We start from the raw sequence: 276,221 nt of genomic DNA, 5'->3' as shown, positions 1-276,221 counted from the left end.
TGTATGTGAGGCGCCGAAACACACAGCCAACATGCCACGCCTCCATCAGCAGCACAGCCGCTGTTGTTCAGTCAACATAATTTTACTACTTTTATGGGCAAAGTAATGCCCGACAGTGCCCTGGCAAGACTTCATCGTGTAGATCCTGCCGTGTTGGCCCACCGCCCTTCCATCCTACCCTCCTACCCGCCCTCAATTCTTGGGCCGCTCAGTTCCAGCCACGTGCACGTTTAAATTTCAACATTTCGTTTCATCTCACGCGTCTCGCGTGTACAATATACTGAATGTGTTTCTTTACAAAAGCCACGCCCATGCCCAAGTACGCGCCCCAGCCCCTACCGCTGCCCCTGCCTCTGCACATGCTCTACATGCTCCCCATGCTGCCTGTCGGAGTTTATTGGCCTCGCAGCATACTTTGAAATTTACTGAGCTTCACTTGTAATGCTTCGCTATATTGAAATTAATTACAAACAAAGGATGCTGCTGGAAGCATGTGTATCTCCCTCTCCCCTCTCCCTCTCTATCTCTCACTCTCTCACTCTCTCTCCATCTATCTTTCGCCGACTTTCGGTTTCACTTGTCTGCGTGAATAACTGCGCTGTTGAGCTTCTCAAATTAATGTTCCGCCTTTGGCAATATTTTGGAGTCTAATTTCAGATATTTAGCAAAAAACATCAAGTGCCATGCGAGCAAAAATCTATAATTGGTAAATATATACATAGATAAATATGTATACCTATGTATGTACATATGTATATATGGCATATTTGTTTTCAGTAGCTGTAATGCAGAAAAAACAATATTAATTCAAATTAATTATTTTACGCTTAACTTAATCAAGTAATTTTAAATTTAACAATATTCTAGGATTAATATGCATAATTATCAGGTAAGTTTTGCATGCTTAAAAGACTATAATAATAGTCGACTAGCGATAAGAAAAAAAGTATTTAACAAAAAAAAATAATAATAATAATAATAATAAATAAATAAATAATAAATGAAATTGCTTTACAAATTTATTAGGTAAATTGTACTGAAAAAGATTCGTCAAAAGTTACCGAACTGCAGATGCTCTGCCACGAAGCTCTGGATATAGTCGGAACTGCTCGATTACGAGATCCACTGAACTCTCCGTAGAACCAATATGATTAGTAGTAGAACGGATATGAATACTCTATATATCTCTAAAGTTGTCGGAGATCTAATTTTGTATTTGATAATGATTGTAATCGATAAGATTAAAATAGGCATATTTATCGATTTTTGATTTATATTTCTATATATTTGAAATCAATCTTTCCGTAATGCAAAGTTAAGTATTATTGTGCTCTTCTTTATCAGTATAAATTATTTATCTGGCTTTGACATAAGTAGCTCTTAAATTGCCACACCTAAATCAATATAAATGCATTGATTTAGAGGCCAATAATTAAAAAAAAATGTATTGTTATAAATTTCTAATTAAAAACAAATAAACATTAAATTATGCCATCGATATATATATATATATATATATATATATATATATATATATATATATATATATATATATATATATATGAATATGTGGTTATACATAATATAAAAAAAGAATGGTTCTTTTTCTACAAATTTGTAAAGCTTTAGCTCAAATCAAGAAGTAAAAAAAAAAATGGCATAGAAAGAGCTTTATTTTTAATGCGAAACTAATTAAAATTATTTTGCAAAATGAGAGAGAAAAACAAGTAAGAAAGCTCTAGTCGAGACTACTCGACTACGAGATCCCCTGAACCCTTGGAGTAATAGCTATTTCAATAATTTTTCGCGACTTTCAGCTTACACAGGAAACACGCACACACACACACACACACACACACACACACACACACACACACACACACGCACGCACGCACACACGGGCATACATACACACACATACATACACACACACACACATACACAAACAATTACATACATATACACACACAGTGAGCGCATACTATGAGAACTTAATTGCTTAATAACTTTTTTTGTGGACATACGATCTTCATGAAACTTTTAGATTATGATTATAACATGGATATGCATGTAATTGCTAAAGCACAAGTCTCTAGTATTTGAAATACGCTTTTTACAAAAGTGAGGGTGAGGGGGTGAATTTAAGGGTGGGGGGTTAATTTTAACAAAAACCGAAATTGTATAAATTGCATATAAGCAAACTTTAAAAATTTGGAGACTCTAGCAATAAAGGTGTAGAAGATATAATTTTATAACTGGGTTTCGATAAGGTTTTTTATCGATAAAAAAAGATCGGGATGAGTTATCGATTTTTAATGATAAACTTGATATGCGCGCTGTAATTACGGACATTTTAAAAAAAAATTGAAGTCTCTAGCTCTTATATCTTCTGAAATCGACGCGTTCATACATACGGACAGACGGACAGACGGACAGACGGACAGACGGACGGACGGACAGACGGACAGACGGACAGACGGACAGACAGACGGACAGGCCCAAATCAACTCAGCTCGTCGCCCTGATCAAGAATATATATACTTTGTGGGGTCTGCCACGCCTCCTTCTGCCTGTTACATACATTTCAACAAAACCATTATACCCTGATTTCCCATTGAAAATGGGTTCAGGGTATAAAAAATTAGCACAGACAAGAGGCAATTTTACCAATTGTGTAAACAGTATTACAAGATAAACAAAAACGTTTTAGACTGAAGAGTCGAAATTACATTTTCAGTCATAATTGCATAAGCACAAAGAGAATGCAACTTTTGTGAAGATAAACACGACGATAAAACGCCGAAAGCCGCTGACAAAAGTCAACAAAGACTCGAGCGAAAAAACAATGAAAAGTTGCCGAAAAATTCTTAAGAAAATTGCTACTAGAAAACATTTTCTCTCTCTGCATGTGTGTCTGTGTGAATATTCGCAAAAGCTGCTGCATGTTTGCGCATCAAATATGAAAATCTTGTATGAGGATGGGTGCCCCATTTAAGGCAATTAACAGCAGCAACTTTTCTAGATGGCAATTTCATAAACAATTTAGAGCATAATATTCTACTCCAGATTGTTGTTCACATGACAAATTAACGAACAGATACCTAATAAGTGGGGCTGACTCGGAAACACATCCACTTCTAGCAGAGCAACAGCAGCTCAAGAATTTATACAAATCTGATTTGCGCCAGGCAAAAGAGAGTAAAGAATGTAAAAAATAAAGCCAACAAATAAAAGGCCCAAAAGGCGTCTCTGATGTTCTTTGTGCTTATATCTGGCCTAGACTCTGTCTGGCTGTCTGTCTGAACACGCGTGTGTCTATGTGTGCGTGTAATTGAAAGGCTAATGAAATTTTCGTCTTTATGCCATTGAAAATTGTTTTTCGACGCTTACGTTAGAGAACAAAAAAAGTAACAAATATTCAGGCCCAGAGCCGACGATAACTAAAACTAACATTCAATTTTGCGTCGCTCCATGACAGCAAATTAGAGATGAGCACGTGACAGAAGGCTAGGACCCATATATGTATATGAGTATATTTTGAACGACTTCCCGGTATTCCTCCTGTCACTTTCTAGAAAGCTCTACCTTGCCCAATCGACTTTTCTCACTGCTTCCGTCTTGTTTATCGAATTTAGAGCAATCCTATGCAAAAGGTGTAAGTAGCTGTCTCGCTCTCGCTCAGCAGCACCTGGGACCACATTCAGCATATAGTTATCTCTCTCCTAGTGTTAAAACGTCCTATGAGTGTTACTAAACTGTTAACTCTATCGGATGGTAGGAGCTGTCAATTTGAATCACAACATTTGCTGCCCTAAAGATTAACTTGAAATCCTGATCAAATAAACTAACTTAATTTTAACATTTTTATTGTTTATTTGTCAACTTAAATAAACAAAGATATAAAAATGTTCTTACATAATAGATTTTCTAAATTAGAGCGGCATTTAAGTATTAAGAAACTACATTTTCGGTATTATTTAATAATATTAAAGTACTTTAATGATAATAAAATTAATTTAATTCTAAGATTTTTATTGCTTACATTTAATAATTTTCTACATTAGAGATACTTTTTTTTTATAAAAAATTAATAAATTTAAAACACTATATTTTTAAATAGTATTTTATGATAAAAATGTACTTTAATGAAAATTTGATTTTACTTAAATATAATTATATATTGATTTCTTTTTCATGGAAAGTCACGTGGTCTAGGCTAATGGGCCAATGAGAGCGACGAGGCTGGACTGGACTGTATATGTATTTATAATTAAATATAAAATATCTATGCTGACGACTATGAGACTATGACTATGAGACGACTTGAACTAATTTATTTTATTTAATTGAAGTCGAAGAATTCTATGCCTAGCATAGTTTATCATAACTGAATATTCCTTATTAAAAAAATAAAATGAATAAATAAAACTAAAAATACTAAAAGTAAACTAAAACTTAATAAACTTATAAAATAGAAATATAACTTCTTTTCAATTTTTGAAAAGTCTACAAATATTTATTTATTTATTATTATTTTATTTGTTATTACTATAACTGTTTTATTGTATTATTTTATTTTATTTTCATAAAAGTACTTCTTTGAGTGCTCGAGTTTTTGAGAATTTATCGTTTTCTCTTTTTATTGAGTCCCGTTTTGTGTTTGCTGGGGAGTCACGCGGAAATCTCTAGGCCGGCGGCTAATAGCGGCCATGAGAGCGACGAGGCTGGGCGGCTGCGGCTGAAATTAAAAAGGAATTTACCCAAATTGCTATTGAAGCCCGCGAAGCGAAACGTTTGCGAGGCTTTTGCTTTTGCTTCTGCGGTTTGGGCAAAGTGCCAGGCAAAATGCTGGCAACAGTTGAAACTCGTTGAGCCGAGCGGGGCAGGGGCAGGGGCAGGGGCAGCTGGCGGGCGACAGTTTAATTGGGTTAGCAACGTCAACGGGCGTCCCAGAGTCGGATCATTGGCGCTGACATGCCACGAGTCTGGAGACTACCGGCTGCTGGCTGCTGGCTGCTGGCCGTTTGGCGGGAGATCAGTGCATTGAAGTGGATTGAAACGCAGATGAGAGCTGCCTGCGCCAATGCCAATCGCAATCCCAATCGATTTTCGTGCACACCGTCCGTCCACTGGATTATTTCGTAATTAAACGCAAATGCAGCGGCCATTGCCCAGTGCCTTCACTCTTTCGTTTTTGCTCAATTGAAGCGTAAAAGCGTGCGTGGGCGTGGGGCGTGGGCGTGGGCGTGGCCAATGAATGCTGTTGTTTTTGACTGACCACCAAAGCGGCCGTCAATTGTTTGGCCATGTTTGTTGACTAATTAATGACACTTGAATGCTTGATTTCACCGAATGCCCCACAGTTCCATTTGCTTCCATCCATTTCCCAGTGCCGCCCAGAGCCTCATCTGTGGGATCAGTCAAAGCGATGCCGTTGACCTTGCCTGGACCAACCGGGAGCCACTGCAGCTGTCCAGTTTGCCATCGAGTTCATTTGCAATTTAACAGGCTGCTGCGGTCATTCCCATTTTGATGGCCAAGCGGATTTTGAGCAGACTTCCTGCTGCTCGTCGATCTGTTTGTTAGTACAAATACTTGACGAAATCGCAGTTAAATGCTCTAAATGCCCATTTAGATTAGCTCGCTGGCAAATTATATCTCTGGGCATTACATATCCAAGTCTCGCTTAACATGTTCACACCTCCTGTTGAGCGGCGCTAAGTGGCCGTATTTGTTGTTTGGCGAATTTCAGCACTCGTGCAGACCCGCAGCGACTAATTGCAGCCAGCTGTAGGTGCCGGCAGTGTCCACTGGTGGCCACCAGCACAAATAGAGCTAGGGCGGAATCTGGCAGAGTCCGGCATCATAATTAATTCAAATTTAAATTTCCTTTTGGCGCATTGCACGCGCCTGCTTTGCAGGGGGCGAGTGCGGTCGGTCAGGTGGCCATAATCATGCGCGGCTTTTAGCGTCTGCCACGCCCCTGACACACGTGTGTGGGCTTGTGTGTGTGTGTTGGCATGTAGAGGCTGTCAGCCAGTATAATAAACTGTTTAAATATTTAGTTGAAACGAGTTTTTAATGCTCATTTGCGCTTTTAGCAGCCGGCTACAGCTAACGGGGCTGAGAGTCGAAGCTGGCTAACATTTTCGGCTGGCCGGGTCAGCAGCCAGCAAAAGGGCAAATGCCGTCATAGCCGTGCACTTGTTGTTGCCGTTCTGGTTGTTCTTGTTCTTGTTGTTGTTGTAGTCGCATCATGAAATCGCCCTTACATAATTACAGATTGCGATGCCAACACGCTTCGGTGAGCCAAGCAGCTGTTGTTGCTCCAGCAGCCGCTTATTAATTTTTAATTATGCCCAAAGACGGGCTTGACCTTTTTCATGCAGCCCTGAGCATCTGGGCTTGTCTTGCCAGCGCCCCGGCCCGAGTTCGCAACCTTTTCTGCCTCCTTAGGCATCCTGATGTGGGTAATCAGCGAGGCTGTTTAATCTGCAGTCGTTGAAGGCACTTTCCACATGAAATTTAATAGAGTCGTATGCTAGCAGTGCGACTCATTACTTAGATCGCATATATTCAGATTGATATCAGACTCCTTGCACTGCACACAAGGGGAAGAGCCAAGGAAATGCTGCCTGAGTCTAGTCGGTGTTTACTTTCCGATTGCCGAAGCAGAAAACGTAGAAAGTGCAAGTCGCGAAATGAGAGGCAAATCTGAAGGCATTCTCGGAAAAGTCTGCTTTTTTTCTTGGTGCCATTTCGCAATTATTCAAATTGCCAGCACCGGCTGTGTAGTGCGTGCGTCTGAGGCTTAGCTGTCATTTCGCTGAGTGCAGCACCGCGCTTTGGATGAGGTGCGAAAACTGGCACGTAATTCGGCCTGCAGCTGCCAGCCGAGCTGCAGTGAAACCTGTCAGCTGGCCGGCGAGTTGGCCAACTGCGGCAACTAAGAGCTGACCCCAGGGCTGCAAATATTCGCCAATAAATTTAAAAGTGTTTGCCCAGCAGCTATGAAAAACTAATTACTCTATTACAAGCAATGGATGCTGTTTTGAGTGGCGGACAAGGGGAGGTGGATTAGTGAATCTGAGCTCTTAAAGTTGTAGAGCTTCAGAATAGATAGCAAATTCTCTTTAAAGATTTGTATTTTCGCCATGTTGCGTATGAGCGATGAAGTGCAAATGCATTTGACTGACGACGCTCGCAAAGAGACATGAGAAATGCTGGGGAAAACATTTCCAAATGGTGCCTGGGCTCAACAAATGCACCACTAAAAGTTGCACAAACAACCACCAATCAGTCAAGCAGTCAGTCAGACAGTCAGTCAGTCAGCCAACAAGCCATCCAGCCATTCAGCCACACTGGCAGCCAGCGAGCCAGTGTTGGGTTGCGGATACGGATACGGAAAACATATACTGTCAGCTACATCCTTCTTTGGCTCTCTGCTTCTTCTACTATGTGTCAGTGGGCGTGGCGAGGCGGGTCGGTCTGCGGGATGCTGACTAAAAATGCTTTCGGTTTGCGCAAAATGCAATTCGCCGGAAAATGACGCGTGCCACTGGCTGACAACTAATGTAGCGCACTGTTGCTGCTGCTGCTGCTGCTGCTGTTGCTTTTGGTAGTACAGTTAGCCAACATTTCTTTTTTTGTAAATTTATTTCAGCCCTGTTGTTTAGGCCACACTGACAGACAGCTACCTAATTGAAATTCAGCTAAAAATGATCTCATCTATCTAGCAGCAGTTCCAAAACATTTGCATATAATAACGCAAATTATAAATGAGATTGATAACTGCAGAAAATCAACTAAATAAACAACTGTACTTTTGATGAGGCAAAAAAAAATAAAAATAAAAATAAAAATAAAAAAAAATAGTATACTATAAAATTTAGATTATAAAGAATTAACATGTATAAATATTTTATATTTCAATATTAAATATTATTTAAACTATTTACAAATTATATAGATATATTTTTTTATTAATTCTCTATAATATTCAATATACAATTTTTGTCGGCATGATGATATGATCTATATTTCTGATGAGATAGGGTATATGTCACATTACAAAAATATAATCAGGATATGATATGCTATGTGTTAGAGTGAATTGTTGATATTGCATTGATATTTTGTAGATTAAAATTGAATACATTGAAGTATTTAGTATTTTATTTTATTATGATAATAATAGTAATAAATTATGTTTAGATGAATATAGGTATTATGTATGCGAGTGTGAATACAATTACAATATGAATAAATAATTTTTGTCCAATAGATCAATTAATATGATTATGTGTGTGATTGTATGAGAGTATGAATACAATTAGAATATGAATAAATCATTATTGTCCAATTGATCAACGTAATCAATTAATTTATGTATATATGTGTTATGTAGTAAGTAAATAAATATATAAATAATATTTATATTTGAAACATGCATCTATTCCAAATTGATGGCCTCCTTGATCACCTGAATGCCGCTGGGGGCCTTCTTAGTCACATCCTCGCCCAGCTGCCAAGAGATGGCGCCAGTTTTGTCGTCGCGCTTCTGCACACATTTGATTACCTGGCGATTCTCCGGCAGCAGCGTCATGGCGCCCGGATACTCAATGAATACCACCAGACCCAGGGTCTCAGCGAGCTCAATAATGCGATGCAAGTAGCGCAAGCAAAACCATTTCTGTCATAAGTATTTGCCAAAGAACGAGGTTTATCAGATCGTGCCTATTGCATTGGGTTTGGGCGAGACTTACAGTGGAGTTGCCTTGGCCATCAGCCTTGGATTGGATGCCGTTCATAAAGGTGGCCGTGGCGTACTGCAGGCAAACAAACTCGCTCAGCTGTGGTGGCAAGTGGCGTTATATATCGTAGTCTACAGAGCATACAGTGCGGGTCATACACACCTTTTCGAGTTGGCCCAGGAACAGCACCGACTGCTTGGCAAGGTGGGCGAGTGCCAGTTGAAAGGCCACCAGCAGAATATCCATGATGTTATGGTCAGTGCGATTCCAAAAGGAGTCGCTCTCATCACGGATCAGCTTGATGCTGCTGCGCACATTGCAGAAGTCAAAGTCGTCCACAGTCTGGGAAAATGAAATTGATTCAGATTAAATACAATTGAAATGCATATGAAGAGCCTGTAGCTATAGGTGCTGCTCTCTTACCACCTCATCCAGAGCAGTATAGCGGTTGAGGCGTGGCACAAAGAACCACACGGTGTACTGATTAATCGTGATGTACTCGAAGATGATGCGAACTTTGTCGAATATTTGCAATAGGAAGCGACGTTCGCTCTGGCGAGTTGCCTCGCAGGCAGCCAGGCAATTGGTGGCCAGCTTTTTCAGAAGCACGTGATCATGGTCGTTGTTCTGGCGATCCAAGAGCTTGGCAAAAGTGTCAAACGGATTGCCATCCTCCCTGCAATGGTAATACGGACTCGTCAGTTTTTCAAAGTTGGCCAGAAGATGTGAGGCGGTGTGGCAGGCACCTGAGATTGCGATAGGTGCTGGCATCGGCCTGAATTATCCTCAGCCAGTTACTGGCGTACTCCTGCTGGATGGTGCTCATCAGCTCCGTCAGTCGCGGCGGCTGTACGAAGAATATGCTGTGGAACTCCACAACGGACACCTCGCGCCACTCGCCCATATTGAGCTGGAAGCTAATGTAGTCCAGGCCATCCTCGTCATCGAAGCGACGATGCACGTTCACCTCGTACACCATTTGGCGGCGCGAGCGCATAATTTGCTTTATCAGAGCGCGGCGCTCCTGACGCTCCTGGGCCTGCTTCGAAGTGCTCGGCTCCATGTCCAGGTCGCTCTCGGGATCCGGGTCGTATTCAACACTAATGCCCCCCAGGCGCGCCAGCTTGAAACTCATCTTCACGCTGCCCTTGCCGATTTCCAGCTGCGGCAAGCGGCGCAAGCTCTCGCCGTTGCTGTACTCCACGCCGCACATCAACTGCAGGGCGAGGCCCACGGGCGTCACCATCAGGGACGACGATGGCACGGTGCCATTCGGCTTGTACAGATTGTACAGCAAGAGATGCACATTGTCAACCTGGGAGAACTTCAAAAACTCCTTCTCACAACCCAAACAGTTTTCAATAGTCAGCTGGACATTGGAGATGCGATAAATGGTAATTTTATCAAATATAATTTATTCTCTTAAATCGATTTTGAATACAATTCAACTTCGTTTGACTTACCGAAATAATTTGCAACAAATTAGTTTCCTGTTGCTCAGCCATTTTACAAAGTTTTTCTCCGGGCAGATTTCTTTTCTTTTTAACGAAATTTTCTCAAGCTTTGACACTTGCACAGACTTTTCAGAAAGAGTGTTGGTGAACGTTGGCAGGGTCAACCTTTTGTCAATATCGATAGCTGATCATCGAAATGGTTAAGCAATTTAATACAATTCGCCAGAGTTGCCATTTTTCCGAAGCACCAAAAATTAGATTTTGATGGAAAGGCGATTAAAAAGCTAAATAGGAATTCGAAAACATTCTTGTTGGATTTATGATTATATAATTGATTAACTATATTAAATTGCATTACATTTTGTAATGTCTTTCAATTTTTATTGACTTTTCATTGTATACAAAATTAAGAAATACTTATAAATTTAAATTTAACATATGAAAAGAGCTTTTTCAAAGCTATCATTTTTCCGCTGTTTTCGAATTCGTGCCACAATCAGGTTTTAGTGATGTCAGATCTAATGGGGGGAAAGCTGAAATGTCACCAGTGGACCCATTTAGTGTTGGTAAACGTCAGTTCGAATTGACATCCAAATCGACGTTATTTTTTAAACTGACTGAGCCGTTGGGACAATCTGCAATCTGATCAACCCCTCGACGATTGCTTCAGTCCAATATAAATTTTGTGAAATCAACAAGGAATTAACATTATGAGCCAAAGCCGGCCGCATGCGAAGTGAGCCGTTAAATTGAAAGAGCCAACATAGTATGTACATAAAATCAGAATTAACGGCTTTCTAAGTGCCATAAAAGCTGCCACGGTGTTTAGCCCGGCCAACAATTAGTCCAACGTGGCATATTAAAATCGCTATAAAGTGCCATTTTTCGTTATACCAAAAGAGAAAAATAAATAAAATGAAAAACCAAAGATGTTGATGTGCTTGGAGTACTCTTTAATTCAGTACGGCTTTGGCCAATGTCATCGGACTAATGCCGCCTCGTAAAACACGCAACAAAGTCATAATTTGTCGGTTAAGCAAATAAAAGCAAAATTGTGAATTTTCTTTGCGGATTTTTACGATGCCGCCTTCTAGACAGCATCTGAAGAGATTTTCGGGAAAATACTGCAACGTCAAACGGGAACGGGAACTTAATTTTAAAATGAATAAATATGTGTATATGCTTTTATATTTATACGTACATATATGTATTTTAATACGTGCATTTATGTATTTTATTTTGCTTTTGATATTTTAATGATGATTGCCTTTTGGCGCAGTGCGTGCCTCTTGATTTATAGCCTCGCTTTCGGCCAGATTTGCTGCAAGATTTCCGCATCTATGCTTGGCCGATCATTAGGCCTTAAATGCTGGCCATGAATATCTGGCTGCATATATATACATACATATATCATATCTGAGGACCACACGCACACACACAGCTTTTAATTATCAGTGGACCATGCAGCAGGCCTAACCATTGCCATTACCAATACACAAGTAATTCAATAAGCTGGCCAATAAATATTTGCCTTCATTTGCTCTCGTAAAATCAAAACACTTTGGCCAGCTCCGTGCAGCTGTGGCTCTAGTCGCAATAGAGCTGTGACCACCTAATAGGCCAAACTCGCCGACGGCTCGATTCGCCAGCTCGTAATGCAAACGGAATGATCGCAATTTAACGGAGGATCGCGATCCTCTGGAGTCGTCGTCTCTCGTGCATTGCAATTAGTTGGCAACTCGTTGGCGCTGCCTCGGGGTCGGCCGCCTGCATTGGGCCGGTCTCAGAGCAGTAGTCGTTGAGATTTTATCGCTTACATAAATTTCCTTGGATAAAAGCGCGAAAATGTTGCTCATGACTGGCAACATGTTTAGACCTACAAGCACACACACAGGCACACACAAACGAGTACAGTCTCATTCGTTTGCCCCGCCCCCAAAGCCTTCGATCATTGAGGAAAAGAAATTATAGCAATTTGCTTGTCAAATTGTTGCAAGCCGGCACAATAAATCGAGCTCTTAATGGATCCATCGCGATAGAGTTGTTTTAGAAATAAATTATCCTCGAGGCAGCACAGGCTGCAGCCACAGATCCTCGCAGCTTTTCATCGTCGTTTAGTGATTGTAAAATGTGCAATTTCATTGGCATGCCTTTTACTTCAATCCCAATCATTTGCAGCACTAATTTAATGGTGCTACGTCATAGAATGGCCAAATTGAATTTAGCGACGATCAAATTGATTGAAATATTGTTTACCATTGATTGATGGCATGCGGGCGAGCAACGTGCTTGCAAATGGCCAAACTCTGCGGAGGACTGGATAGTAAGAGAAGAGCCAAAGGTGATAGACTAGAAATTATGATGAAACTCCATTTGTAATATCTAATGTATCTATAAGAACTTGAAGCTATTTTACATAATTGGGTTGACCTGATAAGCGATCAAGAACCCTAAGACTTTAACGTACATTGGTCATTGCAATACCCATACCAATGCCAGTGCCAGTGCCAGCTCCAATTCCAGTTCCATTCCATTCATAGGCTTAGTCACTGATATCTAAAAGCCACCAATGGATGCAGCTTTATTTCGCATTTATTCCTGCCCGAGCTACAAAAATTGTGCTGAGTCTTCGTCTAGCCACTGGCCAGGTGCATGGGTCAATGGCTCCTGCTAGCAATTCTCTCTGCTTTTAGCCAATTGTTGCCAGCCGACTCACATTTGCAATTATGGCCATTTTTATTGTCTTCGCTTGCACCTGATATGGTCTGCCTTGAGGCTGGATGCTGAATGCTGAATGCTGGATGCTGGATGTGGGCAGAGGAGCCGCATGTGGCGGCTGAATCGAACGAGGTTCTGTGTGCTCCCATTGCTTCCGTAATTCGAAATGTTTACGGTACATTTAATTTCATTTGGATTATTACAATATGCTTTAGGAGACTAGCTCGCAAATGTTTGGCTGTAGTCCGTCTCTCTCTCTCCCTCTCTCTCTCTCTCTCTCTCTCTCTCTGTCTCTCCTTTACTCGTTCTCTCGCTCTCAATCCATCGTACCACTCTCTTGTTTTCTGTGTTTTTTCTCATGCTCCATTTGCGGCGTCTTTCGCCGGAACAATGAGCCATGAAGTGGGTGGGCGTGGCCTGTGCTTGGGCCTGGGCCTTTAGTCGACACTCAGGTGCTCGTATTTCATTGTTGTTGCCAAAATGTAATTGCGAATTTCAGACAAATGTGAAATTTGAATTTACAAGTTTAACTTTTCTTGTAACGAGTAAAATCATTTGTTTGCCTTGCTTACAGGCACAATCGTTCCTTCTGTATATATGCATATCTATGTGTGTGTGTATGTGTGGGTGTTGAATGTGCAGTTGGCAAACCTTGACTAAGTTCATTTGTTCCATTTCAACGCTCCCAGCAGCTGCCAGAAGTAGCAGAAGCAGTCTACTTCCGCCGCATTTCTTGCCAGGCCGCATAAACAAATATACTTGCCTGTTCTTGGATGCTGCCGCTCCAGACTGTTCCTAACCGTATTTTCACTTTCTCCCACCATTTTCCCATAATAAATGTTGTCGTATGGCGTGAGAAATGAAGACTTACATAGGTAGACCTTCGAAAGGCTTACTTACACTAGCAGTGCTGCCATCTCTTCACGGCCCAGATCAACTGATTAAGAAATCTAGAAGAAGCTTAACAAAAATATTGCTGTTATATATTTTTTACCCAATGCAGAATCAGATTTCCAATAAGAGTGAGTCTAAGTTTTAATCTACATTAGGTATCGTAACTTACTGCCGTAAGTTAAATGAAATGAGTATACATAACTGAGGCCTAAAACCGAGTGAGACCTCTATAATATTTGCATGCATAGACTTCGTATTACCGTTTCGTGTTTGTTCAGCAAATATTTGAGTTTTTTGACTACTATTATTACTATCTATTTGCGTGTTTACTATGAATTAATTTATTAATTATTATGAACTTAAAAAATTGGAATTTATTCAAATATTTTAGATCTAACCTGAAATAGGCTAAACTGGCGATACTGAAGATATGTGGTACCACTAACCAGGGAACACATAGATCGGACACGTAGTCTAAAGCTTTTTGCACACTTTTTGTTTTTTGCATAAGTTCCCTGACAACTTCGTATTTGTTTCGGCCTCTTATTTTTAGGTTCGGGCTACGAATATATGGGAGCGCAAATTTATTTATGGTTGATTTTTAAGCGAAGTTTTATTACGCTCAATGTTTCCCTTGCCCGCTCTCTCTATCACTTGATGCTCTCTGCTCTCTCAAATATGTATGTATGCATATGTATGCATGTGAGCACAAACAGCAGCTCACACAAATTGAAATTTCTTCGCGTTAGACTCCCGTTTCTGCCCTTCTGTGTTAAGAGAAATACCTAACTCATCAAATCATTTGCCATGCTCATGCAAAGCTTTTGCTTTTTCATGATTATTTGCGGGAAGGGTATGAAAGCGCTGCTGCACATTAAGAAAATGTTTTCGCCACGAGCATTCACACACACACACTTACAGTCCCGTGAACATTTACATACATACATACATTTGCATATGAAGTGTTTGAGATACGATGATCAAAATTGTCGATTCAGCAGGTTGTCAATTTTGTGTGGCTTTAATTGTAGAGTGATTGTCAAATCAGCTTTTATGACCGCAGCAGTCGATTCGGCATTATAGAGAACAGCTTGACAGATCTTGACATTTGTTTTCATACTCCACTACCCAATGTAATCCAAAGGTTTTAATAGACTCTTTGGTGTACTAATATGATTTTTGCAGTTTGAAAGTGTGTATAATGTAATTTTAATTACTAATACATTTTTATCGATTATCGTATATACACATGTAAGCGTGTGTAGGTATAATTGTGTATGCATATGGGTATATACATATATGTGAAGAGGATATGAAAGTCCACAAGATCGATGATTTGACAGTGTGCTCCATGGTTGGGGGTTCTATTTACTCATATAGCGATCAGCTTGTGTCTGTGTTAACTTACAAATGCCGATCAGCTTGGGTCGTGTCGAATGCATTTTAAATTGGTATTTATTGATCGCTCGAAATACATATGTTCTCTTTCTGTATGGCCATATATATATATTTATTTATTTACAGCTACTGGCGATGTCTCAAAGTGTCAAATCATAATTGTGAGTAATCAACGCATAGAGGTGTAGGATGGAAACCCAAGAAGCAAGCATCTGTGACTGCAATTGTATATCGATCGATAAACTGTGAGCCATTTCGCGTGATCAGCATCGAATTATTGGCAGAATTGTGGGATTCCCATTACGCTGTGTGTGCGAGTTGAGTCAGCTGCTTCTAATTATAATTTTTGTACAAATTAGAAAGACTGTGTAATACATTATTTTTTTAATATTTTAAATTTGCTGTTGCTTTTATATATATCATAAAAGTAAATTGGAATAAATTATGGAACTCCCATATTATAAACCTAGCAGGGATATGCTGCTAGCGTTCAAAGCAAAGTTTAGTGAAGAAAGTCTCAGAGCGAATGATGCTAGCTTTGGCGAATATCTGGATGAAAGAAAATTGAACTACGATAACATTGCTTCTGTTCTCAGAAAGCTGAACACTATTGAGGATATCGCCCACATGAATCAATATGCTCAGCTACTCCAAAGGAATGTAATAGTTAGACATCTTCAACATCCTCAAGAGCAGGCTGATAAAAGCGCAAAATTTTACAAACTGAGATTTGGCCAGTTACCCATTAATCCCAAAGATGTCATTGAGGCTCATGTGGACGAGCTAATACTTATTTCTGAAGAAAGTCTGCGAGCAAGCCCATTGCCGACTCCGCTGTTCTTGGCACAGCTGCCACATGTACATGAGCACCACGGCGCAGGGAATCAAATGTGTCGGTATTTTGGCAGTATTGTTCGGGTGAATAACACTTTTGTGATTTTCAAAAGCCGCGATATACCCGCTAAGGTATTGAAAAAGAAATGGACTGTAGTCTTTAGGTCGAACCGCGTGATGTTTCGTTTTATTTATAACGTACTCGATGTACTTAAGAATTGTCGAATCTATCGACAATATCTACTTCCCATTACTGATGTCAGCCAGCCAATGGTGACTGCCACCTTGGCAGAAATTTCCCCGATCAACACTGAAATTGCGACTAATGCTGAGCAGCTGCAGGCTGTTCGGCATATTATCTCTGGAGCCAGCACACTTTCGCCATACATTGTATTCGGACCACCAGGTGAGTGAGAGAGAGAGGGAGAGAGAGAGAGGGGTATAGACAACAGCTGATTGCATCCATTTACAGGCACTGGAAAAACCACAACCGTAGTGGAGGCTATTCTTCAACTGTATGTTCTCAATAAGGGCCGCATCCTGGTGACAGCGGGATCCAACTCTGCCTGCGATACAATCGCTCTGAAGATGTGTGAATATATTGAGAATCACGAAAAGTTTGCCGCTTTGCCCATCGACGAGAAAAGAGATGCGGTGTTGCGCCTGTTCTCAAAATTAACATACTTAGATGGACGATTGCGTTCTGTACATCCCTTGGTATTGAAATACTCGAATTACTCCGATTGTCACATCCATCGAGATTTAAAAGACTATCGAATAATTGTGACTACCTTATGCATGGCTGGCAGTCTCGCATTCAGAAAAAAAGGTTTGCCTTTTGCATATGTTTTCGTTGATGAGGCAGCCGCTTCCACTGAGCCCGAGACGCTGCTTGGCATTGTGGGCATTAAGGATACCGCTTGCCACGTAATACTTTCCGGTGACCACAAGCAGTTGAGCCCCGTTGTCATTGACAAGTGTGCAGACACGCTGGGTCTGCGCCAGTCCCTAATGGAGCGTCTGATGCTGAGCAAGCCGTACGAGGTGGATGCCGAGGGCAACTATGATTGCACGATACAAACGCGATTGCGTTACAACTATAGATCCCATCCAAAGATTGTGGGTCTGTTCAATAAGCTATACTATAACGACGAGCTTATTGCGATGGCCCCACCGTCGAGCGTGAATTTGGCCGCATCATGGAGCCACTTGTCAAACGCGCAGTCTCCTATTTTATTCCATGCAGTATTTGGGAAAACAAGCCGCAGTCCGCACTCAATGAGCAGCTACAACGATCAAGAGGCCAAGGTGGTGGCGTGGTATATTAGAACCATGCTCAGGAGGGGCATTGGTAATGGCGTCAAGCCGCAGGCGCAGGACATTGGCGTCATCACGCCATATGTGGCACAGTGTGAGCGGCTTAGGCACTTTCTGCGCCAACAGGGCCATCAGGCTGTGGAGGTCTGTACGGTGCACAAATGCCAGGGCCAAGAGAAGCCAATAGTTGTTGGCTCCCTGGTTTGCTCCAATGCTGACACGACCTTCGTGGCCAATCCACAACTGCTGAATGTGCTAATCTCGCGAGCCAAGTCGCTATTGATATTGATTGGCAATCCGTCTACTCTGGCTAAGAAACAAGATTTTCGCTATATAATTGAGCAATGCAAACTGAGTGGAAACTTTTTGGGTGTGCACAACTCTTGAATATGTGTGAATTTTCATATAATCACATCAAGTTGACCAGCAAGAACTGTTCCTATTTATATACATATAAATATGTGTAATTGTTTTTATTAAATTTTATTTGTTTTCATTATATCGACAAAGTATATCTTGTATGCATAGAATAAGCATAATGTATGAATGTAGCTAAGCTTCTTATTAATTTGCCTGCTGAATAAATTGTGCGCCGTATTTGCGCGTCTTTACTGTAGCTAGAATTGTGCGCCGGCTTTTGTCCATTTGTTTGGGCTTTGTGCGCCGTGGGGAGCTTTTGTGCTCGAGCGTCATACCGAAAATGTTGCATTTCACGTATTGTTGGCGCTGGCTGTGGCATTCGCTTTCGCCTTTACTTTGCCTGCTGTTACACATTTTCTTGCTCTTCGCCTATTGTTGTAGCAGAGCCACAGCCACAGCCACAGCCAGAGCCAACAGTGATGCGTTCTGGTCTGCCACATAAAACAGTGGGCCACACACAGTCCAGGTCCCGTACGGAGTCCACAGCAGCCTTTGCATGCACACATGCACAAACACAATTAGAGACTTGGTTTGTTGGTTCAACTTGTTTGCTTACATTCAACTTACTTCACTTCTGCTGGGTTGGTTTCCCCTTCTTCTTCTTCTTCTTCTTCTTTTTTTCCTTGCCTCGCTCTCTTGAAAGTTTTTGGCCAACTTTGTTCACGTCATTGTGTGAACGCCTTAACTTAATTTTGTGGATTTCTATGCATTTCTTCACTCCTTCTCACTCTCTCACTCGCCATCCCTCTCACTCTCTCTCGCTGTGAGAGTGTGTGTGCAGAGTTTTGTGATTGTTTAAATGTTGTATAATTCACTGATTTCTTGTGGCTTTTGTTGTATTTTTGTGTGCGACTCTGTGATTACGTTTGGTTTGAAATCTGGGCGCACGATGCGTATGAGCAATGTTCGTTGTGTGTGTGTGCAAAGCGGAATACAAGAGAGCATTGTATGTTATCCTTAAGTGGAAATATGAGGAAATGGAATAATTAAATTGCTTTGCCTTCCTCTAGATATTCGCATTTAACTCAGCTCAATTAAATTGTTTCAAAAAATATATAATGAAATTATATCATATATAAATAAAATAAAAATAATCAAACTCTATTAAAATATGCAAATTATATGTAAGTACAAATAAAAGAGAGAGCTTTATGCTAGATAAGCTGTGCATCATTATTGCAATCCACCAACGAAATCTTTGTATATTCAAAACCTATAAAATAACCCCAAATACATAGGCAACCCAAAAAAAAGAAGAGAAAGAATAAAACTCTTCAATGTCCTTATATTCCAGTGAGACGAGCATCATGCACTGCAAATTGTTGTATCCGAAATTTATTGACAGCACTTATCAGATTCGCTCATAAATCTGAGAAAAAAGCCGGTCAAAGCCAATGCAATGCGTGGGTGGTGCCTGGAGAGCCAGCGGTTGAGCGGCTGAGCGGGTTAGCGGGTGAGCCAGACATTTATTTGCATGCTCCACTGTCCAGTATTCAGTGCTCTGTGCTCAGTGTCCAGTGCCCAGTGCTGGTCGCACAATCCACAAATTAACATGACATTTTTACAAGCCCAAACATGTGTACACATGGGCCTCTGGTCGGAGCGAGCTCCCACTCGAAATTAATAGCCGGCCGGGCGGGCGGCCAGGCGGCCAGTCAGGCATGATAATAAAAACAACAACTAGGAAATATCATGAACGGCCTAGCCGGACCGTTATGGACACGGGCCAAAAAGTCAAACATTTGAATAGCATCTGCGTCTGTTGAATATTGAGATCGAAGCGAACAGGTTGCCAGTTCATGCATGTGCCGCCTGGCCATAAATTTAATTACTCAAAGCAGCCGGAATGAGCAAAACAAAAAGCCATCTGCAAACCCCTTTCGGGTCCCCAGCCCGCATTATAATTTGGGCCAAGTGATGTGTACACATACTCAACGTTTTCATTGACAGTGGTTCATGAAAGGCAAAAGCTGAGCACAAAGCAGAGAGTGAGAGTGAGAGAGAGAGAGACACTCACAAATCATGACAAAACATTTGGCCAACAAGTTTGTCTTCTTTTTTTCAGGTTTTTTTTTTGTATTTCGGTGCAAATATTCAAGCATGGCAAGGACGATGACGCTGATGACGATGATGAAGTTATCAGTAAAAACAAGCAAAATGTTGGCACAGTTTTAAAAAGCCATAAAGTTAGTAGCAACAACAACGAAAAATTCGAACATCGGAGGACAGAAAAAAAAAAAAAAATGCAAAAACCAAAAAAAAAGGAGAGAATGACAACAATCAAAAAAGCAGACTGCAAATGCTAAACAAGGCAACAAAGTTTAGACAGCATCTGAAGCTCAGTGCAGGGAGAATATCCTGTGAGGCTTGTGGGTGCAGCCGGTGCATGATGCTCTTTGTGATTAAAAGCGATTGTCCTGACTGTAAATGTTTTGTGCGGCATCAAACGACAAGTCCAATTCGTGTTGACATTCGTGTTGCCAACACACACAGAGAGATAGAGAGAGAGAGGGAGAGGGAGCAAGAGAGAGCGATTCATTATTGCTGCTTAAGCAGTTATTCGAATGCAGCTGGCGGCCTACCGCAAGCCGAGCAAAGCCATTCTAAAATGTGGCTAGAGCAAAGAAGCTGCCAACTGGATTTTGAAGCGGCAATTATGGCTCATTTCCGTGCCCGGACAAGGCCAACTGACAGCTCTCTGTGGCTAACCGAAATGTTCAAGAATGCTTTTAGTCAAATTGTTTTATCAAATTTCAAATTTTCAGCTGATTTTCAAATGAAATTTTTCGGGAGTGGCGCAATTGTCAGCGGTTTGATTAACGTTTTCTACAATATTCCGTGAGAAATATGTAATATTCCCAATGTTTATAAATATATATTATATATTTTTAATAAACAGTAAAAGAATTTAAGACAATAATATTTATAATTATAAATATTTTTATTTGCATACCTATAATATATGTATATGAAATAATTACATGTTAATTTTAGGTATTTTTTTATATCAAGTAAAAAATATATAATATAAATATTTATTTATACATAATTCCAATTTCTACAATATAAATATATAAAATTAAAAGTATTTATTTTTATATAATAATAAACTATTATAATATATCAAGTAAATAATATATATATAAAAAAATAAAAATATTTAAAATATATTATTAAACAAATATATAAAATAATAATATTTCTTTATGTTTATATTACATTTCTGTATGTACTACATATATGTATAAAAAAAATAATCTCATATATATTTATATAATAAAATAAACACTAAAAAAATTAATTAATTATATAAATACACATAAGGTATATTTATAAGATTTAAAATGTAATTATTATTTTGTACATCTGCATTTCTTTATGTGCTAAAAACTTAAATGTAATTTAAAATTTATTGTAGGGCATTTCGCTGTCGTATAGTCCTCAACAAAATAATCCATTGTGGCTAAATAATTTTGCAATTTAAATCTGCTTTTACATTGTGTGTTGTTTTCACCTGCTAAACGATAAATATAAAACATTTTGTAAGCCGCTTATTTGTGTGCAGCTATTATATAGCTTAATATTGGGTATATTTACGAAATACTTAGTATTCTATATATATGTATGTATGAAGTTTGATTGTTGGCTTACACACTTCACACACACATAAACGCACGCACAGCATTTGCAAAATTACATTCTCCAAGTGTTTAGGTCCAGGCACCTGCTGCAGGCCCCCCGCACCCTCACTCTGATGCCGCCCATACAAAAATATGACGTATGTTGATGCTAACATGCAGAGTTGCCCGCAAAATAATAAAATGATTCTAATAAATTTTGTGCTACGAAATATTCCAAAACTCGGTCCACTGCCATCAAGAGGAAGCTGCACATTTTGCAGAAAGTGCTTGTGGGTGTATTTCTCTCTCTCCCTCTCTCCCTCTCTCTCTCTCTCTCTCTCTCTCTCTCTCTCTCTTTCTGTGTAGAGTATAAAAGGAATTAGGAATGCAATTTGAGGTTATGTTGGCAATGTGCGCTCAGGCAAATCGGCCGTACGGTAGTCCCGTTAGCCGCCTTCGTAGCCAAGCAACCGCATCCCTAGCTGTATGTGCCTGTGTGTCAGTTAGACAAACAGACAGTTGGTCTGGCAGTTGGACATATGCAGACGCAGCAAGCCATCCGTACGGCCCGAGTCCAAGCCATCACCCACCCGACCCCGCCCACTTTTGAGTATTGCACTCAAACCCAAGAATTGCCCAGATATTAATAGACAAAATTTGGAGTATTGCTTCCGTCATGAATAAAATTTTCGTGCAGTAAATGCAACGCATTGCCAACTTGAGAGGTTTCTCAACTTTGGGCCAGCCACTCCCACTCCCACTGTCATTCCATTGTCACCCCACTGCCGACCCTCGGCCGGGAGGGGCGCCTCTGTTCAGCTGGAGCACTCTCATTGTCGTCGTGTGCGTCAGTTTCCTTGAAAGTTTTCAAAATGTCCATTCGTGGAGCATTCAACGTCCATTCAGCTGTCTGTTTTTGTGGGTTTTTTTAATTTTAATGATGCTCGTCCACCAGCTGCCACTCCCACAAAAAAAACAAAATGTAAAATACTTGGGGGAGCTGCTTCTGCGAAAATTCTCAACCAAAACAATTTTGGGCATGTGCATTTTATGTGCGCATCGGGACTCGGAGACCCCGTCCGTATGGAACTCTATGGACAAGTATTTTTGTTTGTGTTTATTCGTATGTATTTATGGCAATAGCTGCTGCTGCTGCTCCTGCTCCTGCTCCTGCTGCAGCTGGATGGCAGTTTAAATGAGATTATTTTAGTTTGGGCATAGTTGAAATTTTCGCAAACTTGTTTCGTAATTTAGCAACAGAAAAAGGGATTTTGCTGTGCGCTCAGAGGTAAAAGCAGATTCACAGCGCCCAAGCTCAAGCTGAGCGCTATTCATCATCTATACCAAATATCGATAAGAGATACTCAGGACATGCTAGGAATATCTTACTCGAGTTGAATGTTAAGCATCAATCAATCAATTAGTTAGTCAATCACAGCCTCTACTAGGATAGAACTGCTTGGCTGAACAGCTGTCAGCCCCAAGTTGGCGCCGCGTTCTTCAAACGGCAAATTTGTGGCAAACCCAGTGCGGCCAATGTAAAATTCAGATAGAGCTTGCGCGCTTGAGTAAACAACTAAAAGATTTATGATATCAAAATAGTGTCACATAAAATATTCACACCTTCGCTCTGCCAGAATCTCGAACGGTTCAACAAAATGACTTAGTTTTCGTTTTCCTGGTCATGGTCTCTACCATGTGAGTGTGCGTTAGTGTGTGTGTGTGTGTGTGTGTGTGTGTGTGTGTCCGCATCCCAGTATCCCCAGAGTGGCCTCGTAACGCCAGCTGATGCCGTCGACTCGATAAAGCCATTGTTTATATGCGCTGTAACGAGTTGGATTGCATTTTGGCCATAAGTTGGCAGCATTTTTTATGCGTTCATCATGCGGTCAGCATAAATTTTTCATCGTCGACGTTTCGCTTGGCTGGCTCATTTTTAGCCAAATGTCTTGATATCGGACCACTCCGGTCGCCAGTCGCAACATGTTGCCAATTTTGATGTCTGCATGCCATAAATCAAAGCGCTTAAAGCCAAATCCGCAGTCAAAGTGAAAACTCCGACGCCAAATGCATTTGTGCCCGCCAGCGAAAATTGTGGAAAACTTTTACTCGAGTTTTTGTTGGAGTCGCTGCGGCATCTGCGGCTGCGGTCGACTCCAGAATTCATGCATATACAAAGTATTCGCAGAGCAGAGCTACCAGCTACCAGCAGTCCAACTGGACCAATGCAAATGCCACCCAGAAAAGCCAACTTTGAATTTACGTTAAAATTATATTAGGACATAAAAGAAACGATTCGACCTATGGTTGTTTCACAATCAAGCAGATGCCTATCGCTTTTCGTTTTGATTTATGTTATTATTATATATTTGTTCACGAAAGATACCTGCAAATATTTCATTGAAGAACTGACGCAACTCAGTTAGTTTTCGAGGCCAACTCGTCGATTATTTGGCCACTATGGCAAAGCGCGATTGAAATATTTGTTGATGTGAACGGAATCTGTGTGATATGGACGACAATTGGCAACGGAAGCAGCTATAGAGTGATGTGAATATGTATGTGATCATATAACCAGACAAACCCAAGGATTAGCGCCACTGCGGAACCTTTTTCCCTGCAACGAGTGAATGAAAATGAATGTCTGATGAATAGAGTGATCTTAATGAGAGTTAGTCTTACCTATGCATCCATTGCTGCTTCTTAATCTTAACGAATCATACATTGTGGGTGAACTGAAAATTGTGAGAAATTCAAATATTAGTAAAAACAAATAATTTGTATCGAGCACTCGAGATCTTTACTTTAGTCCATTGCGCGTCTCCCTGTAGCTATTGTTGCTGGAATAATCGTAATGGGCCTTCATGCGATTATGCTGCTGCTGTTGCTGCTGCTGTTGCTCCTGCTGTTGTTGTTGCTGCTGCTGTTGCTGCTGCAGCTGCTGTTGGGCGGCTTGCTGCTGCTGAGCGGCTTGCTGCTGCTGCTGCTGCTGCTGCTGCTGTTGCTGCATATTTGTATAGGCCTGAGCAAAGTTCCACATCATTTGGTTGGTGTTGGGATTCTGCATCCAATTGGAGTTGCCGGTCGCCGAGCCGCCAGTCATGCGGCCGTGTTGCATCTGCGGCATTTGAGTGTTCGAGCCCATTTGGGGCATGGCCGACATGGGCTGCAGATCGGGCACGACGACATTCATGCCACCGCCATCGATGCCGCCCCCACCGCCCATCACCGGCATCACAGAGACGCTGTTCAAGGGCGTCACAGCTCCAGGGGGCAGCTGCGACATCGACATGCCCAGCTGGCTGCCTTGAGTCTGCGGCATCGACGACATCATGCCCATTGCCTGCGACGGCATTGCCGACCGCTGCATCGGATAGGTCATTTGATTGGCCGGGGACATTGGCATCGACATGCCCGCCATGCTGGACAGCGGCAGTTGCATCTGATTCATGCCCGATCCGCCCATGCCCATCGGCATGCTCATTGGCATGCTCATCGGCAAGGAGCCGCCGGCCGCACCCTGCATGCCCGTCATGCCCTGCATGCCCAGGGGCTGCATGCCCACCATCTGCAAAGAATGCAAACCGTGAGAGATTAGAATGCTCGCGAGTGCGTACCCAATCCATAGCCCACATCGTCGGTGTAGTTAGCTTCGTAGGGAATGTTGTAATTCATGTTCATTTCTTTCGATCAATGCCAAGTCCTTCAGGAAAATACGGTTGTCAACTAGAAAATCACTCACTTCGAATTTTGGCAAAATTTGAGAAAATTAAAATTTATTTTTGATTTTTGGTTTTTTTTTTTTTGTTTTTGTTTTTTGCGATCTGAATGTTGAGTGCCAACGAACTAAAAGGTTTGTATGAATTTTCCAATTTCTAAAGGTTCCTCGAAATGGGATTGAATAGTCATTGCCTGCCTGGATTCAATAAAATCGCCACATTTCTACATCTCAGTTTATGTTGGAGTATTTATTTATTTTAATTCGTAAAGCTGAGGTGTTCCTTCAGTCAGTCAAGTCAGTTTTTGGGCCTGCATTTCCCATTAGATTTCTGTATCTATTAGGAAATATTATGTCCATATTCTGTTATCTTAATTTTCTGCTTTCTTTATCTTTCTGAGATACGAAACAAGGGATTTAAAAATATTGTAGAGGTTATTTGTTATGACAGTAAGGAGTGCTTTAGAGCAGTGCAGGAGCGGAGAAAGGCACAAGATTTGTGGGCAACCTGTTGTCAAATTGATGGCTGTAATATGGCGCTATTTTTGAATGAATAAATAGTTTGAATTGAAATTATACATGTATATTAAATTCTTGTTTTTCCAAAAATAATATTTATTTTTGAAAATCAAAACACAATAACTGAATTATTATTATAACATTTGTTTTCACTTCTTATTACTATTGCAATTTATTGTTAATAATATATAATAATATTAGTTAATAATTATATTTAACTTTTCATTTTATGTACTACAGAATCATTTCTTAGTTAAAATAATGCTTAAATAGCTTACAATTTTATTTCCTTCACTAATTTGTTCATATTACAATTAATATTGAATATCATATATGATTGTATATACATATATATTATATATACATATATATTATATATATATATTATTTATGTTATATATAGCGCATGTCTGAGCTAGTTTCTGTGCCCAGTTTTCGCGCTGGTCCGCACAATTAATTTTACCTTGGCTTGTCAGTTTATTGGTTATCAGCCGTGGCCTGGCGTGTCATGGATCGGATGGAGCTGCTGGTTGCGCTGTTGTCGGATATCCTTGCTTGACTCCATATACATACAGAAGTGTCTATGTGTGCGTGTGTGTGTGTTGCTGCCACTGCCGCACCATTTATGCCATTAAGTCATTAGCTTTGTTTAACAAATAACAAACTGTCAATGAGTTGATTAACGATGTTTTTCGCATGAACTGCAATTAGCTGACGCTGTTGCTGCTGCTGCTGCCGCTGCTGCCGTTGCCGTTGCCGTTGCTGCCTGATAAATGGGTGTGATTTTCGCCCAGCTTTGCCTGTTGACTTGCTGCCAACTTGGTGGCCACTTGGCCACGTTAGCAAGGCGACGCGGCTCGTTATTGATGCGCGCACACCAAGCATCCAAACACCATCATGGCTAACGCCATTGCCATCGCCATCGCCATCGCCGTCGCCGTCGCCGTCGCCGTCGTCGTCGTTGTCGTCGTCGTAGCCGTCGCCATTCTCATCCCCATTTAGCCTTCACTTGGCAATTATTGTGTTTTCTGATGAGCTGTGAGCTGTGTGCCTGGAAAGCCGCAGTCAAAGTCAGCAGCCGTTCATCGCCTGGCATCGTCAAAGCAATTACTACCCGTTGACAAGTGTAATGTCAGCCAACGACTGTTGCTGTTGTTGCTGTTGCTGCTGCTGCTCCTGTCATTCACCCATTCATTCGCTCACTCACTCAATTTTCTTTCTGAGAGCGACTGTTTGCAATTTATTTGCCACGGACGTAAGACAGGAGCGTATCTGTGCTGTAAAATGGGCCTACAAAATTATTTTCTTTTTATTCAACTCTAAATTAGCAATAAGGCATAGATAGACAAGGGCTAAAAGTCAATAAGGTAATAAATTAAATCAATATTAAATGGAATATACATTATTAAATTGTTGTGTGTGTTTTTTTTTTTTTTTTTTTTTTTTTTTTTTTTTTTTTTTTTTTTTTGAATATTAGATCATAAAGCTAACTTAATATATTGTGCAACACAGAATACGCTTTAAATACATTATATTAAAATGTATACAATAAACTACAAGTATTGTAAAATTTGTTTCTACCCTGAATGCGCTCATATTTTAAAATTGTTTCACGGAATAATTACTAAACAAAATCGTATAATAAACAAATAATATTTTAGTACAACTTTTTTCACGCCCTCAGAATAATTATTATGCAAAATATTAATACACAGTAAATAAAAACAAATAATATGATAATTAAATATATTATTAAGAACAATTTGCTAAGCTGTAATAAATTGTATGAAAAATATGAAAATTTGAAAATAAATAATATAGGAATTCAATAATATTTTAAAATAGTTAACAGTCTAAATGAATGCGCTCCTGCTTTAAATATATGCCCAGAATAATTATTATGCAGAATATGCACTTGTTGTACAACTTTTATTAACAATGTTGACATAATGCTCTACGTGGGTTAGCATGTCCTGGACAGTGGGTGTACACACGCACAAATACACAGCGAGAGAGAGAGAGGGAGAGTGAGAGAGAGACAGAGGGCAAGCTGGCAGCTTACATACAAATACGCACATAAAATAAATTAGTTTCTGTGCAGCGCTAATTGCCTTAGCCCAAAGTTAATTACAGCAAAATTTTCAAATTTTCCAAATTTGGACTTGTCAAAAACATTTTGACATTTCCCACTAGGAAATTAGTTTTACAAACTTTGGCGTTTCTGTGTATCGGTCACCTCTTTGTTACTCTAACTTAATGCGGTATTTGATTTTCAATATCATAATTATATATGTGTGTATGATTACAATGCGCCAGCACGAACAGCGAGCGAAATTTGTGAAACATTTCTGTTGACTTGCATTGGCTGGCAAATGGACACGAAGTCTCATTCCCGCTGATTAAAACACACATAGCCACAGAGCTAATTAAGTACAATGTTAATTAATGTGCTAGCGTCTGATAACTGCATTAAAATTGTATACATGTCAAATAATGAAACTAATGCGTGCAGCTGAGCTAGACTAGTTCGACAAAATGTCACGAACTGAATATGCCAAATTCTATTCCATTTTAAGTGAAAGAAGTCCTACACAGTGTATTATTTAATGGGCCAAAAGGGACAACAGGCCGAACGAACTACTCAAAATTTAATTAACTGAATTCGTTTTTAATGAGCACGAATTATTTAGCAATAAAATGTTTTCATAATATATGCAAGCTGTCAGGAGGAACTCGAATTCATTCTGTAAAGTTCAAGCTCTGATCTCTAATTATACGAGCAGCACAACTAATGAGCTTTGTTTAGCTGCAGTTCGTATTATTATTCTCTGTCATTAAAATGACAGTTTTCGCGCAGTGCTCACAGTTGCAGGGCTTTAAGCAGCTCATTTCAACTAGTCATATTTGGGAGGCAAGCAGGCTCAAATCATGCAAGTAATTGAATACTACCTAAATATTCATTGCCTTAAGTTAATATACATTTGCTTAGGTTGTTTTATATCAATAGTTCCTAATCAAGAGTAAGCTATATGTTCTTTTCTTTTTTTAAAGGGAGATCCATCACCTCAAATAAGCCAGTCGAGCTTAGACATTTTACGGACAACTTTTTTTTATAAATATTTTTGAGCATGAAATTAAACCTTTGCCCTAAATATTTTACATAAATAATAAAGTATTGTATATAATAATAAAATATTTAACATAGTAAATATTTTATATAAATATTAAAATATTTCTGATAATAAATATTTTACTGAAATAATATAATATTTTACAGAATACAAATAGCCATGTTCAAATTGCACTAAAAAAAGATAGAAATTACTATATGAGCAACCCAACAAAAAGCTGCAACACCTGTTCTCTAAATGCTCTATATATGCACATATATGTATGCTTATATGCAAGCTTCTATGAGCCGAATAATGAATTGTGTAAATTTCCAACTCTGCTCTGTAATTATAAAAGCAGCCATACACTGAGCACAACTAATGGGCTTTGTTTAGACTCAGTTCGCATTGTTATTTTCTGCTCAGCTGTCAACAAAATGGCAACTCACTGATGCAGGCCCTTCAGCACCTTATCTCAAGTCGGCCCATCTTATCAGCAGGCATCGCAGCTCGAGCTCTCATATCTCTCGCAACTCATTAGTCATTAGGCATGCATGCTCGGCGAGTCTTTGATTTAACACCTAAGCGGAGCTGAACAAAGGCGTCATTAATTAGGAATGTTAAGATGATGAAAACTAATCTGCTAAAAGCTTGAGCTCTCGCTGCCAGGAATGAGGCCCATTTGGCTGAAAGGATCAACACGCTGCCGTCGAGCTGCGAGCTCAAGTGAGCAGGACTGAGTGAAGGAGGGCTTGACATTGTTTGGCAGCGGCTCACATGCGCTTAATGAACTCCAAAGCTGCTGCTGCTACTGCTGCCGGCAGCTACAACAATGTTGCACAAAATAAAATGCGCCGGAATCGACAGTAGAACTGAACGGAAACCAGGCAAAAGGGCAACAACAACAACAACAACAATATAAGGCGAACTTGAGAAGGACAAGCAAAAATCTGTGCAAATCACAAATTTTGTTGGGGCGAAAAATGAAGGCAGTGGAAATTGGGACATGAGTGTGTTTGTGTGTGTGTGTGGATGAGAGGATGTGGAAGCTGAAATCGAATCCGCACACAAAACTGAGAGAGGGAGAGAGAGATCGAGAGAGAGAGAGAGAGCGACGCATTGGACTGCTGCTAGTTTTGCCATAAACTAAGTAAGTTGTATCGGAATATCTACCTCTTTAGCCAGCACCTCCAATGGCGGCAGGGGGAGAGAGGGGTGGCGCTGCCTCCTTCTGTCTATCTTTAGCCAGCATATTCGCTACGTCTGCATTCAGCTGGCGATGCCGATGCATGACGCTTGGCTGAGTGCAAATTCAATTAACTTGTTACAACACAATCTCAGGATCAGCTTTAGCATCTCTGCAGGCGGCAAGTTTGACTGCAGGCGACTTTGGCATTGGAATTGTTACTGGGATTGGGAATGGGAATGGGATTGGGACTGGGTTTGGGATTGGGATTGGGATTGGGTATGGGTTTGGCATTGGGATTTGCTGTAAAACTAAAACTACTCGAATCTTGCGCCATTTACTTGGCCATAAGCAGCAGCCAGCGACGGCCCCTCGACGCCCCCGTCTGACGTGGACACGTTCATGTCCCGTATTTCTTTCGCTCGCCAACTTTGTTTATTTTATTTAGAATTTTAATTCCAATGAAATTGGTTTACGGCGCACAGCGCTATCAGAGCAAACCACACACACACGCAGAGAGATCCACTCAGCCACCATATTTGACTATTTGATTTAAGTTCTTGTAAATGCATTTTTCTTATTCAATTAATAAAAGATTTGCATCATCTGGCTGCCCGTCTGCTCGACTGACAGATTGAGCAAATATTTTCATTTGCAAGGTAATCCACAGAAGTTACATCAGTCGAGCTTGCAGAGTGGCACTGGATTAGGAGTGAAGCTGAATGGGAGAGACTGCAAGTGAATGAATATAGAATTTTGAATCAACTGTCAATTAGTTTATGGCATGAGCAAATAATGAATGACAAGTAAGGCAGCACGAGATGAAAGGCTATTTATAAACTCTGTTTCGGATCAAAAATACTCTCTTCTCTGTAAAACATTAAATATGGAATCTGTGCAAGGTAAACCCATAATGAGAACATCATTTCGGCTCATAAATTACAGCTCAACCCGTTTTGGCCCAAAGCGAATTATGCGTTGATTTTGAGAAAAACCTGTTGGAATATCTGCTGCCTCCTGCCAACGCATACCCATAATAATAATAATAAGTGCTGCAACTTATTCATAATTCATGCCTTCAGCACCTGCGGGCTCAATAAAAAAAGCCAAAAAAGAGGAACTGCAGCTGCTGAAAAAAGGCTAAACGTTAGACAAAGGCAGAGGCCAATGTCAATAGGTTTCAAATTAAAGTTCAAATGAAGAGACGCCCCGAAAGACGCCTACATCTCGTTTGGCTTTCGCCTCTTGGCTTTTTTTTTTTTTTTGCTGTGCAGCTTTGGCTGGGCCAAGCCCAGAGGCTGGCATTTAAATTAGTCTAGGGAAGTGCGAATGAAGCGGGCTGCGGTGCAGACGCAAAAGCCAGGATAGCGAAGGACACTGAACTTGGCGCGAAGCTCTTTAATAACCGAAGTCGGCATTGAGCTTTGACCTTTCTTTCTCTTTATTTGCAGGCTGCTCCCGGCCATGAATAACCTTTACACCTATATATATGTAGAGCAGAGTATGTATCTAAACATAGAGATACGAATTCCTGGTACGTGCGGCAAATTGGCTGCTTAAATCATTACCCCGATGCGCGGCACGTTCGGCTGCAGTGTCGATTCGACTGCATTTGCAATTAGATCTGCCACTGGGACGGGCAACTGCAGTGGCTTCCGCTCTCAAGCAGTTGCACTGATTTTGTGCCACCGCACAGCTAAACGGCACTGGCAGGACAACTACAACTGCTCACAGCAGGACGCCTGGATGCCTGGATGTCTGCCTCGGCGCAACAAATGCCGGCTTCAATTCAGCTGGCCAGACATTTGTAGCCAAATGCGCACTGGCACATCCTGCGACATTTTTATGATGTCTGCCCAGCTGCTGGCTGCTGGCTGCTGGCTGCTAGCTGTTGCCAATGTCACCTTTAAGTCGCCTTCCAAATCAACGTCACGTAGCACATACAACAAACATAAACGCTTCGCACGACTTGACGAATAGTTTTGCTGACTGTAGCACAACTTGCTATAGTTCTCTCTCCTTCTCCCCACACTCCCACTCCCTCTCTACCACTCACCCTCTCCCTGTGCGAGCTTAGATTCAGCTACGTGCCAGCTCTAGTTACAAGTTCAAAGCAATCGACGTGTGTGTATGCGTGTGTGTGTGAGCAAGGTCATGGGGGTCAGCTTGTGCGGGCTGGTCAATTGCCTGGCCCGGCATCAATAACGGCTTGTTTGCATCTCACATGTGCACCATAAAAAGCTCCAAGTGTCCGCAGCAAGTGCTAATCAAGGGAGTATACTGATCACAATCGCCGGCATTAGTCGGCTGTGCTTTAATTGTTTTATAGCTCTGCTAATGAAATATTTAATCGGATCAAATGCAAAACAAGTTTCGCTCAAATCCTTTTTAGCTCTATTTGTGGCACAGAAATATTTATATATAAAGGCAAAAAAAAAAACAACAAAAAATCATTAGTTGGAAATTGATTTGTAGTATAAGCTTTAAATGATTGTTAAAAACATGTTCAAGGAAAGCATCAAAATATATAAATAAAAAAAAAAAAAAATCTCTAATTGAATAAATATTAAGCAAATACATACATAAATATGTAAACAAGAAGATTAATAAATAAACAAATAAAATAAAACTCAAATAACAAAATTAATGTATAAGTAAATAATAAAAAATTAATATTATATTTAAATGAATAAATAAATAACAGGGTGAATAAACATATATTTATTTCCAAATCCTTTCCTCCAGCTTTTAAGCTTCATTTTGCCAGAGAAATTTTTATACATTTTGAAAATCTCTTTAAAGCCAAATCTCGTTGATTAGAAATCTATATGTAGTATGTGGAATACTCTGTGTGACATTTTCCAGTTTCGTCTACTCCATTTGCTTCACGTCTCTGTTGCCCAACTCTTTAAATGCCGATGCGTTGGGCATTTCCTCTTTGCGCAGACGAGTCGAAGGATTTGTGAATTCACTCGCAATTTGAACTTTAAGGCAAAATGCTGCACTCGATTGAGCAATGCGTTTTGTGTCTTGTTCGTTTGTGTCTCTCGTTCCTTTTTTGAGGTCACATGGCAAAAGTCAGAGTTCGTAATTTGTTTTTTGATTGCTGTTAATGTCATGCCAGCATTAAGACTACGTGTCCAAGTGTATTTGACAACGACTCCAACTCCAACTTCAACTCCAACTCCGACTGCGACTCCGACTACAACTATGACACCGACTTGCACTGAAGCCTGAATGTCTGAATCTGTCCTCCTCCCGTTGCACTTGCATTGGAGTTTGGGAGCCGCACACAGATCTGTGTGCGTGTGTGTGCTGCCCGTCTCCTGCTTTGATCTAAACACCGTGCAATGGTATGAGTGTCTGTCTGTCCATTGGTTTGTTTCACTTCAATCAGTTGTCGGTCGACTGCCTTCGTTAAGTGCCATCTTTGCATGTTGCGTCTCTCCGTCTCTCTGTCTGTCTAACTGTCACTTGGCCAGAGCACGCAATGGACAACTCTTGCCACTTGCCACAGCCAACAGCCAACAGCCAGCAACACACAGCCCACAGGCCAAGTTCGTATAATGTTTCGGGTCTGTCAGTGCCATGATTTAGACTTTTGATTACTTGATTACATTTGCAATGCGTTTCCTCCGAGCCCAGCTGTCCTAGATGTCTGTATGTACGTGTGTGTATCTACTCTCTCTCCGTTCCGTTGGCACTTGTCGGCGGCTTCGTCAATGATTTAAATGGAGGTCAAGCCAACTGCCCTGATTGACGCAGTACATTAAAGGGCTCTCTTGGTCTGCCGTTTACCCAGCTCCACTGGCTGGCCATCCACATCTGTGGATGCGCCAAGCTGTTGGCCAAAATGTAATTTGCACATCGATTACATGTAGAAGATGAGTTGCGCTGCAATTTGATGCGTAAATGAACTGAAACCGATCGCCAATTCGTTTACGACTTCTACAGCTGCGCTCCAGCTGAATCGAATTCTCTTAAATTGTGGCAGTAGACGATGGCCAAGATATTTGAAATTCAGCCCGTACATAATTAAAGCTAAAGTGCATTAATTTACCCTCAGCCCATTGAGAAAGAGAAATCATGGTAAATGGCGCTTGTAGCCTGTTTGTCACAAGAGACTTTAAATTTTGTATGTGCATTAGTAGTCAGAGTAAACTTTTGAATTTTGCCCCTTCTCCATTGTCGTACTATGGTCCATGTGCACTTCTTTTTGCCAATATATTCAGTTGTGGTCTGAAATCTTAGCTTGTTTCTCTGTTATATACAGTCGAGTCCCGGTAATTTCTGAACTCATATTTTCGAGGAAGAATTTCTCTCAAAGGGAATGAGAAACTAGACTATATTAGTAAGTGTATCAAATGCAAATAGTAGATCAGACTACGGCCAACAGATCTGTCTATTTGTGGAAAGCTAGCGGATACGTAATATTCGTATTTTGTAAATGTGACGATTGTTAATTTATAATAATTTCAATATTAAGAGCAGCAAAAATATTTATGAATATAATCAGAAATATATTGAACAAATTGTGGGAAATTCTCACACTTTTTACGAGAAAAAAAAAATAAGTAAATAAATAAAATAAAATAAAAGTAAAGTTAAGTACTTATTTTCTTTTAACTTATTTATTATATATATTTAAAATAATTTATTTAACTTATTTAATATATACAGCTGCGAAAAATAAAATAGCACCACTTGCAAACGCAAAGTTTAAGAAGTTCTCCTAGGTGCATTTATCAATGTATTGATCTAATTTTTTCTTGTATATAAGCAGAAAACAATTAATAATCGCAACAAGCAAGAATTATCCCAAAAATATTAATCGTTTTTATATAATTCAAAAAATTCTCAAAAAAGTCGTAAAAATGCCGAAAAAAATAATAGCACCACTAACCCTTTTCGAGTGAAAATCTATATTTTTCGCAGATTTGAATATCTTCAAAAGCACTAATTGATGAGATTTGTTGGTTATATATCTATTTTGATTAAAAAATTGATCCTCCATGTTTAAGGGTTTTTTTTGTATATCTAGGACCGAATTCTAAGTTCTGTGGATGTCTCACGTAGGACCGCGATCCTTTTCCACTAAAAATTAGCATCTTACTTTCATTATTCAAAAGTATGTTTCTCCATTCCTGCGTAGACCAATTTTTGTGTTTCCCTTGCAAACGGCATCCGTTTGGAAATGTGTTTTATATTCAAATATGGTACTTTTCTTGAACGGAAAGTGTTCAAATCGTGATGTCTTAAATATTTCCATACTGTTTGGTCCATTGCTGATATGTTTAGGTCCTTTTTCAGTTGAGTAGCCGGCTTAAAAGGATCCTTTTACTCTCGTAAATGAGACGAGTGACATGATTTTGGGTCAGAACTCAGCGCAATCTGCGCTTTTCATCAATTTTTTTTATGGAATAATGCATTGTGGATCATTTTATTTGAACAACCCATCAAATGACCAACTTTCCTGTGAAAATTTTGAGCCGAAATCAACTTTTTGATGAGATTGGGTTGTTCGGTGGTGTAATGCTCTTCACGACCCATTTTTTTTGAAAATTTTCACAAATTCTGAAAATTTTTTAATCAAAATAGATATATAACCAACAAATCTCATCAATTAGTGCTTTTGAAGATATTCAAATCTGCGAAAAATATAGATTTTCACTCGAAAAGGGTTAGTGGTGCTATTATTTTTTTCGGCATTTTTACGACTTTTTTGAGAATTTTTTGAATTATATAAAAACGATTAATATTTTTGGGATAATTCTTGCTTGTTGCGATTATTAATTGTTTTCTGCTTATATACAAGAAAAAATTAGATCAATACATTGATAAATGCACCTAGGAGAACTTCTTAAACTTTGCGTTTGCAAGTGGTGCTATTTTATTTTTCGCAACTGTATATTTTTATGTTCTGTTTTTTTTTATACCCTGAACCCATTGAAAATGGGAAATCAGGGTATAATGGTTTTGTTGAAATGTATGTAACAGGCAGAAGGAGGCGTGGCAGACCCCACAAAGTATATATATTCTTGATCAGGGCGACGAGCTGAGTTGATTTGGCCCTGTCCGTCTGTCTGTCTGTCCGTCTGTCCGTCTGTCCGTCTGTCCGTATGTTTGAACGCGTCGATTTCCGAAGATATAAGAGCTAGAGACTTGAATTTTTTTTTAAATGACCGTTTATACAGCGCGGACGTCGAGTTTGCTTTTAAAATTCGATAAATCATCCCGTTATGTTTTTATCGAGTAAAAACATTCAAGTTCAAATCAGATGTCTCTATAGCTAATTGTGAATGATTTTTCTTTTTTTAAATTTCTCAAATATTCAATATAATATGTAGATCATATGCTGAAAATTTCATTAAATTCCGTTCAGTCAAAAATTAATAAAAAATAATCAAATATTTGGCCAATTAACAAACGCACGTGCAGCAGCTACAACAAAAACATCACATCAGCTGTTAGTTTCGTTTAGTTTTGGTAGATGGCGCAGCAGTAGTGAATCTATTTTAGTTTTGCCAGCGCCACCAGCAGGAGTGGGGTGGCCTAGTGTGTTAGTTGCATGACGCTCGATCGAGAAGTCCGCGGTTCGAATCCCGGTTGATGCAACTGATGTTAGTTTTTTTTTAATTGTTTCAAAATATTTTTATATTTTCATAAATGAGTTTTCTATTTTTTTTTTATATTTTTAAATACACCGAAATTGAAATTTTAACTATACTTTATGTGCGCTTTTAATAGTTTGGTTATTCTAGCAGATTCTTAGAATCACATCAGCAGTTAGTTTCGTTTAGTTTTGGTAGATGGCGCTGCAGCAGTGAATCTATTTGAGTTTTGCCAGCACCACTAGCAGGAGTGAGGTGGCCTAGTGTGTTAGCTGCATGACGCTCGATCGAGAAGTCGCGGTTTGAATCCCGATCGATGCAACTGATGGAAACTTTTTTTTAATTGTTTCAAAATATTTTTATATTTTATTAAATGAGTTTGGTATTTTATTTATATTTTTAAATACATCGAAATTGAAATTTCAGCCATACTAAATGAGCATTTTTATTTGTTGGGTTCAGGGTAGTATCTAGTCGAGCACTCTCGACTAGAATTTTCTTACTTGTTTTTTTTTTTTTTTTTTTTTTTTTTTTTTGGTTCTAAGAAATTGGCAATGATAAATAAAATAAATTTATCGATTTTATATACTTAGAGTACTTATTCAAATAATGAAGAGCTAAAGCTGCTGCAGCTTGGGATGAAAGTTTTGAATTAAAGCCAAAGAAATTCATATTTTAAACTTGATTTAATCTGAAAGGACTTCACTACACATCACGTAAATGCCTTAAGCTCTCCCCAACTATCGCCTCTTAAGCTGTCCTCAACTATCGCCTCTTAAACTGTCGCATGTGGCCACAGGCGACGTAGCTCTCCTGATAAAATATATGTTTATAAATCAGTCTATGTCCAGGCACAGGCACCGGCACGGAGTCAAACTCAGAGTGAGATTCAGGCCCAGGCCGGCAATTTTCAACACTTGACTATTAAAAACTTGAATGATGTTGACTTTAGCTTGAGGCGGCACCTTTCACCTCCCCACGTTGGCAGCCTGTTAATTGCCGGACTCGTGTTGTTTATTCTTGGTATTTTAAACAAAATAATTCATAAATTAATTTCAACATGTTGGCACATATAAAAAGTACGTTTAAATGAGGGAGAGAAAAAAACATAAATGTAGCGAGAAATATGTAAAGCTGTAGCGAGTCGAACGTTCAAGCGTTTATGAAAAATCACCTCATAAATTTACAACAACGCGAACACAACAATTATTTCCATGAGCTGGGAGAAAAGTAATTGCAATACGTTTAAACAGGAAAGGGGAAAGCGGAACAGGGTTTTTTTCGGGGAGGCAAAACCAGGAACATGTCCATGTCCATGTCGTCGTTATGCTTACGTGACTGAAAACGAAATCCCAATTTATTTACTCAACAATTTGGCAGCCTTTTTGTTAACAACTTATCAAAATTATGACAAAATTGCTTGCCAATACCACACATCCAGAGCGGCGCGATGACGGGTTAAGGTTAACCTCTGTGGGCGAGGCTCAACTGTAAAGTTGGGCGAAAAAGACTTTTCGGCTGTGGGAAAACTTTCAGGGCTAACCTCGCTAGGCCAAGCGCCTTGCCGCCGCTCCTCCTGCTGCTGCTGCTACTCCTGCTGCTGCTGCTGCTGCTGGTGATTGGCATTCAAGCACTTCATTATTGCAATTGCCCCATCGGAACTCGGTGCCTGCTCCTTGTGCCAGCAGACTGAAAGCCGCGAATTGAAATTTCACGCAAGTTTAACGCAATGGGAGCAGCCCAAGCACCACCAGCAGCAGCAGCAGCAACAACAAAATCAACAATGGGCAAGGGGTAAAGCTGTGGTGCAATTTAAATGTCGGCCAGCGCTTGGGTCCGGTTCGGGTCTGCGCTCCCGTTTGCATTGTTGACCACTGAGTGATGCAGCAAGTATTCCCTGGCCAGCCAACAGCCAACAGCCAATAGCCCAATAGCCCGACGACCCTCTCAACGGCGAGTCCTGCCCCGCCCCCTTGTTTGAGGCTGCCTTGCGTTTTCGCGCCGCGCAAGCCGATAATTTATTAAAGGCGATTATTATGGCCTGGTTCGAAGCAGCCCAGTCTGGCTGCGTTGCGTGTTATAGTAATTTACTGGCCTTTTGTGGTGCAAAACAAGTTTGCAACCAGGCCTGGGACTGTAGAGGGGAGCGCGGAGACTGAGGACTTGGCACCCTGGCAGCCGGGCTGTGTCCCCCTTGGGGTCTCATTGGGTGCCATGCGTGATGTTGTACTCGCGGTATTTACATATGAAATGTGTTAAATTGAGCTCTTTTTTAGCGCAAGTTTGTTTTAGCGAACAAATTGCTGACCTTACCCCGAGCGGCCTCGACTGCCTCTACCGCCTCTACCGCCACAGCCGGCACACAAACGCTCTTTGAGCACATTATGCGCGAATTATAGTTTCAGCATTCCAGAAACTCAACCATGCCCCATAATCGTGCAGCGATTTGATTAAAAAATCGCACACTCATCGCCCCGAACGTTGGTAAATAAGCAGAAGACGAACGAGAGGGAGAAGGAGTCCAGCATAAGGAGGAGGCGTGGCTGAAGCCAAGTCAAGTCTGGCTGGCTGGCTGGCTGGCTAAATCAACTAACTAATGAAAAATTTGCATATCCACATGCTCAAGTGTTGAGGGCAAAGTTGAAACTCGATTTTGATTTTTGTTGTTTTTGCTGTTGTTCTGGCTTTATTTATGTGGGCGTGGCAACGGCCATTCAAAGTGCATTCAACTGTGCAATTTCGCAGCACATTTGTTGCTTTGTGTTGTGTGCGCAGTGTGTGTGAGTACTCATGTGTATGTGTGTGTGTGCGTTGGTGGTTCAGCGAAATGCGGCATGTGGAAATTTAATCGCCATTTATTTCGCTTGTTAAAATGCTTTTATTCAAGATCTGGAGCACAGACGGCAAACTGCATAATAGAGAAAATGTATATAAAATATATGTTTAAGTGTGTCTGTGTATGTGTGTGCTCTGTGTATGGCAAGACAAAGACTGACTATGGAAAAAGTCAATATGGTTTTGTTAGTTAATGCCAGAAATACAGTTAAATTTCCAAATGCATTTAAGCAAAACAATAGAAAAGAAGCAAATCGATTTCAATTAACAATCAAGTTCCACAATGAACTTTATAATCCGCTTAAGAGGCGCAGCAGAAAATAGAAATAGAAATTGCATACCCTAATTACGTAATCATTTTTAACCAGTTTCGTAACGGGTTTCCTTTGTTGTCTTTTGGTGGGTGAATTGTATAGGGGGTGGGGGAGCGGGAGCTGGGTATAGTCCTTGAGGGACTGACAGTGGCTCAGCTAGCTTGTCAATTTGTGTTGACTTAGCCAATCCAAACATTCTGGCGGATGCCTTCATTTCCAGCATTGGGTTTTACGGCCCACAAATTTCACGCAGCTCGGTGGCTCGATGGGTTGGTGGCTCGACAGCTCCCAGCGGAACTGCCCAATTTGACAGGCGGCTGTGGGACGCACAAATTGAAGACATGTGCTGAATTTTATGGCTTTTAAATAACAAGCCATAAAAGCCGGTCCTGGCGGTACGGGTGGTCCGGGGCGTTCCGGGGCGTCCGGGCGGGCGGTCGCGGTCGGGCCACTGGCGCAAAGGAAAGGAGTCAACAAACCGGAAACTGTCAAAGGAATCAAACTACTTAAAACGAAAGCGAAAAGCGAAAAGCAAGCAATGAAAACGAAAGCATTTCGCTGTGCGTGGTTTTATTTAAAAATAGCACAGATACAATTTTATGCGTATTTATTTTCTTTGACTTTCCTTCTTTATGTTGCGCTATTTATTTTTTGCTCCATGTCCACTTCAGGCGCGACGATGAGCTCGCAGTTTTTTACGCATGTTTTATGAAACGGTTGCTCGCCCGATATCTGGGCCAGAGTCAGAGTAGGAGCAGGAGCAGGAGCTGGAGCCGGAGCCGGTGTCGGTGCCGGCATAATGAATGTGAAACGTTCATGGCGTTGCGTCCTTGCGCCTTGTTGGTGAAAATTACAAGTGTCCAGGGAATTTGTTTCGGGGCCTTCGTTAACTTGGCCACAGGGTCAGCGTGGCACTGGACCAGCGCTGCACAAGGAATGAGGAATAGGGAACGAGGAACGAGGAATGGAGAATATGTAATGAAAACAAACGAAACGAAACGAAATGAAACGCAGAGCAAATCGTTTTTATCTCTTAGAGCCAAAAGACAGCAGACAGTGGACTGTGGACTGTGGACAGAAGGACAAGGGAATGGAATGAAAGAGGCGAGACAGAGGGTAACCGAGCAGCAAATGCTGTTTACACTCTGCAACAAAAAATTGGCCAGCTCTTTGCGTCCAGTGGCCTGGCAGTCGAATGAATGAAAGGCAGCAAATAAAAGGGCGACAGCAAAACGAATTCCGATAGCCAAGTTAAATGCTTGCAGTGATAATGACCAGAGCCAGGGCCAGAGAGAGGGTCGCGGTTGGCTGGGGAGAGCACAAACAGCTGAAAAGCCAGTGGCAGTAAAAGCATTTAGATTTCACTTAAAAGAAACTAAAAATGCAAACGAACCCGCTTCAATGCTCGTAATGGCAACGAGTCATGAAATACCAAGGTGCAAAACCCAACAGCAGCAACAACTACAAGAACAGGAATAACAAAGGCAGAAGCAGACGCAAAAGCAGGTTGGCAAATTCTACTCCTGCTGTGAAACGCTTGGGGTCTCCCCCATCTCCCATCGAGTGGGGCTGCAAGAGTTGGCTGCGGCTCTCGGCAAAAAGCGTGCCCCACAATTAGTGCAGCTGAAAAGTGAACTCGGCAAAAAGCCTCAGAATCTCGTTTAATTGTTGATGTGCGGCTATGAGAATGCAGTGTGCATCATCAGTGGAGGGAAGTCCCGAGCTTTTGGTCAAAAACTTGCACCTCAATTAGCACGGAAGTCTTGGAGCGAACAATTAGCAAAGGGAATCTAATATAAGAGCATTAGATGTGGCCAAGTGAATTGAATGATGGGGAGTTCATTATTTCTTAAAGGGAGTCCAAAGCAGCAATCAGCACATTACATCATTAAAATGACATAAATCTATGCCTGACGACTGTTTCTTTTCTTATAAAGATTCAAAAATGAAGGAGGTTAGTTCTGTGCAATGTCCATCTTATTGTACGCCTCTCCGTCCGTCCGTCTGTTCTTCTATCTATACATCCGTATGTCACTTGGTCTATCGATCGATCAGTTTGACTGACCCTTTTACCGTCCCACTGTCCTTCCATCGTCAGTCTGCCTGTTTCTCTCTCCGCCTGTCTGGTAGTCCGTCTGTCTTTTCGTATCGTTCTTCTGTCCATCCGCGTGTACATCCGTCTATCTGTTTGCCATCTGATTGTCTGTCTGTCAGTAGGTCTGTCGATCGGTCTGTTTGTCTCCTCCGCTCGCCTGTCGCTGCGTCAACTTGACCATCAGCATGTCCGTCCGTCAATCCATTCGTCTGCCTTCTTTCTCTGTCTGTCTGTCTGCCTCTCCGCTCGTCTGCTTTCATTCCGCCCGTCTGACAGTGCGTCCGACTGTTCGTCACTTCATCCGTCCGTCCGCTAGTCCGTCTCCTCGTCTGTTCATCCACCCGTCTGTTTGTCCGCCTGTCTGTCCGCTGTACGCAAGCCATATCACTGCTATTGAAGCTAATGCCATTAAATTTTCATTGTATACTACGCTTAGTAAGCTATCTGATTTTCTGATATGGCAAATCGTGAAATATTATAGCTGGTATTGCACAAATGCTACTATTTAAGGAGCTGTACCTGAAATTTAAAATGTAAGCTTACATAGTTAGCACCTGATAGAAAATTTATAGTGGATATATCCTATGGCCATTCGATGCCAATCGAGTAATATATATACTATATATATCTTCCAATGACACAGTTAACTTACTACCAACTTTTCTCTGACCCTATGAATAGACCATTGACCTTTTGGTCAATGAATAATTTAGACGCTGTCGGTCTTTTGTCTTTTAAATGAAAAAGTAAAGAATATGCAAAATTCCAACTGTGACACACGAAATAATGAAGAGCTGCTCAAAAAATGTATTCAATTTTGGCAAAGTTCTAAAAGTTTGAAGTGAAAGCCTAGGCCTTTGCTAGCAAACTTTGTATGCTTTACAAGTCAAAAGTTTTCTATGCTTTTTGACAGAAGATTTAACAACAATTTGAGACCCTTAGGATGATTTTGAATGTTGTTGCTCTTGTCTTCGGCAACGCTCGCTTGTTTTACCAGCTGCAAATTCAACTTTGCTCTTTATAAATTTCCATGTTTTGCGACTCTTTGACGTTTCAATGACTGTCGATTCCCTTTTCAATGTCCAAGTGCATTTTGTTTTAGCTTTTGCCTTTTGGCTTCAGCCTTTGTCTATCTGGCGATATAACCGATAATCGTTAGTTCTAAATCCTACATAAATCACTAGCTTTTCCATCCATCCACTGAAGCTATTTATTTAGTTTTCCGCTTTTGCTGTCTGTTTAATTTTTTTTTTTTTTTTTTTTATATCAGAAGACGGGAAAAGTGCAGGGCATAGTGTGACAAAATCACTTGAGCCGGCTTAACGAGGCTTGTAATTGAATTATGCGATTTTATTGTGATTATTTTAGAGCTCAGAGTCGCACAAACAGACAACAGTATCGACTGAGGGAGAAGGGGGGAAGGGAGCGAGGGAACGAGGGAGCTCTGAGTGGAGTTCGTGATGTTGTCGCACTGAGTAATGAGATACGTAAAAGTTATTTAAACTTTTAAATCCGCGTCAATGCCTTTTACTTTAGAATTCGCTCATTTTGCGCTCGCCGCGTTTGCGGCGCTGGCTCGGTCGCCTCTTGGTATGCTACACTTTTAGCAGCCACATCCTAAACGTCCCGGAATGTCGGCTAGTTAAACGTTTGAAAAGTTTGCCAACTGAATCGCTGAAATGATTTGGAAAATTACAACAACCAGTCGACAAGGACGACACAGACACTACCAAATACAAATGAGTCAACGCTCCCACGCCACCCAGCAGTTGGCCAAATTCCTCAGTCTGCCCACGCCCTCGCCCTCGCCATCGCCCTCGCCCAGACATTCGTTCGTGCATATTTCACATACCAAGGCAAAGAAAGGGTTGATTGGCATTTCTCGCAGAGTAAGCAAAAGCCTTTTTTGCTTTGCTGTGTTTTTAGGGCCCCAACACCTAAAGGGGGACCGGCCTGGCTGGCTGCTTGGCTGGCAGTCTGCTTGGCAAGTGTTTTCAGTTTTGTTATTTTTTCACTTTTTTTGGGCTGATTGCAAGTACGAGTACACGTTGCCAGGTCCGACCAGCACAGCATAGGCAGAATGCTTTGTCTACGGCCTTGTGGGTGTTTATTTGAGCAGCTCTTCGGCTCTTTAGCTCTCGTATCTCTCAGAGGGACATCTGCCTGTCAGCCGAAATTCATTTGTATTCGAAAATCCCCTTTTGATGAACTCGACGCTTTTCGTGTTTGTCTGCAATTTTTTGATAGGCTCCCCTCCTTGCCATGCCTCATAACACTCTTTCCTCTGGCCTAGCTGAATGCTTTAATGCAATTCCTAAATATGTTCTACAGTGTACTCTGACGGCGCCGGCAAAGCCGCCTTTGATTAGTTCGCTATACGACGGAACACAAGTTCAGACAGGTATTACTTCAATCTTGTTAATATTTGCACGGGATGTTCCGTCTTTAGTCTAGGTTGCCGCAGTTGATACAGCCCCTAAGTGACAGAAATGCTGCGACCTTTCTTCCAGATTGATTGAAAGATAACAATGTGTTTTAAATTAAAAACATGATGTATTTCGATGCTTTTTATACCCTAAACCCATTGAAAATGGGAAATCAAGGTATAACGGGTTTGTTAAGTGTATAGTATGTAAGCAAAAGAACGAGATGTGCTAGACCCATAGATATATTCTTGATCAGGGAGACGAGTTGATTTCATTTAGCCCTGTCTGCCTGTCTGTCTGTCTGTCCGTATGGGTGAATGCGTCGACCTCAGAAGCAATAAAAGCTATAGACTTGTTTTTACAAAAATCGATAAATACTGCCGTAATTTTGTTTATCGATTGAAAATTTTATTGAAAACTGTTTAAAAATTACATCTTCTACAAATTTAATGCTAGAATCTGCAAACTTTAAATGTATTTTTTAGGTTTATGATTATTCTTATAGCATTTCGGTTTTTGGGTTCAGGGGATCTCCTAGTCGAGCAGTCTCGACTGGAGTTAACTTTCTTGTGCTTTATTGTATCACTTGAATATTTCACTTAAAGAATTTCTCAATCGATAGCTTAAAAATACTTGTCTGGCTGTTTATTGCTTGAACAACCTGCTCGTCTTTGGGGTAATAAATTATCATTTTAATGTAGATTTGTGCCAGCAGCGAGCAGCACCTGCCAGACTCTCTCTTTATATAGTAACATTTATATGTATGTGTATGTGTGTCCACCAACACCCACCCATACCAATTAGCATCTTACTTTGTGCTTCGGTCTGCTCTCGTAATGCTCATAATTGCAGCAGAGGCCCTTGAAAAACTTTAATTGCTCTCTCGATGGCTGAGGCTGTGGGCAGGGGGAGGCGGCTGGCAGCTCGAAAACCGATTTGTTTGATTTATGGGGCTAGCATTTATAAGCGCTCTGTTCCAGCGGAGATTCCGCACCACCCAAACGGTATATATGTATATACATATATAATGCCCACTTATAGTGGCCAAATTGAATCAATAAAGCATGCATAAAAAGTTGGCGAAAATAAATTATTATATTTCGCCCCTTTCAGTCCCAATTAATGTCAGACACACAGACGACAGCAAGGACGAAGACGCGGAGGACAGCGACGGAGCGGAATAAAAAACAATAAAAGCGAATTACATTAAAATTACACAATCAGCAAAAAGCAGAAGCTGAGCAGCAGTAGCAGGAGTAGCAGCAGCAGCAGCATCAGTTGAAGCAGAAATGGAAACCTTGTTACGCTGCATGAGAAAACAAAAAGCGAAATGATTGCATAGAGTGGGCGAGAGGGGTGGCGGGGTGGCGCACTGGGCAACAGGTTCTTGAACCAATTGAAAACGTTGTTAAACTAGTTTTAATTAGACAGCGAAGCCTGTCTGCCATACCCTGCCCGAGTCGGAGCGGGCCAAATGAAACAATGATTCATAGAGAGAATAATAGCGGACATCCGATTCAAGGTAATTTCGAATCATGAGCAAAGCAGAAGTGGCATACTAATTAGATGTGGCTGCCGACAGCCGAAACGCGCATGATGTGCGAAAAAGTGTGAATGATGTATTAGGGCCGAGTCCGGCTAACCGCCATCCAGTCAAAAGCGCATCAAAATCAAATCGGAATTGCAGCAAAAGAAGTTCGCTTAATTACTTTCTTTGCGAATTAGCCGAGCGGAAATAACGAGGAAATGAAGATGAGCGTGGCACAGGGAGATGGAGAGCGACAGCGAGAGCGAATTAGACTAAAAGAGCAGCGTTTGCTGCAGTCCTCGGTCTGGCGATTAAAGAACTATAAAGAAATTGGCACGTAATCAGCCAAAGCTGCAGAACTTAGAGCAGCATTTCATTAACTAAATTGCTTTGATCAGATTCTCTCTCACTCCTTATGAGCACACTGAAGACGCTTTGAGTGTGGCTAAAATGTAATAATTCCCATGATGATGATTATTATTATTATTATGAGTTTAAGCTAGGATATTATCAAGGCACGAAGCATGGTGAGCTGTTAGCAAACATCGGATGAGCAAATAAAAAATAGTTTACTTTGATTTAGTTTGATTTACTACCTTTTATTTTATATTTTATTCAACATAATTAACATTAATTTAATATTTTAAAAAAATAAAATTTCGTTTTTTAAATATATATTTAAAAAAGAAAATCCTAAATAAATATCAGAAGTAAAACTGAACTGAAAATTCGTAATTAATAGAGGTAAATAAAAAGTGAAGATCAATTTAAATCCATAAACATATTAAATATAATATTAATGTATTTATTGAAAAAGAGACATTAATTAATTTTAAATAAATACATATTAGAAGTTAAACTGTAATTAAATATAAAATACAAAATAAATATGAAATATAAATAAACATATTTTTAAATAAATATTAGAATTAAAACTGAAATTTGAGTTCTTACTAATAGAGTTACTAAAAACTTAAGGACCTTGATGCCTGGAAACTAATTAAAATAAATGTTTTGCTTCGCTCAAAACAATTGTTTTCAGACCCTAGCATAAGCGATTGGTATTTATTAATAACAATTAATAATTTAATTTACCTTGCTAAGCATTTGCTCTGGTTCAACAAAGCTCGCATTTAATATTTGTCAGCACAATTAGCAAGACAATTAAACTGGTTTTAAGTATATCAATCAACGTGTAGATATAAGTCCTTGAGCTTGCTACAAATCTGAAGATTTGTTGAGTTGCATAAGCAAACTGTTTTGCAATAAGCAATGACTTAGTTCACAGATATATATATGATATGGTATAAAGTACTATCTGATGTGAGCACATATTATATTGAAAACGAGACAATTAATTATTGATCTACCTGAAAAAGTTATCTAATATTATCTTCCTCAACCCTCAATCCATCGATCTAACGCAAAGCTTAATTTTAACCATAGCTATCGATGGTGTCGTAGATAGCTTTAACAGCTCTACTATCTGATATTCCAGTGCCAATTATGTCATCTAACTCGCATGGGCTTCTCACTGCGTCCAGTAATCAATTCAAATTAAATCAAGTGATTATTCTCTCGCCCAGTGGGTCCAGTTGGAGCTAAATGAAGTCATCAGCCAGGCGACATCCTTGCCGATCATATGCAATGTTTGGAGCCAACCGCAATTTGGGGCGGACAAAACTGTTTGCTCTGCTGCGGTGGTCATCGTCTCGCCCACGGACAGTTGTCCTACGGCTGAGATTGATTGAGCGTAACCTCGACGCATTTCTCAATGTCGAAGCGAATTGCTGAAATTTCTTGGCGTTTTCGCTGTGTTAAATTGCTGGCATTGCTACGCCATGCACCAGCAACGGGCTTATCCCTTTGCTCTGCCCTCTCCCCTCTCCGGCCCATCTCATGGCTGCCACGTTTTTGCTCTCTTGGCCAAACTTCATTGCCATGTCGAAGCCAACAGGCAGCGATGCATGCTACTCGTTTGGTTAGGCCATCCATCTGTTGGCCCCTACGTGCCTCAGCCAGCTGCTGTCGCTGCTTTGGCTGCTTTGGCTGCTGCTGTTGGCGGTAACTTTTGAGCACTTCAGTGGCTGGTGGACAACGGACAACGGACAACGGACAACGGACAACGGACAGTGGCTCGGTGGTTCGGTGGGTTCGCTTCACGCTGCTTGTCAGTGCGCTGACAGTGGAATTGATTTAAAGCTTTTTTGTGCCCCAGCCACAGGTGGAGTTGCACAGACTCTCCTCTTAATTGGCCCCGCTTTGGCGGTGTTTATTCATGCGTTGCAGTTGTCCGCTTTTTGCCTCAACAAAACATTTTAATTATTGCCACAGCGAGTGATACCAGCAGTCGAATGGGCGGCAGCGCCAGCTGGGCAAAAAATGATAAGCGCATAATTGCCATCAATTAAGTGGCAACTGAGGGTGCCTCCTGCAAAAAGCGGACACTGGCAACTAGACACCTTGCGTGCTCAATGGAAGCTCCGTCTGATTGTCTGTCGCTCACTCTCGGCCTAATTGAGCTGGCTCCCGCTTGAGCAAGTAGATCAACTAGTTTACTAAAGCTTTTATTTAATGCCAAAGAAATCTACACATAATTGAATGACTTAGTTACGATAGACAGATGTTTAATTATGAGATATATTTTCTGTATATCTCCTGGCTTCCTTTCTCTGTCTCGCTAGCTTTATCATTCTTTCCTTACCTCCCTCTCTCCCTCTTATGCTCTTACGCCTCTCTTTCTCTCTCTCCCTCTCTTTCTCTGCTTCTCTCCCTTTCTCACCCACCCATTTATCTCTATCTGTGTATCTCTCTCTCTCTCTTCATTAATTTTCTTTCTCTATCTGGCTTTTTCTCTATCGCTCTGCCTTTTTGTCAATCTTACTCCCTTTCTCTCTTTCTCTTATCCTTTCTATCTTGCTCACTTTCTCTAGCTTTCGCTCGCTCTTCTTCTGTCACAGAAGTTCTGTGTGAATCTCTCCCTCTCTCAAATCAATCTATTCCTCTTTTATACATTCTCTCCTCCTCTCTCTCCCTCTCTTCCCCCTTCTCTCTCTTTCTCCCTCTCTCTCTTTTTCTCTCTCTCTCTCTCACTCTTTCTCTCTCACTCTCTCTCTCTCTCCATCTACCTAAGCCTAATTGCGCTATGTGCCTCTGTTTATTATTATTTCCCACCTGCAACATTTTTATTAAGCCTTCCTATTCGATTCTCATGAACTCAAGAAATACTTTCGTTATTCTCTTTAAGCTATATATTAACCCTCTTTTCAAAACTGTGTCAGCCTCTTCAAATACCTTCCAATCGTTCCACTTTTTCAAATCCTTTCATTTTTCTACAACTAACCCGATATTTCAATGACTACAAAATCGTCATCAATTATTTCTATCGAAATATTTTCATTTCATGAAATCAAATAGGATAAGTTAAAAACCCAGTGACCAGATTGACGGGATGCTTTGGGTTTGGGGCTGTTCACTTATCGATTGATTTTTCTGCGGGGATCCGGGGCCCATTTGAATTTGATTGGGAATGCGACGTTTTTGCTCGCCTGCCATTTTTCAGTTTCATTTAATGGAATTTGCAACAATAGGGCGCCAATTTTAGTGTTCATTTTTTTGTGTTAAATTGAAACATTTATTTATAAACAAGACAAGGGCCACGCAGCGCTGCGCAGAGGCCGCAGCCAGAGTAGGGGCATATCAGAAATGCGAAAGCATTTCAATCAACGCATCAAAAACGGCCAACACAAAAGTATTTCATGCAAATTGCGAGTGCTTGGGCTTCGGCCCGGCCTGCTGCCCACTCCAACTCAAACAGCGACTTTTTTCCGCAGCATTTGCGCCCTTTGTGATTTATTTCGCTTCTCAGAAAAACTATTACAACAACAGCATCAGCGTCAGCATCCGCGACGGCCCTTGAATTGGGGTTTTGTAGCAAGTTTTTGTTTTAATTAAAAGTGAACTTTAATCGGAAATTGACAAACGCAGCTGGACTTTAATGGCCCAGCCGGAGCTGAGGGTGTCCAGGAGTTTGAATGATTTCGTGATTTCTCGTCTAGTTTTTTTATTTCTTCTCTTATTTAGACAGTGGGACAAATTTAAGCCGGGGGCCACAATTGGTTTTCCATCAAACAAATTGAAACACTCAGCGCTGGTTGTGCAGTGCTTGGTTTTACCAGCTCAGCTACGACTGCACTTAACTTAAAAACGTTTCATTTTATGTGGCACTGCTCGCCGCTGACCCCCCCAGGGAGCAAGTCTGCCCGTTCGGTCGACGTTGCGCCATAAAGTATGCAACTTCATTGATAACATTTATTTCAAATGCACTCAAAAACCACTCAATAGTATGAAATTTGTTGCAGTTTACCTGCACACAACTCACCCACGGAAGCACACATGCATATATACACACACACACAGTGGCATACACACACACACACACACTTGATGCCTCGTCTCTTGGGCCCAACGACGCGTGCTCATATAGCAGAGCCCAGCAAATGAGCATTCATGCTAAGTGTGTGTGTGTGTTTATGTGTTTGTGTGTGTCTAAGTTGAGTTTATATTAAAAATAGTTCTTTATTATATTTCCCACATGCTTTGCATGTCTGCCCTCCTGTGTGCCTGTCTGTATGTCTGTGTGTGTTTGTCCCAGTGTATATATATCCTGGTTTTGTGTTGCATAAATTTTATTGAAATGCGCAACATTCATTTCCCGTTCAATTTGTGAGCATAAAAGTTGCCACATAAATATGCTTCACTTGGAAGGGCCAGCACAATGGGCATAGAGACACGATTCCATCGATTTCATAGCCTAATGATTGGATATTGTGGATAGTTGGGAACACAGACCACTAACCAAAGACATTGACACTCAACGGAGCGCCTTCAATTTCCTCTCTTGCTCACATACATACATACATACATACACATATAAAATACGAGGGTGCAAGTAGTGCTGGGAAAAGATCGATCTTTACGTAGATCGATATTTCGATATTATGTATGGGTCTCAGATCGATGTATCGATATTTTCATAAACATAACTCCCAAAATTAAAAAAAAAGTTTTCATATAAAAAACAAAAGATGAATTTCTTATTAAAATTAAAAAACGTTTCATATAAACTAAACTAAACTATGTAACAAAGATTATATTATTTAATAAGATCATTTACTTCGTCCAATCATTTTTGTTTATAAAGAGCAGCATATCTACTTGCTGCGGCTTGAGACAACTCCTTTTCTCATTTACTATGTGTCCAGCTTACGTGGTATCTCCTCCTCTCCATTTTCCTTATCCGCGTCGCAATCTACAAACAAATGCGTGTTTGTTACATTATTTTAAAACGCAAAAGCTGCAGACCACGTGTGTGGCTGACATAAGCAGTAAAATAATATTTACCTTCGCCATTGTCCTTGCTCTTTAAAAACTTATCCATTTCTCTACAACACTACCAACACCAAAATCCTAAATGAAAAGTGGGTTACGTTAGTATTTGAATTATATTGTTAAAATAATTTGCAAATTACCTGACAGTCTTATCCCACGCTTTTAATTCAAGTGATGGGGAATTAATGGTATAGTGATGGCGATATATCAAGTATCGAAGTTTTCTACATCGATATTTTCGATGGATATGAAACATCGATATATCGTTTGCTAGATCGATCTTTTTCCCAGCACTAGGTGCAAGTATTGCTGAGTAAACATTTTCACTGTCTTCCATTTCAATATTTGCAGTTTATATACATCAAATATAATTACATTATATTTGGCTTTTCATTCAACTCGAATCATTTTAGGCACATAATTAAATTTGTCTTTAAGGCAAGCCTCATATTAAATCCGAGCTGAAATTTAATTTGCATTCAGTTTTATTAAATTCACACCTTAAATGGTGCAATGCTTTAGTGAATGCATTGAAAATATTTTTCAAAAGATAAAATCATTTATTGAATATTTAATTTAGCACAAGGCTTATTATTCACGAGAATCAATGCAAGTCCTTTGTGTAGATTTTATATTGTGCAATTTCTCTAAATTACTAACATTAAATTAAACTCTTTGTGTGGTGGCCCTGGCGCTGCATTGCCATACTGCACTCATAGGCACATAGATATGCATGCGTGTGTGTATGTATGTGCATATTGCAAATACATACTCTTACATTCATTATAGCATTAGCATACAATATGTCAGTTATGTTAGTTATGTTTGGGCTGCCTGCTGATGTGAATTTGGTCGTGTTCGACATATAAACCTGTGTTCTAATACGAAAAATTTGCATAGTATGTGTGCGTGTGCATGTGTGTGTGTATGTGTGTTGAATAGCTAAAATATGGCCAGTTGGCTTGTTGGGGTCGATTTTTGCATAAATTAGTAACAGACAGAAATGTACTTTGGGACAGAGCAGGAGCAGGAGCAGGAGCAGGAGCAGGAGCTGGAACGATAGCAGGAGTTGGAACGGGTGCGGGAGGTGAGGGCATCGACAAATTAGGTTACGTCGTCAATGTTGTGGAAAATAAAATAAATAAACCAAAATGGGCAAGATACTAAGTACATACATATATATACATACGAATATACATACATAGATATATCCTTCTCTCTGCGTATGTCTACTAAACACATTTGCTTATTATAAAGGGATCTGACCCAAATTTCTAGAATAAACGACGACACATGCAAAAGTGCAATTTCATTTTGCAACAAACAAATTACTATTAATGCTATCATAAGGCTAAAAACAATGAGAGCAGCACAGATAACAAATTACTTGCTATGAATAATAATAAAGTGCAGCCCGAGTAACTAGCTGCCCATGGACACGCCCATCATCCACAAGCAGGGAGAGAGAGGGAGAGTTCGTAATGAATTTCAGATGACAATGACGACAACGATGACAATGTTCACAAGCCGATGAGCATAAGAGATGAGCGCAATGAGAGCCCAGCCAGCCAAACATAAGTAAATATATGTGCATGAATTTTTAAAGCCATTCGTTTCGACAATCGAAATCAACAAAGTTGCAATTAAATATTTGTAAGCGAATATACATTGTATATTGTTCTGCATGGAAATCCCTTGTAAATCTGCTCTTACAAATCTCCCCTTGTAAATGCTCTGCTGTAAATCTTCTATTCATTCAGCTGTATATTTCGTAGCGATTTTCTGTTGAAACTGCGCTACAGAACTTTGGCATTCGCTTCAAAAATTGCCTCGAACGTACTGAAACAATGAGCAAAATTTCATTACCGGACTATGGACGATTCATTGCGCCAGCGAAAGGCTCTGTGGGTCGTCGAGGGGGGCGCAGGGACAATTGCTACAATCTTGACGACAATTGAAATGGAAAAGAAAACGAATGAAATGTGGGCGAGCATTTGCTTGCCATTGCCTGGACTGGCATCCTCCTCCTCCTCCTCCTCCTGCTGCTTCTCCTGCTGCTTCTCCTGCTGCTTCTGCTCCTCCTCGTTGCCTCGTTCGCTGTCAACGGGCCTGTCAACTTGTCGTCCCGGCCAACATCGGCTGCCTCTCCTTCAGCTTGACGCTCCTCTGGTTATTTGCATTAAAAATATTATTCATTGCAATCACAAGGATTTGCACAAAAATGTGCTGCAACGAGCCCTTTTGGCCATATGCGAGGCTGGGCTGGGGATGGCTGGCGCCGCTTTGTCTCGAACGGATAATGAAATAGTTGTGACACAATTTGACAGTACCCAAAAAAGAAGAGAAGCGCAACTAAAGAGTTATTCCGGATGTGACAAACGACCAAATCCTGAATGATAAGTTGCAAAAGCAAGCGCCATAGCCCCATTTCGGCTTATTAAAATGGAAGAGCAGAGCAAGTGAGAGACAGACAGTTTTAATTCACATAACATTCATATATATTTATTTATTAATTTATTAGTTATTTTCATTATCATAAGACTCATATATATACATCCTTGGATATAGATAGACTCATATCGTTGCGTGTAGTCTATCATGGCATAAGTAATAGCTACTCAGGCCACTTAGGGGCAATTTTTGTGGCTATGCTGCAAACGTTGGCAGTCAGAGTATAATTAGACCAGCTGATAACAAACTTCCATTAAGTGTGCAGCAACAATAACATGGCAACTAATTGCCGTGAATTTCAACAGATATGCGACTAATATGCAGTTGCCGCCTTCAAAGTGTGGCAATAAATGGAAAATGCGCAGCGACAGCAACGCTTTGAAGTTGCCCCATGTTGCAACAGCAACAGCAACAGCAACAGCAACAGCCGAGGCAACGGCATGTGTGGAGTGTGTCTGAGGCCAGGAGCTGATAAATTGGAAGTGCATTTGACACCGTAGCTGTTGTAACTGCAGAAGATGTTGCTGTTGCTGTTGCTGCTGCTGCTGCCATTGCTGTTGCTTGTAATGTTGCTGCTGTTGCTGTTGCTGTTGCTGTTGCTAATGTGAACGTTGTTGCTGCTGTTGCTGTTGCTGTGGCTGTGGCTGTCAGAAAGGCGCGTGTCTTGGCCCGGCTGGCCCTGGCGCTGCATTTGCATTTGCATTTGTTGTCATCGTCTTCGTCTCGACTCTGGCGGCTCCGTAAATGAAAACGCCAAACGAGGCAGCGTCCACAGTTGCCATAGTCATTTCCCGCCGCCGACCGCTCGTTTCCCTCGCCAGCTGTTGCAGCAACTCATACGAGCGGAGCTGAACGTGTATTCCTTGACAGCGGCAACAGTGTCAGCAACAATAAGCCACAGCGCGTTGAACGGCTGTAAGATACTCTGTAAATGCAGATTTACTTTTGTTTAAAATAAATAAAAATGAACTGGCTTAACAAAAAAATAATAATAAAACTAAGAATAAATATCAATAAAAAATGTATTTATTAAAAAAATAAATATATAATAATAAAATATGAATAAAATAATTTAAATAAAATATAAATAGAAATAACTTTTTCATTCATATTCATAAAAATTCATATTTATTTTATATTTAATAAAAATAACTGTTTAACAAACTATTTAAATTGAAAAATAAACACAAAATAAGAAAAAATAAAATGAGAAAAATAAAATAAATTTATATCTTCTTTTTTAAATGTTTTTTTTTTTTTTTTTTTTTTAATTTATATAAATTAGAAAATTTTGATATTATAAAACAAAACTTTTTAACAAATAATACGAATTCAGAAACAAATAGCAATAATAAAAAAAAAATTATAGTAAGAAAAATATAAGCAAAAAATAATGATAAATAAAATCGAAAAACAATAATATTACAAAAATAAATAAAAATTTAAAAAATTTAATTTATTTGAGTTTTATTTATTATTTTACTCACATATTGTATATTCATATTTTTAGATCTCTCCCATTGCTGGGTATCATAGCCATTCCGTCGCATCTCTCTACTCTACGTTGGCACTGGTCTAAATGAAGATGCCGCCTTCCAGCTGCACATCATCCAAAGCCGGCAACTCCCAGCCCAGCTCAACAGTCACGCTTGCTTGTCAAACACTCGCGACACTGTCCTGCCCCTTTGCCAGTTCGCCGCGCAGGCTCCGTGGCATGCATCGGGTCTCTGTGCGCTTGGTGAAATGCATTTGCATATTTGTATCCTTATGCCTGCCAGTTAACCCGCACCGCCTGTCCCGCTGGCGCCGCCTCCATGCGCGCCCCCTCCGCGTCGCCTAACTACTTTTCCTGTCTCCCCCATTTACAGGCAAGCGGCGCGGCTTTTAACGACAAAGTGTGAAATTTCATTGAATTTGAGCTCGTTGACAAAAGTGGAATGGCAACAGCAACAGCAACAACAACAACCATTGCTGTGGTGCAGGTGTTGTTGCTGTTGCTTTTGAAAATTAATTTAAATTATAATTTTTGTTATCGTCGCATGCTTTTTAAGCGCATATTAGCCGAGGAGCAGTGGGAGCAAATGCGAACAGCGAAATGCTAGTGGGGTGATTGGAGTAGATTGGATGTGGAGAGGCCATGGAGCATGGGGAATATTTTTCTGTGGAAGCAGCTAATTTTGTGGAAAATGATAGCCGCAATTAATATGCCGTCAACATCGTTGTCCTTGTGCATTATAATTTTATGCAAATTTGTCGCATGCTGAAATTGGAGTAGACGAGTGGACGTAGCTGGCAGGAGGCGGCGGGCGGATGCAATTTTTGCTACTGTTTGGCATAAGTGGTGTCATGTGTAATTGACAATGAATGAGAACTGACACATGTTGTAAATTGGCAGCGGGGAATTGAGATGGAATGTTGAACAGAGCTCCAGCCAATTATTCACATGCGCAACGTGATAGTGTCCGGGCCAGTGGCGAATGTGTTCCATCAAGGCAGCAGCTCATCCTTAAATTTCATTTCATGTTTTCAACTCAATATGCTTTCGGTTCAACAGTCAACAGTACAAAAATGTCGAGCAAACACTTTAAGAAAACTTCTGTAGCCTATGAGGAGCAGCTGAATCAACTCATCTTACAGCTCAAGGCGCAGCAGCTGAGCAGCAAACCAAAGAAGCCGACGATCGATGAGCACTACAAGCGCTTGCACACCGACTACAATACTGTCACCGGACGGAAACTGGACGGAAAAAGGGACGGCAACAAATCCATACTAAAGTTCTCGCCATGTCGCCCCAGTCGACAGTGCGTAGAGGATCAGGAAAAGCACAGCGAGAAGGAGAACTCCAAAGCTGTGAACGAAAAGCTGAAAAACTTTAAGTTTGATTTTCCCGTGGCGAGTGAAATAAAAAAGTGCGAGATTATTTCAGTAAAACTAGACTTCACGAAGGGACGCAGTCGAGAGAAGGTTGAAGTGGAAGCTTTCAAAAAGGAGGAATCAAAGAAGCAAAATAAACATCCAGTGCCACAATATCAACTGGATCATATGTACTTCGTGCTGGACACCAATGTGCTCATGGATAGTCTACGGCTGCTGGATGACGTCTCCAAGCTAACGCTGCGCGACACTGCGGGCAGCATACTCTATATACCCTACATGGTCATCAAGGAACTGGACTCGCTCAAGTACAAGCAGATGACGAGCTATGCGGCCAGACGTGCCATAAATTACCTGAATGACAAGTTCGACGATCTCGAGCCCATCGAGGCACAGTCGGCGCTCGAGGACGCCGATCAGCTCATCGATGTAGACAGTGGAGACGACAGCATACTCAACTGTTGCCTGCAGCTGAAGGAGCAGCTCGACCACATGATTTTGCTGACCAATGACAATAATCTGCGACTCAAGGCTCTGGCCTCCTCCATACGCGTCTCGACATGCTACCAGCTGATCAGCCACAGGAGCAACTGGTGGAGCCAGCCCAGGGAGCGGCGCACGCACAGGCGCCACAAATACAGAGTTGGATTTTAGGTTTTAGTTAGTTCTCATTTCGTTTATTCAGTTTTGTGTTTATATTTGTCTTAAATTCATTTGTTTCAATTTTCGTGTGTTCTCTGTTAAAGCAACGCGAAAGGAAATTCGGCAAGTGTGTGTCCTTTAATTACAACGGCCATTGGGTGAGCAATATCAATGCATAAAACCATCTCAACTTTTGGCCGAAATGACTGCAAGAGCAGCAGCAGCAGCAGCAGCAGCAGGAGGAGGCGGAGTAGGGGCTTACACACACAACAGCAGGACGAACATATCCCACTGACAATATATCTACGACCAACTTTCGCTCGCTAACGAACTTTTTCTATAAATCAAAATAATAACTTCTAAGCTGTGTGTGTAGGGGGTTGATGAGGAGAGGGGAGCGATCGGGAGGTTGTTGGGGTTACATGGCTTTTCCACATGGCGCTCTACATCGAGTCTACGCATTGGGAACGTACACTTCCCGTTATTTTCTGCATTCTGGTGTCTTTTTGGGTTGTCATCAACAAATGTTGCAGCACGCAGAGATGAAAGCAGCGAGGCTTGGCCGGAAAGGCGCAACCACAAAAGATGGAAGCAGAGAGGAGAGCAGAGAGCAGAGGAGAGAAGAGCAGAACGACACTCACTTACGCAGAGCATGCGATAAATTTAATAAATTACAAACCAAATCCGCAAATTTGTTGAATTTCCAGAAATAAAAAGGCAGAAAGGACGCCAAATGACTGTGGGGCCAGGGGCGTGCCTGCTGCCTCCTGCCTGGTGACTAAGGCGCCAAATGGCAGTGGCGACATTTGCACGGCATTTGGGGAACATGTGAGACAGCAGCTGCTGCACGTGCGTGTGTGTGTGTGTGCGAGAGAGAGAGGTAGAGTTGGGCGTGATGAGAGGAATGTTTGCATTTTGCGGGCAAAAGTTTTACTGTAAATTGCTTTTAATCTAATGAACACCGCTAGAGCATCCGCTCGAGAGGCGTGAGCCGAGCCGAGCCCAGCCGAGCCACTACGACAAACGACCCCTGACGTTAGAGTCATTTTTCCTCGGCGGTTTCATTAGAAAATTACTTAAGCTGAAGGCGCACGTATTTACTTACTATGTGAGCGCCGGGCTGCCGTCGGTTTGAGGTCCGGCAAAGGGTTATCTATTTTGGCTAAATAGCCGAGCTGGAGCCAAGCTGCATCCAGGCTGAAGCTGAGCTGCAGCCAGGCTGAAGCTGAGCTGCAGCCTCAAGCCCAAGTAAATAATTATTTGGTTTTTCTCTCTCAATTTTCTTTCGATTGGAAAACAAATAATTTAACGCAAAGCCTTACACATTGACTGCCTTCTCCGTGGTGACGGCCGCCATTTGGGCCCGCACATCCTGGCGAAGCTTCTGCAGAATCCACTCGCGGCTCGTGCAGGGCATATTGGGATTGTTCTCATAGTTCATCGGCTGGTTCTCAAAGACGTCGTGCAGCTCGTGGCAGTCCGTATTGGAGACGTTGCGCCAGCCCATGTCGGTGATGTGATAGAGCCGCACAATGCCGCCCGAGTAGGCGTCCTTCCTGGTGGCGTGATAGATGGCGCGACGTGCCAGGTCGTAGGCCTCCTCATTGCTCAGATCCCAACGATAGCCGGTGTCTAGCACGCCCAGGGCGTACGGCGAGCCGCTGCCCACGGAAAAGACACTGCCGTGCGATCGCATGCCCTCCGAGTCCACGTAGATGAGCTTGCTGCCCTCGTCGTCGCAGCCGGCCAGGATCATGCCCATGACCAGGCCCATGCCCTTGTACTCCGCACAGATGTTGCACATCATGCGCGCCGCCGCGTCCACCGAGATGCGGCGCTTGTAGCGCAGCTCGTGCAGCCGGCACTCGCGGGCCAGCACGCGGTCCCAGTACACGCAGTCCGCAGCGCCGCCGGCCAGGGTGCCAAGCATATAATTATTCAGCTCCACGATCTTCTTCATGGTCTGCGAGCCAATGTACTCGCCGGAAGTGGCCCGCGAGTCGGCGCACAGCACCACGCCCCCCTGATACTTGAAGCCCAACGTCGTCGTGCCATGATCGAACTCCATGCGCACCTTGCAGTGCTCCAGAATTTTTGGCAGATTAACAGCTGGCTGAGGGCGAGATGAGGGACGGTCAATGGTTAATTAATAATTTACTGTAGCTCATAATAAGGGTTCACTTCAATACATTTTCAAAGGGCGGGGCCATTAATGAATAGGGATTGGTAAAGTTGCTGGTGGCTATTTGAATCTGCTGCAGATCCCAGTTCTTTTGCACCTCATCGAACTTGTTCATGAAGGGCAGCTTGTTCACGCCCGATATCGCCTCTAAGGCCATGTCTAATGTGGAAGAGCGAACAGCTAATTTCGAGAAATTTTAAAAGAGCCAAATACTAAATCTGAAACGAGTTTAGAATAATACATATTGATGTTTAAATCATAGTAAATAGCTTAGACATTGCTCAATTATAATATAACAAGAGAAATCTGAAAATGAGTTAAGTAAAATATAGAAAATGACAAAAAATTGCAATTCGGAAAAATTCAGAAAATAAATATTGATGTTTAAATTATAGTGAATAAGTTTCCCATTAAAATTAAATCAGCTTTTAAGAAAAGTATGAAAAATTGTAAAAGAGTCAAACTATAAATTATTAAAAAATAAATATTACTATTAAGTATATGCCGCAATTGGTTATAGCGACTTTTCCCAATTAGAAAATTGAAAAATCGTAATGTAAATACTAAAAACCAATTTTGTGAAATTTTCACAGCAGCCCAATTTGCAATCTGAGCAAATAAATTTTAATTTTAAAGTCATGTTGAAATAGGAAACAGCAATTTCCCAATTGGAAGACGTTATGCTAATAGAAGTAAACAGCCAATTTTGCAAAATTGCAAAAATAGAGAAATTCTCAATAAAAGTAGAAGTTAAAATCATGGTGAAGAGAGTCGTTTCCCAATTAGAATAACGCAGGCTAATAAGAAAATTCATTTCGCTTATAAATTTACTTGTTTATTGAATTTAAGCAAGCACTACATTCATGCTCTGGTGTGCATCTGTGCAATTTTCAGTGGAAGCAGCAGCTAATTTGCCGTCTTAGCCCAAATCTCGCACTTCACTTGGCGTCATCTTGGCCTTGGCTCAGAGTCGCTCTTATTAAAACAGGTTGGGCTAAGCTCCAATTAATTGCCAAGTCGCTAGAAGGAAAGGCTGAAAATAAGAATGAGAATAAAGCAGGAGGCGGAGGAGGAGGAGCAACATTGAAGCTGCTGCCCTCTAATAAACTGGCAGCGGAAATTTTTAACAAGTTGCCGTTTGCCAGTTCCCGCCTGGCCAGAGCTGTAATTAACGCACACACACACACACGCACATACATTCGCTAAAGAGATGGAGCTGGATCCCTTGCTTGTAACTTGCGACTTTAATGCAGCTCTGAGCTAAACTAGTCGGGATTTTGCATATCAGATTGCCACTGCTTGCTGCCAGCTGCCAGCTTCCAGCTTCCAGCTTCCAGTTCTCCTTGTGATTTAATAATCAGCCAAAGTGCCAACTAGCAACAACTGCTGCGACTCCTGCTACTGCTACTGCTAGTACGACTCCTGCTGTTGCTGCAGCTCCTGTTCCAGCCAAATGAATGGCTTGGCACTGTTGCATGGCCATTAAGAGGGCAAACGAACTGCGAACTGGAGGCGCGTGCAAAATGAAATGTGGCCAACGTGCAACACACGCAGCCCCCAGAGAGCAGACGACACGCTCTCATACGCAGTCATTGTGGACATTGGTGGACACAGGTTGCAGCTGCCAATTTGCATAAATTTAGATCAGTGACAATTGACGTCCGCATACAGAGCAGCAATATGTTGTCTCCCTCTTTCTGCCCCTGCCCTTGTCCTTGTCTCTGTCCCTCTCACTTTCTCTTACGGTCCTCTCACTAAATGCCACCAAACATTTGCAATTGTCGTTTAATTAGAAACCAAATCGTTTGCTCTGCTTTTCAGGTAATTTGAATGCTACTCTCCCTATCTCCCATCTCCCTCTGCCTCTCTCGCTCTTTTATACTCTACACAGGTGTTGTTACCACCGGCTGTCCAATTAAAATGTCATGTTTCTTCACGATGGCGCCAAACGTCTCTGACGGCAGCACATGATTCAGCTCCCGGTGGGCGTTGTGTGGTCATTGAAGCTGTCTCTGCTGCGCAGCACCTGGCTTAATTAGAGGTAATCGTGTCTATGACCTAGAGTCTAGCATTTGCAATTAGTGAGCGCTTCTGCATATGATAAGTACTTCGTTTGGATACACCAAATCTTTCCCTCTTAAGTAGCTTTGTCAACCTGTCTTTCAATCAGGGCCAACAACAAGCCATCGCCAAGTGCCATAAACACCTTCTAGTAGATCGGTAACAACACCGATAATGGGTTCGCAACGATACTATCAATGATTGCAATGTATAGTAAATTTAACAGCTCTCAGCAGTGTTACCAGTTTAGCCTATTTCAGGCTAGATGTAGCCTCTTCAAAAGTGGTCCAGCTTATAAATTTAGCGTATTTGTCATTTTATTTAGCACAGATCTTCTAAAAATGCATTAGAGGAATACAGTTTATGCGAATCTTAAAACTTCGTTTACTTGAGATCATCGTTGTCAGGACTTCCCATAAGGTATTGCTTTTTATTAAAGAAAAAAACTACATAATTTTATACATTTTTCTTTAAAAATATCTCATAAAATCGCATGCTTTGCAAATAAATAAATTATTATGAATTATTTCTAATTAGGAAGATAAAATCATACCTATTCATGTGAGACAAATATAAGCAATGAAAATTTATCAGTTTTATATTAACCAAAAAGATGTTTGATATTTAAGCTCCACTAGTTTATATGCACATATATTATTATTTTTGTTTTTTTTTTTTTTTTAATTACTATATATATAAAATTTATATGTTTACTACTTATTTAAATCTGCAATCCTTATTTAACATGCAAGCGTTGCTTCAAGTTTCAGATCTGATTGGATTACCATATCTTAGGAGGGCATTTATATATTAAGACGAAATGTCTTCAAGCGTGTGTTACTACTCATGTTGTAGCTGCAGATGTTCATCTGGTTGCATTCACACGAAGCCTTGCAGGGTATTAGACGCACTTGGGGCAAAAGTGTGGGCTGTAAATGTTATTTATTTTAATTTCATTTTATTTAACTTTGCTTTCAGTTGGCTTTATTTACACGGCTGCTTAAAATTATTGTTTCAAAATCTGACAAATCCTTTGTTTTACTGCTTATTGGCAGTAAAAGTTTCGTGGCACAACTTTTAAGCTTGCCTAAGGCGGCGGCAGAGCAAGAGATTTGGCTGCCAGAGCGTGTTTGGGACAGCTTCCATCATACACAGAAGTTTTGACTTGATGCTGCTGCCGGCTCCACACCCCGCCCCCGCCCCAGTTACCGAGCCTGCATAGCTGGGCTCCACAGGCACTATCAACGAGACAGCCACATCCAATTTACAGTTCATCATCCGAGCAGTGCGCAGCATGCCTCGCGCAGGCCTTGTCGAACCGGCAGCTCCGTACGTAAATTTTGACAGTGCGGCTAATTGAGCCGCAAACAGTTTTGACATTTGCGACCGCGCGCGCCGCATTTAATTTATTTTAATTTGAAACGGTCACGCGGTGCGCGTTAGCCCGGCCTAATCCTCCGCTCTAGCCGGCCGCCCGGCCCACTGGCAGCCAGTTCAAAGTTGAGGCTGCAACTGAAATCGAAATGGAAACTTTTGCCAACTTGCTTATTAGGTCAACTTGGGCTGACAGCTCGTGACGTGGACGGGCGCTGCACGGAAAAGACAGATGAGCCAACATAGACGGAGACAGATACACAGAGAGTGAGAGAGAGAGAGAGAGAGAGAGAGAGAGAGAGTGAGGGAAAGCTAACCAAGAAGGGAATCAGAGAGCCAAAGCAAAACTATTTTTACAGCCGACTCGCTAACAAAGTATCCAATTTTTACGACGATGCATTAAATTAAAAAGTTTTCGAATGCTTCGCTATGTCCCCCCGCCCTGGCATCAATAATGCCCTAACCAAAATAAAAAGTCGAGAATACAGCGGATCTCTGCTTGACTTTGGCCTATGCCAGGCATTTCATTTTAGTCCATCATTTCAGCACTTTAGCTGTAGAGCATCCAGATGGCAAACTGTGCTCCGATTGCGGTCTTTCCGGCAACAACTTTGGTTGCTTTTAACGACTTTGCATTGGTTGCTCTTCTTCTTTTTCGTTTTCTGCTCTTTTTTTGCCATTGCGAAAAGGCCGCACGTTGGCCAGGCCCGAGTTGAAGTCTCGTTTTGCTTTTATGGCTGACAACAACATATTCGCATTCCATTGCATTTGCACATCCTCCAAGCAGATCCACAGGACTTTTGGCTAATTGTTGCGCTCTGCATTTTTTACGGCACTTTGAAAGCCATTAATTCGCATTTTATGTACTTAATTAGTTTGCTGGGCGCAATTTTACGACGCACTTTCGAGCACTGACTCGTAAATTTTGATGATCGATTTGCATCGATGCGCAAAGTTTGAAGTGCCGAGTGCCCGCCCGCTCCTCCCATCCAAAAACTCTGAAAAGTTCTGAAAAGATAAGCCGACTCTCAACTTGCATTTTATAGCTCACACGTCGTACAATGGCTCGCTCGGGTAAGGAATTGAATTTCATGGGCCCCCAAACATTAGCCAGACGAAAATTCTGAATTCGGCTTAAACCTCTTTAGCGGACGGAGCTAGGATTTAGTGCAAGTTGACCTTCTCAATTCTAGAGGATTACAGAGACAGTTTAACATAATGTTAATTTACTCTTAAGCCCTTACAGGCAATCACAGTTGGCCATATGTCGATGGTGGTCTCCGTGGCCATTCACTCGTGTGACATTTCTGCAATTGGCAGGGACTGAAACGCTCTGGTTTTAGCTTGAATTTCAGATGAGATGACGTGACGTGACGTGACGGGTCATCGGTAGCCCCTGTTAGCTATGCAGCCGAGCCGTCAGCAGGATCAACAACAGAGAGCAGAACAAAAAACACAGCCGGCATGGAAAAGCGTTTTCATTGTTTGCGAAAACGCGCTAAAAGGCAGCACAAGGCACGCACGCGCGTCCGAAAACCAGCGGGCGGTCTTTGTTGTCCAAATGCGTGGAGAAGAACAACAAAAGGAAAGAATTAAAAGAAAAAAGAGGTAATGACCAGAAGAGCTGCTAATGTGGCGATTGCTGCCGCTGCTGCTGCTGCTGCTGCTGTTGCTGCTGCTGACGCGTCGCTTCTGTTGAAGGCCACAGATGCGGCGTCCATTCCTCTGATGTCTGTGACGGCGTCTGGTCGGGCTGAAGCCTCAGCTCCGCCAGCACGTTTATCGTTGCTGGCATTTGCATTTGCATTCGCAGTCGCATTCGCATTCGCATTCGCATTGCCATGCAGAGCTTTGTTTTCTCGTCCAGCTAATTTGCCCACAAAGCGTAGCATTTGCTCGACCATGCGCCTTTGTCCATGTTGGCATCGGGCTTAGTAATTGTCCAGAGCCCCGTCAACCACTTCTGCTGCCGTTGCCACAGACACAGCTCCAGCTGCTCCTCCTGCTCGGGCGAGCTCTAATCAAGTTTTTATGCTGCACAATGCACATCGCACACATGCCAAAGTGATGCTCGTACATGGCGTCAATTACACGGCTTCCAGTAGCCAATGCCCCGCTTCGACGACGACGAGCGTTGCAGTGCCACATTAAACTCAATGGAACGCACAATTGGCACAAAATTAGCAGTTTACTGGAGATGGCCAATGGCTGGCATACCTGCGCTCAGATATTTGTGTTCTTTCAATTCAGTTCAGAGAGTGAAATGTAAAGGAATATTTAAAAATTCATTTTTTATTGTGTCATAACAGTAAAATAATTTTTAATCATAGCATTGATGACCGGATGCCGTGAAAGATGAATCTAGATTCAGTTACTTAGTAATTTCATGGAATGCCTTCTCCTGTATTACACTCTTCATCCTTTGACACTCGTATAGCCATTATACAACAGTATATATCCATTGTATACCCACATATATGAGATAATGATGTGTTTCATGATAAATATTTTGAATTTTTGACACTGAAAGAAAGTATGCTAAATGGCATGTGGATACATTTCAGAGTCAACTTGGATGATTTCATGGAATGTTGGAAATTCATAGAATTTGAAATCTCGAAAAAAATATAAATAAAGTAAAATTGAGTTAAGCCGATTCATTAATAATCACATAAAATCTTTCTTTCTCATCTAAAATATAAAACTCCTCGACTAATCACAAACTCGCATCACATATGTATATAATAATGCTGATTTCTTGCCATTTCGCATTGTCGAGATATTTCAAATTCATGAAATATTCTTGAGATGCAGTCACAGCTAATATCGCCCAACTCTAACAGCCCAGGCAACTAGCCAAGCGAGCAGAGCAGCTAGTAAGTGCCGCTATTATCCAAAGTGAGGCTAATACAGCGGCAACAATCTGCAACGTGCAACGTGCAACGGGCAACGGGCAACAGGAAACGTGCGACGTGTTTTCTTCATCGTTGTCAATCAGTAGAAATAGCCAGAAAATTGCATTATTAAAGTCAATGGGGCGTGACATTACTCCATCAGCGACAGGTTGTCAATGGCAGCCCAATGAAGGGGCCGATGACGAGGGGTTTTATTGTATTCCATACACCTACCCATTATAAGTACTCGACTTTTATCAGTGGTTGAACTGACGGTTCAGCCTCTGCTGCTAAGCGGAACGATTGAAGTGGAACAACAATTGCTATCGATATTTTATCACGGGATAATTAAATATATTCTTTTACGTTGCGATTGTTTTTATTTTGAATTCTGCCTCACCTGGGACCACCTGCACAAAGCAGCTACAAGCACACACACACACACAAGTGTTGATAAAAAAAGAAAGAAAAAAACATTTTAATTAATTGCATTGTGTGGCACTGCACATGGGAATTTACGTGCCTAGGCCACACGTATAAATATTTCAATGGCTTTAATTAACCAAAAATGTAGCAATTAATTGACTTTGCTGCTCAATTTAATTAATTTTAATTTAAATATATTTTGTTCTTTAACAAGGGCGCCAGGTAAGGTAAGGTTCACCTGCAGCAGCGGCCAATTTAGCTATCTGCCCGTTAGCCGTAGTCAGCGCATTAATCAAAGGGGAAAAAAATGTGTTACAAAAAATCTTCCGGTTTTTAAAGTGTTTATTAATTGATGTTGTACAACATATAGGTAATTAGTTTACGGGTCAAAAAGGTGAAATGCAATTTACGAACTGGAATAAAATTGTTTGTATATGAAACTTTACTGTATACATATTGATTATTCTTATGTATACATATATCAATTTATATTACTACCAACCATTATAAATTGGAAATTCTTTTATTAATGGACAACGATCTTAACGATTTTTATATGAATAAGTGATAATAGTTAATGGCATTATATATGCTCAATTAGTTTGCGATCCATAAATATGTAATAAAAATTGTGAAACGGATCATGTGAGTACAGAAAAAAATATATAATTAACTATGGGCTGAAAATATACCACAAAATTATCTAGATGTGAGCCAGTTCCAATAAGCAAGTGAAAATATTTAATGATATTAATATTCAATGATATTTCTTTTATTTATATTTTATTTATTTTATATTGCAAAATTGGCAATATGCTTCACAAATTGTCTGAAAAGCTTCGAGTTCTACTACAAGTTTATTATTTATTATATTTATTAATTATCAATCAATTTATTGGAAGTAAAACCACCAATTACTAAACAAAAACTTAATAACAACCCAACAAAAAGAACATTTTTGTTAGTTTTCAAGAATTTAGCTCTTTTAGAGCCAAAACTTGGTTTTAGAAAATTAAATAAAAATAAAAAAATAAGATTATTTAGTTAAATAAAATTCAAACCTTTTTAATTTTTCCTCAATATATAAATTTGATTGTTTACCAAAAAAATTTGCTGGCTGTACGAAGACTTTATGGATACACTGTATCTATAAAGACTTGCTGATTTTGATTTGATTAGTATAAAACATATTACATTTTTGTTTGCATATCCATTCAGTGAGTGGACAGGGTAACATTCGTTACATGTGGTGCCTTGTTAAAGTTCTACTTTTGCAGCATTAGCCCCCTTTTCGGCTCTTGTGCAGAGGTCAGAGGGAATTCTTTCACAGTGCTTTGTTAAAGCTTGGAAAAGTGTCAACCGAGAGTGCGATTCTTGTTTGCGCACATTTTTAATTGTACCGGCGACAGGTGCAAGAGCAAAGGCTCTGCTGTTCACTTGACCCACAATGGCGAACGGACAAGTGTGGGTCTAGGCTTGAGTTTGTTGCAACCCACACACACACACACGCACACCCACACACAGAGAGAGGTGAGCATTTTCTTGCGGCAGCCAAAAACAAACAAGCTGGCACCGCGACAGTGCATAAAGGTAAAGCGTACCAAGGACATTACGAGTTAATGTAAACAGCTTAATTAAAAAATAAAACTCCGCTGCGCGCGTCACGTGCTTAAAACCGCATGCGTTTTGCTACATAACCTCAAAGTGCAACCAGGTGTGTGTGCCAGGTGGGCGTGCCGCGGCAGTACGCCCACGTGACCGTCACTCTTTATTTGCTTAAATGCACGAAAGTGTTTTAATATAATTTCTCGTCTTTTTGCACCACGCTGCGCTTCGCACTTTCCACTTTGGCGCAGCTCCTAATTAAAACGAAAGTAAATTTCCATCAGGCAGCGAATAAATTATTCTTAACCAAACGAGCGCTCATTAAAAATAATTCTTAAAGGCGTTTATTTTATTTTTTTTATATTTTTTTCTTTCATATGCTTTCAGTGAGCGTACATCGCATATAGTTTTCGGCTGAAGTGCAGCCAAAAATTGAAAATTATTTGTTTCACAATTACTCGTGAAAGTCCCGCTAAGTCCTCGGTTCCGCCATCAGCTGCTCTTCAAGTGCATGTTTTGTTTCTTTAGTCTCTTTTCCTTTCTTCTTCTTTTTGCCTCTTTTTGTTCGCTCAAGTCAAACTTTTCTTTTAAATATTTACCATATTTACCCCATGTGCTGCAAAAGTTTTATGCACATTGTTGTTGGCCAAGAAAGGGGAGCTGCGAGCTCCGAGCACACTTCCTTGAAGTGTGCTCCACACGCAACTGACTTGCATTGAATAGGGTACACCCACACACACACACACACACACACACACTCTTAGACTCACACATCAATGGGGCAAGTAATTATAAAGTTTGATTGTTGCAACTTTGCTTTTAGATTCTGAATTATGGTCGTCGATATTCTCGAGTCCATTTGAGTATTTTTATGGGCCTCTATTGATTTTTGTCGTCAATTGGCAAATAATTAAAATCAAACGTCCACTCTCATATGAAAAGTAGGTCAATTTGTAATTATAACTGTTGATAGAATTGATCAAGTCAAATTTAATTTAGTTTCAAGCATTTGCTATGCTCTTATATTTCATATTTGCAAATTAAATTCGGTCCGTGAGAGACCCATTATGAACTTAAGCAGCTAGCAATTCATAATGACGCTGAGAACAGTAACAGCAGCTCATTAATGAGCAATTTAAATATCCATAAAGACCTCAAACTTCCTCGTATTCAAGACGACGTAAAATCAAGATATGAATATAAATATATACATATATATGTAAATAGGCTGCATGACTACTTGAACATACCGAGAATAATCGAATACGTCCAAAAAGATTGCACGTTCAAGACCTTCCAAATATATAGAGAAACAGTAGAATATGTTATGATGGGTGTCAGCATCTTCCAACAGAATCCTTGAACTTGAGTCGTCCAGCCAAGAGCCTGGTTCACTGACGTTTGGAGGAGAGCACAAGCAAGCAGACACCCACACGCAGAGCTACTATGAAATGGACATGGACATGGATAACGGAATCTGTTCTGGTTGCTGCCCGCATTTCCACTGCACGAGTCACCGCTGCTGTATTCGGATTTTGAAACTGAAGCACTGGTGCTGTATGCTTCTCTGACCTTTAGCTCCTCCTGTCGCATCTAGTTTTGTCTTAAGTCGCATCTGTTTTACTCTTGCCTCTCTGGGATTCATTTCCAGCTGCTCACGGGCTTTGCATTCGCTCAGCCTCGTTTGCAACAAATTAAATAGTCAGTATGTAATATATTCACTAGAGCTCAAATAGAAATAGTAAGTAATAATTAATGTAAGAGAATTTTCTTTAAAAAAAAAAAGTTAGATAAAATGATTTCAGCAAAAAAAAAAAAAAAATCGTTTTTGTAATACTGTCTGTTATAAATTATGAATACCACTTGGGATTTAAATGTGCTCTTTGTCTGTTTTTATACCCTGAACCCATTTTCAATGGGAAATCAGGGTATAATGGTTTTGTTGAAATGTATGTAACAGGGAGAAGGAGGCGTGGCAGACCCCACAAAGTATATATATTCTTGATCAGATTAAATGTCCGTAATTACAGCGCGCATATCAAGTTTATTATTAAAAATCGATAACTCATCCCGATCTTTTTTTATCGATAAAAAACCTTATCGAAAACCAGTTATAAAATTATATCTTCTACACCTTTATTGCTAGAGTCTCCAAATTTTTAATGTATGCTTACATCCAATTTATACAATTTCGGTTTTTGTTAAAATTTACCCCCCACCTTTAAATTCACCCCCTCATCCTCACTTTTGTAAAAAGCGTATTTCAAATACTAGAGACATGTGCTTTGGCGATTACATGCATATTCTTGTTATAATCATAATCTAAAAGTTTCATGAAGATCGTACGACCACAAAAAAAGTTATTAAGCAATTAAGTTCTCATAGTAAGCGCACACTGCAGCCCATGCGTGTTTATGCGTGGGTGCTTGTGTGTGTATGTGTTTGTGTATGTGTGTGTGTATGTGTGTGTGTGTATGCGTTTGTGTGTGTATGCGCGTGTGTGTGTGTGTATGTGTGTCTGTATGCGTGTGTGTGTATGTGTGCCTGTGTGTGCGTACGTGCCTGTGTGTGTGTGTGTGTGTGCGTGTTTCTTCTGTAAGCTGAAAGACGCGAAAAATTATTGAAATATCTATTGCTCCAAGGGTTCAGGGGATCTCGTAGTCGAGCAGTCTCGACTAGAGCTTTCTTACTTGTTCAGCATAGGAGCTGCTGCTTTCTTTCGCATTATGAAGGGATTAATTTAGTTGTATGAAACGCACAAGAGAATTGCAATTAATGGCACATATCAAAGGCGCTGAATGAGCCTTTAATCGCCGAGCTGAGCCCGAGCTGAACTCCGTTTGAGGTGTCAGAAAGCCTTTCGTGCAACGCACTTTGATTATGAGTGGCCCCAGCCCAGACACACCTGTGTGCGGCAGCCAGGCCACGCGGCAATGAAAGGCAACGAATGTCTCTTTAATAGTGTCTCTGCATTGTCGATGCGACAGCATCAAATGCAGACTGGCCCAGACCAGACCAGCCCAGCCCAGCCCAGACCAGCTTAAGCACTGCAGTCGCAGAGCGGTGACAACGCTGTCTGCGGTGGGGCAACCACACCTGCAAATTGAGCTGCGTGAAGACCGCAACGAGTGCGGGCGGGCGGGCAAACCGTTGGCAAAATGAAGTCATAAAGACGGATTCCGCTCGCTCATGCTGCACGAATGCTGGTGATAGCGCCAATGCTGATGATGATGATGCTACTGATGATGATGAGCATCATTTTGCTAACTATTGGACAGCAGGTCGCATACATTTTTGGTCAACACACGGAGCTCATTTATTTTCCAGCAGCTGCTGACTTGCTGACCATAGCTGTCGCTCTCTCTCTCTCTCTCTCTCTCTCTCCCTTTCTCTCTCTCTCTCTCTCTCTCTCTCTCTTTGGCCCACTCTGACACTTTTGTGAAACAATTTAAAAAGTCATTGTCATCAACAGGCGCAGGCTGCCAAGTTCGCGCTGCAAGTCCAGACCTGTCGATGCCGTCGTTTGTTTGGCTGCCCATAAAAGCGGTCAGCTGCGAGTCCAAGTCGAAGTCGGAGTCGAAGTCTGAAACGAAAATGTCATTGCTGCAAATGAGCAAATGTTGCCTGCAACTGCAAATGAAATCGAACAGGGTATCGGGAGTAGAGTATACGCCACGTAAGCCCCGTCCAGCGAGTCAGGGAATACTTCAGACTTGGACAACAATTGAAGTTTCTTGTTATTTGGAAAGCATTGAAATCGCTTTAGCTCCACTCAAATTTGTCATAGGATATGGAAAAGTTCGTCAGAGCGCTAGATAGATATATATATACACAGAGTTATGCCAAGTTTGTGGGTTCTTGGCCACCTAAAACTTTCCTTCTTTGTGGCTCTATTCTGTTGTGTGGGCGTGGCGGGTGGAGGGCGGCTAGTGGCGTGACATTGCAATTTTGAAAACAATTTCAAGTTTTTCGACACGCCCAACTTGTTGTCAGTGTCGCGTCCTTCATTCTCTATTTTCTTTTCTATTTTTTTTTTCTGTTTTTTTTTTTTATTTTTTTTGCTATTTCTTTTTTTTGGCCAAGTGCTTTCAGTTTAAAAACTTGACAGCAAATGATGTATGATATGGGAGCGTGTGGATTGCAGCTTAGCTGTCTTGCCAGAGTTTCCCTTATCCTCGTTGCCTGCGTGTGTATGTGTATGTGTGTGTGTGAGTGTGTGGCAGCCACAGAAGCCACATATACTCTCAATATACAATTACGAACTACGCACAATAGAATTTAAAGTTTAGTTTTGCTGGGTTTTCATTTGCCCTGAAGATAATGCAGATGTTTATCGCAGACACCGAGTTTATGCCCTTTCAATGTTTTCGCAGTGCTCATTAAAGTTGTTGCGCTGCTTAAATTCATTATTACTTGGGTGTGTGTTTGTGTGTGTGTGTGTATGAGTGTGTGTGGGTGGGTGAAGTAAACTCGTCTGCTTTGCAGCTGCTGCCTTGGCTAAATTGCTCTGTACAAAGCCACAAAATTTATTAAGCGTAAAATTAAAAGCATAAAATTGCATGCTTTAAATTCAAATGCAGCGGAGCAGCAGCAGCAGGAACAGCAGGAGCAGCAGCAGCAGCAGCCGCAGCAGCAGCAACCGCAGCCACAAAGTGTCGAAAGAAAGCATATCGCACAAAGTTCAAACAAAGCAGCGGCTAGTGGGGGATCTGGAGATGTGGTCGAGCTAGCTGGCGCACTCTGCATCCTCCTCCTTGGCGGCCCATAGCCTTAGCTAACGCATACTAAATTCAACTTATCGACGGGCTGGCAGTGAAACGTGTTCCGATAAGCGACACGACTTGCAGCCAGCTGACTTCGTGTGCTCCTCACCATTTTTCTCCTTCACCTGAGGAAATAACTTGCGCGCCAGGTGATATGTAAGATACGCCGAGATATATTGACTTGACTCGACTTGACTTGGAAGCAAATTGCTTTCCAGCATAAATGCGCTTATGCAGCCAAATCGTCTAGCTATTTGTATAATTGTCATAAATTTATGACTCATTACGCTGATAGCTGCGGGAGAAAGCCAGAATCTGGACTCTAGTCAAAGACTCCTAATGTCGGTTAAATTATATTTTATTTTAGTATTTATGTGGTCTCAAATTAAGTGTATGATTACTCATATAGCGGTACTTGGACTGCTGAGTAAATATGTAGTAATGTACTATGGGCGAAAAACCCGAAAGGCATGCGCCATAAACTCTGAATATAGAGCTAGAGTTTTGAACTTTTGTATGAGCAATATTACTAATTTATTATTCTTTTATGTAATTTAAACTTATTTGTTATTCTTTTATGTTCACAGCACAATTTTGTTGACTTTGAATCGAATACTTAAAAACAATTATATGGTAAGCTTAATTTTCGGATATTTTAAAACAGACTACGTCAATCGACATAATTCCTCGAAAATTAAATTAAATGTGTTGTAATAGTGTAAAATTTTATGTAGATTTTTAACTTATGTATTATATACTTATATTATTCTATACTATATATATTTTTGTATATTAGATTCATATACATATGTATATACAAGGTATGTTTGCCTATTGTAAATTACATTACGATAATGCTTTCATTTTTACATGCGGTGGTATTCATTTTAAAGCAATTCAATTATTTGAGGGATGTTATTTGCGGTTGGGTTCGCAAGGGTTGATAAAGGGCAGGTATTATAGAAGATTTCAATATCAAAGTAGAAAATTACGGACAGTCGCTGAGGATGTGTTTGAAGCCATTATTTGTAGTATTATATCGGTTGGGGCTAGGTATGCTTGAATTACTACTTGTCTACTTTTAGAATGCATCAGAAATATTTCATATGGAAAGAGAATCGATTCGCAATTAATTGAGCACTACGCAAAAAATATAGATTCCAATTTTAAGGCTCTCATAGAATTTCTATTTATAGTATTTCCTTATATTCAAAAATTAAAACACTAAATATTTAAAGTCTATACCTAGTCTATAAGCAGCGGGCATTTAGTTCATATTGCACTGTAGCATATGCATTGATATTCCCACACATAGATTTCAAACAAAGCACTCTATATCTGTTTCTTAACTGAAGCACTTAAAGCAAACAACTCCTGAAATATCATAGACACTCAGACTAAATCAGCTCGCCCTATACAAGTACATCCTACTCAATAGGTATATCAGTATACCCTTGCTGCAATCGCAGCCCACTTGGAGCTGTCCACTTGTAGCCAGCCCTCGGCTAGCTGATTGAACTATCATGTCCGTCACGCAGGCACTTGACTGGCCCGCCTCTCACCTGTGCTTCCCCCTCGCTGCATTTAGCATTAGATATTCATGAGCTGCGTCGCCGGCTCATCAACAGCAAAACAAAGTTAGCTCGAGGGGCAGCCCGGGGGCTGAGTGCAGCAACACATCTTGCACTTTACAGTTTCTTGCTTTTCACATTTTCTTTTCCTTTTTTGCTTGTTCCTCTCACTAACGCAAGTTTGCTGTTGAATCAGCCAGGCGGGCGCCATCTGGCACCGGACTCATTATCGTGCGGATTATGAGCGCCTCAAATTCGAAGAGCTGCGATCAACTCCTCTGAAACTATTCAACAAAAATTTTATTTGCATATGTTTTTTGTACACCTCATATTAAAATTAGGCGTGAGTCGTCTTCTGATGAAGTGGTTGGACGTCATTGACGATGTCGTAGACACCACTGCCAACATGGAACTCGGGATGATTGTTGAGCACATCCAAGCGTAGTATTTTGTACGTGGATATCAGCCAATGGCCGGCACGCTCTGTGCACGGCAGGGAGTAATCTCTCCGGAAGCGCACAAAAAATTCCGCAAAGATTATGGGATTGGGGACGAATATGTGACTAGTGTCCGCACACTGAGCCACAAGATTCTGCATCCGTTGCATCTCTTGCTTCGATACAAAGTCGTTGGTGCGCCGGCACGCCAAGAAGATCATATCGATGAAGGCGAACTTATGATCGTAGTGCTGCAAGCGCTGTATCTTCAGGGGAATGGCGCGGCGAATGTGGCGCTTGTCAAAGACCATCAATTTGGCGGTGCTGGCATTGGACCCGATCAGATCGTGCCTGATCTGCTTGTATCCCATCGGGGTCGTGCAGCGCTTGATATAGCCCTCGTGTTGCTCCACAATGAACTTGGTGACCAGCACTAGCGCCTGCTTCGCATTGTCCACAAATTGCAATTCGGCAAAGCGCCAATCCCAGAGTAATTTGAGTATCCATAGGTTAAATTTTATGCTAAACATCATCCAAGGACTGTATAAATAAACCATCAAAGGCAACGAAATTGATCGATCTCGGTCCTGGGCTCGCTCCAGATTGAGATGCAGCGACCACTTGCCTTTGCTACCCGATGTCATGCCAGAGTTGCCCGAAATCTTACGCGCTCTATGGCCACTGAAAACCGGCCGAAATAGTACATGGGTTGTCGCTGGATATAGTCTGTGCCGCTGAAGGATTCCATGGGCGTGAGTTAATCGGGCGAATCCAAATTTCATTGGCGGCCTGACCGACATATTCCCATAACTTTTAAGGATTCGTTAATTTCGAAATTTTGGTGACTCGGTCTGTTCTAAATACATAAATAATTTTCCTTTTTTTTTATGCTGTGACTGAAAAATCTTTGACGTCTGCCAGCAGAGCTCTCGAGACTCTTATGCAAAGCCCGTCACCGAAATGGCATAACCAGGTTAACGAATTATCTGCCGTCTTGAATTGGCCTTTGTTAGGCAGTGCAGCCATGCACATCCCTGCGATTTAACAACAATGAGCTCTAATTGTGGCAACGTGCGGATAATCGACTCACCTGCTCTGCCCGGGCCCTGCTCTGATTGATGCTGGCTGCTGGCTGCTGGAGTCTCTAAGGAGCTTTGTGAGCGAGCACTCGTATGATTCGTATGCAGCAATGGCAATCTGCAATTATCGAACGTATTAGCAAATGGAAAACATTTGTAACGCCCCTTGGCACACCGCCCGCCGACCGCCGCCCTCCCCTTCCCCCCTTTCAAGATGCGCCCACATATTCATAGTTACATTCTCCGCCGTCTAATTCTATTTGCTTGGAGTGTGCGTGCGTGTGTGCATGTATGTGTGCTCACTTGAGCTCTAACTAACTGAATGCAAACAATGGCAAACGAGAAGCAGACAGACACGCCCACTTGCCACCGCCCGAAGACATGTTTACAAACTTATTTCATTTGGGTTAATTGCTTCGCAATTGCCCTCAAATTTGCATACGACCCAAGTAATGCAGTCTAATGTCGATTTCAATTATTGCACAACTTTCAATGGAATATGCTAAGAAGATATGCTATTATCTATGCACAAGGATGCCGGAATGCAGGGAAGCATGTTGGCTGATGTCGCTTTCAGCTAAGTTAATAAAGCGGAACAATGGACAAACAATAGGAGTCAAATTGCTTTGGGGAAGCATAAAACATTTCTCAATACATACGCAGCACAAGCTCAGGTCTGGTCTTCCATTTTAGTTAAATTTTCAATAAACTCCTCTCTATATCAGAGCAACTCAGGAGAAAAAAGCAGAATAATAACATTGTCTGGCCATAAATGTTTACTGTCATGTTTGAGTCTAATACAATTTATCACATAAATTGCAAACAGTAAAACTATGCCCAAAATATATATGTGGAGGAGGCGTAGCCATACATAAATGCATAAACCGAAAGGAGGATACACAATGCAAGCAGCTCTCGTGCTAGAAAAATGAAAATATTTTGCTGAAATAACAGTGCCACACAAATCCCCATATAATCTCCCCCTAGAGCGAAACAGCCATCATAGAGCAGCTAAAGTATCGCAATAAAATATGTTAAGTAAATACGGAAAAGCAGATGGGACAACGAGCCAAAGAGATATAGACGGGCAGACAGAGAGAGAGAGAGAGAGAGAGAGAGAGAGAGAGAGAGAGAGAGAGAAGGAGAGAAAGAGAGAGAAAGATAAACACACAGACTAAACAATAAGCCAAAAAGTACGCTTGATTAAGTTTAACTTCCGGTTTGTTATAAATTGAGCATTTATGTGGGATTTGTTTGCGAAAACAGTTTCTACTTTGTTGGGCAAAACAAATGTTTACCAGCCGGGCCCATCGAGCTGCCAAAAACTAAAGGCATATTGCCACCTAATACGCTCAGCGAGCGCACACGCTCATATGTCTATTTCCGGCGGAAGTGGTGAATAAAACATGAAACGAAATAAAATCAAAAGCCAGCTGCCAGGCTGCCAGGCTGCCGGCCTTGCTAAGTAGACGGATAGCTAGAGTTGTGGAAAGCGGCGAAAACCATATTCAGTGGCCAGAACTGAACTTCCGTTTGACTTGCTGTTCGCTCTATAAGTCTGGCATTGACTAAAATAAATCCAAACGGTCGAATCGTACTGAACAAAAAAATTAAATTGCAAAATATATCTCGTCTGCATAATTGCTATCAATTCGATTTTTGGTTGTTTTTTGGATTGCTGCCGCCCTGACAGCTGGCAAGTGGGCAAGGCATTTAATATCCGTAAATGAAGATACTCAATTTCCCTATGACAAAACTAGGAAATAGGCAACAGACAACAGGCGAACCTGGCCCACCCCCAAGATACGAAAGCCAGATACAGTTGCCATTTAATGACAACTCACTCAGTCTCTTGCTCAGGTGCTGGCCCAGTTACCTGTGCACTCGACAAATTCTTTGTGATGCCGTTTACTCTAAACATTAAGAAAGCAAATTTTAGGTAAAATAATAGAAGAACAGAAATAATATTAGAGAGCAGAGATGTCAAGGCAAATAACAACAAATGAGAAATAATATGCTAGAATTTATAGTGCAAGTCCAAGCATTTTTAAGTCCATCGCAAAGGGGAAACCGTGGTATAATGGTATTGTGAAATACCAGGCAGTAGAAGGTCATAAGAAGATCGATAAGCCTTTGCCGTTTGTCCAATCCATATGAGCGCAACGATCTCGTAACCCATAAATGATGGAGAGTTGAACTATTAAATATTATTCCTGTATATTCAAAAGAAGATAATAAGCTTTTCGATAACTTATTCGATTGCCATATTGATAAAAATCGACAATTTGTCCTTACTGTGGAATAGATTTTGATAGACTTTAGAAATCAGGATACCGTGCTCCTAAAAATCCAGAAAAATATATGTATGGAAGTATATATGTACATATGTATATATGTATGTATATATGAAAGTATGTATGTACTATGTACTATGTATGCTTGTATGTATTTATGTATGTATGTATGTATATATGTATTTATATATATATATATATGTATGTATGTAAAAGTTGAGTATAATGAATGAAGATTAATATCTCTAAGGATTAAAGCTGACTAGCTTGACTGAGCAGTCTCAACTCAAGCACTTTTATCTGTTCATTATGTGACAGTTTTAAAGAAACTGAAATTGGGCATATCAAAATGCCAAAGCTAAATTAATTATGTATGCTACCTGGACTGCTCCCAACAGCACTTCTTTTTTATACAAAATGAAAGCGCTGCGTAAGCTCAAGGCAAAGTTTACTTAGCCATGGCTATCCCAACTGCCTTGAAATCCATGTAATCTTTATTTGCAGGTCAAGAGCTGTTGGCCAACAAGGAAGCAAAGCAGTGGGATTTGCTGCAAACCGAGAGCTATTTATGCAACTGAATAAACTTTGGGGCTTTGCTGCTGAAATGCATTTAATTCGGAAAGTGCACAGAAGTTTATGGCTCTGCTAATCGCCAGTTATATTAACAATCTGGTCAACCGCAAATTATTTGGAATTGCGAGAATTGTGTCAAGTAAGCCATAGCCAGGATAAAGCTCTCAGCAAGACAATATGCAAATGTTGTTAGGCAAATATTTATTGTGCTGCTGTGTGTGCCGAGGCTATTAAAATGCCGACTCCTGCTGGCGCTGCCAAGCTGCAGAAGAAGCCTTTAACGCTGTCGGGAACGACAGCAGTTGTACGAACAGCACTGTCCATTGCAGTTGGATGTCCCTGGACAGTTCATGCGGTTATTGCAGCCCCGCATATTGCACATTCGCCAATATGCGGAACAACAATAGCCGCAGGCATTCGTGCACTGCGGTCCCCTGAAGCAGTTGTTAATCTGGACGACATATTCAGCTTCTTCGCTCTCTACTGTCTGGAGCTCAGCATTGTTATTGTCCGCCAATTCCATATCAGATATGGAGTCGATATATAGCGAGTTAACTCGAGTTCCATCTGCATCGACTTTCTCTTCCTCAGTTGATTTATAAACGTGAGTTTTGATCTTTGTTTGCCCTGAATTGTTTCCTGAATCTTCATTATTTTGATTTTGAGCTACCTCTTGTGATCCTGCGTTGTTTACATCCTGATGCAGCGAAGCTTCCTGTTCAGCTACGATGTCATTAAAACGAAAATCATCGGTCTTTGGCTCTTCATTGGAGTTCCTATTAGATGGATGTTTTGAAGACGATTTTACTTCATCACTTGTTCCTTCATACTTGTCAGGATCTTGGGATTGACGCCTTGGAGATAAATGCTCTGAAGTCCCTCTTGTTTCCCCAGCGGACGAAACTTGGGATTGGCGCTTTGGAGATGATTTCTCTGAATTCCTCCTTTCTTCATCACTGGGAGAAACATGGGATTGTTCTATTGGAGATAATTTCTCGGTATTCCTCTTTCCTTCCCCACTGGAAGAAACTTGGGATTGACGCTTTGGAGATGATTGCTCTGAAGTCCTCCTTGTTTCCCCAGTGGGAGAAGCTTGGGATTGGCCTCTTGGAGATGACTCCTTTGTAGGCCTCCTTGTTTCCCCACTGGGAGAAACTTCGGACTGACCTCTTGAAGATGATTTCTCTGAATTCCTCCTTTCTTCCCCACTGGGAGAGACGTGAGATTGGCCTCTTTGAGATGACTTCTCTGAAGTCCTCCTTTCTTCATCGATGGGAGTAACTTGGGATTGACCTCTTGGAGATGACTTCTCTGAAGTCCTCCTTGTTTCCCCAGTGCAAGAAACTTGGGATTGGCCTCTTGGAGATGACTCCTTTGTAGGCCTCCTTGTTTCCCCACTGGGAGAAACTTCGGACTGACCTCTTGAAGATGATTTCTCTGAATTCCTCATTTCTTCCCCACTGGGAGACACTTTGGATTGCCCTCTTGGGGAAGGCTCTCCTGTAGCCCTCTTTGTTTCCCTACTGGGAGAAACTTGGGATTGGCCTCTTGGAGATGCATTTTCAGAAGGTTTTCTTGATTTCGGATCCATTGAATTGGGAGCATTTGTGGATGGACCTCTTGTTTTTGGGTCCTGCATTTCTTCGGTTATTGAAGGTGATTTATTTGCTATACTCTGCACTAACTGGTCGGCAACTAAAATGGAATCACAAGACATATTCTGATTTCGGATTGTTGTAGCTAAACCTGGTATTTGCATTAACATTCCCTGTTTTTGTTCTTTTCTTAAATCGTCATTAGACTGACATTCTGAGCCTTCTGATTGCTGGGCGGTTAGTAAAATATCAGTGTGATGACTAACTGTGATATTTAGTGATAACCCTGATTGCTGTATAGGACGACCTTTGGAATTCTTATTAAATCCTTCTACTACTTCGCTATTGGCCTCTTTCCTTTTACGGTTAATTGGACGATGGCTAATGCTGTTGTTCGGAAGCCTCGCTGCTTCTATATCTTTAACTTTCCTGCGACTTTCGTTATAAAAACTGTCTACTTTTCCGCCCCCACTCCTAGGCGACTTTTCCGCAGAATGTGCTGATCCTTCGATTGCTGAAATACGAGATCTAAAGCTAAGTCCCGATTTCACGCCTATTGACGGCTTCTCCGAGGATCGACGATGAGCGGACAAGCGTGAAGACCGTTGGGACGTTGAAGTGCGAGCCTTCGACGATGACACCATTTCAATGTGACGCTGTCGTGTTTCTTTTCCCTTTTGTACAGACTTCGACTGAGATTCTATTTTTTTGTACACTCTTCCATCTGTGGTGTCTTCCGAGTAGTTTGTATTTAGCGATATGAATCCCATACTGCCTGACTTGATGATCTGTTTGCTTACAGATTGTTCCAGCTTGATGCCTTGAACCAAATTCAGATGATCGTATTTGATGTCCGAGGTTGTTTTCTTATGTACAGTCTCCGTGGAGCCGGAGGGCCTAGTTACTTTGTATTCAACATATTCCTCCTCTTTGACAGTACGGCCGGCGTCTGGAAATTGTGTCATCTTATCTTCTAAGATTCTATCATTGGTCTGAACCGCTTTTCCCCTCATCAGGGGCCATTTACTCTTTTTCTTAACAGCCACGCGCTGATTCAATAACTTGGAATCGTGGTAATCTGAATTAAGAATCGGATTGGACAAGGCACAGCACGGTACCGCCTCGATAGGCTTATATCTCAATGGCTTGCATACTTGAATAAACCTCGCCGGCTTTTTGGCCAGGCAGCACTTGTTTCCTCGCACGGTGGGCAGCGGCATCTCGGCTGAGGACAATCAACAGGATCAGGAACAATCAATAAATGCGCTGCTCAAGCACACATTTCCACACTTAGAATTTGATGACCAAGACGAACGAACATTCGTGTAGAGGTTTCACAACCCTGAAAAGCAAATTGAAATGTAACTCAAAGCATTTCGTCGCCAGTGTTTAGCAGCCTTGGAGCGGACAGGTTGGAAATCTCAATCAGAATTCGTATTGTTCGTATGTAATTAAGAGTTGTGTATGTTCTGAGAAAATCATTTGCTTTTATTTTTTCTTAAGTAGTCCATGTTCAGTAAAAACTTGTGAAATTATAGGTTTTTTTTTTTTTTTTTCTTTAATCCTTGTGTTAAATTGAGCGTTTGCAAAATTATGCGTATTAATTTAATGCAAAATGGGGCAACTTAATTTTATAAAGAAATTGGAGGAGTTCCAAAAGAAACTTGATGTGCCCAAATGGTATTTGGGCCTATCGGACTATCAGGAGCGAACCGTCTTGGAGCTGTGCAACGATCTGCGCGATGACTTCGAGCAGGGCACTTGCTATCGCGTGGAGAAGAGCTTGATGCGCCTGGGCCTCAGTCCGCTCATTACCAAGAAGAAGATTCGCACGATGGTGGTACTGAGTCGAGGTAATGATCTGGCTTTCCTCTTCTTCATACTCGAGGGCTACTACCTGAGCTGCCGCAAGAATGGGGAATACACCACCAACGAGAAGCTGCTGATGATGGCACTGTCCAAAATAGACCTGCTGCCAACACTGCGTGAGCTGGATCGCATCCTGCCACCGCCTCAGCTGAGTGATTTGGAATTGAAGCGCCAGCAATCCAGCTACAATCAGCCGAGACCCTCCAAGGCCGTGGTGACTGAACGACGCTCGACGAAGAAAGTCACCATGCGTCGTTCCACCAAGTCTCCGTACTTCCAGCGCCAGCCGAGGCCCAAGGAAATCGTCGTAAAATACATAAGTAAGCCGCCCAATTTGGTTGCCACGTTCCCATTCTGGCACTTGGATCAGCCGCCCAACTATGGTAGGAAAACGGAGCCCCCATGGTTCGCCGAGTACAACCTAAATCCAGTGGGTCGACTGGTCAAGAGTATTGTGGGTGAAGCGGTGGACAAGTACTTCAATCACCTGAACCACATCAAATACCTCGAGCGCAGAGCCAGATTCAGCCGCAGGGCGGCAGCTGCCCTGGAAAGAGCCCTAACTGACAATAGCGATGAGCCCCAGATGTGCACCTACCACAAGTTTGCAGTTGGGGAAACGCAGCTGGTCAAGGACGAGATGACGGTGATGGCTCGCAACCGCTGCCTAGAGCTGATGGACGTGACGCTGCCCTATCGCCAGATACGCCAAAAGCGCATTATAGCCCAGCTGGAGCGCGACATTGACGACTGCATGAAACGGTATGCGTTGAAGATGGAAAGCACGACGGTGCACACGATAGAGAAGTCCAACTGCGTGCTCTGCCAGGAGCAACGTGTGGACCTGCCCGCAGCCAAGCCGCAGGAGCAAAAGGGGCGCGCCCTTATTGGGGACGGGCTGCACTTGGCACACACGGAGGTAACCGACAAGTGCATTGGAAAACGGCTGACCGGCGGTGGATTGATTAAGGAGCCAGTCGAGTTTGACCCTCCAGTGGATCCATGCCCGAAATCGGGCATTAACGCCGAGCTGATCCCTGAAAATGATCCGATGGCATGCTTCGCGCCAAAGGGCAAGAGCCAACACCGCATATCCTTCCTGCTGGATGATAGCAAGCTGAAGAGTCTGCGAAAGAACCGGAAGGAGTCCTCTGTGGAAGTGCGCTTTCAGGGCAAGCAGACCAAGAAGTCGTTTTTCGTGGCACCCACCGACCACAAGCCCTACCAATTCAAGTACAAGCGCATTTTCAAGTCGGGCCAGGAGAAGCCGCAGGACATCAAGAAGGTGATCGCCAAGGCCTTCGTAAATGCGCTAGATAGGGGCGATGAAATGCCGCCTCCGCTGTGCAAGAAGCCATCCGTCACATCCGATGAAGATGCCGAAAAAATGGAAAAGGAGATCAACGGCGTTCGTCTGACAGACAGCTGCGCCTCCATTGGCGACACCAGCGAGCACAGCATTCGCAGTCACGAGAACCACCGGGCCGACATCGTGGACGCTGTGGTGCGCTGCGCCAAGGAGATTTGGATGAAGGGCGTCAGTGTGAAGCGTGCCGAAATGGAGGCTAAGGAAGACGATGACAAAAAGAAGGCCCAGGAGGCAGCGGTGCTCACCTACGAGGTGGAGAAATTCAATCCAGATGATGCGGAGCTCATGAGTCGCCTGCTCAAGGATGGACTAGACCAGCTCAAGAAAAACCAACGATTCGTCCTGGCATCCCTGCCCGACGCCCACAAACTGCCCGTGCTGCAGGAGTGGATTAAGCGACGCTACGGCAAGCAATATACCGAGGAGGAGATCCAGAAGAATCTGCTCGAGTCGATCAAAATATTTGAGCTGATAACCATGCTGCAGGCCAATCCGCCGCCGGCTGACTTGCTGGGCATGGACAAGCTGCCGCCGAGCAAGGAGAACTTCGGCTACTGCAAGCAGGCCAAGGCCCTGGTAAGTAACTGCCTTGAATCACCTCCGCTGTACAGCACCACCCGCTCATGCCTCTTCCTCCCCTGCAGGCCGCCAAGGTGAGAATGAACTACTACAGTCAGCTGAACGACATGTACATGAGTCACATGGGTGCCTGCTGGTACGCCATGGGCAACTACTTGTGCCGCAGCGGACCGCCCCGGAAGACTTTCTATGCCTACATGTCGTCCAATACTCGGGACATCATGCGCAACAAGGTGTGGAACGGCGAGTTCAGAAACATACGACGGTTCCGGGACAATTACAAGGAGACCCACAAAACATAGAATAGGCCAATAATAATAGGAAACATAAATTTATTGTCAGTGAACATATCAAATATTATAGTTAATAATAAACGTTAGTGCGTTAATAAGGTCAATAGTTTCTCTTCACGCGCGGCATGCGCTTGCCGGTGACGCCTCTGCTGGCCATGTAGGCCAAGATGGAGCGCTTTGTGCTGGTCTTCAGGGTGCGCACGTCGAACTCGATCTCCCTGTGGCCACAGGCGAAAGCAATGCCCTCCATCTGGCGGATCATGTGTATGACGTTCAACAGCATGATGCCGTCCAACTGCTGCACTCTGATATGCAATTCCAAATCCTCTTCGGAGATCACCAGCGGCTCGGGCTCCTTCCGCAGAGGGATAGACTGTTGTTCCTGGCATATTTGGGCATTGTACTCGGCACAGACTGCGGTGTTCTCCTTGGATTGAGCTGACGAAGTGGAGTCTTCGCTCTGCTCATCGCTGCCGTACTCGCAGCCGCTGCACTTGCCGCTCTCGATGGGAATATAGGGCTTCGGCACCTTGGAGTACATATTCTCAAATATGATCTGCAGCTTCTTGGCCATATCGTAGCACAAGTGGCCGGGACTTGTGTATAGATAGGCATTGTAGAATATGCGGCGCACATCACTTGCAAAATCGGCGGAGCTTGCGTAAAAATTCGAATTGAGCCGATACTTGACGGTCGACAGATCCATCGGGTGCTTTACAATCTTGTAGTAGTCGATCAAGCCCAGTAATTTGGCATCAATGGGCTCGTAGAATATCCAGGCCAAGTGCTTGTACTTCTTGGAGAACATGTTTCTGATTATCGCTTTACATGCGATAATCTCCGGCTTCGGCTTGCCCCGATTCGCTGATGGAAACATGCTGCACATCTCAGATATGTATATGAAATCAGGAAACTGAAATTATAATTAACTTTAAGCTCAAAAGGCTGACAACGTCGCTTGACATGAAATTCTCTGCGTTCAGCTAGTTTACATGAACTACTAGTTCGGTTCAGCTGACTCACAGCAATGAGTCGCACGAGCTAGACAAAATACAAAAAGCTTTCTTCTTCTTCTAAAATTGACAGTTTCAAAATACGTCTACACTTGGCTAAATAGGTATGCGTACAGGCTCCGACAAAAATGTTTCGCAAAATTTAGAGCGATTATATCAAGTTAAGATCATTTTATGGGGCTTTTATATAAGTTTTCCCCCCGTACTTGTGTTAATTTCTAACAAATCAATTTCCATTGTGTAAAATATTATGTTTAAGTAGAAAAGGATAGTATGTCCTGTACTCTTAAATAAACAAGTAAGAAAATTCTAGTCGAGAGTGCTCGACTAGATACTACCCTGAACCCAACAAATAAAAATGCTCATTTAGTATGGCTGAAATTTCAATTTCGATGTATTTAAAAAGTATAAATAAAATACCAAACTCATTTAACAAAATATAAAAATATTTTGAAACAATTAAAAAAAAAATTACCATCAGTTGCATCGATCGGGATTCGAACCGCGACTTCTCGATCAACCGTCATGCAGCTAACACACTAGGCCACCTCACTCCTGCTAGTGGCGCTGGCAAAACTCAAATAGATTCACTGCTGCAGCGCCATCTACCAAAAATAAACGAAACTAACTGCTGATGTGATTCTAAGAATCTGCTAGAATAACCAAACTATTAAAAACGCACATAAAGTATAGTTAAAATTTCAATTTCGGTGTATTCAAAAATATAAATAAATAGAAAACTCATTTATGAAAATATAAAAATATTTTGAAACAATTAAAAAAAACTTACATTAGTTGCATCGACCGGGATTCGAACCGCGGACTTCTCGATCGAGCGTCATGCAGCTAACACACTAGGCCACCCCACTCCTGCTAGTGGCGCTGGCAAAACTCAAATAGATTCACTGTTGCTGCGCCATCTACCAAAACTAAACGAAACTAACAGCTGATGTGATTCAACGAATGTTTTTGTTGTAGCTGCTGCACGTGCGTTTGTTAATTGGCCAAATATTTGATTATTTTTTATTAATTTTTGACTGAACGGAATTTAATGAAACTTTCAGCATATGATCTACATATTATATTGAATATTTGAGAAATTTGAAAAAAAGAAAAACATTCACAATTAGCTATAGTGGCATCTGATTTGAACTTGAATGTTTATACTCGATAAAAATATAACGGGATGATTTATCGAATTTTAAAAGCAAACTCGACGTCCGCGCTGTATAAACGGTCATTTTAAAAAAAAATTCAAGTCTCTAGCTCTTATATCTTCGGAAATCGACGCGTTCAAACATACGGACAGACGGACAGACGGACAGACGGACAGACGGACAGACGGACAGACAGACAGACGGACAGGGCCAAATCGACTCAGCTCGTCGCCCTGATCAAGAATATATATACTTTGTGGGGTCTGCCACGCCTCCTTCTGCCTGTTACATACATTTCAACAAAACCATTATACCCTGATTTCCCATTTTCAATGGGTTCAGGGTATAAAAATTGATTAAAAATAAAGTATCCCATATAAATAAATAACTATAAATAATTTTGATCAACTTTCTTGCATTTATTAAATTAATTTATGTATTTTAATTGTTATTACTTTTTCTATAAAAACAGCAGATTTCGGAACAGAAAAATACAGAGGAGAATAACACGTTGAAAAGAAATAATATTACAATTATTGTTTATTTAATAATTCATATTATAATATATTTATTTATTTGCTAAATTTATATAAATATTCTAATGTTTTTGTATTTTTTATTTTTTATCTAAAACAGAAATCACTTATTAAAAATTGGAATTAATTTAATGAAACGTATTTAAAGTTTCCTCTCAATACTTTCATAGTATCGCTTTAGCAATCAAATAATCAATTTTCGAGAGAAATTAAAATTTTAAGGCTCTCCTCCATATAATTTAATTAATTTTTTTAAAGCTTATTCTTAAATGTTATTGCTCGAAAAAAAAAAAAAAAAAAAAAAAAAAAACTACACGCTTAAATTCATTTCAGTTGACTCACATAAATAACTTCTTTTATTTTCTTCAAAGTGCTGAACATATTAAAATATTAAAATATTATAGTTGGAGAGACAATAGATTTTGAACATAAAAATTTCTATTTAATTTAAAGAGAATCAATAAATAAAAAATACAATTTTCTTCTTAAAAAATTTGTATTTCAAAATATGGATACATATATAAATACATAGCTTTTGCAAATGATTAACAAAAAACATATTATTCCATTAGATGGCCGGCGGCACGGTAAATATGTTGAATCTACAAATTTTGTACACTGAGACCAGCCAACGGTTCGTATGGTTCTGCAGCTCGACTCCGGCGATTTCTTCGGCATTCGAATAGTTTCGCCTGAATCGCATGAAGAGCTCAATGAACACGTAGGGCAACTGTGAGGCGGGATCTTCCAGCTGCAGCTTGAGTTCCGGCTCCATGTCGATCATCGCATTTTTCATGGTCTCCAGATCCGAGCTCTCACAGTCTGCCACGTGCCGCAGTCCGACAAAAACGACATCGATCACAGCATACCTTAACCCCAGTATGTCGTGCAGATGCACATTAATGGGAACTGCCTGGCGAATGTCCTGCTGGCGGAACCGCAGGAGCTCCGAAAACGATTTGTGCGGAAAGTTGACCGCCTCGTTGGCCATTTGGTAGTATACATTCGAGGTCGAGAACTGATCAATGCTTTTCATATCGCGCATGCGTATGATGTCCGTCAGCGAGACGGCTGCCCTCTTCGACTCCTCGACAAAATCGCGCTCCTTGAAGTTGCGATCCCACGTCCACTTCAGCTTCCACATGCGCAGCTTGCTCATGTAGTACTTCAAGGGGCTGTACTTGAATACGATCTGGGGCACGACCACCTTGCTGTTCACCTTCACCTTGGAGGCATCCGGCTTTGGGGGCAAGATGAAGCACCTCTGCTGATGCTGGCACACATTGAGCGGTTCCCGCTTGGCAGCGATAGTCCGCACCACGCCAGACCAATTACGCAACAATTTCGTACACATTTCGTCCTCAACTTTTATTTTCAATTGATTTCGAAATTTAATTTTGAAATGACAATGTAGACAAGACCTGACCTACTACGTTGAGAAGGCTGACAATGAACTACAAATCGAGTTAAGTGGGCTAAAATAAGCACTAACAGAGTGACACCAAAATTTAGTTGCTATAGAAACAAAAACGCACTTCTTTCTTGTTTTTTTTTTTTGACTGTTCCCATTCACAACGCATACATACAGACTCTTCTCAGTTCCTCCTCCTTCCCCTTCGTGGACTTGAGTCCATTCTTTTCGGGCTCGTAAAACTCTCTGACAATAGCCTCGACCATTTCTTTCAGTGTATTGTTTAGAGCAGTCCACGACTTATTCTCCGGCTCCCCGCACATTTCGGCGTAATACGTGATCTTGGGCTGAGCTCTACTGGCTTGCAACGTTATCACGAATCCATTGCTGAATTTGAACGTTATCATTTGGTTTGTTTTACTAGAGGGTAGAGTCGCCTTTTCATCGTCCGTGCTGCTGTCGTAGCCCGTCGTCAGATCTCGCACGCTCTCAATCGCATATTCGCCGCTCAGGATACTCGTCGGATACGTATCCTTCCGGCCGTCGTCGAAGGTGCGCAGGCGATTGAAGATATTGTTGATAATGCGTTCGTTATCGAAAACGTGATAGGACACTTGGCTAACATGATATCCGTAATTGTCGTATATTTCGTCGAGCTTGTCCTGCAATTTCATATCCTTTTCCGACCGCAAATAGGATGCCATTGAGGCCAAGTGAGCAGCAGCACTTATGCCATCCTTGTCGAGCACATTCGTGGAGAGCATGTAGCCAAAAGCTTCATCGAAGGCAAACAGCACATTCCGTCCTTCGTCCTCCTCCTCGAGCACCTTATTACCGATCCATTTGAAGCCGCTCAGGGTCTCATGGAACGCGAATCCTTCGACTTCCGCCATCGACTTCAGTATCCTGGAGCTGAGAGTGCTGGCGATCATGACGCAATTGGATGCGTCGGGATCTTCCTCGCCCATCACATAGTTCTCCCACGCCCACCAGCCGAGCAGGGCGCCCAGCTCGTTGCTGCTAAAGACTCGGTATTTTCGCTTGACCACCTCTGCAGCGGCCATGCAACCGGCAACCGGATCGTTGATCAAGATAAGGTCAGCATTCTTGATGGTCGCCCGTCGCGTAGCCAGGTAGAGTGCATCTTCCGGTATCGGCGTGTCTGGGAAGTCTGGATTGGGGCTGACCTGCTCCAGCACAGGTATGACTGGATCGAACTCGATCGCCTTGAATGCCAGCTCAATGTACGGATAACCAACGCCATGCATCGCCGTATAGATGATATTCAGAGGATATTTTTCATAATCCTCCAGAAATGTACTGAGCTGCGACTTGAGCGATTCGTAATAGGCCTCAACTATTTGTTTGTACGGATTACTCAGCAATTCGTTAGCGCTTAGGACTTCCTGATTCCAGGAATCTTCTGCAGGCTCCAGATTCTGAAGAATGCAACGCTGAATGCCCGCGTCGTGAGGTGATGTGACTGGAGCTCCGTTTGACCAATAAATCTGGAGAACAAAAAAAAAACCAAGTAAGAATACTAGAATGGGAACAGACAGAGACAGACATACTTTAAGGCCGTTGATATTCTTGGGGTAATGGCAGCCCGTTACCATTATGCCTGCCAGACAATCTAGCTCAAAAATTGTGAACGGCACAAAGGGCGTAGCGACATAGTTCCCAAATAGATGTACGCGGAAATTGTTGTTCAGGAACACAATGGAACACAACTCCGCAAAGAGTTTGCTATTGTAGCGCGCATCGTATCCAACGACCACGCCTTGCTCAGACCACATGCTCTCATCCGGATATTCCTGCTTCAGATAGGCGCATAAGCCTTGAGCAGTCCTTCGGCGTACAGACATGTTATTTTACCAGAACTAATTAACCACGAACTATGCGCAGACTTACTGTATGACGACCAGCTCGTTCATGCCGTCGAAACCGGCTCGCATCGGAGCTCGGAAGCCATCTGTGCCGAATACCATACGATTGTTCATGCAGGCCTGAAGCCTATCGAATATCGATTATCAAATTGAGCATATTAATGGTTATACTATTTTAATTTCATTTCAACGTACGTTTCCCAATCTTCTTGTTTGATGGCATCAATGATTTGAGCCTTCGTATGTGGACTCTGATCCCAGTCCATCCAATTGCTGATTTGACCATCGAGAACTCTGTCGCCAGAGTAACAATGAAAGCTCGCCTTACCAGATGGCTTCTGGTGTAATACCGTCTGGAATAGCGGGTTCCATGTCCGTCCTAGGAGTCTATTAAAAATTATATCCTGCAATACATTGCGTGCTGCGGTCGAAGCCTGTCGTGAATTCTGTTGCGTTTCATATTGCTGGAGGTTAGCTGTGGATTTTCTATATAGTCGAGGCCAAGGAGAAGATAGCTTCGAGGAGAATCTCTCGGTAAGCGTGCGAAGGAACAAAACCATTTTTTAACATTACAGGAAAAATCTTACTTCACTTAAATAATTTTGACATGTACTGATGAGATATTTAAAAAATGTGAATAAAGTAGAACTGAAAATCTAAGGCGCTGTCATTTCTACTACAGTTTACTCTGCTAACAGCCATATTATAACAGTATGTTAACAGTGTTAACATAAGTGAAGATTATCAATCGTTTCAACTGCTGACCTCCGCACCAGACTCCCTAAATCTTTGATAATGCACTAAATAAAAAGCCGTGAGGTATTTCTATTATATATATTTTTTACCGAACCAAAATGGTGTTGATTACACTGATAGTTTTATTTCTTAATTTTTTTTACCATCTATCTAATTATCAAGAAATATCTGTTTTCATATTCGTATCAGGCTTGGCTCGTGTTCATCATATTGCATTTGTAGTGCATTTTGAAATAATTTTGAAAAATTTTGGAGAAAACTTAAAATTTGTGGGGCCCTATACATATATGAAAACCCTTCCCATTTCAAATTCATTCTTCCTTGCGCACCTTCAGCCCATTCTTTGCGGGCTCCAAGAACTCAGTAATAACGCCATCCATCATTTTGTTGAGTGTCGTTGTCAGCTCGTCCCAATGCTTGTTTTCGGGCTTGCCGCCCATTTCGGCGTAGTACTTGATCTTTGGCTCGGTTCCGCTCGTTCGCAGTGTGACCTCCATGCCATTCTTAAAGACAAACGTTATCATCTGGGAGGACTCACTGACTGGCAGAACTGGCTTCTTATCGGGAGTGCTACTGTCGTAGCCCGTGGTGAGGTCCCGTACGCTCTCCACCTCGTACTCCCCGTCCAAGATGTTCGTCGGATAAGTGTTCTCCTGACCGTCATCGAAGGTGCGCAGACGGTCGAAGATCCGTTTGGTCAGTCCACTGTCGTTGCACATGACGTAGGAGCCAACAGTGGCATGGAATCCGTACGTCTCGTACAAGTCCCGCAGTTTCTCCTGCATTGTCATACACTTCTTGCAGCGCAAGTAGCAGGCCATGGTGGCCACGTGCGCCGCAGCTCGGATGCCATCCTTATCGACGACATTGGTGGAGATCATGTAGCCGATGGCCTCCTCGAATCCAAAGAGCACCTTTTTGCCGGCATTCTGCTCCTCGATCGCCTTGTTGCCGATCCATTTGAAGCCAGTCAGTGTCTCGTGGTGCGTGAATCCCTCCACTTGGGCCATGGACTTGAGCAGCTTGGAGCTCACTGTGCTGGAGATCATCACACAATTGGCTATGTCGGGGTTCTCCGCATTCATCTTGTAGTTCTCTAATGACCACCAGCCGAGCAGGGCGCCCATTTCGTTGCCGGTGAATATTTTGAATTTCTTATTATCATCGAGCTCGGCGACAACCAGGCGATCCGCATCCGGATCGTTGGCCAAGATGACTTGTGTCTTCTTCTCATTAGCTCGTTCGATTGCCAAGCACAAAGTCTTCGGGTCTTCCGGATTGGGCGAAGGTGCCGTGGGGAATTCTGGATCGGGCGCAATCTGCTGCATCACGGGTATAACGGCCTTAAGGTTTATCTTGCTGAAGGCCAGCTTCACATACGCATAGCCAACGCCATGCATCGGTGTGTAGGTGAAGGTTAATGGGCAGTTGCCGTTGGCCTCCATGAGTGGGCACGATATCTCCTTCTTGAGCGCATCGTAATAGGGCGGCAGAACGTTGTTGTATGGATCGGACAACAACTCGTTGTTGCAGAGCAGCGTCTCATCCCAAGAATCCGGATGTGGCTGCAAGTTCTCCATTATGGCATTCTGAACGCCCTCGTCGTGTGGCGGTATTATCTGCGCACCGTTACTCCAGTAAACCTGCAAGCGCAACACGAATCGTTATAGCGAACATACATATATAGCTGATAGCTGACTCATCCAGTATACCTTATAGCCGTTCTCCTGCTTGGGATTGTGAGATGCCGTTATCATCACGCCGGCCAACGAGTTCATCCTCATCACTGTGTAGGGCACGAAGGGGGTACCGACCATACGCTTGAACTGATAGACTCGAAAATTGTTGCTCAAGAAGACAATGGCGGTCAGTTCCGCAAACCGCTGACTGTTGTACCGACCATCGAATCCAATTACAATGCCGCGCTCGGCCCACTGAGCTTCGTCCGGGCATTGTTCCTTTATGTAGGCACAGAGTCCCTGACTGGTCCTGTGGAGCAAGAGGTAGATGATATCATTCACATTTTATACTCTCCCCGCCCCCATTCACAGTCATTAACACAAACGATTCTTACTGTATGATGACCAATTCGTTCATGGAATCAAAACCCGCTCGCATTACGGCCCTCAGCCCAGCCGTGCCGAAGTCAATGCGCCTGCAGAGGCGACACCGCAGCCTGTGGGGGTGGTTGAAATTGAAGTTGGTAAAACGGTCAATCAATCTGAAGCTTACGTGTCCCAATCCTCATTCCTGACTGCCTCCATTATTTGAGACAATGTGTCCTGGTTGCGATCCCACTTAACCCACTTCTTAATTTGGCTGTCGAGCTCCTTATCGCCGGAGAGCGGCATGTTCTTCAGCTCGCATATCGCTTGGCCCATTGATTGACACATCGTGAACAGTCAAAGAATTTTGAAATTAGTTAGAGAGAAAAAAAAATTGTTATTGTCGTACAAAACAGTTTGACAAAAAATTAAAAACTAAAGCAGGTCCATATTTCGGATTGTAATTGGAAGCTGACTAGATTTGGATTTGATAATAAATGCCATGTATATGTATATGGGGTGAGTTGCAATGCAAGTCTCTCCTCGACTCGAAATAAACAATATATCGAATAAATAAATGTAGTAATTAATTTCTCAAAAAGAGAACAAATGGGATTTCCATAATATCTAAGACATGCAACATGACTTCCTACACAATTAGCGACTCGACATGGGGGACTCACAGGGACAAGGACAAACGGCCCGGGGACATCCTTTTACACGCATGTACTCTTGGCTCGGCTAATTAAATATGTTTGTATTTGGCAAACATATTTTCCAAATAGTTAATTATTCAAATGGGCACGCAAAAACAACGAACCAGAGCCAGAACCAGAACCAGAAAAAAGCATATTTCCTCATAGTGAACAAGCAGAAAAACCGCACTAATTGTGACTCATAATTAGAGACATGTTAATTGCCGAGCGAAAAAAAAAAAACAATATATATATATATATATAGGGAGGGACACAAATGAATAAACGAGGAAACAAAAAGAAAATTAAAGAGATAGTAAACGGGCGGACAGTTGTAATCCAGATTCGCGCAGTTGAAGCTGAAAACTTTGGCCAGGCAAAGTTTGTTCGCTGGTCAGCAGAGAACTTGGCCACAGATTGAATTAGTTAATCTAATTTAAGTATAATGTAAACAGGCCACTTTCTTATGAAGGGCCCCCAAATCGAAATAAGAACGCACACAAATGCCCAACAGTCGTCCAACTTTGGTCAGCCACTAATGTCAACTTTTTAGGGCGTGGCGGGGCGGAGCGGGGTGGTGCGGTCGTTGTCTCTCGACTGGACAAACAGTTTCGGGCGCAACTAACCTAACCATACACCCGCCCATTCAGTCAAGCTCCGTCCCGCCGCCACTCATCCACTCATCCAGTCATCCACTCAGCCATTCATCCAGTTTAAAGTCATCCTGCCCGGCGGTTTGCATAAATTTTGTTTTGCAAATATTTCATTTGCATATTTTCGTTACGTTGTTTTGCTGTTTGGTTTTGTGTCCTTGCGTTACGTTGCGATCTTATACTATATTATATACATATATATGATTTTATTTTTTTACCCTTGCCTGAATATATCCAAGTTGCCAAAAGACAAAAATATTTCTCATATGCATCGATTTCAATATGTCTAAATGTTTTTATTTAATTTAAACCATTTTCTACTTTTTTCTCTTTATTTGTTTTGGTTAATAAAAAGGCCACTCGCAGATGCCTCAAGCAAGGCAGTCTAGTTTTGATTTGGTTTATCTTTGATTGGCAGACTTTTGGCCCATTTGTATCTATTACTTGGCTAATAATGCAAATACAAACAACAAACAGAAAGGTCGAGTTCTGCTAGCTGGAAATAATTAAATGTGTAGCAGTTAAATAACTATAATATATCGCAATCCATATATTTATGGAATATGTTAAATGCAAATGTATCGCATTTTTCCTAATAATACATATTCATATCGCAGGATAATTATTTCCCTACCTTCTGTTGTGCCACAGTCAACAAGTAAATGTTAAACTGCGTGCCACTGTCAACTATTAAAATTTCCCAAGTTGCACTGTTAACTTAACATCCACAACTCGCTCGCTCTCTTTGGCGCTCTCACTCTCACTTGCTGTTAACTCAAGAACCACAACTCTCGCTCGCTGTTAAAATCACTCCAACTGTTAACATAACTGCTGCTGTTAAAATGGGGAGTTCTCAAGACGGGGTTATTGGCAACAATTTGGCGAGGTTAGTCCTCAACAAGCCTTTGAGTAAGTTGGTAGGCAAGCTCAGAGCTGAGTGCCAGCATTGCTGCATTCAGTGACGCTGTGCATACTAGAAAAGACGTCACTGTAGTCCAGCTGGCACAGGGAACGCAGCTATTTGAGCGACCTTTGACACGCATTTAAATGCATCGCTCATTAATATAATCGACGCGATATGCAAACTACAAGCCACATACAAACGCCTTTGACTTGGCAATTTGACAATCCGACTGGCGGCAGACAACTCCCATTCGTTGCATGGCTCGTTTCTTATTGGAAATTATGCATGCACCGGCAACAGGGAGCCTAACCGGCAATTAGAGCTACGCAGAGGCCGGGCCGGGCTGGGCCTCGATGCGGCTAAGTGGACTGGGAATCAAAGCGCGCGAAGCAAGTGCTCCCTTCCCCCGTGCTTGGAGGCTGTGCCCGCCCCTTGCTACAATATTATTTTTATATGCCTCTTCGATTTCGCTTGAAATTTTTCTTTTTCTGTTTTTCTCTTTATGGACGACTTTTTTCTTCGTTTTGTTGTTTTTTGTTTTATTATTTTTCCACTCTTCTCGTATCTGCAACTTTTAACATGATATTCCTTTTAATAATGCCAATTCATTGACAACTCTTCTGCTGGGGGGCCTGGGGGTCTGGCAATAAACCAGTCATCTGCTGTTGGCTTTAAATAACAAATGTTTAATTTATATTTAGGAGAAACGCTTTCAAATTATAATTAAATTGAATCCCTCGATCTGCATTTGCAAAAGCTGCTGACAATAGGGAATTACGTACGTCGCCACGGCTGCCTGACAAAAGGCCGAGCAATCTATATAGAGAACTCAAACTCCTGGACCCACTCCCAGTCCCAATCCCTGTCCCGGTCCCTGGGCGTCTCTCGGCACCTATGTATGGCAAGGTAAACAAAAAACGTGTGAAGCTCCATGTCCATTACCTTTGCCAATATACAACATATTCCATATACATATACACGTATACATAGCAAGTATTTGTAAATGAAAAAGAAGAGCAAAATTCGTCAAGCAATACTAAATCACAAAAGGCGGCAATATAAAAGCCGAACAAAAAGCAGCTCCCCCCCTGAGTGCGTATGTATGTGAAATATGCGTTGCGGCACCCGAGGTGCTGGCTGGCAGACCCAACAGACCCGACAGATCCGACAGACAGGCAGGCAGACAGACAGACATTGAGACAGACGGAAGGACGGACGAACGGACGGACAGTCACATGTCAAACATTCTTTTGACACTTTGTCATAACATCTCGCTGTGACACTTGTCAGCAGTCGGATTTCACATTCGCAATTCGCTCTCTCGCTCGCTCGCCCGCATCTGGGATAGCTGCGTCCTGCACTCCGCACAGCGCTCTCTTGATTTATAGCCTGTAAGCAAGTGGATATCCATCCACAGCCACATCCACATCCACATCCGCAATTCACATTTCACTTATGCATCGTTTTTGCAATTTTCAATTTTTCTAATGATATTTGTTGCTATTCCTAGGCAGCCAGACCCATGTGAGCAGGAGGCAGCATTACTTGAATGTGGCTTGAACAGGGAATGAATTACTTATTGAATTTGAAAGTTGCTGAATCTTGAATGGGTCCTAAATTATCTCAAATTATGTGGGCTATTATTCAAATGGGACTTTGAGCAAAAGTTTGGCCACACATAAAGACCTGAGCTAAGCCTTCATTCGGGCAAATCCGTTGTAATCAGTACAAATATTATAATTGAACTACTCAAACCTGAGCCACGGCAACTTTAAGTCAACGCTCAAGTTGGCTGCAACAATTTTGGTGGGGCCCAACACAATTAGCGCTGGCGGAGCGAGAGCGCGGTTTTCTAGTTAACTGGCGCGCTGACGGCCATTTATCAGGGGCATCTAATCTAATCCTTTTACTGGTCAAATAAATTAAAATGAAAAGCCTTTTTCGGCTGTGGCCGCCACTAAATTACGCCAAAGATAATTAACCTGTAGACTGTTTACCGGGGCAGACAGAGAGCTACCGAGCGTGTACACACACACACACACTTACACACACACATACATCTATATACGTATATACATTTTAGTAGTATCTCCGAGGCAAGGACTCTTTATTAGGCCTTCGACCCTTGGAGCGGAAGCGCAAATGGGCGCATTGAGGCTGTGTAAGCGAGACGCTTTCGAGTAGCGCTGTGAAATTACAAAATGGCGCAAATTATAGCGCAGCCAGCGAAGGACTATGGCGACGGCGACGGCGACGTCGACGGCGATGGCAGTGTTGGCCATTTCCGTTCGAAGGCATTTTTCCAAATGAAGTTTGCAAGTAATCATGAAAAAGGTAATTTAATAAAAGCAAAATCGAGAAACATAAAACTAATTTACGGATCCGAAATTGCCTCTGAAAAGCGAGCAAAAAACAGCCGCCGCCGCCGCCGCCGCCGCCGTCGTCGTCGCCGTAGGATGCCCAAAAAATAAGAAGAGGAAAAAGTCCAAATCGACTGCAACAAGAAAGCCGCTTAGCCCAGTTGTAGTTCAAGGTTATGCTTGGCGGCAGCTACATTTGCCAGCCACTCATAATTCGACAGCATTTTGATTTTAAAGAGTTTCAAAAGAGCCGGAGCAAAAGTCAGGCCGGCTTCAGCCAGGCGAAATAATGTACTGCCCAAGCTGGCCAAGGAGCAAGCGAGACAGAGAGAGAGAGAGCGACTTAAAGGGCTCGGGCAATTCAATAAAGGCCAACAAAGCAAATGGCTAAGCTGATGTCCACTCGAAGCCCGTATATTGAGGAAAGAGGCAAGAGGAAGGGGCAAGAGGGGAGGGGCCGAGGATCACTTGAGAATGGGTTAAGTCCACACGGAAGCACAAAACATGTCCTGCCATTTCACGCAGCAACTATAAGCTGCTCCAGAAAAATGGAACAACTTGCTGACAAACACACACACACAGGCACACACACACTGGCACACATCGAGGAATAGATGGCAAGCCTGGCATTCTATAGAGCTCTCTCCCTCTCTCTCTCTCTCACACACACGCTCTTAGCCAGCTGTCCTCTTGGCCTGACCAACCGCACGTATGACAAAACAATTTGGGAAGCTTATTTATTTTTTGGGCTCTTCTTCGTCGTTTTGCTCCGGCTCGCTCTTTGGCTGCCATCCAACAGAAATATTTGCAACAAAATGTTACAAGGCCAAAAACTGCAGCAAATATTGCAAATGCTAAAGGACAACACGATGTTAAAGTTTAAGCAAATACATATGCACTGCAGATGCGCATGTGTGTGTGTGTGTTTGCTCCCTAAGTATCCTTTTTAGCCATTGCAGGCAGTGGCCGACATTGGCGCTGCAATTTTATGCCGAGCTGATTTTGCAGCTAACTTGCACCACATGCGAGCCGAGTATTTAAGCAAAGTCTATATACATATATATCACTCTCTCTCTCTCTCTCTCTCGCACACACACACTCACTCTCCTTCTCACTCACTGTATGTGTGGCACTTTCTTTATATTTAAATCATTGAATGCTGCCTTAATGCCATTTTACTTCCTTGTGATGCAAAAGAGCCGCCTCAGCTGTAAACAAACTTTGCCCAGGCATTTGGCAATTGTCCGCATTGAAATTGCAGCTTGTTCTCAATGCGACATTTTCTAAGCTGATTTACAAACTTTATATGCAATTGCAACTCTCTTGTGTTTGTGTGTGTGTGTGTGACGAGCGGCACATGGCAAATGTGGCAAATATTTGTATGCTTCATAATATTGCTAATACGCTACGTGTGACAGACGCTAGTTCATTAGTTGCTGCATTTCTTAATTAAAAGGTCTCTTTATTTATACAATTAAAGAGCAAATACATTTTTGAATCAAAAATAAATTTAATGCTAGCATATATCAAATCAACCCAAAAGTTTTTTTCTAAATCTAAGAAATTTACTTCAAAAAGAAAGAATTAAAATAAATTGAAATGAAATTACATTCTTTTACTGCTTTAAACTGTTTCAAAGAGAAAAAAAAACACACACACACACACACACAAAATATAAGTAAAAAAGTAAATATAATTCAACTGAGGATTAAAATGAATAAAATTGTTTTTTATAATTTAAATAATACTTATAAAAAAATTCAAGCTAGTAGTAAATGGTAAACCAATCAATAAACATAAAATTACCACACATCAAATTTTAATTATTTCACTAACATCGACTTTTTTAATACTTATGTACATTTTTCTCGAATTTAGTAAATTTACAAAACATTGCTGAACTGCTTTAAACTGTTTCGGCAATTGTTAAATGCTAACGAAATATATCTAATAGAGCAAACATGAACTCAATTTGGAATTATTTTATAAGTCACTTAAAATATATTAAATTGAATTTCTTCAGGTAACTTGAGCTGAAAATGTAAGCAAACTGATTGCTTAAATAAAATAAAATATTTTTATTATTGTAAACGTTTTCGACTAATGTTCAATGGAAATACAACAAGCTGAACAGTACAATTAAGTCAAATTGTATTATTTAAAAATTAATTGAAAAAAAAAATAATTTGGTTTCTTCGGATGATGGGAATTCTAAAAACAAAAAAGTGTTGACCATCTTTAAATAATAATTAATTAATAATAATAAAAATAAATAAAATAAATAAATCCATATTGAATGAAATGCTGAATGAAGCTAATTAAAATTGCACATGTAAGAGAGAACGCATTGCTTAATTAAAGGCAAATATTACTCTAACTAAATACATTTAGGTTAATTGATCCAAATTTTAAAATTCACTAAAAATGGGATTAAAATTGATTAGGTAAATATTAAATTTTTTTATTTAATTTTATTTTGTATAGATGTCAGTCAGAGTCAAGCTAAGCTAAAATTAAAAATATAATTGTATAGCCCAACAAAGAGAGTAAATTAAGTCAAAGGTATTATTATTACTCTAAATGTTTTACCACTTAATACATACTTAATATACTTAAATCAATTTAAAATATAATTAAACCAGTATTTCCTGAACTGCTTTAATCTGAAGCCTTAAAGAACGGCTTGCTTCAATGAATGCAAATATTACCAGGTAGTCATACACCTGCATATAGTATCTTAAGTAACTGCGCACATATGGCATGCCAGGCAGCCTACTTCCATTGCATTCGTCGGCTTCCTTAAGCACTTTCACTTGCCATATTTCCTGCCGCAGCAGCTATAAAGCCCCGTCATAAGCAGGTGACTGGCTTAAAGCACGCCAACTGGCTCTCAACTTATTTTTAACTTGACGCCGAGTTTTCAAGGTAAACAAAGCGGGAGCACTCCCCACTGAGTAGCAGCAGCATGCATACATATATATTAAAAGAAAAGAAAAAAGAAACTGGAAAAAAGGAAAAATTAAAATCCATTTTAATTTCTATTATGCAAATTTGGCCAAGTAGCTTCGCCAGTTGAGTCGTTGTCGTGCTGCGAACCAGCTAGCATGTTGACAATGCCGGCACACACACACACACACACACAGACACACACAGGAGGCACACACGGAACTGGTCTAGTCGGACTGTGTAGCGTGAGCCTCTCTGCTGCCAGACAGCCTCGTTCTGAATGCATTCATAATAATGTCATTTGGGCTGGAGGCTTTCAGCCAGAGTCGAGTCTATGGCTACGGCTAATGCCTCATCCGTGAGTGCCACTGCGTGAGGTGAGAGGAGCAGGAGTCGCCGAAATATATGAAAGCTCCGAAGTTCGCCTGCCACTTGCCAGTTGGAACAACTTAATTTGGTTTTGTCAAAAATTGTGCACTGGCTGGCGCTTGTTCCATATTTGGCATGGTTAATTCAATTCGGTTTGCATTATGCTTATGAAAATGTATGTTTCACAAAGCGTCGCCCAATTTAAACGCTCAGTCGAGTGACAGCCAAGTGTGAGCGCAGCGCAGCTGAGCAGAGCGCGGCAAAGCAAACCAAAGTGGGTCAAAAAAAAAAAAAAAGAAGAAGAAAAATACGCCGTATTTCTCGCGGGTGACACAGACACAAAACACACACACACACTCACACACATGGTGCATATACATACATAGACAGGCCTCTCTGGCAGGCGAGCATGTTAAACAGTGCCCTTGCCACAGCCACGCCTACATCCCCACACACCCAGAGAAAGAGAGAGGGGGGGGGGGGGGGAGGAGTAGACAGCATGGCACAAGCCACAGCGGCCCAGCGGTGTCAGAGACGGCACTTTGACATTTTTGGAGCACTGTGCCGCGGGCAAAGTGTAGAGGCCACGCTCGAGTTGAGAGTCTGCTGAATTTGAGTTTGAGTTTGAGCTCGTGCGGTGGCGCCTCGCCTGAAAGGCAAATCATGTGCGGCCTCAGCGAGGAACAGCAATGCAAGCAAATAGAATAAATGGAGCAGCAGTTGGGGCACATGGGATCGTCCGTGGGAAAGGAGTCGAGCGTTTCCTGCTCGAGCTGCGGCAGCTGCGACATTGATTTCGCATTTCCACATTCGCCACAGCCGCGAATCAGTTTACGTATGCCGCGAAATTCTTGCAATAAAATTTTATGATCAATGCCGTCCCAGCCCCGCCCCACTCGCCCCGCCCGGGCGAGCGGTGTCAATTTTTATTGTTATGCCTTCGACATCATAAACTTAAAATCGATTAGCCAGGAGTTGAGCGCGCAACGCTCAAGTGACAAAGTTTTATTTTGATTTATGGCCCGGAATCATGGCAACGCCTAGCGCCCAGTGCCTAGCGCTTGGCGCCTGGCGCCTAGCGAAATCAAAGTCATTGTCATGCGGCCAGATAAACCAAGTCAAGGCGCCACGCAAATAAATCACACAAATTAAACCAAGTCCAATGCAATTTGATTTCTGTTTTCTTTTCGGTTTTTTCTTTTTATGGCATCAACGAAAAAATTGCAAAAGTTCCGCACGAGCCGGCAACCGGAATCGAAAGCGACTCTGCGACAACCTGAACAAGCTGTCGGAGCAGATTGCGCCGCATTTTATGATGCGGCCAAAGTTTGTCCTGTTTTATCTGTGGCAGCGCAGGCAAAGGGATAACTAAATCCACAGAGAGAGAGGGGGCAGCGTGTACACAAAACTAACCAGGCCAAGTCGGCTCTACCACAAAAAAAAAAAAAAAAAGCCAAAGATAAAATCCCAAACTGCATTTTAAAATAGTTCCTTAACTAAAACCAATTTACGTGGTATGTCAATGTCGAGCATTGAGTAGTTGCTTACTCATTTTATGCATTTAGTTTAATTGCATCAGCTCACTGTAGATAAAAACTTTGAAATTACAAGAATCTGCAGATAAAATGTATGTCTTTATTAAGACAAATTACAGTTGTATTTGAATAGAGGGATTTTTGTGGCATTTCTATTTGCCCAACAATTTCAGCTGCTGCCCCGAACTGGAGACGGACGAGAGAAAGAATGCTAATAGCCAGCTCCATTTGCACGTATATATCGTTTGTAATACACTCGAGTTCATTATAATAAAACGCTTTTAACTAAAATAATCTTATTGCTGGACGAGAAAATACCCTTTCTCTTCATGTAAATAGTGTTTCAAGCTGTTCGACAGCTAAGTAGTATTTTACCAGAAAGAAACTTCGTTTTGCTGGTAAAAGGACAATTCAAATGCGATATATTTACATTACAGCCGATGAAGGCCGAGCCCTTTGTAGTTAATAGATCTATCATGCCATAGATCTATCGTCTCTTAGCTTAAGCAGTGCTCTGTGGGATGCCCTGATAAATGCTATAATCGGTTATCGATAAAAATTAACGCAAATGCTCAGATATTATGCTATTATTCTTCACACATTAGCACTAACCATGTCGCTAAGGTTAGTGACATTAGTCAAATATGAAGATATTATATGCACAGTCGAGTCTCGATAATTTGTAATTTGTATAATATTGTTTCGAATTATCGATAAATAATAGATAATCCATTATCGGTCATCGAAAATCGAGGAATTTTAATTGTATTATTATCCATAAATTATGCTCAATATACTTAATAGTTGCTTTGATTTTGTATTGTATTAAACTTGTTATATTTGTTTATTTATTTATTAATTTTTTTTTTTAATTTGTAGATTTCTGCTTACTTTACTCTGAAACTAATTTAGTTTTATCTAAGGGCTCTTAACTAAATAAACTTGATTTAGGAACCTCTGATGTCCATTTCTGTACCCATATAGGGTATTCCCGTGAGCATGTCTGTGTACTTATATTATGTAAATGGACTTTGCCTCTCCTCATTTAGCCCGCCTACTCAGGATACTTGCCATAAGTGCGCACCCATTGGTTATTGTTGTGGGCATTTTTTTCCTATGGTGCGTCTCTCAGTTTTGGTTTCCTTGTCCATAACATGCGCAAATAACATAATTTTTGGCATTAAAATCAATTTTCATCGCTCCCCAGACGCCGTCACTTATAGCTGGCGCCCCCTTTAGCTACTATCGTCGCAGTCGCAGTCAATTCTATGCCAGCCCATACCATTCTATTTGATATGAATTGGCCGCATTGTCGTGAAAATAATGCAAATAGCAATTTCTGGGATTGCCTGATATTCTGGTGTCCAAGCAACCAGCAACTGCTATGGCTCCCCTATAAAAACTCTCACAATGGAGCCATGTACATTTACTGGCTCCAGACTGGGCCTGGACCTAGGGCTGGGCCTCTGTGACAATGGCGCCCCACTGCCATTTACTTCAGTGTCAGCCATGTACCGAAAAATTAACAGTCAGACAATATTACGCATGGGCAAACAAACTGCGACTCGTCCTTGATGATGCATGATATGATATACTGTCATTGACTTTAATATTAAAGCTTTGAGTCCTGGCTGCTTGCCGTGATAAATTTGTATGAAAATCAATTCCTTAAAGGCTTTCCAAAAGTGTCAAAGCGGCCGGAGTAGGGACCCGAAAGGGTTGGCGAAACATAATATACATTACAAAATAATATAAATGGGAAATAAGTATATGGCATGCCGCGTCAAAGTGGGCCGTGGATCCGTGGGTCTGGGATCTGGGATTTTCGTTGTGGGTTCGAGCTCTCGCACTGAGGACACGGAGGGGAGAACGTGTGAAAAATGAAAGGAAATGCTGCGACGCTGAGGCGGAAATGAAAAATGCACGAAAAAGAAAAACGGAAATGCTACCAACGGCGATAAGAATGCTTAAAAGCAACAACAATAACAACTACAGCAGCAGCAACAGCAACAGCAAAAATAACAACAACAACATCCTCTGAGAACTACCCAAGCTACCCAAGTAGATGAAGTATGAGAAGTAAACAAACAATACAAAATGAATAAAGAAAAGGAACAAAAATAAAATCCAAGCAATACTTCACTGTGGAAATGCATTAAAAATTGCACAGTTCTCTCAAAATATGCAATGACAAGGACTTTTCTTAATGTGAAGGTTCGCAAGTCAAACATTTACACGTAATGAGACCTGCATTAAATAACAGTATTCGTGCGCACACACACACATACACAGAACAGAAGAGAAAGATTTAAATTAAATAAATGGAATTTAAAAACAGATTTCAACATTTCTAAAGGATAGGACTGAAGGCTGGCAAGCGTATACAGGATAGAGAGAGAGAGAGAGAGGGGGGGAGACAGAGAGAGACAGAGAGTGAGTAGTAAATAAAGCTCTATGCTACTCAGAGTTTTAGTATATGGAAATTGAATGCTAATAAGTCGTAGGTACTATATTGAGAGAGAAACCAAATTCGCAGCCAAATAGGCTACCTATATGTCCAATGAAAAATGTGAAATAATTTTTCTCAACTGATAAAATTTAATAAAATTTAAATTTAATTTTAAGAAACAAATTATTGTTAAATTTAATTATAAATTAAATATTTCATTAGATGCTAGTGATGTAATATAAATAGATAAAATTAGTATTCCTCCTAAAAAATGAAAAATAGAATATAAGAAAATCAAAAAGTTTTTCTTATCAATTCTGTAATTAAACAAATGAAATTTATTTGACTTAATAATCATCTCCAGCCCCAGCTCATAATGCAAAATCTATTAAACAATATCTGCGTTGTTAAGTAAATCCTCTCGAGCCCAAAAATATGTTCTATAGCCCCGTGAGTTATCAATAGATCGCAGCCATGGTCTCCAGCTTGCATATGTCAATTCATTAGTCTTTAGAAAGAGGTTAAGAACGGAAAATCTTCACATAAAAATATATGATTTTAATTATGCGTGCATTTGGTATGTAGTTTTTAAATACTTGAAACTAAAGTGAAAATTTTATAGAAATATTCTATTTTCGAGTCGTGATTAGATGAAATAATTGCTAGCTATGTAGGGTAGCAACAATCTGTGATAGTTACGCCGTATAGCTCTTTCTTCTTTTAACCCATGCACCTGCCTTTGACCATCTGCGTTCCTCATTTAACGTAGGCCTAAAAATATATATTTAATAATTTTCTGTCTTGGTTAAAATTGCCTAAAACTGAGTAGAATACTAATCTGTTAATATTTCATTAAATGCAAAAATATATACAGACAAGTACGTCTATATATGCATGTAAGCAGACTTTGTATTAAATCGGTCACCTTCTAATCGAATTTTTTATTTTTACGCCTAATAACGAATTCGTGTTGTGCTGTCCTTCACAATGTGCGTTTTTTGAATGACAATTTTCAGTCTCTTCACTTCGCCCACGGACAATGATAACGACCCTGTCTGAGTGACCCATATAGCCATCTCGGTCATTAATGCTTCTGCAACAGAAAACAACAAATTTAATTAAAACATAATGTAATATTTACTTAAAAGGGCAATTTAGAAATAAACAGTTCCAGTACACCTTCAAAATGCTTACTTTTGTAGCATTTAAATTTTGCCTATGAAAGATTAGGACGTATACGAACATTAGGACCAGTAGATGGAAAGCTCTGAGCATTCAATTCAATTTTGCTATTGTGGTCTTAACTATGCCTTAAAGCTCAACATTCTTGGAATTCAAAATCCTTTTTACACATATTCAAATTGCATAACTTGTAGACACTTAATAATAGTTATATATAATAATTGTTATAGCTAAAATTATGATACCACAGGAATATTCTCGAGATTCAACTGTCGATTATAAGTCAACAATAAATAAATAAACATAATTGTGATAAATATTTTACTTCAAATATGCCCAATCAAAAGCGTGCTAATTAATCATGGCATCACAATTTGAATTTATGGCCTTCCAAGAAATGAGTCTATTTGCTTTACTTGTAATCCGCAAATAATTCAATCGCAGCATTTGACGTTGGACTGCAAGTCAACCGTTTAATTGACGACACTGGGGACCTCGTGATTTGTGCTAATTGCGTGGCTGAAAGGCCCTCAAAGGTTTAAATGCAGCGTCAAGGATGCTGTCGAAGGCGAAGTGTATAAAGGCAAAATGGAACGTGTTATTGCACAGTATGTGAGCAGGGGCTGAGCAGGAGCCAGACAATGAAGAATGTGCTGCCTTAGTCCAGACAGCCAAGAGCCCAGACCACACAGACTGCGGACCCGGGACAAAGACTTATATTCACAGTCACACTCACATTCACACTCACACTCACACTCATATCAAGAGCCAGACCCGGACTCCTGTCTCGCTTCCGTTCCCCATCTCCGGCCCAGCTAGACCCGCTCCTATTCATATTTCATGGGCCGAAAATTGCTGCGTGTTTGTTTGGCTTTTCACACCAACTTTTTAGCTGGCTTTCGTCTGGCTGGGGCGGGGTGTTCGAGAGGCTTAAGGGCTGGGACAAAAGGACCAATTGTCACGGGGCCGTTCCAGAAATGAGTCATTAAGCAATAAACAAAGCACTTGCTCGAAAGGGGAGACGCACAAAAAATACACGGAAACTGAGGCTAACAAAAAAAAGCAAGAAATTTGCACACGCGCTATCAATTTGTTGGACAACAATGGGACAAGGGATACGCTGGGACTGCGTTTTCAGGCGCGTGCCAGCAATCAAAAATAATAAACACCCCTAATTTTAAGAAGCGGTGGAAGAAAATTCTCGGCGAACTGTCCGTGCTACGTTTCAGATTCCACGCTCCACGCTCCCGTGCCATGTGCCGTAGCCGTCTCATTAAAATCAACGCAAGCACAATGATGATATGCCAGGCAACGCAGCATCATTAATATTTTGGCGCTTAGGCAAATGCAGCCAGACAGCCAGACAGCCAGCCAGCCAGCCAACCCAACCACCCCACCACCCAATCGCCCAGTCTATCGCCATTCGTCTCCATTTGGTTGGCCACCCGCTGCGCTTGCTGCTGTCATGCGCCAGCGAGAACACAATGCCAGGATGACGCATTGTTTCGTCCTGTGGGGGGGACAGCACACAGAGAGATTTGAATCTTTGCGCCATTGTTCGCAGCATCGAAATAATGCCATCTCATGCATATGCATTCCCGAATAGAATATGTGACGCTGCTGCTTCTGCTGCTAGTGGTGCTGGTGGTGCTGCTAGTGGTGCTGCTTCCAGCGAGAGCGGATGCCAATGGTTATTTTATGCCCCTGCAGAGAGTGTGAGACAATCAGATTCGATGTCACAGTGAGCCAGGAAATAAAACTGCTCTGCTCTATATGCAGATGCAACGTGGTTCCATTATCATCAGACTGCCATTAACGGATAAACAACTCTTAATTTTTGGGGTCATAATTTGATCAGTGATTAATTTCTTAATTTAATTTCTATTAGTGGCAAATGATCTCTGCTGCTATATGCATAGATATGATGGAGCATATCTGCTCAATATCTAGCAGAGAACGAATTTGTAAATAGCGTATATATTAAATATTTATTACAAATCTTTTTTTTTTTAAGAAATATTCGTAAACAATAATAATACAAGTAATTTATATAACATTTTTATACCCTGAACCCATTGAAAATGGGAAATCAGGGTATAATGGTTTTGTGAAAAAGTATGTAACGGGCAGAAGGAGGCGTGGCAGACCCCACAAAGTATATATATTCTTGATCAGCGTGACGAGCTGAGTCGATATAGCCCTGTCCGTCTGTCCGTCCGTCCGTCCGTCCGTCTGTCCGTCCGTCCGTCCGTCCGTCCGTCCGTCCGTATGAGTGCGTCGATCTCAGAAGTTATAAGAGCTAGAAAGCTGAAATTTGGCATGCATACTCGTGTGTACCATACGCAGTACGAGTTTGCTTTATTTTTTCGATAAATCATCCGATAACTTTTTTATCGAGAATAATCGAAAAATTGATTTTGTTTTTTTGGCCTAATTTGAACAATTTTAGACCTGGAATCTTCAAATTTGTGTTGTATATAAAGTTAATCGATACAAAGATTTTGTAATTTACAGATTTTGGATACCACGCCCCCTTCTCCCCCAATTTGAAAAAAACGCATTTCAAGTACTAGAGACTTGGGCTTTGGAATGTACACACATATTCACCATATGATTACGCTCTGAAAGTTTCATTAAGATCGTATGTCTACAAAAGAAATTATTCAACAAATAAATTCTCATAATATTGCCCACACTGCAGCGCAGCCCAAGCGCAGTCGCTGCTTACTGCGCAGTTAGCAGAGCGCAGGCTTATGCGTGCGTGTGGATGCATGTGTATGTATGTGTGCATAAAAGAAGTGCAGAATGATTAGAATATCAGCTTGGAGGGTTCAGGGTATCTCCTAGTCGAGCAGTCTCGACTGGAGCTTTCTTACTTGTTGTTTCTAATTTTTGTTTCTAATTTTACTATATATTGTATATAAAATATACAGGACACTACAAAAACCCGTTTGTATTATTTAATTTGTAATAAATATAGTTTATAATATGTATAAATAATAAAAAAATAAAATAACAATAATAAATGTTTAATAAATATAATTTAAAAATAATAATAGTTCATTAAATTATTAAATTAAATTAAATATCTTTACAAATAATAATAATAATGATTTTAAAAAAGTAATTTAATAACAATAATACTTTTAAATAACATTAATAAAAATAAATTATAATAAATATCATCACAAAAATTAAAATAAGGTTTGAGAATTTTTACGAGATCCAAAATATGCATACAGCTGTTAGATAATAAATATTATCTTTACCCAAGTGCTGCTTGCTTTTTTATTCGCATTTTTTTTTTTTTTTTTTTTTTTTTTTTTTTGTGGATAACATTTGATGCTGAAATAAAAGCACTTATATTTACCGCTAGTTATTTAACTAGCTATTTGCTAACAGCTTCTCGGCAACAACAAGGCAGCTGATGTCCTGTGCTGAGCACCCCCACCCCCAATCACGTCCTCGCCCACGCCCACACCCACTCTCACTTGTGGCGTTGTTGTTGTGTCCTAATGCCTGTCGAGTCGAGTCGGTTTGGTTTCCGTGTTGGCTCTCCAGGTCGCGTTCGTTCAAGCATTGCTCTATTGGTTTTCCCCTTCGATGCGTGCTAAAAGTGTTTTTCTTTTGGCAGTGTGGGCGCAGGCGGGCACCTGCGAAGAGCCAGAGTAAACAGCAGCTGGAGATGGAGTAGTGGCAACAGTGCCAACAAACCCAACAACAACAATGGCAGGCACTTAAAAAGCGGGACTTCTTTGAACTTGACGCTCTTGGCCGTGTGGTATGCTGTTTTTCCTGGCAATGTTATTGCTACGCTGGCAGGCACTTTGCGCCGAGGTTGTGGTTGGAGGCGGGCGGGCGGGCGGTCGGATTTATTTCGGCCTTCGATATAGTTTCAAGGTTATGCTCTATGCCCAGCGAGCGTGCATCCCGCCAGGTGCCTTTGAGGTGGTCAGCCGGGTGCCGTCGACTTGAATCCATTGAAAACCCAATTTGCATTTGAATGAAGCGCAACGCATTCGACCGCAGCAAAGGCTTCGATGTCTGGCCATAAATATAATTACTATAATGGATGGGACTGCTTTGAGTCTTAGCAGCTTAAGTGAATCAGTACATCGATATTTTATGCAGCTATAGAGCTTATTTAGTTAAAAACTCTCTGCTTGAAAAATAAATAAATAATCCGCAGCTGATGTTGATATCAAATTGCATTCTCTATCTGCATTTTGTGATGCTTCCGACAATGTTGAAACTAATTAATTAATTACACACATTTTGGGAAGCCCGTTCAAAGCAGCAGCAGGAGTAGCAGCAGGAGCAGCAGGAGCAGCGGCAGCAGCTGTAGAAACAAAAATCTCATGCATGCAAAATGATTATCTGAGCAGCCAGTTTTGGTCCATCTGGTGCATTGAGAATTTAAGGGCCGCCAGTAAAGTGCTGCAGCTACAACAACGAGCTGTATAAAATATTTGCAATTTAATTAAACGAAATTAAACAATCTTGCCAGCATTTGGGCAAACATGTGTGCCAATTGTGCTTGTAATCTAAATTTGTAAGTTTGCCATCTAAGATGTGGAAGAAGAAGAAGCAGCAGCCGAAAGAGAAAAGTAGAAATAGTCCAAGACGTAGACGTAGTCATATAGTTGCTATAGCTACCTCTAGAACTTGCTGCAAGTTTTTGGATTCGTTGCTGCTGCTGTTGCTCCTGCTGCTCCTGCTGCTTCTCCTGCTGCTACTCCTCCTGCTGCTGGCTTTTGTGGCAATTGGTGGCAAGTTTCTATGAATGTGTCTGCCTGGCGGCGCCAGCACAAAGGACGCCGTAACAGTCGCATGTCCTGCAAAATTCAAACAGAACCGAGCAAAATTGGGAAGGAAGCAATAAATGCAAAGTAAAGTTTTGTTTCTAATGACGTTGATAAAGGCACTGAAAAATGACAGAATAAGAGGCGAACAAGAAATCAAACTAAATGAAACTCTAAATCGATATTTGATATACCTTTGCTGCAATTATATACAGTTTTATATATAAATATATAGGTGTATGTATGTCCGGAGGGAATGCAAAATATTTGCATTAAATATTCGCATGGCTAAAACTTTTTAATGAATTTATTTTCTTGGTGCCATTAAAACAAACAACATTTTCTTGTTTCACTTGGCTCACAACTCTCCGTCGCTCTCTCCCCACAGCTCCACTTCTCTGAATTTACGGCGTTTGCCAAATGGCACCGTAGACGAAGAAGAAGAACACGAGCAAAGAGAAGAAGCATAAACATGCAACTAAATGGGCAAACACACTGCAAAATTTACAACAAAAGTTAAATCCAGTACGCAGCTCCAGGTGTGGCCGTAATTGAAACAAACGCGCCTTTCGAACTCGAGCCCGGACAGGTGCAGGAACAGGACGACTGCACGACTGATGCATCGGGCGGCGACCCAATTGTATTACAATGAACTATAACAAATAATGCGCCAGCTGGCTCGATTGTCGATTGTCGATTGTCGATTGCAGCCATTCATTTCAATATGCAATTAGAGCTAATTAGGCTGATTTTGAATGACTAGCTAAATGCCAGCAGACAATTCGATATTGACCCTCAACGAGCATACGATAATTACGATGTCTATCTTGGAAGTCACCCAATGTATACTAATAAATGATGCAATTGGCAACTGCAAAGGTCATACTGACGAATCCTTTTAATTGGCCCAGCGAAGGTTGAGTAGAAAGTAAATGTTTATTCTTTCATTATTTTAATAGAACATTCAATTCCTATTTTAAGTTGTATAATAATGGCCAGTAAGAGTGCTCCAGTCGAGACTGCTTGACTAGGAGCCCTGCAAAGAACTGACATTGCAACCATACTGCGCTTTTTTTCTATACATATACAATATCACATGCACGCATACATAGACAGGCAGCTAACTGCGCAGTTAGCAGCAACTGCGCTTTTCTTTGGATTGGATTTATTTTCTAAGAACTGAAAAAAGCTTAAGAATTCTTAAAAATTCAGAATTCGATTACAGTTTTCAGCTCTGAACTCTATATTTAACTATGTTTAGCCTACTCAATAGATATAAACAACTTTTTGTATATATAGAGCAGCTGCAAATGGAAAATGGAAAAGTTATAATTAAATTCCTATCATTATTGAGATTGCGAGCGAGTATTACGCAGTGCGTGTTGTCCCGTTCTCGCTTGTTATTATCATAATTGCTTGATTTCTAGCTAAATTTTCAACTAGTTAATATTTTGCCGGAATGCCGAGAGTCAATTAAAACAAAAGAGCTTGCAACTCATTAACGTGAAAATTGTTGTTGTAGTTGTTGCTATCAGAAATGTAATTGATTAATCCCTGAGCAACAATTGCATTATGTCAAATCGTTTTCAACTCTGATAATATTTTGCAATAACATTGACTTCAATATTATCGCCTGCGTATTATAATTCATATCCTGTGGCATGCTGCGAATTGCGAGTTGCGACTGGCGAATTGTAAATTCAGAGCGCACATCATTTGTATTAATTTGAGCGCCTGCTGTCGTTGGAATTCTGTTTGCCGGCTGATAATTTGACAGGCAAATATTGTAAAGGCATCACATTGCCGTGTTGTCGTTCAATTAATTTATAATAAATAAATAGGTAAAAGTTGCGATGCGAATGCAAACATGAGCCACTCATAATTCTGCCTGTCAATATGTGTTAAAATCATTTACACACCAACGCACACACACACACACACACACACACACGTACACATGCACACTGATGTCGTTTATCGGCTGGCAAAACACATTTAATTAATTTAATATATGTATATAAAATAAAAATAATGCCGTTAATTTGGGCTACTTTTCATTTGCGTTTCATGAATTATGCAGGCATCAAATTGAAAATAAGGCTAGACGCCTACATACCCTGTAATATTGCTGATGATGAAAGCAGAAATTTTTATTGCATACTTTTAGGCTTGACAAGATTTGTTATTATTTTTCATTAAGTCAATTTTTTAAGGTTATGAAATACATCGAATGAAAGAGTTGAAAGAATTTAGGGTATTAGTATCTCTGGGAAAGTTGAAGATGATAATTGATAGATGATTGTAGGAGATCTAGTCTCTTGAGGTATTTTTCTGATCAGGTGTCACTTTGAGGTCCGTTACATTTCTGTGAGAGATATCGAATCCTAATAATACTTTTGGTAATTCATTGAAATATATTCCATATATATTCCATATGTTCCTTATATTGCTTTCTATAGCGAATCAGTCAAAGACGCTATGATTAATTTCACTAATTGCCAGGATATGAAAGAGGATTTAGCAAAAAGGGCAGGCAAAAAGGACAGCTAATACATTGACTGAAGACAGGCCAAATCATCTGGTCATGTCATGCCTGGGGCACACAGCGAAACATTTTGTCATTTTCGTGTAAACGTCAAATGCCAAGTGAAGTCGCATTCCAAACAAAAGCGAGCCGTGGGTGTGTGCAGGCATGTGTGTGTGTTAGTGTGTGTCTGTGTGTGTGTGTCATGCCACGTGTCAAGCAATTTACAAGTCAAAGGCACGGAAGGCAAGTTTCTGACAGGCCAAGCAGCAGGAAGCTGGAGCGTTCATCGTTTGCGCTGTGCGGCGAGTGAAAGGCGACGCATTCCTTTCAATTTCAATTCCAAGAATCGTCATCATCATTGGCTTAATTAATACCACAGACGTTCGACTGCTAAGCAAGAGCTGGAATTTGGCATATGAGTAAGTTGTGGGTATAAGCCTTAGACTATGTAGTTTTATTATTCACAGAACCAAAGCCGCCGCAGCTGACTCTCAATTAGCCACCTCAGCCGGGGCTCTTAGGCGTATTTGCTTAAAGCTTTAATAAACAGCTCGGCACGTTCTGTTAGCCAATAGCGATTGGTGTCACGCCTATCGAGTGCCGCCTGTAGCTGAGCCTCAAATTTGTCAAGGCCTCTCAATTGCTGCCTCAATCGATTGTCCTCAAGCTCGGTGATTAAATCGCCTATTATCCGATTGAGCAGGATTTGAATTTGCTTCAAACTCAATTTGGTGCTAGAGCGAGAGAGAGAGAGTGAGAGGGAGAGTTACATAATGAATGGTAATTGAATACAGTCAACTTACTTGATTGCTTTGGCATGTTGCATAATGTGATCGGCGATCTCTGTGGCTAAGTGCTTGCGCTCCAAAGCCGATGTCACCGCTTGCATGTAGTAGTTGTATGTGAGCTTATCAGTTGCCTGTATTAAGTAGTCCAAGAACGGCTGCAGCTGACCAAAATCGCGACTGCAGCCGAGTGCTGTGGCCCAGGCACTCCTTTTGGCATCGGAATCGGTGTCCCGAAAGCGCTTCAGTATCGACTGGAAGAGCATACTGTTGCCCAGCTCAATGCCCGTGCAGTCCACAATGTCCCGATAGTTAGGCGGCACCTGGCTGCCATTGCCATCGTCTTGCCTCAGGCGCTCCACCTGGCTGATGCAGTGGGCCACGTCGTAGCGACAGGCCTCCTTGTAGGCCAGCCGATAAAGGGCAGCAAGTGAGCCTGACCTGGCTCTTAGCTGCGCCGAGTTCAGCTGGGGAGTGCGAAGAAAGAGCGGTGTCATCAGCTTCTTCATGAATGTCTGCAATAAACAGGAATCAATAAGAGCTTTGCTAGCCTAAATCATCTGTATTTGCAGTGCTTACTCGGAAGATCCTTTCCGGGTCGCCCCTTAGCAGCTGACCGCGATCCTTCAGCAAAGCAACGGCTCTATTCCAGGGCAAAAAGTCCGCCTCGCGCGGCAAGTAGTCCAGCATAGAGAAGGCCAAATCGTAGCTCTGCACCCGGGTGGCGGCCAACATTAGGAGGTCATCCAGCAATTGGGCACGATTGAGTGCGTGAATAGAGCCATAGTCAGCCGAGTTGAGAGTTTTGATAATCATCCGCCAATTGGGCTCATCGTAGTTGACGCGATAAATGCTATTCACTTGGGGATTCAGCATGATCCACTCGTTGGGGGCGGGGTCCTTGAGTAGGCGGAATGTCTTGCCCGCGCTTGGACACTCGAGCCAAAACTGGGGCTGCGTTTCGTCAAAGTTTCCTTGGCGTTGATTAACAAACGTGAGCGGAACCCACCAGCAAGTGGGCTCCCCGCTATCAGCTCCCAGCATGAAACGAGCCTGATCAACCCAGACGGTACTGGAACTGTAATTCCTAATCACTGTCAGAAGCGGATAGCCCTTCTGCAATGTCCAGCTGTCCATCACAGTCGACAGACGAATGCCACCTGAGCCCTTCGGATCTGCCGCCTCCTGCATGGCCTGCCACAGATCCGACTGTCTAACACTGTCATAGGCATGTCTCCGTAAATAGTTGCGTGTGCCCATGAGGAAGGCCTCGTCGCCCAGCAGCTTGTGGAGCATGCGCATCGTGAGGGATCCCTTCTCGTACACATGCGGAGTAAACTGATCCAGTATGCTCTTCGAATCGTGCACATCGCGTGAAATCGCGATTGTATCGTTGAACATATCCTTGCAAAAGAACGTAGCCAAATCGTTTGCCACTCTGCGCTGGAGACTGCCCCACTCGGGCATGAGAGCATCCAGCGCCAGGTTGGCGAAGTACGTGGAGGGTCCCTCTTTCAACCACAGATCGTTCCACCAACTAATGGCCACCAGATTGCCGAACCACTGGTGTCCATATTCATGTGCCACGGTGAAGGCCTTATCCTCTTTATCCTGCATTAGCTCGTCATCGTAGTGGACAAAGCGGGTCTGCTTGAACGTGACCAGGCCCCAGTTTTCCATAGCACTGAATTTGTGCGAAGGCAACGCCAACTGATCCACCTTCCTCAAGGGAAACGCGAACTCGAGGAGTTTCTCCAAATAGCTCAAGGCCCGTGGCGCTAAATTCGCAGTGAAAGTGCCGTCCTTTACCGCATCTGGTGGCATCCAGCTGCGAAAGGACACGTTGTTCTGCGTTTCACTGTGCACCACCGGAAGGCTGGATAAGTTGTGCACGGCGTAGGCCACGAGATAGGTGGATGTGCTGAGCAGCGGCTCATGCTGACACCACACATAATCCTGAAGGCGGCCACTGAAATGAAAGCCACTTGTTCAAGCCCCGAAGGATCTTTTGAGTCGGTCAGAAACTTACTGATCCACGCATTTACTGACGGCCGTATTGCTCAATCCGGTGTAGTTCTTATGATAGCCCAGCGTTACCTGGAAACTGGCTCTCAGATGCGGCTCGTCGAAGCACGGAAAGGCCAGTCGTGCAAAGGTCGGGGAAAACTGTGTTGCCGCCAAGTAGCTGAGGGAGAAACATGAAGGATACAAATGCTGAATCGACGATCTAACTGTCCTTGTGCTCACTGCGTTTGGTTTGTCTTTGGGTCGCGAAAGGAGCTCGAGTAGTAGCCGACATCGTTAGCATTCATGGCAGCGCTGAAGGGCATGCTTAGCACGTACTGCTCATGGATCTGCAGCTCCCCATCCAGCCGCATGGTGTAGAACTCGAGCGTCTCATTGCGCTCAATGCGGCTTATGCTGTGACTTCTGCTGCCGTTGCGCGATGACAAAGTTATGCGTGCCTCATCTATGGTCAAGTTTGTGGCATGCAACGTGATATCTCTCGTGCTTTGCAGGACTTGCAAATCGATCTTAACACTGCCCTCGAAGCTCAGATTTAGGGGTGCAATCAAGTGGGTTAATATACGCAGATCGTAGTGCAGCGGCTTTAGTGCACTGGGTAACCGATAGGAACTATCGTGCGATAGTACGATAGCTGGCAGCAAAAAGCCGACAATGCAGCGCATCAATTCAGGCATGCTGTGAAAGAATCCAAGAAAGACTAGTTAGTGATCGACTGCGAGATACCCTGATAAATCCATATCATGCTTTTGAAATATTTACTTTAAAAAACTATAGATGAGAAAGTCCTATTTATGCTTTTTAGTTTCATTTTTTTTTAATTTTTTATAAACGATCAATTATTTCAAAGTGCTAGTGGAAATAGGCTGCGAGCCACTGTAAATCAGAGAAAACCTTTCATCGCTATTCTTGAAAGAGAAAAATCAATCGATTGCTCAAAACAAGACGATATCTGTGTGTTGTGGGGGCTTACTTATAAAGTCTCCAGCTCTAATTAGTGATGGGATCAACGAGGTAATACATACGATGAGACAGATTAACAGACAGACGTACGACTCAATCCCTCATAACAAATTTTTTATACATAAAAACAAATTTAACTTAATTACAAATATGACTTATCAACAATATTCCGTTTTCCAACTTTCGTAATCGCATGCTACAGCCATTTATATTAGAAGTTTTATATAGAGGAAAGACGATGATTTTATCTATAGCTCTACTGTATATATGTGTATATATGTATACATATAATACATAGCTTTTGAATCACAAAAGAATATTTAATATTTATAAAATTTAACCCATTCAGTCCGATTAAATTGAAGCTAAACCTCCTCAAATCGCTAACACCATTTGGCCAAAGATCATTTCTCTTTTGCTTGGGGAAATCTTGTCCAATAAAAATCGTATTTTGAGTCGCAGTTGCGTTTGTTTTTGTGTTTAGTTTCGGCACTTAAAAATTTTATAGTCACAATTGTTTAGATATGCTTAAGTCTGTGCGAGCCATGCCGTCGCCTCTTTTGCCCCAGGGTCGAGCAAAATGTTGGTGGCTAATTCGCTGTGCCATGCGCTGCATGCCCCCAAATCGAGAAGTGAGTTATATGAGCTATCGCCGCCAGGGCTGGCGGCCATCTCTGATGCTCTGGCTCAGTGGCCTCCGCTCGCGCTACTGCATGTGGAAGCTGCGCCGCGCGCTGGGCCCCGATTTCGACGAATTCGATTTCCTGATGGGCGTGCGACAGGCGGCCTCCCTGATGATCGAGGCGGTGCGTCTGGCGAACTGGAGCCGCATCCGCAGCTGCTGCACGGATCAGGGCGCCTGCGCCATTTACGGGCTCACGCAGAGCCAGCGCAACCTGCAGTACACGAAGCTGGTGCGCTTCGAGAGCCAGCACCTGTGCCAGGTGGTGCCCATATCCGTGCAGCGCCTGGTCGAGCAGGGGCGCAATTATGTGTATGCGAATATCGTGTTTGTGGGACTGCGCGACTTGTGCGACTTTGCCAGCTCCGGGGAGCAGCAGGAGATGCTGCAACAGATTAGGGACGTGCTGCAGGAGTCGCAGATCCCCGAGCCAATCGCACCGACCCATCGCCGCATCGTTCTGGGCGAGTTTCTGCTGACCCTGCGCAAAGAGCTAGCCGATCCCAAAGGCGACGATGACGAGCCCAAGGACTGGCTGGTTGACTCGTATAATATATTCGGCGTAAAGCTGGTCAACTATAGTCCCGTAACGTTGCAGTATCGTATCATTGAGTTCCTAAAACCAGTTTGAGTTCCACGTCTGCTCAGCTCACGCACCTATTAACCGTTCGGTCACCTTTTATCAATTTATGATATTCTCACTACGTGTTGTTTCCAAAACTCGTGCCTTACATCCAAATGAATAAATATGTACTCTCAACTCAACTCGACTCGACTCGACTTGATAATACGCACGTCTGTTCAGTTGCTGTCGCCGATTTCGACTAACTGCACCACCGAACATTCAGCCCTATTTATAAGACTCGACGAGGGCGCAATGAGTGTTTGAGTAAATGTCATTTGAGCTATGCCAATGATAATAGTTTTACTTTTTAATTAAAATTGGAAGTCTCAGATATCATACTATATGATTGTAACATATTGCCTTGTTTTTTTACTACTTGAATTCCTAAACAGGATTTCAAAATGTTCTTCCCGTTATTGTAAGGTTAAAGCAATTCCAAGTAAAACAAATTACAAGTAATAATAATGTTAAAATTTTGGATTAGTTGCAATAGCAATTTAATATGCCTTAAATTAAAACATACTTTATGTTCAATCGATCTTCGGTACTTTGACCAACGTCTTTAATTTAAAGTGCTTAACTAATAACCCAAGTCGAGAGCATGAGGCAAATGGGTTTTCCGTAGTACCCCATGCTCAATAACTTTGATGTTGGAAATACTCGTAGATTCCATATTCATGCTTGATTTTTATTGGTCCAAGAATTTCCCTTCGTCGAACAAAATCCGCTCTCATTCAAGATGCAGACCCGTCCATGTGCTCATGCACGCGGAAAGACCTCAATATAGTAGTTATACAGAGGAATACCAATAATTTGGAATTGCAAGGGATCATTTCTAAATTACCTGGCTTTACGGCTTACCGGGAATTTCACTTTACGAGGCTCAACAACAATTTTCGAAATGAGTATTTTTGCATCATAATTTATTTTTATTTTTTTTTTTTTTGTGTGGAATTATTATGATTGATATTGATTCTTAGGAGATGTTCAAGGGCAAGTTGATGGGCCAAATGTATGATATACTGCGGTCTATTCTGAGCTCTGTTGTATGAGTGACAATACTTTATACTGCACTACCGCACCGCACTGTGTACGGAACGCTTAATCTTTGGAGTGCACTCTAAATAATATACAGCCAGAGATTCTTAATTTTTTAGGGACATTATTAAAACCAATTTCAAATAAACTTTAATTCTTTAACATAAGCACGCCTTACCTCACTTTTTTTTGGCACTGATACCAAAAAATCAAAGAGTATGACAGAGTGTGCAATAAAATAGGTTAGGTGCTTAAAAGTATTTTATTTCTAATTTACATTGGAGTAAATGTAAAAAATTTCAGATAGATTAAACTACGTTCAATCAAATCTCACATTTGTAGGAGGGTGGCGTATACTTAATATTTGTACATTGTTCATTTAATACATATATAAATTTAATATTTTTATGAAAACTAAACTAAATAAATATAAATTAACATTATAACATTACATTATATTATTTATAATCATATATTTTATAATTTATATTTATTTTTATGTTTTATAAAAATGAATGTATAAATTTTAAATTAGATGTGTATATATTAGTTTTATAATTTATATTAAATTTATTACTTTCATTTATCCCACCCGATCGCCTAGACGTTCCATACTCTAGCTTTAGCAGAACTAAATTTCACTTTCAACGTTATCAAATCACATAAAAGTAAAAGTCGTAAACTAGTTTGCTAAAAAATATCAGGTATTACGTGTGCATAATTATTTCAGAGTAAATCAGGCTACCGTATTGGGTTGCCAAATAAAATGACATGCTCTGTCCTTCAATTAGACTCTTATGTAGTGTGCCTTGTCATTTGGCCAACGGGATTTGCGTTGCCTGCGCTGCTCTGATCCACCCCGACCCTCGTCCGTGTTCGGGTCTTGGCACGCACGTGTTTTTCGCCCTTTCGGGCTTTGTTGGCAAATAAACTATTCTCACACTTCGTGCACGGAGCGAATCACGCCGTGTCGCTTTCGAGAGGCACATAAAAAATGGAGGGCTTAATTAAAAAGCAAAAATGTGCTGCGATTTTCCGCTTTTTTAACGCCAAGTGCAACAACCCCCATCCCCATCCTCCCAACGAGCCGAGGAGAAATGGACAACATTTGCAAAACTACAAAAAAAGAAACAACAAAAAATAGGGGAAAAACAACTCTACTTAGTGGCGACTTTTTATTTGCTGTTGTTCCTTGGCAGCCGTCAGCAACATTTTCAGATGTGCCCCGGGCGGGAGCTCATGTGTCTTATTGCGCCCTTTTCTTTCGGATAGCGAAACATTTTTTGTTAATTAAAGCGACGCCAAGCCAAGTAATGAAAAACTCGCTCAAGTGCTCATTAAAACTGAAAAGTCTTCGCTCTGTCAAATAATAATGCGATGGGCGTTGCTAAATGCCAGCGAAATACTAAACTAATGTGCGCACATAATAGTTGACACTGAATATATATAATATAAATATACACATTTATATATATAGATATAGAAGTAGTATGCATACTTCAATTGATCGACTGTCACTTGACTATGCAGAGTCATTGAGAACTCTGTTGCTTATAAGGTTTGGCAGTAAACATGGCATTTTAAGACTCTGCATGCCACATCTATCAAACAATTAGTCAGCAGAAATTGTTGTATTGGTACTCTGACATACATATGCAGATATATATAGCAGATATATATATAGCTAAGCTTTTAGTTAGTCTAAACCGATACTGCGCCCTGCAACCAGTGCTACGTATAGCACTGCAATTTAAGAGTAGCTATCGCTCGATTATTGGTAACTTCTTAAGAGAGCTTAGATCAATCTATTCTAATTTCTTTCTACTATTTACTCTTCTCACTAAAATCCTACTAGCCGTTCCATTCCTCGTTCCATTAGCTCGTGTGTTGACAGATCTTCAAATTTGCTATATACACACATACATACATATTTCTCCCTGTCTGTCTCCCTGTCTCCCTAATTTATATTTGAGTAAAACGAATCTAGAATACTCCCAGCAGTAGAGTGTATTTCCATTGGTCACTTTAAGCTCGACTGCAGAAGTGAATGTATCCCTATATAAAAGGCAGCAGCTACAACATTTCTTCAGTCGCCCAAGCCTAGTGGAGGTCAGTCGTACAGTGCAGTAGAGTGAAGTGAAATATTTGAAGAAACACTAAGAGGAAATACTAAGAGGATATACTAGGAGGATCTACTGGGAGGAAACAGTAAGAGGAAATAAATGGAGGAATAATTATTTTTTTCAAATGAAAAAAATACTTGGAAGAAATACTTAGAAGATATACATACTTGGAATAAATGGTTGGAAGAAATATTTAATGGAAATGCTTCAAGGAATTACTTGGAGAAAAAATTGGTTGAATCAGTATTTTCTTCACTTGAAGAGTTACTGGACTTTCTGGACTTACTTGGAAGAAATACTTGGAAAAATACTTAAAACAATCCTTAGATTACAAAATACTTGTCTTTTACTTATTTTCTATACAATGCAGTAATTCAAATGTTATTAGAAAACAGTTGAATACAAATACCGAATTAGAGCTCATCACTCGACATAGCTCTCCCTTCTCATATTGCATGACGTCAGGTCGATTCCCGCTCTGTATTCTCCTATCACAAATACCCATTTGTACAGCAGCAGCAGCAGCATAGTGGCCAGATTAAAAATATTACCGCAGTAAAGAATTTGCTCTATTCATATGGGATACAGAGTTAATTTACTGCCTCGATATGCTTTACGGATAATTGTTATTCATTAGTTCGCACACTAATTCAACGTGCATACTTATATTTCTACTCATATATGTATACATAGACATGTATATATGTATGCAATGTGTTTGTGCGAGCTGGTATATTTATGTGCCTTTATGGTGTTACAACTATACAAGCCAAATGGCGGGAATCCATCACAATTTACAGCGCAAACGGACCAAAGTTGGCAATAAAATTTAATTTATATCCTGTGGTTATACTGCTGTTGTTTGTTATTGTTGCCGCTCTTGCTGCAGCTCCCGCTACTCCTGCCGCTGTTGTTGTTGTTGCTGGTTTAGCCTCGGTAAAGGCAAACGCGTTCGAGTGTTTGCAAAACATTTAATTCCATTTTCGATTGCTGTGGAATGTATGCAGCCTAGGGTCAGCTGAGGGCCGGCAAGGGGAGCTGAGGCGGGGCACGCATATGCCACATGGGCCACAGCCTGGCATATTAATGCTATAGGGTTGTGCTTGAGGTGGAGCTGGCTGGGCTGCGGGCTCTAGAAGAATGCAATTGCAAATTCTCGACAAATTTGAAATTTGAATTGGCAAAACTACCTGACAGACAGCTAGACACACAGGGCAAGGCAGACAGACAGCTCGCCTAGTGTCATTTGTAAGCGTTGTCCAGCATCCACTCGAACAGCATTTGTTTGGGTTACCAGCCCCAATCTTCCCCTCAGCCGCAGCTACAACTGGAACTTCTGCTGCTGCTTCTGCTGCTGGAGCTGGGGCTCCCAGTACACTGAATGAATCAGGGCAATTGAAGTGCTTTAAAGTGCTGCATAGCTGGCACATAAATAAATGTTTGCACATTTACTTTGCCTTCTCTCTTCTTTCTTGTGCTTGCATTCAATGGCCGGCTACAACTGTTCCTGGTGTTGGGCTCGTTGCCTCTGGCTTCGATTCGTTGGGCTTCCTGTTCCCAGCACGTTCATAACTCAACTCTGTTGCCGCTGCTGCTGCTCCTGCTGCTCCTGCTATGGGTGGGTGGGCGTGCTGTTTGACGCTTTATTTGCTTGTAATTTGAAGCTGACTGTGCTGCAATCTCGATACAAATCCACAACAGCTCAAAAGGCAACTTGAACTGCACTGCAGTGCAATGCAGTTAAAAGGACTCTGGATTCCCCAGTGCAGCATTGCCATAACTTTGTATATTGTAATGGCGATGCGATTGACCGAGTCTGCCACAAGGATACAAACATCTATCACATCCACCCAGCCTCACATCCTCCCCCACACCCCCACACCACACAGCCACCGCTGTGAGTCACTAATTTTCAAATCAAACTACTTCAAAAGACCAGGCGAATGCGGTAATGCGACAGCTCTGCCGGCTTAGACAGCTAGACGATTAGAGTCGGACCCAAGCAGAACCAAAGCCCATTCAGATAATGTGAGCATGGCCAGCTGTTAACCAGGGAAGCGCAGTTACCTAGTTACCTGGTACGTAGCAAGTAACGCCAAGAGTCTGAGCTAAACTACAAACGATAATGCTTTACATAAAGTTAGGAGGTTAAAACTCTTGTTGCAAATCCTACAATTAAATACTTCATTTAAATTATATAGGTATAGATATGGGCAAAAAGGCCTTAGCATTTTTCATTACAATATTGAATTATTTTATTGATACTTCAGTATGTATTATATTTTATCTCATATATTCGCACACAATCTCAATAGAGTCTTAAAAGTTGGAATATAAATCGTTTTGCCAAGCCAGGTCTTATATCACTGGAGCTGCATCCATATATCTGTAAATTTAGCAATAGCTAATCTCTGTTGAAAAGAAGTTTGTTTATTGATTGCTAAAAAATGTTCAAGAGAAATAAAGCAACAAAAAAGTAAAATAGAAAAAAAAAACTGATTATCATTAACCTGATTAGATCAGATTTTCAACGGAAGTAATGAAGAAAATAAATTAAATGTATATAATAAAAATAAATATATAAAATAAAAATAAACAAATAAATAAAAATAAATATACAACTGATTATTTTTATTAATCATTATTAAAAATGCCTTCATAAAATCATTTCAACTTACTTCTTATTTCTACTCCAGCTCACCGTTACAGTAAGCACGCCAATGTTTTAAGCACATTTTACCTAAAAAAAAAAAAAAAATTGTTAAATAACTCCGACGCTTCAATGGAGGCATTAGCAATCTTTGCAACTATTCCAAATGCTAGTATTATATGGGACTTACTGAAGTGATCAGGTTTATTGCGACTCTTAAGCTATTATGTGCAAGCTCGGCAAAGTTTTTTGTGCCCGGCGCTTGGATTGGCCATGGAAATGGGACTGATAGGTGAAGTTATATTTGCAGTTGACAGTGCTTTGACTCTTTTGCCTCTTTTTGGGGGCAGTTAGCAAAATGTCACGTAGCAAATGTGACAGCGTGGTCAACATAATGAATGTTAGCCCCAACCCCCCCGCTAGACCCGGAACAGAGCAGCGAAAAGTGCAGCATGACGCAGGTGCATGTGTTACACTCACTGACTCTGTCTGTGTGCGAGTGTGTGGGTGACTTTTGTGCTACTATAACACATGCACTTTGGGAGTTCATGTCTCTGGCATTGATTGCCTTGGCGGCGATTGCAATAACCCAACTGTGTTGGGAGAGGGAAGAGGGCAAAAGCGCGCCCAAATGTCACGACATTACAGCGGGCATTCGATTGGGGCTGCTGGCAACGGATCCAAAAATGTGTCCATGCACGTGACACTTGAATGCAATTTGCAATTTGATTTTCTTCCTCCTTCTTCACAGTTGCAGCGCCAGCTCTAACTCCAGCTCCAGTTCCACTTCCCGTTTCAGTTCCAGTTGTTGGCTGCATACGTTCATGTGTCCAATTGATTTCTGTATCTGTGTGCGTGTACGTGTGTGTATGTGTGTGTGTGTAGGTGTCAGCCCTGTCTGTGTGCGTGTCTTCGTATTGGCGTCTTTACATTGTTACACTTGACCAATTCGTATTGCAATTACACACCTGATTGTAGCCATCTGCCTCCTGCTAGCCCACCGCCACCTCCTGCCAACTACTCGTAGTTGACTTTAGGGTGCTGCAATTGTGCCGAACAACGATTTGTGTTGGCTTTTCGTTGTTTGCCAATTCCCAACTTCTCGCCCACTCCACCACCCACCACCCAGCCCCAAGCCCCTCTCCCCCACCCCATCCAAGAAGTAAGTAAGAGCCAAAAGAGGTTGTTTAGCCAGCAACTGCTATTCCGAGTACTTTTTAAGTTATCTTCGCTTTAATAGACTCTAATGAAAAGTCCGAGCTGGATAATTACAAGTGGTTGTCATCCGACCCACTCATTACCCACTCGAATGGAGCTGCGCGTTTCCAATAAAATTGATTGCGTTTTCTCTGCTGGCTATGTGCTACGAGTGTTTGCACTTAAAAGCTCCAACAGCAGCAGAGCACCGCGCTGACATTTGATTTAAATGGAGCAGCGCTTGTAACCGGACATAGGCCAACAAGTTGGCCCGTCCATCTGTCTGTCGGTGTGTCGGTCTGTTTGTTTGTGGTTCATTTAGCTGCTGCCACATTTCCAGCTGCTAAACGACCTTCAATGAGCTGACACCCACACGCGGCTAAGTGCGTAAGCTACTTCATATTCAAAGGCTTCCTTCCTGGCAGCAGCACTCATGTGGTTATTCACGTGCCAAATCAATGGGATATTTCATTTTGTTAATTAACGCCATGATAATTGAACGTGACGCCACCTACTAGACTTGACAAGCACTTCACCTTAACGTATTTCTTACCGAAAGCAGAATTTAGTTTAATTCAAGGATTACCATGGATTTTGTCTGACAATCGGCTGTTAAAATTGACTGGCAATTAAACTAAACTCAGATATTGCTAAACTGAGCTTGGCTTAACTGAAAAGATGTTTATAAATCGGGCAGTAGACCAAGTGTTAACTTGATAACAGCTTTAATTGACCTAGAGCTTTTTAAATGGGCATTTGTGTTTAACAACCAGTTGCTAGACTTAACATGCACTTTAAATGCATATGTTGCTTGCTAAAATATGAACATAAAATAATAATAAAATAAAATAAATATCATTAAATGTATATAGTCAGCTGCTGGAATTGACAGGCAGTTTAATTTGTATTTCAATGGAATTTTGTATAGATTCAGCCTGACAGCCAGCTGCTAAACTTGACTACCAGTTCAACAGAAAATATATCTGGACGAACTGAACTTAAATGTTATAACAGAAAGTTAAGTTTGACAAGAAATTCAAACGGAGCAAAACATAACTTTATTGAACTCTCAAAATCGTCATGGTGTCAGAGTATGACACCCTCTGTTAAACTTGACAAGCACTTAAACTGATTGCCTATGTTTCAAGAGAGAAACTCTGTGTAAAAGTTGCCTTCGACTTGATTTTTACAACTGCTTTTATTGTGTGTTAGTTTGTTTTTCTATGTATAGATCGTTTTCGATTTCTCGTAGTGTTTCTGGTATAGTTTCAAAATGCCATCAAGTTTGTAAGTATTTGCATTTGAATGCAATTGGCAATCATCTCAGTTGAACAGTTGCTCCACACAGAAACTCGCTGATGAACCGGCGCGACTGCCTGGGCAGCAGCGGCTCCAGGAACTCTGCGCTCAATCTCGTCCTGAGTCGCATCAGAGGCGAGGTGGAGGAGGCGCATGTCTACAGCATTATAGTCCGACAGAACCGCATGCGGGAGCTGTACGAGCGGGATATGGAGCTGGTGAGACTGGAGATGAATCAACTGAGGGCGACGCAAGTGGTCAACAGGAATCGCTTCAGATCCACGCCGCTGGGCATGGTCCCCATTGCAGTACGGTATATTAACCAAATTCCGGGCTAACCAGGCGGCGGGCAACACCTTTCGGGGCAACAGTTGGCCATGGCACGTGGGCTCTCGAGGTGTATTGTTCGTCAAGTGAAGCAAAATAAATGTTTTATTTGAGTATTAAATTCTGTATGTTTTATTGTTGTACTCTAAATTTTATGCAGCGGTCAACGCTGTCTGCAGACAGCATAATAAATTGATTTGCATCAGGGTTTTTGTTTGCGGCCATTAATCTATTTGGAGGACGCCACGCCCGTAGCAGAATTTGCTATTTATTGTTTAATGAATGAATGGGAAAATTTCCATGGGGGCGTTGTTTGTGCGGCGAATCCTTTAAGAGCTGAGCTGAGCGGGGCTGAGCAGAGCCTTGTCTTTTTGTATCTGTGTTTGCTTTTGTTATGCCTCCTTTGCTTTTTTTTTTTGTTTTTTGTCATCGTGCAGCTTGCAAATTCGCTTTGTTTGTGTTGATCCACCCACACACACAGACACACAGCCACACAGCCACACAAACTGAAAACTGATTATTATGGCTAGATTGTTGTTGTGCTGCGGTTGGTCTGCAATAAAAAAGCCACTTGTAATATTAATTGAAAGCTAAAGATAAGCTTCTGGGGCGAGTGTCCTGTCTCCAAAAACCTTTTAGTGGGACCGCAGTGGGGCGTAGTGTCACTTCATCATCATTTGTCATTGTCTTGGCTGGCAGGCGGTTAACGGAGTGTGATGCGCCATGGCCGGCCCATCCCGCGGCGCCATCTCAATTTTTGCATACTCAATAGGTAGCTCGAGAGATAAGACTTAGAGTGAGTGGACGATGCCTATTCGGCAGCCTCAATGCACTCAGATGCACTTCCGCTGAGCTTTGCGCCCCTTTGGCTGCCTCTGCTCTGTTTCCGTGTGCAGTCAGCGATGTGCTAATCAAATTATAAATTGTTCCCATCGGAAAAGTCGTTCAGTGCAGTGCAGAGCCGCGCCGTGCCAAGGCCTGTCCCGGCCCGGGGGCCTCAAGCTGACATTGTCGTCATCAGCAGGACCGTGGAGATGCCATCATAACTCTGATTCGATGGAGCACAAAAAATAGAAAAGGGAAAAGGGAAAAAACTGAAATAGGGGAGAAACGAGCCGCGCCTGCAATCCCATTTTTTCTGCACTTTTATTCCATTCCTCTGCGCTATTTAGGCGCTATAATGGAAAACGCCATCGGATGGCAACACATCTGGGTCGCGCGGCTCCATTTGCAATTGCTGCCCTTTTCAAGTTCTTTTTTCATTTTTTTTGTGCAAAGTTTGTGCGTGTAATTGAGCGGGCGTCGAGCATCAGGCGATGGGCCCTCGCGGGGATGCAGCCAGGTGTTCGACTGTGGCCCACGAGGGGCACATTAAACAATGCATTCCTTTAATTAACAATTTTTATGCTGCCCACATCTGGTGTGTGTGTGTCTGTCTGTGTGCATATGTGTGTGTGCAGGACTTTTGTTTCACGTAATTGATGTTTGTATTGACATTCGTAATACCCTAGCCAAAAAGGTAGCATAGTTGTTAGCACTCGATTTGCCAGAGCTGTCAAATGGGACAGGCCGTAAGTGCATATAATTGAGATGCAATCCAATTTACCGTTACCTGTTAGCATTAACGTTAGCTAGACATTACAGTTGATTTGCAACATTAATGCAAACGTCGACGTGAATAGTAATCGCTGTTTTATGAATCGCAAATCATGCTATTAATTAACTTAATAAATACAAATTTAATTAATGAAAACATAGTTGATTGTTTGATCCATGCTCGATTTTATTGGACGCCTATCTAGTTAATTTAAATTTTTCTATTGTCTCGTAATCATAAGTTAAATATACAATTCTATAAATAAAATCTATATAATTAAACAAATCTCCATTCTTTTAATTAAAATTAAAAATTAAAATTTTTAGAATTCAAATTTCGATTATTTTACACAATCTGTATATTTTCGATTTTCAGAAACTAATTTTACTAAATTCATATGCCAGCATATACATCTATTGATCTTATAAAACGTCCTTATCTAATTTCTATCATAAGGAACATGTGGTGATTTATATATGGTATGTATGCCATTTGATGATATTCTATGGTAAAATTATTATATATCACATAAAGTCAAGATGAAATTTTATCTATAAGATACTTAAGGTACTTATTCTATCTACTAACCACGCCGTCTATGCATAACTGTCTTAATATTTAAGCTAAGCCCCCTGCAAAACTACACAGATTTAGCTAAATCCTAACTAAATTAGACGTTCTTTATCCAAACTTTACCAACAAGCACATGATTGAAATTCAATTCAATAGTTGACACATTAATTTGTACTAACAAACCTCAGCTTGGCCACATCGTAGATTCATATTCGATGTGCAATCATGCAAAACGAAGGATGTTTCCTTTTCATACTGCGTTGCATTCGAAATTCATTTCTTTAATAGTGAAATCCATTAACACAAATCTTTTTGGCATTTCCTTACCTCTAACGAATTGTGCTTCTTTATTTCGTGTATTTGTATTTGGGTTTGGTAGTCTCGTTGCTGTTGGCTTGGCATTCAGTTTGTGTTCCATTTTGCAAGGGAAAATCTGCAATCACCTTTGTGATTGTAGTTTGCTTTTCAGCTTTATCGCAATTCCATTCAACAGTTTTCGCTTTGTGCACTAAAAGTATTAAATTTCCTCAAATACTCTGCCCTGAAATAATCCAAGCAGTTACGTCTAAGACGTAATATTCCAACAGCTGCAGCCGGCTGTGGTCGGCCTTTCAAGGGGAATTCCCCTCATTTTATTTCTTTGGTCAGCACTGGCACGTCCTCTTCTCGCACTCATCTAAGCCAAGAGGGAATGCTTTTAATGGTTTTGCAACCATTTCTTATCATTATCAAGGATAGCGTTTAACTTTAAACGACTTTTGTATTGTGGTTCCTCCTGCATTTTCGTTCTGTTTGTTTTCCTTCTCGCCGTTGTTGCTGTTGCTGTTGTTGCTACTGCTGCTGTTGCTGTCCAAATTGTTTTCGCTGCATTGTCTCGATTGCATCCAGAACTATAATTGTGGAACTGGGCTCCCTACTTTTGGCGCATTTCCGTCAGCTAACCATGTTGCGTTTCACTTTTTCCCTAATGAATATATGTATTGTAATAGATATAGTGTTTATAAATAGAGTAGCTTTAGGTTTTTTTTATTTAAAAAAACCTTTAACACCTTAATAACATTTATCAGCCTCAGTTTTAGCTTTACTAAAAGAAATTTACATCAATTATTATTTTAGATATTATTTATGTCATCTGTAATCTGCAATAACAATTTTTTCCCTTTTCATCTTTCCCAATTCAACTTTATATATTTGAATTCTTGCCGCCAATTGCATATAAGCTTTCGACCTTTAAAACGCCCTTCGTGAATACAGGGCTGATTTATTTTAACATTTATCGATACTATCGAATAAAGCTTTACAGCACTCCGACTATGGCCACATAACATTGGCTGAAAGTGGATAACACAATAAAGTGTAAACAATAAGTGATAATATATGTAATATATCTTCATATGAACATTTTGCTAGCTATTAAGTTGATATCATATGCGCCGGGAAATAAATTTCATATATCAATTGGGTTGAGCTATTAAAGCTAAACAGAGAGCTAAGCACAACACAAGATACTAACAAATGGAACCCAATTTCAGCTCGTGTCATTCGAGTTGAAACTAGATTCGTGAATTTGAAGCCAAGGCACCTAAAAGTTGAAGCACATGTTGAAGTCGTTGTTGCTGCGCCGAGACTTGTTGCAACCGCATTTGCCACAATTAATTGGACTTTGTACTCGATCTCCCATCCACTTGAAAAGTACAATCTCAAGACGCACATTCTGCAGCAAAATGAACGACAACATTGAACTGGACGCAGCAAAGAAGCTAGCAGCCGAAACAGCCGTGGATCAATATGTGACCGAAGATACGAAAGTTTTGGGCATTGGTAGCGGCTCAACCATCGTGTTTGTCGTCCAGCGGCTTGCGGAGCGCGTCTGGAAGGAGGGCACACTGTCAGAATTGATCTGCGTGCCGTCATCGTTCCAAGCACGCCAACTGATACTCGATCACAATCTCACATTGGGCGATCTGGATCGTAATTATAAAATCGATGTTTATATTGACGGCGCCGACGAAGTGGACAGCAGCTTGGTGCTAATCAAAGGCGGCGGCGGCTGCCTGATGCAGGAGAAGATAGTTGCCTCGTGCGCCAAGACAGTGGTCATCGTGGCAGACTATACAAAGCGCTCGCTCCGCCTGGGTGAGCAATGGTGCAAGGGCATACCCATTGAGGTTGCGCCGTTAGCCCATGTGCCAGTCAAGCATAAGATCGAGGAGCTCTTTGGGGGCGAAGCACAGCTACGTATTGCCCTAAAGAAGGCTGGGCCCATTGTCACCGACAACGGGAATTTTCTGTTAGACTGGAGATTTGTTGCGAAACGTGAATACGACTGGAACGAGGTGAATAAGGCAATATCTTTGATACCGGGTGTCCTGGAGACAGGTCTATTCGTCAACATGGCACACAAATGCTACTTTGGAATGGCCAATGGCACCCTTAAGGTCCAGAGCAAATAGTTCTCTGATCCGATCCATTCAAAATATTCATATTAATACTACTGAACTGTTACAGCGCATGTACACTAAATAAATAACTAGGGATTACGCCCGATATCCTTTACACAATTGATTATCAAGTCTTTAGTTTTCCTAGCTAAAACGATTTCTTGCTGCGACCCGGCAGCAACGTCTCCTTAATATAGTTGAAGAGCGACAGCAGTCCGACCTTCTTATTACGCGAAAAGTAATTGCTGACCACATCCGGATTGCTGCTGCCCATGAGCCGGTCGTTGCCGCTGACCGTGGTGGGCAGTACATTATCGTTGGCGCTGAGCGAGACGAACAGAGCGAAGGGAACCATCCACAGGCAGATGGTAAAGTAGGCAAGTACCTAAAACGGGAATACACAAATTCAATGACATAAGATATGTCTTGCTGGATCTCTCCATGGCTCACCTGTGTGAACGGTACATAGACGCTAGTGAAATATTGAAATGCGAGCACATGATTTATCACCAGCATTGCCACGGATCCAATCAAGGGCACCGAAAGCAATTGTATGAAGGGAAAATTATTCATTATACTGAAATGGAAGCCTTGCGCTACTAATCCACACAGCATCATGGTCCATGAAAAGTCCTCAAAGCATATCAGGAGAAGGTATACAAATATTGTGAAACTAATCATAAATAGTATACAACGTCGAGCTGGCGTTGTATACTCCTCTGCCAGCTCGGCCAGATAGTAGAGGCCAGCCACTGTAAAAGTGTATAAATTAAAGATATATTTCATAGTTTGCTGTTAACCTATGTACCTATACACAGTGTTATGAAGGTGATTTGTATAGCTAATGAAATCCAACTAAGTATAAACAGAAAACTCATGTTGCTCAAATTTTAGGAGTTTATCAGGAACCAAAACAAAACAATGACTCGACACATCGATAACATTGATAGCCGGCGATTAATTTTAGGCAGTGCTGCCACCTTGTTGATGCACTGTGTGAAATTAGATGTCATATAATCTGCAGAAATATCTGCACAGTCATATTTTTTTCCAAATGTTTATTTCACATCCATACAAATTGTAATGGGTTTTATAATTCATTAAATTAAATAAATATTTAAAAAAAAACTACATTCTACATGCCCGGGTAACACTGTCGCTTACCTTTGACATGGCGTCAACCTTTTCAAGATGAAATTCTTTTCGCTGACCATGTACAACCGACTCGTTTATCGCTCCTCTCTATGGTGCGCGGTCACACTCCTTCATTGCCAAAAAGAGAAGCGCGTGGTTTAGCCGCACAGAATTTGCATATTAATAACGCAGTTGAACCAATTATAAATATATACAAAATTAAATATTTGGTTTATAGTTGAAAGTGCGTAATCAAATCCAATCGGTAAATTGGCAAGTGCAGCAGAACGAGCTAGTGTCCAACGCTTGCCGCGTGGAGCTCTCGAAACATGTCGAATGCGAATGAGAATGGAAGCGCCGGAGTGCAGGAGGAAGACGATGCTGAAATGCCCAATGCACCAATTCGAAATGATGCATCACTCGACAATATTGTGTTTGCAGCTGCTTATCAAAGCGACGACAGCTTGAATGATACATTAGACCAAGCTGGCCAAGAGGAAGCCGAGGCTGATGCAAACAGCATGGAAAATTCACCTGAAGAGGCCGCAGAGATTGATGCTGAAACGGATGCTGAAGGTGATGTTGAGGGTGATGGTGATGGTGATGGTGATGGAGATGGTGATGGAGATGGTGATGGCGAGGGGGACGGCGACGGAGAAGAAGAAGCTTCTGAAGATGGCCAAGAAGCGGACAACGGTAATGCTGGGGATGATCCAGCAGCGGACAGGCGCTCGGCTACGAAAAAGGAGCTCACACAAATCATTGACAAATGGGAGCAAGAACAAACACAAGCCGGCTACGATCCCGTGCCGACGCTAAGAAGGTAACCCAATTCGAATAATAATAAAACATATTTATTTATATAAATTTACTTTCAGTCTGGCCGAGATATTTGAGCGTGAAAAGGACTCATACATGCGTAAGGATCCGGATCCACTGGACTTAAGGCACCCCTATCGCACCGATCCCAGCTGCCAATATGGACTGTTGCTGAAGCTGCTCTTTCGTAAAGATCTGTTTATGGGCAAAGTATGAAAACTCTGGAAATGCAAATTTAAGAATCTAATCTAGGAATCTAATGCTTAAAAACACTTTCAGCTTCTCAACGATTATCTGCGAGACAACTACTTCAGTCGCCAGAGCATAAGTCGCAGCTCCCTGGAGCTGAATATTATTGCCTGTCGGCTCATATTGGTCGTGATGCCGGGTCTTGAGACGACGGCCGTATTCCAGACGGCCGAGGAAGATGGCATAATTAATCGGCTCTACAATTGGGCAGAGGACAGCATTGAGCCGCTGCAGAGCTATGCCACAGGCCTGCTGGCCGCTGCCATGGAAGTAAGCGATATAGCGATTACCTGTCGGGAGCAGAACATGCGTCTGGTGCCCAAAATGATTAACCGGCTGCATTTGTTACTGGCATGCAGTCGAATGAGCAAGAACACCACAACAGAGCCGAGCTCATCGCTCAACAACTCCACGGACAGCAATATTTCGCCGGGCATGCTCAGCTGGATGGCGTGCGGTGGCGCTGCGTCGGCCCCTCAGTCGCCGCAGCATAACGGCACCAGCGGCAGTGCTTCCAACATGTCTATTTTGTTTGAGAACAGTCGCGATGCGTTCTCCATGTCGCGCTATTACAAGCGCATGTATATACCACTGCATCCGCCCACAGCGGACACCAGCCAAATGCTCATCATGCGCTTCCTGACCAGCCTGGGCGAATACCAAGAGTTCTTGGCCATGGCCTTCGGCAACAATGTAATGTCGCTGATCTTTGGACATCTAGAGGAGCTCGACAGACGCGACACTTGCCTCGCCTACGAAGTGCTCAAATATCTGGCCTCGTTGCTCTGCCACAAAAAGTTTGCACTGGAGTTCATATCGCGTGGCGGTCTAGAGGTAAGCCTCATCATGTGTAGGATTAGAGTTACAGATATTTAATGTATCATTTCGATATTTCCAGCTGCTATTGAATGTGCCACGACCCAGTTTGGCCACCACGGGCGTCTCCATTGCCATTTACTATTTGGCATACTGTGAGGATGCTATGGAACGGATTTGCAGCATGCCGCGTCCATTGATATCGAATCTAGTGCGGTACGCGCTATGGATACTGGGCCGCTGTCATGACTCCTCCAAGTGTCATGCCACCATGTTCTTCAGCTTGAGTTTCCAATTTAAGGCAATACTCGATGAGTTCGACGCACAAGATGGCCTACGCAAGCTGTATAATGTTGTAAGTAGACGCTAAAAATAAATAAACAATATTGTTTATTTCACAAATTTTCCATTGCTTTTGCTGCAGATATCGGTACTTAAAATTCTCGATCCCAGTCATAACGACAACGACAATGGCTCGGAAATCAATGAGGATGTCGAGTGCGCGTCGCGTCAGATGGTGCGACACGTGTGCATCGCATTGAAGCGCTACATGGAAGCGCATTTCTTCTACAAGTACAACAACTTTCTGTGTCAGCACTATGCGAGCTCATCGGCCTCATCGTCGCACTACTTTAGCCAACAGCCTACTGTGGCCGCCAAGCTGACATTCGACCAGTTGCACGAGCAGATACGTACGCTGCAGGAGCACACCTCTGTGCGCGCTCATTGGGAGCCCGTGGATCAGCTAATGAAGCTGGGCGGCATTACGATGCTCTTGCGCATCATTGCCTTCAGCTACGATTGGGTGAACAATGGACGCTCGGAGACGGTGCGCTCGGCCCTGGATGTGCTCAGTGTGTGCTGCGTGATACCGCGAGTCTATCTGGTGCTCTGTGAACGACTGCAGATGCCGGATAAGACGACAACGTCTGGTTTCTGTTCAGTGCTGGGCGCAGCGGCCGGCGAGATCACAGCCGACGCTGAGGTACTGAAATCAGCTCTGGCCGTGCTCTGCCATTGCGTATGCTCGCCAATCATACGAAAGGACAGCAGCAGCAGCAGCCTCCTGAAGTTTGGAAACTCGTCGCGTAAGAACAAAGCCAACCAGAAATATGCCGAAGAGCTGATCGAGAAGGTGTGGGAGTCGGTGTGCTCAAACAATGGCATTGTGGTGCTCCTCTCACTGATGCAAACCAAGGGACCCATCACCGATGCCGACTGCATACGCGGCATGGCCTGTCGCGCTCTGGCCGGGCTGGCCCGTTCTGATCGTGTACGGCAAATCATTAGCAAGCTGCCCCTGTTTGCCAGCGGCCAACTGCAGGCGCTCATGCGGGATCCCATACTGCAGGAGAAGCGTGCTGAACATGTCATCTTCCAGAAGTACGCATTGGAGCTGCTCGAACGCATCTCCGGCAAGACAAAAACGAAGGCACTCACACCGCTGGATCCGTCGCTCACCAACATGCACAAGGCGAACGTGATCGCCCAGACGCGCATTCAATACAACGAACAGCAGCTCTACCAGCTCATTTTCGAGCACCTGGAGAGTAAGGGCCTCACACAAACCGCTCAGATGCTGCAGCGCGAGGTGGGTCTGCCCTTGCAGACAACGACGACGCGCAGCTTTCATCAGTCGCCCTTCGACTTCAAGGGCTTATCTGGCATCAGCTCAATGTCGCGCAGTCGCCTGAGAAGCCGCATGGCCGATGTCTCTGCGGCCATCATGTCCAATGGCGATCAGAGTCGCAGTCTGTCAGAGGACGCGTCGCCGCATTGCAGCACTAGCGCCTGCACCTCGGGTACGGCCAATGGATCTTCTGCAGTGGGCGTGCCTGGTTTCAGCTACCTCAGCGCCCAAACACCCATTAAACTGCGCAAGACAGAGCGTGCCACATCCTCGGTAACACGTTCGTTGCAGAAACAAATCAGCTTGGTCAATCCGGAGTCAAGCGCTGTGGGACTGCCGGATGAGTTGACTGTCTCTCCGGCTCTACATCCGAAACGGGTGACCCTCAATAGCATTGTGACAGAGTATCTGACGAATCAGCACTCGCTGTGCAACAATCCGGTCACCACCTGTCCACAGTTCGATCTATATGAGCCGCACAAGTGCCCAGATCCACGGCCCAGCCGTCAGGTCAGCTCCAACTATAATTTGACCTCCCGGCATTTCCGCACCCAGGCAGGCTTCAATACGGCACGCTACGATCGCCGGCATGTCCACACACATTTCGCGCCCTGGCGTACAATGCGATCTGCGGACTATGATGACCTGGAGTTCACGTGCTGTGATGTGGTGGGCAATTACCTAATCGTTGGCACACACCAGGGCGAGAGCAAGGTGTTCAATATGAACGATGGCGTCGAACAGTTCTCCTCCATATGCCACACATACGGCGTGGATGCCATACAGGCGAATCGTGCCGGAGATCTCGTTCTAACCACCAGCCTATGGCGTTTGCGCACCACCATTTTGTGGTCCATCACGGACAACGAGTTCCGCTCCAAGCTGCGTCTGCCCGAGGTCGGATACTGTGAGTTCAGTCAGACCACACAGGATCGCTTACTGGGAACCCACACGGATGTACGACAGAATTGCCTCAAATTAGTGGAATATCAATAATAATATATTTGTTATTCGCAGTGCGCCGTTTTGTATGACATCAACACGGGCTCCAAGGTGTCCACATTTACACCCACCATACCCAATCAATACACCAAAAATAGAGCGACGCTGTGCCGCACTGACGAGCTGCTGCTCTCAGGTGAGTTCCACAATATCATGTAAGAGTCTAAGAAAGCATTTTCTAGCCTTACTCTTGCAGATGGCGTTCTCTGGGATGTTCGTTCCGGCAAGGAGATTCATAAATTCGATAAGTTCAATCAATGTATCTCGGGCGTATTTCATCCCAATTGCCTGGAGGTAAGCTTCTGTAGCATATTACCATGTAACGATCCAGATTGAATGTCCTCGTTACGCTTATAGATTATTGCAAATACGGAGGTATGGGATCTGCGAACGTTTCATCTGCTGCAGACGGTGCCGGTGCTGGATCAGCGTAACTGCACTTTTTCGCCCATGCATGTGATTTATGGCGCCAGCTTGGGTGCCGATCGGGATCATGACATGGAGACAACTACCTACGATACGAGCTTTAATGTTTTGGATGCTTACGACTATTCGAGCATTGCAACCATCGATGTGAAGCGTAATATCAACGATTTGAGCGTCAGTGCGAACGGCAGCCTTATTGCTGTTGTGGAGGATCACAGCGGCTATGATTCGAAGCAGGAGACCTACGTGAAGATCTATGCCGTTGGTGTTAAAAAGAGCGAACGTTCGGAAGAGGTGCGTGCGGTTAAGGATCTGGCCGTCGATGAGGGCGTCGTCAGAGGCGGCGGCGGCACGTCCGCATTAGAGGAGCCGTCACCGCCCGCCAATGCGCCAGGCGGTGAATCTGCGCTAATTCGCATCGTCGAAGAAGCGGCACGCCCACATACGCCAGAGCCAAACATGGCGTTGCTCAATGCTGATGCACTTGCAGACGCAGGCGCAGATGCAAATGCAAATGCGAATGCGAATGGCGGCATTGGTGCTGGCGGGGCTGACGACGAGGCACGCGCCCGTCGTCCAAGCCGGCTTAGGCAATCGTCACATGGCAATTCAAATCTGGCTCGCCAGCATGCACCCAACAGCTCAATTGTTGGTGTGCGACGGCGAGCACGTACACTGGGTGGTGCCGGTGCCGTTGCCGGTGCCGGTGCGGCCATCGAGCTCAGAACGCTCATGCGGATGCAGATGCAGATGGATGATATTGAATTTAATATTCTGTCTATGCTTGCAGGAAGATGATGAGGAGGTGCCCGAATCTAATGAGGAGGGCTCCGACACGGGCTCCGATACGGGCTCTGAAAATGGTGAGTGATCTGATCAATCAGAATTTCCATTATCGAGTTTATGCTCTACTCACATCAGCTTTTCCATTAGGTCCAACTTTCCTCGGTTTCCCGTTACGCAGCCATCGCAATCGCAATTTTATTGATATTGATTCCTCCAGCGATGATGATGACAACGATACTGATCTAGAGGATGGGGAAGATGACGATGACGACGATCTTGAAATGATTGAATTCGAAATGGGAGGTAAATTCTATTCAAATTTCCCTACAACCACACGCATATAAATAATGATCATCTCTCTACCCGCAGAATAAGTCGCCCAGTCCAGATGTAGGAAATCAACGATATATCGCTGCCTTGGCCCAGAGGTTTATGTTTTTCGTGTACGTCGGGCTCGCTATTTTCCCCCTCTATAGAAAAGAAGCTATATCATCGCTAAGTTTTGTTAGCTGTTATATTATATATTGTTTGTACAAATTAAGGTGTAAAGTCTCGAGGAAGAAAAAAGTTATACAATACAACAAAAAGAACTTGTTGAAAAGCAACTGTATACAAGAAGAAAAGAAAAAAAAATACTATTAAAAATAAGAATTGTTTAACAATTTCAGAGTTTTTTAAAAATTATATACTTTTCTATGAATAAAAGAAAAAGCATACAAAATAAACTCAAGAAAATATTTGATATTAAAAAGATTTATATTAATATTAAGTGTGATTATAATATAATATTTACTTATTAACATAAATTTAAGTACCAAATAATGCTTTTGTATTTTGATTTGTAATATTTTAGAGTACATGACATTGCATAGGCAATCGTTGGGTATGGACAAAATGTTTGAACCCATTATGATATTGGGCAGCAGGTAATAGGTAAGTGGGGTCGCGGTGTTTGCGCAGTGTTGTGTGCTTGGTTTTTATTATCTTATCTTGGACTCGTATTGTGAAATGACGCGCAGGCCAAAAATGTTCGTTCAATGATTAATCAAATCAGTTGTTTGGCTGTGCGAACGCGTTCGTCTCTGAATCTGCCAGTTTATCCTTCAGCGCATAGATAAATATGGTTATATGGCTACATTCGGTATTTATCGACAATTTGCGGTCAAGTTGAATGCTTTGAATTGAGTCGAAATAGCTGACTACTTGGAATTGCGAGCTTTAGTTTCAATTTGCCAACGATAGCGCGCGCACCTCGATAGCGGAATACTTAAGATCGCCACTCGTAGCCGAGCCATGTACAAATCTAGCTATGTCTTGGGTGTTGCGCTGCTGCTGGTGCTTCTATCCACGTGCTGCAGGGCGTACGAGGAGCGTCCAGATTTCTGCATAGAAACGGAGCCGATGCTCTTGGCGGATATCAAACGGCAAATGGTTGCTCCTCTACAAAATCAATCGAAATGCAATATAACCGCAACATTATTGACGCCAAATGAAAAGGTGAGTTCCAATAATGCAAATGGGAAATTCAAATTTAATGAAGTGCGAATTTTTTAATGGATTGCCGATACGGGCTCATTATAAAGCAATTAAGCATAGGTATACATATATATGAATAATTTCTCACTCATAAAAACTCTAATTGAGTGATCAAAATAGTCGCTCAAATCCGCCACCTTATATAGCATTCGATCAATCAGCCGAGGTGAAGGTTGAGAGTTCGGTTCGGGCAGTCAATGTGACAAGTTGAGCAGAGATAGGTCCTTAAATGACAATTTCAAGTCACTTGAATCATGGTATATGTCCATGTCCATATATATACGTATATATAGAATATATTATATAGCAAATAAATCAGCTTAACTCAATAAGCACTGGCACTCTATAAACTGTGTAGAGGAGATATTCCCAATTCAATCAACTGGGCGATAAAGAAAGCGGGCAAACGGGAATAGTGTATGTGAATAGATAATGCGAACAGCTTAGATAACGGCATTATTTATGCGTGTGCTAAATTAAGTTTTCTGTGATTGACTAATCCACAGGAAAGACTGTATGATACCATATGCGCGGACCACGGCTCCTTGACTATCAAACGGAGCAATCATCACTTCTTCAAGCTGCTCAACGGCGAGCTCTATGGGCGTGGAGAACAGAACGACATATGCAAGGGAGGAGTGGACTCAGTGCTGGCCTGGGTGCCGTACAAGATCATGATGCAAAACTATGCGACTGAACTTAATCCCAGCGAGCGACTCAGCTACATAGCAAAGGCGACCAGTGTGGAGCGCGAGAAGACGGAGCTCTGCCACTTCCGGCACACCGATCTGGTCAACAACGTGATGGACAGTCTGTTCACCTGTGTGGTCATGATCTTCGAGGATAACTTTGTGAGTACATTGAGCATATATTATTGTATGATCTCTAATAGCCAGGGCTCTCTTTATAGTATGGCATAGATGACAGCATCAATGTTTTAGTGGAGCTGCAGCCGGTGATGTACCAGCTACGCAACATCACCTACCAGCCGTGGCGCAACATCACCAATAGCTACAAAATGCGCCTCGGCGACGGCGTGCTCAAGAATCCCAGCGCCCAGCGTAAGCCCATCTATGGCAGCCTTAGCTATGCATATGTCGAGAAGATTCGCTTGAACACGAGCAGCTTCTACAACGACGATCAGCTGGAGAAATTGCCGCTGCTGCTCGAGCATCGCGGCGCTATGGTGGAGCTAGATATAGACGGTGTAGGCGGCATAGATGTTCAGGAGCAGGCGTTTTTCGGACGAACCATGGATGCCCGCAGCGAGGTGAAGGTTCAAGTGATTGGCCAGTGGATGGATCTGCATAGAGAGATTAGTGCCGACCTGTACAATTATTATGGCTTCGGCCTGCAACATTACAGGCAGCACATATCTGGTGTCCAACTGACGTTCGTACGCATCGACGACACTGAGCCGGCATTCGAATCACCGGAATCCAATAATCTGGTCAAAGCGTCGTTGTTCCGGGACATGGATTCAGCGCCAGCCAGGATGAGCGTAAATGGTTCAGCAGTATTTACGGAGTGGGAGGCGGAACATCAGCAGGCTGATGATTCCTTCTATCCCTGGTTTGTGATCAGCTGCCTGCTCTTTGGCATAATTGTGCTTATCCTGGTTTACGGAATTGTTCGCGTCTACAATAAAAAGACTAAGGAGAGGCAAAAGTACGAGCTGGCCAACACCAGTAGCACACAGGCCAATGCCGCTTAGAAGTTAAGCAACATTTTTATACGTTCCATACAGGAAATTCTAAAAATTTTGTTCAGAATTTAATTAAAGTTTTTTATGAATTCAAACGCAAGTTGTTGTTTATTTGTCAAGCAGCTGATTGATTGAAATCGATATCTCTGTTAAACAACGATGTTAAATCCCTGTGTATGTGACGTCACATTTGCTATGGCAGCTTAATTTGTGCCAGTTTCGACGGCACCTTATAAGAGCTTTCGTCATGACATGACAGTCCTTAAAGTATTCGTACCCGGCGCAGCTGTTACGTGGGCGTGTGTGATGCGAGTGAGTGTTTTGTGGGGCAGTTGCTAATTAATAAATGTGCCTATCTATTAAAAAGTGCATTGGCGGACGACAGAAAGTCGCAAAAAGTGCAATCAAGCAAGGCACAGTGAAATTGTGAAAAAGTGTGTGATGTATGTTCTGTGAAATGTAAAATCCGCAATCTGGCGTCCTGTTAATTCGCAAAAGGTATGTATCTTGTTTATAGACACCTACCAACCAAATCTTAATATTAATCAATTTAGTTAGTAAGCTTAATTGTTAATTGTTCAATCTACACAAAGAATGCACATGTGTGTACGTGTTTGTTGTTTGTTTTCTACTCAACATTTGGTGTGTTTTTGTTTTGGGTGAGTTGGCAGCCCCATGAACTATAGCCACGCCACATACGCATATCTCACTCACACAATCAGAGGACGGGGCGAAGCAAAAAAGAGAGCTCTATATATGTGTAGCGCGAGTGTGTGGGTAATCGTCGTTTCACGTCGTTTCAGCTAACTCGCGGATTCTGCAGTCGACAGAAGAAGACAAAAGCAGGAACAGCACCACTGCGGTTGCACAGAAATTTCATTCATCGAATTTTTATTAATTTGGTACTGGTCGAAGTCTAGTTATTTCATTTCCTTGCCAGAATAACCAACTGGTGCACCATTTGTTTTTGTTTCGCATCATTTCAAAACAAACTCGTGCTTTAGTGCTTAAAATGTGAAATAAAATGAGTTTTTCGCATTGAAATCGCGTGACGCGGCCATATTTAAAAAATAATTTAATGTCGAATGCAGTGCAAAGTCGAAGCGAGGCTACATAAATTATATAAATAGTGCTTGGGTAAGTCAGTTTTTGGCTTATGCTGCTAAAAACCTTGACCAAAAGTGCGAAAAGTATGAGAATTTAATCGGATAATTGTTAAAAATGTAATGCTAATACATGCAAAACATATTTGTTTCATTTGCTGCGAAAGTAGTAAAAATATGATTTTTCGCTCGCACCAATACCAGGATGGTAAATTGTGTATAACTAGTTGTCGTCGTCGTCGTGTCGTGTCAGCAATACAGTTGTCTCGCTTGCACCGCTGGCCGCGAGTTGCCAGAGCGTTGACCAAACGTCGGCGCTGCCAGAGTATCTTAAGCGCTAAAATTTGAAATTGCGCTTATCAACAAAAATTCTCATATATTTCGCCTGTGGAAAAGGTTTACAGTAAAATGAGGCAACAAGTGTTAAATTCCGTAATGCTTATAGAAAGAAACTTCAATTGAAGGATTTGTCGAAGCCGTCGCCATGATGGACCGTAAAAAGGTACTGGAATTGGACAAAATCTGCCGCTTATGCATTTCGGAGCGCAAGGAAATGCGTCCGCTCTTCAGTGAAAAAGTACCGGAAATGCTGATGGATTGCACCAGTGTGCGTGTCGAGCCCACCGAGGGCTGGCCCGACAAAATCTGTGTGCAATGCGTCCATGCAGTTAGTCGGAATCATGCATTTAAGTCGCTTGTCGAGCGTAGCGACAAAGAGCTCCGTGAATATATAAAAAGCTTGACGGTACGCCTTGGAATGGATGAGTCGCTTACCCCACAAGAGCGCAAGCAGCAGAAGCTGCTGCAAAAACAGTTCAAGCATCAGCAGCAGTTAGAGGAGCAGCACCAAAAACTGGAGCAGCAAATACTGCAGCAACAGCAGCAATTGCATCAGCAACAGCAGCAGGAGCAACAACAACAACAACAACAGCAGCAGCAACAACAGCAGCAACAGTCACCTATATATCTTCTACAACAGCCACATCAATTACAACAGCAGCAGCAGCAGCAGCAACATCAGCCGAAGGTATAAAATTAAAAGAAATCGTGCACCAGATTTACTTGATCAATTCTCTTGTTTCCACTCTCGCACAGCCCAAGAACAAACTGAAACCACTGCAGCGAAAAGGCAGCTCGCGGCAGTCAAAGAAACACCAGGAAATGGTTCACCTTCTACCGGAGCCAGCGCCACCGCCGCCACCACCACTACTCCAACAACAGCAACAGCCACAACAGCAGATACAACAAATTCAGCTGCCAACGCTGCAGCCGGCGCCTGCGCAACTGATGCCAACAACGACGGCACAGCAAATCCTCTTGCCGAATGGACAGTTAATAACGACCCAAATAGTGACGCCGCAGCTGGCGCAGATTATCAGCCCCCAGACGACGGCATCGAATGCCGCTGCGTCGGCACAGGCTCAATTTCTGCCCCAGTTGCTGCAGGCGCCCAATGGCCAAACGTTACAAATTGTTCAGCAGCCGAACGGCACACAGACGCTACAGCTGGTGCAGTTGGTGCCGCAGCGAAGCATGGCGCCGGCGATAACGACGACCACGACAACGGACATGTGCACGACGAGCAATGGAGCTTCGTTAGCCGATGCGGATGTCCAGCTGCTGCACGATGGCGAAATGGATGATGAGGATCTGGACGAGGTCTACGATCACTTGGACGGCAAGGGCCACACCTTTGAGACAATAGTCCTGGACGATGATCAGCAGCAAGACTTTCTAAAGGATCAGAATCGTCAAGTGCTCATCGACGAGGAATACACGCAAAGCGACACACAGGAGCAGGAGACAGACGAATACTTTGACGAGCAGCTGCTGGATCACGAGGATGGGGTCAAGCACGAGGATGACGATGATGATAATTTCATCATAGAGGAGATTCAATTAGATGAGGACGATATGCTTGAGGATGCGGAAGGAGAAGTCGATGGCGATGGCATGACGAATGTGGACGAATGCGAGTATATAACCGATGACCAGGAGCACGGCCTCGGCGGCGATGTCGATGATGAGCTGCACTATGCCATAATGGAGCCGCCCGATGGCGATGTCAGCGCCAGCGACATGGATCAGGCTTTCATAGATGTCGAGCAGCAGCAGCAGCAGCAGCAACAACAACAACAACAACAACAACAGTTGCAGGAGCAGCAACAACAGCAGCAGCAGCACCAGCAACAGCAGCAGCAGTCTGTGGACCTGCAGAGCATATCGTTGGAGAATGCTGTCGTAGAGTTTGGACAGGATGCACTGGTCGCACCCACGTTACATGTCAACAGCACGCCCAGTCCAACACCCAGTTCAGCAAAACGTGCGCGTCGTGGCAACACGCAAGCGCAATCGCAAACGCAACTGGTGGAGACGCCGTGTAACCACCAGCATAGTCCACCCACCATAAGCAGCAAGCTGGCGGCGGCCAATTCGCGACAGCTGGTGCAGACAGCGTCAGTGATAGCAGCAGCCGGGGCTGATGACAATTACGAGATCGATGCGAATCTGGTGACGGAATTCATCAGGCAGCATACATCACCTTTGGGCTCAGGTCGTTACATCTGTCACCTGTGCAGCACGGAGTTCCGGCAATTCAAGGGCCTGCAGAGTCACATGCACTCGCACACCAATTGGATACGGGCCAATTGCAAGAAGCAGCCCCAGTGCGAGATCTGCTTGAAGAGTTTCAAGGGGCCGGGCATGCTGCGCATGCACATGAAGACGCACGACGCGGAGACGAATACGCCGCTGTGCAACATCTGCAATCGTACATTCAAATCGAAGGCGATCCTCTACAGGCACCGGCAGACGCATCAGCAGCGTGCCTATTGCTGCGGCGTGGCCAATTGCCGTAAGAATTTCTCCAATGCGGCCAATCTGCGATGGCACGTGGAGCGCAAGCATCCGGAATGCGTTGAGCCGCTCTATAAGTGCGGCGAATGCTCCACCCTGTACGACCACATCGACAGCCTGCAGCATCATGTGGAGAATACAGATCATGGCAGCAATGCCAGCGAAGCACAAACAATTATCACCACCAGCTCCAATGCGGCATTCAGCGGCGCCGTTAGCATTGTTAGCAATGGCACCGACATGTCCAGCATGATAGCCGCCGCACCAAACGCCCTCAGTGGCACAACGGCCACAGGTGATACGCATGCCGTTGTCGTCGGCTCATCCGGGGAGATGTACTTCGTGACGCAGGCGTAGCCAACGCAATTCGCCGACATTGCCGGCAACTCCGAGTGCCTGCTCGGCATGTAAATCCTAAACAGGCATCTAGATGTAAAGAGAGAATAACTAAATACACATGCATATATATAGACATATATACAGACATAAATATATATATTTTTATACTACCCCCATAGGCTATGTATACCTAAAGATAGTTTGTACACATACATACACACTCTCACATCCACACCCACACAAACACCTTGCAATCCTAGTTGTCTGTCAATGTAGATCGTTCGTAGTACTCGAATTTTTGATACGGCATTCAAACTGTAAAATATTAATTCATAGAAAAGCCGTTCTTAGGCATAAGTTTCTAGGTTTTAGCCAAAAAAAAAAAAAAAAAAAAAAAAAAAACAGCCGCAATGTATTCAAAATTATATATATTAAAATATATATTCTGTATGGCTAAAGAATATTGCGTGCATCCGAAGCTGTTCATTGCGGCTATAGATGTAACCAGATTTGATTTTCAGACTGGATTTTATTTAGACTAAATTTTTCGGCTTGGTTTTCATTGTTGGGCATTGATTATTACTAAAAACAAAGCAAAAAAAAAAAAAAAAAAGTAAAGCATAGAATTGTTTTAAATGCAAATAAAATTTAAATAACTATATTATAGCTACAACTGTTGTTTAACTCACGTGTGTTTGCTGAAATTTACAAACCGCATAACACCCTAAGCCGCTTTTCTTTCGCTTGTTACAGTTAGCTGGCTCAACAGCATAAATTAACGGGCAAAAGCAATTGAGGTTGTCAAGGTCTCATCGTTGATCGATTCCCTTTAACGACAGCGACACGTGCCTAGCCGGTTAGCAGGCAAACCATTCCATTTGACGGGTATTACCTATGGTATAAGCTGTTCTATTTTCATTCATTCCGGGTATTACATCTCGAAATAAGCATATACATTTCCATATCTTTTTACTAGACAATATCGAATATAGCTTGTTAAAGAGGTCGCCAATAACAATTTTCTATAAATAAGTTTATGCGTATTGATATGGCTAATATTCAGTGGTTCTCTTTTTATTATTCTTAGAGTTTGATTTCGATTGAATTTTGGTTTCTAATTTACTACGATAAATTGGAAATTTGATTCCATCAGAATAGCATTTCAATTTTCTTTTAAATGGAAAATCTTAAATAAAAGACGCAATTCAATCGCCCTCAAATATGCATTTGCTTTTGGGTCAGCTAGAGCTTATATCGTTTCTATGAATGTTGTTTGTGCTGCCTTTGAAGCTCTATACCCTGTAAATATTACTAACGTCAGAAATGTCTATATGAATGAATAGTAGCTATGATTATATTAAAAAATATTGTTTGTAGACGTGTTAAAATTATTTTATATACTATATATGTACACGAATATTATCTTCGCATACCAAAAAGATATATATAATATATAATACAGTGCGCATATCATTAGAATAGCGTTTATCCATGATTTCAATGACTAATGCCGTGTGAATTGAAACAATTTCGTGTTTCATGCTTTGAGCGTGCTAAAAATCTGTTTTGAAAACTATTTTGTCCGCATTCTTCGCATTCATTTTATATGAAATGAATTCTTCACCTTCCATGCCAACGCCCACCCCGCTGTGCAGGTATTCTAAATAATGGACCTATTTACGTAGGTGAGAAACATAATAATTATACTCATTTTAATTTCATTAGCATCTGAAGAGGCAACAAACTGACAACGCGAGAATCACGTCACGTTCGATTAAAATTCAAGCGAATTCAATTAAGACTTCTTTAATTTAGTTTCTCTAGATATGCTGGTTATCAAATAAATATTTATACGCTTTTAAATCTGATTTGAATGTGATTGTTTGCCTTTTTGTTTGATTTAGTAACTATTAATTTATTTAAGGTTTTCTACTAAATGCATTGTTTTCAAAAAAATTTGAAAACATATCCCGTATGTCAGGTATTGTATCTACATATGAGTCACTGCAGGATATCTACAAGTCGAGCTATGTTTAAATGCGTACAAATGTACAAGAAATTTACACATATATCTTAGCTATACACCAGCTATAGCAAATGTATGTGACACAAATGGTTACAGAGTATCATTTAGTCGAGCTTGTGGAACAATTCAAAAATCGCCATCATTCATATTCGATGACTTCCAACTAAATCATAAACGACGTTTATAGCAGAAAAAATGCATTTGTGACTCATCAGGGTACAAAAAGGTGCAATAGACCTAATATAAGATATAGCTCTCAATATAAATATCTATGCTCCAGCTATGTCTAACCCAACCGCTGACAGGATATCTCCTAGTCGTGCCCATGCAGTCATTCTGGATTACCCAGTGCGTCACTTAATGCGCAGCAGTTTATGGCATATTGCAGCATAGTTTACAACGCAATTCGTTAATTTGGCCGACTCTTAATGAGCTTCTGCTGAAATTTGGCCTAAAAAGCCAAAACAAAAACAAAAATTGAATATTATTTTCGTTCTTGGTTCATTTACAGGTGCCGTTCGGGGCATATCAGTGGGGCACAGGTGAGCTGCTTGGACACACGCTCCATCTATATAAATAATTATCAGATGGTAAACTCAAGTGCACACTCGGCCATATAGCCTGACTTGCCTGTGTCAATATTATTGTCCAATTTGATAATTATTATTAATTAGCAGTCAACTTTGGCGAATCCATAAGAAGTGCTGACAATCGAAAATCCCATCAATTTCACATTATTTATAGCGAAATTGATTCGCGCAGCCCGATTAGATAACCGATTGGAGCGGGCTTCAAGTTCCGTTCCTTTCCATTCCTTTTCGTTCCGTTACATAGGGCCCAGAACGACGACAAACTGGGATTGGAGTGCGTGACTACGCATTTCTTAGGTTGAGCGAAGCATTAAGAACAATTTAGGAGTATTAATTTGCTGTCTGAATAAGTTACACATATATTGTAGTTCATATATGAATATATAATTCATATGCCAAGTGCTGTTAGGAAATCAATAATTCAAGGGGTGGGAAATTCCAGATACTAAATTCACATGACATCATTTTGCTTTGGGTTTTTGAAATTTCTCTAGATAGTATATATAGTAGCAGAAGGCGACTTTATATAACTATAGATATAGATAGATATAATAAATATACATGTATAAGCCATGAAAATTTTACGATGAAATGATTATACATTATGGAATACTTATGCATCCTTGAACTTTCTAAATGACTTGGAAGTGCCAAAAACTGTGCAAATTCTTCTTATACAGCTTGTATAATAAATATGAATATATTTTTATATATGTATATATATATATTCGTATTCATATTTATAGCATATGTTTTAAATGTGCTCAAAAACCTAATTGAAGAGAATAATGAATTGCGATCGCTTTCAGGTTTTCCGCACATGTGAGATTATATCAAATTTAATTGATTTGACAAGCTAGAACAAATGTACATATAAATACATTAAAAATATATATATTTATATATATTTGCACGATTTCACTTGGAAAATTCTTGTGATATTAGCAGCTGAATTAAAATAATTAAATATTAAATATGCTCATTAAAATTATATGCATACCTGCGCACTGATTTATCGTTATATATATATCTCTCTCATAACTCGATTCGTGCCAAATGTGAACGTATTTCGTGCATGAATAATCATTCCGAAAAGCATCGTTGCTTTATAGCCAAGGGATATTATATATTTTTGAATATATATTGAATAATAAATGAAAGCAGCTGTGGGCTGTCAGTAATTAGATTTATTTAATGGCAATTTGATGTAGGTATACATTACAGCAGATGTGAGATGTTACCTGAGTTAAAAGGGTGCTAAAATGTAAAATTGGTGTAACAGATTATGACTTCATAAGTTATAGGTATTATATCCATTATATTGATATTGACTAAACAACAGATTCTATTCAGCCTTCTACGTACGCATTTTATACACTAAAAAGATAGTTAAAGAAAATCTGTATCAAAATAATGTTATTCAGGCATTAACATTGGTGTAACAGAGAATACGATTTTAAAGATTATATAAATTATTGATTAGAATGAGCAACAGATTCCGTAATGCCTTCGACGTACGTATAAAATCTATATAAATGACAAAAACACTTTTCAATCCTCAATCCCTTTCACAGGTCATATAAAACTATGGGAGATATCCCATTTCCTATTTCCATTTTAAAATTGAATAAAATTAACTAATTCTGAAATATTACTCCACGAAGGTCAAGGTATGTTTCCGTTGGACACTCCCGATTAAATTCTCTACACCCCTACTGCTTTCAATTATGTCATTATTCTATAGCAATTCAATATTGTTTATGAAGAGAAAACCCCTTTGAAATCATTCGACAGCCCATTTACATTCATGATTTGTTTATATTTGCTTCTTTGTTTGAACATTTTGAATAAACAAAAACAAAAGCAAATAGCCGATTCTAATTGCAGCTGACGAAGCAGCTTTTTGTTTATGTCATTCGACAGAGAGAGAGAGAGAGAGAGACAGAGAGAGAAGAGGCAGACGTTTGCCTTTTCTGACGCCGGAACAAACCGAAAGCGAATGCTGCCCCCTCCTGTTTACAGTTCAGTTGAGTTGGAAACGATGCGCCATAGATCATAGATCATCGCTGATGCTGCCCGCGATTACGTACGATGCGTAAGATTCAGTGAGTGAGGGAATCGTTTTGATGTAGGTTCTGGTCAGCGTTCTCATGTCGCTATAAATGTACCGAGTCCCGCCCCTCTTGACGAAGCTTTCTTTGCTCTCTGCTAGACATTGACGTAAGCGCAGAGGAAAACAAAATATTTCTAATGCATTATAGTCGACAGTCGGGCTATATAAGTAAGTACAAGACATTAGCAATAATTCGAGTACTTAGCTGACTGATTCTATATTGATCTGATTTGGTTGTCGATTCGTATACCCTAAGCAGTTTCGATATGTGCATTAGGGTATGATGGGTTGGTGGAAATTTATGCAGCTTAGTTGATTTTATAAGGCATGAAAACATTGGCTCACCATGGTTATATTAGATATATGACATATAAATAAATGTATATGTCTTGATCTTTATTTTCATATTTTACAAGATTTCATTATGGGTTTCAATTATAAAAGTTTAGATAAATATAGTATAACTGTAAGGATTTTAACTTAAATTGAATTTGAGCAAGTTTAATAAAAAATAAAATAAAAAATATTATTTATTTTATTTGACATTTTTGCTAAAAGTTTTATCTGCAATTTGAGCTTTATTTTGTGATCTGTAATTTCCGTATTTCTAATATTCTTCTGTGCTCCTAAGGTTATTTTTATTATTTTTAATCAACTATCGGACACTCTTTAAGGGTATCTACTAGTCGTGCCAAAAACTGTGAAATTTCCACTAAATCACTCTTGGTTTTATTTATTCGTCTTCTTCTTCTTCTTCTTGTGTGACACGTCAACAAATTTCCTTTTTGCTTATGTGCAACATCACGAATTTGCAATTCACACTATGATTCGCACATTGTTTTTTGTCGTGTGCGCTACTCCATTTGGGGTACATTAGTTATCAACTGCAATTATATATACCAAGACTTATGTATATAAATTAAATACATTTTTTTTTATTTAAAAGTAGATAATGTTGCCACAAAAGCAAGCTGAAGGCTTGTTTAATAAAATATAGCAATTTTTCAAATGCATATGAATATACTTTGGCTCCAATTGCAATACCTATGGCTATTCTAATTACCCAACATTTGATAGCGCAATGGGCCGTCATGCTAGCCGGTTGTCCGCCTTGCTTTATTTATTTTTCTTATCGTTGGCATTAAATTCAACTTGATCTGCATAAGTATGTGTGGATGTGTGTGTGCATGTGCGTATTGGTAAGCACATACAAATTTACAAATGCTATTCAAATATTTATACAATTTATATAATTATAGTCGGGCTGCCGATTGCGGGCATTATTTTTGGGTCTGTCGCGCATACTATATATATACTAGATATAGTATATATAAGCATATATATATTATATAGACATTTTTGCGTCGCAAATTCGTTTCCGTTTGCCAAAGAACCAACACGAAAAGGAATTATATAAAATGTATAAAAATGTAAAAAAAATAAAATTGAAATAGAAATAGAAATAGAAACAGCTGACAGAAAAAACTGTAATGTGGGCCAAACATTTCGTCAGGTGCCATTGACATTGGCTGAGTCGGTCAAGAGTCTGCTCAGCTTTGCTCTGCTCTCTATTTATAAATTTGCAAAAATTTATTTTCTTAAATTATTATATTTCGAATATATCTGTCGCATAGGTCTTTGCTATTTTACTAGGTATTGCCTACTTTTTTGGGCCGCTTTGATTGTGCTCGTGAAACGTGTGGTCAATAATTGGCTTCGTTTCGGGTTTGTTTTCTTTTTTAAACACTTTTAAGGGGCCTGTTTCGCATTAGTCAAGATTGCCCTTGCTGAGCATTGAAATTCTCTTGGCATAACTCCAACATATTCGCCTAGCCGCCCACTGATTTATATCTGTTTAGTTGGCAACAGCTGCTAATAAAGTTCGGTCGCTCGCTTATTTCGATTCTTTTGTATTTTGTGTGCTCGGGGGAGGCCCTGGGCTGGTGGCCAATGGTTATTTCATTCAACACATTGCTACAAACAATTCGATTGTGGCTCTGGCCTCGTGCCGGCGCCCAGTCAATGCCCGATTTCTTCTAGCCAATATCAAGGCGGAAGCGAATACGCCGGGCAGCTGCCGAGGCGTGGCTGTTCACGGACTCAGCTCGTGGCCATTGTTCCGGCTAAGAAGTGACGTCCCGGCGTGCTAAATGTGTTTCAGTCCATCTCGCCCCCTCTTTCTGTATATATATCTCTCTCTCTCCCTCTCTGTTTGTCTACCTGTCTGCATTAGCTTAATATAAATTGTTTAGATTTTCGCAATGGTCAATTGTAAAATGCTTTTCAATTCGTCTTTGCTGCGTCAATGTCAGGGCTGTGGTTGTCTGGGCAATATATAGATACAATGCCTATAATATATATCAAAAGGAATATATATAAGACAAATATCGAAAGCTATCGACTGCATTAAAAAATTAATTTGAAATATTTATTTTGAAAAACGTTGCCAAAGAATTTTTTAAAAGTTTTGTTTGGGAATTTTTATGAGGAATTTTTGCACAAAGAATGGAAAGAAGCCGCCGATCACATTAAATATAATTTGGTTGTTAATATAATTAGATTGCTTAAAATTCCGCAGAAAGAAATACAAAAAATTGCCCAAGAGACTACAAAAAAATGCTCGAAATAGTTTAAGAAATAAACAAACAAAATAATGAAAAATGAATTCGTAATACTAATCCTCGGACACTCTCTCAAATCGTGCTCTACTTGCTGGGAGCTGAGCTGTTTTACTTAATTCGCAAATCGGTTTCGCTTTGATTTATGACAATGGGCAGCCCAAATGAACGCAGCTGGATGGATGTTATTCACTCAATTTAGTTGCATTGTGAGTCACATTATTGGCTAAACGAATAGGTAAACTTTATTGTTATTGCAAAATTCAATTGCCGGCTCGGCGACTGCCGACCAGAGACCCCCCTCCGCCCACCGCCCACCTACCCACCGCCTTCAACTGACGACAGTTTTCAATTAAACGAGCCCCAAGCGCGTGTTTTCAATAAAAATTGTCTTACCCCGAATTCCCAAAACAGAATGATAGACAGACAAACCGACAGGCAGGCACTGCATGGAACTAAAGCTGAAATTGCCGAGTGCGAATGCAAATTGAAATTCAAATGCTAAAATTCGTAGACATCATAGTATATATACTATTAAAATTCTTAGCGCTGCCAAACAAAACGTGGCTAATAATATAAACAATTGCTCTGCCGCACGCATCCGATTTGTGCAGTGGCACGTGGCTTCAATTAGCTAATGCCCGCCCCAATGTCAGGCAGAGATATACATAGATGGAGAGTGGGAGAGCGGGAAAGCGAGAGTCCTGCCGCACAGCCTTGTGGCAGCAGCCTACTCGACCCTGGCCTTGCCTTGCCGCACGTCATTGCGGTGCATCCAAGGACCTTAAAGGTGAGAGTTCCCGCTGGCTCAGCTCATCCATGACGGGCGCTGTGGCTGTGGCTGTGGGTGTGGCCTTCTCGGATTTCATTAATGAGGCGTCGTCCGATATATAATCTGTTTTGCTAAATTGCGCAAATCAAAACACTTAACAGATGAACGCGATTTCGCTATAAGCAAACAAACAATATAGGGTATCAATCATAGTCCACTCCACCCACCCACGTTGAGTGACAATTTCCCTACAAATTTACTGGCAGCTGTCATCAAAATTGGCTCGACAAAGATCGAGCATGACTAAGACCCATTGGCTGCGATAGCGAAGCAAGAAAAAGCCTACAAACTCGAGCATTTTCAAATTTAAAGTACAGTGGGGACATGCAATATAATAAATATATACTGATATGATATAATGTCATACAAAATATTAGTTTAATGATAATTTTTTATAAAAAATTTAATTGATAATAATCATATAATATATTATATATATTATAATTCGATTATTATCATATATATAATATATTTGATATATGTACGTATCTACCAAAGTTACAAGAATTCTAAACTAAATAAAAATAAATTTAATTATAAAATTTAATAATTATTTTATGTTATAAGATATAAAAAATTTATATATTTTATATTCAAAGCAATTCACAATGAAATATTTTAATTTATTATAAATATTATATTATTTTATATTAGCAAAATTATGAAATTGTTTAGCGCTAACTATAAATATAGGAATATGTATATATGCATAAATATACATATATTTAAATGTAGTAAATTATCAAGAATTTTAAATTCCCTTTAAAAAAAAATAAATAAAAACAAAACTATTCAGTAAATTCCAAGGTCCAATCATCGAGTGTTTACTGTAAAATGAATATGAATATAAATTATATAGCAAATGGACATATATAATATATACATACATATGTGTGTATATAATGAATGTATGAGAACTTTTGATTGACAAACACGACACGGTTTGCGAGTAAACACAAATATATATGCATACGGCTATAGTATATAATATACGATATGGAATAGGCGGACTAGTCAACAGGCGACGTAAAAACATGCGCTACAATTTTTATTGGCACAAGTGACTCACGTGCAAGTCTTGTGATAGTTAAGTGAGCTGTTAATACCAGCCGATTATGAGCGCCAAGGCTATATAGAGCTGCTTGCGGGACGTCTATTAGAATACAGAAAGTACATTGAATAATTGCTTAGAGTGCCTCGTAGAGAGTCAATTTAGTTGGTCGCGCTCCAAGTTCAGCTCGTGAAAATTGACCCAGGCACGACGGCTTTTTGCCATCTCTAGAAAGCAGTTTTGCTTGCTCAATTTGCAGGCACACTTGCTGGCTGTGAAAGGGTCCTTTGTGCATTGCACGGGGGCAGCCTCCATGCAAAGTCAATGCCAATGCCACTGCCAATGTCAAGGATGCAACATTCAGGCAAACAATTGAAACGAGCCTGAATGGCGCCGCCCAGTTGGCTGCCTCGTGTCCAGGGTCAAACAGTAGCAGCGGCAGCTAGTTGAGGGCTGTGACTGCATAAATGATGATGCTTAAATGCTGAATGTGCAGTAGAATATAGGAGATCCTGCATATATATATTGAATATGTGAGCTGCATGCTGTGTGATTATAGCCCGAGCCCATTTAACATGGGCAAGAGGGATAAAAGGAAAATGAATATAATAGGCAAAGCAGGCTTGGCCCATGGGCTGAATGGAACAAGCAATTTGCATCGGTTTCTCTGTGTTGAAGCATCCATTGGGGCAGACCTAATATCGATAATGTGCAACGATTACTATTATATTTCCAAGTCGTAAATCCATTGAAAATGAGGATTCCGAAAGAGCAGAAGGAGAACAAATAACACAACTCTACTGAGCTAGGGTATTAGCTCGTCAAGCCCTGCCGATTAGAGCACTTTAGCTTGTAATAAACGAAGCCTAGAATGATTGAAATGAATGAGAATGAGAAATATACCCTAAGATATAAATATTATAGATGAGAATATTTAAGATTCCATATTTTATATAGTCTAACTGAGAACAAAAATTATAGCTATGAGCTGTCATAAAATTATATATATTAACAGCTTTTCTCGATTTTATATATATCAAGTTGAAGTTCACTCTGAACATCTGAATCTTCCTTTGACAATTTCAACAAATTTCGTATATCATTAGATTTATAACTGTAATTTTGTAAGTATTGATTTTTCAAGTTATATAAAAGAAAGCAAATTTATTAAGCATTAGCTTAGACAAGATTGTTCCTGGAAAGATAGTACTCATATAACATAAATAATTGGCTGATGTTATTCACAGTTATTGCCAACAATATGCCTTAAGTGCCTGAAGTGTGCCACACCCCTTATCAGCAGGTCTTTTGCGAGTGCTTTAGGTCTGTGCGGTTTATTTAGGCGTATGCGTCATTTCTGTCGCTTCTCGCAATCTATCAGCGGCCCACGCTCGACGCTCCACACTCCAGTCCGTCCGTCTGCTTAATGTAAAAATATCAAATTGTTGCGTCACGATTCGAGCATTTTCCTTAGCCACTGACATTTAACGACAGGACAAAAACGCTTCCCTATTCAGATAAATATCTGTATATATATGTATATATAATTTACATGTATCCGGAACGTGCCAAAATAAATATAGGAAATAAAAGTACGGCTTGCACATGTCAGAGACGTTGCTCCATTTGCCCGTTGACTGCTCACGCCATTCTATTGTTATATTCCGGCGCCATCACCAGCCTAGTCTTTCACTATCCAATCCGATTGTACTACCTACGTCACTTGCATCTACACGTACGTCATTTCTGTCTGTGTAAGTTCCTGTTTTAGTCATGTACGGAATGCACTTCTGCTAGGCAGTTTAAATAGCCCAAAGCAAACTTTAGAAGTTGAATGTACCAGACATATATCCAATTGTGTGATATACGTCTTGAGCTCCGTCCGTATATTTGCATAAACGCAAAGCAACTAGAAATCTGGAGCATATACACTTATTTCATAAACTCATAAGCTCGTACCCAGCAAATAAAAGTTGAAAAGAAATTTTGGATACGCCCACTATGGGTGTGACAAGTCAGAGAAATAGAACATATTTTAAAATATAAATGCGATATTGAATAAATACACGTTTTAAGACCATTTACGTTACAAATAAAAAATATTCTATATTTTCTACAGTGTTATAGATAGAAACTAAAAAAGAACCACGCCCTTTGAGGGAGTGAACAAAGCCTAACCGCCAAAGATTTACAATTAAATTACGTTAGACCCCATCTTATAATCAACGCCCACGAGGTGGGTGTGGCAACATTTAAACTGTTCAAATTAGCCAGAGCCATGTCAAGGGAAGCTTCACTGTACTCCCAAATACCCCGCATTAGTATTATCAATAATCTTGGAACAGCTCTAATGACCCTGGCCATGGAAAATGCTTTGATTAATTAGAAAGCTATATTTAGTCATTAGCTGCCCGTTGAAATGAAAATCGTTATGGAATCTGCCGCCCGTAACTGATATGACTTTTGCCCGGTATGAAATTGCATATAGGTATACGTATAGAAAGCCGATAAGATGCGAATGATAAGAAACGGATCGGCAACTAACAAACAGCTGTTCTCTTCTTGTTTTTATTTTTTCGTATTGGACTGTCTACGTCTCTTGTTTTGGTCGCCAATTTAATTAGTCGATTTCGATAACCAACCATTGGAAAAGTCGACTCGGAAGCTTCGGTGGCGTAGAGAGGGCACAGGAGGTGTTCCCATTGGCTTCCGCGAGTAAATATTTACGACAACATTTTTATTGGACAAACAATTGGAGAGGAAAAAACAATTTGCAAAAGATTTGAGCAATAAATATATTCTGTTGACAATAATTTCTTAGAATTTACTAGTACTATTTTCTAAATGAATTATTTCTTTGATAAAATGAAACAATAGTACTCGAAAAAGCTATAATGGATTTCTGATAAGATTTATTTATTAACTGGGATTGCCTCACTTTTAATTAGAGTTTATTTAGCTTGCGTGGGTTAATGTTTGAACTGCATGTGTTTGTGTCAACTTTATGTAGGTTAATATGATATGTAAATAGCTACTATCTGGTTCAAACTGGATAATGCGAACATAACTGCCATTCCCAAAGCCCAGGACTGAGTGGGAATGTCTTCTATATTTGCAATGGCCCCAGCTCTTAGGCTGTCAGCAAAGAGTACTGCAGAAAAAGTATCTGAGTGCGGAGAGCGCATTAGTTGAATAAGTATCTGAGAGCGGAGGCAGTGCTTATATGTGTTGCTGCTCGCACACACAGCTGCGACCCTGGCGAACGAACAAGTGCTATCCGACTATACGGCTGTCACACTCGCACTCATATAAAATGGTTGGGTCGTTGGCACTAGCCGAAGCGACGCTTCTAGCACTGCTGCCTGGTGAAACATCTGAAATATATTTTGCATTCAGTTCAGCCCCTCAACTCGCTCGGATCGGACGTGTCCAACGCTTAATAGTGGTAAATTGTGATAAAGTGCAAGTCGCACAAAATAAGCCTAAATCACGCGTGTGAGAAAATCAAATTTAATTGAGAAGCTAAAATTGTATATGTACTACATATATACGTTGTGTGTGTGTGTGCATGTGTATATGCAAACATAAGTGCAAAGCAGAAGCTAAAGTGTAACTGTGCTGGTCTTCCCCACCCAGTCTCTGTGCTTGAGCGAGTATATATATACATATATTTATATATATGGACGTTTGTGTGTGTGTGCTTTGTACAACACAGAAATTTTCACATACAACTTCAATGTGGAAAATTGAATTAAGAAATTTAGTGTGTCCATGCAATTAAATGAAAACTGAATTAAGAATTAAATACAAATATTTAAAAAACTGCAACAGTACGAAAAGTGTATCCCCAAAGGTAAATTATTAACTTATTCACCTGAAATGAGAAACATTTAGAAATTTTTTTTCGGTTGCGTGCCCTTTGCAAGTGTGCTTGTATGCGTGCGCATTGTACGATTGAATGCACTGGTATTAGTAAACTTTATTTAATTTTTGATGTGTGCTGTAAAAATAGCAAGTAAAGAGCAGGCGTCGGTGATGGGAAAAAATGGGCAGCAACGACCACGACCACGCAATGTGAAGAGCAGATGAAAGAGTGTCAGTCTGGCAGAAGAGAATGAGAGTGTAGAAGACGAACGCATTTAAAGCAGCAGAGAGCAAGATAGGAAGAGCAGCGGCGACGCGAAGCAGTCAGTTCAAGAGGCGTTTTTTTTTTCTTATTTGTTTCTTTTTATGGTCAGCCGTTGTTGCTGCGTCGCTATTTGTCTTGATCTTTTGTTTTGAATAGGGTTATTTTCATAGTTGTTGTTGTGGCTATTGTGTTGTTGCTATGAGTACGTGTTTTATATCTGCTCTTCAACTGCTGCTTTTGTCGTCATAGTCATCGACATCGTCATCGACATCGACATCGACATCGGTAGTTGTTTTTTCTTTCTTTTTTTTCTTTTTATTATTATTACTTTTACTGTAGCCAGTTCCACGTAAACTTTGCTGTTCCACAGCTGCTTTTTGTTTTGATATGAGAAATCTATAATCAAGCGAGCGAGTATCTGAATGTGTGTGTATTAGTGTTGGTGTGCATAAATTATTAACACATTTTGTTGACTTGAAACCCGTTTCAATTTAATGTCGCCCGCCGCTGCAGCTGCCAAAAAGAAAAAAACCAAATTCAATCCGCGCATTTCGACGAATTCCCCTTTAAAAACATCTATATATAATAAATTAATATACATTATTATTATGTGATCATCAGACAGATTCGTCTGGCTCTAAAACTCTCAGTATGCATGACTAATAACTGTATCTTAGTGTATAATTCGCACATTCACTTTGCTGCAGTTTCTTCTGTATTGCACTCGCTCTATTTTATCACATTCGTTTTATAGCTGCGTATATAGCCCCACATGTGGCTTTCTTTTCCTACATTTTAATGCGTAGTAAATAATTCAGTATGTCTGTATGTTAATTCACATACATATGTACATACATACATGCATACGTACGTAAGTGTGTGCAATCACAACTTAGAGTCAGGTATTTAAAGATACATATATTCCGTGTTCTTCTTGTGATTTCTCAAATTGAATTGTTAGATAAGATAATTACCATTCATGTTCCAGGTGTTCAAGGAAGTCCGTCAAAGGGGAATTCCCTTTATTAATAACACCTTAATTAATATTTGTACGTGTTCCATGTACCATATATTCTGTGTTTGCCATTTTTCATCATTTCATTTAGTTGATATTACTGTTTCACTTCTCTTCTGTCTCACAGCTCACTCTCGTCTGTCAGAGTCTGTTATCAGCCACCGCACGTACATACATACATACACACATACATATGTATATATGTACAAGAGTATTAATATATAAGTAGACTATTTTTGCCTAGGACAGGCCTTTCTTTTACACGCGCTCTAATTTCAAAATTTTCCGCCTTACATGAACTATGAGCCTGCTGCAGCGATAAAATGAACAAGGCGTTGATTTACATGCATGTGCATGTTTACAGGTACACAGATCACAATCACTCGTGTCTATTTTCACTTCTGGGCATACATAAATAAATAAACTCTTGGATCATTCGATTTCGCGATGATAGCTCAATGCGTGGTGGCTTAGCTTTAGCCTTAACACTGCTTATTTACTTAAGTGTTAAATGAATTTCATAAATATTTGCTTAGCAATTTGCACCGAATTTCGTATCAGCCTGAACGGCCGAATGCCAAAAAGAGCTAGGCAGGCGCCCAATAAATAGAAATATTGTATATGCGCGAAGGCAATTTCAATTTTATTGCGACTATTTTCTACTTTTAACATAAATACATAATAATACAAAATTCCAAGCACGGTAAACGAGCATTCTTTGGAGCCAGAAATACGTGTCTATGCTGCAAAGCAAAAGCTAGTCAGAGTCAAAATGAATGCTTTATTTAATATTGTATATTAATGCAATTATCTTTGACTAAAATTGGAAACATAATATGGAAAAAGTTATCTTTAACAAGATAAAAGTAATGGAAAAATAATAATATGCACTATTGCTATCTATCTTATCTTAGTAAACAAATGTTATCTTTAGCAAAACTTGAAAACAATACAGAATTTCAGTAGTTGTTCACTCCACAGAGCTTTCACTGTAGTATAATTCATACAGCCCTATAAGTAATAAATGTATGCACGTATATATGTATGTACAGTGGCTTAAAACATGCTGAAAGCAGCACCTTAAAATAAATTTGGGCTTCTAGAAAATTTAAACTTAATTGAGCGTATTCATTTTTTAATTTTTTAAATCATTTTATAGTGATAAAGAACCCAAAAGTCAACAAAAGCAATTTCGCATTTTATTTGAACTCACACATCAAAGATAAGCAAGCATTATTGAAGCTGTGCTATATTAACTCTAAACATGTTTTGCTCTATTATCAACCTTGTGTCTTATAATAACATCGTTAGATTTAGATTAAATACTACTATGTTAAATGTATATTTTTATTAAAAATCAGCGAAATTTAATATTTGCTATGAACACCATTTATTATTCTATGCCGTAAAATTACACTAATGTCAATTTTGGTATATCTCTATTAGTTTTTACCACGTTTAATTGAGCTGTGAGCCACTGTACATATTTATATGCGATTTGCTGTCGCTTTTTTGTGATTGCTGCCGGACATTCAGATTTGCGTTGTTCTTCTTTTTGCGTTTGAATTTTAGCAATAATTGAAATGCCAATGCTATGCTTTTGCTTTTGTTTATATTGTCAGTTTAAGTGCAGTTTGTAATTAGCTAACGGTAGACGCACTTCGTGTGGCCGTAAACAGCTGTTTAATTAACGATAGCCGTTAAGCTATGACCCACTTTTGGCCATACACATACATATATGTGTGTATATAAGATGCACATATATGTATGTATATATTATATACACAAACGGCCATGTGGAGCATGGGAAATTTCAGCCTTTTGTTTACTTTCGTTTTGGGGCTTTTTTGTTGTTGCTGCGTGAATCGAAATTTGCTTGTGGCCCAGTTAAAGTGGGTTGAACGCGCGAGCCAGGTCTCTGTTGATAAGGATAGCCCCATGAGTATGTCTCATTGTCTGTCCCTCTGTCTGTCTGTCTGTATTGTCAATCGCGTGCTTTTGTCTGACTCAGCTGAATGCTATCTCTCTTTCTCTCTCTCTCCCTCTCTTTGTCTCTCTGTCTTGCTCCCTCTGCCTCCTTTAGTCTGAGTCGCAATTAACGCTTTCTCTCTGCTTCGCTATAATCACTTGGCAATTAAATGCACTAACACCGCTCAAATGGTTGAATAGGCCTTTAGAACTATTAAGGCCTTCGATTTGTTCCGTGTTCCAACAATTGTTGTGGTCTATGTGTTTATTTATTTTTCTTTTTGCCAACCCCTTGAGTTGACGTATTTGCTGCGCTGTTAATAATAGCCAAGTTTTTAAAAATAAGTTGCCAAAAAAAGACGTGCAGTAGCTTATGGATTTGAGCAGTCAAGAAGATAAGTGAACGCTGCGTCGCATTGAGTCGAACAAATAACATCAACAACAAAAACAATATTAACTTTTTGGATCAGTCGCCAGATACGCGAACAATGACCGATCGTTGACTGTTTCATGTTAATGACACGACGATTACGGACATACAGAAGTCGTTTATCATTATACAGTTATATATACATTATACATACATATATATAAGAGGTGATTCCCCTCTAAATAAAACTATCTAAGGCAAAATCCTCAGTAGAGTGAGGCTATCTATGCACATGTATATGGATTTCAAGTATAGTCTATAATAGTTGGCAACGGCAAGGCGATAAAACAGCTTTATAGTCGCGCCGTCTGGCCTGTAGCTGCCGTCTAACGCAATTAGCCATATGCACATATTTGCTAGCTAATGAATGATACAAACACCTGATATAGATACAGGTACAGATACAGATACACCCAGACAGATAAGCAAATAGAGATGTTACAGTAGCAAATGTGCATTAGCATTCGGTGTGCTCGCTGTCCTATTTTATGACGTCTGCAGTTTAATGTGCTAATGCCGTACAATCCGTGTATTTGCATCGCCCGGACAGGGCCGCTTCCCGCCTTAGCTTGTGTGCAATTTGTAGATGCTGCCGAGTTTCGCAAGTTGTTTGCAGTTGCCGAACGATAACTTAATTAACATTTGCCCAATTGATAACTGTAGCATGGCCCCAGCTAGCCCCAGCCACCTCAGTATCAATGACCGATCTTCGCCACACGCCGGGTCGACCCCACAAAAGCAATCAGAGTTCGCTATTCACGATTCACGTCTGGCTTTTCTCAATTCAATTGGAATCAATTAACCACACGCTTCATTAATTTGCTCTATTCGCTCTTTGCCCAGCGTAGAATGCGTGATGTGAGATCATCGGATCATCATCATCATGCATCAATGACTTATCTGTTATGGTAGGCTCAGCTGAGCACACAAAGCATTTGCTCTCACCTAATCGGCAAATAATGGCTAGGATCTAGAATAACTACTGCGACATTAACTAATACATTCTTTATGACTTAAAGAGTGCCTACAATATTATAGGCTAAGAGCGCTGATTAAATGCCTTGCACTATCATCGAGTGATGTAATAATTGTTAGCCGGAACAGAGCCTCATATAGTTTGCATGTCTCGTTCCGTTGAGGAAATGACATTGAACCCGGCCTGTCGACATCCGACATCCGACATCCGCATGGAATGCACAAGTGCATGAGCTCTATGAGATTCGCGTGCAAAGTGAATGTGTGCTGCGTGCTTTGAGAACCGGTTCCGGGAGGGGGTCCCCATTTGATCGATCGTTTGACGCTTGCTTAACCCAATTGTAATGTCATTCTGTTTTCTCGTTACAGATACAACAACAACAACAGCTAGGAAAATTAGAGCAACAAGAAGAAGAGCAACTGCAAGTGTAACTCGTTAAACTGTTTCGCGCGGCAGGGAATGGTATATTTCTTGGGGGATTGGGGCATGGGAGATTCTGACTTGTCGTCATATCAGCAGCATGTTCCAAATATACAACAACAACAGCAGCAGCGCATCCATGGACATCAGCAGCAGCAGCAACAACAACAACATCAACATCAGCAGCAGCAACAGCAGCAACAACAACAGCAACATCAGCTGGTTGCACAAATCTCAAATAGCCTAAGCCTACTGCAATCGCAGCTGCAATTCGCCAGCGGATCCAGCTTCCTACAGCAGCAACATGTGGCTGGCACAAGGAGCAGCAACAGTGGTAACAGCAACATCAACAGCCACAGCAACAGCAACTGCAACAGCAGCAGCAGCAGCCTGGTAACAGCCAATCTACAGCAACTATCGGTGAGCAACGGCGGCAACAACAATAGCGCCTGCAACACGCCCACCAAAACACAGCAGCAGCCACAGATCGACTCTCATCCACCCGCCTCTGGTGCCGCTCACAAAGTCCATTCGTCTTGGTTGCGGCAATGCTCCGAGTCGAACAACTCGCAATCGACGGCCGATAGTTGCGGCAGCAAGGCAAAGACAACACAGCTCAGTAAGGATCTCCTGGATAACGAGGATGAGGTCGCACTTCATCCGCTTTCCAATCAGGTAATTTCTAATAAAAATATGCCCTTATGAAGCTAATGGCAATGTCTGTGATAATGTAGGGGAAAGCCTACGGCTAGGTCTGGAATTTATGTTATTAACAGCTGTAGCGGCTGTTAATAGCATGATAATGCAATGTTCTGACTGGGGAGGAGCAATTTCTGTTGATGGAGTTAATGGAGAGCTCAATGCATAATTAAATATTTGATTAATTATTGACAGCTTACACGTGCGTGTAAAGCAAATCTGTTCCCCCCTGTTCGCTCGATTCCGAATCTCATTATAAAGACGGCATCAACAGTGAATTTGAATAAGAATCATTGGCACATGTGTGCAAATATCCAATGGGGATTACTTTGAAGGAGACCAAATTGAAATTGAAGAAAAATAAAGAAAAACAAAAGTTGCGGTACTTTTTGAAACGAAAATCGTATATATACATAGATATATACGTTGCATACACTGAATGAAGGAGTCCGAACCTTATACTGGCTAAAATTCAAGATCAACATATTAATAAGTAACATAACATAAATAACATAAACATAAATAACAAGATGAGCTTATTTAATTGGATTACGAGCATTACGAGCCCCCTGAAATCAGATTGAGCTAACACAATGTCGGAGACATTGTATCTATCAAGAATGTGGATTCAGCTAATGTCCAGGGTCAGCAAGACCCGTCTAGCTTGGATCGTATTCTTCGATAATCAATCATTTCTGCTTCTGTAGCTCGTCACGCAGGCATTGAAAATATTCAGTTAGGCCCTCGTAGGAATGCTTCACAATGAACGCCTTGACCACCGCCCAGGTCGACTTGATGAAATTGACATTGCCAAAGATGAGCATATCAGTGCCATTGTTCTCAGCACGCACCAGACAGTAATGCAGTGTTACGTTGAAAACATCGGCATATGGTATGCCCTCGTTAACGCTAACCACGTCTATGGAGTACAGCTGCCCGGGCGTGCTGCAAGCTCGCAGAGTTTGGTACTCATTGACCTTGGAGGTCTTGGGGCCGACGTTTGCTTGGAGGGCAACGGTCATATTGACGTTGCGCACCTGCTCGCCATCCTTTCCGTTCTTCCATGGGCCAATACAGATATCCGTGGAGTTCCGTTTATCATGGAACTCTAAGAAGAATGTCGATGTGCTCGAAAATAGCAAATTGAACATCTTATCCACGTGCAAGCGAAAATTCTCCTTCATGATAAGTCGGCCTTCGTGGTCTGAATCACAGGTTTTGGTCGTTCCACTGGTCAGATCGGGGGCCTTCATATTTGGACCCGCTCGAGCCCTAGTCGGCTTAACGTGGGATACTCTGGACTTACTTTTTCTGTCATGCGATTGCACAACAGATTTACCTCGAGGGGTGACAGTGGATGGGGCTCTTGTATTCTTAGATTTTCTGATCTTGCTCTCTCGATTCTTATCCGCGGTGCTCCAGATTAAAAACTTTCTGTTCTTATCAGAAGCTCGTCTGTTGTAAAGTGTGGCTAACTTTGGCAGACGAGAATTTGGCACATTATCATTAAATTCCTTTGAATTTCGCTTAACATCAGTTCTAATAGCAGCCGATTGTCTAGTGACGTTTTGCTTTTGTGGCCTGAGATCTTGCAGTCCATTCTTTAAATTGTAATAAATCGATTGCATCGCATAGATAACACCTGACACTCAACCCAATCCCTGGGAGCCCTGATACTGAATAACACACTTAATCAATTGCCATTTGTGCAAGTATTAAATGAAATAATATTGCCAATATATTATTTAAGTTACTTTTAAATTTATGTCATCTTGCTCAATTATGTTTTCAAATCTTTCAAACGAGTTTTGAGTTCTGTTAACTCGCCCACTTTCATCTTCAGCTGATCTAGTATCATTTTCGTTTCTTTCAACTTTTATTATTCATCCACAACCAGGTCAACTTCTCTTTCTCTCTCTATCTTACTCTCTCGCTCGCCCTTTCAAAATCACATTTATATATGCCTATTATTGTTTACATAAACCCATCATGGGACCCGGGCCATATATCCAATCCGATTGTTGAATGTTTTTCTGAGCGCTGGCTGACAAGTAAAAGCTCGTAAAGATTAAAGACTAGAATCGAGGATTGATTACACTGGCATACAAAGCAACAGCTGCTTATCAAGGCATCGCATGACGTAGGCTCTGATAAGATATTAAACAAATGACCCCGCGACTAACTGCTCTTAAGATCTCCGTAAACATTTCTATACCCTGATACGACGAAAACAGAAGCGCTTAATATTGATGCTCAATGATGATAATGTTTGTTGCTCTCTATAAGTTTCATAATCTCGCTGGATTGTCAATTAATTAATTCATCCTTTGTGCTTTCAGGTGGGAGGACACACGCGCCTTTTGCTGCTCAACCAGTCAACGGTGATCAAGCCGCTAAATTTGCGTGAATTGGACTTCTATCAGAACATTCCGCAGGACGTACAGAAGTTTGTGCCCAAGTACAAAGGTAAGATACCGACTATATTCTCTTATTACCCAACCACACCGATTATCGATTATCGACTATCGATTCTATCGAAGCGCTTCATAAAGTGACATACATATAAATATATTTCGTTATGAATTAACTGCTCGTTCTATCATGCATTGAAAACGAAAATAAAGAAAACAGAAATACAAATAAAAAATTGATTATAAAAAAAAAAAAAAAAGAATATTATATGATATTACCATCTGTCTTCATTTTCCAAATCCTCGATGCTGTATTCAACTTTTCTTTGTACTAACTCGCATTTGTCAAGAAAATAAAATATAATAAAAATTAATATTCAAAAGACGAAATCGATAAATACATTAACAATTTATGCGCTCTTCTGTATTGTCCATAGTTAAAGCCAACAACGCATTTCAATATCATTTTTATTTTAAGTATTATATTCTTATATGTGATATCCGTAGTTTGTAAGCATTTTTATGGAAAATTGACAAATAAAAACAGACTGAAAAAAAAAAGAAAATAAAGTGAAAAAAAAAAAATGAAAATGACGAAAAAAAATGAAATAAGACTGAACCATATCGTAATCTAATAGGTAAATTATAGCTATTAAAGTTTTGTAATACAAAAAGCGAAATAAAATTATTATAGCTGCCATGCCCACTTATTGTCTGACTCGACGCCTGGAAGTAGTCCAAGCGCCTGGCCACTAAAGCTCCACGCACACACTTGCATTTTATCACATAAGAACTTTTAGTTAGTAGCGCAGTGACAGCAATGGGTAAGTCGTAAAGTAAACAAAGTAAAAAGCAACTCTTCTCCAGCAACGTATATATACATATATATGCAACTATATATGCATATATGCATCTACTATGAACAAACACAAATAAACAATACCTTTGACCAAATGCACCCAGCTCAAAGGATTGTACAATTTTTGTTTGACAAAAATTATACAATTTCTAAGAAATATAATAAAACTAAAAAAATACAATTAAAATGCACGCCCGCACAGCCTGTAGCTTGGGGCCTTTACACATATATCTACGCTCTATGCTCGTATTATCCAAAGGTTCGAAGTGCCCACTGACAGACCTCGTGCTCGTGATCTGCCGCTGAACCAATCAATGAGCCCAATCGGAGAGCTGCCTCCGGAATGAAAGCGTAAACTGTAAAAAATCTATAAGCAACCAACAAATGCCATTTATTTCCAATATCTCGTTATGTGTTTGTTCAGAACAGACATCGTGCTGACTGACCCTCTGTACGAAATCGAATACGAATACGAAATCGAACACGTATACGAATACGAATACGAATACGAATATACGAACGAGTACACGTTGTTGTTGTTGAGCTAAAGTCATGTGTGATCGTCGTCGCCTTCGTCCCTAGGCCTTTGCCGATCTAATCGAATCGAATCGGATCGGATCCTAATCCGCTCTGCTCTGCTCTCTACTCTCAGCAGCACTCAGCACTCCGCTCTGCTCTGCTTTGTCTGTCTCTGGAACTGAACGTCTCCGAGACTCTCAGTACGAAAGCCGATTAGAAATGCAAGCAATGGCAATATGGCCTCAACGGGTTTGTATGAATAAAACACATACTATATATACATACATACATATATATATATATATATATATTTTACTATATACTATGTATATTTTATGCGATACTTAATTTTCCAAACTAAATCTTAAGCTATTCAGTTCCTTAAGTACAAATATATTTAAATATTCTTATGGTTTAAGCTAGAACACCATTAACAAACAAAAGAAAAGAATATCAACCAAATTTTTGAAAACTTTTCGGATTTATGCACAATGTTTTTCGATCGATTGCCTAAGTCTTGCACTCTGTTTCTCAACTAGCTTTAGGTCTTAATCTTATTATAATCATAAGCCATAATTCCTTCTATATGTATATCATGTCGCTTTCCGTCCATCCGAAATCGTCCAAAGCACACAGTCTACATCGGGTCTGTATACATATGTATATGTCATATACATATAGAGAAAGAGGAGAGCAAATTAAAGTAAATTAAAGTATTTCTAGCAATTTTGTTTATTAATTGGGGCTCGTCATGTTCGTCTGTTTCATTCACGATGTATCCATCCATCTGATGTGTCTACTAAACTACATATCTTTGATAAGTCAGGCCCATTCATCCATTTGCGTAATTCTAACCAACTTAACTCAAGAACAAACTGACATACACACTACATAAATAGAGCTAATAAACAAACATGAAATTAACTGAAACAAGAAGACACAAAAACTGATCGCACGCCGGTCCCGTTCTATTTCCAGGCGTTATGCAAGCAACCACCATGGGCGGCGCTAAGCTGGACAAGCGCTATTCGCCCAGCTTCCGGGACGATGCGGCCGCGGTGCCAGTGCGCAAGATGAGTGCCTCGAAGCGCAAGCGGGATGAAGTACTCAGGTATGTAGAAGCACTACGAAGTCTTGTCCATCATAGACATAGACAGTCAGACAGCCTGCACCTTGCTACACACACACACACACACACACACACAAACATACACACACACAACATACAAACACCCACACACACACTACCTTATATATACTATATATATTTATATATATATTTGTATGTATATAAATCTCACATGACTGAAGCATTCAGCCAAGCAAATGGAAATGAATTTTATTTTTGTTTTAGATTGTGCAATGCATACAAAAAACAAACACGCACTCGCCCCTGTCAGACATTGTTACGGGTATTGGGTATGCAAATATTACAACATTCTATGTGTATGAGATTTTTTTTTTATGGCCAATCCAATTGGAAACTGTGCCATGATCGGTTCCATTGAAAACGATAACGGTTATACAACTTATTGCAGAACTTTTTGTATTCAACACTTTTTTCTGCGCCGCCTACTTGCCGCCAGATGGCGCCACTGCGTTTTCAATGGAACGGAACATGTCCTGTAACAAACGTAAAGCACAAGAAAAAGAAAAAGAAAAGAAAAAGGAAAAAGAAAAACGAAACGAAACGAAAACTTCCAGCTTATTTTGTTTTAGGTCACTCATTTGTGCCATCTATAAGGGGTTCGCAGCATTGTACTTTTGTCTCGCTTGATTCCATATTAATCCCACACATCTCGCCTGGATTATTTGCAGAATGAAGGTGCATAAGAACGGAAATGCGGCCGATGTTATTAAGAGCATTTCGCAACTTGACAACTCCAATAAGCAATGTTAGTATCCTGTGCCATGGCTCGGGACCGGGACTTGGACAGAAAACCCCATTTAATAATGTTTATACAATGCTACATCTCTGGAGGCATCCTAACTAATCTCTGTATCCGTGCGAATTTCGCTTCACAGATTTCTTGATGCTCGAGAATATCACATCGCAGTTCCGCAATCCCTGTATTCTGGACCTGAAGATGGGAACGCGGCAGCACGGCGACGATGCGTCCGCAGAGAAGCGATCCAAACAGATGGCCAAGTGCGCGGCCAGCACCTCTGGTTCGCTGGGCGTCCGCCTCTGCGGCATGCAGACCTACCAGGCGGACTTGGAGCAGTATGCCAAGCGCGACAAGTACTGGGGACGCGAGCTCAACGAGGCGGGCTTCAAGACCGCCTTGCATGACTTCTTCTACAACGGCTATCGGTTGCGCATTCGCGTCATACGCAAGATCCTGCAGCGACTGCTGCAGCTGCGACGCGTCATCGAGAAGCAGTCCAGTTACAGATTCTATTCCTGGTAAGTGGCAGAAAGTGGTTTACTTCCAGTCGAGAGATATACTAAGAGTCTGCTCTTTTCTCTGACAGCTCATTGCTCATCGTGTACGAAGGCTATGAAGAGAATCCTATGGCACATCCGCCCTCAATGGATCTGGATGATTGGCTGGAGGCGCCAAAGTCGGCGACACTGCAGCCGACAGCTGCCTTCGATTATCACCCGGAGAACAGCATAGACGAGGATGATATTGAAGACGATGAGGCGGGAAATGAGGCAGGCGACGAACTGGAGCCGCACGATACGGATGAGGACTTGCAACTGGTGGCGGCCGTTGACAGCGGCAACGCCTCGGCCACCAACAGCAGCACCGGTGCCGACGGCTGCAACTATGATGCGGATGCATCAAATGATTCAAACTCGCGATTGAATCTGGCCACACGTCGTCATTTACACAAACGCGGCTTTGCGGAGGCGGCGGCACGTGGCGTCAAGCAAACGGCCACCAGCTCCTCAACCACCACCGACGAGGAGGAGGACGAAGACGATGAGAGAAACAAGGCACAGCACTCGCACTCGCATTTGTCCGCCATGCCGCCGCCACGTAGCTGCGGTGTCCTGCCCACTAAATCGGTGGCCGGCGGCAAGGGCAGCAATGCCAATGCCAGCGCCACACCTGCATTCATTCCAATATCCGAAGAGACAGTATTCCTAGATCCTGAGCCAACGCTGCCCAGCGTGACCACCTCATCGCCACATTCCGGAGACTCCTGGATGAATTACAGCAGCAACAGCAGCGACGACTTCTCTGGCCTATCCGAGCAAATCAAGGCCGTGGCTAGCGGGCGACAGACATGTAAGTGAACTAGTAGAAACCATAAGCCTAGAGGAAAATTCTCATCCTTTCATGATTTGCTCCCACTTCACAGGCAACAACAGCTCCGATGACGGCAGCTCAGACTATGACAGCAGCATTATTGGACCCACGGAGGCCATGTTCAAGCGGTACAAGTCACAGCAATCGTTCGATGCAGCAGCAGCAACAGCCGGCAGCGTGGATCTCACCTCGCCGCCCCACACGGCTGGCAATTCAGGTGCCACAATTAAGTCGGTTATCTCGCCCGCCTCCTCCAGCGCATCGTCACTGAAATCAGTGAAGGGTGCTGTGAAGCGTTTGCGATGCAAGGACGACGATGAACACTACGCAGCTCACGACGACTCCCGCGAGGCCAAGAAGTCGACAATAACATCCACGCCCGTTTCGGCCGTCTCCTCGCCATCGAAGTCACATACGGGGTCGGCGATACAGCGCAGTTGCGAAAACATATCCAACTCGCTGCTCGCTGGCATTCTGCTCGACTCCCTGGAGCGACGCGCCAGTGCCGAGGGCGACAACAACAACACCAAGAGCGAGCCAAAATCATCCACAACTGCGGTTCGCAACTCGGCGCTAATGCATGGCTCCAAGTCGCTGGACATGTCCGCACCGCCCACAGACGACTCGGCCTGCTTCGTGGACGTGCGTCTCATTGACTTCGCCCACACGGCGTTTGTGCCGCGCAACGGGAGCATGTTGCCCACACCGCCAGCCACCGCGCCCGTCCACCATGGACCGGACGGCGGCTTTCTCACTGGCCTGGACAGCCTCAATCGCCTGCTCAACGAGATATTGGCCGAGGAGAGTATCTGTATCAGTTGCCCCAATTGAAGCTTCCAGCGGAGCCCACTCACAGCTAGCGTGCGGGGACGGAGAATAAGTTAAAAATAAAATTTAAATTAAAAAAAAAGTACAATTTGATTTCAAAAAATTACCTAAATTGTTGTAGCAACATGTGTTAAATTATGAAACTAATCTTTAGTAATTCGAAATGTGATTCAGCTAACAAAAAAAACAAAAAAAAAGCAAACAAACAATACAAAAGAAAAAACAAGGAAAAATTAACAGAGAAAAGGAAAGCAAAAAAAAAAAAAGAAATATAGATTTCAATGCCAACATTTTTAAGCAAAAACAAAACATACGTTAAGTGCAAAGCAAAACGTACGAAGCTGACAATTGTTCATACATATGTATATTATTTAGGATCTGCTGAGTGTGCGAAATTTAATATCTACAATTTATTTGCAAGTGTATCTTCCAAAAGTAGTAACAACTTTAATGGTAAATTTACTAAAATATTGATAGATTGTTCAAGCCTTCTGCATTTCCTAGCGCTGAATGAGAAAGAAGAACAAAGAAAACAAATTGCGTTCTGACTTTGGTGTTTTAAGTTTGAGAGAAATGAGTATAAAAACAAGCAACTATATAAAATATATATGTATTGTATTTTAAATTAAACAATTGGCATGCATGACGTGCATTTTTATACCTAGCTATTACAATACATACATACAATGCAAATGACAAAGCGTAAGAACAGTATTTTGTTATATTTTTCATCTTTGTTTTACAAAGGTTCCCCTTCTAATAGTAGCAATCGCAGTTAACCTGTAAAAGTGAGAGAGGAGCAAGTGAAACTCTATTAACATTAATCTTTAATAAAAAAAACGCATATACATGTATATTACTATTACTTATTGTATAACTAGAGAATTAAATGGAATACAAAAACAAACAAAAAACTAAAAAAAAATACAGATATAAATAAACTATGTATATTTTCACTTAAGCACGTTTAAAAATTACAAATGTTCTACTGATTGCAAAATAAACTTAAAATATGAATAAATATGTCAATAAATAAAATTATCTATTGCTGTTTTACTTTCAAGATACATTTAATGGTGATTCGCGGGCAAAAATTTTTTGAATTCATTTATAGAAATCAAGCGTTGCCACACTTTGAAAAGCTGAAAGTAAACAAGCTGCTATGCGCTTGACAATATTTAGTACATTTCACAATAACATTATCGATAACACTGAAGTCTGTTAACATTGTGTTCATATTGTGACAACAAAAGTGTGTATTTCACCAATTTTATTCATTTTGTGTGTTTTTCCCATTGCGTATATGATATTTTGAAATAATATAGCTTAGCTTAGGATATTATAGTATTTCTTTATTTGTGTGCTCTGTCATAACAATTAAAAAGCGACAAAACCGTGAACTTACTTATGTAATGTTCAGCGCTAGGTTAACAGATGTTAATTCACTTGGCATTATAGGAAAAAAAAACTGAATTATAATTTCAGGAAATAAATAATGGGTGGACATGGTCACGGAGAGCCCTACACGGTGCCACATCCATCGTGCTACAAGGTGGAGAATGTGCCGCAATTGTTGAAAGTCAAAGAGGCGCTTGGCCGCCAGGGCCTATCCGACCCATGGCTGAGGTGAGCTCTTGAATATATAATAAATATTAGTGTCGGAACTACTTTTTACTGCCGTAGGAATGAGGCCTGGCGTTACGAAAAGAAGGCATTTGGCACACATGGCTCTCGCCTGGCTACGTTTATGTTCCGTGGCCTCGGTGTCGGCTTTTGTGCAGCTCTCGCCACCATCGCTGTTGAATATGCCCTGGGAATCGGCAAAGGCCAGGGTGACCATGGACATGGACATGGCCACGACGACAAGAAGGATCATTAGAGCAAGCTCTTTAATTAAGTGATTTAGTTGAATAAATATGCAAATCAGGATACGCTTTGATATTTAATGATACAAAACAACATGTTTGGATATTACTCGCAGAACATGTTTGTGTGGCTTAAACTAAAATCGATTTCGATTTCTGATCAATTAGCGCGTGGTTTCAGCTCGTCGTAGCAGGAGCGTAGGAATATCTGTGGCTTCTTGGCGGGGTTGAAGTACTCGTGTCCCTTGGACCAGTCATAGCCGACAGCATATGCGAATATTTGGCCATTGGCATTGAAGCCACATTTCGTTATGGATTGATCCATCGCCTCGCTAGATTTCAGCTTGGTGCGTGCATCTTTGTCCCAGAAGCTAAATGTGCCGTCCGATCCAACAGTAACCAGAGTTCCATGCACCGGATGGAATGCAATATCATTAACCGCATAAATGTCCTGGAATCCGGAGGTGCCCGTCGAGCGATGGCACTTAAATGTAAAGTTATCTTTTGGATTCACTGGGTTCACATACTGTATGGCGACGCGACCTTCGATGCTGCCTAATGCATATCCCGTGGGCGCCTTCTTTTTGTCCTTGAATATGGATATGGTACGATGTTGATACTTGAGCGGACTCTCCTGTCGCTTGTACTCGGTGGGAGTGTTCTCCAACGAGTAGATGATTAGACCACGACCCGCAGTGCCCACTACAGCCATGGGGTAGTCTACATCAGCGCAATAGCATCGTTCAGGCAGATTTATGGCCATCATCGGATTTGGTGTGCGCGTGTCCCAGAACTAAAAATCGACCATTTATATACAAATTGCTAGGGCTATCATTTTGTGAGCAGCATACCTTGAGCGTTTTGTCCCAGCTGCCTGTCATAAGACATGTGTAATTGGGACCCTTGACCATGTGGCAGGTTTTGACCGGCCCGTCGTGGGCAGCTACTTGCATTACCTGATCGGAGGCGAGATCCCAGAGCTTTACTTGCTTGTCACATGACGCCATGAACACTTTGGTGCCGTCGTCTGACCAGCATACATCCAGCACTGGCCCTCCCATCGTTTTCATAGACTTTGGCACGGTTGCTCCATTTTGTTCCACCTCCCAACAGCGCACGCTGTTGTCCCAGCTGCCGGCAATGAGAAAATTCTTTGGCACTTGCAATGTGCTTGGACTGAACTCGAGTGCTGTTACAGAATCGTCTGGTGGCGATGCTACCTCGAAGTCGTTCATACGATTCGTTGTCGTCTGTGCGGCCCCAAACATGATTTTATTTTTTAAATGTCGCAAAATGTTTGTAATTTAGCGAGCGAAGCGTCAAACGTACTTGCCGAACGTAAGAATAACATGACGCAATTACGTACTACGTAACGCAAACGCAAAAAAGAGCGCGTATCACACGAATATCGTGCAGCACTGTTATGTTAATGGTAACATAACTAGTAACGATAGTTTTACTTTTAGCACAACAATGAGATATTCAGCCCGCAGTAATTATTGTAAACAAACATATTGATCATTTATCCGGCAATTTTATTTAAAGTGAATAAAGTGTAATATCTATGCACATTGCATAACAATAAACTGCTGTATAGTTTTATGGAATGATAGAAATACTTGGTTTGAGATCATATATCAAGTGGGGTAATATCAGCTGATGCATTTAAGAAACAATTGGAGAAATTCCCTAATATTACAATAAAATACATGTTAATATGGCGTGTGGCTACAGTACTCGTATAATATTAATGAATACCAGCTGTGACGTCTATATGGCTGTGTATTCGTTTTTATATGAATGTATGTACATACGCATATGCAAATTTACTTAGGCATTCATTAACACATTGTATTTACATACGAATTTGCAAATTTAACTGCTCCATACCAAGTACATACATATATTTCCGTGTATGTCAATTGTGCTTTCTTCGCTTTTTGATAAAAATTACCTTATCTACATCGAACTTTCAAATCGCAGAGCGCTTATAGAATCAGATTGCCTAAAATGTTGATAAGTTTTCTTTTCCTATTCAAGGTGAAAAATACAAATTTAATATTATTCTTATCGGTCAATGGATTTTAAAAACAATGGCCTTACTTTATATAATTAATTGTTGTTGTTAATTTAGTTGCTTTATATGCGTGCACTGGAAATAAAAATCCCCCGGAATAATTTCATTGCGACACTCGAGCGTTTTTCGACACTTTCGACAAAAATACAACCGCAAGTACAATTAATAAAAAAAAAAAAAAAAAAAAAAAACTGGTATGATATTTAGTGATATGCCTTGTTTAATGAGTAGGCATCAATCGCACCTAAGTTTCTTATCCGGGGTATTTTTGTTATCATTGTCGTTGGCAACAAAGTGGGTCAAGTCATTGTGAACAACAACAAGTTGACATTGGTCAGGCCATGATATGAGTAAGACCTCGCTTTTAGGAAACTCGACAGAAAATCCACTCGGGTCACTGTGAATCCCATCTCTTGATAGGTACGCCGAAAGCACTGTGTGGTAATTTACATGAATGAACGGGGCTCTCGGAAATAGGAAATCAATATATTTTAGAATGATGTAATATTTTAATATAAGGAGATCATTCATAGAATGATCAATATCTGTTGCTTCATAAACATATGTACATATAAAATTAAATAGGCTAGTTACGCATATATGATGAATGTATTGTGAAGATACGCACACTTATTAAGTGATGTATAATACTTTTCAATGCCCGATGACAAAATCACGTTAGGCAGTCAGATAGCTAATGCTAATATACTTATATATAACAATAGGAACCATGCGTGCTGGTCATCGTGTCTATAAATCTAGCAGGCAAATTGCTAAGCTTAAACTTTGGACTTGAGATAGAGGAGTGGGCGTGGCGAGCCTAAATGCTCACATTTATCGCATTCTTAATCACAATGTTGCCGGCGATCCCATTGATTATGGTCAGATTGTTGTCAATCTCGACGCCTAAGCGTGGCGAAGATGGCGCTTTGTTTGGCTGCGGCGGCGCATCCTTGGCCACCTTTGGCTGGGAGCGAGGAGTGCGCTTGCTGTTGGACTTGCTGCTGCTGCTGCTGCCGTGTAACTGCAGTGAGTTGACTACCTTCAGCAACCCATTGCAGCCAATGTAGTCGACCGTCTGCTGCTGGGAGTCGCTGCCCAGGTAGATGCGCCCATCATTGCCCGTATACTTGATGTAGCCAGCATTGTGCTGGATCTTTAGCCTGGTCGCGTTGCCAATGATGTGCAGACTGCCCGAGTTGTTAACAATGCGCACGCGATTCCCGTTGCCAATGATGCGTAGATCGCGGCTATTGTTCTCTATGCGGTACTCCTTGCAGTTGCCAACCAGATCCTTGCTGCCCAAGTGGATATTCGTGGGCTCCGTGGTGCTACGCTTGGCGCTGCTTGATTTGCTCTTGTGGTTCGTGTTGCATGTGGGACACTCCTCATCATCATACGAATCGCTCGCCGAATCTGCTTCAATTACTCGCACGCCCATGATTACTCTATGTGTGTATGTGTGTAGAAATCAGTATCTTTCCACTGTTAATCACCAGGCGAAAATAAACAATTCACCTATCGCCACTTTTGTGCTACTATTTAGTCACTATGCCGTGGAGACCGTTTTACAGTTCATTGATTTTATGGCTGGTTGCTTAATCTATGTTTTTTGTGTATATCCAATTTGTTGCTGTTGTTGTTGTTGTTTCCGTAGTCAAATTTTCAAAAGAATGACGTGTGTGTGTCGACTCTTTTTAGGGGACTCCCTTATGCGCGTGCCTCATCAATCGCGGTGCTTTTTGCTGATATATTATATACGTATGTATGCACATGTGTGTTTTGTTAACGCTCTGGTATGCGTGTTGCCTGGCCGATCGTTGGCTGTGCTTTGAGCGATATCCGGCCCCGAGGGTCGCCTTTTATACCATCCGAAACGTTCGGTTGCGATCGGCGCGGGGCTTTTTATTTTCGGCGAGCTAAAGCCAGGTGATGGTAGCTAATTCAGGTGTTGCTTCTAGTTCGCAATCGTGTTTGTCGGCAGAACGTTGATAAGAAAAGACCGTGAATAAAGCCGTTAGATGAATATCAGTATTAATGAAAGTAAAAAAATACCCATTTACAGACATTCTTCAAAATGTAATCAATCTACACTCACATATGTACAATGGGTTTTTCTTTTAGAGTTGCTTATCTGTGTTGTTATGAATTGCTCATAAATTATATCAATGCGATTTGAATTATCAGAATTACTATATCTGTGCACTGGAATAGTTCGTTTAATTGACATGAGGAAAATTCAATACATCTTTTGTTCTGTGGAGAGAGTCTTGGCAGTTCAGCCATCTGATTGCCTATCAGCAGCAGTCGCCAGGCGTGATTTTCACAAACAGCTGATAATTATTTCCTACTCGAAACCAGTTTGTTTACAAACAGCATTATTTGCACGTCGAATAAACACACTGCGGACATACCCCGCACATAGTTTTCCTGCGTGGAGAAGAGCTTTCAGTTTCGGCTCGCGACCCTCAGCTCCCAAGGCTGTGCGCGCTCTTTGGCTAACACAAATATTGGCTTTGTATAAGATATTAGATAAACAAAGTTTTATGTAAATTGATTTTCGGTATGTTTGTTTTCTCTGAGGGTAAATCACCGGTCGGGCGAACAATACCATCTTCATGGGTTCCCGCTGATTTGGAAACATTATAAGCTTTGTTAGGTCTGATTGCTCCGATTATTATTGGAGGGCGTGTTCTTCTAGTGGGGCCCGTTTTGAATTCAGCTAAAGTAACACTTTTAACTGTTGACAATTCATTATCTTCACGGTAATATAGTTGAATGATTTATGTACTTGTTCATCTATTTATGACTAGGGGGACTTTTCCCTCGGATTGTTATCGACTAGCTACAAAAACAAAATTGAAAAAATCTAAGTTGAAAAATCAAATTATTGTGTTTATACAACACGTTAAAGCGGTTAATTGCACAATTTTCAAAACAATTATTAGCCATAGTGGAATCTGCGAGGCTGCGACACGTGTGTATACAAATCAGATAGACACTGCAAGTCCTCGATATTCCAAAGTACTACAACGACGACTAACTAATACAATCAGCAAATTAAAAGAACGAAAAACCCCCATAGCACAGCAGTTGCCGAGGCCGGGCGCACCAGCAAAGCCATTAAGCTTCTGCCGGTATCTGCTGTGAGAATAACGCTAACAGGCGTACAGCAATTCGACACCATCGTTTTGTTCAAGCATTCGTAAGCGATCAAGCTAAAAAATGAAAAATTTAAACATAAAAATCACCAAAAACCAACTGGTTTCGTCAGCCTTCTATCAAATATTGCCCTTTGTGTGTGCTCGTTTCGTTTAGCAGACGACAGTCAATTTTGATATATGTACATACTGATACATGTATCTATATTATTTCTGTCGACGCATCGCTAAAATGCTACCCAAAAACACTTGTTGCATAGATAAACGATAAGGTAGGTGGGAATTACGGATCGACCATAAATGAATTATGGCTCACATTACTTACCATTGCTTACTAAAATTTAGTTTACAATTATACGACTATAAATGACTAGTAATAATCAAATGTACTCTATTATAATCGTATGACCTGAAGTACTGTTCCATATCTACTATTCAGATCATACACAATTTTTAAACGCGTTATACGAAATGAAATATTAGTGACTAAAAAATACACATTTAAATAAATTATCTAGAAAGGCTACATAATATACAGTGGAATCTTGATAAGTCTAAATAGCAAGTGAATAACACATTTACGCTTTTGAGATAAATCAAAAAATCATAAAACGAGATTTAAAATAAATTTATAAAGAATAAACAGGGATTTTATTTATGAGATGATGTATATTATAAAACGATATTAGTATGTAAACTCCTTTGTACGTCTTCCTCATGTGGTTTTAAATATTTAAAAATAAAAACAAAGCAGAAATGTAAAATAATAATTGGTACTCTGTGTTATTTTTATTTATTTATTTTTCTCCTATTCTAGTTACGTTAAGTTTTCAAAGCCTTTTAAAACCTGTTTAACGTTTTTTGGATTCCAACTTTGATTCTGAGGAGTTTTTCTTGTGAAAGTTTATATATATATTGAATTTTTTGGATCACTATATCTATATAACATTTAATATTGTTATATAGTGAATTTTGTGTGTGTGTATTTTTTCTCTTCAATAACAATTCCTAACAATTTTGGAAAACTAATGCTTCTAACTTTTGATAATCTGTAGTTCTGAGGACTGTAGTTCAAGAGGACAGAAATTTTTACTAATCTTGATAGTAATATAATAATCTTTCGCAGAGTATATGCACATATTCTTAACAAAAAGTAAATGACCTCATATCACGACTGATTATTTATATAATTAAAATTCATTACCTAATGTGCTGTATAGCAATAAAGCAACAGGCCTTGAATGCTCTGGGTAACTGTTATCTGCTATATATTTAGAGATAGTACTCACATTCATTCCAGCAAATTGAAGAGCCAAAAGTTGGTTATAGAAAAATAGATATTGCTTTATTGAATCAACAGCTTTAGAACTTTAACAATGTCTTCGCTTAGTATAACAGAGATTCATCAATTAGTTAAACATGCTATATATATTTGATTATATATGATATGTAGCAAAATTGTACTATACGCGTGTATAGAGCGATGTATATAATTGCGTCACGAGGTTACACAGTCGAGAGATTAGCCTGCGCTTTGCCCCACTGAGATTCATCATACAATATATCATGTAATGCGATTGTAAAATTATTTGATTTGCACTTGTGGTTTAGGGTGATATGCGAGATATGAGATTGCACATTTGCCTGCCTTTGGGCGGGAACACTTGATTCGATTTATCACTGAAAACTTTCTAGTTCGGCTTTAAATGGCTATAAGAGAAGCAAAAGGTGAAATCAAAAGTGAAATACAGAGTTAAAGACTACAATTAAGATAAAGCCAAACACACTAACATTTGACATTGTGCTGCCCGCCCCGTGCGTCATCTCATGCAGCTCCTCATCCGTATAAGACAAATTGTGTGTTTCGATTTTATAGCTAAAAGTCGCGGTCACGGGCTTGTGGTCGGAGAGCGTATAGTCCATTTTCGACTGATAAGACAATTGTTGGGCGCTCAGTATAATGGACGGATAACTGTTCGCCTGCACGCGATGCAATATGCGGTCACACCAAGCCGGGCGTCGCTTCAGATTGTATTCGTTGCCGCCTTCATGGAATTTGAAAGTGGGCGCAAATTTGGGCAGTTGCTCCTCCAGCAAGCTAAACGCGTTGCCCGTCTCACGGAGCAGCGTCAACTGGTCTAGCTTCAGCAGCTCATCATAATTTTCATTCTCCACAGCGTTGCGTATATCCCAGGCGGACATCTCGCCCGACAAGCGGAAGTTCAGGTCGCCAAGCCAGAACACAAAGTCGTGATCAAAGATGCGGGGGTAGCCTTTCACATGATACTTGTGGTTGTCCACAATCTGGTGGTAGTCCTCTATGCGTTCCTTCAGCTTGGCATCATGTGCTGCCAAGTGGGAACAAACAAATACGGCACCCGTGCCGTATAGACTAAGTCGTATGCTCACGGCTCCTTTATTGCCCCACACCCCGCCCCAACCGGTGCGCGTCTCATCTGTCTCGATGTCCTTCATGTGCGGTATGTGCTTGTGCTGGGCGAACATGGTAATGAGGATGCCCTGCAGCTGCTTCGACTCTACCTTAACGTACTCATATTCGCTTAACGCACCGGCCAATTTCAGCACCCAGGGATCATCCTGAAAGATGTTCAGTACCTGATTTGTGCTCACCTCTTGCATGCCAACCACATAAATGTCGGGCAGCTTGTTCTGTGGACAGCTGGTAGTGCCATTTAGCTCCAACATGGATGTCAGCGACAGGTCCTTTGGCGAGTGGGTGCCCACATTCCAGGTCAGTAGATATATGCACAAGTCGGCAATAACAGATGTTGACGCGGGCATTGTGTGACGTTGTCGCTAATTAGCTATGATTAAACACTGGTTAGACAACTATGTACGTCAGAGACAAGGTGAGCTAGCGCTGGCGATGATGATTTCACTTTATCCAGGTATGGCCGTATTCCGTTTCGCTGCATCCAGTGGATGCAATGAAAGAATATATCTACAATCGAAGGCGCTTACCAGTGGACTCTTATTAGATTAGCAGCAATTATTAATATTTTTAGCAGCTTCCACGAAGGCCACACGCTTCTGCTGCTGCTGTTGCCGCTGCTGTGTGGTCGCTAGCTGTAAAACTCACCCACACTGACGCGGTGGTTCAATTGGCATGCATCGTTGCCAGATGTTTGATTTTTAAAACTTAAAATTTTTTTAAATGTTAGAGTTTAATATGAAGACGTGGATGCCATTATACATAAAATAAGTAAATAAAATTTTGTAATATAAACTGTTAAAGTATATCATAACGGCAACACTGACTGCCGCCAATGTGGCCAGATGTGTGTGTAGCTGCAACTAATATGCTGTTATCTGGCAACTCTAAACGTTTATTGTTTGGTAAAAACAATAAATAGAAAGAATTCACTGCAACCACAAACTTGTTTTTCGTAATCAAGAAAATGGTTAGCAGCTTCCCACCAAGTGCTGTGCCAAATTGGATGCACAAACTTAAAAATGGTGCATATGTATCCAATAAAATATTGGAACGCTGCTTGCTATCGTCCATGTCAGATGGTACGTAGAAAGTGTAGAATAAATGAAGTTCTGATGCCTCATAATGTTTGTATATTATTTGGATATCTTTGCTGTTCTTAGATGAGGCCTCTCAAGCGGTAGAAGATGCTATAACGAAGGGTATTTTAGTCCCAAAGGGAAAAGCTACGCGTGCCAAAGGAAAACGTATTTCGCTTTGTTTCTCTCAGAAAATTAGCGAACTAAAACCGGATCCCTACTGCTTCGAGTGTCACTTTCCAGGGTCAGAGCCACTAAAGAAATGTCTATCCTGTGATCGTTGCTTTCATGCAGCCTGTCAGCGTAAAAATCCACATCGTCCTAACTACTCGGTGCCCTCGGACAAGGGACAACCACATCGATTCCCACTAAATGAGTCTGATATGGAGGATTCGTGCGACGAAGAAGAGGTGGAAACGCAGCCAACATCCCTTGCTCAAGCAACGCCAACAGCACAAGCTGATTCGTGCGGACTTGACTACAATAGCAACATCAATGTCATCCCTCCAGATCCGCTGAAACGTGAAGCCGATAGCTCCGATGATGTATTCTTTGTTAGTGAGAAACCAGCTCGGCAGCGCAAACGCCGCAGCACATTCATCAAAAGCGAGGAGGCCCCAAATGAGGCCACCGACGAACTAGAGCTGTGCACACCTTGCCGCCTGTTAAAGTTGGCCGATCTGTTAAATCCGCCACACGTATCGATCGAAGAGTTAAACTGCCTGCTGGGCTACAGCTGGCAAACTCACCACACTTGGTTGAAGAAGGATGTGCGGAAGTATATGGCAAAGCATTGGAGCGAGCCCGATGCGACAATTGTTAAGAGTGTGCTCTTTCAGAAGGACATTTTGGGCCTGTCAGATATATCTACAAATATTGAGTTGAAGAAGTACAAGCACTTGTCCGAGTTCCTCATTGACCTGCTCGACTTACAGCATAACACTGGCATCTTCTTTGGCACCAACTGCGAGGAATACAATGCAACTAAATGGCTTCTGCGCGACATTACACACGATATACGTGAAATACGCCGCTGCTCCGATTGCTATCGCTATTCAAACGAATCGGATCGATCCCCATTCTGGTTCGCCAAGCCCTGCACGCAGCGTCACGAGCTCGTCTATGCCAAGCAATGTGGATCGCCTCACTGGCCGGCTAAAGTAGAAACTGCAGTCAAAATATAATCTATGTGTAATCATATATTCATTACTTCACAGGTTATACGCGTGATTTCTAAGAGGACCGATATCTACGATGTGCGATATTTCGGGGGCACCCATTCGCGTGCCTTGGTGTCTGCGCGGGATATACTCCCAATAGATGCGGACATTTCGCAGCTGAACACCAAGTGGAAGAGCACGCGTACGTTTAACCTGGCACTGCGTGAACTCAGGTGTCACATGATGTTGTTGCATCAGCCGATGTATTTGTTTAACTTCTATGCGGATCCTCGTGAAGCTGAAGAGCTTATTAACCGTGCACTACCCCATTGCATGGAGCCGGCTGATGTGAATGTCTCGGCTAAGCGTTCACGTGCTGGCACGCCAGCATCGGCCAAGAAACGCAAAATAACATCCGCAACTATATCACCATTAACATCCAAACGCATACAGCCCACGCGACGCTGTTCCATGATCGTTAGGTCGGAAGCATTTCGAGAAATGTCATTGCATATAGCCCAGTCTTTGCCATCGCTTGGTATGAGAGAACCTTTTGTTGGCTATCAAGCGATGCTCCAAGAAGTTTTGTTCCTAAATGAGGAACTGACACGCAGCAAGACTGAACTAGAGAACATGAAGGAGGAGCTGAAGACAGTGAAGCGCAAAAGATGGTGTCAGCACTGTTTGCAGGAAGCAGAATTTGATTGCTGCTTCACTGCGTCCTATTGCAGCGATGAATGCAAAAGACGCGATAAACGGCGTCACCAGGGCACATGCAGCCTACAATCAAAGTCCTAATGCGAATATTGTTTCTTATAAGTATAAGCTAAATCGTCATACATATTTACACATATATGTACACTCATGGTCAAATTAATAGGTGTGAAATTTTTTTTTTTTTTAAATGGGAATAACGTCTATATTTTTTCATGTAACTAAAAATAGACACATCATAGAATAACAACAACAAAAAACAAGTTTAAAAAATAATAATTTTTAGCATAATTTTGGCATACTTCACAAAAAACTCCAAATTTTGCTAGCCAGATTAATAGGTGTGCCCAGCAAATTTAAAAAAAAATGAAAAATTTTCAAATATTGTAGAATATTTAGAATATATTTAGATAAGTATGGTTAATACCCTGTATATCCGCCTTTATTCGCAATGACTTTGCTGATTCTTTGGGGCATAGAGGATATTAACTTTCTGCACATTTCCACAGGAATGTTGTACCATTCCTCCCGAATATTTTCCCATAATTGGTTCTTATTGGAGCATCTAGTTTTGGAAAGTCTCCTTATAAGGTGTCCCCAAAGGTTCTCAATCGGATTGAGATCTGGAGACTGACTTGGCCACTCAATAACGTCAATTCTATTTTCATGCAACCAACCCTTAACTACTCGGGAGCAGTGTTTAGGATCGTTATCCTGTTGAAATTTCCATTTCAGAGGCATGTTGTCGTCGGCATATGGTAGCATAACACTACTCAATATATCCTTATACAGGAATCTATCCATGATGCCGTTAATTCGATGAATCGGACCAACGCCTTGCCACGAAAAGCAGCCCCAAACCATTATGCTGCCTCCTCCGTGCTTAACCGTCTTCTTTGTATATCTAGGATCTAACTCTTTGCCTTTAGGTCTTCGGACATGTAATTTTGAGTCATTCCCAAATAAATTTATTTTCATCTCATCACTCCAGAGAATGTTCCTCCATTTACGCTCTCCCTCTAAACCACACCAGGCCTTGTGAGTTTGAGCAAAATTAAGCCTCATCCGAATATTTGATTTTCGCAATAGAGGAACCCTGCTTAATAGCCGTCGACGAATAGTTCGTGCCGATACAACATTGCCCATTTCGATGGCAATCGCTCTCGAAGACTTAAATGGGTCCCTTTTAGCCAAAGTGACTATACGGGAATCCTCTCTTACGGTAGTTTTCCTCCGGGCACCCGGCTTCTTTTTATCTTTTTTTGGTTTTAGAGCATTTGTAACGAAGTTCTCCGATCGTCCCATTAGTGAGGCAATGTATTTATAAGTTTTACCCTCTTCACGAAGCTTGAGAACGAGATTTCTCTCTTCAGCACTGCAGTGAACTCCACGACCCATCTAATTTTATTTAAATGTTGCAAATGAAAATTTTTATGCTTCAATCAAATTATATTCAATAATAATACTACCTTTGCTTACTCAAAAACACTTTAATATTTTAATAATTTTTTGTTTAGTTAAACACACCTATTTATGTGACCAGGTCAATTTTGAGGTAGAGAATGTATAATAGCCAAAACTTTTTAGCGAGTAAATTTTTTGGGGGGATTTACCTATTTTCTTATCAAATAGTGTGGCCATACCTAACAAAAAAAATTTCGTGCTGATAGATGTTGTCATACCGTAATTATTCCAAAATATGCTAGAATCTTTGGGTCACACCACTGACCAGAGACTCTGGTCAGTGGTCACACCTATTAATTTGACCATGAGTGTATATATACATACACACGTTTGTGTATTATCATATCTATAAAAATTAAAGAAATGTATCAATATTTTAATTTGCATTTTCTAAACAATTTCATAATTCAGAGTTGTTCTACGAAATGTAAACAAACGTCTTGTGGCTCTGCAGCTGATACGCAGCAAAATTGAAAATGTGTTTGATATTGTCGGCTCCGTTTTGCCAGCAACAGCTGCGAGCTGCTTACATTGCGCAGGGAAAAAATTGCGCCAACAGGTGGCAACGCTGAAAGCTTTTCGTCAATCAGTTGTTATTCAACGGCAAAGCATTGTGGTTGTGTTGGCGGTTGATCCGCATTTTGTTTTTGGTTATTTGTTTATAATCGCGTGTTATTTTTCTCGTATTTCTATAATATATGCGTGTGTGTGTAAACTTTCCATATTATTTGCAAGAAACATTGACAGTGAAGGAGGTCAATAACTGTGCTGTGTAATAATAACGCAGGGTGAAAAATCAATAATTGTAAATTCGTTGAATAACCCCGAATAATTATAAATATACACACAATCAAAATGCCCCTTGGAACGTTTGATATATGGGATACCCTAGTGTTGGTGAGCATTTTAATAATATCAGCACTGATCGGCATATACTACCGGTATACGGGCGGCAAGCAGAAGACAACACAGGAGTATCTCATGGCCGATCAGAGCATGACCACATTTCCGGTGTCCTTTAGCCTGATGGCCAGCTTTATGTCCGCCATCTCACTGATGGGTGTCTCCAACGAGTCGTATCAGTTCGGCACCCTATTCGGTGCCATAAACATATCGTATGTGCTGAGCACTCCGATTGCCGCTTACATATTTCTGCCAGTCTTCTATCGAATGCGCACGACAAGTGTCTACGAATATCTGGAACGACGCTTCGGCCATGCGACACGTCTGGCGGCTTCCATGGCATTCACCTTGCAAATGGTGCTCTATATGGGCATTGCACTCTATGCGCCTGCTCTAGCACTGGAGGCGGTGACGGGCATTCCGCGAGGCACGGCCATACTTGTCCTGGGCCTCGTGTGCACCTTCTATTCCACGCTGGGCGGCCTAAAGGCTGTGCTCATCACGGATGTCTTTCAGTCGTTCCTCATGTTCGCTGCCATTTTTGCTGTGATTGGTGTGACGGCCATTCGAGCTGGTGGATTGGGAGCCATCTGGGATGTGGCCCAGGAGCGCGGTCGTGTACAGTACTTCGACTTTTCAATGGACTTGACCGTTCGTCACACCTGGTGGTCATTGCTAATCGGCGGCATGGTCACTTACCTCTCGCTCTACGGCGTCAACCAGACGCAGGTGCAGCGGCTTCTGAGTGTGCACAATTTAAAGAGTGCCCAGTCCGCCCTTTGGTGGAATTTGCCCATTCTGGGCATGCTTAGCTTTAGCACCATATTCAGTGGATTGGCCATCTTCTATTACTACCGCGACTGCGATCCTGTGCTCAATGGACGCATCAAATCGCGGGATCAGCTTATGCCACTCTTTGCAGTGGATACAATGGGTAACTTGGTCAAGTGCAAAATGATTCATCAAACAATTCACGATTTTGTTTCTCCTACTTCAGGTCAATATCCAGGACTCTGTGGACTTTTTGTTTCGGGTATTTTCTCGGCGAGCTTGTCGACAGTATCCTCGGCCGTCACTTCGCTCTCGGCCGTTACGCTGGAGGACTATCTGAAGCCACTGTACAAGACCATCTTCAAGCGTACGCTCATCGATTCCCAGTCAACGCTGCCCACCAAGATCATTGCCTGCATTTACGGACTGCTCTGCATACTGTTGGCCTTTGGCGCTGGTTCGATGGGTGGCGTGCTGCAAGCCTCATTGACAATCTTTGGCGTTGTGGGCGGGCCACTGCTTGGCATTTTCACCCTGGGCGTGTGCACAGTGCGTACGAATCAGCGTGGCGTACTCCTGGGCTTCTTGCTAGGCCTTACGTTTTCCTTCTGGATTGGCTTTGGCGGACCGAAGCCGGCCCCAACACCACTGCCATTGAGCACCACCGGATGTGAATTGAGAAATGTAACCGAAGTGGCGCAAGCGGTGCAGGCGACGATGTCCGGAGCAGAGCCGCACTTCTTTTGGCTATATCGCTTATCATATCTGTGGTTCTGTGTGCTGGGCTTCTTAATCACCATTGCAATCGGCTACTGTGCCAGCTTAACGCTCACTCACTTCAACATGGCGGACAACTCTCAAATCTATTTCGATAAGTGCCACAAGCAGCTGGACTATGATTTGTTTGCGCCGATTCTCTCGCGACGCTGGCGACGACAACAGCTGGCGAAGCAGGCGCATGCTAACCCAGACGAAGCGCTGACAAAGTTAACACTGGCAACTGGGGCCATCTAATAAGCGAAATCTAATTTATTTTAATTGCTAAATGACATAGTATAATTAGCTTAACTGTGGGAATTGCTTGCCAAAAAATACTAGCAGCTGTTTCAGCAGTTGTCGTACCTAAACGTGCATAACAGTGTGACCTACTTGTATACCTGCGTATAACTATAAATGATCAACTGCTAAGGGCGCAAATTACGTCTTCCATTTTGCAAGAGCATACAACTATATATATAGATATACAAATATTAATTGTTAGCTAGGATGTGTTAAGTACACGTCTATATACCTCGTAGGAATAACTAGCTGATATTCAGTGGGTGAACGTAACGAATGCCACAAATTGAAATAGCCTCAAGGATTAGTAATTATGGCGTTGCATTAGGGACTGCCAGCCATGAGTCTCTAGTGCAGGGGAGTAGCCGGTCTTAGCGGGTTTTAATTTTTGTTAGTTTAAGTTTCTTTAGTGCTATCTTTAAAAATGTACCAAATGCTTATACACCAACCACAATACATATACATATACATCTATATATATATACAATTGACCCCCGTGTGTAAGAAACGAATGAACAAAGTTGAATTTAAGTTATTGAAAGTTTGTACTTATATAGTAAAATACTTGTATAAATATTTATGTGAAGCAACATTTGCTGATTATTAAAATATTGTTGTGCATTTACACTGAATGCACCAAAGTTATTTAGGCAATTGCAAACTGTTCAAGTGCATTGAATAATAGCTCTGGAATCGAAGGTGTATGGAAATACTATATATGCTGCATACTATTATTTATATGTTTATATACACACTATCAACTTTATACGTGCGAATTTTGATAAGCGAACTTTACGCAATCAGCAAGGTTGTTCGATTCAGTGTTCTATGATTCGACATGAATGGACAATTTCATAATATTGTTACTCTATATGAAACGCATGTTCATATATGTGCAAGGTTCGATATAAACGCCAATTGACTGACGTGGCAGGTCGCAGGGTTAACTGTGCAATTGTTTTGTTTAGAGACAGCAACAGAAATGTGTGTCTATAAATTGGCTGCGACAAGCTCTAATTGATCTAGCCCATAAATCGAAGAGACAGTTTACTCACACAAATAGACAGCGGCGACTGTGAGTGTGTGTGTGTGGAAAGTTTTAGTGAAGCCATAGAGTTCAAAGTACCGAAATTTTGTGTTGACATGCATATTTATAAAGTAAGAGAAGAGACGGCGCTAATGCGAAACGAGAGTCCAAAGTCGAGTCCAAAGCTGGCTGGCGGCTTACATTTCGACTCTAATACAATTCCACAAAGAACATGACACATCTGACACGAATGATAAATATAGTTGAGTTATTTTTTCCACACTAGACGTACATGACTGCAAGTTCAACGATCTGCACTGAATTTGTATTTAGGTGCGAAAAGGTTAATTTCACTTAAAAATTTCCGGCTTAACAGCTAACAACATAATTATATCAGTAGATAAATTTTGGTTGATTGATCAATTTATTCCGAATCCTGCTGCTTCGCGAAATCGATAAAGATATCCTCGAGCGATGTCTCACTAATCGAATAATGCTTGATTTGCAATGAATTCCGCTTCTGTTCAACGTATCTGAATATTGTGGACCATTTGACGTCTTTGTCGGGTATTACGATAACCACGTAGCCACGATACGCGTAACTCTCTCTAAAATTAGTAAGGGATTAGTCGATGGTTGGCAAGAAAGTTATATAAATGTATATAGTGCACAGCTCTTACACGATATAGCAGTCTGGAAAATCTGCCTTGAATTTCGCTTCGACATTTCGGATCAATTGAACATATTCAGTTAAGTCATTCGTACTGATGTGCGAATCATATGCCCAGCTTCTCGAAAATAGGGAGGATGATTTTTGTCTAATAAGCGTTGAGGTTGATTTTTTTACATTAATCGTCGAATCTTCCGTCGATATGGGCGCAGTTATAGGCGCTTTCTTTCGTTTTTTTATATTAGTCTGTGTCCCTTTCGTATTGACATCATCTCCAGTGGACAACACCGTCATTTTAGACATCCACCTAGCCTCTGGAAATTGAAAATTGAAGGACAGATATGTGTTCAGACAATACCCTACCATCGGTCATTAAGACTCTGACCGTCTACATACCAGAATTCATGGTCGATTCACTAGCTGAAAAGAATAATGCAGAATTTCATCAATATGCTATGTTTCAAAGGTGGCCCATTTTCGTAGCCTACCTTCTTTTTCGATTTCCACTTCCGATTCGTGCGAAGAAGAGTCGTCAGATCTAAAAGTGTGATCAGAGTCAGGATCAGGATCAGTGGTGCTTATACTGCTACCATCGCTCACCCTAACAACATTTCCAATTCGGTGGCCACTTGAATCCGGATAGTGATGCCCTTATCGTAGTAATGCTTTATCTGTTGCACCGAGCCGTAGCACTGCAGGCTTCCATTGACCATGATGGCCAAGCAGGAGCATACCTTCTCGCACTCCTGCATGTTGTGCGAGGTAAGCAGCAGGGCTCTGCCCCTTTCGCGCATGTCGCTGAGCACCACCCAAATCTCCTCCTGGGCACTGATATCCACGCCGGTGGTGGGCTCGTCGAGGCAGACAAGAGCGTGGGCCAGCACAGCCATGGCGATATTCAGTTTCCTTTTGGTGCCCACACTGTAGTGCCTGATCTTCAGATCGAGGCTCTTGGTGAGCACAAAGCGTTCGGCCAATTTACCGATAATGACCGGAATGAAGTCCTTCTTAATGCCACAGCTCAGGCCGGTGAATTTCAACATGTCCCTGCCGGTCATATAGTTCAACAAGATGTTCTTCTGCGGACAGAAGCCGATGTTCAATAGACCCTGTTTGGTCAACTTCTTAATGTTGACCCCCTTTACGTAGATGTCGCCATCGGAAATGATTTTGATGCCAGCGACCATGCCCAGAGTGCTCGTCTTGCCTGCACCGTTCGGTCCCAGCAAGCCGAAGCATTCGTATCTGCAAGAGGTGCATAATTAGCCGTTACCATCTTCAATCTTCGTCTGTGAGCTAGAAGATCTGCTATAAGCACTTACGGATTGACCTGCAGGGACACGCAGTTGACAGCCACATAGCGCCGGTACTTCTTAGTGATGCGACGGCAGACTAGACTGCAGGCCTTCAGCTCTTCCTCATTTTTGACCAAGAAGTCGATATCCATGCGGGCACGGTACACATTATCATCGTTGTCCCGCAGCGAGCACTCCCTGGAACGACACCTGCAAAGTAGTTCAAGTGGAGGATGTTGAATTGTCTTTTATTTGTGGCAAACGCAACCAAACCAAACTTGATCGCATATCGCAGGGGCAGCGCTCTCGATGCCATCATCAGAAGTATGAAAAATATTATTGGGCTTATGATCAGGCAGACGAGGAAATTGTATATATCCAGCGAGGCTACATCTGAAAGTATCGAAAGATGCACAGATTACAAAGCTCCGATATATTCACGATATAGTTTCATGCTTTTTGCATTCAACTAAGTTGGAGTCAACCTTACCACAGCACCTGTTGTGCAATTCGCAAAAGGAGTTCCGTTCCACCTCATGGCAATTGGTATTTGCGCTGCTGTTGGTTAATAAGAATAGTACGGCCCCATACAAGGAATACAGTGGCAGGATCATGAGCAGATTGTGAAAATGCTTATAGACACCATTATTTCTCAGCGGGATGAGAAAGGCGGCCAAGAACACTAGAATAGAGTAGAGTGCAAACCTATTAGTGACTCCAGATCAAAATCGGTTGGCCTTAGCATAATCGGGTAATTTGTAGAAAATTAAAAATTGAAATATTTATATTGTTCTCTTTCTAAGATTTTCAGGCAAACAAATAATAAAAGTTCACCGAGGTTCCTTTGAAGGAGCTACGAAAGATTGATTTGAAAAGCTCAAGTCCAAAATGTTGAGATTTGAGGGAAGCTAAAAATTCTTCAATTCACATAGTACATATAACTATGCTCCTAACTTATTTTGATGCATAGAATCAATTAAAGGTAGAAAATTTGGACACCAAATTAATAAATAAGATTTAAAGCAATTAACTATTAACGAAATTGTCATGCATGAAAAAATTCCGTTAATTACCAATAGTGCAATAGAAAAGCAGCACGTAGGCCATTCCGCGGCCCGGGTCCTTGAAGAGAAACGATAGAAGGTAGGTGAAGATCAGTGCGGAGATGCCGAATAGCAACAGAAATAGGGATATCCAGCATAGGGTATCTGCTGGATGACGGTATAGTGAGAGAAGCACCGTTGTTATAATCAGCATAAATATGCACAAGTCCCACACAAAGCTCGCCAGCCAGTAGCTCCACAGGCTAATGCCGTTCATTATCTGGACATGCCTCAAGTGCGATGTCTTCTCGTAGACGGGCAGCAGAACGAATGCCGAGACCGCAAAGCACAGATAGGCACAGAGGCAATTGGAATCAGTGCGCGCCAGACGATCGCTGTGTGTAAGTAGAACTGACATATCCGAATCGGCACGAGGCTTATTAACGATCCTGATTTCCATGCTGGCCATGGCATATGCGACGGCTCTATAGATTAGGCCATGTGAGAGACCAGCTCCATGATTCATCCGTCGATTGAACCACATCCTGATCGTGTCGTCAAATGTTGCTGCTGCCACATAGGTTTCTGTGAAGCCTTCCTCGTCCAGCCTAGTATTGTTCAATATATATTGCGAGAGGGTTTCCTGCACCACTGAAATCACTGTGGCGCCGGCATCCATGGCTATATTTTCATACGCCACGGCAATCTTTCTGTTATTGATCAAATAATAATCATGGGGATCTTCGTCAGCTGGCACTAGCATCTCCTTAAGGACGATTGGGTTCTTATAGCCCGACAAGTCGGTGGGATCCAACTCCACCAGGAAGTCTTGTTGGTAAACTAAATCCATAACTGTAAATAGCAATAGTTCTATCAACGGCATCAGGATAATTAAGGTGTATAGTATCGCATGGTTGCGAGTATGTCGACACTTCTTAAACAACAGTGCATGCCAGTCATTCAGATTTTTCTTCGAGCGCTTCAACTCCCGGTTCGCCATGGGCTTGGTCACCCACGCTAGATCAAAATATATATAAATAGCTACATACATCCAGATGCAGTCCCCTTCTAGGGTCACTTACAATCCTCGCTATCCCGTTCACCTAGTTTGCTACGTCGCTCAACCGTATGACCACTTATCTTCAGGAATGTCTCACGCAATGTGGGTGCACTAACCCCAAAACTGGAGAGCTTCAATGTGTCCATCTGACTCTCCAAGGCCTTGAAAAGATTCGTGAATTTGTGCACATGCTGAACTGGCAGACGATACGTTAGCTCCGAACCGACAATGTTTTCCAGTTCAACATTTGGAATGTTATCCTTAAGGAAATCGGTGACCTCATCCGCATTGCAGTTTTCATCGGCCACACACACCTGGATGTAGATCCGGGAAGTAGATTCGTGTTGGAAGTAGCTAGTGGCGTAGCATGCCGGACTTACCAGACGATATCCGGGACCCAGACTACTAATAATTTTCTCTCCAGTGCCGTAACAGTACACGTGCCCGTCGCGCATGATGGCGATGCGATCGGCTAAGACTTCGGCGGCCTCCATGAAATGCGTGACCATCAGTATGCAGCGGCCAGTCTTTTCCATGCGCAACATGTTCCAGACATCACGGCGGGCGCAAGGGTCGAGGCAAGCGGTTGGCTCATCACACAGCACCACCTGGTATATATGGAGTAAGCCGTGAAGATCCTTGGATCTCATCATTGGGCCACTCACCTTGGTATTGCCGCACAGAGCGCAGCACACGGAGAGCTTGCGCCTCATGCCAGTGGTGAGATATTCGACTCTTATGGTCGACTTATCCAACAGATTCATGATGGCCAGGTACTTTTCGGCCTCCGCTTCCGCTTCGGCCTGCTCGAATCCCTTCAAGCGGCTATAAAATACAATATGCCAATAGGCGCTCAGCTCATCGAACAGGATATTGTGTTGGGGACAAATGCTGAGCGAATATTGGCCCATTTGTCTGGCCGTGGGCATGTCAAGGCCTTCCAAGGTCACTATGCCGGATGTGGGCGCTGTGATGCCTGCCAGCATCATGAACGCTGTCGTCTTGCCCGATCCATTGTGGCCGAGCATCACAGTGATCTCGTTCTCAAAGAATTTCATGCTAAAGTCGTGCACCACCTCGTTGTTGCCGTACGACTTGGATAAGTTGTGTGCCTCCAAGATGACTTTTTTATTGCGAAACGTTTCGGTATCAAAGATTTCCGATTTGCCTGATACGGATGGGTGAAATACTTGCTCTTCATCTTGAAATCGGGGGCCATACCGTCTCCATGGGCACCAGAACGACTTTTGGCAAGGGTAATACCATTTTTTGGCCACACCAAATTCGCCAGGATTCAATTGATCCACATACAGGCCGATTAGGATTCGGAATACGTTCGTGAACAGCATGACCATCAATGTGGTGCCGATGGTCACCTCGTCATCGGGATGGCTGTACTTAAACATATTCTTCCACTGCAGACCCGTGCCCCGCATCTCGAAACTGTGAATCTGATAGAATATGCTGGGCATGGCGCTGTTCATGAACAGAGAGACAATTATTGCCATGGAGTTTTGGTGGCGGGGTCCCAACATCAGAAATGGTAGGTAACTAAGGAGCTGCGTCAGGAATAACGAGGTCATCGACATGAGGGTGCTGGTCACAAAGGCGGTGATCATAAACGTGAAGCACACCAATGTTAATATGTAAACAATGAAGATTAACAGCAACACTAGAAAATTGGAGGCCGGACACATGCACCACTTCATGACGCAAACAACAACGATCGTCGGTACAAAATATAGTAAATAGGCCACTATAAACCACGATAGCCAGTTCAGCGTAACAGGCAGACCCATTATGCGCATTACCTCCCTCAAGTGCCTCTGCTTCTCTGAAACGATTTGCTGTAAAGGACGCCAAAAAATGGAATGCATTAGACACTATTCGAAATTATGATCAGGAAGTATTCGGCATTTTCAGCATCCTTCCCATTTTGGCCAAGAATCACAGGCAGATGTTCGTATAAATCTGGAACCCATCTAAGCTAAGTATCATCCGATGTAGACGCCAGAGAGTTGCAAATGGAATTTAATCTAGATCTAGACTTTTGCACAGGCTAATGAAGTTCGATATAGAAGAAAGTATGTAAATATAATGAACGTTCTGGACACTAGATTATCGACTAGAAATTAAAGATTGTTGTTAATAGCAAAGGCCGAATACTATGAGTCGATGGTCCTGAGTATTAGCATTTAAGAGTATGGCTTAAATAATATTTATCTCGATTGAATTCCGCTAACTACGCTCTTGATGGAATTCTAATACAATGGAGATTTTCGTTTAACTTACCTGACCAATAATCAAGCAGGGAGCCATATAAATAAAGGTAAAGTATGTGGTGAGGTGACTGTATAAAGGAGTCAAATATGAAAAATCCATGTACATCTGTTCGGGAAAGGCCCGCACGCTTATTTGGGGAACAAGGAGCGAATAGTTCTTTCTCTGCAGCAACGCCTCATATAGTTTCGCCTGCACAACCAGATAGCCCTCGTAATCATAGGGGGAGCTCTCGGCAGACTCAAAAGTTTTCAAGAACAAGTTAGGCTGCCAACTTCTTATCAAGGTTTTATTCGATCGGAAATGCAACGGAAATCGCAATGCGATGTTGAACTCCAATGGTAATTCAACAATATTTATAAGATTATCCTCGAACTCAATGCCCACAAAGCCATCTTTATCGTGTAGTGCTTTATCCAAATCAGATGCGTATAAATAAGACTCAATAACTTCCGTGCCCAAACTCGCGGCCACGTCCGTAATGACATCATTAAGGACTTTGTTGCGTGGTGAATAGAATATTGAACTAGGGAAGGAAATTAAACGAATCGGACGATCGAGCAGACGCGCAACGCTCAAATACCTACGATACATTCACCTGCATTATGTCTATGGACCCAAATTTCCTTTCATCAATATTGATTGCGGTGTGAATATTGATGATCTGATCGAGCTGAGTATACATGAATGTGAATATTGGAAACAGCAGTATGAATGCCATTCCAATGGGATGAGCCAAATGGATGCTCAGATTCTTGCAGATTAATAAGCGCAACTTCCTACACGCGCCGTGTTTTTTTACTCGAGGCTCCACAAGCGTTGACATTTTAATTTTGGCTACGCTCTCAGAATTGTTGAAATATAATGCTAGGTTTCAACTTTTGAAGGCGTTACAAGTGCCTGTTAGAGCTGTTATTGTAAAATGTTTTTCACTCTTTCTCTTCAACCACAAACCACTGCACTTGAAATTTGAATATCCGATTTTTTAGGTTTTTTTTTTTTTTTTTCATTTTAATTAGTTTTTTCTTTTGTTTTTTGTATTGTGTATAGAAGAATCATAACCAATAGAAGCGTCAGCCTGTATACAGGGATCGATGCTGCATCAGCCAGCCGCAAGCTTACTTCTTCTTGGACACACCCACGGTACGACCACGACGACCAGTTGTCTTGGTGTGCTGACCACGGACACGCAGGCCCCAGTAGTGACGCAGACCGCGATGCGAGCGGATCTTCTTCAAGCGCTCCAAATCGTCACGCAGCTTGGAATCCAAGTTAGATGAGGTCAGCTGCGAGTATTTGCCATCGATGATGTCCTTCTGTCTGTTAAGGAACCAGTTGGGCACTTTGTATTGCAGAGGATTGGAGATGATGGTGACTACCTTGTCAACCTGTCGAACAACAAATGTAAACAATGTAAATAGGTTTGTCTTCCAGTTTCTTATTTTCATATTTACCTCCTCCTCGGTGCATTCACCAGCACGCTTGGTTAGATCCACATCGGCCTTCTTCAACACAATGTTGGAATAGCGACGACCAACACCCTTAATGGCAGTCATTGCGATGCCAACCTTGCGTTTGCCATCAATGTTCGTATTCATGATACGAAGAATGTGCTGGAACTTCTCTGGGATGACGAGCGACTGCAATTCAAAACATATTTGTATTATTCGCGAATTTACTGGTACGGCACAAATCGTAAACAACAAAAGCCGAAATTGCATTTCCGCCCAAATCAGCGCAATTATTAAGACATTTATATATTATCTAACTGCACCATTTAGGCTTCACCGCGTATAGTTTGACGTGCATTTAGCATTATAGCAGAGAACTGCAACTTTTGTTGTTTGATTGGGTAGATATTTCATGATTTATATGTAGACGCACCATTTTGCCCTGTTTAAGCGACAACTATTCAGCCGAAAAAGAAAGCGGATGCGCTGCTTCTTTCCACTTTTGACGTTGACAGTTCGAAAAACGGTGTGCAACAACGTTAAAAACCTGATGTTTATGGAATTTCACAGGGTTACTTTGAACTCGGTAGCCCTGGGAAAAGTGCCGTTACACCGAAAAGTTTCTACTTTAATAATGAGTGGTAAATGTTCTTAAATATTTAAATGTGAGTAAAATATTTACATGTAAATATTTCTAGCGCTCAGCTGTGTAACCGAAAATGATATTAGGGCATTGCGTACTATATGTACGGTAGAGCCTAATCAACAGTACAATATTGAAGAAGTAGATATGTACGGAAATACAGCTTTGCTCAAATCATGCTACCTGGGTAGATTGGAATGTGCACGTACATTGCTAGAGTTCGGTGCAAATATTTACGCCGTCAACTATTTTGGCCAAAACGCGCTAACGCTGGCCAGCTATGCTGGAAACTTGCAGCTAGTACTGGAGTTGCTGCATCGGCGCACATATCAGGACTTTAATTTATCCTCGCTAATACCAGCCGTTTGTGTGGCAGCCATGCGACAGCATAAAGTTTTGGTGGAATATTTTACGACTTTAGATCCCATAGGAACACCAAATTTACGAACTGTGCATGGTAAGTTTATACATAAATTAATTATATACAGGCAAATTGTTAATTAAAACAAAAATATTACTAGGCCTTGGAATAAATGAATTGGGTCGCATGTTAAAACCAAGAAATTTACCGCAGATCAAATTAGTAAACAAATATCATTAAGTGTATGTAACAAAACGATATATTTATTTGTAATAAATTTAAACACATTTAAACATAAATACTACAAACTATATTTATCAGGGCTACATTTATTACACCTTCTTAAATATGTTTGTAAATTGAAGTGATTGGGCAACGCTGTGCCCAGTGCAGATTGACAGCTGTTCGCGCCAAAATGCGAGTTTTACCGCGGTAGAATTCATTAAATAGTCTCATAGGCAACACGCAGCATCAAGTCGCTCAGCGAAATTTCAAAAACTATCATTCCACAAATATAATTTAAATTAAATAATCAATATGTTTGAGGCACGTTTGGGACAAGCCACGATATTGAAGAAAATCTTGGATGCCATCAAAGATTTGCTCAATGAAGGTACTTTTGACTGCAGCGATTCTGGCATACAGGTAAGAACAGCTACATCCTGTTTAAATCATATACATATAAGGTATTTATATGTTTCATTTACAGCTCCAGGCCATGGACAACTCCCACGTGTCGCTGGTTTCGTTGACGTTAAGATCAGATGGCTTTGATAAGTTCCGCTGTGATCGTAATCTCTCCATGGGCATGAATCTGGGCAGCATGGCGAAGATCTTGAAGTGCGCTAATAATGAGGATAATGTGACTATGAAGGCACAGGATAATGCCGACACAGTTACCATCATGTTCGAGTCGGCTAATCAAGAAAAAGTCTCCGACTATGAGATGAAATTGATGAATCTCGATCAGGAGCACTTGGGTATTCCAGAAACAGAGTATTCTTGTGTGGTGCGAATGCCCGCAATTGAATTTGCGCGCATCTGTCGTGACTTGGCTCAGTTCAGTGAATCCGTTGTCATTTGCTGTACGAAAGAGGGCGTCAAGTTCTCGGCCAGCGGTGATGTTGGAACGGCCAATATTAAGTTGGCTCAAACTGGTTCAGTGGACAAAGAGGAGGAGGCTGTCACCATTGATATGCAGGAACCAGTCACGCTAACTTTTGCTTGTCGCTACCTGAACGCCTTCACCAAGGCAACGCCACTCTCCACCCAGGTGCAGCTGTCCATGTGCGCAGATGTGCCGTTGGTGGTTGAATATGCCATCAAGGATCTGGGTCACATACGCTACTATTTGGCGCCAAAGATTGAAGATAACGAGACATAAGGCTGTCGCGCGATTTACCCAGAACGTATTCATTTTTACATATTTACATTTACCGCATAATAATTATCTTACATACGACATCTAAGTTTTAAGATCTTTCATTCAGCATTTCCTCGGGCAAATAAAACATATTTCAAAACATAAATCATTCGTTGTTTGGCAATAACCATTTAATATCATAACACTGGGTACATTTAATATCAATAGAGTTGGCATATGGTTAAATTATAGCAGATCGCCTAAATCTGTTGTCGGGAATTAACAGCAACTGAAATTCGTCGAAATAATCATTTGCAAATGATAAAGCTGTCTTCTCTAAAAAACTTTGCAAGCTTCCGAATGTCATCAACTTAGGCTAAATACTCGTTCATAACAGGCACATTTTGAGGGTTTGCATGAGTGTTGTGCGAGTACATTTTTGTTTCTTAGAAAATATTTTAGAGCGTGTTTACACGCTCTCAATACTTGAACAATTGGCTGTGTAAATCTGGAAGCTTTAGCCTATCTATAATATTAGCTAGAGCTGCCATTACAAAACATATAAAGCTAATCTAATTCATAATATCATATATAAAAGTGTATAAAAACATTTGAGATGCGACTAAAGCAAGAATTGTGCGACACAAACAACATGTCCATGTTGCATACAACAAACCGTGTATAAATATTAATATATGAGTATAAATATGTGTATATATATACATATACATATGTATGTATAATTTATGCTTGTAGGGATTAGTACATATTCTTTTTAAGGCGCCGGCGATGCAGCTGAGCACGCACTGGGACTGGAAGTCGCGTCGTATGCGGTGCTATCGTCGTTGTTATCTTTACTTGCCTGGAGCAATGCCTGCAGTGATTTGATGCACAGCTTGGACCCATCCATTGCCTCATTGGACAACTGTAAGTAAGATTTATTATTAGCTTGTATAAATGAATTCAAAGGAGACAAATTTCGTACCATCGTAAAATTTAGAAAGCCATGGGGCAAGCCTTCAAGTATCTGCAAGTGGACTTGGCCACCCAGACGCTTCAGCTTTTTGGCAAGCATGACGCAATCATCGAGGCAAGGATCCATGTTAAGCGTCTGCAAGAGATATGAATTAAAGTTAAATTTTAATATGGTTTATTGTATATTTAGTTTCAATCTACACTTACAAGTATGCTGGTCTCGGGTAATTGGGAGAGCCACTCGTCGCTGGCCCAGTATGGGGACAGAAACGGATCTTTGGGCACCTCGAAGGCAAACTCTTCGCTGGGACTGCGGGCAATCAAGGCATCCAAATTGCGAACATCCTGCTGACCAGACGTCGTGCTGCTCTGTATCTCATAGGATTGGGTGCAGCGATTAATGATATTATTAACAGCCTCCTGCAAGCGGCCTGGCAGCGTGTCCACAATTATCTCACGACCTGTCTCAATTATAATGTTCTCTTCGGAGTTACTCTTGTTGACACCATTGGCCAGTGGCAATGGCGGAGGTGCTGTTGTGTTATCCTCGGTGGCTTCTATGGTAGCCGTATCAATCAGATATTTATCTAGAAAATGGTCAATATAGGCGGCAGATTCGGCATCCTTCGGTACCTCGGCAGAAATGTCAATCGGATAATGTTCGATGGGCTGCGAGTCATCCTCGAACGACACACAGGAGCTATTATCGCTATTATCAGTGCTGGGCAGATCTGTGCGCTCCACCGTCTGACTGTGATAGGAGGCGCTGGCAAACGTGTCGCTGCTCTCATCCTCATCCGAGCGATTGAGCGGTTCGAGCGGTGTCAGCGGGCTCTTTGCCGTCGACGTGCGTCGACTGGAGTTCATGCTGTGTGCAAGCTTCTCTACTTCCTCAGCGCGTGCCTGTGCTTCTGCGTTGCTCTTTTCTTCTAGCTCCTCCAAATGCTTCTCTTGCATTTTTTCATTAGACGGCGCCGCGTAGGCGCGCAAGCAGCGCATCATGAAGCCGAATGGCAGCAACGGATCCATTAGACACAACAGCCTCGCCGGACTGGGCACAAAGCTAACTAGCGTAGGACAGTAAGCCAGAAACAGACCATCCGGCACTCGTACATTCTGTTCAATGCATTTAAGCGCCAAGCCGATGGAGAGATTGGCGCCCGCTGAATCGCCAGCGCAAATCACACGCTCTGCTGTCGTTCCCAGATGTTGTGCGTTGTTCAGCAGCCAGCAGTAGGCGTAGTATACCTCCTCCAGGGCACGTGGGAAGGGTGCCTCCGGTGCCAGGCTGTAGTCCACCGAGAGTATTGGCACGTCCAGCGCCACAGCCCAGTCGCGTAGATATAGCTCATGCGATTTTGAAGATTGCGCCACAAAGCCACCGCCGTGACAGTGAAATAGTATTGATTTCGAAGGCGCCGATGGGCGACGCCAGCCACGATAGCGACCCTCGCCCAGCATACCAGCTCGTCGCTTCGCACTGAGCAGGCGCACCGAAACCGGCAGACCAGGTCCCAAATGTGAACTGGGCACGGGTATATCAACGAACTGCAGCTCATTGTCAGTGTCCGTGGCGTTGCCTGGTTTTTGCACACGTGCTGGCAAACGAAGAGGCTCGGCGGGCAATTCAATTATGCGATTTACTTTGATGGAGCTGCCCACAATGCTGGGCAGTTTGTGCATGAGTTCCGATTCGGCAAGAAACCAAAATGACTTGCAGAAATCGATTTTCGCATTCTGCGAAATGTTTACAATACGTCTGGCACGCAGCTCCGGATTCATGAGGTATTTACCGCTCGACCAGAGACTGCGAGTGGTTTTTAGCAGTGAGCTGCTGCTATTGTCTGTCTGGGAGTAATACGTTTCCGAGTAGCTGGCCATGCCGATGCCTAGAAAGCGAAGCACACCACGTATGGAGTCTCCATACTGAAAGCCTAAGCAACGGCCATAGAAACAATACTGATTGATGGTGTCGCCCAATTCGAAGAGCTGTTCGGCCGTATGCCGACCGCTGCCCAGCAGATCGCCCGTATTCATGGACCATTGGCGCAGTATCAACAGATACTGTAAGCAGGTGCAGATCGAGCACAGCAACTGGGAGCAGGCTTCTACCTCCTTCATGTAGAACTTCTTGCGAAAGAAGAGTGTGGCGCGAGTGGCAAGCAAGTGCTGGCAAATGCTGAGCCCATGGTCGATGCATGCATTGGTTACATAAATAAAGCTACGATATCCGTTTCCTGGGGTTGATTCGTCAAAATCATATTCATGGGCAAATGTTTCGATTTGCAGTACCAGACGATTCGCTAGCACTATGAAATCTTGCCAGGCAATATGTGCGGCATGCAGCCGTTGTCCATACTCCGTATGATCCTTGGCAAAGTAAGCGGCGTGCTCCTGGCAATTGGTGTACAATTTCAGATAGGTAGGCTTCAAATCGGCGGGTACAGTGGGTGTGGGAGGGACTGTTTGTGCTACGATTACTTTTCCATTGAGCTCTTGCTTCGATCGAGCCAACTTGATGTTATGCTCAAAGTGGGCATTTGGCTTGGGAGTGTGATGGCCCACCTCAGATGCTTCTGCTGCAATCATTGCGGATCTGAGAAAATCAACCGAACAATATTTAATTATGAAGATGTATAACTAAGATGTTTTGCTTGGGATGTTATTTTAATTACTTAATAATTATGGCATTCTGATATACACTTCAGCAATTGAAAGCTTTTTTAATTAGGAGTATAACAACTTTCACTTCACAAACTGCGCACTACTCAATTTTCCGTTTCGCATTACATGGCAGGTTTGTCCAAATCTGTCTCACTGATGAAGTGCGGAAATTAGAAACTTACTGTTTTTATACACCTAATAGCTAATTCACTTCATGGCTAACTAATACAATTGATTTAAATTCAGGTAATTAAATGTCGCAATATGATATGGCATGCAATAGTGTTGATTAAGTGGATTTTCCGTTTAAACGCGCTCTTTAATTCATTAAGTTAGTGAATCATTTCATGAAGCTTTTTCAGCAATGGTTTCTATTATTTCAGCAAACTATATTCGTTAGTATTATTTATTCACTACCATTCCAATCAAAAGAAGAACCCAATCACAATCACAACAATTGACCGCAAATAATAGAACAGAACTAGTTCAGTCTCAGCTGACCAGCTCTAGATTGTGTTTTCCAGCACTATTTCATAGCATCGATATATCGATAGCATTGCATACCATCACATTTATTTTATTTCGCAACAGAATCATCGGATCGGTGCATTGCATTCGCTGCAGATTCTTATTCATTTAAACTATAATACTCAAATAAAAATAATGTAAGAAAGGATTGCGCGAGTATTAGAAGAATAGTATACGCAATCATGAGTGTAAGCATTGTGCAGTACTTTGGCGAGCAGACAAACAAATGTGGCTATTGTTCGGGCACCAACTGCAGCAAATCGCATGGTAAGTGAGCTACAAAGAATTTATTTCCGAATCTCTTATTTCTTTGTGCGTGCGTCATACAGGTATGCATGCATATCGCTTAGCCTGCGAAGACTACCAAGACCTCATCGATCGGGGCTGGCGACGCTGCGGCAACTATTGTTATAAGCCACAGAATGACAAAACCTGCTGTCCCTGCTACACGATTAAGTGCGATGCTCTGGAGTTCAAACTGTCCAAGTCCAATAAACGCATTTTGAGGCGCATGAATAAGTTTCTGCGGGATGGCAAGCGTGAGCCGAACGAGCAGCAACATACGCCGGGTCAACCCAAAAATGGTGATGGCGATGACGTTGATGTGTCGGGTAGTGCAAATGAGTCTCAACCACAGCTACCTGATAAGAAGCCCTCAGTACTCAACGTGGAGCATGTTGAGAATTTAGTTCAGGCGCATGTTGAACAAATCAAAACATCGAACACCATTCAAGTGTCAGGCGACCCATCGGCGTCCTTGTTAGCCAACAACAAAATTAAAGGTAAGTAATGAAACATTTGCTCAATCTATGTATGTCGATTAAAGGGATTTTCCTACAGCATTTGCCCCCAATTTGAATCCGCCTCGGAAGAAGGCGAAACAAATGCGCATCGAACGCCGACAAGCCAAATTGGGCGTCCCGCATGAGCAGCCACAGCCGCAGTCGAAAATACAGGAGAAGACCTTAAAAGATTTTCTGTCTGCCCCCAAGGAAACTGATAAGCATCAGTTAAAGGTATGTATGTACGCCTATAATAATAACAATTTGAAATCGATAAGCGAACTTATTCGTATGCGGCTCGAGATAAGAGCAGCCACTAACTAAGCTTTGTATGTATCAAAGCAAGCTAACACTTAACTTTCTCGAGCTGCATGCTGGTTTATTTGCAAGGAATGATATTTTCGACAAGTGTTTAAACATTGCATCCGTTTGTGAAAATGTGTGCCTGTGTGTATTAACTATTATATTGTAAATAGATTGATTGATTTATGTTATGTATCACGAGTGCCCCATTGTTGTCCCTTTTATGTACACACATCGTATTTGTGCTATTTGTTGCAGATCGCCTTGGTGCCTGCCTCAGATACACAGCGCACTTGTACCGATGCAGTATTCGCATTGTATCGCAAATATCAATTAGTCATACACAATGATAATCCTGCACGCCTATCATTAGAAAGCATGCGGCGGTATTGGGTTAAATCCCCCTTAAAGGTAATTTTCAATGACTATCTGTTTCCTTTTTTTTTTTTTTATAAATCCATAGCTGCGTTTGGTGAATGTCGATGGTGAGGAATTCAAGCGCACGTTGCCGCAAAGCTACGAGCTGTATCAGAAGTATCAGATTGTTATACACCATGATCCGCCCAAAAATATGAAAGCCTACCAGGAACATCTGCAACACTCGCCCCTCAAGGTTGCCAATCAATCAAACAAGAAATGTTTAACAACAAATTGCAAGGATCATAAATATGCGATTCTAATCCGTATGTCGACATTATTTACAGCACAAAAAAATAGAGGATTTGCCGAACGTAGGCTATGGATCTTTTCATCAGCAATATTGGCTGGACACCAAGTTGATCGCTGTTGGAGTCATTGATATACTGCCAGGCTCGGTTAGCTCAGTTTACTTTTTTTACGATCCGGACTATAGCTTTTTATCCTTGGGCACATATGGTTCTCTAAGGTGAGTTTAAAGAGTCGAGTTTGCAAATAAAAATTATTAATATACTTATTGCCTTTCTCATTGTAGGGAAATCGACTTGGTGCAAACACTTGCCGAGCGAGTGCCCGCATTAAAGTATTACTATATGGGCTTTTACATTCACTCTTGTCCCAAGATGCGTTACAAAGGCAAACTGTCCGCTTCCTATTTACTCTGCCCCGAGACTTACGTTTGGTTCCCCCTAACTGATGGTAGCTAACAAATTGCCGATAATGAAAGATTTATGCTGACTTTATATTCTGTATTTTCGCTAGAAATACGCAACAAACTTGACGCTAAAAAGTATCAACGCTTAAATCCGGATGCCACAGCAAAGGACGTGAATGAGTTTTTAAATCAGCATTTAAATGATGTAATGCTGCTTATCAACCCACAGACCTGCATCAGCTACGGTAGATTCATACAAGTAAGTACTTCCTTTTTTGTTGCCAGCTCATCGAATGAAATAATTTCCTTTTTGATTTGCTTTTGCTCACAGAGGAATGACGGTGATGTCGATCGCGATGTGATTCTCGAGTACAGCAAACTCGTGGGTAGGGTATGTGCACAGCGCATGCTTTATGTGAACATGTCCTGAAAGGCATTCTGTTGACGAGCTACTATTGTACAAGGATTCTTTGATATATGCACCTATATTCATTTACCAACTAATTTAAATATATTTTAACTAAGTAGTGCAAAATTATGTCAATAAAATGTTCTAGTACGTTTTTAAATGCTTTAAATGCTGCTGTACCACTAAAACAACTCGAAAGCAGAGAAATGTTAAGCGAAAATATATTAATAAAATATAAAACCTGTTTTAATCGATGCATCCAAATCAGGGGGCTTGGTGTATGAAATATTGTGGATGTTAAAACACATGTTTCACTTACGGGAAACATTTTAGATAACTAAGAGGGCGCGAACACAAAGCGAATTAACAACTGTTATCAAAAACTCATCGCGGCTTATCTTCAGGCAGCTAAATGCATCAATAAAATTAATTATCTGACAACACATTCGCGCGTCCCGAGTAGGTTACAGCTTCTACTCGTAGTAGTCACGAGCATTTACAGTTTTTATCAGAGTCTCTCGCAGCATGATTAGATGATGATCTGTAGCCGCAGCGTGTGTGGGTAAGGAAGGGTTACTCTAGGTAACTCTTTGGTGACATTGACTTCAAATATACCAATTCATCTAATTTGACGACTATTGGATACTCTAATGAGGCTCACTTGGTCAGTTAACGCAAACAATCAGACGGCTTTGAATTATTTGATAATTATTTAATTTAGACTTGAAATAAATAACTTCATAAATAAGTTTAATAATTTAATCGTAATGTCAATGCTTCAATAAAATTTCAGAATTTTAGGTTGTAAAAAATATATTTAATTATCTCGTGCTAATTTAACGCTTGCTTGCCAAATTCGCAGGCATTTGTTAAACGCGCTAATTAAAAAATAAGTAAACAAAAATATTTTACGTATTAGTTAAAATGATGACTGGCTTTTGATAAAACCGAGCTTACGTCTAATTTTATTGTTAGACGCGGCATATACTTAGTGCTTCAATGAGCGACAGTACATATTATAATAGTAATAATAAAAATTGATTACAATCAGCATCAATCTAATCGTTAATCACTCGAATTACTAGCCAAATTATGCACACTTCACTTATTGTGAAGGGTATGCGGTAGTCAGTGCTTGAAACTCTTGCAGTTTTTGGGGAATTTCGTTTGGGTATGCTAAAAATATGCATAATTTTGAACTATAAGTTTTTTTAATAAACAAAGCAAACAGCTCAGCGCGTGTTGTTGCTTGAATTGGTTTGAAGTCAGGACTGTCAAGAATCTAGAAATGGACTTCATGTTTATGATTCAAGCTTAGTTTGGTTGTTTCCGTTACCATAAAAGCCACGAATTCGTCAATATTTTTGAACTCATAAATTCTCGATGGTGCAATATAACACTCGATTTTTTTTAGAGTTTATGTCTAGCGCGCTTTCAACACAATGCTAGAGCTGAGAGTGTGTGAGAGAGAGGGAGAGAGAAGGAGAGGGTGAGAAAGAGATAGAAAGAGAGAGTGAAAAAGAGAGAGAGAGAGAGAGAAAATCTGCTAGCTTCGCAGTCAACAACAATTTAAATAATTTTTCACCGTTTATTTTTATTTTTTTCAGTGTTGGCCGAGGTTTTGCTTAAAACATCGTCGACATCGCCGTTGCCGTTGCCGTTGCCGTTGCCGTTGCCGTCGCCGTTGTCGTTGTCGTTGTCGTCTCACATAAGTAAGTGAAGTATATATGCCATTGGCTGTTGGCGATTTAGCTTCATTCGTTTTGCGGCATTCTCAGCTGTAGCACCTGCCATCCAATCCAGTAACTCCCAAGCCCAATATATATTTAGCTGGTGGCAGATCGGGCGCTAAGCGCGTATCCAAAATGTGAGTGTAGTAAAGTGTGTGTGTGCGAGCATTACTTAATCTGAAAATGAACAATTTGCAAAAGTTGAGAAAGGACTCAAAGCGAATAACAAAAAAATAACTGATCTTTAGTCGCACGCAATCTCTCTACAAAGTGTCATGGAAAAATTTCTTGCATATCATTGAAAGTGTGCCATGTCAACAAAATGCTTTGCTCTCGTATCGAAGATCGCAGTGCTTAGTCAGTTGGCAAGTGGGGCAAGTGCAACCAGCTCGCGGAGCTGAGCCCAAATGGGGGCCAAGGAACCTCTTGGCTGGGAAGAAGACAAGGAAGTGAGGTGCTTAGAGATGATTTACCAATTTGAATCCAAACAGACGCGCTTTAGACTTTACATTTAAATTGTTTGTTTTTAAGTATTTCTCATATTTAAAGTTGCGTGTTTTGATTTGCTATAATATATGTTAGTTCATTTATAAATTCGAATTTCAAATAGCAACTAGTTTTTTATTTATCTCTCTTTTTTCTTTAAATCTTTAAATATTTTACAATCAAATTTCAATCTGCTTGTTGTTGCTTATTTTAAAATTCGCGTTTGAGATGCGCTCCGCTTATGCAACATTCGAATGTCTTTGGAAATATCTAGATATTTTTTTCACTCTCCAATTCAGTAGCATTTTATTTGTTAATTTATTGGAAAAAATGATGTTTTCCTTTTTGTAACGTGCCATTTTTCACATTGATTTTGCATTAATCAAGTTGCTAATTATATGATCAATTATTTTGACTACTTCGCGCAAACAGTGCTACGAATTTATTTTGTGTACCATGTAATTGCGGGTTGTGCATTTCGAAATTTAATTATAACGTGCAAAAATGTGATTCCATGGGTATTAGTGCCGTGAGTTAAATTCAATTCCGTTGTCTGAGAGTACGTAACATTTACATTCAAATCAAATCAAATCAAATCAAATCAAATACGATTGCTCCAATCGGGAGTGCCCGACAAGCAAATACCCTGAATACAGTATCAACTGTTGCTGCACGCATTCTAGCTTAAATCTACACACACACCCACAAATATACATACATATGTATGTATGTGTTAGGTGTTGTTCGTTTCGCACTTTACGCCTACGCTGTTCTTCTTCTTCCCTCGCCTTATGTGAAATACGTTATTGAATAACTTCGCTGTCAACCGTTTCATTCATCAATTGGCCATCAAAATATGTATGTGCGCCACTTTCTAACTTCAAGCATCAGATTTGCGTCCAAATTCGGAGGGACTTGTAGGAGAGACCCACAATCTGAAGAATAATTCATAGGTGTGTAGGATTTTAATGGATATTGTGGTACCTGAAAGTGCGGAGGACTATTCCCTGGACAAAAGTTCAGAGATCGGAATTACGCATAAGCACGCTCAGGGGAGTTGATTGACACTACTGTTGATCCTCATCTAGCTTAAATATATGTAGTCTACAGATAAATACAAACTAGATCGACTCTACTGTTGATCCTTATCAAGTTGCATATCCAGATCCTCATCACGATCCTCATCATTATTCTCGCTCACGCCTTCTTTAACCTTTCTGTTACGATCACTTCAGCAAAACCAATATACCCTGAATACGCATTTACGATGCGCTCGGAATACAATAAAGCAAGAATAACTACACCTAACTGGTACATTACACATATTTGAATTTTATGTGATATACGGTTCATTGCCATTGAATTAGTTTGCAGAAAAAGCTCGAAAAAAGGCAAAAACAAAAACAAACAACTGTGCTCGATAGCCAAACAATCTGACTAATGTTGATTTGTTTAAAACGTTTTTTTTTTTCTTTCAAAAGTCAGTAAGAGACAGAGAGACAGTAAGAGAGAGATGGAGCATGAGAGAAGGAGAGCAGGAGAAAGAAAGAGAAATATAAACTACCAAACCATGTCAATTGTGAGCTCATGTCTTATGTAAATGGTTTCTGCACGCGTGCTATGGATGTATAATACGTTATATATATATATGGGTATTATGTTTATGTATATCGCACAGCTAACGGCTTAATTGTGCTCTATGGCCAAGATCCAACTCTGATATCGTGATACCACAGTCGCCCCAACTCCCGCTGCAAGTGTTTGTTTTCGTTGCTGGTAAATCAAATCAATATATGCCCAATAAATATCGTATAGCGCTGCAACAGTCCATGCGTAGGTCCGAAAGTATATTATTTTGTTACTTTACAGCTAATTGAAGATTAAGCTAACTTTAATGTGTGCCATTTAGGCTGGCCCCGTTATCAGGCCACCATGCCCGATCGTATAATTTACAATGACGATTTGTTTTCTATTTGCTCTGCTCGTCATATAGAATCATAAATTTCGGAGCTGATTTTATAAAGCCAGGCCAAAATGATGTTGATAAGGCCCCACGCTCCCGATTAGTTAATTAGCCACATTCTCAAACCTAATTGCAGTATATATAGTTACAGCCCATTTGGCTTTTGTTTGAGAGTTATTGCATTAAGCGTAGATCTTGAGTAAGCGTGAGTTCCTTGGCTACCTGTTTGCTGTAGTTAGAGCCTAATGTAGCTAATGGAGACTCAGTAATATTAACACTTATTTTAAAGACCGAGTCAGAAGATTGTACAACTGATTTATCAGATTAATTGCTCCTAATCATTGTTGGCTTACAAAGAAATTATTCATATAAGTACGCAGACACGACCAAGCTTATAAAGTATTTATATGTTGATTAGGATAATTGGACGGTCTCTACTGCCTCTTAGTACACCTGGTTTTCCCTTCATTCCCTACAAATCCTACAAATATTTTTCCATTTTGAAGCGTTTGGAACAAAAAAATTAATTTTTTTATTTTTATAAAATAATTATGGATAGTTCTAGCATTCCCTCTTAATCAATATCAAGCTTGAAACAGAGAAAGCTGTGCTCTAGCACATATGTATATGCATACAAAATATTCAGAAGCTAGGCACGGAGTTCATGTTATGTTCCAGAGCAGATCGTGTTTCTGTGCTGTTTTTATTTTAATTATGGAGGTTTATGTGTTAAATCAATATTTCATATTATGCAATTCCGTTTGGGGAGATATCATTAATCACGTTTCACGTTAACTTTTTTTGCAATAATATATAACAATATTTAGAAGAATTACAGTAAACATTTGAATGGCATTTAAACAATCATCGCATGCTCATAACAATATGTTTTGTTGCACACAAATATGGCGTTTAGGATATCAGGTGACTTAACTAGTTGGCTTATTAGTTAAACTAACTAATTAAATACATATTAAGCCAACGTTTTAATCAGATTCTCTTTGTGATTTTAACTTAAATATGGCACATCTTTAGTGCGAATTCTACTTTTGGGATGTACATAAAAGTGCCGCAAATGCTAATTCACGTCACGTCGTCCAGCGTCTATGGATAGCTTATTTATAAAATATACATTGAGACGTCATAATTGCATATATTTAACTTCCGATCAAGTTCGTCTACCCAGAAAATATATAAATATATATTTTTTAATTTTTTTTATTGAGCTGTGGGTTTTTGCCGTAACATGATAACCCAGTATTAAGAGCTGTGGGGCTATATACTTTATTCGCCTAGTTGCTTTAACTTTTGATTTGTGTTCTTTATTGTTATTGTGTTTTTTTTTCCCCCCATTTTAATTTGTATATTATTGTTTGATTTGGATTTATTTCGTTCATTGAGAATTTTGGTTTAACCTAGACTAAGTCCAAGACCTAGAAGATTGCTTATCACAGCAAACCACCTCAAATATATTTTTATGGAGCTACTCTAAAGCCATTAGCTTAGTTCTTGGAGATACGAGTTCGGGCAGGGGTAATCGAGTATCGATAGTGGGTACAATAACTGTTAGTACTCTAAGTAGTATTCCAATGAATAGTAACTGGTAATATAAAATAGTTTAGTATAGTATTTCATTACACTATATTTTAAGCTATATATCATTTTTATGTGTGGTAAATAAAGTCCGTCTGTTTTTCTCCCTTTTCGTCAGTATAAGTCCTCATACTGACATCCGAGATGCCTTATAAATACTATTCATAAATTTATTAGATATTCATATTAGGATTTTATTATGGGAAATTATATTGCATATCGTAAAAACTTGAATCATGAACTCCGATCAATTGGCTATAATAATATTTTTCATAAAGTCGGAAAATGAAAATGAGCTATTTTATATCTTGTGCTAAAGTACGTATTCGCCTTTTATAATGCCCTATAAAGGACCTGGGAAATTTCATGATTATTATCACAGTAATTTGATAACAGATATATTTATAGTGTTTCGAAAGAAGAATCAATAAAGATTTTTTTGCATTGCTACCGGCTCAAATGTTTCCACTAAAATCACGCCTCCTTGGCTTAGGGTATTTACTAGTCGGGCATTGCCGAAAAGCTTTATATGAAATTTTGAATGATTTACAGAGTAGCTGCTATCTATCAGACGACTCTTTATGTGGGCAGGCCGCTAGTAAATTTACTTGTTTCGTTAGCTGAGATTTCTTTAATTTTTGCAATTAATGCCTCTCGAGTTGTTATGAATGTGTGTCATGTGAGTTACGTAAGGGTAAAGGATGGCTCATCGTAAATTTCCCACTCAGATGAACAGCCTTGAATATGAGCTGTGGAAATATATCAGATTTTGAGAGGCGCTAATTGAAATTTATGAATATTTCTCAAATTTAATTGAAGTGTTTTAAATTTTATTACATTTTGCCATTTCCAGACGAGTGTGTGTGTGTGCCTAGCTCACTGTCGTACTTAACCCTGTCTAACTGATATGTACACACGTAAATTAGACGAGGCTGAATGCCAATTGGCGAACTGCATGTGCAATATTGTGAATGGCTTTCAAACAGCTGTCCAAATTGTATCCGATATTCGAATTCGACGTGCCAAGGGCGTCATTATATACACAAACACTCTGGTCAAGTATTTTTGAATTTGCGAATGCAATTCTAGATCTCTCTCTAATTTTTTTTTTATTTTTTTTTTTTTTTCGGGATTGTATCTGAACAATTTTGTACCGGAAATATTTTACAAAAATATTTAGTGTGGCGTGCTTGGGTGCAATTACCTTATCAAAAGGCTGCTTCAATGACCACAATGACGGGCCACTAAATATAGTATATATGCAGTACATACACACATAAATCAAGAATTAAATCAAAAACATTTTAAAAAGTTGATGACAAGTTTTTTTGGTATTGCGATTTGTCATGTTCATAACTCAGTTTGGCGTGAATGCTGCTCACGTGCCTGGCCAAAATGGTAGCGAGACGTGCTTAAACTGTTTGTCAACTAACAATAGGCCCATATCTCTTCGATGTCGCTAATATATGTAGATATGGTAACTGTATTCATGTGGCACGTGTTAGCCAAATTGTGCTTAAAAAACCCGCTCAAAAGATATAAAATAGAGCTAAGCTAGCTAGAGAGAGATGCAGGTCGATCAGGTGATTCCCCAGTTTGCGCAAAAAACGAAGCAACAAAAACAAATCCCTTCACAATTTCACTGGTATTGTCTATAATTTGAATTGGAACTTATTAAATCTGGGCTCGCAACTCAATGAATGCGAAGAGTCGATCAATCTGTCGTGAAGAATTCATTTAGAATAATCTGTAGAACTCATTTGCCAGATCGGCTGTTAATTACCTCATAAAAGCTTGACTGGGGCATTCAAGTTACGTAGAGCTCGTTAAGCTTTACAGTTGGCATGCTTTGAGATCTTATTAAAAACCATGTGAATACCCTTAGAGTTAAAGTTTTCTTAAAATTTTAAATACCATTTTAAAAGTCAGAACTAAATTATAATTTTAAACTTGTGCATTTTAAATATTTCTGCATAGTGAAAAACAAAACAAAGAAATAAGAGGCGGTTTCCTTTTATTTAAATAAATCGAGTGTATAATGCTTAAGTTGATAAAATATTTATTTAAGATATCTCTGCATGGAAACCTGAACGAAAATGACACAAAAAAAGCGAAAGGCAAAATTAATAAATAAATAAATCCGCATTCTCGGCTTACGTTAAATTGTGGCACTTATTTAAACTTGAAGCAATTTGATTGCGACTTTCCTCAGGTGTAATGCATAATAATAAAGTGTTCAACTGCTTCCTCTTATCATCTTTCAGTTGATATTGACGTGCGGCACAGCAATAAAGGCAACAATAATCCGGCAAAATGGCTGTTATCCCCTTCTGTAAGTAAACACACATTAAACACACAAATATATGCAATCCAAAATAAGATTCACGTGCAAAAAATTATCTGAGCTGTGGGCTTAATGAAACGCTTCAATATTGAGCGTTACGCAGGCGCCGTTCATTAGAGGCCCTGAATAAAATAAGCAAAGTTGACGTTGACAGAGCCGTCGATATGCCGCTAATTGCTCTAACGCTCATGTCAAATTATAGACGGGATGAAAATGTGTAAATAAATACAAAATAAATATAACAATATTTGTAGCAAAATAGACAAAAAGAAACAACAATAACACCTACGGCACTAGCGACTAGCAATACGCGCTCAAAAGGTGCTTTAGGTTTTTGTTTCGATTGAACTCTTCTGAAACTCTCGAATGTGAAGATAATTGCTACCTACTTTTGAGAGAGAGTTCGTCAGCAATTGTAGATTTTTCTAGATCTAACAGTAAATATACATGTATATCTTCTGTGTTCTCTTCTTGAATCTCTAATTAAATATATACAAATTAATTTTGAATATATAACTTTTAAAAGACTATAAAGAACATTTTTTCATTTTAATATATAACTATAAAAACCAAAAAATATACAACTAAATATTTTTCATTAATAAAATTAATCTAGGACACGATATAAGTACAAAGTCTTTATTCAAATGTTTTTTCTCCTTTTTTTTTTTTCAAACAGCTCAGAGCCAAAACTTTTGTTTTTAGCTTTTATGATATTAAAAAGTGATCAAATAGTTTAATAACTGATAATAGTTTAATTGAATATAATTATTTTACTTTTAAAATTGTCAATATTGTTATAAATCATTCTTGTTCTTAAGATTGTTATTCAATAGGTCGAATTATAACGGTTTCTCTCTTTTTTCAAAATCCATAATCCCTTAGATTTCTGTTTCTCTCTTTTTTCAAAATCCATAAGCCCTTAGATTTATCTCTTTCAGACAGCTCAATGAGATTTTAAGAAATGTTTTAGCTCCTGAATAGATATTAAGAGAGAAGCCAGAATCACCCATTCAATTGACAAATGAGTATAGCAATTGAGCATTATTTATATATGCAAATATTTGTTGTTATTTGACAGTTTACGTGCCAAAGCGCGTGATTGTGGCCATAATGTTGTTCATGATGTGCCTCATCAATTATATGATGCGTGTGAATCTGTCGATCAATATCATTGCCATGGTAACGGAACGAGATGAGAATGGAACACTCGTGGAGCAGCCAGATGTGAGTAGTGGACTGTATATCTCATTATCATTGTATCTTAATTATCACTATCCGTTTCCTTGTTATAGTATGGCGTGCGCTACGACTGGACGCAGCAGGATCAGGCCCTCCTGCTGGGTGGCTATTTCTATGGTTACATGATCACCTCGTTGCCGGGTGGCACGCTGGCGGAGATGCTCGGCGGTCGCAATGTGGCTGGGTATAGTTGCCTGCTGGGCGCTTTGCTAACCGCTCTGACTCCCTTGGCCGCTTCCTGGGACAAGTACGCCGTGTTCGCTCTACGCTTTCTGATTGGTCTCGTCTCGGGCGTTGTCTATCCGTGCTGTCACAATTTGGTCTCCAAGTGGTCGCCGCCCGATGAGAAGGGAAAGTTCGTGGCCTCGCTGATGGGCGGCACCTTTGGTACGGTCATCACGTGGCCACTGTGCGGCCTCATCATCGAGGGTCTGGGCTGGGTGTGGGCCTTTTATGTGGTCGCTGCCTTTGTGGTCGTCATAGTGGGCTTGTGGTTCTACCTGGTGAGCGACACGCCCGCCCAGCATAGCAGCATCAGCATCAAGGAGCGGGAGTATATTGAGAACAGTCTGGGCGGCACTCTAAGCAAAAAGGCGGTAAGTATTGAGAGGATTTAAGATAGATTACCATCGAACTGATTGATTCTCTTTCAACTTCTTGTTCATCTAGAAATGGCCTCCATATAGACAGCTCATCGTCTCGATGCCTTTCTGGGCGTTGACTCTGTTGCACTATGGTAGCATGTGGGGTCTCTTCTTCCTGATCACAGCCACGCCCAAGTTCTTAAGCGAGGTGCTTGGCTTCAATCTCTCCTCGGCTGGCTTCCTGTCCAGCTTGCCGCACATTGCGCGTCTGTTGGCTGCGTTTGCCTTCGGTTCCGTTGCGGATTGGATTCGAAACAAGGGCTGGTGGACTCTGACGTTCACTCGCAAATTGTTCTGCGTGCCTTGTAAGTAAAAGACTAACCTGTCTCCAATATGAATATTAATCCTCTACTCTTTGGCTTATAGCTCACATCTTGCCCGGCATTATGCTCATAATATTGGCACTCTGCGGCCGCGACCCTTACGTGTGTGTGGCCATTATGACCATATCGCTGGGCTTCAATGGGGCTGCGACCTCCACCAATTTGGCCAACTCGCAGGATCTGGCACCCAACTTTGCGGGCACCATGTACGGCATCATCAATTGCCTGGGCACCACGCCGGGCATCTTCTCGCCACTGATCGTAGCCGCGTTTACTGAAGAGAAGGTGCGACTAAAATCTTAAATTAATTAGACTTTTCGTTAACTAATCTTTTGATTGTTGCAGAATACCATCGATGAATGGTTCTGGATATTTATGATTGGAGCCGCTGCCTACATTTTGCCTGCCTTATTTTTCTGGGTGTTCGGCTCGGGGAAAATACAAAAATGGAATGAGGTGCAGACCACCGAGCCTAAGGAGGATGTCGTCAACACAAAGTTGTAGTTTGTGCCTTGGCAATCAGCTGTGATTTCGTAGTACTCTATGTATATATATATGCCATATTATTATGTCGTATGTACGTTTGTATATATAAGCTAATGTATGCACCTTTAAGGGGTGCACTAATAGCAAATCCTATTAAACTTAATGCTGGTATTTATTACTTTAAAAGTATATTGTTTTTAATTTAATTCTCTCGCTTGAACAGATATTATATAATTACCTCAAGTTTAAAATAATTACTGCATAAAAATATACATTCGATTGACTAAGTTTTCCCATCAAGATCTTGACACCCACATTGTGTAATACTCACGTTTACTAGAGATATTGAAACCTGCCGACATAAACATATAAAACGTCAAATTGTTAACGGCCTTAACATTTAGCTTTTTTTTTTTTTGGTTTGTTTTGTTTTGCTTTTAGAGGGGAAGCCATGCGACTGGTTGCGGTCTCTGCAAACGTTAATTTTTGCGCATTCAAGCAAAAAACCCCAAATTGACACAACAATTAGTTAAATGTTAATCAAAATGCACAACTCGAAGCTTCGCTTTTTTACGTTGCTGATTTTTTTTGTTGATAAATGGAGTTTTAATAAATTTTCATCACGGTCGTACACGTATGATGCAATGATGAAATAAGGGCTTTCTTAAATATATATATTGTCTAAAATTGAGACAGAGTATTGTAAATTAAAAAATATTAAAAGTGTCTAAGTGAAAACATTGCTTTCCTTAAATGAATATTTTTATATCTATGAATCTAAACATGATTTTATGCTTGTTGTGCATTAATCACTTTAAAAATGTTATATTTTTATTACTATAAAATAAAAAATAAGTTTTAAATAAAATTATCGGCGCGCTCTAATATCGATTTTCGATTATATTATACATTGTTGTAGTGTTACAGTACCATTTTGAGTAGAGCACTTAAGATAGCATTAACATTGCTGTTGATTGGCAGCTGCTCATAGCAGTTCAGCAAACTGTTGTTGCTACATTCACTCGTCTGTTACTGTATTTGTGTGCATACGCGAAAGGCAACTCTGCTTTTAGTAAGTTAACTTTATTTATTTATAAGCGCAGTATAAACGCAACAGCGCACATTACTTTACACATTTAGCACAACACACATCGTCAAAATGGCCGAAGTCGAAGCTGTGCAAATAATTGCGGAATCTTTGAAGCAACAGGTAAGCCAATTGCACCACTCTGTCACACCATCTTTGTCTTTTGTCTCCTATATGATATGCACTTTTTGCATAAACTCTTCGTTTGAGGGAGGGGTAAGAGAACGCGCAGTGCGTTCAACTGTAGAATTAACGGCATCAGGGCCAAACCGCTTATCTATCCAATTTTTCTGTTGTGCAAAGTTCAAAAAGCACTCAGAAAGTGGCCAAGCAATGTTATTGCATGTTTTTGAGTATGTGTGTATATTGTTTTTGGTTGTCAAAATTGTTGTTGTTGCTAGCCGGCGGCTCTATTTGGTGATATAGATACGGAGCGAATCTTGATATGAGGTGCACAGTATTCCAAAGGTTTTGAATACTTGCCCCCCATACTCTGTAAGCTGTAAATCACACGAGTTCAGCAGCTGATTAAAATCAATAAACAGCTTGAAAGAGATTTTAGAGCAAATTGTTATACGAATTTCAATTGCCCTATTGAACTTTAAACCTCAAAAAATTATAAAATTTTAAATGAAATTTAAAAAGTATAAAATAATTTTTTTTAAAAAACATTTTACAGTTCGTATATTTGATCAGCTGCTGCAGCGCAATCTTTATTGCCTAATTAAATAGTGGCCATAGAAGCATCTTAAAATATTTGCACATTCAATCAACATTTTCAAGCCCACACTTAGTCTGATTTAAATCATTTTATATATTACACATATACTAATTTTTAATGCAAATATGATCTGTCTGGACATTGCAGGGGGTGGAATATGTGTTCGGCATCATTGGAATTCCAGTTATTGAGCTGTCGATGGCCTTCCAGGCGGCTGGCTTGAAGTACATTGGCATGCGCAATGAGCAGGCCGCCTGTTATGCAGCTCAAGCCATTGGCTATCTGACGGGGAAGCCGGGCGTCTGCCTGGTTGTCTCTGGACCTGGTCTGCTGCACGTGACGGGTAAGAGTCCAAATGCATCGCATTGAATTATATAGTAAAACTATCTTTCGGTTCTAGGCGGCATGGCCAATGCTCAAGTCAATTGCTGGCCGTTGATTGTGATTGGAGGTGCCACGAATCAGGATCACGAGGGTATTGGCGGCTTCCAGGAGTGCCCTCAAGTGGAACTGTCGCGTCCCTATTGTAAATACGCAGCACGTCCTGCCAACGCTGCATTGATTCCGCTGCACGTTGAGAAGGCTGTGCGCTATGCCACCTATGGTCGTCCAGGTGTGGCCTATTTGGATTTCCCCGGCAATATACTGCAATCGAAGGCGATTGAATCGACGATTTACAAATCTGTTGCACATCCCGTCGCGCCACTCGCCTATCCACCACATGATGATGTCATACGCGCCGCGAGGCTGCTGCGTACGGCGAAGCGTCCGCTGGTGATCATTGGCAAGGGCGCCGCCTATGCTCATGCCGAGAACACTTTGCGTCATTTCATTGAGAACACAAATCTACCGTTCCTGCCCACGCCCATGGGTAAGGGGGTGGTCTCTGACACGGCTGCTCAGTGCGTCGCCTCGGCTCGCACCCTGGCGCTCCAGAAAGCGGATGTGATATTACTGCTGGGCGCTCGGCTCAATTGGATTTTGCACTTTGGGCGCCCGCCCCGCTACGACAAGGATGTGAAATTTATACAGGTAGACATTTGCTCCGAGGAGCTGAACAACTCAGTGGTTGCATCGGTGGCCATCCAGTCGGACATTCGCCCCTTTGCCGAGCAGCTGTTCGAGCAAATGAACGCGGTTAACTTCCGCTTTGGCTACGAGCAGGACTGGTGGAAGCAGCTGGTGGCCAAGTGCAAACAGAATCGCGATACAGTTGCGCAGATGTCGCTGAATACAACGACGCCACTGAACTACTATTCGGTCTTCCATCATCTGCGCGAGCTGCTGCCACGTGATACAATTATTGTTAGTGAGGGCGCCAATACGATGGATATTGGTCGTTCGATGTTGCTCAACGAGCAGCCGCGTCATCGCCTCGATGCTGGCACCTTTGGCACTATGGGAGTCGGGCCCGGCTTTGCGGTCGCCGCCGCTCTCTATTGCCGCGACTTTGCGCCGGGCAAGCGTGTCCTCTGCGTGGAGGGCGACAGTGCCTTTGGCTTCTCGGGCATGGAAATCGAGACAATGGTGCGCTACAAGCTGCCCATTACCATTGTGATTGTGAACAACAATGGCATTTACGGCGGGTTCGACAAGGACACATTTGAGGCAATACGCAGTGAGGGCGACTTGGCGAAAATGTAAGATTCGCATCTTATCTTCCGTTAAATAACTCGCAGCTAATCTTATCATGTTTGCTTTTGATTCTAGCACACCGCCATCCGCGCTGGGCGTGCAGGTGCGCTACGAGGAGATGATGAAAATGTTTGGCATGAAGGGCTATTTCTGCACTGAGATCGAAGAGTTGCAGGCGGCCGTAAAGGCGGCCAATCAGCTGACGGATAGGCCTACCATCATAAATGTGGCTATCAGTCCCTCCTCTGATCGCAAGCCACAATCGTTCAACTGGCTCACAGAGTCCAAACTATAAAACAACGCACATTGATTAAGCCGTACATATGTGTGTTGTTGTTTATGGTTTTTATAAGCAGCAACGTTTACAACTTAGTTTATAAGCATAAAGTTCCGCGCATTCCTTCAAATTCTTATTTTCAAATATGCATTTGTCACCATATTTTCTTTGTATATACACAACATGCAACAATTTTTATAAAACCAACGATTGTAGAATTTCAAACGCAATGTTTCAATTGTAGTAGTTAGTTAGTATATAGTACATATATCGATTTTATCCGGTTCGGGCCTAGATACAATATAGCTAATTTAAAAACAATGTGAGTTTTTGCAAAAGCTTATTGATTTCTTCTTGTGTACATACTTTTCTGATAAAAACTATATATAATATGAGCACTGTCAGGTAGCACCCATAGAAACAATTGCATTATATTGAGTATTCCAATGTTTGCAAATGTATTTCAAGATTCGTGTTGAATGAATTAAATTACATTTAAGCATTTATCAAGAGATCCTACGTTAAATCGAAAAATTATAATTATCTAATATTGAAGAATAGTTCATAGATTTTCGATTTGCCGCAGCTGCTCGTCTTAAAAGCTCGTTGAATTCATTGGTTATCAATCTTAACGGTTGTCACGGACCATCTCATCCTCCAATCCCAAATACTGCAAAAACCAATTGAAGTCCACCAGGCGCCCCTTGTGCAGAAAGGGCAGTTTTGGACACAGCTCGAAGGCTATGTTGATGGGTGCTATGTCGGGCACCTGGTCGGCAGCCATGTTGAAGAACGTGAGCACATCGCGCATCTCAATCTCGCCCTGCTCGTTGCGGTGCAGCACCTGCAGTATGTCCTCCACCAGCTCCAGGCTAAACGGCAGGCGACAGCCGCGCAGCGTGGATCTCACTTGCGCCTCAGTTATGTACGGCTTGCAGGTGGGATTTATGTGACTCAAGTGCTCCATGATCTCATCCACATTGTTCCACAGCGCTCGTTTCAGTTCCAGTTGGGCAGCGGCGCGCACGTGATTGCGATCGCAGCTGGGCGGCGGCATCTGCTCCGACGAGAAGTAGCGACACACCGTAACAATCTCATGATTCCGCAGCGTTTCCTTAGGGAGAAACGCGAGCAGGGTGGACTTCAGCGTATCGAAGCTGACGGTGGTGCCTTCGCGCAGATCAGCATTCGGCTGGCAGCGCAGCACAAACTGTTTGTAATGCGGACGCACTGCATCACGGATCTTCTGCATAATCGCACGTATGTCCGCCACGGGAAACTGAAAACGAATGACAAGAAATGGGAATTGGAGTAAAATCAAATACGGAATTAGCTCACCTCATTGGCATGCTGTTCCATGTAGAGCAGCGTAAACTCATCTGCTGAATTGATGTGGAAGATGTGATCCTTGAGGCTCAGCGTGGCACCGATGTAGAAGTCATTAGCGCGATAGTATTCCGGTCTGTTCGAGCTGAACTTCTCCTGGCCGGGCAGCTCGACACGCGCTCGCTTCAGAAACTCTCCGCCCGAGAAGCCGGAATTGCGCCGGGCCACCTCATAGATCTGGATGGTGTCATCCGCTAGAAAATAGCTAATCACAAAGCTGCGCTCGCAGTTCTCCCGAATGATGGACATCAGTTTGGCACCAAAGCGCAGAATGCATCCGTCGTACTTCATCAGCTTTTTAAAGTCCGCCTGTGGCGGCTTGGGCTCCACGGTGATGCAGTTGCCCTCTGAATCCTCATAGCTGCCCCAGCCATTGTAAGGCGGCAGACGCCGCATCTTGCCCTGGCTTAGGACGCGCTCATCGCTGGATTCCGGCAGAGGCTGAGGTGTAAAGTCTTGAATGCCGTACTGGGCAAAGAATTCTCATATGAGCAATGGAGTTGGATAAATCTTCTAGATAACTGAGGAAAAACAACCAACCTTCTCTCTGTAATATTGCTGGGTGAACTGATCGCAGCTGGTGAGCACCACATCGCGTCCGAAGACATTCAGCACGGCGCCGATTCGCAAGTCCTCATCCGTGTAGTAGACAGTCTGCTTCTGGCCAGTGTTTAGGGGATCTGCCACGTAGCGCACGTCGCGCATATTGGAGCCGAGGACATTCAGCAATGTGATCGCTGTTTGCTGACCCGGCAGCGAGAGACCCGTAAACTCCTTGGGCAGCTTGCCCCGCTTGAGAAATGTGTTGGTTCCCTCACGGCCGGAGTTGCGTGGAAACTTCTCTTTAATGTCTATGGTATCATCGGCTAGATAGTAACAGACGTCCAGCCGCCGGACATAGCCGAACTCCGAGCGATCGTTCCAGTAGCCCTGAAACTTGAGCACACGTCGATCGAACTCCAGGAATTGGGCGAATGCATGCCGCTTAGGCAAGGCGCTCGTTGCTGGTCGAGTCGTTTGCCTGATGGCGGATTTTTTGCGCAGCTCCGTGGTGGGATCACTGCAAGAGAGAAGAAGAGAAATTAGCTGATCTCTGCTCAAATTGGCAACTCTAGTATGGCTACTTGGGCTCCATCAGCGCGACGGGCACTGCGATGCCGGCGCGACTAAGAAACTGTCTCGTGAAGATGTCGCAGCCAGTTATGTGATAGACCCGGTCGAAGATCTGCACATTGGTGTCCACATTGAGATCGAATATGGAGATGAGCTCGTGCTCGCTGGGCGGCCCTTTGGGTATGCGCTGTCGGTGCACGAGGCAGCCCTGCGGTATGCCCGAGTTCTCCACCTTGGGCTCGGTGACTTGCATGGTGCCATCCTCCAGGTAGAAGTAGATTTTCACCTTGCGCACCTGGTAGGGCGCGTGATAGATCTCGGTGAGCGGCTCCTTGAAGTACGCATTGAAGCACAGCACCTGCTTATCGTAGGCGAGCCAAGGCGGCAGCTTGGTCGTCACCCTGGGTGGACTCATCAAAGTCAGCTCGGTGCTGGGTGGAGGACATTTGGGATCCACTAGCGGTCCATTCGGCTCCACCAGCTCCGGTTCGCGCCGATCCGAGAGCATGTGTATGCCCTGGTAGTGCATCAAGGTCTGGCGACGCGGATGACGGCGTTTGGTATACTACGAAGAACGGAAGAGGAGAGTGGGTGGGGGATATATCTCTTAGTATGTGTGTGTGTGTGTGTGCATGCAGGAAACCAGTTGGCTACTCACATCGTAGAACTGCGCACCTGGCAGCATTGGCATTCCAGGCAAACGTATCATTCTAAGGGTAAATTTTTGCCAACTCCTCGAAATTTAGAAATTTGAATATATAATTTTGATTTTTTACCAAATCTTGTAGCCGGATTGTTGCGAATTAGAATTTTGTAGCAGTCGAGTTTTAGCTGCCCAACTGTTTCGACATTTTCTTCTTGACTGTCTCTCTGCCTCTCTAATAAATGGAACAAACAGCTCTATGGCAATGCCATCGAATGCCATGGCAGCAGCTGAGGCAGCAACTGGTTGCAGCAACGCGCGTAGTCAGGGAGTTCCGTTTGGCTGTAGTTGCAGTTGGGTGAAGGGGTTTCTGTTGCACGAAGCATTTGGCTGGGGAAAGGTTGCAAAACGAAACGATATTTTTTTTTTGTGCCATAAATCCATTGAAATTGGGATATCAGGGTGTAATGGCTTAGTGAGAATGTTTGTAGTAGCCTTGTTAAGCAATCGGATTTTTGATGCAATGAATCAAATAGTGAAGATCTAAATGATTGATTGAGCATCATTTCGGAAGATTCACGGTAACTCGTAGTAGGAAAATACCGGCTAAAGTACTCTTACATCTTTCTCGTATTTTGGTGGAATTAAATAGAAAGTCTAGCATAATATAGGTGAGTGCTTGGATAATTTGTACAGACTTATATATATTACTATTATATATACCATTAAAAATTATATTACATCAACCATTATTGTTTTATATTCTCTCTATGGGAACCTTGAAGTAATTTTGTTCTATATCTTTTAAGCTCATTATATTAAAATAATAATTTACATACATATAGATATTCGTTTGATACAATGATCGGACAAAACAATGTATATTATAGTTCTATAATATAATTTACACTTAATAATTAAATGATCTAGTCATTCTAATGAATTGTAATTTAAATGTATTCCCTTTATACTACAATTCTGCATTGGCTAAAGAAGAAATTAGCTTGAGTATTTAATTTAACTAATAATCTAATGGAATTTAGCTTGAAAACTTTTAGCCTGTAGACTAGAGATATAAGGTATGTAAAACATATGCGTAGGCCTAAATGTCTTTCAATTCACATATATTTAGACGCTGTCTACTAACTCCCATTCAAATTATCCATTGTAATGTATCGTTCCATGTGTTTTGAGTTGCATTAGAAAGAAATGAGAATGCATCTTGGGTCTCAAGTTTCATTATGTTGTTAGTAGATGTTTAAGGCAAGGTCGAAATGCTAATTACTTGACTTACCGTTAAGTCTTATAGACTTTCCGTTATCTGAACACTGCGTATAGCGCCAGTCAATGCGTATACGTGCTAATTGAAACGACAGGTAAATGTAGGAAACCCGCCAAAGCACGTGAATTTATCTCGCACCTCGCACTCGAGATTGTCACGGGAACAGGTCTTCAGAGATGCAATCGAAAGCGTCGAAACATAAACAGCCTAACGCTCGACCGGAGAGCACGAGACGAGCGCACAAAATGAACATAATGTGCGTTTAGTAAATTCCCATAGTTGAATTGCTCAATTAAAATTAACTAGTTTGCCATATTTTAGGGGCTTGCTCTTAATATTGCTGCTGGCGCTGGACGCTGTGCCGGCAGTGGATGTTAATTTGACCACTTGGCGCCAGCATCGCAGGCAGAAGCGTTTTCTGATCTACGAGGATGGTGGCATTATAAAGGTATTCCCATCTGACCTACTTACACGGCGAAGGAGTTCGTTTGACCTTTGACACTTTGCAGCTGGTAGCCGGCATCGCATTTCCTGTGAACTTGGACGAAAAGCACGCCTGGCGTCAGCTGATCTGCCTGATGAACTTTCACTATCAATTCCCAGAGCCAACTTCTCCCGTCTACTGGTGGAAGCTGTGGGGACATCGCGAAGGTCGCAGAGATCACAGGGATCTTAAGGGTCCCCTTAAATTAACCAAAGAGCAGCAGCGCCAGCAAAGTGCCTCGCAGCCCCCACAAGTGGATGCAGCACAACAGTTTATATACGAGCTCGCCTTAAAGTACATGAATCAACGCGGCCAAGATGGCAAAGCCTGCCTGCAGCGTTTGATTTGCGAGAATGGACAGGTGCACGAGCACAATGGGCTCTATGCGCAGCTGCTGCACCGCTTGCTCATGTGAGTAGCTATATGAATGGTAACTATCTATGTATCTATGTAACTCTATCCTGCTCAGACCCCACAGATCTCTGCCCAACCATTATCTGGATGCCTACAGCATGGGCAGGCACGGCGTCAACTGTCGCCAGGCGTTTCCCACAGCTGTGCACTGCGTGTTGGATGATTATGTGCATGTCCATGAGCGTGGCCTGACGCAGAGCTATGTCTAGGGTAGTAATTCGGAGCCCTGTCAAAGACATTCGCATATGTGGTAGGCGCTGGTTGCCCGCTGGCTAGGGATAGACACTTTAATGAGCACTCAATCAAAGCTTAGGCATTTGAGTAACAATTATAAAACTAAGGTCTAATTAAAGCAATGCTAATTTGTTGTACAAACATTCGTGACGTTCACGCCAGCCCCACTTAACTCTGTCTTGTCTTGTCATTATCACCATTATTATCATCATCATCATCGAGATCGTCATCGTCGCAAACTTTCCAGTCGACTTGATAATATTTCTTCATATTGCCCGAGAGCCATTGCAGTGCGCAGTACTGTGTGCAAAAATTGCAAGTGAATAATTGCTTCGAGGCGCTGCCACGTCTGCAAAGAAACGAAAGAATTGAAATGTTTATATATATATATACTGTATATAAAGTGGAGAAATCAGAATGTTGAAACAGACGAATGGACAGGTAAGTGATTAAAACTTGAAAATTCTGTTGCCTAAGTCAACTCTACGAAAGGAATTTTTAGGCACTTGCATTCCGAATGGGGTTTGAGAAGGAATCGAGAGGGGTTTTCGATCTTGTCTTAATTCTATGATCAACTATAATGTTATCAAATTACATATACAATCGATTCGCGATAATCTATCCCCACTAACTTATTATTAGTATTATAGGTATCATTAAGAATTCAATCCATTCTACATAAACTAGATGTTATTGGGCTAAAATTCTGTCTAGGGATTCCATTACACTTTCGATTATCATAAGTACAAGTAAGATAATATTAAATAAGATGAAAAAGTAAATAATATCATTAAGTATTAATGTTGATTAGTAAAAAGTATTAAATTGATTATTTAAATATGTATATAAACAAATGCTTATTCATAGGTGCAGAGTGAAATCAACCAGAGAACAGGAGAAAAAGAGGGGTATTTATGATTAACTTCCTATAAACTATTTCACATATAAACATAAATCTAGATTAAATTAAATTTCAATTTTGAAAGACTTAAAAAAATACCTGCTCATCATATTAGAATATTCAAGTTTTGTGATAGAACTTGTTAATGTTAAAAAAATTAAATATATACCACAATTTATCAGTTGCATACATTTAATTTTACAATACCTTACGAACCACAGCTAGGCTATACTATCCTTAATACATTTATAATATGTCATGATAGATTTTTGCCTCACATAAAGTAAACACAATAGGAATTTCTAGCTTAAGCAAGTTTCTTGTAGTTCTATTGAATCCCAGTCGCGATATCTCTAAAACTGAAACCGGTTTCATCTCATTTTGTTTTACGCACAGCGCTAAACGAATCTCTAAAGAACAATGGCGGCCATCGTTGGTCTTACCGTTTGACGACCATAAAGTAGTAGGTTGTATAGAGGCAACTGGAGCAGTTGGTGGTGGTGCAGCGGGCAATGGGTCCATTGTTGATGTGACCACTCATGTACGGCTCGGGCAGCATGCGATGCAGTGCAGCATTCTCATAGACAGGCACGTGGCGATTCAGCGTCTGCAGCGCATGCAAGCAATCGTCGTAGAGTGTGACCTGATTCTCCGCCGAGGGCACGGCATAAATCTTGCGTGTGCCCACTGGGAGCAGCAGAAGTTTGTTTGTCTCCAATTCCCGTACCCAGAAAAATCCTTTCTTTGCGATGGGGCTGCAGAAGAGAGATCGTTCATTAATGAAAGATCTTAATTGTCAAAGTGGGGAAAAAAATAATAATAATAAAATTAAATGAAAAATAAAATTCTATATAATATGTAAATTTGCTATATATTATGTACATATATATGTAGATATGCATATATATACATATATGTAAAAATTGACTTAACTAGAATTCTAAAAATCATTTGCAGTTCTGATTTGATCCAATGATAGGGATAAATGCACTAAAATATATATATAAAATATATTATATTTAAAATTTGTCCAAGATTCCAACTCAGGGCACAAAAAATATATAATAAAATATTATATATTTTTTTCTCCGCGTTGGAGCTGCAACAGGTTATATTCTCAATTCTGTTCAGATTCTCAACTTACTCAATCGAAAATAGATTTAAAGTTAACAGAACATATGTGGCCAATATTCGTGGCCTATATTAATAATATAGTGTATGTATTAAATTGATTGTAAATTAATCTCTAAAATGCACTTAGAAGTTTTAATTTGATTCAATTTAAAGATAAATATATATTGTAAAATATATAAAATGAAAAAGTTTGATTTTAATTTATTGATAGGCATAAACACTTGAAAAATAAATATAAATATAGATACAAGTGTTTAAAAACTTTTCAGACTCAAAATTAGTCTTTTCATAAGAATATTTAAAATACAAGGGTTATTTAAAATAATAGTTATTGATAGCACTCACATGGGCGTCACTTTCTGTCTGTTATCGTAGAAATTCTGATAGAAACGCTCGTAGATCATGGGGATATAGTTGACTGAGGTGTTGTGAAAGATGCGCACATGGTTCATGAACTTGGAGAGCGCTGCCGGCAGATAAATAAGAGCGCAGCCTGCAACAGACAAAGAAGAGAGTGGGAGAGAGTGGGAGAGAGTGAGAGAGAGAGTGAGTAGAATTATATCAATCTTTCAATTATATATTTACGATCGGCGTGGAGGGATTGCAGCATGGGAAGATTGGCAATGCGCTCGGGCAGATGCAGCAGCGCCTCGTTGTCGCTCACGTTCAGCTCGTTGAGGCGCACGCATTCGCTCAGCTGTATGGGCAAACGACGGAATTGATTTTTGGCTATATTCAGCTGCTCCAAATTGCGCAAGGTGTTTAGCTCTGAGGAAGACAGTGGGCATCTACAGTGTGAACGCGGTCAAGGCCAGGCGGCGTGGTTCGCTTACCCACAGGCAGTTCGGTCAGCTGATTGCCGCTGACGTTCAGCTGCTGGAGGCGCAGCAGCAAGCCCAGTGTCTTGGGCAGCTCTCTGAGCTCATTGTTGGACACATCCAGGAACTCCAGATTCTCCAGCATATATATGTCCACTGGCAGCTCGCTCAGGTTGTTGCCAGCCAAGTGGATGAACTTGAGTGTGGTTATATTCAGCAGCCATTTGGGTATTGCAGATATATAGTTCTCTTTCAAGTAGACCTCCTCGAGGTCCTCATACAAGAACAAGTCCATGGGCACATCTTTGAAGTTCAAGTAGCTCCAGTGCAGTATGGTCTTATTCATTGCGTGGCGGATGGATTACACAATTTTTGTACTCATTTAATTGAAACGGACGTTTTTTGATTGTTTGTTTGGTTTGGCACCACTCAAATACACTCAAATATATACATATATACATATATTTTTATTTAGTGTAAATAGCTGTATTTATTTTCTACGCGGTCATGATCAAAATTTGGCATGCGGCGCCTTCACTGTCAACCACGAAACTGGGCGCCTCACCAAACAAACAGCAACAGTTTGCTCTGGTCGTCCAAGAGGAATCTTTTTTTACTTTTGTCTTTCGGCAAGCTGCTCGTGAGCGTATTAGAAATTGCTCAGTTTCTCATTTGATAGTAGCGAGCACAGCTCTATAGTCACATATAGTTTTCTTTGATTCATATATTTTCTATTTCACTATATAATTGGTTATTTGGTAGGCTTGCTGGCGTATACGTAATGTGCCGCCTGAGAGTATGCAAAAGCAAAAGCTTGGACGACATTGACATTGAATGTTGGCCAGTGCAATGCAAGCGACTGCATTGATTGTTGTTGCCGCCTCCTCAAGGTCGTTGCGGCAGCGAAGTGGGCGTGGGCTTTGCTAAGCGTCAGCTTTTTGTGCTAAAAGTTCAGTCTGCTGCGTAGCTGTGCTAAAGCTCGAGCAGAGCTGCGAATGCGAAAAGCTTGGCCTACGCAAAGCTCCACAAAGTTTCAAAAGCTCATTTTAGATGGTTGCAAACTAAGCTTATAGGTGTAGTTTCGCAAAGCTAACGAGTTTATTCGGAGAAATTATATTCTTAAAGGTTGAGGGAATGCGAGATCGAGAGCTGATTTGACATCTGCTCTAAAGGTTTTAGTTTTACCTTAAACCTAATCACAATGTGTAAAGTAATTATTGTAAATTCATATTCTTAATGTATTATTTATGTATATGATTTCTATCATCTGTCATCCATTAAATATAAGCTTTAGTTGCAGTTTAACTATTATATATAGACAAGTTACAGTATTCAATCTAAGTAGATTTCAAATTTACATGAATATAATAAATTTTCTAATATTATATTATTATATATTATTATATTATTATAATATATTATTTGGCTATTGCTATAGGTTTCAATATTTCAGATTTACATAGGCTAATCAATTTCCCATTCTTTCCATGTTTATATATAATATATAAATTCGTCTGGCAATATATATTATTAATCTATTAAATGTTTGAGTATCAACAAGCGATATTCAGCCATAAACGTATTTGTTTATTTTGTTTTGTTCATGTTGTTTGTTTTCAACCTTTCCACGCGAATTCTTTAAACAATTTTTACACACACATCCAAACACACACATAAATAGCCCGAATTTGAAGACTCAAATAAAACGCAATTCAATGTTCTTAAAATAAATTAAATCAAATTTTGCAAATTTATTCGACTAGTTTTGACAGTTTTTGCTCGGGCTAAGCGATTCACCAATAGATTCCTGAGAAATCGTGATCGTAGGGCGAATAATGACGATAGCTGCTATAGGGCGATGAATGATGGTGATGATGATGATGATGGTAATAAGGACCGCTATAGTAATACGGCGACGAATATCCATAGTACGGCGTCGAAATTGCTATGGGCACAGGCAGGCCAATGCTGATAATTGGCGTCGCTTCCAGTGGGGCCATCCAAAGGCCCATGAATGTGAAAATAATTGCCAAGACTTTCATATTTCGTCGAGCTGCTAATGTAAACTGAGCGCAGTTAAATGCCAACAGCTCTCTTATAAGCATGTCAAGCTTAGATTGACGATGAATGTGCAAAAGTCAATTTCTCCAAAAATTAGCAACTCGTCTATGTTTTTCCCCGTAGGCTAGAAAAAATAGGCTGAAAATTGATTTTGTAAATATTTGGTTTATTCGTTTTTTTTTTCTTTTTCTCAAATTGTTATCAGCTAATAAAGCTCTACACCGTTTATCACAAGTTGCAGGTTTTTTATTTATTTTTTCTCATTTGTGAGAGGGCGTGGTTTTACGCACCCGCCCTAACATTCACCGTCAGCTGTTTGAAGTCGCGATCGCTGAGCAAACTCCATTTATAGCCCAAGATCTGTGAGATTTCACGTTCGACCGCCTCATAGGAGCGCGAGTTGCGCCTCAGCCACAAGTGGAACTCGTCGCTCCACTCCGGATGCCGCGGCCAGTCGCACCGTAAGATGACAGCGAAGCGCCGTACGTGCAGCTTCTGTAGATTCTTGGCTGTGCGTGCTAGCAGCAGCAGAGTCGATGTGGATACCTTTTCGCGTATGACCTGGTTCAGAGAGAAAGAGAGGAAGAGAGTGAGCGTGAGAGAGGTGACAAAATGGCAAGTGTACATGTATTCAAGTAGGTAAGACTTTGTTTGTGTAATACGTTCCCTCTTAAATTTAAAGGCGAAAATTCGTCCGCTAAGCAAGTAAAGCTAATAGCTTCTGGAGTCTCAATGAAGTACTTAAAATTAGCTTAAGTCCTGAAGTTCTTATTTATTATGTTGATTACTTGATTTCTATTTAAAATCTATATAAATTAAAATAAATATGTATTATTATTAAATATGTAAAAAAAAAAAAAAAAAAAATAAAATAAATAAATAAATAAAAAAAAAATAAATAAATAAAAAGAAAAAAAAACAATAAATACAATTTAAAAAAATATATAAATAAATAAAAAATAATTTAAAAAATAAATCAAAATCTATACAAATTAAAATAAATATGTATGTATTATTATTAAATAATATGTACAAAAAATATTGAATAATATATAAAAAAAAAAACAATAAATAAAATTTTAAAAAATGTATAAATAAATAAAAAATAATTTAAAAAATAAATAAAAAGAAAACTACTACGTTTGCGCATATTTGTTAATCATATCGTATTTGCTAATCAATCACGTAAATAAAACGAATCAAACCCGATATTTTAAATAGATTTTAAACTTTTGTGACCAAAATCTTATTAGCATTTGCTGCTAAGGCCTACATTCCCAGTCTATCAGTTAGTAAATATAGTATATACAGATTAAGTATTTATAAATACCAATGTATCCAGATTGAAGCACTGCCTGCACATCAACAAGAGCACACTGTCGACGCGACTGTCGAAGGGTTTCGGGCTGCTGAAGCGTGGCAGGAGCTCATGGCCGTAGACGGCCAAGGTATTCTTGTAGTGGTCCACCATGCGGAGGAGCAGTTCGGTGCGGATGCGCGCCTGTGGTGCCCAATAGGTGATGCTGTGCACCGGTGCCTCTGGCTGGAGCACCACATCGCCATCCACCATATTCTCGACGCGCAGATGAACCCTCAGCCGAGGATTCGTGGCCTTCAGACTGCGCCAGGCCTTGACGCCGCAGGCGCTGATACTCAAATGGTTGGGCGTATAGCAATTTTGCAGCAAGTGCAGGTGGCGCAGCTTGGTGTCGGCCAACAGGGACAAGACGTCGTCGTCGATGTTCTGCGGCGATATCGTGAGCTCGCGCAAATTGAGAAACAGGCCCACATGCATGATGGGGCAATGCATTGTCGTCACATTCACCAGGTTGAGCACGCGCATTTTGGTGCAGCAGCTGCAGACGACCTCGTCCAGCAAATGGTTCGCCTCGAAGCGCTCCAGCACAAAGTCAATGAGCTTCAGTGTGTGCAGATCGGGTAGGCGCAGCATCAGCTCCTTGAGGCCCTTCAGCAGCTGGCCGCCGGTGCCGAACAGCTTGATGCCCTCGGGATCGTTGGGCTGCGACATGTTGCAGGGGAAGTGATAGACCAGCGATCGTATGCGCTGGCCCATGCCAATCAATTCGGATTGCGGATGCTGCTCTAGGCCCTGCAGATGAAGGATTCATTATTATAAGTTATGCGACTTAATCTAAATCAAATAAACGAGACTTGGGCCTAGCTTTCTAAATGAACTATTCAACTACCGAGAAGTCTTTTCTGATTTGAGAAATTTCACTACACCACAGATTCATATTACATTTTCGTTCAGAGTCCAGCCCGAGTTCTACGCCTGTTTACCTTGTCTATGCTCCACGACAACATCGTCATAAACTGATAGATGTTATTGAAGCTATGCCAGGGCCGGAACTCGATGCCTCTCAGGTGCTTGCCGATGCGAGCCAAGCAGTTCTGTGTGCGCATATGGTCCAGGCAATATTGCCAGCCCGAGTAGTAATTGTACTTGGGTCGCGTGAGCGTGCGATCGTCGACCACGAAGTTGTTCCACACGGTGGGCAAATAGAAGGCGCTGTACCATTGCCGGCAAACCTGAGGAGGCAGTCAGTGATTGAGCGATGACAGCAGCGGGAGTCCACTTACCAGACTGGCGTAGTAGCGCTCTTTGGGCGAGAGATACGTGAAAATTTCCTCCAATATCAGATTCGGCAGTTCGGACCAGCGGGAGTAAACGCGCTGCGATTCATCCAGTTTATCATTGGCATCCGCATCGTCATCCTCCTCTATATCTATATAACAGGCTGTACGACAGAGTGAAAGAGAGAGAAAGAGAGAGAGAGAGTTATCATAGTGTTGACATTTTTTTGCTTTTCGCTTCACCTTTCTCATTCTCATCGATCTTCCAGCCAGCCTTCTGCATAACCTCTATTTGGGCGCTGTTCTTGCGCCCGGGATTGATTGTGGACATGTTTTCCGAGTTTTATCTAGTATTATCTATATGGCTTCGCTATAGATTTGCATTAACATTTGTCTCATTTATTTACAACACAACAAGCGGCACACAGCCACACACACACATTACGTTATTCGACTCTAATTTTGAAATTTTTGGCACCGATTGCTATTTATTTTTTTTCTTGTTTCTTTTTTTTTTTCTTATTTGTTGATTTTTTCTTAGACGCGATTTATTTTTATATAGTTGGGTTGGTTCGGCTCGCTCGGACGTCGCAGCGCGTCGCCTCGCGTTTGGGCAGCGACTGACACAGTCTTCAAAACTAATTCCTTCAATATTCTAAATGCTATTTTCGAAAACGAGAACGAAAACTTTCTGCAGATTCTTCGTCAAGTTTCGAAATGGTTTCATTATTTATTTTGTTTGCTCTCCCTCTCTCTTTCTCTCTCTCGCTCTGGTTGAGCCAAAGGGCCAACATTTTAGATATTGTTGCGCGTTTACTTACATATAGAAACTGTTTTCGCTTGATTTTCGTTGTTAAAATTAGACGGCCGGCTTTTGGGGGTGGCGGCAAGGTCTTAGGGCCGTCTGTGCCACCCGCAACTGGGGCAACTTGTTGCGTCTGCCGCTGTCGCTACTGTTGCTTCTGGTGTTTTCTTACTTGTTGATGTGTTCATTATAAACAAACAGTTCTCTCGATCGACTCGCATTATACACCATACGCAATGCGATCACCGATTGAATAAGAGTCTTACTCACTCTCTCTCTCTCTCTCTCTCTTTCTGTCTTTTCGAAGTAGTTAGCCATAACTACAAATTCATTGAATTTCAGCCGATTGCTAAGCACCTAATTCAGCTTTAGTTAGTAATGTATGCATTTCTTTAAACATTTGGTTATGCGGTATAATAATAACTTCCAGCTGATAAGCTTAAGGCGAATGCAAAAATATACTTTATTTAATCATAAACGAAAATAAAATAAATAACATATTTATTGGTAAGTCTATAATTATTTTAAGATAGTTTTATAAACTAGCTTTTAAACAATTTCGTCTTATTGGTCTTATTGGTAAGTCTATTATTATTTTAAGATATTTTTATAAACTAGCTTGTAAACAATTTCCTCTTTTTACACTGTTTTTTCGAAGAAGCATTATTAAAATTTTTTACAGCTTCAGCTACAATTACATTAATAACAACGTGTTAAATTAGAATATAATTTATAATTATAAAAGCTTATATATGTAGTTGTAAACACATTTTCATACATGTAAGCATTTTCTTTAGGTATTTTCTTACGTATATTGCCTCTATTTTCCTATTTTCTTCTAGTATTTCTTCTAAGTATTTCGTCTCGAAGTCTTTAATGCTTAGTCGAACGATCATCCACTTCACATGACTCTACTGCACTGCTCTACCCTGCACTGGACCGCACCTAACGACTGACCTCCAACAGGTTAGGACGACTGAAGAAATGCTGAACTTGCTGCCCTTTATATAGGGCGACTTCTCCTCAAACACTAAGTCGCTCAAATGTTGAGCCTGGCAACAGGTAGAGATCGAGGTTGCAGTCGAGCTGTGAGTGACCAATGGGAACACTCTCTGCTGCTGTGAGCACTCTAGCTTCGTTCTACTCAAATATAAGTATGAACTGAACACTGTTGCATTCAATAAGACAACTGAAATGATCCTCTCTAGTTATTTCTCGACCCTTTACTTAGGCAGACAGACAGAGAGACAGACGATGTGATAGACAGGGAGACATACAAAGAGATATACGAACAGATTAATTTATTACGCTGCTCGAGAAAATATATGATAGATAAGACTAAATAGCTTATGTACATTAATATTTATAATTATTCGAGTACTCCTACAGACTAGAGCTTGTGCGTAGTTTGCTTCAATTTCTGGCTATTCCATCCAAAATGATTTTGGCTAAATCTAGACAGAAATAGGACAAAAACCCTACTTTAATGACTACCTAATAAAGTTCTTTGTATATTCTTATCAAACCGTTACATTTAAATATTGCTGCAACTTTAGCTACAATTATATAAATGACAATAATTTTTAAATTGTAAAAAAATTTTAAAGAAATATTTAATATACATAATCTATAAATATATAAATCTTCTTACTAGTAAACCTGTAAATTCACATTTTTATTTTTATTTATTTTTTTGTTTTAAGGTAAAAATTGTGTGAAAAGCTACTTGACAATTCAGGCGAGTGCCTTTGACATTTGACACCACTTTGCACAGTGTCGGCAAAGAAGAAGAAGGAGAAAATGCCAATGTCCTTATGCTTCACGTCTTTGTTATAGTTGTTGTTGTTTCTGTAGTTTGTTGCCTTGACGATGCCAGCAAACTGCTGTTGAAGTTGCCCAGTGTACACTGGCCAAACGTGTCCAGTTGTCCGGCATGCCATTGCCATTGCCATCAAGGAAGCAACTACACACAGGCCATTGTCATTTCCGGCAGCTACACTTAGCGGAAACAGCTGTTTATGTTGCGGTTCGGCGGCACACTGCGAGTTGGCGGTGGACTGAACTGGGCTGGGCTGGGCTGGGCTGGGCTGGGCTGGGCTGGAGGAGCTGCAAAAATGTGCAAAGGCATTTTGCAATTTTCTTTGGCATATTTGTGCAAAGTGACCAAAAGCGACTTGGTTCCATTTTCATTTTGTTCTCTTCCTTTTGTTGTACTTTTTCTTTCACTCCTATTATTCGCTCAGCAATATCCATTGCATACTTTTAGGATCAGCGCGTTTTTCGCGCCCGAGCACTTAAAAATATGCTGAATATTTTATAAGTCGCTGCCAGCTGAGCGCTACGAGCTGCAACAATGTGCAATCGGGCTGTAATTAAAACAAATTTAAATGCAGTTAAACACACACACACACACACATACACAGACATGCACACACACACACTGTGCGCTCACTTCCGCATTCGGTTTGAGCACATCAAATATGACAGCAGCACAACATTTCGTCTCTCGTCCTCGCTAAATTTTGGCTATGCAAATTTGAATGTCAACAAAAACGTTGGCGTTTAACCCAAAAACCTGATTTTGTGGCATCGCTTGCCATTTTAGACGGCTGCACGGCAAACATTTTCGTAACATTTACCAAAAAGCTTTACAGTTCCGAGTTGGCAACACGAAACGCATTGCGCAAAATTTATGCAACCTCCGTTTGGGCGTGTGTGTCTGTGTGTGTGTGCTTGTAGCTGTGTGCATGAGAGAGTGTGTGCGCGTACTTAATAGAGATGCGTGCGTGCCTAGCTGAACAAATTACCAAGATTTAGTGTGTGGTGAAAGCAGTAGGGAATTGAAAATGGTATGGAAATAATATTAAATATTCTTAGTACTCGTTTTATTATTATTATTATTGTTTTATTAGAACATGTACAATATATGTTATTTAAAATTAATATTTAATTAAAAATATCTCGTAACAGTAAAAGGTAAACATATACTAAATATATAACTTTTTAATATAATATACAAATATATTCATGTAATAATAAATGTATATATTATTATAATTATATCATAAATATTTATATATATTATTAGTATTTAACATTAAAATTATATGGCTTTCTTTTCTATCATCATCAGTATTTTTCATAAAATAATATTGAAACATATAAGCTTGGTTACAATACACAAAAAAAAAAAAAAAAAAAAAAAAAAAAAAAAAAAAAAAAAAATAATAATAATAATAATATAAAATCTATTATATTTTTAATATAAAATTTTCAATTCTCTGTTCTTTTTTTTTACAAAGATTTCTATAATTTTTTAATTAATTTAAATTTTCTAACAAAAACTTGTTGTATACTATTTCGTTATATTTCTTCTCACCTTAAAATCTATGAGAATTTACAAGATATTATTGATAAAATATTGTATTTTCTTTTATGCATATATATAAGAAGGAAGCCAATGGACTCTCTCTTCTAGCAGCTGTCATTCAAAATGAAGTAAGATGGTTCATCACTGACGTGAATATGCATAAGCATGCACAAGCGAAGTCAGGCGTGTGCGTGTGTGTGCACGCGTGTATGAGTGTGCGTGTGTGAGTATGTATGAGTTTACCGGCAGCTTAAAACTGTAAAACAGGAAGTTGCTCGTTGGCTTGGTTAGCCAAGCCCGGCCAAGCACTCGACGTTGTCTTCCTGTGGCTGTTCTTGTTGTTGTTGTTGTTGTTGTTGCCGTTGCTGTTGCCATTGCTGTTGCTGTTGGCCAATGCATTGGCCTTGTCCAGGTGCAACGCGCTGGCAGCTGTTTCGGGGCCATTGTTTGGCCGTCGGATGTTGCCAAGTTTTGGCCATTTAATGTATAATTTTGCAGCATTTTAATTACGTACAGTCTATACAGTCTATGCAGCAGCAGCAGCAGCAGCTGTAGTAGTCTTGGCCCGCCCCCTTCCGCCCTTCACTTGGCTCTGCCATGTGGTTATGCAAATTTAGAGCTTATGGCCAAAAACGTCGCATGACTTTGATTTTTGTTCACAGATGCAAAATGCTATTTTGTGTATGCTCACATTTTAATTGCAAATCATTTTGCCAAGTCATTATAAATTCTAGCTACTCCGGTTGTTGTTGTTGTTGTAGTAGCATAACTCTGGGCGCATTCGCTTCTAGCTGCCAACTTGCATTTAAGTTGGCTCAACAACAGTTAGTCCTTGATATATGTATGTAACTGAGACAAGGGAGTGAGTGCACTAGTTAGAAATACTCTGCCCTACTTAGTCGTGCTTCTCTATTTGTAAACATTTGATGAAGTTGAACTATTCTCTATAAATATAGAGGTCCTTGCTTTAAACTATTTAAATAAAATTGTTTATAAATGTAAAAAAATGATGATTCTGAATTGAAAACAAAAATTCAAGAAAAATTACAAATTTATATAAATCATATTTAAAATTATATGCCTAATACTTTGAATAAGTTGTTCGCTTCGAATAAAAGTCTAACTTATATAAGTAGAGGCTATATGCCTCTAAGTTTCGGTCTGGATTTGTCAGCTGCTCGCTGCATATATCCTGATAGTGTGTACCCCATACATATGTGCCATATTACGTTGGTATATCCCCAGCTTTGTTGCCTGTGGCTTACATCAGAAAAAAGGAATAAGAACTTTCTGACAGTTGCAACTGCCTGCTATGAATTTGGATGCGCGCAGCTGTTGCTTATGCAAAGTTCTTTTGCTGAGTGGATAACTTAAAGCCCCCGAAACTTTTGTGAAAAAAACTTACATATAGCAGGGCTCAATCTCAATCACAGCAGAAAAAATAAAATAAAAATAAAGGAAAAAAAAAAACGTTACTTCCCCCAATCATGCTGCAGCAACCCCAGTGCAATTTCAATTGTTCTACTCCATGCCGGAGGCCCTCGAATGCCAATTGGGTCGCTGCCACCCTCTTAGTAATTTGACTTGACAATAGTCATGCATTTTAATTGAGCAACAGCTGCGGTTCATCTACAGCCAACCACCCAATGCCCCGATGCCCCGATGCCCCACCGCCCCTCTTAAACGCCCACTAAACGCAGCAAATTGTGGCCATTAAAAAAAAGCTATATAAAATAGAAACTTTTTACCAGTTTTTTATTTGCGTGGAAATGACAGCAATTATTTGTAAAATATTTATATTACAATTGAATTGAAAAAGTTTTCTGTGTGTGTCAGCTTCAGCGCCCTTCCACTCCTCCCCCTCCCCCTCCTCTTAAAAGACAATCACAAACAATTCGAGAAACTTTTGGCGCACTAATAAAATGAATGGAAATTAAAGCACCGCGAATATTTGTTGGCGTGTGCAAAACAATTAAGCTAAAATTGTTATTGCAATTTGAAAACAATTGTCAAATTATGCAAATGCCGACTGATTGCCAAGTGCGAGTATTTTTCAACAAGCCAACCCCCGACTGAATCAGCCCCGCCTACACAAAGTTAACAAGGTAAACAACTTACCTACACACACACACATATATATATACTCAAGTGGTGCTAGCTGCTCAAAGATTTATGGGCAACGCCTTGGGGCCTCGGTCTCGCCTTTTCTTCTTGCTGAAAGATGACGCAAAAAGTTGAATGTGGCACGTTGTCAGCTGCAAGGCGATTGCAATTTGCATAAAAATTCATTGGTTATGCGGCAAAGTTGACAAAAAGCACAGGAGAAGACGAAAAAGAAAAAAAGCAACAAACTCAGCAGCTAGCACGAATCTAAAAAGTTAGTCAACACTTTGAATTACCTGTTGGGGCACAAACAGGTAGACAAGGTGCTGCCGACAACTGTTGTGCGAGTAAATTATTCTATTACCAATATTTGCATCCTTAATAACTAGCAGTTAGTATTACTGTGACTTATTCTATTAGCCATGGCAATGCAATTAGAGCAAAATATGTAGCATACTTTTCAGCAAACAAATTTAAATAAATTGATTATACTTGAGTGTTACCTTTCATAGCTATGGACTCACCGATCTCTACAGGTGCAGAGCTTACAGGATGACTCACTTCCGCATACACATGCAGGATAGATACTCAATCAAATAGAATAGAATATGACAAAAATATTTGTAGGATTGAGATGAATATGTTCAGCAGCCGCAAGCTGTTAAAGAAAACTTATTTTTATTTAAATTTTATCAAACATATTCATTAATAATAAATTCATTTCTAATAATTAATATATACATATTATTATTTTCTAAATTATTCATAATATATGCACACCTAATAAATCATATTTAGTACAGCCATATTAATATATCAAGTTAATATAAAAGCTAAGGATGCATATACATATAATAATTGATACATTGAATATAATTTATAATTTAAATTATCAAGTAATTAATAAACATATTTATATACTATATTTATAAAATAAAAACATTTTATTGTTTGAAAACATATATAATATGTAAAAAATATGTTAATTTTAATGCCCGTTTCAAATTGTCTTAAAATTATAATATTTATAGCTAAAGTTTGTTGTTCAACATTTTATGCTCATTCACATTACAGTATTCATGAATACATATCTATTTATTATATTACTATGCCAATTAATAGGCTTTCCAAAAGCAATTAAAGTCATATATGAAAAAAATTTGAATGAAAAATGAACTTTTAATTAAAACAATATTACGAGCTGTTGTGGCGTAAATTAAAATAATTTAATTTAAATATCAATTTTCAATTATGTAATGACATAAGAAAACCTAACAAAACAATATATATATATTCCCTTCAATTTTGTTGTTGTTGTTTTTGATTAATTCTGGTCCAGGTGTTGTGGTTAGTGAGCACGATAAAAAGTCACTCGCTCAATAAAAGATGGCGTTGACCACAATCACAGCGTGCGCCACATCCGTTGATTGCTGCTGCCTCACACACACACACACACACACGCAGTAGCACACACATACCAACAGCTGTCTCCGCTGCTGCTGCTGCTACATTTCCGTTACATTAACAAAGCGCCATTGAACGACACGAACAAAGGCAACAACAAAATTGAGCTTTACAAGCAAATACAAAAAAAAAAAAAAAAATAGTTTTGGCAGCGAACAACAGGAACAAAACGAATCGACAGCAGTTATAACGTTACATGGAGATGGCAAAAGGGCAAACTCTGTCCCACTTGCTCTCACAGTCAAACACGCCGCACACACACACACACACACAGAGAGAGCCACTTCGCAGTGCGTGTGTATTTTTTGGTCAGTTTTGTAATTGAATCACGTTTTGTATTAAATAAACTTTTCAAATTATCGAAAAATTGACTTGCACTACAAACGCCGCCTAGTTCCATTTACTCTTGTGCGTGTCCCGCATGTGGGTGTGTGTGTTTGTTTGCTTGTGTTTGTGTGCTACTTGCGTGCGCCTCGCCCATTAACATAAAAAAACGTTCGGGCGCGCGCTGCCCAAAAAGCACTTTTGATGCTTTTTTATGCAAAACACTTGACAGCCTCATTAGTATTGAAACGGTCAAAAGTTATATAACCGGTTAGCCCGTTTCCCTCTTGCTCTCCCGCTCTCTCACTCGCACTCACACACTCATACTCTGCTCTGACGCGCTCGCTCACATAAGTGTGCAACATGTTTTCCACTTTTACGCTATTTTTGCGGCTAGGGTTGCCAAAACGTTTTTTTATTATTATTTATTAGCAATTCGAATACTTTTTGTTTGTGGAATAATTGAAGTAAAATGAGTTAACAAACAAACAAATGGATTCATTTTTGTGATCACGTGCAAAGCGTGGCGACTCCATGCTTCTTGGCCATTTATGGGGAACAGCCCAGCACAGAGCCTGCTGCTGCTGGTGCACGTGTACAGACAGCAACAGCAACAGCAACAGCAGCAGCAACAACAACAATACAATGCATTGCCTGCATTCTTTTCATAACATATTTTGCATGCAATGCTGCGTGTCTGGCAAGCTTGGCGCCGTCATTTTCACCCAGACCAACTGGGTGGCAACGTTGGCCAGTTGTGTAAGCAGCCCAGTGCATTGGCCAATGTTGTTCACACAGACACACACACCCACACACATGCAGACAACTTGTTTTCGCGCCATTTGCACGCGTCATGAATTTTTCATAAACATTTAAAGGGATTTCATTACAATACATATAGAATATACATTCGTGTGTGTATGTCTGTGTATACGTATTTATATTTATTTACATTTATATGTATTACAGCGTACAGTATGCGGGCCTTAAATTCTTTTGTTGTAATCATGCATATTTATAGTGCATGCAATGAGGACCTGAATGAAGGGATGACATGCAGAGTGATAGCCGTTAAGTAAAAACGTTTTTTGTTAAATAAAATATTAATTATTTATATTCGCACTAACAAAAAATTAAGATTTGTATGCAAAATATTAATTAACAATATGCCTTAAAAAAACTATTTTTAAATCAAATAATCAATGCACTAAGGGGAAAAAAAAGAAATGTTTTCATAAATGAATACCAAATATACAATATTTATTATATGTATATTGATTTCGCATTCTTGAAGTTGAATTTTTATTAAAAACTAACGAGGCATCTCCTTTAAAGTTGTTTATTTGATTTATCGACAGAGCATTAAAATGTCGTATATAAAAGATTGCAAAATTCCTACGCAATTTCCATGCCTGCAAGTGCCGAAGAGCATGTAAATTAAAAATTAAATTCTGTTCACAACAAGCACTTTTGCACAGATGCTGTGCGTTTACTTACAGCTGAGACTGTCCTGGGCAGGGGGATGAGGTCATTCAAACCGAACGGAACTTAACGCAAGTTAACGGACTGCACCTTCAATAAGCTCATTTTTAAGCCATTAAGTAATTAAGGTTGAACAATTTGCCAATTTTTGTTTTTGTATTTTTTATTTTCATGGCAGGTCGCTGATATCGATTTTATTTTAATTCATATTTATTTAAATGACTTTTCATGCACTGCCACAGTAATGAATGCAATTCAATTAATTTCACCAAATTGTTGAAACTATAATAAGTGGATTAAATTGTCGTAGTTAATGGAAATGTTTAAATACTTGGCAAGATTTAATATTTATTATATTTATTTGTTTGTTTTGCTTTGCTTTGTATAGTTCATAATAATTATATTTTAGTCAGGTTGTTAAATAAATGTAGGTAAATATTTGTATTTGTATGTTATTTTATTTTTTTATGTAGCTGACTACTTAATTGCATTTAATGTGACTTGTGCAAATCTAGCTCTGCCGCATAAAAGTGCAATTAGATTTTGATGAGCTACGCTTAGTTGGCAAATCTTTTTATCAGCCAAGAACAAGTGGCCAGGCTCCCAGTTAAAATTCATCTTTTAGTGTTTAATTACGCCCACGTGGCAACGAACGCAACGAAACATTTAAGTGCCAAGCAAACTAACTGAAATGCAAATAACTTTGTCGACAGCTCGGCAGCTCGCAGAGATGTGGAGGCAGTCATCGCATTTACACTTTATGGACAACTGTCACTTGCGCTCGGGTCACCGAGGCCAATTTGCAGTTACGAGCCCGCGCATCATTTCATTAAAAATAATGCCCGCCTATGCTCCCCTGACAAACTACCACAAAATCTGCTGAATCCGGGCCCAACAAATGCTCGCCCACCCACCGACTGCAAATTAAACCAAATTAGTGCGAGCAGCGTGAATGAGGGGGGCGGGGGATGCATGGGCAGGGGGTGTGGCAGCAACAAATATAATGGGCTTAGCAAATACGCACATCATATTACCAGCAGATCCATCCACCCAGCCAGCCAACCAACTGGCATTATTCATATTTTATAACCCAAACACAAAACGAGGCAAGTCGAGTTGCCAAGTACAACAATTATGGTTTCACTTTATTTGCTGTGCGTAGCGGGTGTGTTTGTGTGTGTGTGTGTGTGTTTGCACTAGTGTTTGGCCTTTGCCACAGTGCTGACATTATAATGCGCACTACTTTTCTATACCCTTACCAGCGACTCCATTCAGCGAATGTTTATGAGGTGGAAGGGTTATTTTAATTTAATTATTTTAATTTAACGGAATTATTTTTTTAAAGAGAATATTTTTTTCTTTTCAAATACTTACTCATAAAATTTTGCTATTAATTGCGTACTAAATTTTTAAGATATATATGTGCTTTATCACATTTATTTGTTAGAACACTTTTTCGGATAAGACTTAGATAAAGAGTAGAAACATGTATCTAATTGGTGTATTTTTTTTTTTTATTAAATTTTTTTTTTTTATAAATATAAATAATTGTTAATTTTATCTTTCTATTTTATATTAATTAATCTCAATCTCCTATTCTCAATAAAAACTCGCGTATCTAGCATAGATATAATAAATATATGGAAATATGTATAAATAAATAAATGTGGTGCAGGTATATCAGAGTTGATAACGCTTGCCTAATACGCACAAAAACGCATACACAATGATAAATTGAAGAGTGCGAGAGAGAGAGAGAGAGGGATAGAGAGCGCTGGAGGTCGACCTTTGCTCAAGCTGAGCTGACATGCACATTCTTGCATATTTATGCAGTTTTAATTGTGTGTTTGTTTGCGTGCGCTTGTGTGCTAATTATTGTCAGTTAGCTGGCGCATATGGGTTTTAATTAGCGCCCAAATCAGATCAAAGATGACAAGGAGCGCGTGTCTGCTCAGAAGATAATAGAAGCACATGCATTTTTAACGATTTGCAATTAGAACTCATTAATTGACTGCGAGCAAACACAATGCGTTGTGCCTAATTGAGTCGCAATTGAAAGACACGAAAGCATATAATGAGGTTGAGCAAATAATTTGAAAGGCGAATGAGGGAAAAATATTTAAAAAAATAAATATTCGATTATATATATTATTAGCTCTGCAGCAATTTAACCACGTATATACAATATGTATTTTTTGTAGTCTTATTTGATACATATATCACGCTGGCTTAAGGCCAGTGGCTTAATATTCAGTGCTTTAATCTTTAAGTTAGTATTATTATCATCATCTTTAATGTATAATTAAAGAAATAAATCATGCTGGCTTAAATAATCATTTCGTAATAACTTAGCAGGGGGGCAAAGCGAACAAGAGGAGATCGGTTCTTGAAGTACCTATAGTGCAGTCATAGTTAACAAATTGTATATATAACAAATATTTATTTCATGAATTAAGCAAGTTCATTAATTAAACTACATTTAATGCGGTTTAAAAAACATATACTTTTCATTTATTTTGTGAGAAAATATTCAAAAATCCACAATCAACTCATTTTAGCTCTCTGTGTCGACTTTTTTTTCTGACATACTAAAAGCGAATCTCAAGCTGCCTGAAGATGATTTAACCCAAACACTTGCTTCAGGTTCTTGAGGTTGCAGTTAAGATCAGCTCGTATCTTAGTGTCCAAAACAGTTCCAGAGACAATAATCCACTAAATACACAAAGGAGTTCTTATCCTTTCATATTCGAGTGTTCTGACTTTGTCAGCAGTGAATATTATTTGTTATTTGTTGATATGCTGTCAACATAAAAACGGACTATTAAGTAACTTTACTTTGTTGATCTTAACTTTCAGCACAAAACTGCAATGGCACTTGCCATTTGACTCTGTCTCTCTCTCTCTGTCTCTATCTCTCTCTCACATTTCTGTCTCTTTGCAGCATTGTTGCCTGTCGGTATTTCCAATTTGCGAACGCATATCAAAAACGCATATTGAAATGCAATACACAAAATGTAGCTCTGCAAATGTTTTGAAAGATAGCCAAAAAAGAAAGAGAGAGGCAGAGAGAGACAGCAAAAAATAAAACGAGGCACACAAAGGGATTGCTAAAGTGCCAGAGCGATGGCAGGAGGCAACGCCAAACGTTTATTTCATCGTCTAAATGGAGTTTGCATAGAGTGTAACCAGGCGAGTCGCAGGTGGAGCAGGAGCAGGAGCAGGAGCAGGAGCAGGAGCAGGAGGAGCGCGAGGCAGTTGGGCGCTGGACTCGATGCCATTTGTTAAGCACAAGTTCAATAGCATTAAGAGTGCAACACAAATAACCATAAATTCGACTAAAAGCTGCAAATGCTGCATATTTCGGGGCACTCAGTCGTTGCGATTGTCGAAATGAAGAGTGGGCGTGCCACCGCATGCCCGCTCCCTCTCGCACTCACAGTGATTGGAAAATATTACAAAATAAAAATGTAAAATGAGAATGTCCCTCTATGCACTCGCTCTATATATATATGTATGTATGTATGTATAAACATTTTGCATGCTGTTAGCTGCAATTTGATTTGCTAACACAAAAGGAAAACAGCAAGAAATTGTCGATTTTTAAATAGATTACGTATACGCTCCGTTGGTCGTGTTATGCATTTGATTTATTGCGGCGCCTCAATGTCCACGTGTCCCGTCGCAGGGTCCGGCCAAAGTGTTTGCCAGTTCTTGAAGTTATTTTAATATTTACGCTGCCGTAACATATGGCCAAAATGATGGGCGGGGCCGCAATGGAGGCGAAGCGTTACAATAAATTGCCAGGCCAACCACAATGATTTACTGCAGCAGCCGGAGCAGCAACCACAGCAGCCGCCCTCCTATGCCATATTACGTATACGCACCTTTGTCGGCGTGTGTGTGTGAGTGTGTGTGTGTGAATAGTGGACGTGTATTGCTATAATTCTATTTTCTACTCAAAACCACATTTATATTTATTACTTTAGCATAAATCTTGTCGCATTTTCGCATTTGTGTCGAATTTGTCGAGTTTACTAGTCACCAAGCAGACTCCCCTCCCCGACCCTGTCACACAGCTCCACCCCCCACACGCACACGTATACACTCACACACACAGCTTTTTGCACGTCCACAGCGTTAGGTAAATAACAAACTGACCCCAGGACTCCCCAACACACCCACACCCACACACACACACACATAAGAACTACTCTGAGGCTGGTGTGAAATATATGGCCAGTTTTTCTTATTTCTCTTCTGTTTTCTTTTTCTTTCTCTCTATTTTTTTTTTTTTTTGTTGCTGCTCCTGCTCCCATCGTATGCTGCACGAAATGAAGTGTACATAATTTGCCATCGCACATCAAGGTGCATAAATTTTGTGTGTGTGCTGCCCAATAAAAGCATCGTAGTTGTCAAATATAAGAGTAACAGAAAAGGAAATAAAAAGAACAAACAATTTGCAGGACCAGGTTCAGGTCAAATAGCTCAGCTATAACTATGCGGTAGGTGGGTCAACAGAATTCAGTAAACAAGGTAACAAGCAGCTTCAGGTATATGCCAATAATTCGATATATATAGAGGAGAGCTAGATTCTCTGTATATGGAGGTATATTTGAATGGAATTTTTCTCTTTTCAATGATTTAATGGTCTATTTAGCTTTAAATATGTTACTCTTGGCGAAATATGTTCTACATACACACAATTTACATATATGCATACTGTGTATGTGTGTGTGTGTGCATGTGCAAACCCTCGCATGTTTATATCCCCGTGGAAAGTCTTTGCGTCATGTTCGCTTTAATATTCTACATATAATGTAATATAGTCGATTCGATAACAGCTTCGCATCAGATTCTCACGGCATTGACAAACTCTTTAAAGACTGTGAAATTAAATTCATGTCTATGGAAACTTAAGGGTGGCAGATTAAATATTTGTAGCCTGCACAGGCCAAATGATTATAGATCAGAGATTATTTCTTATGGTAGTCTCTTAACAGAATCTTCGTATGAGAATAAATCGATGACTAGATTCAGCTTTTTTTTAAATTTTTAATTTATAATAACTTTAATAAATTAATATAAGAAAGTGTTATGACAATTTAAAATATATGCACAATATACAATATACATAATTAATGTAATTTATTTTTTAATTTAAGTTTTATTAAATAAATTTAATTTAATTAATTGGATAATTTATAATTTATAATTTATATTTAATTGAATATTTCTTAAATGAATTTGATTTATTTGATTGAATTTAATTTTTTTTAATAAATATGCATAAATTAATTTAATGTAAGTTAGTAAATTTTACAATCTAACAAATTATTATTATTATTTTTTTTTTTAATTTGCTCTACCTCATTTATTAAATAAAATAAATTAATTAAAATAAATAATATTTGTAATAAATACAATTTGCAATGCATGAATGCCTAAAAACTATTTAAATAAATATTTAATTATATTCAAATCGGCAAAAACTCTTTGCCTGCCTTCCAAATATTTATGCAGCATTTTGAAATCAACTTCTTGTCAAACTGATGTTAGCAAATGTTGTTAAACAGCTCTAAAGTTATGTAGACACACAGACAGACACATTAGACAATGCTCGGCCAGAGCTCGAACAATTATTTAACTTCTTTGGAAATGTCAAAATGTTGTACCAGAAGTTTTGGGCCAAATGTCACAAAACAAACAATAACAAATACAAATATGAAAAAAAATTTTTTTTTTTAAATACAAAAATTTGCAGATATGCAAAAATTATTTTAACCTGTTGACCGCCTGTCAAATATGCAGATTTAGCAAAAACTTTTCAAGGCTCAGCAATAAATTGGAGCGTTGCTAGTTGCTGTTGATATTGTTTGTTTATTTGTTTGTTTCTTTCTTTTTTTGTATTCTATGTCATGTGACGTGGTCACAAAATGTGCAACAATTAGTGCCAGTTAGCCAAACAGTGCGCTACGTAAATATTGTTAAATGATGTGACTTGTAAATGGAATCTCTATGAAATCGATTCCGTTCATGCCAAAATAAAACTGGCTATCAAATAACAATTGAGTACTCCGAAGTCAACTAATCAGTTTTCAATGAGCTTGCATATTTGATAAGCAAGTTATACTGGCTTATTAAAGTACCTATTGATATAACTACTTATATCTTTTCATTCACAGCTCAAACTTAAAGGTTTTGGGATTGAACTTATTTTCTGAAAATTAGTCAAACAATTGGGAACTTTTCCAGTTAGATTATTGCTGCAGTGAGCAATAAAAGTGCAAATAACTGTTGCTGTTAAGTCTAGCTAATGAACATGTTTTCGGCAGTTGTTTTAATTGTCAGCATAGTTAACAGACTATATTGGATTACTGACTATATCGCTATGATGTCAATATGTCAATATTGTCGATTGATGGATGAAGTACCAATCGAATGGTAAAGCAGATGAATGGACATACAACCGAGAACGCTTAGTCGAACCTTAATCGCGAATGAAGTAAATATATTTAAGTAAAAATATATAGTATATTTAAATAAATATTTGTATACATGCTTGAAAACGGTCAGGTCTCATGTCACGACATCAAATCGAAATACCCTTTACTCCATGGACCATAGACTATACAGTGCATTGAAAGATATGTATGTAAAAAGTTGTCGTTGCAAGACCTGAATTGTGTCCAGGCAAAGCTCTGAAGAGTGTTTAAGCATATTGCATAACGAGCCAGTTGTGTGTGAGAGAGAGAGAAGGGAGCATGCATAGATTCGCATACGGTTCGTTGGTTCTTTTGAAAAAAAAAAAAAACAACAAACTTATTGTTTTGATTTTGTCAATGACAGCAAGGCAGTGCCCTTTTTTTGTGAATGCTGCTGTTGCTGCTATTGCTATTCTTGTTGTTGTTGTTGTTGTTGTTGTTGTGCAGTCAAGCAAAAAAACTCAGAGCAGGCAAATTTGGCAACTGACAGTCTGCACTTTGCACAAATGTGGCCAAAATGCGCAGGCTAACAGCTTGGAAAGTAGACAGAATCTGTGGCCACAAAAGAGCTGCCATTAAATTCGAAATCCAAACAATATCAAGGGAATATATTGAAGTACTATTGGCAATATATGCATTTTTAAATTGCATATTAGCTGCTAAGGATGCAGTGAATAAATATAGCTGAAGAAGTTCACAATATGAAAATTACTTTAAAACTTTACTGTGTCATAAGCAAACTGAATTAACTGAAATGAATGAGCGGAGTATGGAGTGAAAATGTGTGGAATGAGTAAACGAATTAAAGATGTTTTTGAATAGATGTTCATTAATGTAGAGAAAATAATTGCAATAATATAATAAAAGGGCATTCTTGTTTCTTCGATTGGCCAGCTAAATATATGCAAAATAAATATATGGAAACATAAAATTCTTTATAAGAGTATCATTTTATTGAGTTTCGAATCAACAATAAACTTTAAAACCTGACAAAAATCTAAGATTTAATTTTAAATAACAATTTAATACTTTAAAATACTACAATAAATAATTAAAGACCGAAAAGAAAAGAGGTTGAAAAAGAAGTGCGAATAAGGAGCTAAGAAAAGATTACGAAATCACTAGCATGATAGATAAAGTTGATTTCAGTATGGCACAGGCATTTACAAGATTTCATCGTGCCATTTAATGGTTTGCTCGAATATGATCTAAGAGCCAAAATAATAAAATAATAAATAAATAATAAAATAAGAAGGGAGAATTCAGAGGCTAATATGCAATAAAATCAAATAACAATAAAATCATAATCATGAAAAGCAAAGATGGGCAATTCAAGGCATCGAAAGTTAAGCAATTCGCGGATTTGATTTGACGGATTCAAAGACTAAGCTCTTTTATTCAGAAAATACCTTTCTAGGTAATATATATTATGATTAATTGTAATTAATAAGCAAATGGATATTTTGTTGACAATCTTTAGTGGCCAATAGATGTCACTTTGTCAATATTATCGATATGCATTCGTGACTCTTTCGATACGCTGATTGCTCTATCAACAACCTGAGTTGTTTTATATTGCCATAATGGAGTAGCACTTGAGCGTGTGTCACATGCAGGCATACACTCACATACACATACATACGCACACACATGCAGTGTATACCTTACCCTACGGCATAGCATTTTCCATTTTCCATTCAGTAAACAATTTAAGACAACATAAAACATCGCTCAGTGCGCCACACTTCACCGCACACAAACTAATTTCATCAAATTGAATTTATGTGTGCCCTGGCAGAGCGAAGCACTTACTGCCTTACTGACTGACTGACTGACTGACTGACTGCCAGACTGACTGCCTTACTGACTGACGGACTGAGTGCCCGCCTGATTGAGTGACGGACGTTCTGAGTTGCAAGTCTTGCCACTGACATGGCCGTACCTTTTGGCATTTGGCTGCTATTTGAAATCGCGACAGCTGCTGTCGCATATTCCGTCACTTTATTATTAACTGTATTGCCCCATCGGATACTCTAACAAGTGCTTTCCCTTCGACATCAACTGTGTTACAGCGCAGAGTGCTCAATATACATGCAAATATGTGCATATAAATTTATTTATAAATTTATTCCTAATGAAACGTTTTCAAGAATTGAGCGCAAATATAAATGAAAGTAAAGAAATCATTTTATTGATTATTTTTATTTTCCAATTTTTTTTGACAAATAAATTATACTGACATTTAAGTTCAAACAGTTTGAACTAAAACCAATCATGCTATCCAATCGATTAGAAGTGGCGAATACATAATATACATAATTTTGTAATAAAATAATTAAATTCGAATGGACAGGAATGTAGTTAAAAAAAAAAAAAAATATGAAATTAACAGTCATATTGACATATATTAATATTATTATATAATTTAATATTTGATTTATATTATGTATTATATATAAAACCCATAACTTGTTTAATCTAATTTAAATCGATACAACTTCATATGTTATTCTTCATTCTATGCATAAAAAGTCTAATGAAATTAAAAGTCAAATGATTATTATAATTTGATTACTATGAGTTGATTATAGACAAATCAGTAAATAAAATATATAAAATATATATATCTTAAAAATGTTCTTAGATATATTATAAGCCAAATTTGATTGTAAATTGCTTTAACTATTCCATCTATATTTATGTGTATTGAAATAATAAATATGCTTTTACAGTAGAGTAACCACATTTCGCTAATATCCGCGAATGCTTTTCAGTCTTATTTATTTTGAAAAATGCGCTGCAAGACGAACGCAAACATAATTCAGTTTCAGTTTCAGCTTTTTGGGGTAAAAATCTGTCACAGCTTTCCCAGCAGATGCGTAAAGCCAGGCAGCGCAAAAAAGAAAAAAAAAAGACTGTCGAGCTGCCTGCTAGAGTGCCAGTCTGCCTGTCTGTCTGTCTGTCTGTCTATCTGACTGGCTGTCTAATTTGAAGTTGATGCCACCTGACAGAGCTGCACCTTTTGGAGCGTCGACAAACAAACTAATCTAATACCAATTTGCATTTGATTGCGATTTTGATTTGATTTGCAGCAGCGCGGCGTCGTAACGCGTCGAAACTTTTCACGAAAATGAAATGTGAAAAATACAAATGAAAATGAAAATCAAAATCAAAATGGAAATAAAATAAAGGAATAATAATATAATATAGTCCAAAAAACATTTGAATTCGAGTGTGGGGCCTGAAACTTTCTGTGGTCTTTGGCATTAGACTGTTTTATTGTGGCGAGGCGACTTCAACTTTCAACAACGACAACAAGTTCTTGCCGCAAAGTGCGGTCTCGGCAGCAGATAACTAAATCAGGCAACAGTTGCAGCTGATGCTGCTGATGCGGCTTCAGCAGCAGCTGCATTGACTCCACATCCGTTCGCTCACTCGCATAATGGCACACTTTCCGTTTCCGTTTGCCCGACAAAATGGCGTTGCGAACTTTCTGTGCCATCAGCGATCAATAAGCCACACCCCCAAACTGTGCAGCCCCCCCCCCCCTCCCCTTTGGGAGCTCTGTCGCAAAAAAATGAACTACGAATAATTTTAATTGCAAAAACAACAAACAATAGCAAATAAATTGGAGGAATGCGAGAGTAAGAGAGAGAGAGAGAGAGAGAGTGTGTGTGTGTGGGTGTTTGTGTGCGAGCGAGACAGCAGTGTCATTGCCCGCAATTTCCGCTGCCCGTTTGAATTTGGATGTTGGTCGTCGGCTTGTTTTAATTGCAAATGTTCACTAACTTTTATCACACACTGTAGCGCACGCAGCTTAAATTCAAAGTAGTTTAGATTCGCAGGCTGACCGAAAAACAGCAACAGCAAATCGAAGTGCAACACAGCTAAAAAGGTTCTTAGGCACTAAGTTGTTTCTGGTTTTATTTGAAATGCTCTTATATTCTATGTTTTTATATGTTATGCTTTTACACGTGGAATAGCATGTCACTAAAATATGCTAGGAGGGATTAAAGACTTTTAGGTCTGATTTCGAGTGGCCTCGTCGACCACTTGCTATATATCTATAGCTTCGCCTCGCCGATGTTAGATGTTGGACTAGGAGTATACTTTTGTTCAAACCTACATGAGTCAGATGATTGGGGTATCAGCATATGTACATAGATCACGAGTGGGTGACGTCAGAATGGCCGTGATAAGCAATGCGATAATATTGCTGATGGGATGTGAATGAGTATTCCGCAGTCAGTAACGCCCGATCGCACCGTTCTTATTTCTTTTATTTTATGAAAATGGAACTAGAGACTTTGGAATATACACACATTGAACATTACGATGACGTTCTGAATCTCTTACTACTAGAAAAATTATTTAACAAATAAAAGTCGAGCAATATTGTTCACACTACAGCAGAGCCCTAGCGCAGTTGCTGTTAACTGCGCAGTTAGCAGAACGTATGAGTTTATATGTATGTGGGCATAAAGTATTGCAGAATTGTTGGAATATCAGTAGTATGCAGGGTTCAGGGCATCTCTTAGTCGAGCAGTCTCCACTAGAGCACCATTACTTGTTCAAATATAAGAATTAGAGATGAGAAGAGTGTGTTATTCATTGAACAATAAAATACCTTCAAGTACTTTTTTTTATCAACAAAATTTCGAATTGAGCTTGTACGCATATTGATTCTGGGAAGTATATAATTGTATATAATTGTTATTAAAAAATTGTTTGAATATGAAAAAGACAAAGATCACAGTTTTACAAAATAATCTAGCTCATTTGAATTAGAGAAACTCCACGAAGATCACTTAAAGATCAATAAAGGACAATTAGGTGAACTGACTGAGAAATCCGAAAATTCAAAAATGACTTGGAAAATTTAGAAAAACAAAATGCAATGTTAGAAAACAAATTAGGAAATTTACTGACAAACTTAACATCCTGCGAAAGCAATGTATTATTTATTGAGAAAACAGCTAAGGAGAATTCAGCCGTTCTCAATGAATACAAACAGCAAATAGCGAATTTGACAGATACCCTAGACGAATCGAAAAATCAAATATCAAATCAATCAAATATTATTGATCAAATATCCAAAAAATTAGAAAACATAACACTATGCGAAAAGAATATATTTGAAGAGGATGTTGAACTAAGCAGCCTTCAAAACAAATTAGTCGAATGTAAACAAAATCATGAATATCTTCCGAAAAGTTGTGATCAGTGTAAAGATTATTTGGGAAAAGCAACTGTAGAAGTTAAAGGACTGAGTCCGTTTACCGTATCTTGTGATTTGGAATGGACCATAATACAACGTCGCAGTTATGGAAAGGTCGATTTCTATAGGAATTGGGAAGAATACAAAGTTGGCTTTGGAGACTTTAATAGGGAATTTTGGATAAGACTGCAAAGACTACATAAAATGACAAACGAAAAGAGATATTTCTTGATCAGAAAAATGAGAAGCGGCACTTTAAAATTGGGAGCGAGGATACAAAGTTCAAATTGATCTCTCTTGGTACATATGCCCAACTTCTGAAAGGTGGCTGGTGGTATTCGAATTGTGCATTTAGGTAAATTGACTAATACTTAATTAATTTGATGAAAATACTTTTTCTTTATTTAAAAGCAATCTTAACGGACAAAATTTCACTTGCAAAATGGAAAACTCGAACCAGTTAGAACCCACTGGATGCATTTACTGGCAGGATTGGCATGGCCGAAGTTATTCCCTTAAATCTGTGCAAATGTTTATACGTCCCAAGTAATCTGAATTATATGTTCTTGTTCCAATTGTACAAATATTTTAAAGTTTTTACGTAATTTATCATATACATGAATATGTGTATAATTCATGCATATTTTAAAGATTATTAATCATTATTAAGTAAAGATTTAAGAAATATTGTATTGTTAAATATAACAATAATAAAAATAATAACAATAAATATATGACCCACATATAAATATTGGCCCCTGTTGGGGCCAATTCGATAGTTGCCCTAACTTTTATTAGCCATACAACGCGCTCGAGAACACTTTAGAAAAAGCTTTTAAGTAATTTCTATAGCATAAAAAAATATGGCCTTATTGCAATGGGACGAAAGAGATAAAAAGAAGTGACAGAGCGAGCAAATAGTCTTTCGCACATAAGGAATATTCACTGTACAAATAAAAGTGTCTGTTGATATTCGTTGTTATCCGCGTTCTTCTTTTTTCTTTTTATACCCCAAACCCTAAACCTACTGAAAATGGAAATCTGGGTAAAATGGTTCTATTTAAATTTATGTAACAGGCAAAAGAAGGCGTGGCAGACCCCATAAAATATATATCGTCGCATTCAAATTGAGATTTCAATGCAGAACGGTTAGAAAACGTCTGTCTCACATACTTGCGTAAAATAACAACTGAGTTCGCTCTAGTTTCGGAAAAAAATCAATGTCAATTTAAGCGTATGTGTACTGACATACAATAACAAATTTTTCGTATTTAAAATTTTTTTTAAATATAATATATTGTATTAAGTTATTACATACATTACATTATTTATGAGTTTTTTTTTCTTTATTTCTTTGTTTTTTATTTTTTGTATTTCTATTATTGCTTCAATTAAAGCTCAAGTTGCGCTATACACAGCCTCGTTTCGGTACTTTATGATCCTGGCCATCAACACTAAACATTTATAGCATGACATTAATTTTCTTCTGAATTTTTTCTTTCTGCAATTTTTTGCAGGTTTTTTTCTTTTTCTTGCTGTGGCACAGCAAATTTGCGGCTTTGCTTTCTTGTGTCAATTATTTGGTTCTCTTCTTGTTGTTGCTGCTGTTGTTGGTGATTTTAATTGAATCTCATATAGTCGTATACAAAGTAGAGGCCAGAGCGAGTAGGGCGAGCAAACACACATGCTGGCACTCTTGGCCGTATTTGTATTGTGCTACGAAGCACACACAGCATTAACTTGGCCCGCTTGCATTGTTGGCCTCCACTTGGAGCTGAAGCCGTTTGCTATCAGAGGCACTTTTATCGCCGGCCACATCTGCACCAAATAAAATAATTGAACGTTTTGCGATAAGCATCGCGCAGCACAGCGTCTAAAGATGCTGCCGGCTGCTGCTGCTGCAGTTGCTGTTGCTGCCTGTTGACTGTGGCCTAAACGAGTCGACTGTTAGCCATGAAGCAGCTCTTCCACTCTTCGAGCAGCTCGTGTACAGCAAATGTCATGTTTACAGACCGCACTCAGTCGATTTGTGTCAAAGTTGAGTTTAGTATCTATAAAATTATATAATACACTTCCTGATTTCAATTTTCCTTGCAGTTTTTTTTTTCTTTTTTGTTTTCTTTCGTTTTTGAAAATCTAGTCCACAATGGTGCAGGCCCTGGCCTCTCAGCCTCGGCGGAGTCCAGGCATTTGTCTTAACATGCCGCGGCATTGTTTATCCAGCCCTATGGCAGCAACTTAAGGTCTGGGCCTCGTCCAGGCCATTGTGCTGCCGTTTTTACTGCTCAACTTAAAAAGAGTCAATAAAATGGTCAGCGGAAGGACGTGAAAATTGACAAGGTTGCGGTTAGTTAGGTCCACCTGATACGCTTTCGACTTAAGAACTTTAAAATAATATTGGAAAAAAAAAAATAAATAAATAATATGATATAATAATTATACAACAAAATTTTAGTGAAATTAACATTTGATAAACAAACAGTAAAGCTTCAATATTTATATATAAAAATAAATTATTATAATAAATTATATAATTATTATATTATATATAAATAAATTATTAGCTTTAATATTAAAAAAAATATATATGTATATTTAAAAAATAGATATTAAATTTAATTATATTTTAATTATAACCAAGACAAAAACAAACAAATATTCACTGAAAATATTAAAAAATAAAAAAAATAAAAAATGTAAAAATGTATTTAAAAAAATGGAAAGTCAGAATAATTTTAGAATAAAACTCTATAGCATAAAAATAGTAATAAAAAAAAAGAAAAAAAAGTTTTACAAATAATATATAACAATATGGAATTGTGTACTCACCTAAATTTTATGATATATAAATTTTAGATAATCATCTTACTTGTAAAATTAATGTTATTAACTTCAATATAATTCATTAAATTATGAAATAATTCGCAATACAACATATAACATATTCTATGAAAATAATAAATATAAAACAATTTTTATTGAATTATTGAAATGCCTGACATGGTTGTATAACTGAGAGGAACTTATAATACACAATTATTATAAAATATTATTATTATAATTTTATTTTTTAATAATGAAATTAAATTGATGAAATTAAATTCATAACTAGAAATTGTATTATTATTTATATTAATATCTTTTTATAGCACTTCAAAATAAACAATCGTAATTATTATAATATAATAATATATCTAAGGCGAATCTAGGCGTGTATTGCATAACCAATAGTTTCTTCGGTTTGAGTGTAGGGCATTGTTATAGGATGATCAACTTAATACGCGCTACTGCACACACACTTTTAAAGTTTAGGGAGTCCAAAAAAGTAGAAGCAGAAGCAGCAACAAGAGCAGCAGCAGCAGCAACGGCAGCAGCAGCATCAGCAGCCAATTCAAAGCCGTAAGCGATATGCCGATAATATGATTTTCAGTTAATAAATAACTGCCTAAAGAGGCGATAGCTGGCCGGGCCGGGCGTAGCTGATGGTTTGGCTTACGTGGACGTAGTCAATCCGTTTTAACTTTGATTAACTGTTGTCAAGAGCTGGGCACAGCCCGAGTAGAGCAGAGCAGAGCCCGTGCCACGAGCTGTTTCCTCTGTGGCTGTTCTTCAGCTCTTCAGCGCTTCAGCTGATGGCTTTGTTTGATTGCCGCTGCTGCAAATTACTTATGCATTATTATAACTTTGATTTTGGTTCCAGCATCTCGAAGTCAAAAACAACAACAACAACAACTAAAGCAGGGCTCACGTTCATTTATCTTGATGCGTCTTTCGCGCTGCTTTTGGCATCCACTGCGATTTTTCAACTGCGGCGCGTTCTGCTGTCTTCATTGTGGCGTTATCTCACGGCCTGTTCTTTCTTTATTTTACTTAACTTACTTTTTTTTCTTTTTGGTACTGTAGCTCCCCCCATGTTTTTTATTTTTTTCTGGACTGCATACGTCAGACGCTGATAAGCGAACGCTGCGAGTTGCTACCATTTTTGCATCGAACGCTAAAATATTTCTCATGTAAAGGGCCCGACGCTGATTTAGCGTTGACTGCATTTAAAATTGTGCGAAGCAAAGGGAAGGAAGAAGAGTAAATAACATAAAACAACAACAGCTACTACAACGATCCCACAGGGTAGATTTGCACAGCTGATAACATTACGTATACGCCAAGCTGTCTTCGTATTTACCTTTGATGCCGCCTTGTGAATTATTTTTTGACAACTCTTTGGTCATCGATTAAGCAGCTTAAGGCTTATCGCCTATCCGGCTGTCTGCCTTCCTGCTCTTCTTTTTTGGGTTGTCAAGAAAGTAGGGTGATTGACCCAGGTAGGAGGTCTTAAGTAGCTACGTAAATAATCCAATCCCTGGCTGCTAAAAATTATGGAATTTCAGTGGACTCTTGCTCGCATACCAGTAAAATATTTAAACATGTATAAAGACATTGAAGAATGGAAAGCGCACAGAGCGTGTCAATAGTCAACAATCCACTTTTGATTAATTGTATTTTAATTTCATAAACAATTAATATAATAATAATAATAGAATACATGCAAGAAGTAATTGGAAATAGGAAAATAAAATTGAATTTTTTTTTACCAATTTTAAAAGTGTTTTTTTTTTTTTTTTAAATACAAAAATATTATCTATAAAGTTATGTTTCTATGTATCAATGAAAAATGAAATTGAATTTTGTTAATCAACAGTTTTTAAAAATGCTTTTTTTCCTTTTTAATAAAAAACAAAAACACATTTTCTATTATACAAAAAAAAAAATTTTTTATAATCAAGAAATTATTGTCTTATTTTTAAAAATGTAATTTATTTATTTTGAAAATTGTACATTTCAACTTTTTCTATATTTTATTTTATTATATTATATTTAATTACCTTTAATTATTAATCAGCATTCAATTATTATTATAATATTGTTCAGCATACTTCACCTAGTTCATGGCAAACTGCAAATAAAACCCAATAGATCAGGTGTTGCCAGCTGTGCCCAGTCGCTTGGCATGAGAAAAGCGCAGTGCAATGTGAAATAGAATTTCTATTGATTGCTATCATGATTTGGTGGCAGTCAAGGAGAAGCCAGAGAAGAGCTTTGATTTGCCTGCACAGCGAGCGGAGCATTCGGATTCCGTGGCTCATTCTCGGTTGTCAGGTCGTATTTGGATTTGGTATCTGTTCTAGATCGCTATCAATTAGCAGAAGCTGCTGGCTTATTTTTTCAATTCAAATGCCAGCTCTTCTCATCTCATACAGGTTGTGTGTGTGTGTGTGTGCATGCTCCCCCAGCGAGAGTCGTGTAGAAATAAAGCTAAGCTAAACTATTTATTAATGCTAAAGGCTAACTGTCTGGCGGGTCTTTGGCATTCGTCTATCACGGCGATGCTGTTTGCTGGCGATTTGATTTGCTTTTATTTCTATTTCTTTTTTTTTTTTTTTTGTTTCTGCTTTGTTTTTGCATTTAATTGAAATGAATTCATTAAGCCTTTGATTTGCCTTGCAAATGGATGCTAAAGCAAAAAGAGCTCAACTGACTTTACCTTTGACGTCGCTCAAGCTGAAGCTGAAGCTGAAGCTGAAGCTCAGCTCGACTTGACTCGGCCCCGGCTAATGGAGTGCACATCAAAGCGCGGCCAGCTTTACTGGGCTCGCGTCTCGGCATGGCAGTTCGTTTAACAATAATTTAAGTTGAATTAAATATGTACGAAAATTAACTGCAGGAACAGCAACAGCAACTGTTGCTCCAATTCGGTGCAGTCGACTCTTTGCAACTGTTGCACGTTTTGCATGTCAAGAAAATTGCTTCATTTACGTCCGCGCCGAATGTCAACCACGAACATGATAAACCGAGACCCAATGCGGACATAATGAGTGACTTATAGGACTCGCCAGATGTCAGGGCAATGTATGTACGAGCATTTTTAAGTAACTGACGAACAAAAAGAAAAAAAAAAAAAAGAAAAGCAGAAAAAAAAAATAAACCGAATTGGAAAACAGAAGCATTTTGCAAAATTTTAATTATTTCCCGAGGCTGAGTTGGGAAATGTTTGCACAAGGCTGATTATTTGTGTACACTGTGCTATCAGATACCCTGTAAAAGCAGAATTTGTATAAACGTAAATATATGACACATAGAAAATGATATGCGTTTAAATTGTAGAAGTAGTTCGTAAGATATTCTGCTGGAAAGCTTTAAGAAAATATATATAGTCATAAAAATAATAATAATAATAATTTAAAGGGATAATGTAAAATAATTAAAAAGAAAAACCAATAAAAATAAAAATAAATAAATATATTCATAAGAATATCTTTTAAACTTATTTTTATTTATTATATTGTATATATTTAATTTAATATATTTTAAAAATAATAATAATGATAATATAAAGGAATAATGTAAAATAATAATAAAAAACAATAAAAATAAAAATAAATAAATATATTCACCCGAATATCTTTTAAACTTATTTTTATTTATATTATATTTATATTTTACATATTTAATTTATATTAATAAAAAAATATATATACATATATATATGTATATATATATTTTAAGTTTTTTTTTTTTTTTTATTTATTTAAGTTTTTATGGAAGTATTTATACTTAGAATACATTTTAATAATTTTAAATTATTATATTTTTTACATCATATATTTTTTTTAAATTTATGTATAAGCTAAATTATTATTTTTATACAAATATATATATTTAGAATACAATTATATTATTTTAATACAATTATTATTTACTTTTTATATATCTAAAAATTTATATATTTGCTTTTAATATTTTTAGGGATTCTTTTATTTTCTAAAAATTCGATTGAAATTTAAACAAAATATACAAAATAATTTAATCAATTATTTATTTTGACATATTTAAGTGAACTTTACAAAAAATAGATTACTACAAAAATAAAACAAGATCCCAAATTAAATTAAGTAATTTAAACTCTCAGTTCAAATTCGAATGTCAATTTGAACAACTTATCTATATTTCAATTATTTCACTATTCAATTAGAACCCGATTCGAATCGTTTGCTATTAATAGAGCTGAATCGTCCGTTAATGCCTAAGCGAACCGCTTGAGCTGCGGAAAATGTTCTAGGCACTTGGCCACAGAAACTTTTCAATTTTCTTGCAACAACAAAGGGGTCAGCCGAGGCAACTGTCGAGTTATGGTTACGTGACTGGGCTGAAATAAAAACTTTGGGACAAGTCCCGTTCGAGCGGCAAATTAAAATTGTTCAAAGTGCTAGACCACCCCCGAACCCATCCAGCAGCTACCAGCCCCACGTAGCCCCCAGCTCAACGTTGCTGGGCGGGGCAAGCAGCGCTATCAAACTCTTAGAAGCTAATGGCACGTGCTTATCGAGCATATCAGCAGCAGCTCAAGCATTTTGTCACCATTGACTGGGCTTTCATCTCTGATGAGGCGACGCGACGATAAGTGTGCTACGAAAACCAAAGAAAGAAAGGAATAGACAATCTGAAAGGAGAAGACCAAAAATTATGATCATAATTGAATTTAATTGTCGCACAAATCTGCTCGGTGTGAAATTGTTGCGAATGAAAATTTATGAGCTATAGATTTGCGTTCTGTTAACTGTTTACTTTGTAGCCCGGGCCCCATAGGCTAAATGCTTGGCCAATAAATTCAAATTCTATGGCCGCATAGCAATTATGCAATTGTTTGTGCTGCAAATAAAATGAAGCCAAGTGCATTCGTTGCTGGATGCAAATACTTTTGGCTAGCAGGAAGACAGCACAGTCAGTCGCAAAAAAAGAACCTAAAATCCAAACCAAACCAAACCAAACCAAACCAAGCTAAGCCAAAGCCAAGCACCCAGCGTGTTCTGCCAGTCTAAAAACTCCAAATCGATATGCAAATAAACGAATGAGGCGTACACACAAATCGCAGAACGAGCTGTGCTCAACTGAACTCCAGTTGCTGTTCAACTGCCGCGCCTCCCTTTTTGTACGAAACGAAACAGAATAAAAAGCTGAATACAAAAAAAAAAAAAAAAAACCTTCGGCCGGCGGAGAGCGGCAGTCAAAAGCCGTTTTGACCAAATTCGTCGCTGGTTCTGTGTACCTGAAGACGGCAACTGTTTCTGGCTATTACAACGAGGCCCGACTCGGAGTTGGGAGTCTGAGCCGTAGCATTCACTGTGGTGGTCCACTCCTGGCCATGGCTTTTTACTATTGCTACCAATTGTGCATGCAATTTATTTTTAAAGAAATAATTGCTCTGCCGTTGCTCTACCAGCGATTATGCAAATATTAGTATTTGCTGTAGCTGCTGCTGCTGTTGTTTTTGTTGTCGCACTCCATTGGTAACCAAATAACTTTGGCATAATAATAATAATCGCACGGAAAGGCAAGTGAGAGAGTTCGTTCAGCACGTTTGCATATCACACAATTTGAATATGCCACACACAGTGCGAATCCCTTACACAAATTTCACATAAATCAATAGAGACCTCGGTATACTTATTACAGCAATTACATATTCCTTTTTTCTCAATAGTTCTAATTGCTGCTTGCATTTTAAACGACTGCCTGAAAGTATGTGGCACAAAATGCAAATTGCATAACAACGTTCTGCAGTTGCACTTTAAGTTACACGAGTGCGCATGGGGGACATAAATTATGATTAAATTTCTATAATAGCGGTTTGAGTGCTTAATTACGCACACAGTTCAATAAACGTTATTCATTACGGCTTCAATTAGACACTGATGTGAATTGCTTAACTTATTAGCTCTCAATTTGAATTAAGCCCAATTAACTATAAACGAATTTGCGTTTGCAGCCATCTTGTTGCAGAAACCCTTCACAGTTTTAAGACTCATAGATCAACTCTTCTTAAAGTTTGTTCTTAAAGTTTTCAATATTGGAACTTTTTAGCCTGTATTAGATATTTCTCTTCATAGTATTCCTCAATATTTTATTTATACTTTACAAGTTTTAACAGACAAAAATAAAAACGAAATTAATACGATTTTTAAAATATTTATATATATATATATATACATACCCAATTTATAGGTATGTATATTTATAAATATCCAATTAGATATAATATCGCTTTTTCTCTCTACTTAAAAATTGAAAAAGATATATTAATTCAATTTTAACTGTTCAATACCTCCATATATGTACTTATCAGAATTATTGAATATTATATATATTTTCATTCCGAAATTCCATCCATCAATATGTCACTCATTCTGGAATAAGCAAATGTAATTTAATTATTTGTGCACACACATACATATTTTGCCACTGAAGTCCTTCTTCTGTTAATTAACGGAAAATTGCCAAAGCTCCAAATAGTTGACTAAATGCAGGTTCTCTCTAAAGCTTGATATAAAAATATCTGAACACCTACTGAAACTGAAATCAAATAATCGGAATAGGCTTATATGCTATATTAATAGTTGTTTAATTTACTGCACAGTTCTTTACCTCTTTGACGCAGTTTTTTAATTTCTGCAAATACAGGTGTATTTGCCAACTCTATGTCGAGGCTAGAAATAAAAAACACACACTCTCAACTCAACTGCCCAAACTTCAAGAACAAAGTTTAGCGCGAAAACTTTCTAAGGGCCGATAATAAAACATGCCACAGTTGTGGTTATTTTTGGCCTTTTTTTGTTTCTTTCTCTGTACCTTCTTTTCGGTTAATGAAAGTGGCAGTAAATGAAATTGGCATCACGGTATTATTCTTTTGCCTCTTTGTTGCTGTTGCTGTTGCTGCTGCTGCTGCTGCTGGCCAGACATGTGGGCCTCGCAAAAGTTTATCTTATAAAACAACAACAAGCACTTAAGTGTTATATGCCACCGTATTACAACGGACGAGCCGTACCAAACGGAGAGCCAAAGTCGCGCTCAGAACGACCCAAAATGCAGTGTAGCATAAATGAAAGAAAGCTGATAAGAAAAGCAACATACATACCTACAGTAAAAACAGCAAAAAAAAAAAAAAAAAAAAAAATCGAATATAAATAAAAAGAAACCCTGCTAAAAAGGCGGCACAAAATTGCTGCCCGCATAAAGGTAGACGAGCAGCCAGAAAGATGTGAGAGGGATCGTGCTGAATGTAATAATAAAATAAAACAGAAATTGAATGTTGCGATTCGTTTCCGTGGCGTATCCAGGTGACAAGCAATTCCCCACAGGTGAAACAGTAAAGGTGTACATATATATGTACATACATATTAGCAATTGCCCTTAGCGCTATAAAACAAGCTAAACATTTTGACATGGGTTGCAGCACTCACCCAAGCTGTGGGTAGGTGAAAATGAGGTGTAGCCGTAAAGTCCTAACGGCTGACCCTTTCTGCGCCTGGGTGTTGCACCCATGTCACTGCACTGACAACTGGCGTTAACCAACCTGGAAAGAAAGTCAGAAATCATAACGTATCGTCTCATATCATATCATGTCATATCACAGCGCTCATACATACGTTTTTAATGAGTTGCAGTTCGTTTTACATTTTATATTTATTTTTATTTTACTTTTGCATTCTTATTTCTGTTGCCTGGCATGCAACGAATATTGCATTTCCGTTCGTCGTTTCTGGGCCTTTCTTATCTGCCACAGTTTGGTTACTTATCAAAGAGCGCTTCTTGGCGTCTGTCTGTCAGAGTCTTTATGATATGTTTGCCCCTTAAGTTGAAAGTGCCAAAAAACACATGAAGAGATATGAATTGCCGTCTCCGGATTTCGCGTTTGCCAATTAGCAGCAGCTGCGGCCATTGGCATGCAAATATTTACGCCGCAGAGGAGATACAGGGACTTCCAAGTGGATGCCCAACTTCGCCAAGAGCATTAATTGATGTGCTTCTAGCGAGTGTTCCTATTAGTAGATACCCTCTCTTTGCATCATTAGCAACTTCTGGTCAGGAATGGTGTATAAGTATATAAACTCGATTTTAGAGAAACTAAATGTTTCCTCTCAGTACTCATATCTATTTAACACACTTACAATCCATCTGTTTATAAAGAGAAAAATTGGTTAGATTACAATTGTAATCAAGGTACAAAATATATATACCTTACCCACTTGTAAATGCAGTCTATTTTTAAAGAAGAATATAAGTAATTAAAAAATTTAAATGCTTTAAATAAGTATTAAAATATTTACATACAAAACTCGGGCATATTCCTCTGCTGTAAGAACTGCTAAATACCCTGTTAATTCTATAAGTTTTCTTGAATGCCAGGTATACTCGCACACATATGCTCACACTCACACACACACACAATATCAGCTCGCGTGTGTGTGTCTGTGTGTGACATGAGACATTATAATGCCACATTATGTTGCCAGTGCGTGAAAGAACCGTACATCAGAGCACAACATCCATAAATCAAAATCCACAAACACATGCGAAGTTGTTGTCTATGCGCTGCTCTTAGCTCTTAGCTGCGCCGACTGCGCAGCATGCGTTGACTTTGCTGTCTGCGTGTGTGCAGCTTGTTTGTATCTGCTGCGAGTATTCGCAAAAATTATTACACTTGACATGATTGAATATACCGCTGAGTATGCGAGAACATACATAACTGCAGCCATGTGGATGCACACACACACTTACCTACATACATACACACATGCAGAGGTACCAGTCGCTGGACATTGGCCCACTCGCAGCGTCCGTGCCCTCCAAGTGTCCACGACTCTTGCTTGTTCTGCAGCTGCTCCGACTGCGACTGCAAGTGCGGCTGAACATAGTTTTTGCACTGTCCCAGTGGGCAATTCCCGTTTCGCTGCATGTGTAGTGTGTACTAGGTTGACATGGTGCATGAATGCAAGTGGCCACAATGTTGTACACACAGTACGTCGTACTAAATTTTCAATTAAAATGGTTTACAAAAATTATTTAATAAACGGCGAATGGCACTTGTTTAAATTGGCAATGTTTGCAAAAAGTATCGATATCGATATATATTACTCAAATAAGCGCAGCCGCAACTATTTTGCTCTGTATAGAAATATTATTTTTCAGCTTTAATTAATTTTAATTTTAATTTTAGTAACTGGCTAAAATATATGTTTAATGCATGTATGTAAAAAATTAAGAACACTTTTTTCAGAAGCAACAGACATCAACTATTGCAGCCCTGTCTATGCTATCGTTATCGATATCGATAGCGACATTATTTAAAAACTATCAAAAATGTTGGTTTTAACTGCTGCTCTGGACTGTAAAAACTGTTTCAAATTGTGGGATATTTTTGTCATAATGGCCTCTCAAACATTTCAATCACTACACACAATACAACACAACACACACCAGCACACACACTCCGTCTAAGTTCCGCCAAATCTGTCCGAATTGTGCAAAATTTCAGTGAGCCGAATGCAATTTCGGTGAAAAGTCGTAAATTTCAGCTGTTGCCATGTGCTTGGAGACCACATTGACCAAAAACAAGACATTGGCTCTGATCAATCAAGGGTACCAGGTCCTCGCCGAGTATGAAATGATAGAGCAGAAGAAACTGAGGGGCATCTATGCGATACCCAGCTATTCCAGTGTCTTGCTTTGGTTCGGTGTGATCTTCATTCATAGCGGCATGTATTCGGAGAGCGCATTCCGCTTCTCTATTCTGTTGCCCGATAACTTTCCCGACGAAAGCTGTCTGCCCACTGTCATCTTTCAGAAGGACATCTTTCATCCGCACATTTGCCCCATATCGCACAGCCTCGATCTGAGCCCCGTTTTTAAGGATTGGCACAAGGATCAGCATCATATTTGGCATATACTCAAGTATATCCAAGCTATATTCGCCGATCCCGAGGGCAGCGTCTGCAACACCCACAACGGCGAACCGATTCCATTGACGGATGTCAATAATATGGAAGCAATGCGTCTCCTGGCCAACAATCGTGTGGACTTTGCTCTGCGCGCCAAGGCTAGCATCGTTTGGAGCTGGAAGCATATGTTCGATAAGCCGCCTATCAATGATCCACATTATATCATTTTCGAGCGCTATCGTCCCGAAAAGCACCAGGCGATGATGAAACGCATCAAAAGCAGTAGCTGGTACTCTCTTCCGACGTCGACGTCGACGTCGCCGCCCTCGACATGTGTGGCCCGCATCGAGTCCGCTCGGCAATTGCTCGAGGAGGAAGAAGCTCAGACTGGAGGGTTTCATAGCTTGGAAATGGTGGAGTGAGCAATTGACTAGCGCATTTTTATTTGCATAAAAAATGTTCAGGTCAATGTGCGTGCACCCTAGTTGTCGTTTAACAACATACACATACGTATACATACATAGATGTGCAACACTGATGTTTAGTATTTTACAAACGATGTTCTGATTGTGTGCTGACAATAATTAAATTTAAAAGTGAAACTGTCATATTTGCCTACAAATTAACATATTGGTTAACATCACTAACATATAACAGTATGTTAATTTGCAGCCAAGAGTATCGTTATCGATAGTCTGCGAATTTATTTATAGTCCAAGCTGCGTGTTTTGTTTTACATGTTGCACATTATTATGAATTCAGATTCTGTAGAATGTTACGAAGTCTTCGCTTGGCATTTATCCAATCCCACACACATATGTATATACATATATTTATATCGGTACTCTCGCATGAAGTGTATATTTAATATTGACAGTTAATTACAATGGCAGTGCAAAAAGCTTCTCTGTAAAAATCAACTCGTATTTCACTTTCGCGAGCTATAAAATTTTAGTAAATGTTTGTAATACATAAGTGCTAATTAGTGGAAAATATAAAGTGTGCAATTAGCTAATCAAATGCCACTTAGTACTAGCGCGTATAATGAGTTTCAATGTGAACAGTGTGTATGTGCTGTACTTCTAAATTTCCAATTGGGTATGTCTGCATATCTACAATGCATGTGTGTGCGTTTGTAACGCCGCTTACTCTAATTTTATGCATTAAAATACATATGTACCTACTTTTAAATTATATATATATATCTGTAGTGCTCTACATCGATCAATTAGTGTTTTACATTAATTACATCATATTCAACACGCTGTGTTTGCGGACTTGCTCACAGCCAACGCTTCATTCTATTCTTACATACATATTTACAAATATGTATGTATGTGGATGACAATTGTATGGGTGCGTTGCTAATTATCTGTAGTATATAGTATATACATATGAGTGTATGTGTGATTATCTCAACAGTAAAGCAAGAACAGTTCACAAAATCACGAGTATGGGAACAGCTTTCGATTCAGTGTTTGATGTATATGCTGTTCTCACTGTAAACTGCTTATATTGAGTGCATTTAAAGTGGGAACAAAAAACATGCATGTGTGAGTAATCTCAACAGTAAAGCAAGAACAGTTTGAAAAATCACTAGTATGGGAACAGTTTTCGATTCAGTATTTAATGGATAAAATTATATGTTGTTCTCACTCTAAGCAGCTTATGTTGAGTGTTTTTAGAGTGGGAACAGATTGTACAGTGTGTACATACGTAATATGTTACGAGACGTTTTTACTATTCTACAATATGAAGAAATTATTACTTTAACATATTGTATGTAAACTGTTACCAACTCAGTTATTAAATGGGAAATATTGCCTTAAAAATGAAAACAATTCTGTTCAATGTCTCTACTCAGAAAATATTCTAGTTTGTTTTTATCATTTATTTATTGCTCTGACGTTTAGAGTGCTGCACTATATTAATGATTTCAATATTAACACCTATAACATGGAATTATCTCTAATAATTATAATTAAGGATCCTATTACCTGTCACCAAAGACGTCACACAGTTACCGTTACAGATAGTGGCAACTTGTGCAATGTGCCGCAACTGCAACTGCAACTGGTATGGCGAAATATTAAAAGCTCGCACGCCTCTGCTCTGCTGGGGGCTGTCGTCAGCTGGTGCAAAATATACAAAAGTGACAATTTGATTTATCACTGCACTTTGTCCTGCTGCAGAGTCGGACTGCTATGGAGAGAGAGGGAGAGAAATAGACCGAGAGAGATTCATAGTGTGTTTGTGCGTATGCGTGTCATAGAGAGAGAGAGAGATAGAAAGAGAGAGAGAGGGTCTTTCTTTTATGGGCCTGGTCGTTAGGCAGTTGGTTGCGTATCCAAAAATCGTTCATGAAATTATGGATGCGAGTGCAATGTGCCATATTTTAGGCCATTTATGGTTGCCAAGTTGGCGCGCATTTAGAGTACAGTGAAGCTTGAACTAATGGAAAGCTTTATCAAACAACAATAACTATTTAATTAATATTATAACTCTTCATATATACATATATAAAGAAAATACAGAGAGAGAGAAAGAGAGAGAGAGCATTTTTGTATTGTATTTTAACAAGATGTACAAATATGTGTACATATATGTATGTATATATATGATCAACTTACATCACAAAGAGTATACTAAACGCATAGATTGACGTCTACTTAGTATTATTGAGCAAAGAGGTTCCTTCGCAGCGAGCGTTTACTGTAATTGCCAGTCTGGCGGATACATATACGAGCAGCTTCCTTCCCACAGAGACATGCACATGCAAGATGCTAAGTAGACAATATGGCAAATGCGCGCCAAACAATTTTGGTGGTCTACATTTCAATGGCCTCGACTTCATTCCATTTGACTATATATCTATTTGGTCTATCTATTCGACTCTGCTGTTGTCTTTCAAGCTGCTAGCCAATTTGCTGTGGCTGCTTCCTGTTTGCCAACATTTAAGCAGAATAACATTATGCGCTTCAAAAATGGGAATGAAATGTGATTATATGTATGTATTATTTAATATGATAGTGTCTATGGAAATGCTGGGTAAATACGTATACCCTAGAGTGGCCTAGAGAGCGTGAACATCTTCTCACTGTCTTAAGATTTGAAATTATATATATTTAGTCGTCTATATAATAAGTATTATTGGTTAACGTAACTCCGTGAAAATTATATTATAAAGCGTACTGCATTTAGCTCAAAATAAAAATTATTTTCATTAACAATAATAAAATATAATTTTAAAAAAATATTATATTTTTATAATTTTTTTTCGATACATCATCTCATTATTATCGATAGAAATCGACAATTTGATGTAATTCTTATTTAAATAAGCTAAAATTCATCGTCTTTATTTTACCCATTTAGAAAATAATGTTACGAATATTGAAAATTTATGCAATATTGATATAATTTAAATTATTTTATTAATATATTTTTTAAAATAATCTGTGAATCAAAAAATCCCATCTATTTTGCCTTTTGATGCATTTATGCACTTAGAGTTAGGGTAACTTCTAGTCGAACACTTTCATTTATCATTTAAACTGATTTCTGAAATTGTTATCTACTAGATGATCTTCTTCATATCCGTTCTTCATGCCAACAAAAGATTCGCTGGCTTTGTTTCAACTTCATTTAAGGGGAGTTGTTTCCAAAATTAAGATACATACATACATACATATATACATATTTATCGTATATAGGCGTCAAGAGCAGAGAACAGCCAGGAACAACATTAACAATTAAGTTGTAATAAATTATATCGCTGCGTGGGCTGAATTAAGACTCGAGCGAAGAGTTGCGTATTTTCTTTCAGTTTTATTTCCGATGGGGTTTTCAGCTTCAATTAAAATGCCATAAAAATTGCTTCAAGCTGCGCGCGGCCAGCAACGCGTGACAAAGTATAAAGGCCATTGTTATTTTTTTTTTATTGAGATCTTTTTATTTTGGGGCTCTCGACTCAAATTCAATCCCTGGTGAAATCGGTATATATTGATTGTAGTATATGTGCATATGCCCCCGCTGTTGCAGTTATCAACGGACATCAAAACAATTGCCACCATCGAAGAAGTCGCAATCGGCGGTTTCGTTACCTTACGTTTAGCTTCATTTCCTTTGGTTTCGTTTTCTTTGGCTGACAAGTAAGCCAAAATGCATTCAAGTGCAATTGCAAACGGCATGAGAGCAACAGGTAAAATTGAGCCGGCTGCCTCTCGTTGAACTAACCCGTGGGCAGAGTATCACAGCTTCAGAGGTTCAATTTTTTTTCGGCTTCGATTTCCTTGGAAAACCGCTAGAGACTTTTGGCATGGGCTTGTGACTGCCGACTGCCGAGTGGCGAGTGGCGACTGCTTAGCATTTGGCTGGCCAAGACGCTGTTGTCGTCGCAGATTGGTATTTATATGCAAGTTCATGGCATGGCCGAAGCGCGCACACACATCATCATCGATTATAATCGAAATGGGATTGTAAATCAAATCGCATTCAATGGCACTGACTTTAAAATGGGCTTCATTATCGCCGCAGTTGCAGTCGCTGTCGCACAGCCTCTGCTGCTCCCCTCTCCCTCTCCCTCTTTCTCTCTCGTTCCCTCTCCCTCTCTCGCCTTTTCCATTGTCGGTGGCAACTGTGCAACTGCCGCGTCGTCGAAGTGACATTCAATGCCATAATTTATGAGTTTATCTTTTTCGCGCCGCCAAATCGTACGCTAAATGCTGTCTGGACCAGAATCGAACAGCACAAAGTAGAGGAGAACCCGATCCAGACCAGAGACCATGCCATTCCATACCATACCAGACGAGACCAGACCAGGCCATACCATATGCCCCATTCGTCGTCGTCGTCGTCGTCGTCTGCTGGTTCCTCTTGGTTTTCGCATATGCAAACAAACGGCAAACAAAACCAAAACGTGCGCATATTTTATGGCGCTGCGAATCCCATTTGTATTGGTATTGGCATTGCTATTGGTAATGGTAATGGTAATGGTATTCCTATTGCTATTGCCATTGCAATTGCTAGCGCTGCTGCTGCTGTTGCTGCTGCTGTTGCTCTTTCAGTATTTCTGTTAGCTATTCGATTTCTCGCTGTGTTCGATTTCTGACTTTGCTCAAATGCCGACGTCGTTTAATGTCGGGCAATTAAAATTGGAGTTCTCTCTCGCTTTCTGAATATGCGCTGCCTTTATTTTTATGAGCTATGGCCTTTGGATTGGCTCAGCGTCTGTGGGGGTGTTGCTTAAAGTGAATCAGCTGCAGTTCAGTTGTTGTCATTGCAATTGCCAGAGATATGTGTGAAGTACAATTGTGTCGTTATTTATACACATACATATATACTATGTGCATATGTGTATAAAGACTATTGTTATGCAAATGCATTGGGAAAATGATTCATTATAAGGTTTTTATTTAGATTTCAAGGTGTGCAATATGAGTTTCGATAAATTTTGCTATGCTAATATTTTATTCGTATTTTATTAGCCAAAAACGAGATCATTTCAGAGATTTGCAAATTTTTATATATTTCACTGTATGAAGTTTATAATAAAATATGCTGTTGATAATTAAAAAAGCATATATTTATTATTAAAAATTAAATGAAATGCTTTACAATCTAATAACTGCTCACTTGAGAAAGTAATTATTAATTATTTTGTTGATATGGCAATTCTCATATTAGTGGCAACGCTATCATGTACTTAGCTATTAAGAAGCATAATAAAATCAGTCTCACTTGAACAACCAAACGTTGCGGTTCTTCTCATCCACTCGCGCACAAATACTCGCCAACAGGTTATGGGCCCAGGGCTTATGTATGTGTGCAAAGAAACAGTGTAAAGCAGAGAGAAGAAAGTGAGCTCGAGAAGTTTCTGTGCATAACGGACATTGCAAGCAGAAAAGTAAAACTGAAAATGAGTTCCATGTACAATATAGAAAAGCTGGATGACACCAACTATGACTGTTGGAGTGTCATGGTAGAAAGTGTTTTGGTTCATCAAAACTTATGGGCCGTGGTTTCAAATGAGTTTGTGAAGCCAGAAGATGAAACGAGTGAAGCGTTCAAGACATGGAAACGAGAGAACGACAAAGCAAAAGCAGTGCTAATTTTGTCGATGAGTGCATCGCAAGTAAACTACGTGAAGAGATGCATTTACGCAAAAGATGTATGGAATGAACTGAAAATGTTACATCAATCATCTGGACCTGTGCGTAGGGTAACATTGTTTAAACAGCTTTTAAACAAGAAAATGGCAGAAGGAGAAAATTTGCAAACGTACATCATGGAGTTTTCAAATATTGTTGAAAATCTATCAGCAATTGGAATTACGTTGCAAGAAGAGTTAATCGTCATCATGCTACTGGCAAGTCTTCCATCATCGTTCGAGAACTTTGTGGTTGCATTAGAAGCTCGTGATGAGTTGCCGAATTTCAGCAGCATAAAATGCAAGTTGACAGAGGAGAGTGAGAGGCGAAAAATCAGCGATCAAAGAGAAGCTACGCAATCATTTTCGGCAAGGCAGACGGGACAAAGAGGCAAAGAACGGGGAAGAAATGAGACGACAGACAGACGCCGGTATTTCAAATGCTATAAGTGTGGTCAGCAAGGCCATTACGCAGCGAATTGTACGACGAAAGAGGCGAACGAAAAATACGGCAAGGAACGGCGCGGGAAAAGTAGCGGAAAAAGCGAAAGTGTAAATGGAAAGAATGAAGATGCGCATTCAAATCAACGATCGTTTGCTGGCATGATGGGAAACTATCGTATGAGTCAAGATGCTTGGGTTATCGATAGCGGAGCAACATCGCATATGTGCGCACGTCGTGATTTATTCGATAACTTTGAGCAACACAACGAAAGTATCGAATTGGCTGGAAATAACTTTACGACGGCTTGTGGCAGAGGCACAGTAGTTATCAATAGTCTGTGTGGCTTTGAAATTACTCTAAAAGACGTGTTATTTGTACCAGGGCTGCAGTGTAATTTCATATCAGTTGGAAAGGCAGTCGCAAATGGATGCTCTGTTGAATTTAATTCAGGTTTTTGCAAAGTTTTTGACAGCGAAAATATAGTCATATTAATTGCCAAAAGAATCAGCGGACTGTTTCTGTGTGAAACAAAAAATAATGAAAAGTTGTGTTTATCAAAAGGTGCTGATGATATCAAGAAATGGCATGCACGATACGGCCATTTAAATGTACAGA

The 276,221-nt window shown here is 40.5% G+C and overlaps 41 protein-coding genes and 5 long non-coding RNA genes across 64 annotated transcripts; 21 read left to right on the top strand and 25 right to left on the bottom strand.

Annotated features, from left to right (window-relative positions):
- Positions 1-8,159: 8,159 nt before the first annotated feature.
- On the bottom strand, positions 8,160-10,627 carry ord (orientation disruptor). The gene is made up of 6 exons (XM_018009355.2): positions 10,217-10,627; positions 9,500-10,122; positions 9,177-9,429; positions 8,916-9,095; positions 8,766-8,852; positions 8,160-8,692 (listed from the first exon to the last, which is right to left on the bottom strand). Exons 1-6 carry the CDS (start codon positions 10,256-10,258, stop codon positions 8,453-8,455), a joined length of 1,425 nt encoding a protein of 474 aa, XP_017864844.1. The 5' UTR covers positions 10,259-10,627; the 3' UTR covers positions 8,160-8,452.
- Positions 10,628-15,381: 4,754 nt separating this feature from the next.
- LOC108615029 (RNA helicase MOV-10-like) lies at positions 15,382-17,915 on the top strand. The gene is made up of 2 exons (XM_018009259.2): positions 15,382-16,457; positions 16,524-17,915. Exons 1-2 carry the CDS (start codon positions 15,662-15,664, stop codon positions 17,753-17,755), a joined length of 2,028 nt encoding a protein of 675 aa, XP_017864748.2. The 5' UTR covers positions 15,382-15,661; the 3' UTR covers positions 17,756-17,915.
- Positions 17,916-23,666: 5,751 nt separating this feature from the next.
- Positions 23,667-25,289, bottom strand: LOC108617627 (uncharacterized). Its single transcript, XM_018013468.2, has 4 exons — positions 25,042-25,289; positions 24,213-24,976; positions 24,091-24,143; positions 23,667-24,025 (listed from the first exon to the last, which is right to left on the bottom strand). The coding sequence occupies exons 1-4, from the start codon at positions 25,087-25,089 to the stop codon at positions 24,000-24,002; spliced, it is 891 nt and encodes a 296-aa protein (XP_017868957.1). The 5' UTR covers positions 25,090-25,289; the 3' UTR covers positions 23,667-23,999.
- A 15,018-nt stretch (positions 25,290-40,307) lies between these two features.
- Positions 40,308-44,146, bottom strand: LOC149268790 (uncharacterized). The gene is made up of 3 exons (XR_016270495.1): positions 43,527-44,146; positions 42,449-43,470; positions 40,308-40,626 (listed from the first exon to the last, which is right to left on the bottom strand). It is a non-coding gene; the product is annotated as an uncharacterized LOC149268790 (long non-coding RNA).
- Positions 44,147-50,816: 6,670 nt separating this feature from the next.
- LOC108615131 (uncharacterized) lies at positions 50,817-51,430 on the bottom strand. Its single transcript, XR_001915924.2, has 3 exons — positions 51,282-51,430; positions 51,154-51,219; positions 50,817-51,061 (listed from the first exon to the last, which is right to left on the bottom strand). It is a non-coding gene; the product is annotated as an uncharacterized LOC108615131 (long non-coding RNA).
- Positions 51,431-56,098: 4,668 nt separating this feature from the next.
- LOC108615129 (uncharacterized) lies at positions 56,099-57,477 on the top strand. The gene has a single exon (XM_089470583.1). The coding sequence runs from the start codon at positions 56,113-56,115 to the stop codon at positions 57,118-57,120; it is 1,008 nt and encodes a 335-aa protein (XP_089326709.1). The 5' UTR covers positions 56,099-56,112; the 3' UTR covers positions 57,121-57,477.
- Positions 57,478-58,364: 887 nt separating this feature from the next.
- Prosbeta5R1 (Proteasome beta5 subunit-related 1) lies at positions 58,365-59,610 on the bottom strand. The gene is made up of 2 exons (XM_018009338.2): positions 59,298-59,610; positions 58,365-59,221 (listed from the first exon to the last, which is right to left on the bottom strand). The coding sequence occupies exons 1-2, from the start codon at positions 59,445-59,447 to the stop codon at positions 58,427-58,429; spliced, it is 945 nt and encodes a 314-aa protein (XP_017864827.1). The 5' UTR covers positions 59,448-59,610; the 3' UTR covers positions 58,365-58,426.
- A 14,648-nt stretch (positions 59,611-74,258) lies between these two features.
- Positions 74,259-75,358, bottom strand: LOC108616467 (uncharacterized). Its single transcript, XM_018011670.2, has one exon. The coding sequence runs from the start codon at positions 75,219-75,221 to the stop codon at positions 74,322-74,324; it is 900 nt and encodes a 299-aa protein (XP_017867159.1). The 5' UTR covers positions 75,222-75,358; the 3' UTR covers positions 74,259-74,321.
- Positions 75,359-78,551: 3,193 nt separating this feature from the next.
- LOC108616464 (uncharacterized) lies at positions 78,552-81,361 on the bottom strand. Its single transcript, XM_089469938.1, has one exon. It carries the CDS (start codon positions 81,180-81,182, stop codon positions 78,645-78,647), a length of 2,538 nt encoding a protein of 845 aa, XP_089326064.1. The 5' UTR covers positions 81,183-81,361; the 3' UTR covers positions 78,552-78,644.
- Positions 81,362-81,412: 51 nt separating this feature from the next.
- LOC108616463 (uncharacterized) lies at positions 81,413-84,170 on the top strand. The gene is made up of 2 exons (XM_018011663.2): positions 81,413-83,776; positions 83,845-84,170. Exons 1-2 carry the CDS (start codon positions 81,578-81,580, stop codon positions 84,079-84,081), a joined length of 2,436 nt encoding a protein of 811 aa, XP_017867152.2. The 5' UTR covers positions 81,413-81,577; the 3' UTR covers positions 84,082-84,170.
- Positions 84,095-85,115, bottom strand: tbrd-3 (testis-specifically expressed bromodomain containing protein-3). The gene has a single exon (XM_018011672.2). The coding sequence runs from the start codon at positions 84,956-84,958 to the stop codon at positions 84,173-84,175; it is 786 nt and encodes a 261-aa protein (XP_017867161.2). The 5' UTR covers positions 84,959-85,115; the 3' UTR covers positions 84,095-84,172.
- A 2,140-nt stretch (positions 85,116-87,255) lies between these two features.
- Positions 87,256-88,132, bottom strand: LOC149268789 (uncharacterized). Its single transcript, XM_089470504.1, has one exon. The coding sequence runs from the start codon at positions 88,130-88,132 to the stop codon at positions 87,347-87,349; it is 786 nt and encodes a 261-aa protein (XP_089326630.1). The 3' UTR covers positions 87,256-87,346.
- LOC149268788 (phosphopentomutase-like) lies at positions 88,121-90,727 on the bottom strand. Its single transcript, XM_089470503.1, has 4 exons — positions 90,271-90,727; positions 90,101-90,202; positions 89,761-90,037; positions 88,121-89,697 (listed from the first exon to the last, which is right to left on the bottom strand). The coding sequence occupies exons 1-4, from the start codon at positions 90,633-90,635 to the stop codon at positions 88,348-88,350; spliced, it is 2,094 nt and encodes a 697-aa protein (XP_089326629.1). The 5' UTR covers positions 90,636-90,727; the 3' UTR covers positions 88,121-88,347.
- Positions 90,728-90,894: 167 nt separating this feature from the next.
- LOC149268787 (phosphopentomutase-like) lies at positions 90,895-93,390 on the bottom strand. The gene is made up of 4 exons (XM_089470506.1): positions 93,064-93,390; positions 92,906-93,007; positions 92,544-92,820; positions 90,895-92,474 (listed from the first exon to the last, which is right to left on the bottom strand). The coding sequence occupies exons 1-4, from the start codon at positions 93,222-93,224 to the stop codon at positions 91,143-91,145; spliced, it is 1,872 nt and encodes a 623-aa protein (XP_089326632.1). The 5' UTR covers positions 93,225-93,390; the 3' UTR covers positions 90,895-91,142.
- Positions 93,391-113,731: 20,341 nt separating this feature from the next.
- On the bottom strand, positions 113,732-118,677 carry LOC108615028 (aminopeptidase N). Of its 6 annotated transcripts, none has more exons than XM_089469958.1 (6): positions 118,549-118,677; positions 116,331-116,786; positions 116,113-116,268; positions 114,663-116,052; positions 114,102-114,598; positions 113,732-114,032 (listed from the first exon to the last, which is right to left on the bottom strand). In XM_089469958.1, exons 2-6 carry the CDS (start codon positions 116,783-116,785, stop codon positions 113,816-113,818), a joined length of 2,715 nt encoding a protein of 904 aa, XP_089326084.1. In that variant the 5' UTR covers position 116,786; positions 118,549-118,677; the 3' UTR covers positions 113,732-113,815. The 6 variants fall into 6 exon arrangements, with proteins under 6 accessions (XP_089326084.1, XP_089326083.1, XP_089326087.1 ...); XM_089469957.1 differs by having other exon boundaries at positions 118,486-118,632; XM_089469961.1 differs by having other exon boundaries at positions 118,520-118,625.
- Positions 117,429-118,518, top strand: LOC149268786 (uncharacterized). The gene has a single exon (XM_089469963.1). It carries the CDS (start codon positions 117,596-117,598, stop codon positions 118,382-118,384), a length of 789 nt encoding a protein of 262 aa, XP_089326089.1. The 5' UTR covers positions 117,429-117,595; the 3' UTR covers positions 118,385-118,518.
- A 7,839-nt stretch (positions 118,678-126,516) lies between the features above and the next one.
- On the top strand, positions 126,517-127,219 carry LOC108616471 (uncharacterized). Its single transcript, XM_018011675.2, has 2 exons — positions 126,517-126,673; positions 126,735-127,219. Exons 1-2 carry the CDS (start codon positions 126,660-126,662, stop codon positions 127,021-127,023), a joined length of 303 nt encoding a protein of 100 aa, XP_017867164.1. The 5' UTR covers positions 126,517-126,659; the 3' UTR covers positions 127,024-127,219.
- Positions 127,220-130,498: 3,279 nt separating this feature from the next.
- Positions 130,499-131,743, top strand: Rpi (Ribose-5-phosphate isomerase). Its single transcript, XM_018011671.2, has one exon. It carries the CDS (start codon positions 130,781-130,783, stop codon positions 131,633-131,635), a length of 855 nt encoding a protein of 284 aa, XP_017867160.1. The 5' UTR covers positions 130,499-130,780; the 3' UTR covers positions 131,636-131,743.
- On the bottom strand, positions 131,649-132,591 carry LOC108616470 (protein TEX261). Its single transcript, XM_018011674.2, has 3 exons — positions 132,432-132,591; positions 132,074-132,375; positions 131,649-132,008 (listed from the first exon to the last, which is right to left on the bottom strand). Exons 1-3 carry the CDS (start codon positions 132,499-132,501, stop codon positions 131,772-131,774), a joined length of 609 nt encoding a protein of 202 aa, XP_017867163.1. The 5' UTR covers positions 132,502-132,591; the 3' UTR covers positions 131,649-131,771.
- A 24-nt stretch (positions 132,592-132,615) lies between these two features.
- Positions 132,616-139,210, top strand: mahj (LisH and WD40 domain-containing protein mahjong). Of its 2 annotated transcripts, none has more exons than XM_018011658.2 (11): positions 132,616-133,580; positions 133,636-133,786; positions 133,856-134,659; positions 134,724-134,996; positions 135,066-137,228; positions 137,289-137,409; positions 137,470-137,567; positions 137,631-137,993; positions 138,490-138,562; positions 138,621-138,788; positions 138,855-139,210. In XM_018011658.2, exons 1-11 carry the CDS (start codon positions 133,087-133,089, stop codon positions 138,857-138,859), a joined length of 4,713 nt encoding a protein of 1,570 aa, XP_017867147.1. In that variant the 5' UTR covers positions 132,616-133,086; the 3' UTR covers positions 138,860-139,210. The 2 variants fall into 2 exon arrangements, with proteins under 2 accessions (XP_017867147.1, XP_017867146.2); XM_018011657.2 differs by having other exon boundaries at positions 132,617-133,580; positions 138,633-138,788.
- Positions 139,211-139,450: 240 nt separating this feature from the next.
- LOC108616465 (uncharacterized) lies at positions 139,451-142,863 on the top strand. The gene is made up of 4 exons (XM_018011668.2): positions 139,451-139,982; positions 140,528-140,872; positions 140,932-142,224; positions 142,530-142,863. Exons 1-3 carry the CDS (start codon positions 139,779-139,781, stop codon positions 141,733-141,735), a joined length of 1,353 nt encoding a protein of 450 aa, XP_017867157.1. The 5' UTR covers positions 139,451-139,778; the 3' UTR covers positions 141,736-142,224; positions 142,530-142,863.
- Ip6k (Inositol hexakisphosphate kinase) lies at positions 142,084-173,038 on the top strand. 3 transcript variants are annotated; one of them, XM_089470789.1, is made up of 9 exons: positions 142,085-142,224; positions 148,562-148,592; positions 164,141-164,867; positions 167,231-167,357; positions 169,659-169,791; positions 170,499-170,575; positions 170,706-171,087; positions 171,156-171,919; positions 171,993-173,038. In XM_089470789.1, exons 3-9 carry the CDS (start codon positions 164,232-164,234, stop codon positions 172,769-172,771), a joined length of 2,898 nt encoding a protein of 965 aa, XP_089326915.1. In that variant the 5' UTR covers positions 142,085-142,224; positions 148,562-148,592; positions 164,141-164,231; the 3' UTR covers positions 172,772-173,038. The 3 variants fall into 3 exon arrangements, with proteins under 3 accessions (XP_089326914.1, XP_089326915.1, XP_089326913.1); XM_089470788.1 differs by lacking the exon at positions 148,562-148,592 and having other exon boundaries at positions 142,084-142,224; XM_089470787.1 differs by lacking the exons at positions 142,085-142,224; positions 148,562-148,592 and adding an exon at positions 158,633-159,107.
- LOC149268785 (uncharacterized) lies at positions 142,723-146,690 on the top strand. Its single transcript, XM_089470790.1, has 3 exons — positions 142,723-142,863; positions 143,275-143,856; positions 143,925-146,690. Exons 2-3 carry the CDS (start codon positions 143,314-143,316, stop codon positions 146,040-146,042), a joined length of 2,661 nt encoding a protein of 886 aa, XP_089326916.1. The 5' UTR covers positions 142,723-142,863; positions 143,275-143,313; the 3' UTR covers positions 146,043-146,690.
- On the bottom strand, positions 151,254-152,250 carry LOC149268784 (uncharacterized). The gene is made up of 2 exons (XR_016270389.1): positions 151,798-152,250; positions 151,254-151,637 (listed from the first exon to the last, which is right to left on the bottom strand). It is a non-coding gene; the product is annotated as an uncharacterized LOC149268784 (long non-coding RNA).
- An 832-nt stretch (positions 173,039-173,870) lies between the features above and the next one.
- ND-B12 (NADH dehydrogenase [ubiquinone] 1 beta subcomplex subunit 3) lies at positions 173,871-174,697 on the top strand. Of its 2 annotated transcripts, none has more exons than XM_018013333.2 (3): positions 173,871-174,020; positions 174,254-174,394; positions 174,452-174,697. In XM_018013333.2, the coding sequence occupies exons 2-3, from the start codon at positions 174,264-174,266 to the stop codon at positions 174,645-174,647; spliced, it is 327 nt and encodes a 108-aa protein (XP_017868822.1). In that variant the 5' UTR covers positions 173,871-174,020; positions 174,254-174,263; the 3' UTR covers positions 174,648-174,697. The 2 variants fall into 2 exon arrangements, with proteins under 2 accessions (XP_017868822.1, XP_089326922.1); XM_089470796.1 differs by lacking the exon at positions 173,871-174,020 and adding an exon at positions 174,056-174,194.
- Rae1 (ribonucleic acid export 1) lies at positions 174,698-176,000 on the bottom strand. The gene is made up of 2 exons (XM_018013332.2): positions 175,485-176,000; positions 174,698-175,426 (listed from the first exon to the last, which is right to left on the bottom strand). The coding sequence occupies exons 1-2, from the start codon at positions 175,899-175,901 to the stop codon at positions 174,794-174,796; spliced, it is 1,050 nt and encodes a 349-aa protein (XP_017868821.1). The 5' UTR covers positions 175,902-176,000; the 3' UTR covers positions 174,698-174,793.
- A 1,199-nt stretch (positions 176,001-177,199) lies between these two features.
- pirk (poor Imd response upon knock-in) lies at positions 177,200-179,210 on the bottom strand. The gene is made up of 2 exons (XM_018013462.2): positions 178,809-179,210; positions 177,200-178,667 (listed from the first exon to the last, which is right to left on the bottom strand). Exon 2 carries the CDS (start codon positions 178,149-178,151, stop codon positions 177,531-177,533), a length of 621 nt encoding a protein of 206 aa, XP_017868951.1. The 5' UTR covers positions 178,152-178,667; positions 178,809-179,210; the 3' UTR covers positions 177,200-177,530.
- A 1,984-nt stretch (positions 179,211-181,194) lies between these two features.
- On the bottom strand, positions 181,195-182,995 carry LOC108617457 (phosphatidylinositol 4,5-bisphosphate 5-phosphatase A). 2 transcript variants are annotated; one of them, XM_089470794.1, is made up of 2 exons: positions 182,854-182,995; positions 181,195-182,696 (listed from the first exon to the last, which is right to left on the bottom strand). In XM_089470794.1, exon 2 carries the CDS (start codon positions 182,671-182,673, stop codon positions 181,606-181,608), a length of 1,068 nt encoding a protein of 355 aa, XP_089326920.1. In that variant the 5' UTR covers positions 182,674-182,696; positions 182,854-182,995; the 3' UTR covers positions 181,195-181,605. The 2 variants fall into 2 exon arrangements, with proteins under 2 accessions (XP_089326920.1, XP_017868751.1); XM_018013262.2 differs by having other exon boundaries at positions 181,195-181,581; positions 181,663-182,974.
- Positions 182,996-183,138: 143 nt separating this feature from the next.
- LOC108617567 (zinc finger MYND domain-containing protein 11) lies at positions 183,139-185,544 on the top strand. Its single transcript, XM_018013390.2, has 3 exons — positions 183,139-183,405; positions 183,487-184,562; positions 184,620-185,544. Exons 1-3 carry the CDS (start codon positions 183,291-183,293, stop codon positions 185,358-185,360), a joined length of 1,932 nt encoding a protein of 643 aa, XP_017868879.1. The 5' UTR covers positions 183,139-183,290; the 3' UTR covers positions 185,361-185,544.
- A 1,782-nt stretch (positions 185,545-187,326) lies between these two features.
- LOC108616694 (putative sodium-dependent multivitamin transporter) lies at positions 187,327-190,127 on the top strand. Its single transcript, XM_018012096.2, has 2 exons — positions 187,327-188,577; positions 188,641-190,127. The coding sequence occupies exons 1-2, from the start codon at positions 187,596-187,598 to the stop codon at positions 189,426-189,428; spliced, it is 1,770 nt and encodes a 589-aa protein (XP_017867585.1). The 5' UTR covers positions 187,327-187,595; the 3' UTR covers positions 189,429-190,127.
- A 624-nt stretch (positions 190,128-190,751) lies between these two features.
- On the bottom strand, positions 190,752-197,701 carry LOC108616693 (phospholipid-transporting ATPase ABCA3). 2 transcript variants are annotated; one of them, XM_018012095.2, is made up of 14 exons: positions 197,436-197,701; positions 196,861-197,374; positions 195,234-196,415; positions 194,949-195,176; positions 194,591-194,882; positions 193,539-194,525; positions 192,956-193,147; positions 192,744-192,858; positions 192,493-192,675; positions 191,771-192,415; positions 191,659-191,708; positions 191,567-191,590; positions 191,181-191,484; positions 190,752-191,108 (listed from the first exon to the last, which is right to left on the bottom strand). In XM_018012095.2, exons 1-14 carry the CDS (start codon positions 197,672-197,674, stop codon positions 190,925-190,927), a joined length of 5,139 nt encoding a protein of 1,712 aa, XP_017867584.2. In that variant the 5' UTR covers positions 197,675-197,701; the 3' UTR covers positions 190,752-190,924. The 2 variants fall into 2 exon arrangements, with proteins under 2 accessions (XP_017867584.2, XP_089326911.1); XM_089470785.1 differs by having other exon boundaries at positions 197,432-197,573.
- A 137-nt stretch (positions 197,702-197,838) lies between these two features.
- RpS18 (ribosomal protein S18) lies at positions 197,839-198,869 on the bottom strand. Its single transcript, XM_018012094.2, has 3 exons — positions 198,733-198,869; positions 198,303-198,488; positions 197,839-198,236 (listed from the first exon to the last, which is right to left on the bottom strand). Exons 1-3 carry the CDS (start codon positions 198,733-198,735, stop codon positions 197,967-197,969), a joined length of 459 nt encoding a protein of 152 aa, XP_017867583.1. The 5' UTR covers positions 198,736-198,869; the 3' UTR covers positions 197,839-197,966.
- plu (plutonium) lies at positions 198,781-199,602 on the top strand. The gene is made up of 3 exons (XM_018012092.2): positions 198,781-198,940; positions 198,998-199,399; positions 199,464-199,602. Exons 1-3 carry the CDS (start codon positions 198,781-198,783, stop codon positions 199,541-199,543), a joined length of 642 nt encoding a protein of 213 aa, XP_017867581.1. The 3' UTR covers positions 199,544-199,602.
- A 92-nt stretch (positions 199,603-199,694) lies between these two features.
- Positions 199,695-200,832, top strand: PCNA (Proliferating cell nuclear antigen). The gene is made up of 2 exons (XM_018012091.2): positions 199,695-199,948; positions 200,013-200,832. Exons 1-2 carry the CDS (start codon positions 199,841-199,843, stop codon positions 200,685-200,687), a joined length of 783 nt encoding a protein of 260 aa, XP_017867580.1. The 5' UTR covers positions 199,695-199,840; the 3' UTR covers positions 200,688-200,832.
- Positions 200,833-200,835: 3 nt separating this feature from the next.
- Hsl (hormone-sensitive lipase) lies at positions 200,836-204,812 on the bottom strand. Of its 3 annotated transcripts, none has more exons than XM_089470791.1 (4): positions 204,723-204,812; positions 201,849-204,237; positions 201,652-201,777; positions 200,836-201,591 (listed from the first exon to the last, which is right to left on the bottom strand). In XM_089470791.1, the coding sequence occupies exons 2-4, from the start codon at positions 204,228-204,230 to the stop codon at positions 201,442-201,444; spliced, it is 2,658 nt and encodes an 885-aa protein (XP_089326917.1). In that variant the 5' UTR covers positions 204,231-204,237; positions 204,723-204,812; the 3' UTR covers positions 200,836-201,441. The 3 variants fall into 3 exon arrangements, with proteins under 3 accessions (XP_089326917.1, XP_017867571.1, XP_089326918.1); XM_018012082.2 differs by having other exon boundaries at positions 204,488-204,790; XM_089470792.1 differs by lacking the exon at positions 204,723-204,812 and adding an exon at positions 204,317-204,481.
- A 51-nt stretch (positions 204,813-204,863) lies between these two features.
- Positions 204,864-207,639, top strand: Ate1 (arginyltransferase 1). 2 transcript variants are annotated; one of them, XM_018012087.2, is made up of 8 exons: positions 204,864-205,100; positions 205,163-205,615; positions 205,674-205,849; positions 206,382-206,531; positions 206,623-206,804; positions 206,871-207,034; positions 207,098-207,249; positions 207,322-207,639. In XM_018012087.2, the coding sequence occupies exons 1-8, from the start codon at positions 205,016-205,018 to the stop codon at positions 207,418-207,420; spliced, it is 1,461 nt and encodes a 486-aa protein (XP_017867576.1). In that variant the 5' UTR covers positions 204,864-205,015; the 3' UTR covers positions 207,421-207,639. The 2 variants fall into 2 exon arrangements, with proteins under 2 accessions (XP_017867576.1, XP_017867574.1); XM_018012085.2 differs by lacking the exon at positions 206,382-206,531 and adding an exon at positions 206,177-206,329.
- Positions 207,640-208,973: 1,334 nt separating this feature from the next.
- Positions 208,974-210,084, bottom strand: LOC149268783 (uncharacterized). Its single transcript, XR_016270687.1, has 2 exons — positions 209,603-210,084; positions 208,974-209,306 (listed from the first exon to the last, which is right to left on the bottom strand). It is a non-coding gene; the product is annotated as an uncharacterized LOC149268783 (long non-coding RNA).
- LOC108616689 (sialin) lies at positions 209,069-218,396 on the top strand. Of its 2 annotated transcripts, none has more exons than XM_018012090.2 (7): positions 209,069-209,266; positions 215,436-215,503; positions 216,597-216,742; positions 216,811-217,353; positions 217,427-217,706; positions 217,768-218,009; positions 218,070-218,396. In XM_018012090.2, exons 2-7 carry the CDS (start codon positions 215,485-215,487, stop codon positions 218,226-218,228), a joined length of 1,389 nt encoding a protein of 462 aa, XP_017867579.1. In that variant the 5' UTR covers positions 209,069-209,266; positions 215,436-215,484; the 3' UTR covers positions 218,229-218,396. The 2 variants fall into 2 exon arrangements, with proteins under 2 accessions (XP_017867579.1, XP_089328500.1); XM_089472374.1 differs by lacking the exon at positions 209,069-209,266 and adding an exon at positions 209,337-209,583.
- Positions 218,397-219,136: 740 nt separating this feature from the next.
- Hacl (2-hydroxyacyl-CoA lyase) lies at positions 219,137-222,155 on the top strand. The gene is made up of 5 exons (XM_018012083.2): positions 219,137-219,282; positions 219,351-219,420; positions 220,166-220,361; positions 220,419-221,658; positions 221,729-222,155. The coding sequence occupies exons 2-5, from the start codon at positions 219,370-219,372 to the stop codon at positions 221,946-221,948; spliced, it is 1,707 nt and encodes a 568-aa protein (XP_017867572.1). The 5' UTR covers positions 219,137-219,282; positions 219,351-219,369; the 3' UTR covers positions 221,949-222,155.
- Positions 221,815-227,353, bottom strand: Efhc1.2 (EF-hand domain containing 1.2). The gene is made up of 6 exons (XM_089472372.1): positions 226,367-227,353; positions 225,088-225,442; positions 224,441-224,994; positions 223,857-224,376; positions 223,269-223,784; positions 221,815-223,209 (listed from the first exon to the last, which is right to left on the bottom strand). Exons 2-6 carry the CDS (start codon positions 225,136-225,138, stop codon positions 222,559-222,561), a joined length of 2,292 nt encoding a protein of 763 aa, XP_089328498.1. The 5' UTR covers positions 225,139-225,442; positions 226,367-227,353; the 3' UTR covers positions 221,815-222,558.
- LOC108617485 (uncharacterized) lies at positions 226,531-227,461 on the top strand. The gene is made up of 4 exons (XM_018013297.2): positions 226,531-226,610; positions 226,676-226,802; positions 226,864-227,249; positions 227,308-227,461. The coding sequence occupies exons 1-4, from the start codon at positions 226,531-226,533 to the stop codon at positions 227,459-227,461; spliced, it is 747 nt and encodes a 248-aa protein (XP_017868786.1).
- A 35-nt stretch (positions 227,462-227,496) lies between these two features.
- On the bottom strand, positions 227,497-231,196 carry LOC108617484 (uncharacterized). Its single transcript, XM_018013296.2, has 5 exons — positions 230,355-231,196; positions 230,107-230,289; positions 229,867-230,014; positions 228,831-229,142; positions 227,497-227,835 (listed from the first exon to the last, which is right to left on the bottom strand). The coding sequence occupies exons 1-5, from the start codon at positions 230,683-230,685 to the stop codon at positions 227,655-227,657; spliced, it is 1,155 nt and encodes a 384-aa protein (XP_017868785.1). The 5' UTR covers positions 230,686-231,196; the 3' UTR covers positions 227,497-227,654.
- Positions 231,197-232,057: 861 nt separating this feature from the next.
- Positions 232,058-235,641, bottom strand: LOC108617504 (uncharacterized). The gene is made up of 5 exons (XM_018013317.2): positions 235,239-235,641; positions 235,002-235,159; positions 234,702-234,950; positions 233,731-234,510; positions 232,058-232,961 (listed from the first exon to the last, which is right to left on the bottom strand). The coding sequence occupies exons 1-5, from the start codon at positions 235,324-235,326 to the stop codon at positions 232,683-232,685; spliced, it is 1,554 nt and encodes a 517-aa protein (XP_017868806.1). The 5' UTR covers positions 235,327-235,641; the 3' UTR covers positions 232,058-232,682.
- A 19,570-nt stretch (positions 235,642-255,211) lies between these two features.
- LOC149268782 (angiopoietin-related protein 4-like) lies at positions 255,212-256,956 on the top strand. The gene is given in 4 exon segments (XM_089470044.1): positions 255,212-255,224; positions 256,131-256,473; positions 256,476-256,598; positions 256,655-256,956. Coding segments are annotated over 4 exon segments (618 nt in total). The 3' UTR covers positions 256,794-256,956.
- Positions 256,957-265,405: 8,449 nt separating this feature from the next.
- Positions 265,406-268,404, bottom strand: LOC149268781 (uncharacterized). Of its 4 annotated transcripts, XR_016270677.1 has the most exons (6): positions 268,211-268,404; positions 267,854-268,103; positions 267,407-267,748; positions 267,313-267,334; positions 266,722-267,250; positions 265,406-266,648 (listed from the first exon to the last, which is right to left on the bottom strand). It is a non-coding gene; the product is annotated as an uncharacterized LOC149268781 (long non-coding RNA). The 4 variants fall into 4 exon arrangements; XR_016270676.1 differs by having other exon boundaries at positions 267,403-267,748; positions 267,854-268,404; XR_016270674.1 differs by having other exon boundaries at positions 267,854-268,404.
- Positions 268,405-268,495: 91 nt separating this feature from the next.
- Positions 268,496-269,621, top strand: LOC108615094 (protein crossbronx-like). Its single transcript, XM_018009334.2, has 2 exons — positions 268,496-268,609; positions 268,651-269,621. Exon 2 carries the CDS (start codon positions 268,659-268,661, stop codon positions 269,433-269,435), a length of 777 nt encoding a protein of 258 aa, XP_017864823.1. The 5' UTR covers positions 268,496-268,609; positions 268,651-268,658; the 3' UTR covers positions 269,436-269,621.
- The last annotated feature ends 6,600 nt before the right edge of the window (positions 269,622-276,221 follow it).

This window comes from Drosophila arizonae, chromosome 5, assembly GCF_054131065.1.
Source record: "Drosophila arizonae isolate 15081-1271.41 chromosome 5, UAZ_ARI_1.0, whole genome shotgun sequence".
Lineage (NCBI taxonomy): Eukaryota > Metazoa > Arthropoda > Insecta > Diptera > Drosophilidae > Drosophila > Drosophila arizonae.
Note: the sequence above shows the minus strand (reverse complement) of the source record. Positions and strands in the feature narration are given on the sequence as shown.

What these genes read in the sequence shown, in the direction of transcription:
- ord (XM_018009355.2), bottom strand. Translation starts at nt 10,258, where the DNA reads ATGGCTGAGCAACAGGAAACTAATTTGTTGCAAATTATTTCG. An exon ending in ATTTGTTGCAAATTATTTCG is followed by an intron (nt 10,123 to 10,216) that starts GTAAGTCAAACG and finishes TCCAATGTCCAG; the next exon opens with CTGACTATTGAAAACTGTTT. An exon ending in AGCACCTATCGCAATCTCAG is followed by an intron (nt 9,430 to 9,499) that starts GTGCCTGCCACA and finishes TTACCATTGCAG; the next exon opens with GGAGGATGGCAATCCGTTTG.
- LOC108615029 (XM_018009259.2), top strand. Translation starts at nt 15,662, where the DNA reads ATGGAACTCCCATATTATAAACCTAGCAGGGATATGCTGCTAGCGTTC. An exon ending in CATTGTATTCGGACCACCAG is followed by an intron (nt 16,458 to 16,523) that starts GTGAGTGAGAGA and finishes ATCCATTTACAG; the next exon opens with GCACTGGAAAAACCACAACC.
- LOC108617627 (XM_018013468.2), bottom strand. Translation starts at nt 25,089, where the DNA reads ATGAACATGAATTACAACATTCCCTACGAAGCTAACTACACCGACGAT. An exon ending in AAGCTAACTACACCGACGAT is followed by an intron (nt 24,977 to 25,041) that starts GTGGGCTATGGA and finishes CATTCTTTGCAG; the next exon opens with ATGGTGGGCATGCAGCCCCT. An exon ending in GAGACGCGCAATGGACTAAA is followed by an intron (nt 24,144 to 24,212) that starts GTAAAGATCTCG and finishes CACAATTTTCAG; the next exon opens with TTCACCCACAATGTATGATT.
- LOC108615129 (XM_089470583.1), top strand. Translation starts at nt 56,113, where the DNA reads ATGTTTTCAACTCAATATGCTTTCGGTTCAACAGTCAACAGTACAAAA.
- Prosbeta5R1 (XM_018009338.2), bottom strand. Translation starts at nt 59,447, where the DNA reads ATGGCCTTAGAGGCGATATCGGGCGTGAACAAGCTGCCCTTCATGAAC. An exon ending in TGGCCCCGCCCTTTGAAAAT is followed by an intron (nt 59,222 to 59,297) that starts GTATTGAAGTGA and finishes TCTCGCCCTCAG; the next exon opens with CCAGCTGTTAATCTGCCAAA.
- LOC108616467 (XM_018011670.2), bottom strand. Translation starts at nt 75,221, where the DNA reads ATGTCGGTCAGGCCGCCAATGAAATTTGGATTCGCCCGATTAACTCAC.
- LOC108616464 (XM_089469938.1), bottom strand. Translation starts at nt 81,182, where the DNA reads ATGCCGCTGCCCACCGTGCGAGGAAACAAGTGCTGCCTGGCCAAAAAG.
- LOC108616463 (XM_018011663.2), top strand. Translation starts at nt 81,578, where the DNA reads ATGGGGCAACTTAATTTTATAAAGAAATTGGAGGAGTTCCAAAAGAAA. An exon ending in GCAAGCAGGCCAAGGCCCTG is followed by an intron (nt 83,777 to 83,844) that starts GTAAGTAACTGC and finishes CCTCCCCTGCAG; the next exon opens with GCCGCCAAGGTGAGAATGAA.
- tbrd-3 (XM_018011672.2), bottom strand. Translation starts at nt 84,958, where the DNA reads ATGTGCAGCATGTTTCCATCAGCGAATCGGGGCAAGCCGAAGCCGGAG.
- LOC149268789 (XM_089470504.1), bottom strand. Translation starts at nt 88,132, where the DNA reads ATGTGTACGAAATTGTTGCGTAATTGGTCTGGCGTGGTGCGGACTATC.
- LOC149268788 (XM_089470503.1), bottom strand. Translation starts at nt 90,635, where the DNA reads ATGGTTTTGTTCCTTCGCACGCTTACCGAGAGATTCTCCTCGAAGCTA. An exon ending in AACGAGCTGGTCGTCATACA is followed by an intron (nt 90,038 to 90,100) that starts GTAAGTCTGCGC and finishes TGTACGCCGAAG; the next exon opens with GACTGCTCAAGGCTTATGCG. An exon ending in AGAATATCAACGGCCTTAAA is followed by an intron (nt 89,698 to 89,760) that starts GTATGTCTGTCT and finishes TTTGTTCTCCAG; the next exon opens with ATTTATTGGTCAAACGGAGC.
- LOC149268787 (XM_089470506.1), bottom strand. Translation starts at nt 93,224, where the DNA reads ATGTGTCAATCAATGGGCCAAGCGATATGCGAGCTGAAGAACATGCCG. An exon ending in AGGAATGAGGATTGGGACAC is followed by an intron (nt 93,008 to 93,063) that starts GTAAGCTTCAGA and finishes CCACCCCCACAG; the next exon opens with GCTGCGGTGTCGCCTCTGCA. An exon ending in AGCAGGAGAACGGCTATAAG is followed by an intron (nt 92,475 to 92,543) that starts GTATACTGGATG and finishes TTGCGCTTGCAG; the next exon opens with GTTTACTGGAGTAACGGTGC.
- LOC108615028 (XM_089469958.1), bottom strand. Translation starts at nt 116,785, where the DNA reads ATGCCTGAATTGATGCGCTGCATTGTCGGCTTTTTGCTGCCAGCTATC. An exon ending in ACCCGGAAAGGATCTTCCGA is followed by an intron (nt 114,599 to 114,662) that starts GTAAGCACTGCA and finishes TGTTTATTGCAG; the next exon opens with ACATTCATGAAGAAGCTGAT. An exon ending in CAACATGCCAAAGCAATCAA is followed by an intron (nt 114,033 to 114,101) that starts GTAAGTTGACTG and finishes CTCTCGCTCTAG; the next exon opens with CACCAAATTGAGTTTGAAGC.
- LOC149268786 (XM_089469963.1), top strand. Translation starts at nt 117,596, where the DNA reads ATGCTTAAGTCTGTGCGAGCCATGCCGTCGCCTCTTTTGCCCCAGGGT.
- Rpi (XM_018011671.2), top strand. Translation starts at nt 130,781, where the DNA reads ATGTTGAAGTCGTTGTTGCTGCGCCGAGACTTGTTGCAACCGCATTTG.
- LOC108616470 (XM_018011674.2), bottom strand. Translation starts at nt 132,501, where the DNA reads ATGAGTTTTCTGTTTATACTTAGTTGGATTTCATTAGCTATACAAATC. An exon ending in CTTCATAACACTGTGTATAG is followed by an intron (nt 132,376 to 132,431) that starts GTACATAGGTTA and finishes ACACTTTTACAG; the next exon opens with TGGCTGGCCTCTACTATCTG. An exon ending in TCTATGTACCGTTCACACAG is followed by an intron (nt 132,009 to 132,073) that starts GTGAGCCATGGA and finishes TTCCCGTTTTAG; the next exon opens with GTACTTGCCTACTTTACCAT.
- mahj (XM_018011658.2), top strand. Translation starts at nt 133,087, where the DNA reads ATGTCGAATGCGAATGAGAATGGAAGCGCCGGAGTGCAGGAGGAAGAC. An exon ending in CCCGTGCCGACGCTAAGAAG is followed by an intron (nt 133,581 to 133,635) that starts GTAACCCAATTC and finishes ATTTACTTTCAG; the next exon opens with TCTGGCCGAGATATTTGAGC. An exon ending in AAGATCTGTTTATGGGCAAA is followed by an intron (nt 133,787 to 133,855) that starts GTATGAAAACTC and finishes AAACACTTTCAG; the next exon opens with CTTCTCAACGATTATCTGCG.
- LOC108616465 (XM_018011668.2), top strand. Translation starts at nt 139,779, where the DNA reads ATGTACAAATCTAGCTATGTCTTGGGTGTTGCGCTGCTGCTGGTGCTT. An exon ending in TATTGACGCCAAATGAAAAG is followed by an intron (nt 139,983 to 140,527) that starts GTGAGTTCCAAT and finishes ACTAATCCACAG; the next exon opens with GAAAGACTGTATGATACCAT. An exon ending in TGATCTTCGAGGATAACTTT is followed by an intron (nt 140,873 to 140,931) that starts GTGAGTACATTG and finishes CTCTCTTTATAG; the next exon opens with TATGGCATAGATGACAGCAT.
- LOC149268785 (XM_089470790.1), top strand. Translation starts at nt 143,314, where the DNA reads ATGATGGACCGTAAAAAGGTACTGGAATTGGACAAAATCTGCCGCTTA. An exon ending in AGCAGCAACATCAGCCGAAG is followed by an intron (nt 143,857 to 143,924) that starts GTATAAAATTAA and finishes ACTCTCGCACAG; the next exon opens with CCCAAGAACAAACTGAAACC.
- Ip6k (XM_089470788.1), top strand. Translation starts at nt 164,232, where the DNA reads ATGGTATATTTCTTGGGGGATTGGGGCATGGGAGATTCTGACTTGTCG. An exon ending in TGACAACTCCAATAAGCAAT is followed by an intron (nt 170,576 to 170,705) that starts GTTAGTATCCTG and finishes TTCGCTTCACAG; the next exon opens with ATTTCTTGATGCTCGAGAAT. An exon ending in AGTTACAGATTCTATTCCTG is followed by an intron (nt 171,088 to 171,155) that starts GTAAGTGGCAGA and finishes TTTCTCTGACAG; the next exon opens with CTCATTGCTCATCGTGTACG.
- ND-B12 (XM_018013333.2), top strand. Translation starts at nt 174,264, where the DNA reads ATGGGTGGACATGGTCACGGAGAGCCCTACACGGTGCCACATCCATCG. An exon ending in CTATCCGACCCATGGCTGAG is followed by an intron (nt 174,395 to 174,451) that starts GTGAGCTCTTGA and finishes TTACTGCCGTAG; the next exon opens with GAATGAGGCCTGGCGTTACG.
- Rae1 (XM_018013332.2), bottom strand. Translation starts at nt 175,901, where the DNA reads ATGTTTGGGGCCGCACAGACGACAACGAATCGTATGAACGACTTCGAG. An exon ending in GCTGGGACAAAACGCTCAAG is followed by an intron (nt 175,427 to 175,484) that starts GTATGCTGCTCA and finishes GTCGATTTTTAG; the next exon opens with TTCTGGGACACGCGCACACC.
- pirk (XM_018013462.2), bottom strand. Translation starts at nt 178,151, where the DNA reads ATGGGCGTGCGAGTAATTGAAGCAGATTCGGCGAGCGATTCGTATGAT.
- LOC108617457 (XM_089470794.1), bottom strand. Translation starts at nt 182,673, where the DNA reads ATGCCCGCGTCAACATCTGTTATTGCCGACTTGTGCATATATCTACTG.
- LOC108617567 (XM_018013390.2), top strand. Translation starts at nt 183,291, where the DNA reads ATGGTTAGCAGCTTCCCACCAAGTGCTGTGCCAAATTGGATGCACAAA. An exon ending in GCTATCGTCCATGTCAGATG is followed by an intron (nt 183,406 to 183,486) that starts GTACGTAGAAAG and finishes TGCTGTTCTTAG; the next exon opens with ATGAGGCCTCTCAAGCGGTA. An exon ending in CGCCTCACTGGCCGGCTAAA is followed by an intron (nt 184,563 to 184,619) that starts GTAGAAACTGCA and finishes ATTACTTCACAG; the next exon opens with GTTATACGCGTGATTTCTAA.
- LOC108616694 (XM_018012096.2), top strand. Translation starts at nt 187,596, where the DNA reads ATGCCCCTTGGAACGTTTGATATATGGGATACCCTAGTGTTGGTGAGC. An exon ending in CTTTGCAGTGGATACAATGG is followed by an intron (nt 188,578 to 188,640) that starts GTAACTTGGTCA and finishes CTCCTACTTCAG; the next exon opens with GTCAATATCCAGGACTCTGT.
- LOC108616693 (XM_018012095.2), bottom strand. Translation starts at nt 197,674, where the DNA reads ATGTCAACGCTTGTGGAGCCTCGAGTAAAAAAACACGGCGCGTGTAGG. An exon ending in TGGGTCCCGGATATCGTCTG is followed by an intron (nt 194,883 to 194,948) that starts GTAAGTCCGGCA and finishes ATCTACATCCAG; the next exon opens with GTGTGTGTGGCCGATGAAAA. An exon ending in GCTTTTCTATTGCACTATTG is followed by an intron (nt 193,148 to 193,538) that starts GTAATTAACGGA and finishes ACTCTATTCTAG; the next exon opens with TGTTCTTGGCCGCCTTTCTC.
- RpS18 (XM_018012094.2), bottom strand. An exon ending in GTGAATGCACCGAGGAGGAG is followed by an intron (nt 198,237 to 198,302) that starts GTAAATATGAAA and finishes GTTGTTCGACAG; the next exon opens with GTTGACAAGGTAGTCACCAT.
- plu (XM_018012092.2), top strand. Translation starts at nt 198,781, where the DNA reads ATGCGCTGCTTCTTTCCACTTTTGACGTTGACAGTTCGAAAAACGGTG. An exon ending in TTCTACTTTAATAATGAGTG is followed by an intron (nt 198,941 to 198,997) that starts GTAAATGTTCTT and finishes AAATATTTCTAG; the next exon opens with CGCTCAGCTGTGTAACCGAA. An exon ending in AAATTTACGAACTGTGCATG is followed by an intron (nt 199,400 to 199,463) that starts GTAAGTTTATAC and finishes AAATATTACTAG; the next exon opens with GCCTTGGAATAAATGAATTG.
- PCNA (XM_018012091.2), top strand. Translation starts at nt 199,841, where the DNA reads ATGTTTGAGGCACGTTTGGGACAAGCCACGATATTGAAGAAAATCTTG. An exon ending in GCAGCGATTCTGGCATACAG is followed by an intron (nt 199,949 to 200,012) that starts GTAAGAACAGCT and finishes TTTCATTTACAG; the next exon opens with CTCCAGGCCATGGACAACTC.
- Hsl (XM_089470791.1), bottom strand. Translation starts at nt 204,230, where the DNA reads ATGATTGCAGCAGAAGCATCTGAGGTGGGCCATCACACTCCCAAGCCA. An exon ending in TACCCGAGACCAGCATACTT is followed by an intron (nt 201,778 to 201,848) that starts GTAAGTGTAGAT and finishes TATCTCTTGCAG; the next exon opens with ACGCTTAACATGGATCCTTG. An exon ending in GCTTTCTAAATTTTACGATG is followed by an intron (nt 201,592 to 201,651) that starts GTACGAAATTTG and finishes TCTTACTTACAG; the next exon opens with TTGTCCAATGAGGCAATGGA.
- Ate1 (XM_018012085.2), top strand. Translation starts at nt 205,016, where the DNA reads ATGAGTGTAAGCATTGTGCAGTACTTTGGCGAGCAGACAAACAAATGT. An exon ending in GGGTTAAATCCCCCTTAAAG is followed by an intron (nt 206,330 to 206,622) that starts GTAATTTTCAAT and finishes CATTATTTACAG; the next exon opens with CACAAAAAAATAGAGGATTT. An exon ending in GGCACATATGGTTCTCTAAG is followed by an intron (nt 206,805 to 206,870) that starts GTGAGTTTAAAG and finishes TTCTCATTGTAG; the next exon opens with GGAAATCGACTTGGTGCAAA.
- LOC108616689 (XM_018012090.2), top strand. An exon ending in CAAATTGTTCTGCGTGCCTT is followed by an intron (nt 217,707 to 217,767) that starts GTAAGTAAAAGA and finishes TTTGGCTTATAG; the next exon opens with CTCACATCTTGCCCGGCATT. An exon ending in CCGCGTTTACTGAAGAGAAG is followed by an intron (nt 218,010 to 218,069) that starts GTGCGACTAAAA and finishes TGATTGTTGCAG; the next exon opens with AATACCATCGATGAATGGTT.
- Hacl (XM_018012083.2), top strand. Translation starts at nt 219,370, where the DNA reads ATGGCCGAAGTCGAAGCTGTGCAAATAATTGCGGAATCTTTGAAGCAA. An exon ending in CGGAATCTTTGAAGCAACAG is followed by an intron (nt 219,421 to 220,165) that starts GTAAGCCAATTG and finishes TGGACATTGCAG; the next exon opens with GGGGTGGAATATGTGTTCGG. An exon ending in TGGTCTGCTGCACGTGACGG is followed by an intron (nt 220,362 to 220,418) that starts GTAAGAGTCCAA and finishes TTTCGGTTCTAG; the next exon opens with GCGGCATGGCCAATGCTCAA.
- Efhc1.2 (XM_089472372.1), bottom strand. Translation starts at nt 225,138, where the DNA reads ATGATACGTTTGCCTGGAATGCCAATGCTGCCAGGTGCGCAGTTCTAC. An exon ending in AGCAATATTACAGAGAGAAG is followed by an intron (nt 223,785 to 223,856) that starts GTTGGTTGTTTT and finishes TTCTTTGCCCAG; the next exon opens with TACGGCATTCAAGACTTTAC. An exon ending in TGGAACAGCATGCCAATGAG is followed by an intron (nt 223,210 to 223,268) that starts GTGAGCTAATTC and finishes ATTCGTTTTCAG; the next exon opens with TTTCCCGTGGCGGACATACG.
- LOC108617485 (XM_018013297.2), top strand. Translation starts at nt 226,531, where the DNA reads ATGCAATCGAAAGCGTCGAAACATAAACAGCCTAACGCTCGACCGGAG. An exon ending in GCGCACAAAATGAACATAAT is followed by an intron (nt 226,611 to 226,675) that starts GTGCGTTTAGTA and finishes GCCATATTTTAG; the next exon opens with GGGCTTGCTCTTAATATTGC. An exon ending in CTGCTGCACCGCTTGCTCAT is followed by an intron (nt 227,250 to 227,307) that starts GTGAGTAGCTAT and finishes TATCCTGCTCAG; the next exon opens with ACCCCACAGATCTCTGCCCA.
- LOC108617484 (XM_018013296.2), bottom strand. Translation starts at nt 230,685, where the DNA reads ATGAATAAGACCATACTGCACTGGAGCTACTTGAACTTCAAAGATGTG. An exon ending in GCAATCCCTCCACGCCGATC is followed by an intron (nt 230,015 to 230,106) that starts GTAAATATATAA and finishes TGTCTGTTGCAG; the next exon opens with GCTGCGCTCTTATTTATCTG. An exon ending in TACTTTATGGTCGTCAAACG is followed by an intron (nt 227,836 to 228,830) that starts GTAAGACCAACG and finishes GTTTCTTTGCAG; the next exon opens with ACGTGGCAGCGCCTCGAAGC.
- LOC108617504 (XM_018013317.2), bottom strand. Translation starts at nt 235,326, where the DNA reads ATGTCCACAATCAATCCCGGGCGCAAGAACAGCGCCCAAATAGAGGTT. An exon ending in GATCGATGAGAATGAGAAAG is followed by an intron (nt 235,160 to 235,238) that starts GTGAAGCGAAAA and finishes TCTGTCGTACAG; the next exon opens with CCTGTTATATAGATATAGAG. An exon ending in TGTCGTGGAGCATAGACAAG is followed by an intron (nt 234,511 to 234,701) that starts GTAAACAGGCGT and finishes CTTCATCTGCAG; the next exon opens with GGCCTAGAGCAGCATCCGCA.
- LOC108615094 (XM_018009334.2), top strand. Translation starts at nt 268,659, where the DNA reads ATGTGCTTGGAGACCACATTGACCAAAAACAAGACATTGGCTCTGATC.